The 288358-nt window shown below is 46.6% G+C and overlaps 3 protein-coding genes and 1 long non-coding RNA gene across 5 annotated transcripts in view; 3 read left to right on the forward strand and 1 right to left on the reverse strand.

Moving 5' to 3' along the window:
- Nucleotides 1–277, forward strand: part of LOC119460817 (uncharacterized) — a 13768-nt gene extending 13491 nt beyond the window's left edge. For both annotated transcript variants that reach the window (XR_007468529.1, XR_005193898.2), the window contains one exon: nt 18–277. This is a non-coding gene — a long non-coding RNA (uncharacterized LOC119460817). The remainder of the gene's footprint in view (nt 1–17) is intronic.
- An 8751-nt stretch (nt 278–9028) lies between these two features.
- On the forward strand, nt 9029–21392 carry LOC125947834 (uncharacterized). The gene is made up of 3 exons (XM_049673267.1): nt 9029–9135; nt 17767–17809; nt 21098–21392. Exons 1-3 carry the CDS (start codon nt 9133–9135, stop codon nt 21379–21381), a joined length of 330 nt encoding a protein of 109 aa, XP_049529224.1. The 5' UTR covers nt 9029–9132; the 3' UTR covers nt 21382–21392.
- Nucleotides 21393–26667: 5275 nt separating this feature from the next.
- Nucleotides 26668–33650, forward strand: LOC119460818 (chitotriosidase-1). The gene is made up of 3 exons (XM_049672395.1): nt 26668–26985; nt 28772–29548; nt 32807–33650. Exons 1-3 carry the CDS (start codon nt 26668–26670, stop codon nt 33152–33154), a joined length of 1443 nt encoding a protein of 480 aa, XP_049528352.1. The 3' UTR covers nt 33155–33650.
- Nucleotides 33651–41356: 7706 nt separating this feature from the next.
- Nucleotides 41357–237232, reverse strand: LOC119462005 (uncharacterized). The gene is given in 15 exon segments (XM_049672054.1): nt 41357–41508; nt 42315–42377; nt 44841–44976; nt 47411–47597; nt 49786–49828; nt 52231–52391; nt 57577–57764; nt 59097–59207; nt 72010–72105; nt 77634–77834; nt 80567–80587; nt 82455–82547; nt 82879–85628; nt 85630–86308; nt 237020–237232. Coding segments are annotated over 14 exon segments (4761 nt in total). The 5' UTR covers nt 237066–237232; the 3' UTR covers nt 41357–41508; nt 42315–42328.
- Nucleotides 237233–288358: the final 51126 nt, after the last annotated feature.

Raw genomic sequence — 288358 nt, forward strand, 5'->3', positions numbered from 1 at the left:
TTGTGTACCTGCTGCAGAGATGACTGGCCGCAACTCGCCTCGCCTGTGGAGTGCTCTACCTGCGGTTCCTTGCATTGCCGGACCATTGTGAGCGACTTACGATGGGTCGAGAACATGGAGTTACACGAGATCAGCGGAACTGTCCTTGGCTTCCTGTTGCGCATTCCACTAGTTGTAGTTTTATTTCAGCTCTGCAGAACATTCCACCACTATGGCTTATTGTTGTTTGTTTCCCTCTGTTGTTTGACTTGGGTGAAAATAAACACCTTTAGTTAAAGGAACTCGTGCCTGTCCCCTTTGGCCTGAAGCCACTGCTGCACAACTCAATGCAGATGGTGGGATAGGGGTCACAGCTGTGACTGTTCGGGCTGCTGCAAAGCCGTTAGTGAGCGATTGCCACTCCATTAATCTGGTGAGATCCAGCGAAGGTATCAATCACAAATTCAGATCAAACCCAGCAATCATCAGTCTCTGACTCATAGTGTCTCAATAGTATGATCTCACATTGAAGTGAGTGTGCAGGCAAAATCTGGCCGAGAGAGGGTCATGTGATATCGTCTGCTGAGCCGATGAGCCAACTGCAACAAGTGTTAATGTTTAAAAATGCCGCACCAGAGTGCACTATGGTGCCACGGGCACACACTGCTGTGAGATGGGAAAGCTATGTATCACGATTATCTTGTAGGTGGCCTACACATCTGCTGAATCTAAACCATGCCTAGGCATGTCATGTAGGTAAAGCCATAGGATCAATGTGACCCACCAAATACACCATCAAAGCAGTTCATTTGCTTCGATGCATTCTTTATTACAGTTTCGATGGCAGCCTCAAAGCAAAGATTAAGTGCACACATATTCTAGTGTGTGACCACTGCTGTCAAGCACATGCTGTATAAAGGGGTGTTCACTAGTTCCTTTAGCCTTTAGGTGGTAAATGATGGCTGAATTCACAAAAGCACCTAGACTTGATGCTGCTTCTTGACTATACTGTGTGGAAGGCAGCATTGTCCCTCAGTGTGAGCATTGGCAGTTCAGTAACATTCGATAATGCGCCTAGGCATTGATTTTATAATCGTGGATTGTGAGTGTCTTAGAGGTGTTGGAGTGGAGGGTCATTTAGGAACTTAAGGCAAGTGCATTACATAGAAGGGGGGGGGAGTGAGTACAGTAACGAACGCGCAGAAAAAGAACATTAGTTAAAGTACAGTGACCTAATTAAAACACTGTAAGAAATAAATATGCAGTAATCACTGACAGAAATAATCACACATTTAGGAAAAGCTCCAATTTGCCAAAAAAGAAACAGGGCGATCAATGGCACACATGTCTTGATCACGATGATGTATTAATTTGCCAGCATTCCTCGTCGATGCTCCATCTTTCGTGCCAAAGGTGGTGGTTGGTCGCGATGAGTCGGAATCAGTGATGGTCTCGGCGTTGTTGGAGAAAGCCACGGTGACTGGCGACATAGGAATGACCGACGACAGTGCGTCATCGACCAAGTGCTCACGCCGGCGTGGGACGACCCCGTGTGCCTGCACCTGGGCATGCGCTGGCTGTTCTCGCTGCTCGAAGTAGAGGACAAAGGCGGAAGCGTGCAGCCCTCTCTGCATGACGAGTTCCTCTTCTTGGGTGATCTCTTCTTGCTGGCAGAGGTGGTCGTCGTCGCTGAGGTTGTGGCGGCCGGTCCCGCCGATGACACCTGACTCTGTAGCACTGTCCCACGTGGGGGATAGTTTCGAGCTTCGCCTCCCGCCTGGTCGGCACTTTTCGTACGCTCTTCACCGCGTCGTGCTTATCAGAGGTGGGTTGTGGGAAGCTCATGTCCGGTTCCAAACTAGCGGCCATAATTGAAACAGCTTGCCTAAGCTCTACAAGCCGCGAGCTATCGGATGACTTTTCAGACATCTTATTATCTGACGGTGACAAGCTTACGACCGGCGCCTCCTCGCGAAATGATCCAGCACCCTGATACATCTTCGTGAACACTGGCCTCATTCGCATTCCAGCAGTAGCTCAGTAGCACGGTTCGTCCAACTCGGTAGTATGCCTCGAGAGCCGTTTCGGTCTGCGCGGACAAAACGAGGTCACCTGCACCACCTTCCGCGACAACGGAGTTCCCGGACCTGTGAGTTTCACATGACGAAAAGCTCATAGACAATTTGTGGGTTCTTGGTGTCTCACAGGAGACCAACCACCGCGGGTTCGAGCTTAGCGAGCCACAGGGCCGCGTCAGCCGTCGCCTCCAGCACCGCTCGCGCGCAAGCTCAGAGGCCGCAAGGGGCTACCGAGCGACGCACGCAAAAACACAGTAAAGCCCCGAGTTGACGGAAACCATTTACTGAAACTGTCGACACCAGCACTGCACAAATGCCCGCGCGGCGGGGAGCCAAAGGGGTCCCGCACCAGGGCGAAAATACAATAACAGGCGCCTATAGCACGTCGCGGCGAGAGCACAGGCTCAAGCTGGGACACGCCGCTAGGAAAAGTCCCGACGGCTATGCTACTTACTCTGGCGATAACCAATGGGTCAACTCGCGAGAGCACGGGTAATATCCTTCAGGCTTTGGCTTTCGGCAAGTGCGGCTCGGCGGGGTATGACCTCGTGCGAGCACTAATGGCACCGCTCGTCGGCTTAGCGTCGGGAAAAGGATCAGCACAAAGTATGCGCTCCCCGCACGGGCAAAGGCACCGTGCGTGAGCCCCAGTCCTAGTCACAAAGGTGTCGGCGGACGAGAGGAATGCATGAACGTACCGTGCGCTGGTCCCGGAGAGAAGTCCGAGGCACGCTCCGCCGCTAGCAGCCGAAACGCGGCCGCCTCGTGATGTCAGTGCCCCGCCCTGAGCGCAACCGTGCGCAGCGCCACCGCGAGAACCGGTTACGCGGAGGACGGGGAAAAACCGGGACGGCAGGAAAAGGCCAAGCCCGCACAATGGCGCTGGCGCAACCCTCAATCCCCACAAATTTCTTCTTGGCACTTAACTCGTGGACGGAGACGAAATCCGATGACCTGACGTCGGGTGGATCAGGGGCTTGATGTGGCCGAGTTGGTGTAACTTACTCGAAGAAGAATCTTATCAGTTCGCACAATGACGTCACTACTCTCCTCGTGAACCGGGCTCTCGTTCTGAGCATCAGCTTTTCGTTCGTCGTTATACCTTTGGTAGGTTCTTCGGTTCCCCTCTCGGCGACTTCTTGAGGTATCTTCTCCATTAAGCCGTCCTTATTATCGGTGCGGACTTCAGCCTTAACGTCGTCATATCTCGAGCATCGTTATGGTCGTTGTTTTTTCACGTCGCTTTTGGAGCCAATCTTGAAGTCGACCTTGTGACTGGATCTGTGAAACTTGGCCAGTGACCTCTTCAGCTGCGCCGGAGTCGAGACCTTGAACACGTTTTAGATGAGGGCATAGTTCTTTCTCGGCCCGGCCTTACATTCTCCGAACAGGTTGCTGCAAGGGTCAGTCTGAGAAGCTGAGTTCATGAAATGAGTCTCTTGAGGCTTGGCCCTCGACACCTTTTCCAGATCAATCAGGCCCTCCTGCTTCTGCTCTGAGTATATGATCCTCATGTAATCACATTCCAACTGCAGGCTCTCCTGCGACAAGAACAACGATTTGTCTTAGTCTTAGAACTGAGTTTTCAGTGGATGCAGGTACAATGTGCACATCAGTGAGAACCCCTCCAGACTCCTTTCACTTGCCCTTTCATTTTATTAATGTGAAACAATTATATGGACACTCCAAGCGCATTTCTACTGTCGGCTTCGCCGTCACCGTGAGGTTCCGTGTCAACTTCAACGGCGATTAAATCGACGCCGCGCGCCGTACGGTGTGTTTGCGAGTGAAAGCGTACAAGGTGAGCCGGCAATCGCGGCTCAATGTAGAGCACGCGAGGGAGAAAGGCAGGCCAGAAGCACGCAGTCTTCTCTTGCGCGCGAGGCAAGGGATACGGGGACGAGGTGACGGAGAGGCAGAGGGAGGGACGCTTATCGGACGCTTATCGCACCATGCTAGTTAGGTCGCGAAACCTCTCGAGCCATCCTGCATGACGAAGCCTTGTACGATGCGGCGATAAACGAATGCAGCCGTATATCTTTTGAAGGTTGCTTGGAGGCGCTTGAGTAGCGGCGCGCTGAGCGCCTATTTCATATTTCATATTCTGCTCTTGCGGCTGCTGCTCACGGAGCTGCCGCGCGGGCGCCGTATCTTGAAAGCGATCTGCGATGTGGGCGAAGTGCGTGCCCGCGTGGGCCTCATCATCAAAACGATGTGCGATGGGGACAAAGTGCATGTGCCTAGTGCCGGTAGCTTTGTATGCGTTGTGCTTTCGACGTTTAGTTCGCGTTTAAGCGAGACGCGAGACAGCGAGAAGGTCAATTTGCCTGCTGCTGCTGGCACACTTTCTCACTCCGGCGTTTTCACAGCGAGTTTCTGCAGTCATCGAGCGAGATGTGTTGATGTTTACCTGTGCGCGCGTGACACCGTGCTTGCCTATTTAGTTAGTAAGCGAATGTTTACAACGTTATACGGCCCATTAAACGACTATCCTTGCTTCGTATAGCTCTCTACTAATTTGCTATCGCAATCGATGAGTCACCTTTCCAGCGAAACTGCCACTTTTTTGTTGTTGTTGCGGGTTTCTCAGTGGGGTCTTTTTAGGTGATTGACGGTGTTCTTATTCATTGATTTTCTTAGTTTCAGTTCTAGTTCTCTAATCCTACCACGGGAAGCCCGTTGTTCTGTCTGCAGTTGGAGCTAGTTTTTAATTTCAGCTTTTAACGAATTCAGATTCGTTCCTATAGGTGTGAGAAATTTGTTTCGGGGCAGTGGAACAGGCGATCTTTGCACAGATTGCCTGATTTTTGGATGGGCTGGCTTTGAGGATTCTGATGTCTTCCTCATGGCTTTCTTGGGTTTCTTTGTCTTCGCTAGCTTAGTCAGTGGTGCCGATCTGCATGGGGAACTGTCAGCATCTGTGGTGGTGTGTTCGTTGGCTGCCGATCGTAAGCTAGAAGGAGAACGGCAGCGGGATTGTGTAGCCACACGTTTGTTGCCGGACGAATCACTGTCTATTTCGGAGATGAACCATCTCGTACGTCCGGTGGAACTTGTGGATTCATGCAGAGATCGTGGTACATGTCGTTTCATCGGTTTGAGTTAGCTTTTGCAGTGACTGCCGCCAGTTTGGTGTGCGTCTCCGCACAAGGCGCACTGTAATTCACAGGTGTGCCCTGATTCTGGATTATCCTTCCCGAATCATTTGCACACAGGGTTCTTTGGTTGAGGGCAAACCTCGGAGCGATTACCGAGCCTGTGGCAGACATTCCATGCTTGCTTGGTTGGCATGTACGGTTTTCGTGGTTCTTCTGCCCCGTAGTAGTTCCCATATCGAGCGAAGAAGTCTCCATCAAATGTAATAACCGCTGTCTTCATATGCCCCAGCATTCTGGCTTGAAGAATTTTGAATTCCTTGAGTTCGTACGTTGAGATGGGCCAAAAGTTCTTCTGAGGTGGTGCGCCTGTCTACGCCGTGTATGACGCCTTTGCTCACGCCATCTGGCACAGCCACGTAGGCGTTGACATCGTGTGTCCATCCTTGGAGGCTTATTTTATCGAGCTTTCGTATTGCGCCAGCAGCCTGTTCACTAAGCGTTCTATGATATTGTTGGATCCATGTCGAAGTCTTGTCAATATGTCTTCATGTTTGCATTTGTTGGGGTCTCCAAATGCAGTGACTTTTGCTTGTGCAAATTTGTGGTTGTTATAGTTGCTAACTACTAGGCCCTTCTTGGGTCTAATAATTAGTTTGATATCACTTTTCAACAGTGGCGGCAATTTCCTGCGGGAAGGTAAGCTTGCCTGAAGTCCTTGCTTGGAACCCCTGAGATGCTTCATGCTTATTGTACAGTTTATAGGCGTTCCTCTCTTGATGGGCGACTTCGTGCTGTCTGGCATCTTCCCTGTTGGAGCGTTTCTGGGTGCGGTTGCCCATCCCCAATTGCCAGTAGTCGTCGTCTTCTTGTGCCGCTCCGTGCGCGAGTGGCGTCCCGTGGCATTGTGTGGTAAAGTCCAAAGGAGATTATGGAAAATTAATTGTAGGTTCTTTGCTGGTGCCAGCGTAGTGGCTATGGGGTTGTTAGGGACCTCTAGAAGGTCCGGGAAGCGAAGTCGAGCTCATTATAGTCACTGGAGTCATCGAGGCCTAGCCTGAACCAGCCCAACGCATGGCTATAAGAAACAAAGAGAAACACACTATAAGAAACAAAGAGAAGCATAGCCACAATCGCACAAACAACTAGATTACTCTCAAGAACCTGATTGTAGATGGTTGCAAACCAGAACCTTCCCAAAACCAGTGCACTTAAAGAGAGTAAATTCCAGACAATACCCAGAAGCAAGCTGCAAGCTCAGGAAAGCACGAACATGCAGACATGACACACATCTCATGGAAATGCACCGAGATCAGAGCAATATACAGAGGGGACAACATAGAACCGGACCGTCTCGAGGAGCGATGGCTAAGCGCTGTGACTACCTCGGATCTACACGACCAACAATGGGCAATCCAGTGGCCCGGGCATGCAGGTGTAAAGGCTAGGCGTCACTGGATATATTGCCCGGGTGGACTTAGCGCGGGTAGGAACCTCGCAGGTGGTTTTCTCAACAAAGTTTTTAGTCCGTGCGTACCTACACAGGCGTTCTTAGTAGAACGTTAAAGCTGGGGACAAAATACGTACTTGACACACCAGACTGGCCAACTTATTTCTTTATATCTGTACCAAGGAACTTACCCTTTCTATGTTTTTTCAACAGTGCTAAAACTTTCAAAAGGAAGTTACGTGTGATTGGCCGCTGTGTGTTTAGGCAGGCTCTGTAGGACCTCAATAAAGTTTTTCATACCATACCATAAGTTATTTATATTGTAATTTTTCTTTATCCATCTGATTCTTACCCATTCGCTCGATATTGGGCATGACCCATTATAGACTGAAAGAAAACCACGGCTCGCGACGTGGCCCGATGCACGTGCGAATGGAGCGCGTGATTTAAGACTAGATCGCACTATTTTCATAATCTAGCATCCTGGTCAAAATTGGCATGACCACTTTTCAAGAAAAAAAACAAACAAAAGAAATATAATTTAAAATCACTATTAATAAGATATAGGTAGTACTGCTCAATCAATTACCAGGAGGATAGGATAGGAATAAACTTTATTTGTCCAGCGGTTAAGGCTGTTGGTGCCCGGGGCTAGGCTGCCAGGGGTCCATCGCCGGCGAAAAATCTTTCGAGATCCTCGGCAATGGCCCTGGCCCGCTGGACGGCCCACTCCTGGTCCTCGGGTGCCTCGCTGAGGAGGGCGGCTAGCTTGCCATCTCTCAGCCAGGCGCCCCGCTACAGAAGGTCCTGCTGTTATCTTCCCCCTCCCTCTTGGTCCTTCTTCTTCAGGGCGTTGACATTCCCAAAGTATATGGGCCATATCAGCCCGTTCGTGCTCGCACCACGGGCAGCCGGGTGACGGGTGCAGCGCAATTACCAGGAAGCAAGAACTTTACATTATGTTGCCGTCGCGAATCATGGCCAATTCGCCCCTCGTGATAACGTGCCATGACTTGAAGGCAGAAGAAGAAGAAGCTCGTGCGCGTGCGTTCTATTCGGTAGCTTCGAGGCCCTCTCATACTCAAAGGCCGACACAGCACTGCGTCTGTCCAGAAGAAGGTACGTGTCACTCAAACTTTACGAAGGTTTCGATTTTCTTCTATTTCCTACCTCCGGTGTATTGTTTTTTTTTTTTCCCCTCTTACTACACCCGCCGCGGTGACCAAATCGTTGAGGTTTGCGCTGCCAAACGCGAGATCGCGCGTTGCCGCCACCGTGGCCACAATACGATAATCTATGGGGATGTTAAACAATACGAAGCGGTAAATAATATTCAGCATCCCCCCCCCCCCCCGTTATGGTTTGCGTCATAGACCGCGTGTTGCTCTGGGACGTTAAGTCATATAATTCAATTTATTTTCGCACTTCTTCGTTTCAATCTTGGAGGTTGCGGGCGGCATGCAACACGAGAAGACCGTGGTACTCGTAGCGGGGGCTTTGTAGCATAAGTGGCGTTCGGCTGTTGTCATCGTTAAGCCCTTTCTTCCAATGTGCGGCGTCTACGAACGCGATAGCGTTAAGGCCCCCCTGACCCAGAAAATCCGGCGTCGGCGTCGATGTCGGCTTCCGTGGCGGAAAAAAAAATCATCCCCAGCCACCTCGGCCGCGCAGGCCCTCCAAGTAGTGCAGGGTTTTGGTCAACAAAAATTGAATTTCGCTCAATGAAATACGGCAGAAAAATAGTAAAGCACGAATTAACCACAACCTACAGACATTGTGGCGTCGGATTATAATTTTAATGTACGAGAAAACATTATTCTGTTACGAGGCAACTCTAACACAAACCCCCTTTTGCAGCATTTCTACCATACCAACACGACGTACTCGGGCAATTGCGAAAATGCTATCCAGATGGCTCTCGTATCCTCGGCATGTGAAACTGAGACTTCGCCTGCCTAATGCGTTTTGGACACGCGCGCGCGCCGGGGCAATACCTAAACAATTAATAAAATAATAAAAAAGTGCTAGGGCTTTCACATTTTAATAGTAGACGAAATACATCTTCCCAGCCATGCATTTCTGTATTAAAATGAAGCCGACTTTAGGGGATCGGCTTGGTCTTCGTGAGCTAGATTTCCCACGTTCTGTGTTGCGGTAAAGCCCGGTGAAACAAAAATGTGATGCGAAGGGGGCCCGATAACGCTATCACGTTCCACTCTTAAAGGCGAAGCTTAAGCGTCCTTTAATTTTTATAGTCCAAGCCCTGCATTGGAACATTAAACCGAATAAATCAAAGCACTCATTAATCTTTTCAAGATGTTTATTGAAGCGAAATCGTCTATCACATTATTTATGATCATTCATGCAAGCATGCATAATGCGCCAGTGTCATTCATTAGGACGGCTCTTTCTTTGCAGTTTTCCGCAGTGTCCGCTTTGTGGATCGAGAGAGCGACGGTTCAGCGGGACGCACGTGCTCGTGGCCGACTTGGACCCTATTTATCTCGCGCCCCTACTCGAATCTGGAACCATGGTACTTAAACATTTTGCTTGTGTTATTTTTTCCCTTTGTACTAAATATGCTGGCGAGATGTTACTATTATCTCAATGCCCGCTGCGGTCGTTACGATTTGCTTCACGCTAGCCAGGTTAAATAGTAGATCGAAGAGAAAGTATAATACAACCTGCACACTGTTGAACGCAAAAGGCGCGTGCGAGGTTGTCATCTGACGTTTCCACGACAACAGTTGTAGCGTACGTGTCGCACGTCAGCACAAACACATTTACGCATAAATCGGGTGCAGACGACCGAGTAGAATGAACACATATTTGTCATGCCTGTTTGGCGCTATTCTAATACCAAGAAGCAGTAACGGAGAAATAGGAGGGATACCCCCGCGCCCATCACTCCGTTCTTTGTATGCTTCGAGCTGCACCACATTCCCTGGACGCTGCCCTGTGTCCGCCCTTTCCATCTGGCCCTGTAGTAAAATATTTCCGAGTTAGCCCCTCCTCCCCCCCTTTGCGCATTTTAGGGCATGCTTCTTTCCTTATGATAATTGGCCTAATGAAGGTAGGCTTCCTTTGCCAACTCCCCATGGTTTCGTGCCGGCTCGTCGGTAGGTTTTTTGCCGAGTGAAAGTTGCTCATACCGGACGTTGGGTAACAGTAAAATGGATTCTTTCCCAGACATGTTGAACTCAGAACTGTGGCGATCCCCGAAATTGTAACCAAAGATGATAACAGCACGTGGAGGGGGGGGGGGGGGGGGTACGATACACATGCCAGTGCATGACATATGTCCTCGGAAAGCGTTTAGGGGGCGCGGGGCGATCCAGATGCCAGTGCATGATATATGTGCTTGCAAAGCGTTTACAGTTGTTTGTAAGGCGAGCTAGTTTTCACGACAGTGCACAACCGATAACCGGGCTAATGTTATCGCATTCGGGTCGCTCAGGTGTAACATGTGGGCCCAGCTCCTTCGACTTTTCCTCCGGCTTTCGCGTTGGCCTTTCACCAGTCAGCGAGGTGGGAGTTCTCACACACAGCTATAGAGTGAAGAAAGAACAGAAGAAGAACATTTACAAAGGATAACTGAGCGAATAGACTCTGTGGGTGAGGCGGTTGGGGCGACTGATTGATCTCGTATTTGCTAGCGGCGTTGAAGGGCTAAATAAGAATTGCTATGGTTCACCATAAAGCTTCGCTCACCCTCATAAAAACATCGCACTAGCCTGCAAGTCATCGCTGCAACCACTTCACATTTAAGTTTACATTTGAGCAGAAATTGTAACAAATACATGAATTATACATAAAATACAACTTCCGCATCATGTGTCCCTTCGCAAAGCATTTAATTAAGATGATTGTAGAAAACTTCGCTTAACATATTGTGACGGAAGCGAGATGGAGGCGAAGGATGTATTTACAAAATATATACAGATGAGGCTAGGGCAAGGGACGTCCGATCCGGGCCAAAAGCTAGCGTCTTCATCGTCGTCTTTGTCGCGCTGCCGAGCATCGCGTTGATACATGCATGGATTGCTCCGTAACATCACTCTCCGGCGGCTGAAGCGCCGTCCTGGCGCTTGCTATGAAGGCGAGGAGCTAGAAGAGCAGTATGGCTTCAACCGGGAAACATGAACAACTTCAGTTGGCAGCGATGAGGTCGAAGAATCAGGATCCAGGAGTACAATTTCGTAATTTACGTCACCGAGTTGACGAAGGACCTTGTAGGGCCCGGTGTAACGTGAGAGGAGCTTCTCTGATAGGCCAATGCGGCGGCATGGCGACCATAGGAGCACCAGAGAGCCAGGCGTGAAGTGCACGCTTCTGTGTCGGCTATCGTAACGGGACTTCTGGGCTGCTTGCGAAGCAGAAAGTCGATCGTGGGCAAGTTGACGAGCTGCACGGGCTCTAGCTGCGACGTCACTGGCGTATTCAGTAGGCGAGTCAGGAGCCGAAGGAAGGAGAGTCTCGAAGGGCAACGCAGGATGTCAACCAAACAGCAGATAAAACGGTGAATATCCGGCGGTGTCATCCCGCGAGAAATTGTACGCAAAGGTAACAAAGGGTAACGCGCAATCCCAGTCACGGTGATCTGGTGAAACATACATGGCCAGCATCTCGGTTAGCGTACGGTTCAGGCGCTCGGTCAATCCATTCGTCTGCGAATGATAAGCGGTGGTGAGCTTAGGTTCAGTGGAGCAAGCACGAAGGATGTCATCTACCACTCTTGATAGGAAGTACCTCCCGCGATTGGTGAGGAGCTGCCGAGGGGCGCCATGATGTAGAATTACGTCGTGTAGGAGAAAGTCAGCGACGTCTGTAGAACAGCTTGTCGGTAAAGCCCTGGTGATTGCGAAGCGCGTGGCGTAGTCTGTCGCGACCGCAACCCATTTGTTTCCCGAGATGGACGTAGGGAAAGGGCCTAGAAGGTCAAGGCCGACGCGGAAGAATGGCTCTGCAGGGATATCAATAGGTTGTAGCTGGCCTGCAGGCAGCGCTGAAGGGCGCTTGCGGCGTTGGCAGCGTTCACAAGCAGCGACGTAGCGGAGCACAGAACGGTACACGCAAGGCCAGAAAAACCGGCGTCGGATGCGGGCGTAAGTACGCGAGACACCTAGGTGACCGGCAGTTGGTACGTCGTGAAGCTGATAAAGAACACTGGAGCGAAGATGGCGAGGTAGGACAAGCAGAAGCTCTGGGCCATCTGAGCTGAGATTACGACGATACAGAACGTTGTCGTGTAGCTCAAACAGGCGAACAGAATGGTCTGGTGATGGAGAGGTAAGACGGTCGATGATAAGCAGTAAGGACGCGTCTCGTCGCTGTTCGGTGGGGATATCATCCAAAGCAAGGATGGACAGTACGCAGGCGTCGGAGTCAGGTTCAATAAGGTCGGGAGCATCGACAGGGTGACGGGACAAGCAATCAACGTCCTGGTGCAATCGTCCAGACTTGTAGTGCACATCAAACGAGTATTCTTGAAGCCGTAATGCCCAGCGGCTGAGACGTCCAGACGGATCCTTCAGCGACGAAAGCCAGCATAGAGCATGATGGTCTGTAATTACAGAAAAAGTTCGGCCAAACAAGTAAGGTCTGAATTTGGTGACAGCCCACACTAAAGCCAGGCACTCGCGTTCAGTGATGGAAAAGTTTCGTTCAGACGAGGACAGAAGGCGACTGGCGTAGGCGATGACACGTTCCTTGCCGTGCTGTGTTTGGCCAAGGACAGCCCCAATTCCATGACCACTGGCATCAGTGCGAAGTTCTGTAGGCGACGAGGGGTCGAAATGGGCCAGTATTGGTGGTGTAGTGAGTAGGCGGATGAGGGCAGAAAACGAAGCTGCTTGTTCGGGTCCCCACACGAAAGGAACGTCCTTCTTCAAGAGTTCCGTAAGAGCGCGGGCGATGTCCGCGAAGTTCCGGACAAAGCGACGAAAGTAGGAACATAATCCTACAAAACTGCGGGCGTCTTTGGCTGAGCGCGGCACGGGAAATTGTTGCACTGCTTGCACCTTGTCGGGGTCTGGTTGAACACCGGCAGCACTGACAAGGTGACCGAGCATAGTTATCTCGCGCCGCCCGAAACGGCACTTGGCGGAGTTCAGCTGAAGGGTGGCTCTTCGGAAGACGGCAAGAACGGCCGATAAACGGGTGAGGTGGCTCTCAAACGTAGGCGAGTAGACAATCACATCGTCTAAATAGCATAGACAGATGGACCACTTATATCCCCGCAGCAGCGAGTCCATCATACGTTCGAAAGTTGCTGGGGCATTACACAGTCCGAACGGCATGACCTTGAATTGGTATAGGCCATCGGGCGTAATAAAGGCAGTTTTTTCGCGGTCCATAGGGTCGACTGAAATCTGCCAATAGCCAGACCGAAGGTCGATGGAAGAAAAATATTGGGCTCCATGAAGGCAGTCGAGGGCGTCATCGATACGAGGCAAAGGGTAGACGTCTTTATGAGTGACTTTGTTCAAATTCCGGTAATCAACGCAGAAACGCCAGCTGCCGTCCTTCTTTTTCACGAGAACGACAGGGGAGGCCCACGGGCTAGATGAAGGTTCTATGACGTCTTTTGTAATCATTTTGTCGACCTCGTTCTGGATGACTTGACGTTCGTGATGCGATACGCGATATGGATGTCGGCGTATAGGAGTGGCGTCACCAGTGTTGATTCGATGAGCCACGACAGATGTTTGGCCTAGAGGACGGCCGTCAAAATCAAAGATGTCACGATAGGATGCCAGGACCCGGTAGAGATCTTGGGCTTGCGCCTCAGTCAGATCGGGAGCAATCATCTTGTTAATGTCGTCGAGAGACGAAGGCGCGAAGTTAGCCGAGCAAGAAGGCGGCGAAACATCGGCATCCAAAGTGGCAATCTTGCAGGGGTCAAGCGCGGAAATGGTGGCCAGCGACATGCCTTGCGCGATAACCTGAGTCAACAGGCTGACGTTGAGAAGCGGCACGACCACCGTATTGTCAGCAACGGAAACAATGGTGTGAGCCAGGGCGACATCGCGGGCTAACAGGACGTCGATAATCGGAGACAAGACGTAGTCACCATCGGGAATGTCATGTGAAGACGTCAAAGTAACATATGTAGCAGCTTGAGGCGGCAAACGAACGTGGTGGCGAGAGCATAAGCGTGGCGTTATGTCAGCTGGACTGTCGGGAGGATGGGGCAGCTCAAGCTGAAGAGCACCGGTCGCACAATCAATGAGGGCAGAATGAGTGGACAAAAAAATCTAAGCCGAGAATAAGGTCATGGGGGCACTTCTCGATGACGGCAAATTCGACGGAAGTGGGATGACCAGCAATGCAGACGCGGGCGGTGTACATCCCAAGAATGGCAGGAGTCCCTCCATCAGCGACGCGGAGGATGCGGGAGGCGGCAGGCGTGAGCACTTTATGAAGGCGTCGACGAAAATCTGCACTCATTACAGAGATGTGCGCGCCAGTATCGATGAGTGCAGAAATAGTTACGCCATCAACATCAACGTCTAACAAGCTTCGTCTTGTCGGCAGCGTCAGAAGAGGATTTGTGGTGGCAGTCGTCAATGCAGCGTCACCTCCGGGCGCTGCATTGTTTACTTTTCCTGATAGGCACGAGCAGGGTTGAAGGGGGACGACGGGCGGCGAGTCTGTGGTGAGCGCGACGACGGGCGACGGCCTGGAGGCGAGCGTGACTGGTGACCACGCGGCGACGGGGAGCGGCTACTTATCCTGGGGGAAACACCGTCGCTGGGGAAATAGGTCTGGGTTGAAGGCGGAATGCGGGTGCTCTCGGGACGGCGGTAAGGGGTAGACAGCGTTCGAGGCGCCGAGGACCAGCGGGTGGCGCAATAACGGCGACGTGGCCGATACGGTGACAAGTAAAACATATCGGTCGATCGTCAGGGGTTCGCCACGCAGCAGGGTCGCGATATCGAGTAGCGTATCGCTGCTCTTGATAAGAAGAGGGCGGACGCCACGAAGTTTGTGTTGGGCTGGCAACGGTGCACACAGAGTGAATGCCCATGTTGGCGAGCTCCTGCCGGACAATGGCAGCTTGGACGAATGGAGCCGTAATCGAGCTCGAGTCACAGGCGTGAACTGGAGCAGGGGTCATGGCCTCAAGTTCGTGGCGTACAATACGTGTCAGCTGATCTGGTGGAACTGACGGTTGTGCAGCCGTGCGGTCTTCGCAAGAGGACGTTGCCGCCGTGTTGGGAAGCCGGGCAAACGAGTGGCCAATGCGCCGGCTTTTAGCCTGCTCAAAGCGCCGGCACTGTAGAACAATTTCTACACATTAAAAGGTTGAAGGCGTCGTCGGCGATCCCTTTCAAGATATGCCCAACCTTGTCGTCCTCCGGCATCTCGGCGTCGGCCTTTCGGCATAGCGCTAATACGTCTTCTATGTACGCGACGTAAGATTCAGTAGCCGTCTGCGCACGTGACGCGAGCGCCTTTGTCGCGGCGATCTTCCGGCCAAGGGGCTTCCCAAACAATTCTCGGAGTTTTTCTTTGCAGGTGTCCCAGCTCCCAATCTCAGCTTCGTGATTATCGAACCATACCTTCGCAGTGCCTGTCAGGTAGAAGATTATATTGGCCAACATCATGGTAGGGTCCCATCGGTTGTTTTTACTCACGCATTCGTACTGCGCCAGCCAGTCTTCAACGTCCGCGTCACCGGAACCGGAGAACGTGCCAGGATCCCGGGGTTGCACAAGCACGACCGTTGAAGTGGCGGGCGCTGATGTAGACGCTGTGTCTTCCGCCATTGCAGACAGATGTCCGAAACGACGGCCGCTGCGAAGTTCCGTTGTGAGGCGAGACGTACCCCGCACCACCACCAAAGTGTGACGGAAGCGAGATGGAGGCGAAGGATGTATTTACAAAATATATACAGATGAGGCTAGGGCAAGGGAAGTCCGATCCGGGCCAGGAGCTAGCGTCTTCATCGTCGTCTTTGTCGCGCTGCCAAGCAATATATTCCAAGAGGTGCGTTGAATTTGTAGTGGTCTTTTTTGAGCGCAGGCTATTAATGGCCCGTTCCGGCGGTGAGCGTCGGCGGTGGTGGCGGCGGCGTAACCGAGCGAACGAGCACCACAGCGAAAGATGAAAGAACGAACGCGGAGCGGCCGATGAAAGACGCGAGCCGCGAACGAGAGACGCGAGCCGCGAACCCGTAAAACGAGCAATCGCAGGGAATTGTGGGTCGCGCCGTCTGCTAGCGCAGCTTCCGGTTCGACGGGCGACGCGGCGGCATCGGCATCATGCCCGGCGCGCGTGTTTTTCTACGCGGTTTTAACTGTCAGTCGTGCCAAGCTTTCCGTCCGCTTTGTCTACCATAAATGTCGTACCATTCATGCAGCTGATTTCTAGGTTTCAGTTCACTCTGGGCGCGACGATGACGAGCCAAGAAAGGCAAGGATACACTTTTATTCATAAAGGAACTCTGGTTTTCGTTTCGGCGGCCTTTTTTGTTTCTGCCAGGTTTAGCTCTACGGCATTTGCCGTTGCTTCGACGCACCGTCACTGACTGCTCTGCCTGCGGGTCAGTCAGGTGAAAAAGTTATCGTCATCCGATGATTTATCAAGCGTATAGTCGGGTGCTGAGGCGATGGCTACAGTGGTGCATGCTGCTCTGTGATCGTAGCTATAAACCGATATGGCATGATTTTTATCAAGCGTATAGTCGGGTGCTGAGGCGATGGCTACAGCAGTGCATGCTGCTCTGTTATCGTAGCTAAAAACCGATATTGTTGGTATAACGGTGCAGCTAGCGCTGAAAATGATAACTTTGCGTGCTGTAAACGGCATTTCTTGGTCGAAACTCTGTAGGTTCATTTGAAGTGGTACGCAGTTGGACGTTCTCGCTTTTTTGTTAACAATGGCCGTATTGCCGTCATATATTACGGCTACGCATTATCTCTATCTCTGCTGAAGGAGCTAAGGTGGGCAAGTTGGTTACAAGTATTAGGTATGTATATCGCTGTGTCCCGCTTAATTTCGCGCCGTAAACCTCGTTTCATAATACCTCTATATGTGCATGCGAGTACTGAAATAGTTCTGGTTGCCTGAGTCAATGTTAGAGAAAGAAATATCTTGGGGAAGCATTCTGTGTCGGCCCTTACACAGCTAATGGGCACTGTACGTTCATTTCCTTTTTGTTCACGGATGATCTCTGCCTTGTTACGGTGACTAGATGGAATCTGGCCACCGTAGCCTTGTTGCAGTTTTGGAAGTAGCAGCCATTCCTCTGATGCTTGTGCACAGCTGACTCAGCAAGGGTTGCTCGTTTCGTACTATCATCTGCTCGCGCCAGCACTCGCTCACGCTTGCTTCAGTTTTTGGGTTTGGTCTCGTTCGCGCTTGTTTCGATTATCATGGTTTGTGATTGTTTCGTAATATGATTGTATGCGGGACGCAAATTGTGTAATACTTTCTGGAAGCCGAGCGGCACTGGCTATTATTACAATGGAACCTTTGACGAGTCATGTATAAAAGCCGACACGCTTGACCGGCATACCAGATTTTCGACGATTGCCCTCCCTTCTACATGCCTCTCTCAAGTTCTTTGCCACAGTATATCGCGAAATGAAAACACGAGAAAAGCTACGCTCAAATTTCGCATTAAGGAGCATCGCAGTCGTCGGTGAATTTTTCAGATTTCCATGCAAGGATCACGTATTTTAACATGGACCCTACTACTATATATCGTAAATTGTAAGTTCTAAATGTCCAAGCGATGAACGCTTCAACACAAGAATCCCCTATTTTAGTTGAAAGTTTACTTAATTTGGAAGTGATAAGTTTATAAGCGTTAGGTAGTTTTTTTTTCTATATTCATCTCAAATCAAAGAAAACTTTAGAGAAGGTCGAAGTTCTGAAATTCTACGCTTTAATCCACGTAGTTCCGCTAGGAGAAGTATAACGGATCTATGAGTAAGTATAGTCAAAAGTTCTTTCTCTCTTGCGTTTATTTCCACAGGCAACACGAACGAGATATGGTCCGTGCCTCTATCGGATGCATTTCTGAGCTTTTAAAAGAGCACACCAATTCTACCAAACCAATCTAACTGCATAAGTCGATTGCCATTCGTAAACCAGATTATAGCAAATAAAGTCGAGAGCCATTGCCAAAAATAAATACTGTACTTTATTTTTGCAGAATTCCTGCATCCTTCGGCTTCTGAAATTCATCGTGGTAACTTGTAAGTACAACATTGGCGCTCTTTGTCTCCTGGGCTAATAATTACACTGAGCATATCAGTCGTAACCTATTCTTAAGTGATGACTAAGTTTTTAACCAGAAAGCATCCTGAGACTTACGGCCATCAATGGCTGCAATCACAAAAAGGTTCTTGCTCAAAACTGTTCGCAAGAGCAGATACGAGCCAAACGTGATAACGGACATAATAATAGTGAAGATGAATGCCAAAAATGAAGTGCATTTACGTTCGTACAGTTCTGTGAATTCAGGTGCCGGTCTGCTTGAAATTTCCGGTTTTACGTGTTTACGGTGGCTAGCGTAATGTGTTGCTATGAACGCGTCGGTAGATGGCGGCACAGACGTCAAAATTTTTGAGAAGGGGGTTTTAGCAATGCGATCAGAAACATGGGGAACAGTATTTTCCACATTAGATTTTATTACGTCTACAGATTCTCGAGACAGAGTGAGGAAGAGAAAGTTTGGTCATAGTAGGAGTGATTAGATATAGCGAGAGGCTTGGCATGCTACCCCAGGTGTAATTGGGGATAATGGATGAAGTAAGAGAACACGTGCGCCCGCACACACAGGCGAACGACCTTGGATACACATAATTTGTATAAAGAAGCTCGCTGAGTCCTGCTTCCCGTTGGATTACACGCAAAATTGCTACGCGACTGGCCGCTCGAGACACTTTGCGTGTCTTCGCGGGCTTCTTTCACGCTCGGAATAACATGGTTATATTGCACTTATTGAGCAACAGAAAGCTGTATCTGGACTTATTAATGTTGCTCTACAATTTTCACATTGACACTTTTCGTCTAACTATAATATTAAAGAAGTTGATTAAATTATTAGGACTAATTATTTAATTAAGCGGAATGCAATAAATGATCTTAGTATCTCCAAGCGACGGCAAACAACATTACCTTAGTTCTGTCCAATTACGTGGCTTTTCCATATTTTTAAATATAGGTGCATAATAGTTGGGGCACCCTGTATACCGGTAGAGTTTATGTAAGTATGATTCGCGTAGAGCCGGGTGTCTTGTTGCATCTGGTATGCTGTGTGTAAAACCGTATCACAGCACTTGATTTCCGACTCTTTGACTAGTGCAGTGAATGGAAGTGCACATCATCATACCGTATTGGTGAAGCAGCGTACTGACCAGGACAAAGTGGAGAGACACAAGAATACACGACACTCGCTGCTATTATTGTGTCACTCCACTTTGTCCAGGTCAGTGCGCTGCTTCACCAATACGGTATCATGATTAATCACATACTCGCCCAACTTTCCACATTACGGAAGAGCAAAACTTACTTTCAGAAAGCCATTAACGATGTAGCACATTTTTTTTCTGTAAGATGATTGAAAATGTAATTAGCAGATGATGTTATCGAAACTACAGAAAAAAAAAACACAGAAGAAAGCAGAAAAGGTGTGCTACTGAATTTGCCCCACCTTTCCTGCATTAAAAAAAAAATTCGGTGTGGAGGCGCTATTTGCTGTACTTGTAGTTTTTGGCGTCTATGTTCGCAACAGGGGCCAGCACAAACTTGGGTCGCTCGCCTGTACGCCGCTACAGGCATGCCACTTGGACCGCATGGAATCCCAAATATCTTTTTTCCGTGGTTCTGTGGCAAGGTTACGTAATACCTACGCTGCGTACAAGATTTTCACATTCTTCACAATGTGGGGTTATGCAGCAACGCATGTGCTGTGAAATGAACAAAAGGGAATCAAATTAACACCTGCAGATCTGAGTGATGCAAGCAGTGAAGCAGTGTGTTCGCACAAGTGTCTTCCGTTATCCAACGAGTGTAGCCTTCTAGAACATTAGCCTTCGGTTTGGTGGCCTCCATGAGCGTCTTCGTTCGAGGCAACTCGAGTTACAGGGCGATGCCACTGAAGGTGGTGTGTCCACTTAGGCGCAGTATCTGGGGCCCTATAACGTAAAAATACTATTCCATTCGGACGTTATTCCAAGCTCTTGACATCAAACTTACGTAACCGCCGACGTAAGCATGGGGCGGTGACGCGCATCGTTCTTTGATCGACCCAACGAAACGCTCTCGTCGTCTATAGAAGGTCACTTTTGTTTGCCCTCAAAGTGAATGACATTGCTTTCCTGACATGTTTCTTTTTTTTTTTTCCAAGTTGGCTGACAGGACTCGAGGAGTGCGTCCAAGTTGAGAGGGTTTTTCTGAGGCATAGCTAGCGCAGTGAATGTTAATTGGTAACCAGGGCAGTACAGTGGTGCCGGTGTCCGCGATTGGTGGGCAACTTGCTCAGCTGGCGGTGGCTCGAGGACGAGCAAAACGGAGAAAAATGGAAAAATGGACAGGCAAACAAAGTCAAAGCGACAGGAAGGTGGCAGGGCTTCCTTCCTGGAAGGTGAGAATCCAGGAATGTGCCCAGCCAAGAAGGTGACCAGCTATCTTTCTGTCGTTTTGTCGATGTCTGCCTCTCCATTTTCCCCCTTTTCAAGTTTGCTGGCATTTTCCTAGTAGCAAGCGTGATGGCACCAACTAGCCAAACAAGCGGCGTGGTGAGCTGTCTCGGTTTTGTGACGTCGCGCGACCGAAAGAGGAAGTAGGCAGAACCCGAAGCATTTACTAATAGTGGAGGGCTAAGAGAGAAAATGGCGTGAAATATGAAACATTTCTTTTCATTTGTTCCTCCTAATCATGCATCAACAGTGCGTGCAAGTAATTTTCATAACGCCCCGTGACAGACAGGTCGAAATAGGCGTGGCGCGAATTTTGACAAATCGAAGACAGGTAATGGCAGAAAAAAAATAGGACTAGATTTTAATAGCCTTTCTCTATAGCGCCACTGGGCACTTAGGCTACGTTCTAGGGTTGTCAATTGTGGATCACTACGCCAAGCTTAAAGTAGTTATCAGAGACAACAAAGCCCCAAGCCACCGAAAACAAACTTCCTCCAACGAGGAAAAGTTACAAATCGCTATTTCTGTCTCACGGTGATGCGGAACGTCTGTGAATGAGTGTCGTGCAACTCAAACTGTTAAGATTCTTCCATATTTTCTACAAGTAATATTACGCTACCTGCTGCTGTCACTCTTGCTGACGTTGCGACTGAAACTGCGGTTTTTATTTTTCTTTACCTACAGGAAAGGCAATGATGTAATTAATTCTTTGCTAATGAATGTGGGTGCCTGAGTTGCGGATTTTTTACCCATGGTTCAGCGTTTTTATTTTCCAAGCATATACAAAATATCAGTGCAGCACACCGGTGGTCTTAACACTGGTTTTAACTTTATTCGCAGGTGCCGAATTGCGCGCGGTTGAACACGCGCCCCTCCTGTTGGAGAAAGTGGGCTTCGAATCACTTGGGATCAGGCCTGGGTCCCTTGCTGCGAGGTTCCAGGCCCGCTTCCCTCACAGCGTGGTGAAACGAAGCACATTTAGCTTGCTGAATCGGTGGGGCCAAAAGGGCATACCGTTCTGGATGGAGGTGGCGATAATGGTGCTGGCAGTGGAAGTCGCTTCGTTCGTCTTCGACACCATCGTGGACATTTTCGGCGTCGATGCGACAATTATTCGTCTATAACGAGCCTACGGGCCTGCATTAAATTACTTTGCTGTGACAAAATGTCGCTCCTCTACCGTAAAGACTATTTTCTCTTCTTGGATTAAAATCAGCATCATCAGCCCTTCAAGAACACAGAGAAGATAAGGCGACAGAATAGGCTTGAATTCACACTTCGTTTGCAAGCAGTTGGGAATGGCGAGTCCATTAGTGTCAAGTCGCAATGCATATTCGAAGCATGTTCAGAGGATTAGCAGCAGATATAGCGCCGAATAATCGCTAAGGCGCACGTGTATTTTACGTACAGACGTTTTCACGAAGGCGCTTCCGACCGTCTGGCATGGAGAGTATGTGTCAGTGTTGCCTGTTCGGTCTGCAGACTGTGAGCTTGCCTTACGCTTGAATTGCGGAGTGGTAGCTTTCCTTCGATGTTTCCGTTTATTTTTGTCACGAATGACTTACGCTCGCAAATAATGGCATATATATACTCATCAAAAGGCTACAGGCCAGCACTGTGCAGTTTATGGGTGCACAAACAACGAGCGGAAAATAACGATTTTGGGGACTACTATAGTGTGTCCACAACACAGCACTCCGCGAGACCACTGCCGATGTGGTATGTTCACGCTTCGTCGGTTTCCTGCATCACCCAAGGCACTTGGTATTTCAGCCTAATGTGAATCAAACAATGCACACATCAGTAAAATAACGCATTTTGGTACGCATTCTTCAACGTACTTTCGCTGCGGGCGCCGAGGCCGATGGCGCATAGTACGCTCTTAAAATAGTGCTTTATTTCTACTGCAAATTTATGTTTGCACCATTTTGCCAAACATATATAGTTGAGGCATGGATTATACAACGCGACGTCTTCAATTTTGCTGTCGTTGTCAAGCGCGTCGTCTGCTAGCGAGCGCGCGTTCGCTACGCGGACGCTGGCGGACGCCCAGTTTTTCTCGCAGAACGTCTGTGCAGTACATTTTTTTTTGTTTTTGTTGCTTTGGTGCGCCCATGACTCTTGACGGCTGGTACCAAATGTAGTTTTAGCCAGGTGAACTGCTGTGCTTACCTCTGTCTTCTAAAAGTAACTGGTATGTCTGCAACATGAAGACTACGTAAGAAAATTTTATTATTGATATCGTGTCATTTTACGCGCGCTTCTTGTTGGTGATATTGATCAGGGACAATGATCGAAGAAAACAATATTAGAGTGAAATGAACCAGGTTTATTAACTGCGTGGCGCGAAGAATTACCAATGTATTTCTAGGTAATTAAATCAAAAAAGGTACATAGACACATATATGCACGATATCGATGTAAGGGAAAAAAATTTGTCGCAGTTTCACCCGAAAGGCGAAGCACCAATTGCGATAGCAAATTAGTAGAGAGCTATACGGAGTACGGATAGTAGTTTTATCAGCTGTATAAACTTGGGACATGCAGCAGCACCAGCAACGCGCAGAACTGTTGTCGACGCCGTCGGCGTTTTGCCCGCGTTCGCACCGAACGCGCGCGGCGTTTTTATATAGATACGTATTTGGTGCCGCAGCTAAACGTCGCCTCTCCTCCCTCCCTCCCGTCCCTCCACAGCCTTTCGCGCGACGGATAAGTGGTTCTTGAGGGAAAGGGAAAGGTTGACGCTATCTTCTGCAGCCCTTGAGGGAGCACGGCTCAGCGCCAACGACGGAAAAAGTTGCGTGTGCTCTCTGTATATAGAAAGGAGGAAATAGACGCTTAACTCTGTAGCCCTTCAGGGAGCACGGCGCAGAACGCGCGTTTGCTCCCCGACGTGCGTTTGTTCCCCGTGAAAGCGCGCGTCCCTCGCGCCCTTTCACTCGCACATACAGCGTCCGGAGCGCGGCGACGATTTCATCGCCGTTGACGTCATACGGAACCTCACGGCGACGGCGACGGCGACGCCGACGGCAGAAATCTGCTTTGGAGTGTCAATATAATTGCTATCGCAATAAAAATATTCTAAATGCACTAATTGAAATAGTGAGAACTCCCGACCGGAATAAGGGCATGTGTTTGCAGTAACAAACGTACTTATTAGTCAATAATGCACATAAAAACTCGCATTCGCAGAAATAATATCCATAGCAGGCAAAACCATCTTATATATATATATATATATATATATATATATATATATATATATAGGCGAAATGCAAAAACGCCCGTGTGCTTGCCTTGTAGTGCATGTTAAAGAATCCCAGGTGGTCAAAATTAATCCGGAGCCCTCCACTACGGCGTGCCTCATAATCGGAACTGGTTTTGGCACGTAAAACCCCAGAAAGAAAAAGAAGCTGAATAGTCGTTTCCGTTCAAATGTAACGCATAACAGCACCATTGAAGTCTCAAAGGTGAGTGACCGACGCAAGCGAGGGCTGTTATTCCGAATTATTGTGCTGCCAGAGAGTCGTGGCTGTTTCACAGAGGCGCAGTTCCTTAGAGAATTAACGCACGGGTGTTAATAAGTCCTGCTTAGCAAGTTCCTAGCTGTCATTCAATATAAAGTTTGGGGGGCAGCCTGTAAATCTGCTAACTTGATTCAGGCAAAGAAAACTTTTTTGACAGTCTCACCGTGTTATTGCCAACGTTGGTCTTCGTAATACATTAAAACTGGGTGACCCATGTGGTACCATACCATACTTATCTTCTTCAACGAACGCAACAGATCTGCACATATCTCTACGTGTATGTGAGGCATATCCTTCTTAATTGTTATAATTCGACAAGCATACAAATGGGCCCTAGGTTTGCCTGTTTATACCAGCACCGAGAAGATCATCCTACTTGGAGTGCACACCACCCTATCGAAGCACACAAAACAGCACAAATATCACGGCTATCAGACACGATGACGGGACTGCTCATCATGAGTAGACTGAACATTAAACCCATTTACTCCACGGGAGGCACAGCACCACTATCTCCCGCAATCAGACATTACCTAATAATCAAGCCAATACCCAAAAAGTTGTCGCAGTTTCACCTGAAAGGCGAAGCATCAATTGCGATAGCAATTTGTAGAGAGCTATACGCAGTAATGATAGTAGCTTAATCAGCTGTATAAACTTGGACATGCAGCAGTACCGGCAACACGCAGAACTGTTGTCGACGCCGTCGGTGTTTTTCCCGCGTTCGCACAAAATGCATGCGGCGTTGGTGACTGTTGCCGGAGCTTCTCATATAAATAGGCACTTGGTGCCGCAGCTAAACGTGTCCATATAATTGCTATCGCAATAAAACACCCTGGCGGGCAGGCACGACGTCCGGAGAAAAGCCAGGGCAGACAAACTACGTGAAAAGCATGAGCAAGACCAAACTGCGGTCTTCGTCGATGCCACCAACCAGGGACACAACACACATACCATGAGTACCATGGACGGTACTCATGGTATAGATAGAATCTATAATGGTGGTGGTGGTGGTGAATTGTAGCAACAGGCGGGTTTAGCCTGGCGATCAAGGCCGCAATTGCTCCGCCCGAGTGTCTCTTACAATATCGCTGAAGGGTTTCACCATATGTCCATCAAACCAGTCTCTCTTAAGAATTCGATAAGGAGACGTGAAGTTTCTTTGCGGGCTATACTTATCCCTCGGGAAATACAAGGTGTTGCAGGCACGCATGCAGAAGGTCCTTTTTTTTTTGCAGATTCTTCAGAATGTAAATGTGGCCTCAACTAGAGCCGCATCAATCAAAGAGGACGAAGAAGGGGCGATATATAGCGCTGGCCATCATAAACCCAGATACCCATACTGTCCTTAGCGACTCTAAGAGCGCTATTCTCATCTTTATGAGGCGCAGTGTGGGACTAAATACAGCCAAGATCCTGAGAAACTTCAATCAGGAAGACAGAACAAAAATCACTCTTGCCTGGGCCCTCGCTCACTCGGGAAATCCCGGCAACGAGGAAGCGCATAAAGTGGCCCGAGGATTAACAAACCGAGTCGTGCTCTCCTTGGAACCGGTCCCCCCGATGGGAGAGGTAGTGACTTCCTACAACGAACTTACCAGCCTATATAAAGAGAACAGAAGAAGATACCCTATACCACACAGCAATCTTACGAGAGCGCAGGCCACTATCCTCCGCCGAATTCAAACTGACACCCTTACCACTCCTCATCGCTTAGCGATCTTCACAGATGGGGAGGTTGGCCCAATATGCAAAAGCTGCGATAAAAATGCCATAGCCAACCAAAGCCACATCCTCAGGGAATGCGAGGGCCTTCCCCCACCCAAGAGCTTCTGCCAGCTCCCTCAGAAACGACATGGGAGACCTATAGTACAGGTCCCCCGAAGAAAAGCTACAAAAAGGAATCGTTGCCTGGGCGGAAGAGGTCGCCGCAGACAAGAGGCCATCTACAAAGCCCTGAAATATCTCTAAATACAGTTGTTTTCTACTCCTCCAGTAGAAAAATTGAATTAACTATTACGAAAATACGGTGCCGAGTCCCCCCCACTGAACTTTTACCTCCACGGGTCTGGTCTGGCTATACCTCCTTTGTGTCACTTATGCAATGAGAGTGAATCTCTGCAAGATTTCTTTTTGACATGCTACCGATACATTATTCAAAGGGAAATATTTTTAGAAGAACCCTTCCAAAACCTTGGCTTGAGTTTGATTCTTCCAGTAATTATTTCCTTTGGGGCTACCGTACAGGCTTACAGCCACAGGGACGTTTGTGAAGCCATCTGCATCTTTCTGCGTGAGACAAAAAGAATTGCATGCTAAAATTCTTCTTAATTGCAACACCGTACAGGCTTGGGCTAGTCGGTACATACTCGACAGGGGAACAGAGCAAAAAACACGAAGGACAAGAAGGGAAACACACACCAACGCTTATTCTTCTTAATACTTATTATGCTCGCATAATTTTTTCTATAATAATTAGATATTTGATCATTCATATTTGTAACAGTACACACGTTAAGTGCGATTTACAAGATACTTATTCCATTTCAACTTACTTTCATCTAGTTATAACACTTTTTTCACTGCCCGATTCATGGCCAGTGGCAACAACAGCTTGATTTGGGCGAGTTGGTTCATACTGAATAACGTAGGTACAGCGCAACAATTTTTGGAAGGAAACAAAGAGACAGGAAAGAACGCCATTCTTTCCGGTGAGTGAGTGAACTAAGCTTTATTTAGGTCCAGAGAAGACGCAGGGGAGACCCGGTGTCACCCGGCTAGTCCCACTGTTTCTTTGTTTCCTTCCAAAAATTATTGCGCTGTACCTACGTTATCCCAGAGTGGGTTGCAACATTTCATTAGGGAAGAAGAAGAAGAAGAACAATGTCGGCCTCGCCGCTCTCGCTGCTTCCATCTACGGCAAACCTTGGAGACGGCGAGTGTCCATGCTCAGCCGAAGGAGACTGTTCGTCCCAGTGCCCGTCACCCGATCAGCCCCCAGATGTGTCCAACCGAGTGCTGGGCGCGTGCAGTTGGCCGCGGTGCATCGCCGCCGCGTCGACGTGCATGCTGGCCGTGCAGTTCGCTCTGCTCGTCGCCTTCTTCCTCCTGCCCAGGAACAAAGCCCCGACGCCGTCGACCAACGAGCGCGCCCACCAGGTTCCAGAACTGCCATCAGCCGGAAGAGAAGAACCGGCTCAGGTACAGGTTGCCCTGGATTAACCTAGCAAAATCAGCAAATTTTTTAAATGTATGTTACCACGTTCATGCAAGCAGGCATTGTCTGAATGCCTGCTTGCCGACCGCTGACTTTCGTGCATATTTTAAAGAAATGCAAGTACGGTATGTAAAGATCAGATACCTTGTACTAGTCGTTCTGAAAATCACATACATAATTGTTTCCAACAGAGTCAAATAGGTCTAACAGTCGAAGCAAAGCCACGTGCTAGACGCGCCTCCAGCTTTCTTTTTTTTTTTTTGTCGGCAGAAACTTCATGGAGGTTTTGTAAGTCGGAGTGGCCATTTCTCTGGCGCCTCATCTATCGCTCCCGATAGATATTGCTGACGTATATCTGTATCCCACTTAATCTAGCTGTGTGCCTGCGCCTCACTGCAGCTCTGGAAATAGGGGAGTGAGGACCCGTTTATATCATGGAGGAAGGAAAGCGCGCAAGGGGGTTCTAATAGAGGTTAGAGTGTGATTGCGCGTACGACGCAAGTCAAAAGCATGCAACATACAAATGATAGCACAGCTGGACACACCACCGTGGTCCAATTTGTCTAGTTATCCATATATATGCGCGACCAACTCCCGACTGGTGCAGAGGCGCTCGCCGACACCCCCTTCACTCCTTCACTGCGCTTTCACTCAATTGCACGAGCAGGTTGGCAAAGCGCAAACAGAATTCATATAAATGTTTTAAACTGAGTATTAAACACCTTCGCAGATGTGTGCCAATCTGAGTAACGGTTACATCAAAGACAGCCAAGCTGTCTAAGCAAGGTCTCAAACACTTTGTCCGAAGTACTGTATAGGCAGCCACAGTTAACTTTAGCCAAGCTGTTTAACGAAAAAAAAAAAAAAGATTAGGGAAAACATTGTGCAAGGTACAATTATAAGACCTACAGTGTTCGGTTGTCAGACCTCTGACAACCGAACACCATATAGGTCTTAAAATTGTACCTTGCACATTGTTTTCTTTAACTTTTTTTTCGTTAAACAGCTTGACTAAATTTAGCTGGGACATCCTGTATATGTTTCTGGTTGTTTTTAGTGGATTCATCACCGACGCTGCCGCCACGTTCTCAGCGACGTCCTGGTCATATGGCTGCTTAAGAACTGCCACCACGCTGCGTTGCTAGACCATGACGCTAGCTTTCGTCACAGCAGCCGTAGAATCGCCTAGCTGAACTCCAACGTGGAGCAGGCAAAACGCGACACGAGAAACACAAAATTAGTGATTACTGGCTCAAAGAATGGCGAAAAGAGGTTGTCAATTCGAGTTAGATATACCCAGGGTAACTTTTATTTTATAATAATTGATAATTACGGTTCAAAGCAAACATTCAGGAATCGGGATACTGACGCAGGTAGCGTTACTATACGGTTCTTTGACCTTTGACAGTGAGGACGCCGTCACTGCGCGAGCACGTTTGTGGGAGTCCCCTTAACATGTTAGCTTTGCTGTACAACTAGTCTTCAGGCATTTCTTACCACTGTCGGTAGGCTTCCGAGGGGTGTCCGGCGTGCCGCGAGTGAGTAAAATGTCTCCGAGTCATCTTACAACTAATCCAACAACAACAATAACGCAAGAAAGCTTCCATCCAATTTCCAGTAAGTTTCGAGCATGCACCACAGCTGTTAGATCAAACGGCTGTGTGCTCTGATCGAGCGGCCGTGCCTGCACATTCCCGACAGCCGCATCAGCTGCCTTTACGACATGTCGTCCGACGGATCGGATGGTTCTGACGCCGTACGCGTTTACAGCTTGAATTCGCTGCGCCAAAATTATTAGTTCTGCTCTGCAGGTACGTTCCCGATCACCTGCTCCACTCGAACCGGAGCAGGGACGTGGACCCAAGCAAGGTGCCCATCTTCTGCGTATTCCGAAACTCCGCCTACAGGCAGTTCGAGAAGGTCCGCTACAGGCTCGGAACTGTCCCTCACTCGCTGTGCACGCACCTGCTGTACCACTCGGCCAAGTACTCGTCCGGGAGGATCGTGAGCCGGGACAAGCTTTTCGACGAGATCTACCAGGGTTTCACGATAGCCGCCAACGTACGGCGAATCTGGAGGCACCTCAGGGTGCTGCTGACGCTATTCGTGAGCGAGCCAGAAACGGCCGACTTCTCGGAGAGCATCCAGAGTGGTCGCGATGTGATCTTCTTCGGGGAGGCAGCGTACAGATGGCTGACGAGCCACAAGTTCGACGGCCTCAACCTGGACTGGCCGTATGCCGGAGGACCTTGCGGGTCCGCATCCGACGTTAGTCGCTACGCGGCGCTCCTGAGGTCCCTGAAGACCCGCTTCGAGTCGCGTTTCATGCTTACGGTCACCGTGCCCGGAGAACTCGAGGATGTGAGCAGGGGACTGGACCTGCTCGCCGCTAGCGAGGTCGCCGACTTTCTGCTCCTGCGGTCCCAGAGGCGAAGGAACCTTGACCCTTTTCAGTACGACTGCCCCGGCCACGCGGTCGCCCCCGTCTTTTTCGCTCTCAAGGCTCTTGCTCCGAACGCCAAGATATGCATCTCGATTTCTTTCGAGGTTGGTATGTTCACCTGTAAAATTGCGTTCCTTTTATGAACACGCTTTGCCTCGGAAGCTCCTGTTCTATAAATGCGTGGGAACAGAGAAACTGTTCTGCTTGAATTCTACAGAACCAAATTTGATGCGGTATGGCGGGTTTAAATGAGAAATTCAATATATGCGAACTGTTGAGAACAGATTCCTTAGACCTCACTTATTTTATTTATTTATTTGCAAGAGTTGTCAAAAACCAGGACAAAAAAGTGAAGCGTCCACTTTGCAACCCTTTAATTCGGACAGATGTCAAAGTAAAGGGAACTGCATAAATCAGAGCAACCTAAGCAGGCACAACTGATATACACCGGTCTGAAGCACATACCTAACTTGGGAATAGTATTTATACAAAACTCTCTTGCACAATGTAAATATTCCACTTAAAGTGTAAGAATATATAAAACACTTGTCCGCTTTATACGCTGTAGTAGATAGATCTGGCAGAGCAACACAAAATTTAGACTTCTCATCACCATTCTTCGCTCGACTAGCAGTTGTATATCGCCGTGCTGATATGGTCATGTGTATCACATTCATGTGCATCACATTCTCTACAAATGCTTGTTATCCCTCAGGGCTTTAAAGCGTCACAGTACGCAAAAAACGCCAAGGATTCATTTACTTGAGGCGCACGTACTTGGGCTGAACGTAATTTATTACCATAAACGTAGACTGGGAACTATTTACGCGGTCAATTCAAGTTATGAGGCGCATGGATGTCCAGTATTGGCTATTTCCAACTGAAGCCATTCATTTTGTCGCTGTCTCCGGTATTCAGTACCGCATTTCGATGGGAGCGAAATGCAGAAGCGCTCGTGTACTTGACAAACGTGACAGGTTGAGGAATCTTAGGTGGTCAAAATTAATCACAGGTTCTCCACTGCATCGTATCTCGAAGCTACAGTGTTGGTCCGGAACGTTAGGACCCATGGATCAATAGGTCACCGGTAATACAGCATAGAGCCCATGTCGCCGACGACTATCCCGTATCAATGTGCCTACTGAATATCGAACTGAAGTTTCAAGGAGATCTGCGAGCAGCAATAATAAGTTGCAACATCTCTATGGGAAACAAGTACAGTGCCTGCACACAATGTCCTAAAGGCGTTCCTCCTCAGCGCTTTAAAATACGTCGTTCTCAAAACGTCTAGGTTACGTTTGCTTGAAAACGTTTAGAAGGCGTCAGTTTCCAAAAGATGAAGCGCCAACAGTGACGGCACACTAAGAAGGAACACAGACAGGACAAGGCGCTACTTGCAACTGTTAATTGAAGTCAAAGGTGGCTGATATATAGCCATGGGGAGAGGGGAACGTAAATAAAAAATGCCAGGCCTGCGCGGCACACGTAGCACAGTGATAGCGTAAGCTAGACGATCGTTTCGACAGTACTATACTATAGTGCCTAGAATTTCGGCCCAGCCAAGCAGCCGACAATGCAAGTACGGCTGTCACATTCACTCCCATTGCAACGCGCCCAATCTAGCGCAATCAACGTGATCCCGAGCGTCCGTCGGTATGTTAGCGCTATCTAGTGAAGGCGGTAGCAAAATTTACGGTGTATGAAAAGTTGCGTTTGCCAACGCCTTAACTAGATGGAGCCACCATACCGGTGGAGGCTTGGGATCGCGTTGTTTACGTTCTGCGTCTGAATCGCATCTCGTCGTTTGCACCTGCGCGCCTGCATAGGGCGCGTTTCCCGCTCTCGGATAGCAAGCGCTTGCGTGGCTCAGTGGTAGAAGAGTATCCGCCTCCCACGCAGCGGGCCTGTGTTCTTCTCCCGGCGGAGAGCGGGTACTTCTTTTCGCATGCGATAAGCGGCTACAGGGCGGCGGCGGCGGCTTCATCGCCACCAGAAATGGCTATTGGAATGAGCCCATAACAGCTGACGCTGTAAAAGAGGAACACTGATTATGTGAATGCGCACGCGCTTCAACACTGAAGATACATATAAAGAGAATCGCGAATCTAGAACTTATCTAAAAACATGCTTTCATTTGTGTAAATATTCAGAGACGGTGTGCTGACACAGGCGTCCCCTCTTTTCTTAATGTGGTTGGCCTCCAACAATTCACGCGCCACAGAATCTTTACTTTTAAACATGATTGTTGTATCATGAAGCCTTGCTTCACTTACTTGTTTATTCTCATTCCCGCAGGCCTTGCAATGAAGAGGCAAGTTTGAACCATAACAATTTTTCAATGAAAGCTTATGCTCTCGCAGGCGTTCATTAATACATCGGCCCGTTTGGCCGACGTACTCTTTCCCACACTTCAGTGGTATGCGGTATACGACCCCTTCTTCACACTTCACAAAAGGCTTTGTATGTTTAATAGAACACCCTACTTTCTTAGAGTCATCAGAGCCAATCAGGCGGCACAAAGTAGCAAGTTTTCGGGGCGCGGAAATAACCACAGAAATTTCGTATTTCACGGCGACGTGTTTAAGATTGTGCGCCACTGTGTGAGAATACGAAGTCACCACTGGTTTAACTTTCTTTTCGAATGTTCGACCTTCTTCACTGCTTCTCTTTCTTTCATTTTTCACCTTTTTCAATAACGCCTCCGAAACTGCGCTTAAAACCAAACAAGGAAAGCCAGCCTTCCTCAACTTCAAAATCTGTTCGTCAGAGCTTTCTTGTGCCTTATAATATGACAGCACGATTTTTTGAAGGGCGGATTCGAGGCGCATAGTGGCAATCGCACGTTTAACAGTCTTGGAGTGTGTAGACTCATATACGGCAACACACTCCAAGACTGTTAAACGTGCGGTTGCCAGTAATCGATTACTTTAGAGTAATTCGTCAATTACTTTCGTTGGGCAGTAATTAGCAACTGCAATCAACTTCGTTTTTGAATGAAGTAATTCTACACAGTTGCTTCATTAAGTAAGTCCATTTTTTTGTAACCTGTACAAGTCTGCTCAAAAGGTCCCTCTTAACATGGGCGGCAACTAGTCTATGATGGCTCAACCGGTGGCGAAATTGCCGCTGCCATGGACTACTGGCAAGACCGCACCATAGAAACGCAAGTTGCTACCGGTATCGAATGGCCGTCTCGACAGGAATGTGGTTGCCGCCACTGCGGAAGTCGATCCCGCGACCTAGTGGCGCTTTAGCCGCTGAACGTACCACCTCGGCGGCAGATCAGTCTGTCCTGAACTACAGCGTTGTTGCCCGTTGATGTTATGTTCTAACTTCGCGTGTCTCCCGCTTCGTGTAAACAGGTGCGTGCTTTCAAGTCTGCCGCCAACCGCTCCGAGACCGACACGCGGATGGAACCGGCTGAACCGACGGGGTACACTGGTACCGCGGGTCTTCGCGCCTTTTCGGAAGTGTGCAGCGCCTCCGACGTCAGCATGGACCCCGTCAAGTACTGCACTCTGGCATCGGCGTCCAGGACCGTCAAGCTGGCGTTGGAGACTCCTCGCTCCATCAGGCAAAAGTTGACCGTGCTGTCGAAGCCCTGCGTCGTGCTCTGGGACATGGAGTTTGACGACTTCGAAGGCCGCTGCTCTCCAGCGTCCCGTGACCCGTGGCCGCTCACGGCGGCGGCGTACAATGCCTTGAACTGATAGCTCCCTCAACCTCGGCTCCCTCAACCTCAGAAGCGACGCTGTACCCGACTGACTTGGCGGCCGCATTGATCTTATTTACACATAATGTGTTTTGTCTAGAAAGCTCGCGCGCCGAGAGGACTGTGCGAGGGATTTATTCAAGTAGCTGTTAATCCCTGTTCGAGCAGCGTGACCATTGTATTGCCTAGATTGCTTGTCTGTTTCTGCCGCTCAAGTGCACCGGGGAGTTTTATAAAACGCACTCGCACAATCTTTAATGATGTATACTATACCCTAAATATTGTCCCAGGTGCTAATAATTAGCCCCTCGGACAATATTACGGTACTATGTTTCAGATGTCAATGCGTAGCCTATCGCAAGCCGGTTTGAAGCCTGGTAAAAGCTTTATTATGAATGTTAGTTCATTCCGTATGTGTACAGTGTATGTTGTGAAGGTGCGTGTGTTGTGCATTCTTTTCTTATCCTTTCATCTTCTGTATTTTTGTTGCTAATAGCACCAGTACATTGTATTAATAATTGTATTTTTCTGCTACGTTGTGTCCGTTCATACACTGCATTGTTTATTGTAATATTTTCACTATGACGTGCCTGCCCTGCTTGGACCTTGTTGTGGTCTGCAGTGTGAACCAAATAAATAAATAAATAAATAAATAAATAAATAAATAAATAAATAAATAAATAAATAAATAAATAAATAAATAAATAAATAAATAAATAAATAAATAAATATTCACCTCGTGTCAGCCTATTCAATCGTTAAGTATTTGACGTTTGGAGAAGCCAGCAGCTTCCCTTTTATCGTTAGACACCAAATCACCCCCACATGTAATACGGAAGCTTTTAGGACTTCAACTCGACCATGCTTGCAGCAATGTTCTCAATACTCTTAGGGTTATTACGGCGAAGCTGTATATGGCTAGGTTTCCGTGCATTTTTCGTGTGCGTCTGCAAACACGTGTGCCGATCCTGGTGATACTGCAGAAAGGGTGCAAGCGCAATACCCTTGTGGACTCCGGGTGGTGGACTCCGGGACCTGCATGTAACGCGCCCTTGAACTACCCTTGTCACACAAGGGTGCTACGATCGGATCTTAGCCCAAAAGGCCGACTCGCGTCGGCAGTGTATATATATATTCGCCTCAGAGCCATGTTGAAAGTCCTCTGTGCAACCGCAGTCGCCGGCTGCGACGGCGGCGGCGCGCGCCCGGCCTGCAAGCTTCAACGTGGACTTTCTAGGTGCGCCACCGTCGACTTGCTGTCGCAAGCAAAAAGTAAAGAAAAGAACCCGCATTTCCCCGAAGGGGAGTATGAGGAAGTGCGAAGCACGGGGTGATGCTATGAGGGGGCGCGCGCGACTAAACTGCAGAGCCGAGCGAAGGAGACGGCAGCGAGAGAGCACGACTGACGCGCTGGCGCCACACACACAACACGTGACGGCGGAGCGAAACACGCCAGGCGGTTGGAGAGGGGGTGAGCGGTGGGGAGAGTACGCACACGAGGGGCTGTTACCGGGCGAGGAGGGAGCTGTCAGCGCGAGGGAGAGGCGGCGGCCGGGGTGCAGTGCAAACCTAACGGGGGAGAGGCACACCAGCTGCATGGCGCCGTGACGTCACGGCGCGGAGAGGTGCGATGAGCCGGCGCGGCGCGCGCAGCCAACGGCGCGGAGGCGCCAGATGCACAACGCGCCGTGACGTACACGGCGCGAGAGGCGGTGCGGAGCCGTCGCGGGGCGCGCGCAGCCACGGAGCGGAGGGCGGAGCGCGCGCAGTCACGTGGGGCGTGACGTCGCTGCGCCGTTGCTACAGACGCTCCTCTCCGCTCCTCGCGCCGTTGCTAGGGGAGAGGAGGAGGAGCGCGGATGCCGGCGGAGTTTTCGGGGTCGCTTAAGAAGTGCATTCGCACTTAAAAACAAGCGCTTTAAAAGAGGGGACGGCGGAGGAAAGTGTAGATGGCGGTACTTTTCTTATATAAGGATTTTACAGTGTCTAGGTCCGCACCGCCCTCTCTATGTCGGCGTTTCAACCACTTGCTAGCCTAGTTTGCTGCCGCTCTCCCGGGGCGGCGGCACCGTCGCGCGTGTATATAAGACAAGGTGCCGTTCTCACTTTTGACTTGACCCGCCGTGGTTGCTCAGTGGTTATGGTGTTGGGCTGCTGAGCACCATGTCGCGGGATCAAATCCCGGGCACGGCGGCCGCATTTCGATTAGGGCGAAACGCAGAAAACACCCCTGTACTTAGATTTAGGTGCACGTCAAATAGCCCCAGGTGGTCCAAATTAATGCGGAGTCCCCCCCCTACGGCATGCTTCCTAATCAGATGGTGGTTTTGGCACGTAAAACCCCATAATTTAATAATAATAAAGATGTTTGGCTTTCACTTCTCTCGTCGTAATGGGGTAGGCCACGTGTAGTGTGCACTCCCGCGACGATTGCATTCTCGTCTCCGTTCCTGCCGTCGCTATTCGTAGGCGCGTTGCTCTTCGGGAATCTAGACTATACGCGGCCTCCCATTCTGTGTCGTGTGCTGAACAGCTTCGCTGGTGATCCACCTTCAGAGAGTGGAATGGCCCATGATTTTTTGCAATATCAAGTTCTGCAAATAATACCATTGTAGTAACCGAACCATGGCTGCTGACAGTATTTGTTATTAGGCCCGACCTCTATTCCGTGCCGCTCACACAGCGACAGCACCCACTGTGTCGAAACGAGTTTTCAGCCTTGACACAACTGCATTGGGATCATTCCAGGGCCTTCTACCATAACAAGCGGCAAAACCAGGCGTTTCCGCTCCAACAACAATGACGTGGAACCTTATTCACTGCAGCGGACAGCTACGAACTGTCATCATGCTTTTGTAGCTTTATTTACCTCTTTTTTGTTTGTTCGGAGGCTGACATTCATTTCAAGAAAGAACGCAGGCGCACCTATGTTTTATCCAATGCCGAAGTTGCACTTTGCTCTATATATGATAAAAATTACTCCATCTCCCGTTTAAGGGAACCATGTGTGGATGCGAAGCAGCGGGGAGATGGTTAGCTTGAGCGGGAGATGGTTTCGCGGCAGCAGCCCGAGTGCTCATCGCGGCGCTGCACAGGAGAGCGAATGAAGCGCGTGCGCTCCGTCATTTTCATACCGCGGAACTAACGTGGCGCCTCCAGCGGAGTATGCAGCTGTCGCACCACCTGTCGTGCGCGCCGCTCCGGATTCCTAGAGGAGAGAAAGGGGGGATCGTAGGAGAGGAGAGAGAGGGGGAGGGGACGCGCATGCGCTGTGGGGGTGTGGGACGCCGCGGGACGGAGGTACGGACAAAGCCCCCGCCATAAGCTGCTTCGCATCTAAAATGTACGCAGTCTCCCAGATATTCGAATCAAACAATCGAAATATGTGTATATCGTATTGACACGTGTACTTCTTTATCTTTCATAGGTGACCGCTTTTCACCGACCAAGAAATATTAAACATTATCGCTCGGCGCAGGACGCGCCTGCATGTATCGGAAGCTTCTCGAACGTTATCGATGCTTCTGTCCGTTGTCTGTTGTCACCGACGCTTATGTAATCTGATTGTATGAGCAACGCGAATTGTCTAGTACTTTCTGGAAGACACGCGGGCTCCAGAATTACTCTGGAACCTTCGATGACTCATGCTTAAAGGCCGACGCGTTTCGCCGCTGATCAGATTTCGGCGATCGCCGACTGTGTCCGCCGCTGTCGTTGTGCTTCGAGTGTAGCTTGCTTTTGTGGGCACAGGTTCGCCAAATAAAGAATCAGTTTCGTCATACACCGTTTTACGACTGTTTTTTTTCACTGTCACTACTACGTTACAGTATCATATTAACCTCGTCATGACCACCTTGTTGGGTGCGTCGTTACTACATTATCCGCGAGCAATTTTCTTATTCCAGATGCCAAGCATTGCTGCTCAGTCAGAAGAATTCAAGGACAGTAGAATGACCTCACTGGCAGTGCTAGGTTGGCACCGTATCAGAACACATGAAATAAAAAAATGTCACTGCGAAAGATACGGTTTTCGTGACTGTATTAACAAGACCCAACTAAGAAAAACGCCTCTCTCTCTTGAGCTGAAAAAAAAAAAAAAATAGAAAAGGCCACTGGCGAGTGAGAGCAACAGAGCACGGGAATAATAGCAGCGGAGTGGTGTGACGTCAATATGCACGTGATTAGACGAGTAGCGGTGGTTTCCCGGTACCAGATGGGCCCTGGATTGAGGTGGTTCCTAAGAAAGCGATGACTCATTGAATGATAGGATGCCGTAATGCTATCGCATTAGTCGCTCATAACTAGCTTGATGACTTGAGAGCCCTTTGCTTTGTTTTTACAGTGGACAGAAGTTAGCAGCAAGGAAATTAGCTTCTCAGCATGAGTGATCGTATTCTTGTCCGTTGTTAGTTCGTCACGTGTCGGTTAAGGCACGGCACGACGTAACGTAATAAAGGCACGCGAGCAGGTGTACCTATTCATTGAACCAATGATTTTAAGCCAAGCGCTCATAATAACTAAGCCACAGCTTCTCCGCGCAAACTAACAGATGATAAACTTGCAAAGTAAAGAGTCTTCTCGTATAAAAAAAATCCGCCTCCATTCCACGCTGTGAAAGTGGATGTAGCACAGCGAAGCTGGTGCGCACGTTAGACAACGTCATATAAGCACCACCACCACAAACGACGCACGTCACGCGCACGTGTGCGGAAGTGCAGACTAGATCCTCATTCCGCTAGGCCGTCCGCCAAGCGCAAGTGCCTTATTGAACTAATGTTTAAAAGTAAATTGCGTCAGAATATGCGTTAAGTACGACTTACACACAAGCTGCAGACATGATAGCTTCGGATTGTTATTAGAATATACGAGAAAACATAAATCTGTTATGCGGAAACTAAAAGACAAAGCCATTTTCCCGCTGCCGTTCCAGGTCTGTCTGAGCGGCCGCCAGGTGGCGGTTCCGTTAGCACAGCTTACATCCAGATTCTTGTAGGCCACTCCGTCTAGCGTAAGTGCATTATTGAAGTTATTGAATTCTTCAAAGTAAAATGCGTCAGAAAATTCCTAAAGTACGACTTACACGCAACCTGCAGACATGATAGCATCGGATTGTAATTCGAATATCTTAGAAACACAACTCAAACGCAAAACCCTTTTCCATCTGCCGTTTTTTTGGGTGAGCACGCCACGAAGAATCCCAATCAACTAGAAGCTAACAGCTTCGCTGTAAAAAATGCCCAGAATGTGTCACATTACTAGCGTCCTGAAATTTATTTTCTGCGTCCTTCAGGAGTTCTTCACGTTGCGAGCTTCTTACCGTTGTCCAGGAGTGTCCAGGAATCCTTCTGGTGGCACTGTAGTTCCTAAAGTTTCTTTAGGAGTACCCGGGATTAGAGGGGGAGTGGGAGGAGGTAGGATGAGGGGTACTTTACAATATCACGTGAAATTCAGAGGCTCTTGCGTGACTTATCCGACTCATCGAGGAATTGGAGGCTCATAGCTGCTGCTTAGCAAACCACAGGATCAAAGGTTCCACTGGAGTCGGGAATTTTTGTTCTCTCGTTGTTTCGCTTCCAACCAGTAGAACTAGGTAGGAAGCAGGATAAAAGAGACGATCATTTCCCTATGTCGTTTATTCAACAACTTTTGTATCGGAAAATGGTTTGTTACTTATGAAATTAATAAGAAATTGTGACTTGGAAGTTTATCTATAAGTATATATAATTATGTCTTGTACAGCGGACCTCGGTTATTAGTAATAGAGTATATCTGAGTTGGCGTTTTCGCTCATCCATGCAGGGATCATTTAACTCGCAACTTCAGCGCGATTGAAGCCTGCGTTTACGTGGCCGAATTTTGGATTTTCACCAAGGCTATACACGTGGAGAGAAGCTGCCAAGGTGTTATGACGATCCATTTAGAAAATATTCTATGACGGCGCAGTAGAACACGGAATAATGACTTGTTTATCATTAATAATGACGAGTTTATCATTTTGTTTAACAGTGGCTGGAATTCCAAGTTTGGGATTTTTTTTTCTCAGTAATGTAAACCCCAAGTATAATATTTCGTAATACTTCAATCAGTGTACTGGATTCCGGTGTGCCTCATTGTCCGTGACTGTAATTCTGCGCGTAAAACGTTGCGTGGGCAGGTGTAGTCCTAGCAATAAACAACCTTATCTACATACGGATGGCTTACTCGAAATGGAAAAGTAACTGCGATGAAAAGTAACAAAGTGCAGTTAAATCTGTGCGTAGGTGTACTTGAGGTGACCATGGCGATAAAATTTCCGTGAAGCGTTGTTCGTCATTTCCCTTTGGCACTCGATAAGCGTTGTTCGGTCTAAGGTCGCTTTTATGTTTTGGCTTTCACGCGTAGGCTTACTTTGAAATAATCACGGTGCTTCGCTTTCAGAATGGCGCTTTATGGCGCAATGAATGTGCAACTGCGGAGCCGGCTGAAATGGCTAACCGCGGATTGCACGAGGTTGTGCTTCAACCTCACTTAGCGCATGACTTAAGTTTTACTTTGGTATAACATTAAATCGTTTATGCATGAACCATAACGGTGACTCGAGTGGTGCTTTGATTTCGGTTACTTATTTATCCAGTTATACTTTAACTAAAGCTTACTCTTAAAATGCATGACACGTGACAAACTGAACCGTTACTTTCTAGAGGTCTAGTGAGCACTCTACCGTATCATCGAAACCCCCATATTCAAGGGAGCAGGGAGAACTCTCGTCCTCGATGTCGGAACTGTCTTCACTCAATAAGAGTCTGAACCGGCCCACTAATTAATCTTGGCCACAATCTGAGAGGGCGGTGAACCCTCGAAGGAGAGAGAACTCGCTACAATGAGTTGAGTAAACGCTGTGTTAACCCAAATGAATTGTGGATGTGGACTGTCGGTGATCACAGCTAAACCATGGTGGTGCCTTATGTAACAAATTGTATCTCTTGACCATTAAAAAAACACGAACGCAGCAGACGAGAAGACATTGCTAATGTTCTAGCACACGTCGATTGTTCGCATCTGCAGTGGTCGTGATTCTGTTTTTCATTTTCTTTGGGTCCACGCAGTTACGCGAACTTAAGGGTCATCTTGGACGCGTGCTGACGCTGTGCGATTGACCGCCCCAATTCCAGTAAGAATGGCGTCCTCTTCGCAAAAGTATCTGTCGCAGGATACGCAAGACATTAAAACAGGCGACAGTCAGCGAATAAGAAAGTACAGGAAGTATTAAGCAGAACACGGGGAACAAGACGAAAAGGAAGTGGGAACGCCGATTTAGATGGCAGTAACAGATGTAACAAGCGAAAATGGTTCCAAAGATGTAATATTCTCCGATGTCGCACGAATGACTGCTAATTGTTGTGAGACGGCTTGTTCACTGCTATCTCACGTCCTTTCTGTTCTATGGCTGACACTTGAAAAGTCGCCTTTTTATTTCGTTTTTAGTATTTTTAAAACGTGACCGACCTGTGTGACTCGGCGATGTTGCTGCTGACCCTCTCATCTCTGTATTACTCCTCTGATTTCCTTCCCATTTTTACGTCCCCACCCCACTGTCTGCGCAAATCAATAATGCGAAATGCTCAGATTCATGCTGTGTATGCTGAGATAACGACGTGTGCCCGTTCCGCTCTCCTCTCGACCAACAGAGGAAGCCGAAACGATTTTCCTTTGGCCACTCGCACGAAGGCTTCAAGTGCGCTAAAGCCGCAGTTGTTCGGTCATCCGAAGATAAAAACAAAACAGAGAGGGGGTCATCAAATTCTACGCCACGCCATCGTCTGAGCGCGTGAGAGTTTTTTTTTTTTTTCGCGACATGCGCGAACAGGGTATATGCGTAAACCCTACGGAGCCACACGCCACTCGGAAGATAAGACAACGACGACAACGCACAACTGTCAACGGGGGCGCGCTCAGCGAAGAAACGCTCTCAATTTCAAAGATGCCTAAGTATATAGAGTCCTCTTATAGCTTGAACGACGTCTCAACACAACATGCGTCGCACACTGCGCACAACACAACAAACTGCGCTTTTTGTCTTCGGGTTTGGCCGTTTTCTTGCTGGTGTATCTGGTGGGAGACGCAATCGCGCGAATCCGATGTAGTGTCCTGTTCACATGCGCCCCTCTGGACATCGTTCCCATCCAGATATGCGCGGAACTTTTTCTTTTTTTCCTCTTCTCTCTCTCTCGCTCTTTCTTTTTGTCTTCTTGTCCTGTCTTGCCTTCCTCCATCAAGGTCACAGTCAACGTCACACGTCAAGTTTTCCGTTCTCGAGTCCTGAGTCACTGTTGGCGAAAATCCATTTTCGAGCTGCTTTGGCACAATTCAGCTCTGAAAAAAAAAAACAACAACAAAAAACAAAACAGCAGTAACATTACTCATTACACTCTTAATCTTCTTTGTCGCAAGTTTCACAAAGCAAATGGAACATATTTGCAAAAAATGTTACACCTATTACATGGATACATCAATGTGGAGTGATATTACGATAGATGTACAGCTATAACAGTGGCAAGAAATTCGACGAAACGAAGAGCTGTCGCTCAGTGACATTCGTTCCACGTAGGTTTCCGTTAGTACGTGAAACAATTTAGCAAATATGTTTCACTTACGTAGTAAAACTTATGTGGATCGATATTACGAATGTATAGGCTTATCTGGGCACATTTCTAAGTCGCGACACTGCTGCGAGATTCCGAAGTTCCAGCCCTGTACATATGATCTCCCATTAAAACATACCGTCATACCGAAGAACACGATTAGGGTGAGCTTCGTGGGAACTGCTGCAAAGCAAACTACAGTGTCGTCGAGTGAACCTGCCATACAGCGGTTAGCAGTATTAACGTATTAAACGAAATAACGCTGAATATATGGTGTCGATATTTACCCTGTCTCGGCAATTTAACTTAAACGTTGGTGCCCTTGTGCTCACTGGTGATTTCTCGGAGACATTATGGCTAGAAAAGATACGGAGAGGCCTATATACGCTGTGTATGTGAATTGAAGTTAATCACAAAGTAGCTTGAATAGCACGGAAACAACATGCGTATGTTCATCCAGTTCGCAATCACAACATATTTCAGCGCGGCGACTACCAATTAATTGGAAGCTGAAAGAAATGAAGGACGTACTCACACAGTTTAAGCTACCATCAAACTTTTATCCACCGGTCGATCGAGTACTCCATCGATGCAAGCCATCTGAAAATAAGCAGTTAAGTATCAATGGTTAGTTGCATTGTATACTCTTGCTCTCATTTTAAACGCACGATTAACATTGCAAAACAGGACTGTTTCATGAAGGTATGATCGTCACTGGTGCAACATGATTGCGCTTCAATTAAATCACTGACCAGAACAGGAAGAACGAGCAAGGAGTGCCGATACATCATTCTGTCGTTAGACGCTGGTGAGCTCGTACAGCAGGAAGAAAAGGTGTACTTTACTTCGACAAAGTGCAGAAATAAACAATTTTTTCGCGTAATTATCGCCGGCACACGTGACGAGAGCGATTCATCACTGGACATCGCTCAGAGATATAGCGCTTGGCCGCTTCTTGCGTCTTCCTCGAAGTGATTAGTTTCCCAGAGATGGAAAGCGACCACATTTTCCATTGGGAAGCTTGTAAAACAATATAGGGAAGAAGTATGTCCGTATATACACAGCGAAGCCCTGATGGCCCAAGCGTGTCCTTCTGGTTACCGCCTGCAACGTTCGGGTGGGGGGCCGTTACGAAAATTGTTTCAGGGAGTGCTTGCGACAGCGGCTTCATTTTCTTTTAATAAGATGGTACTTCTGTTGTAGGACAAAAAATGAACGAAGCAGGTGGAAAAATTAATAATCGAAATCGATTTTTTGCCGATTGGTCCACCGACGAGGCCTCCTTGTTTCACCGAGCAGGCTTAACGTCGTATGGACGCAGAGGAAATGATGAGGCCGAGATGGCCTCATCACTCCTCCATTGCCACTCCCCCCATTTAAAATATTTAGGCTTGTCTAAGGCTTGAAGTGTATGTGAGCTTCTATAATGAAGTTGATGTCCATGTTCTCACGGAGTTAATTCTCCCTGTGATTTCCATGCTGGCAAAAAAGATGGCCGACGTGTTCAATTTAAAGCGATCTTTCATCCAGAATGACTTTAATCAACTCGTCGCCTACTGCTTTTGAACTGGGCAGTTCGGAATTATTTGCCGATATGTTTTCAATTTTGATGTCGGTAATGTATTCTATTTCGTTTACTATTCTAGTCAAAAGAAAGATGTAGCTCGAGATTACATCTGCTTTCTCGATTGGAATAATGAAAACGTAGAAACCTTTAAATAAACAAGTGCTAAAAAGATTCGCGCAAAATCTGTTGCATCTACGAAAGGAAAAAAAAAAATGCTGGCGAGTGTAGCGATAAGATTTCTGGTTTAGGCTCTCATAAAAGTAGTAAACATTTATAAATGAAAAGAAAACGGAAGCAACAATTTTACAATTTCGCAACTCTGCTCTAAATATATCTATAGAAATTTTACAAACTGCATCCAATATATTGTCTCAAGCATGGAAATATATAATGCATCTGTTTCTGGTGCAGAGCTGCAGAGTTGGAAGGAACGGCATCAAGGCCATTTCGTCACATTGAAATGTTTCGTGCACTGAATGAAAGTTTCAACAGAAGTTTGAATGTTTCTGTACGTATTAGAATATTTCCTTGAGTTTTTGTTGTATTTCACGCGAAAAACATTGGCTCTCATACCAAAACCACATCGTTTCCCATAAGAGTACCGGAAGCATACGGAATTATTACACAACCTTACGTAATCCTTGCACGAACTATATTCAAACTGGAATATGCATGAATATGCATGTACTAAAGCTAGAAGTACAGCTGACCTAGTCAAATTCATAAATGGAAATCAGAGGAAAGATACGCAAATTCATATTTACTAAAAAAGTATCAACGCAGGACGAAAGAAAAAGTGATAGATGGAGATCTGGATAAGTATGACTTCCGATAAAAAAATTAATTCTGGGGTTTTACGTGCCAAAACAACGATCTAATTATGAGGCACTACGTAGTGACTGACGACGGATTAATTTCGACCACTTTAGGTTCTTTGACGTACATCCGATGCACGGTACAAGGGCGTGTACACGGTACACTCGGTACACGGGTGTACCGCTCGGTTCACGAGCGGTATGTGGCCGCCACGGCCGGGATTCGATCCCGCGACCTCGCGCTTAGCAGCGCAACGCCAATGCCACTAAGCAACGACGGCGGGTGCCTCCACATCAACAAAGCAAGGACGTAAGCTCTTAGCACGTAGTACTTATCAGTGATGTTCAATCACACTAGCAAAGTTATCAATGGAATCTGAGACTGGTTCGAAAACTTTGCTTTGGAGTTACATCTCTGATCTTTATATATCCCCTTTCTCCAGCAGAGCGTAGCCAACCGGACGCTTTTCTTGTTGGTTACCGTTGACTACATCATGATAACATGTAACCTTTGTTGCTGGTGCCTAAAAAATATTAATGATAAGGACCTAGTCAGCCGCTGCCAAGCACCTCTAGGCCCTGGTTCGTTAGTTTTTTTTTCTACTTTTCTTTTTGTATGAAAAATGAAAAGTTACAGTGAAATAAGAACTGAAAGCGAACAATGATTTGAAGTGAACGCACCGTTTCTTCTCGTACTCGGTGTCAGCCAGGAATCGCAGATGCCGCATCAGGGGCTCGGGGGGTATCGCCTCGAACGTGTTCTTCTTGCCGGTCATGGAACAGCTTTGCACGCGATAACCGTGAAGAAGAAACGCGCCTGCGCAGCAGCAAAAACAAAACAAAACAAAAAAAAAGTGAGGAAAAGAGAGGAAAAGAGAGAGAGAGAAACAAACACTGTGTCAATGAAAAGAACAGATAGCTGTCTGGGGAGTATAACAATGTGGCCATTCGGCTCCTATAGTTGGTCTACGTTGAAGTTGGAAGTTTTTCGAAGGGCTGCTACCAAGACCAAGACTTTCTACGTGAAAGCAAAACAGGACAAGAACTTCAACTCGCAAGTGAAAGTTTCTTATTCAGACAGGGATCCCACAGTAATCCGATGGGAATGTTTTTTTTTATTCCGACAGACAGATGGAGTACCATTCGTCTGTCACACAATATTTTACCGTGCGTATTTAAATAAAGGGCAGGCAAGAACGGGGCATATAAAAGAGCAATAAGGACAAACAGAACGAAAACATTGCTCAACTCCCAGAGTATACGTGGATTGAGTAAATTGAATTAGAGGCCGTTGGCGCTATTGTATACTGAAGATGTTCGCATAAAAGGCGCGCTTTACAGTTGCCTTTATTAACCACTCGTACATCCGCTACCTACGGAGCGACCTCGGTTCCCGAGTGCCCTCTGTGTTTGCGTACGGCTCCCATTGGAATGCAGTCGCTGCGGCTGGGACTCGAACACGCGACTTCTCGCTCAGCATCGGAACGTCATAGCCAATGTAGCGAGTTGGCCAGGACTCTGGCACACTCAAAGCCGGCGTAAGAAGTACGCATCACGGGCTCGGAGAAAAACGTTGAATTCCCGAGCAATTCTCGTTCACGTAGTATAGTAGAAGCTGGAAATCTGAGCAGGAGACTGTGTGGCCCAGCTGCGGAAATATTCCGTTTTTTTTCCCGAGGTCCCGCGGCACGCGTTTTTATCGCCGACTCTGCGTCAAGAATTCTGATGGCGTCACGCAGAGTTACGAAAACCATCGACCATGCCCAGCACCGACTGTTTCCTTGTTAATACAGTCGAGTCCCGTTAGTTTGACGTCGATTAATTTGATTTTTGGTTGAATTCGAATGCACCGGGAAGTCCTGGCGAGAAATCATACATTGATATGGCAGGAAAACTTGTTAAGTTCGATCAGGTCGGTTAATTCGTACCCCACCTGCAACCTCATATGGCGCGCACGGATTGCTAAACACTTGAAAACAAGTAATTCGGCAGACAGTTTTACTCCTCCAGGCGACGACGGTGACGGCAGCAAGCTCTACTGCAATGATGATGACGATGATAATTTGCGCTATGCCCTGAACGGTGTCTTATTTGAATTCGTTAGTTTGTTAATTCGGCTTGTCCGATAATTAGAACAAAATTTTCAGTCCCACAAGTGTCGAATTAACTGGACTCGACTGTATATATGTCGCGTTGTAGTAACAGTGAAAGACCAGTCAGTGCCAGAACTCGTTACACTCCCGAGTCTAACGTATTATTGGGCGAACTTGTGCCGGGAAAAACAAGTTAACATTCAAAGCACAACGATTAGCGGCGAGCCCAATCTCCGGTCATCGAAATCTGGTATCAGGGGTCAAGTCCGCCCGCTTTTCGCTCGTGCTCGTTTACATTGTAGAATGTGCGTCAACATTCGCGTCGCGCACCAAATATGACTAGACACGACTCTTTCGCTTCAGAATCCCCGACAACATTATTTAAATTAAATTAAATTCCGGGGTTTTACGCGCCAGAATCCCGAACTGACTAAGAGGCACGCTGTAGTGGGGAACCCCGGGCCAATTTTGACTACTTGGTGTTCTTTAACGTGCACCCAATGCACGGGCGTTTTTTTGCATCCGCGAAGACATTAGATAATTTCAGAAACAGTATTGCGTGTCTTTCGCCGGGGCGACAAATGGATAACGCTGACAAACCGACGAAAAACGGTCACCGACAAAGAGCCAAGCAATGTATGCGCGATTACATAATATTCGTGCTTTGTTTTAGAGCTTGTGCCAGAGCCCTAAAGGTAGTTAATTAAATTATGGGTGTAGACATTTGGGCTTGTTGGTGTAACATGTTTGCTGATTTTCTTCCTATAGCGCCAAAAACACATGGAAGAAGACACACACAGGTGCCTGTGTGTGCCTTCGTTCTCTTCTTCTACGTCCGTGTGTTTTTTATGCTATAAGAAGAAAAACTGCAAACACAAATTATGGGGTTTTACGTGCCAGAACTACAATCTGATTATGAGGCACGGCGTAGTGGGGGACTCCGGAATACTTTGGACCACCTGGGGTTCTTTAACGTGCACGTAAATCTAAGTACACGGGTGTTTTCGCATTTCGCCCCCATCGAAATGTGGCCGCCGGGGCCGGGATTTGATCCCGCGACCTCGTGCTTGGCAGCCAAACACCGCAGTCACTAAGCAACCATGGCGGCTCCTAAAGGTATAGTGCCCCTTTCCATCGTTCTATCCTACGGGCACTCACCCACGGCGACGGGAGCGTTCCGATCCTTGTAGAAATAGAGGCAGGCGTCCTTGAGCACGAGGAACCTCTTCTTCCAGGATTTCCACTGTTGGCTGAGCTTGCATAGGTAGCCCTGACAGTCGGGGTCTGGCAGGGAACCGCAAGGCGAGTGCATGTTGCTCACCACGGTGTCCATGTACGAAGCACCCTGCGCGGGCGCCACAGGCTCTCAACACTCGGGCAACATGGGCCGCAGCTTTGTTCCGCGAACTCAGTGACGTGTATACGGCGCAGTGACAACCGGAACTTTGGAAACCCTACTCATCCCTCTCAATACAGCGCAAGTATAGAACACAAACAATGCCTGCAGTGGACTGAAAAACTGAAATTTGCTGAAGTAGTGGTTCGCGGTATCTGAGGACATTTCAGTTCGGCTTGATTAGAACTGAGGTGTCCTGAAACGGTGGCTATAGAGCGCACGAGACAAGTTTATCAAAAAAAAAAAAAAATAGTTGAGGCTTTCAAAAAAAAAAAAAAAAAAAAGAAGAAGAAGAAAGAAATGGCGCAACTGTGTTAGCAATCCTTCGATAACCTTTTAAACAGTCGACTGGAATTTCGTGAAACGTCGTTTCTCTTATCACTTTGATACTGTCCCTGCCTTTAAGCGGGCGCACGCGCGTGTGGCTTGTTCTGCTTTGATTTCTTGAAGACGGTTAAACCTTGCCGACCATACTGACCATGCTGTTCACCTGGAATAAATTATAACTTGAAGTCAAGAGTTTTGTCCACTTTTCTTTTCGGGTTACTTGCGCTGTTCTATTTTTCAATTTTAACAGCGAAGCTGTTTCAGCCAGCCGTAATTTGTGGTGCGTAGCAAGAAACTATCAAGTAAGAAAAACTTTCTTGCCGAGGCGGGATTCAAGCCCGCGTACCCCCGGTCCCAAAGCGAGCGTCGTAACCACTAGGATATACAGCCACGCCTGCAGAGCATGCATTTATGCGAACCATATACAGTATGATTGCGTTCGAGCGTCGTCGTCTTCGTCCACAGCTGGCGCGTTCGTACGCTCGTGCTCTGCGAGGTGAAGAGGTTTTAGGCGCTACGAGAGCGAGAGAGAGACGTATTCACGGAGCGGGTCTCCTGGAACGCGGTGTCGGTGTTGCAAGCTGCGCTATGCAACGCGCAGTGACGGCCGTAAGTTCGAGACGCGCGAAAAGAAATTATCATCATCATGAGTAATGAGATGAAAAGTTCGCGCGCACTCCCGGAAAATTCTGGGCTATACGATCGCTCAGCGTCGCTGTTTCAAGCGTTGCGGCCGAGTGCAAGGTCATTTTTTCGCACATCACAGTGCGATTTTTATTACGCGCTTTACCGACAGTTATTAGCGTGCTTAGGCGAACAGCCCACCAGAAAGTTCCTTTAGAAATTGTATTTCACATTTACGTTGGTATTCGTCTGGAAGAACTGCACCTACCACTTTGCATGGTGAGCGATGACGTCTATTCCAGAAGCAAGAGGGACTGCGCAGGCGGGAGCGGAACTAAATAATGGCGATGGTTACTGTCGGTTTATAACAAGCAGTCATACTCTGGGTTGCGGAATATATAACGGCAGGGTCGTTTTTTTTCTTTTTTCAGTTTTTTTTTGCCGACGTTTTTATTTCAATTTCTGCTGCTGTCACTCAAGAGAATAGCTGTAGTGGCTCTTTGAAAACAGAAGCAACAGATAAGGCTGGAACTTGGAAGAAACATGCCACAATGCACTGTTCTATAAGGCATCAACATAACGATTAACGACGGAACAGCCCGGTATTACGGGTCCTTTCAATACGCGTAGACGGACCGAGCAAGAGCGGCTGAGGCTTAATCATGACACCGTATACATGTAGGCCTAACACAAAGATTTGAGTGCGTTAGGACAAAGATTGATGAAGCATTCCAGTGAAGCCAAGATCGAGTCGTTTTTTACTAAGCACTTTTTCGTTTCAGGAACGATATGCCATTTTTGTGAAAGCGAACATCGAAACAATGTCTTAATTTTGATAAAAGCTTCGCAAGACGTCGTTCACCTGACGGATCAGATAACGGTTCAGCCACCCAGTAATTTAAACCTCGAAACACGGAACGTCTTTCTGCGTTATTAGCAGATAGCATATAGAATGATTACCTGGACACAACGAATCAGGTATTGCTCGCCCGAAATAAAAGCATAATAAAGCTTGAGTTGGGGGTGAGCTAATTGATGGCGTCAAAGTAGAGGAGTCAGACCCGGGAGTTATCGATCATAGTAGCAGAACTGCCACGTCCGAAGAGGTTTCTAGACACACCAAGTATGATGGACGAGCAGTCATTCATTAGCCCGACATGATTTAAGCATGAATTTTTAGACTCACCCTTGATGCGATGCAGGCGACTTGGTTCAAGGCACTGATCCATCTGCAGAAAGAGCGAGTATTGTCAAACACGGTCTGCAGAAAAAAAAAAGAAAGTGAGAAAGGCCGAGAGAGACGTGAGGGCTATCTTGACCTATATATAGCGAGACGGCGAGCGCAAATTAGCCGGCCGCCGGCGCCGCAGGGTTATTACATGGAACACGCACGAACGGTGAGATCAGATAGGTTGATAAAAAATGGACGATGTTCATAGGTGTGACCACGTACGAACACTTTCAGGCCGTCAAGATTGATGAATATTATTAAATAAATAAAAGAAGGGCTCATCACGATTTTAATATCAAATGACAATACATCGGGCAGGTTCCGGGCTGGATAGCGTGACGCGATTTTCATGAAATTTGGCAAAATTGCGCAATCCAGCCAGTGCATTGTGGAGAACAGAACTACGTCTTCACTTCCTCCTTTCTGCAACCTCGGACTTAGACGACGAGGTAAAGAAAATTCCGCGAAAACTGCACGTTAACAAAACAAGGAAGAAAAAAACAAGTGACACTGTTTCGAGTCTCAAGATTTTCGGTGCCAAGTGCCAATTTAGGGTCCAGTGATGTCTCTTAAATCTTCATAATATATATATATATATATATATATATATATATATATATATATATATAGATGAAACGTGAATTGAGATAGAAAAACATAACCTCTGTAAAGGTCGCGAAGGTCGCGCAAGGGTATACGCAAAGGAGCAAGGTAAGTGTATAGAGGGCAGTGGGGTTTAACTGCATTGGGAGGCGTAACGAAGGGGAAACGCAGTTTTTCTTGGAAGAAATGAGGTTGTGGGCTGAAACGCAAACTTGAAAGAAACAAAGCGAGGAAGCTCTCAGTCCCTTATTGGTTTACTTCCTCTTATGCTAGAAAAAACGAGGACAAGCCCCAAAGGAAGAAGTAAAATAAAGAAGAAGCAGGAGACAGGGGGGGAGGAAGAGCAGTAAGAAACGACCAGTGAGGGCGGTGAACATAGTAAATACAAGCAATGGAAATCCCTTTCGAGGTACTCGTTCTTTTTATTTTTTTTTCCCTTCCGCGTACCAAGGCCGGAAATAGAGAGACAGAGATGAACAGTCTCTGGCAACAAGGGGTAAAAGGAGGAAATTGACGTAGAAGAAGGGCATTGTGAAGAGGAGAGATTGGCGCATTTGTTTTAGGCAAGGCCGGTTCGCTGTTTGAGTACCAAGACAGGAAACCAGCGGAGAAACCAGTGGGGAAACCAGAGAGGAACTCGAAGCTAGAGTGGGTTAGTAAGGGAAGGCGGGAACCGGACTTTGGGGCCACCTAAATCTGTGCAGTGTGACCGATGCTGTCAGCCGCGTCAGACAATCGGGAGCTAGAACCGCAGCAACGGCCGATTCGTTGCCCGCCGCCAAACCCTCCCTTCGGCTTAAAAGATCTCAAGGGGCGCTGAGGAGCAACGCTCTATACCGGTTAATGTATTCTTCGAATAATTAGAATAATCAATTTTTGTGTCATTAGAAGTAAAAAAAGGCTGATTACCAGCGGCGAAAATAGTGTCCGGCCATTACAATGTTTAGAATTTAGGACACTAATTTAGGATTTTTAGAACCTCAGAGCCACTATCCGCGCTAATGTCACAGGTTTCAAAGTAGGTTACCGGCCGTTTTGGCGCAGCAAAAGTTATCTAAGCTAGTTAGATTGAGTTCCGTAGATTGAAGTAGACGCTTGCATAATGTATGGCATTACGGCTATAGCATGGTGCGGGAACTTCAAGGAGGCATCGCCAGCTGCCTTCCGTTCTTGCATCTTTTATGTTTTATCGAGCCTCCCGGCCCTTACGATGAGAGCGGCCGCTATTGCATAGCAGAAGGGTACAGTTTCATTAATATATGCGGTGAAGAGAAAGAGGCCAGAAGGCAACATGGCGACACGAACACTATGTTTTTAATCGTCGTTCTCTGTTTACCCCAGTCTACTAATGAACCATCTCATGTTTCCTCCTCCCCACATATCGTTACGGGCACCTCCATCAAAATGTTACTGGGAAGAAGAGAGATACAATTGTATACATTTATAGGTTATTTGCAACGCGTTCAGTGACATGAAAGGCAGTTGGAAGGCAGATGGAAGGCAGTTCCGCGTGAATCAGAGAGCATCGTCAGAGAGCTTCGTCTCTGGCAGTGCACTGTAACAATATTATTTAGCGTTCCTTTAACAGAACTTCCGCCCCGGAAGGATTAGCGGCGTCCATTGGGCGAGCCCTTAACTCTCTGAGGCAAGCAGCAGGTTCTCCTTCGTGATTTATTGACCCTGTACCCGCAGCCTTCGCTGCACTGCATGGAATTGGTCAGACCACGCTCGACTATGCGCAGAGAATGAGAAAGTAAGAGAAGAGGAACAAGAAGAAGAAGAAGAGAAAGCGCGTGCCTTCCGGCAGCCTCTTCGTCGTCGGCCGCGAAATAGATGGCGTTGGAGTTGGATGTGGTCCCCGGCGATTTGACGACCTTGAACGCGTGCTCGGCCCCGGCCTCGACGACGCGGCTCACCGACACCGCCTCCAGCATCACGGCACCCACCATGTCGTAGGCCTGCGTGGACGCGCGTGCACTTGTTACGCAGGTAACCACACGCGCGGTCTAAACGCGCGCCCTCCAGAGGCAGACAGGGGCAAGGAGAACCCGTAATGAGACCAGAAAGGTAGCGCGGAAAGAGGCGTGCACAAAAATAAAATGAAAAAAAAAATAATTCAAGACCAGTCCTCCCTGCAAAGGTGGATGACCAGCGGAGCTGTAAACATCGTGGTAAGAAATCTAGTGGTAAAGACTTTATTGCATCACTCATTGTAACGACGGTCACAATGGATTTGTGGTCGCTATGATATGCACTGATCGGCATACTCGCAATTGCAGACACATTCGTTGATAATGTCAAATCGATGCAAGTACGCCGCTGGGTGATCGGTTGGGCCGTATGGGTGTGGTATCGCAAGCAAAATGTCTCCGACAGGAAACGCGTAAACCACTCCCTTTTCGGTCCCGACACATCCCCATTGAAATCGCCGACAACGACCAGAGGGGTAGTGTCATCGCAACTAACCCACGCAATGTGAGTAGCCATGAACCTTTCGACATCGCATTACGACATCGAATAGCCTTTTGCGTCTCTTCGCGGCATTCTTCCATTCGCGACACTGTGGTGCACTGTTGGTGCACTGTTCACTACGCTTTGACGAGTGCTTGTATGACCCATTGCACTTTTTGCTTGCTTACGAGGTTATGAGCCATTGATGATGATAGTTATTGGGTGCGGACGCGAAAATTCTATGGTACCCTAGCCATGTACAGCTCCGCTGTAATTAACAGGTTACTCTATCTGTCTGAGGAACTGGGCAAAATACACAGCTGAAAGATGCATTCGTGACGCTCTTTTTCACGAGCATTTGTTGCTCAGCTCATTTTCGACCTATTTGTTGCTCAACGAGAAAGCATAGCAAACAATTAGGTATAACCGTGGTGGCTCAGTGACTATGGCATTCTGCTACTGAGTACGAGGTCGCGGGGTTGATTCCTGGCCGCAGCGGCCACATTCGTATGGGAGCGCGCGCGGAATGCGAAAAAGACTCTTGTACTGAAACGTAGGTGCACACTAAAGAACCGCAGGTTAGGGAAATGAACCAGGAGCCTCAAAACAAGGGGTTCCTCAATACCCGTGTGCTGATTTAAGATGTTAAATGCCATAGTTTGATTTTGATTTGAAGAGATTGTGGACATTAGAGTTTAAATTAATTTGGAGTTTAGCGTTGGCAAACCCACAGGAAATAAGATGGGCTTACCTAGAATACCCAACCCCTCCCCATCCTTGTGGGAAGCTGCTCTTTCCAGCACAGCATTCGACGACCAGCGATGCCTGATCGACCGGTCCAGCCGGATAGCAGCAGCAAATGGGGCTCTGGACTGAGGGCTCCGCCCTCTGGGACTTCGTTTTAAAACATCAAATAAAGTTTTCTACTAGTACTACTACCTCTACCCCTGAAACATGACAACCGTTTTCCAGTTGTCTTCATGACGCACCTTCAAATGCACTTTGCAAGAATTCTGGTGATATTGTGGTCATTAAAGTAATAAATAAATGGCTTGCTAAAATTAATTAGTACTAATTGCGTTATTAGTAAGAACCCGGAAGATACAAAAGGCTTCTTCAAGAAGTTCCTAAGAACACAGTTGGTTCCGTCCACACACAGGACGTCGCTTTTCTTTAAAACTTGTTCCGTGTTAGGTGGGGCACCCCGCAAAACGCATTCGTGTTAGAATCACGGGACGTGCCCTACGCTACTTCTGGAAACACACGTACTGCCGTTTCCCTTCTTTTGCGAAAGCAAAGCGCTGCGCTGAGGCGCGCGGTAAATCTCGATAACAGGCTTATGTAGTTGTCACATTAGCAGACACGAAGGAACTGGGCAGGTGGGCTATATGGATGCGCTATTATTGTCTCGTAGATTGTGGCCACGTGGTAGTGTATTGACTTAAACTGCGTGTGCATCTTGACCCGAGAGCCTCAGCGCCGCTTAGAGGCGGTTGATCCTTTCGTTCCGGGTTTTCTGCACAATACGCACGCTCTAAAGGACAAACAAAGTGCATAACAGAACAGGCACGTGGTCCGCGAATCGGCCAGTGTCATGCTGCCTGTAAAGTAATAGCAGCGCGCCAGCGGTTGCTTTTTTTTCTCGTTTTACACTTAGCAGGCAATCTAATTCGCTCAAGCTAGAGTCCCGATTATAGCCTCGTATTTATTATTGATCATTAGCGCAACCGCTAAATGAGCTCGTTAGTGGCGCCTAGGGAAGCCATGTTTTGAACGGCTTGTCCCATCGGCGTGGAAAACGAGGGTCAGCAAGCGTGAAAGTGAGCCATATGAGAACAGCCAAAAAGGAAAATAAAGAAAAAAGAAACAATTGGTGCCACACAGATGAGACTTCTCTATAGCTCTCGATAAACTAAACACACGCATGGAAGCGAAAGCGATCTATGGAGCATTTGCAGCACCGGCGATCAGCCAGCTGGTTCTAATGAGTCCGGAAGCAAGAAGTTACTACTTAGCCAGCTCTTACGTAGTGACCCGTTATACAAGCTACAAGGGCATACTGTTTTATCGTCACATAGTGTGCTGCACTTGCAGTGAGTACATGTTCGCTCGATTAGCGTTGTGCCCCTTACATTTGCGTCGCGTGACGGTTCAGTCGGGCGCCTTCTCATTCTTGGTAACACGTCAGGCTCCAAGTGCGGAAGCGAAGGCGTTGAAATAGGAAGTGTATATGCGCCGCACTCGAGAACTCAACGAAGAAGCACGCCACGCTCTAGCAAGTTGACCGGTGCAAACTTCAGAACATTGTTCAAGACATAGCGATACAATGTTCGAGACACGCAGGCGAAGGTAATTACGGCGAGAAATAATTTAAGGAAAACGAGAATTAAATCAAACCAAAGCGGTTTTAGAGCGAACGTTGAAGTTTTGTTGGGGCTGTCCCGTCTTCTGCCGCGACCGCCCGCCGTCGCTTCTTGCACCTGGGGAAGCATTCTCCACCTAGTGGACATGTCCATTTCGTTTGCTGCTGAAGCGCTTATTGGTTGTGGCGCCTGGCTTCTGTTGAAGCGCACCCCAGCCCAACCAATCAGAACTTCAACAGCAGACGAAATGGACATGTCCACTAGGTGGACTCTAACAGGATATCTCCCCTGTGAGAGACGCAGGACGGCATGCTCGCTCACGAGTACAATGATTCGCTAGACGCTCATTTCACAGCCGAGAGCGTTTAGTGAATGACGAAGGGTGTCAGCCGGCATGGACGGGGGTGTGAGTGCTGGTTAACGTGAGTACTGACGAAAGCCAGCGACGGCGAGTTTTGGTGTACGTGAGTATATGAACGTGAGTGACTGTCGGCGAGTGTGAATTAGTGGACGTGAGTATGTATGCGAGGAGGTACCGGTAGAGAGAGAGGGGGAAAGGGAAAGAAAGGCAGTGAGGTTAAATAGACTTTATCCAGTTTGCTACCCTAAGGGCGCATAATGAAAGCCAGCGAGCGTTGCTGAGTATAAGTGGGTGCGAGTATGGAAATGTGCCGGCGAGCGTGCGTGCGTGCGCGTGAGTGTGAGTGAGAGCATCGCCCGCGAAATTATTCGTGAGTGAGTTACGAGTGAGCATCCGCTTATTGTGCCGATGTATGGCACTGCGAAACGCTTCCTGTGGTTCTCTGCATTGCGCATTATCGGAAGCCTGAAGTTTGCTCGGTGTCGTTAAGAGGACGTTTAATGCACGTTCGCGGCTAAATAGCAGATAGAGGACTGATTATTAGTCGCCGCATTCTATTTGATAACCAGTTACCGGGCTGCAACCATTGCCACTGTCATTGGAATACAGAGGCCGTACTCGTAGCGACTATTATTATATTTCGTTCTTTCTTTCCTTTCAGTAGTGGCTCGGACGCTGCCGGCGCGTCGGCGTTGTTACTGGGATCTGGGGCTAATGACTGATTGCTAAATGCGGGAAATTGGGAAACAGGACACCTCAGAAGAAGATACACATAGAAAGATCGAGCGCTGTCTTTTTTTTTTTTCGATCGCTGACTAATAGTTTTTTTTTTGTAACGTTGGGCGTTACAAAATATACCATTACAAGACAGGCCAAACGCGCAGGCGCATACAAATCGAAAGAAATATAGATACCCTTCTCCACATCCCCACAGAACTTTCTAATGCATCTGATTAATAAAAAAATACGTTTCTGCACTGACCAGCGACATAGATGTGTCACTTACACAAGCGCTACCTCTTCTTTTGATAAAAAACGCTTCCACAATCTCTCGGGCACATTTGCTACTAGGCGCGACGAATGGTAAAAAAAGAAATGAAAAAAAAAAACCCAATCATTCCAAAATATGGTACTGCTTTATGCTGGCGCGAAATTCTCGCAACAATCTGTCCGTTTTTGAAGTTCTCCGTCATCTTCCTGTCATCCTGCGCCTACCGCACGCTACAATGTGACCTATTCTAGTGTGTAGGACAGGAGGAGGAATTTGCAGGTAGAAATCGCAAGGTTATCCAGACCGACTTGGTTCATGGGATTTAGATTCTATGACCGCCGACTGGTGTGCTTACTGCTATTGTAGCCAGTTTTAAGTGCTGTATTGTTCTCCGGGCACAAGTTGGCTGCAATAAGTGTTAGATTGATAATTCTTTGGTCTTATAGCACCGTTTTGCGCCTCTTCCCGTTCACTTTCACCACACAGTTACAATACCAAAGCAATGACAAGTCAAGGTTCCTGACGACTTCTTTTGCCAGGCCAGAGAAACATGATGGCGTTAATCGCGATGACGGCATCTGCGAAAGACGGCCATAAAAGCTGTCGGAATTGCACTGCTTAATTAATTAATTAATTAATTGGTCGATCAACTGATTGATTGATTTGTGAGGTCCATTGTCCTAAAGCAGCACTCGGAGTATGAGGCACGCCGTATTAAACGACTCCGGATTAATTTTGACCACCTAGGGTTCTTTAATGTGCACATAAATTTAAGCAGACGAGTGCTTTTGCTTTTCGCCCCCTTCTAAACGCGGCCATCACGGCCTCGATCGAACCCGCAGCCTCTAGCTCAGCAGCGTGACATAATTATACTGTAACGGGCTACTACCGCATAACGTGCCATCGCTGCTACACCGCGCAAACAAGTGAGAGAGAGCGCGCGAGCAAAGCGCTAGCTTAGAGGAGAGGTGACTCACGCGTTCGTTCTTGTACCAGTAGAGGCGGTTGTCGGGCTTGAGCACGAACCAGCGCCGGCACCAGCGTTTGGTGCGGCCCCCGCTGCTGAGCCGCTGCAGGTAGCCCCACATGATGGGCGGGTGCTCCTTCACCTTGGGCGTGAGCACGTGACACGTGCGCGCAAGCTCCATCACCAGCACCTCGGTGCCTGCACACCACGGGACGACGACAACCCTGGGCTCAGCTTTCTATAGCATTACTCTGCCCGGCGCAACGTGAGGAGATATTTCATTTCATTTATTTGGGCCCGTTTACAAGCAGATGGAGGGGGCCAAGGTATAGAAGCTGCTTGTCGGCAGCTTGAGTGGTCCCTGGCCCCCCTTTACATGTTGGCGGATCGGTGGCAAGAGAAAACTTTCGATAAAGAAAAACGAACAATATAGGTCGAACCGTTTAAGGGAGCAATCACAATTGGTTACACTGTAAATAAACGTGGTTTCACTGTACTACGGTGATTTAAATGATAGCTTTCGCAAGACCGATGAGCTCTGACGGTGTCAAGGTATGGATGTAAATTGATGTCGGCTTCTAGGTGAGAATTTAGTAGTCGTGGCAAGGTGTTCGCGATCCCTTGATGGCCGTAATTTGTTGTCGAAACAGGGACGAACCATGTTTAGTGGCTGCGCATGTCAAATGTGGTGCGAAACGGAGGACGATCCCAGGCAGACAAGCGCCGGCTGTTTAATGACGGTTGACGGCGCACAACGTAGAAGACTTCAGCACGTACGCAGCGTACACCATGCTAAAAGGGTGAGCGCAATTATATCTTAAAAAAAGGGCATTTTTGGAGCATACAGTGTGGTAGAAGTGTCACTAACATTCACTCAGATGCTTTCTTTCGTATATGAAGCACTTCGATGAGTTCCCTAGCCGTTTGGTCTAGGTTTTTGCCGATAATCTTAACGTGCGCAAAGTGAGCCTCGCATAATCAAGTTTCATGATGCGCAGCGTCTTATTTTTTTTTCTAAGCTAGTCGCGTGCCAGAAGAAAAGCTACAAAAAGGAATCATTGCCTGGGCGGAAGAGGTCGCCGCAGACAAGCGGCCATCTACAAAGCCCTGAAATTTCTCTCAATAAAGTTGTTTACTCCTACTCCTCCGAGTTAACGGTGGTTTGATGCTGTATATTAACGCACAGGTTGGCGGGGCCATATTGTAAATAGCGCAAGTTCTTCGAAATAACAATTAAAGCTCCAATAAACACGATTTTACTGTAATGAGTCGATAATACACTTTTTATTGTTTGCAACATAATTGGTGTTTTATCGTTTACAATGATCCAACACGTATGAGTAAAGAAAGTTTGTAATAAATGTATTTGTATATAATTATTCGATATTCAAGAGATTCCTATTTCATTCGAATTTGCTTTGTACTCAATTCATATTCGAAAATTCTGATTTTTATCTGAAAGATTACGGGTGACGTCTTTTTCTTTACTTATTTAGTTTGTGGCGCTAGTGGGTAGGTATGCGCGCTTACCTGCGTGAGCTATCCGAACCACTTCGGAGTGATTTGCCTCCAGCACGCTGATGCCGTTTATACTGATGATGATGTCTCCCACCTCCAAGCCGCATGACTGTGCCGGCGTTCCTGAAAGGTGAGAAATGAAAACACACCTTCGTTAAAAATGAACACTAAATGAGACCAGCGAGTTAATTCATGCTTATTGTCTCGTAGATTCAACTTTCGGTTCAAGAAATAGGGCAGCCATGCCAGCAAGCGGAGACTTCCTGCGCCAGACACGACGAAAAAAAAAAAAAAATAAGGAGAAAAAAACGATCACAATATTTTCGCGTATTTGTGAATCGGCGCTTTCTTTGCTGTTTACTAAGATGTCCTCACTTTTCCTTCACTTCCACGTAGTTAAGCGTTCCTCGCTTAATGCACGCTCTGGTCCTCTTTTTGCTCACTTCGACTTTTCTCCACATTCAGCTGGTTCTGTATCCGACTGCTTCCCTTCTCCATAGCCGACTTCTTCAATTTTCTGTAGCCGGCTTCTTGCTTCTTGTTGCTGCTTATACCCATTATAGGGGATTGGCCAAGAACGTTCTCATACCCAGCGGCGCATGCGCAGTTGCACATACCTATGGTGTCCTAAGGTATCCATTCGGGCATGTACGCAGTGGCCCAAGTTGTTGTATAATCGGCAAAACTGCAGCCACCACCCACGCAGAGTGCGTTGAAGAGGAAAAGACAGCCTCGATTACAAAAAAAAAGAAAGACCGAGCGCTGCAGTTACCTCAGAGTTTTCGCACCGCGGCTACGCGCGACGTCATGAAACTTGGCAGTGACTGCTCAGGCCTAGACTATACTGATGATGAACAGGAAATGATTATATTGTCAAACTGGACATAACGACACAACTGCTTTTTTTTTTGCAGGTTTATTGCTCAAGAAGGCACAGCTACGAGTAAACGAAATTCGTGAAATGCATAACGGTAAAAATGAAGAAGCGATTATAGCATTGTTTAGACACAAAATTTAGGAATGAATGTATAGACCAAGGAATGTAGACGCAGGAAAAACGTGCTTTCTTAATTGTCGCTTTTCGAACACGGTATTTATAAAACAGCGTATAATTTGTAGAAGCGCTAAATTTTCCAGCATTGAGAGCGCCTAGTGTATAAACGAGTTCATTCATGACTGATTGGTGAACACGATTCTCGTAATAATGACTAGGTTTTCCAAGGTGCAGGTGTCACATTGTTGCGGGTGTGTGCTTCTTGCTTCTTTTTCTTTATGTAATTTTACGTCGATGACGATGCGTGACCAGTGCGGTCGAGATCCCCGGCCCGCAGCAGGGCTTCGCAGTAATGAGCTCCTTTAGAAACCTGCCCTTTCTTGTGCGGTAAAACATCACTGTCGGTGTTGCTGGAACTGACAGTGATTGACGCAGCGCCGCCTTCTACAAGACACGACACAACAGCGAGATGCTTGTGGAAAAGATACAAGAAACAAGATACGTGTTTTCGAAGCCACTTAAGAGGAAGCTTTAGCTCGGGGCCAACTCCGATTTCTCTATTGAAACACACGTAAAACAGCGAAATGCTTTTATGATAGAACCGCGCTTGACCAATTTTCATGAAGTTTGTTGCACTGAGAGAGAAAGTCAAATTCTACCGACAATACGAAGCAGGTTATTGATTTCGGGCGTGCAGTCTTTTTAGCAAAATTTGCCTAGAGTCGGAGCGTTTAAAAATAGTATAGAGGCAATAAGTTCACAAATCCTTAACTCCGCACCAAAAACAAATATCGCAGTTCTGTACACTGCATTCGTTAGAGCATCTAAAGTGGACAAAGTTGAAATATAAAATTTACTACTTACGCGATTTTGTTACAATGTTTACAAAGATGTTGAAGAAGTCCTGCTCGCGAATTAGTAGTATAATTTGTAGGGGGGAATAATGCACCAATTTTATCCGCTTTAGATAAAATATTAGGCGCAATCTACAGAACAGATATATTTTTTTTCATTAATTAGTGACAGAGCTGTAAAAATGCTATTCCTGCTTTTTTTTAAAGTTCGCAATTTTGAACAACTTTTAAATAAATAATCTACCTCTGAGAGTTACTAAATTAAAAAAAATTCTTTTAAATGCAACACCACTCACAAAATTCGGCCATGCGGTTGACAATAAAAAAATTTCTCTGTTCTTATAAGCATTTAGATAGGAGCCCCCCGAGCTAAAGCTTCCTCTTAAAAGCACAGTGTGGGCACGTTGTAGCCGATTCTTGGTAACTTGATCACAAGGTAGAGAATATATATATATATATATATATATATATATATATATATACTAGCCAGTGAAATCGCAAAGTCGCTGCAACAGCCTGCGAAGCCCGAATAAAGTATATTGTTCCTCCACATCATCATCATTATCAGTTATCATCGTCAGTTCTGTCATATGTTTAGACTGCACCATCTTCGGGATCGGTCCCCGAAAGAGGCTAGAAGCAGAGGTCAGAAACTGACATGCGCAATACAGAAAAGTGTCGCTAGCTCGCCAAGAAAAACACTGTCTTAAAAAAAAAAGAAGAAAAAGAAAACAGCGGAAACACGAACATGAACAGCAAGAACACGAACATTATAACAGAATATTCCTGCTGTGTGTTTCATAAACCTTTGCAGCGATGCTTCCCAACAATGCCACTCAGACAGCCCCAACGCAAGCTTCAATCACTATAAGAAGGTGCGAGTGCGTACCCCGTCTCACAAACTCCTAACAGTGCAGTGAATGCTAGGGCTCGTGTCAGCCAATCACTGACGAGAGCTGGCTGCCTGTTCCACAAAAGAGAGGAGGAGAGCTCGCTCATTGTCCGATAGTAATGTTTCCGTGAAGATTCCAGTTATTCGGTGTCCAGCGATCAAAGACAGAAAATGGAGGAGCCCTTCTTCTGGGCCTCATACGAAGAACTGAAAACTCGTGGTATCTTCAGCGCAAAGCAGCAGGCAGAATAAGAGGACCGGCCATCGGCGCCACACGAAACTGTAATACTTTATTAAAACCACGCCTAAACGAATAGTTCCAAACAATCCTGAACGCAAGTCACGCGTACGCAGATCACAAGAGACCAAGAACGACTGTGGTGCAGACACCAACGCTATTCACGTGCCTTCCACAAGGCGAGCTTCCTTGGCGGACAGGGCAACCAGCACAATCATTTGAGTTCATCCGAGTTCTTGAAGATGCGGCAACCTTCCCCAACATCGAGCGCAACCTTACTAGTGCGCCTCAACAAGATACCTGCGTTGTTAAACGACGGCAGGCATCCACCTAACTTCACACAATGATCAGCCAAGTGGCTTCTGCAAGCGCGCTCGTTAGTGCGCTTCCTATAACCCAATATTTCTGGTCGGCTGACTCGACAAATAGCTTTAGCTTACACTGTGCGCAGCTGGCGATATGTAGTATGGCTATGCGTGCACATACACGGTATCCTTTCTAAGATCCGATCGCAGTCCCAAACGCTGGGCAACACCAATGTATTATTGCCAGCGCAAGCAACATTCCCCCACCACTGTTTTTTTTTTTTTTTCTTTCTCTCTTGCTCATCTTTATCCAACGCTGGCCGAACTCTACGCGACAATTAATGATCAGGCGGCTGTTCAAAAGTCAGCTCCAATCGGCAAAAAGAGAGAAGGGAAGACCTACGGATATAGCCCGCTCATGTATCGAGCCAAGCCGGATCCTATAAGGGTGGCCGAAAGCAGCAAAAGAAAAGAAAACGAGAACTGCTCGGGCGTCGTAATGGGTCCGTCCGCTCATGAGAGCGTCGTTGGCAGTCTCTGTGCAACGATCGATGGGGGTGGGGAAAGGGGGTGGGGGGAGGGGGTGATGGAGGGGTGGTCGTTTTGTTCGGCCGCTGAGCGGACCAAAATTGGCCCGGAGTATCCATCCTTCGCGGCGTCTCGTCCGGCGCGAGAGTTTGTCCTTGGCCGCCGGCGGCAGGCCAATCAGAAATCGATTTCTTGCCCCGGATTTCTATGAGTTTTGATGCCTTCCTGTTTAACCATTTGATCGGCAAAAGCAGACTGCCGTTTTTTTCCAATCCAAGTACGCGCACATTACGGCACAGACATATCATCGCGTGTGCGCGTACCAGAGTGCGCAACGCATGTGAGAGCGGCAAGTCCGCGAGTTGATGCTGTGCGCGCATCAATGCGCAGACGCCCGAACGCTCACGTACACTACGCATAATAATTTTCATCTTTGTTTCAGTCAAACAAAGCACATAGTTGCGTAGGAGACGGGCGTAAAGGCTCAGAAAGCCTGGCGTAGCGCCTCTGCCCCAAACCTCCTTTTCTCCGCTTACACACATCTCAACATTGAATAAAACAAAATAAAACTTACACCGATACCAGAAAAAGAAAGAAAGAACACATGGCGGCTGGACACTAGAAGTAAACCAATTAGATGTAAAATTTATATGCAAATGGTTTGCACATGCAAACATCATGGAAATGAAAATAATACCATACACAACTTAGACGGCACAGAAAAAGAAAATTGGAACATATGCATGACACAAGAAGCTGTGAACACGGTGGGAAGTTGGTTTGGGTTGTTAATAAATATGCTTGAATTTGTTTTTTAAAATGTGAATAGAAGAGCTTTCACTATTTAACGTGATTACCGAAGTGTGGAATTTGATATGCTAATTTCTGTGTGACGCTGGTAGTACGAAGTCTATCTTTTTTGTGAATGTTGTGTCGCAAATTGTGGCTGTGATCATCCAAGAAGAATTGCTGAAAAAGTTCACGTGGTATAAATTTAACCTCGAGCATGGCATACAATCATCGCGAATATTTTATACCTGATAACGTTCATGCTTTCTAAAAAAGCGGAGCTGTATGTGAGCGAAAAGACACTGCTTCAATCAAACGCAAAGATTTCTTTTGTAACACACATATATAACTTAGGTCAGTGTTTGTCATGGTCCCTCACACAAGAAGGCAATAATGAAGGTGCGAATGTATTGTGTAGTAAACTTGCATGCTTCTTTAGCCATACCGGAAATAAGTGACGTAACGTGAAAATTATACCAATAGCTCGGGAGATGTTGGTCCGTAGGTAGCTGATGTGGACAGGCCAGTCTATAAGTATTCGTGAAAGAAAGCCCCAAGGAATTTGTACGAAGTAACGCGGTCAACAGGTTGTCCCTCGAAACTAATAGTGTTTTCGCCGTAAACTGGCTTATTACGAGGTAGAAGTACAATATAGTATAACAAATCGCAATTTCCTATAGCCGTGTGCCGCCACAACTACCAAACCGCATATATATATATATATATATATATATATATATATATATATATATATATAGTTCGAAACATAGAAGCACGTAGGAAAAACATAACAGGACATAACAGGACATAACAGAGTGTAGTTTTTGTGCGTGTCACTCTTGATGAAGGCCGGACCCCGGCCGAAACGTCAGTCCTGTTATGTTTTTGCTACGTGCTTCTATTTTTTGTACTACTTCTGTGCCGGCTCCGGTTACTCTTTACTTCGCTGATATATATATATATATATATAGAGAGAGAGAGAGAGAGAGATTCATAATTGTATATTTTTCTGGCTCCTCGAATGCTTCCATTTAAAAGATGGAAAAGTTAAAAGGGGCGTTAAAAGTTGAAAGAAAGCAAAGGAGAGAAAGAAATTACGGTACAACTTTAATCTTTTCCCGCGCTCGGGATATCCAGGCCGCTTTTGCGTTTCCCTCTCCAAATTCTGCAGGTTTCGTTTTTAGTATGCGACACGTCCTTGTCGACGACGAGATGAATAAATAAAGAAGGAAACGGCATAATGATTTCGTTGTCTCGTCAGACCGCTACTACAGCCACAATGAGAAGAACACACACACACACACACACACACACACACACACACACACACACACACACACACACACACACACACACACACACACACACACACACACACACACACACACACACACACACACACACACACACACACACACACACACACACACACACACACACACACACACACACACACACACACACACACACACACCACACACGCACACACACACACACACACACACACACACACACACACACCACACACACACACACGCACACACACCACACCACACACACACACCCACACCACACACCACACACGCACACACCACACACACACACACACCACACACACACCACACCACACACACACACCACACACACACACACACACAGACAAAAAAAAAGGAGACGAAAAAAGCAAAAGAGGAACTAGGTGATGGGTACTTTCTGTCGTCCGTCTATTGTGGCGGGGGGAAATCTTTTGTCACCGGACGTTTTTGTTCCCGAATAAATGTCTCCGAGTCCACGCGAGGCCCAATTGAAACGTCTCGCTTTTTAATTTGCTCACCGTATAGCTCACAAGCTCAAACGGAGACGGCATGGCTGATGTTTCTTTCGTTTCCCCTATAGCGTTGCCGTCACTTTCTCATTGAGCTCGTTGTGTCATTCTTGGTTGTCCTCTTTTTGTTATTTCTGCGCTCTTTAAACTTCGATCACCACATTGACAAAGCGAGACTCAAAAAAAAAAAAACATTATTAGCGTCACTATCGTGAAGGCAGCGCACTAAAGCCACCGACAATCGCTGCCGCTGCGAGCCGAGGAAGAAATTCGTTTGCTACAATTGAAAGGGTTCCGAAGCATCGACGGGCGTCCACGGGATATAACAGTATGCAGAAGGCAAGCGTGAGAGGGTTCGGAATCGGGTGCATACAGAAGACGCAGATTGCTCACTCCAAGCGAGAGAGAGCCCAGTTTGCAGCGGCGTAAACTTAACGCACGCAAGCGCAAAAATAGCGCGAGAAAGCACCGAAGCCCTCTGGAAAACCACGTGAATTAAAACTATATATATCGGCAGAGGCGACGAACTGATAAAACAAAACAGAAAGAAATTAAACAGGAAAGGCACGTGTAGAGCAGCAGAAATTCGATATCACGAGGCTCCTTTGACGTTATGAAGGAAATAGAACGACTCTACAAAAACGAAAGGATAGAAACCGGACATGGAATTGGTAACGAGCGGTCGATGTACATTTGTTATCAGACAGTGCAGCGGAGTGAGAAAAGGGGCATGATCATTAGAAGAAAGAAGGGAAAGATAAAAGATGAAGCAGAGGCTAAGGAAAATACCTCTTGCGGGCTTTATATATTTACAGCTCGTGCAGCTAGAACTCCGATCGGCGTTTCTTTTGTGATAACATGTTAGTGTTGGCGCTCCATATATAGCGAGACGCGAAAACGAACTAGTCATATAAAGGGGGGGGAAATGCACTGGTGCTGAGAATTCATTATGCGCTGCATAATGAATCGAGGCCTCCGGCCGTCGTTTCCTTCCACCAAAGCGTAGAAAAAAGAAAAAAAAAACAAGCCAAAAATATATAAAAGACAACAAGGCTGTGATGCCCCCCCCCCCCCCCCCTCCCGGTTGCGCTGCCCTTATTAAATACCAAGTAAACACCGCGACCGCTCAGAATTAGTCGACGTTGAGGGGAAAAAATGAGACTGTAAGTCGAGACCGATGCGAATGAAACTAGGACAAACAAACGCATTTGATTAGATCGAGTATGTTAATAAGCCAACGCGTGGATTTGAATACCCCAGGAAATGATGAGTGTTAGGCGCCTGAAGTTGGCCGACGCGCAGCGCCGTATTATCGTCGTTGGAGTGGCCTGCGCCTCTGGGCGCGTCGTTAACGAAAACCAAATAGCGCAGCCATGACGCGTTGGTCTATGCTATAAACCATCCAGTCAGCGTAGACCTAACAGCGAAATGTGTCCGCAGCTCCCTTCAGCTGCATGGCGTCCAAAACAATGGAACGACTTTCAGTGACACCTTTTGTATAGGCTCGTCCCTCAATCAGTTTGTATTGTGTGCGGTCTTAACGGACATTCCCAGCCTTCAGGATGAACCCACAGTGCAAAACGTTCTGGGGACTGCACAGGATGGGAAGGTATTAAATTATTCATAAGCGTATGCTTGAAGCGCCGCGAATAACGTCAGTATAATGTCATACCCTCCAGTATTTTATTCAGTGCCTGCCCAGTCACGCCAAAAGTGTGTGCCAGTTAAAGGGCACCATTTTTCGAGCAGTTGGCCAAAGTTATCGAGGCATAGTTATGGTGCCGTCAACTTTGTTCAATTGTGTGTCAATCGAAAGTGAAAAAAACAAAAAACAAAAAAAAAAAAAAAAAACGGCAGCAACGCGCAGCGGAAGTACCATCAACAGCAAGTATAAAATGCTCTGGAAGGCGGGGCCGCTGCATCGCAGAACTGAATCCCATGCATTGCGGAGGGACCGGGCCCGTTTGTTATAATAAAAGAGTATGATTGCGCAGGCTTCGTTTTGGTTTCGATTACAAAACCGGCGTTGCGCTTCCTTTTGTTTGATGGTGGCGACACCCCAAGGCTGCGTCGTAAAACACGCCATGTACCCCAGCCTTTCTTCTAGACAGCGTGTCTAGCACTGGGCCTTGAAAGAAAGAAAAAAATAAAACAAAACCAATCATCGACGATTATCACACACCCTAATGCGAAATTTGAGAGCAGCTGTTTAGGAGGTTTGAATTCGCGTTATACTGAGGCAAATAATTTGAATATGAACGGCAGGGTGCTTTCTCGGCAGTGGTGCTGAGCCTCTGCTCGTGCAGCTTGTATCGCAGCAGCGGCAGATGAAGCACTTCCGCCGGTTGCGTCGCTCATTGTTCAGAAAGAAAGAACACGGGGGGTGCGCGTGGCTCGCGTGGAGCTCATTCTCGAGCGGAGGCGGCGCAGGCAAAGTAGCGCATGCGCAGTGGGTCACCGCCGTGGAGCATGTCTCATGCGGCACTCCCCTTGCATCCTCACCCTTTCGCCATACTGTCCTCCTCCGCTTTCGACCTCATGGTTCCGTTGCACCCTCCTCCTCCACTGTCCTCCTCACACTCTCTTCGCTTTCGCCTTCCTTCATCCCCCGCTGCGCTCAGCGTTCGCTCTTTCATTCTTCGCTGCCCTCGTTCGCTCGGTTACGAAAGATGCCGAGGCACGCCGACGCTCAACGCAGGAACGGGCGCCTAGGAGCTGCGCTCTAAAAAATATATCTAGAAGAGAGCACGACGTCAGACGTCCCGCCATCGCAAGACATCTTACTCTGACGCCGTTGTGTCCCTGTGGAATCACGGGAAATGTGTACACAACGCTTTGAATCTTGGGAGCAGCACGCAGCTTGGTTCGTGGTAGGATTGAGTGCCGCTGGCCGCGCCGCAGTTTCCATCGCTTTCTCCAGGCCGCGCCACTCGCTTTGCGCGCGCTGCATTTGATGCGCTTAGATCTCTGACTTTATACCTGGGAGCACTGCTGCCGTTGAAACGGCAACACTGCCCTCGGAGAGTAGGCACGCGTGATTATCCGCGCGTTACAACTTCCAAGCGGCCGTGCAAACGGCGTAGCAGACAAGCGACGACGAACCCGGCGCAGCCTCGCGGAGTGACTAGGAAAAACCGCTTGCCCTCACGTGCTCGGGTGCTCTTATGATCCCCCCCCCCCCCCTCTTCTTTTTTTGACTGGCCTTCAAAATTGTCACATGACACTTTGCTAGTTTCGTTCATTCCTTCATGTACTGGGCTCTCCTGCCACTCACGCGTGCTGGCTTCCTGAATGATGATTATGCGACGTGTGCACTAACTTGGTGCCAGCCTCTTCAATGATCAAAATAGTCGGGTTGCTTGCGGATGCAATCAATAACTGGAAGCCGCGAGAAAAAGCGCAGCAGAAATAAGAGGATGAAATACTAGGAGGAATCCCCAAACCAGTTTAGATTGGTACAGTGTCATTTTGATATAGCATTACCCTTAAGCCATTGCTCTTTAATGATAAAATAAGTGGTATAGTTAACTTGCTTTTAGAATTTCGCGTCCAAACCATGACGCTGATGACGTTAGAGAGACGTCATGAGTTGATAGCATTTTCGTGCATTTAGGACACCTTTGTGCAGAATTTCCCACAGCTGACATGGCTTAATCATTGCCTACTTGAGGCGCAATGAGATATTTATCTGTGAATGGTTGTAAATAGTCCTGGGCAGACGCTGTGGTAATACGGGACGTCATGGAAAGACAGCGCAGGAATTTCAAGGTGGCATTGTCAACCATCTTCCGTTGTAGTAATAAAATTTGGGTGAGAGCTAGCCACTTCATCTTCAATATATGCTGAAATACCGCGAATGAAACGAGGACACAATGAAAAATACACCTCACAGGACAAGAGCTGTGGTGCGTTCTTTTAGGCGCGCATACTGTGATGCGTGATTTCTTTCTTTTCTTTTTTTGTACGTTCTCGTTTTAGTCGGCTGTGTTCAGTTAAGAACGTCGGTGCATAGCCGCCGACCCCTTTTGATTTTGCCGAAAAATATATATTTTGCTGGCCGAGTCCTTAGAACCACAAAACCAGTGTTAATGTAGCGAAAAATACTTTGGATTCGCAAAAAAAAAAAAAAAAAAAAAAAAAAAAACCAGAAGATTGCACTGAGCCAGAGCCGCTTTTTGTGAATTGCGCGAACACGGTATTTCGATGTGATCCCAGCAAAAAAAAAAAAAAAAAAATATTGTAGCTACGGGTTTCAAAGATTTTCCTGGCATAATATGAACAGTGTACGTCGATAAAATGTTGCTATAGCTTACAGTGTTGGTGCTGTCATTTTAAAAAGAAAAATCGAAAATACGACACATTCTGCAATAACGCTCAAAGTTTTGATTTTTTTGCTCCGTGTGTATAGCAGTCAGAATTTTCGAATTTTCCCAGAGGGTTGCAACATATTCGGTTAACAAGCATGCTAAATACAATCGCCGAGAGTGATGTCAAACGGCAACCAAAAATGCCTAAGTGTGGGCATGTCTCTGAAAACGCAATGTCTCGCTCGCGATAAGGTGTTAGCCTATTTGGAAGCTTACATGGAATTTGATTGTTCAGCTTAACATAGTTTTATAACCATTCCGTATACATGGTTCAACCAGATCTCAGAGAACTAATATTGCAATGAACCGATTCTCTTTTGTTTTGATAATGCCTGCTGCAAAACAGCCATCAACGTTTAGTGGCTACCCATTTGGATGCTACTCTGGACACTCGAATGTCTCCATATTGTCAATTTCCCCATCTTATCATCTCCAATTGGCTCACAGGAACACTGCGCCGTCTCTGATTGTTTCAAAAAAAAGAAAGAGAGAGAAAAAGGAAGCAGGGAATAATTTGGAGCCATGGTCGCTACAGGCATAGTTAACTTTACAGTACAGTAGATATAGATATTTTAATAGAGAAAATATGCAGTAGAGATAGGCGAAATGCCAGCCTGCAATATATGTAGAAAAATCTGAGCGAATGCAAGCCAGGGGACTATATTTGTCGCCGCCGAATGTCAACAGTGATCATCATCAGTTATAATCCCCATCGTCTCCTGTTCTCTATGCCTCCAGTGTTTCGGCATCCGGTGAACGCGTTAATGCGTTCGCGGAATACCGTGACCTTTCACGACCTTTAGAATGCGTTATTGCGAACATTGTTCTGCGCATGCGTGCACCTTGACTCTCTTTTTTTTACTTATCATTCGATACTTTCTCCCTCTTTGCGCCTATCTAACAGGGCCTATCTAACCCTGGTCCCTACCTTTCCTTCCTAAAATTCACTCTCTCTCTCTCTCACTCCTGCACGAAGATGGAAGCGGCGCGACCGCTCTCTGCCCAAGGATTAGTTGTTTCGACTGAAGGACAAAAACATCCTTCCCCGTTGTTTTTCCATCCTCCCACGCATCGCAGCATTCGCGGTTGCCTGCTCGTCTCGCTGAGCCCGCATAATCCTTCATCGGGAAAATGGTTGCGCCGACACGCAGCTGCCGCAGAAGGCACGAAAATGCCCGGTTATTATTTCTTATTCTGATTTCTCGCTTGTGGTTTCATGAGCGCTCTTTTTATTTTCATTGCGGCTCTCATTGCGGTACTGCGGTGTAAGAGTCGAAGCACTCGTTTCTTCGCGCGCCGTGGGGCAAAGCTCGAGCGGGAGAGAGGAAGAAAAGACTAACTGAGATGAAGTAGTGAGTTAGCGAATACCCCCAAGGTGTGGTTTAGTTAAAAAACTATTTCATTACCTGCTTCATGGAAGCCTCGATTCACGTACGTAGATTCCAGCATGCGCGCTGGATGTGCATGATTTGCAGTCTATTTTTGCGTGGACGCTGGCCCATGTGCTTTAGAAACATGAGCCGGAATAAGTACGTCAAGTGAAAAATTCTGGACGAAAACAAAACAAAAACAACGCAGATGAATGTCTGAATAATGCCTGCTCAGGCAACTGAAACGGTTGAGTTGAAATATGGCGAACAGTTGCGAAACTCGGGAATTCTATTGCTGGCACCATGTGCCTCATTCCGTTGACGGGAAAGCTGTAGGAATCGGAAACGTCCACGCTTTCGGCATATTAAAATGCGGTAAAGGGTCATATGCATCGCTCACAGCGAAGTTATAACCGAAGGATGCGTTAAAACAAAATGGCATGAATGAATGAATGCCTTGACATTTCAGTACGTGGTAAATTACATTTGAGTCCTTAAAGACCGTAGCTAAAGGAATCAAATGCGAATCAACAAATAATTTCAGTAGGACGCTCGATTGAATAATAAACCACTGAAAATCAATCAATCAATCAATCAATCAATCAATCAATCAATCAATCAATCAATCAATCAATGAAATGCATCAGTATGTGGTAAATTGCCATTGAATAGCCGAAGACCATAGCTAAATGACCTTAAAATCAAATAAAAATCAATCATTCAACCAATCAATCAAATGATTTGCTGCAGGAATATCGCTTACCTTTCTCGATGGCCGATACTACGACCGGGTGGCTTCCGTGAATGCGGAACCCGAACTCCCCGTTGCTCTTCTCAATCCGCACGGTCTTGGTGGCCTCTAGAAGGAAAACCAGGGCATTCTGCATTCACAGTGTTTCCTACATTTGTGCTATACTATACAGAAACGACACATTTGCATGCGAGAAGAACGGGAGGGGAAAGCAGGGGTGATCGAAAATTTCGAATAACGAATAGAATATGTCGGGGATAAACAATTTGTCCTATTTGAAATTCTGAATAGTTATTTCTACTAGCCTTTCAGTATTATCTGCACGAACACGGAACCGGTTGTCAAGAGGATTTGAATGCTGAATCACGAATCAGTACGCGAGAAATGTAAAGGAAACGAAATTCTTAAACTGCTCGAGAGGTTTGCACAGACTCGGAAACTAGTTGAAAATAACACGAAAACTAATCCCACGAGGTTCCAATTTTGCTTAGTACGTAGCTTTTCCTTCATAGCCACAGAAAGTCGTCCGCGAGTATAGATAGGCTTTTGGCTCGGCTCTTCCATCCCGTTTAACAAAATACGGCACTTATCGCTCTAAACTAATTCAAACAAAGAGGAAGAAAGGAGGGAGGGGCGGTGTAGGCAGGAAGAGGTATGTGGAGAAGGGATGGGGTCGAGGCATACGCTTATACTTCCTTACAGAGTATAAACGAGATAAAGGAAGAAGAGAGACGACAGATGGAGCAAGAGGAAAAGCGGTAGGCGGTGAATAAAGGAGCGAGGCAAACACGTCTCCTCTCGTAGCCGTAATCTACTTTGAGACCGCGCGCGTTCGATGCTTACGCGGCACTCTCGTGCACCTCCCTGCGCGATAAGAAGCGAGAATAACGTCAAGATGGAGGGGGGCAACGACTCTTGGCAGTTCCCGAGAACCGAAACGCTCCCGCTAGCGCAAAGGGGCAACGCCACCCCCCAAAAATGTCTGGCGCCCTCTGCCGCAAGGCTGAACCAGTGCGCCGAGGCAGGAATGGTTGCACAAATGAGCGGCGGCACTCGTAAGCGCTGGAGACGTATCTTCTCCTTGCGAAGAGAGACGTGTGCCGGGACCCCGACGCGGGGCCCCGTCGCCGGCGGCGGACCCGGTGTCAGGCTGGCCCTTCCGCAAAGCATGGTTTGCGCGCCGCGTACGTAGTACGGCACCTCGATAATTCTTGCTGACAGCTTCGATGTTGTCATCTGCGCGCGACACGTAGGGGCCAACAAATTAGATTGGTCGGCCGCGGCCTAAATCGATAACGAGTGCGGAGCGCCGAATTCTCGACGCAGCCACCCCCTTCTTCCCTCATCTCCGAATTATTTTTTTTCCTTTTCCTGTTCTCTTAGTCCGTCATTTTCTCTCTGTACTACCTCTTTATTTATTGCGGTGTCGTCATTCGTCCGTTCGTTACGCGCAACCATCACGCGGCGTCTTCGCGAGCCGCCTTGGGCTCTAGCGCGTCGAGTCGATGCCGCGCACGTCTAGAGTATCCGACGTAATGAGCAAGAGCTTAATGGGGACATCGAACAGCTTGTCTGGCAATCGAGCCTCTACAGAAAGGATTTGTCGTCCCCTTCTTATTTCTTACTTACTTTCTTTTTCTGTGTGTGCGTGCGTGCGCGTGTGTGTCAAATTACGCGGGAGTGCCACTTTCATTGCTTCTTGCCGCAGTTATTTTATCTATCCAGTAGTTCGCCTATCTGGCTCATCGGTCGCCTTAAGTATCCGCGTCGTTATTAATACTTTAGAGAGGTTACGTTATTAGTCGGCTCACGAGTGACGAGGTTGGGAAGCACTGGATTACTTGAAGACGTTGTCGCTTGCGGGACGCCACCGCAAGTTCGTTGCGCGGTAATACAAAATATGCGCGTTGCGGACAGCTGAAAGTGGAAGCCATACGGGCCGTGGCGTCATGCGTGTGTAGGCAGGAATAAGGGATGAATGGATCGCAGCAGGAGTTGGCCAGACATACGGGAATTCGACAAGCCGCCAAAGGGTTCGCCATACTGTTCAGGAACCTCGATCAGCGGCGATGCTATTCTGGACACCGTCAAATTCCGCCATATTGTCTAATACTGTAATGGCGGCACCCTCCGTGGTTACTCAGTGGCTATGGTGTTGGGCTGCTGAGCACGAGGTCGCGGGATCGAATCCCGGTCACGGCGGCCCCATTTCGATGGGAGCGAAATGCGAAAACACCCGTGTGCTTCGATTTAGGTGCACGTCAAAGAACCCCAGGTGGTCCAAATTTCCGGAGTACCCCACTACGGCGTGCCTCATAATCAGATCGTGGTTTTGGCACCTAAAACCCCACAATTTGATTTTTTTGTAAGGGCGGCATTTTGAGCCAATCAGAGAGGCCGTAGTAGCCCTCGGGACCAATCAGAGCTGACGAGACGGTGAATTCTACAATGTGCCGGAATTTCACGATGTCCGGAATGGCACACCGGAACTCGGCAATTACCTACCTTGATGGCGTCGATTGCATTTTGACTGTTTGGTATACAGATCACTCTTTGGCAAACAACACGCACTTGGAGCTGGGAAACCACCGTCAGCACTTTTCGAGTTGGGAACGTGCTTTACGCGGTACTTGCAGGACACCGGCCGGATCACAGATAACTGTGATCATGCTTTCAATACTACAATAACGTAAATAAAGCATGTTTTTCATTACCTCAGGGGCAGCGATTCTGTAAGTGATAGATTACTAAACGGAAGAAAGGGAGATAACGCGGTTAAGTGAACTAGTTGGAAGGATAAACGTTTTGGCAGCGAACATAGGCAAAAACGGGACGGAGGACGCTGCGCTGGGTTACAAACCAGAAGATTTATCGGGTGGAAGGTGTTTTATAATTACTAGACAGGTGAGAAAAAACAAAGAAAAGCGGACAGGTAGCTGTGCATCAATCAATGTTAGAAGTACAAAGACTACTAAACGCAAAGGTAAGCGATTTCTCTACTGCTGGGCCCGACAGAAGGAACGCTGACACACGAAGGCCCGCTGCGATGAATAACAATTGCCTGAAAAATTTCCCGCGTACGTAGTCCACGATACGTCCTCAGTATGCGCGCGTTCTGAACTCACGCACGCACTTGGCGCAGTGGATACGGAAGGGCGAGAACACAAGTCGCTAGAAATGTTTTGCGTTTAGTTGCGGGTTCCTAGGAACCCTCTTCCGAAGACGCAAAAAAAAAAAAAAAAAAAAAAAAGAGATAGAGCCTACATCAAGCAATTTCTGCTTTTGAAAGTCGATAGAATTTTGAATTGTTTCTTAAATGCAACAAATGTCATTCCAATCGATTCACCGTTGGCCAAACGGGAGCATTCCTTCGTTTCACATGTATACCTGAACACGGATGCTCCGAGGTGAAGTTACCTTTCAAGGAAAGGTTTTCTTTTTCCTTTCCCGCTAATAAACACTGGTCTATACTGCTCCGCAAAGGGTGGCACTAGAGTGCACGTGCTCGTATTGTAGCGGGCAGTGACCGCCTGGCCGACAAGCCACAAGAAGACCCGAGAATATCCGCGCGCACCACGGGAGTCGCAGTTAAGCTAAGCCGTACCTGAATTATTCACCGTCGTGTTTCGGGGCGACAAACACGCGCTGCCCGTCCTTAGTCCCACCCTGAACCCATTCTAGTAAAAATTGCACGCCGCCTCTCCGCGGCTTAGGCTTACACGAAGTTAGGAGGAACCAGCCTAGCCTGCTATGAACACACCCACGCTGCATTTGCTGCGAAAATAGCGAGCACAATGAAATCTTAAAATGATTTTCCAGACGTGCCGTGCAAATGGAACCACCGAATGTACCTATAAGTGCCGTAAAAAATAAACTGACTTTAGAGGGTTAGGAGAAACGGTTATAAATGTTAAGTTAAGGATTACCTCGCTAATTAATCAATTTGTTGCCATAAGAGCCAGTGCTAAAGGTACCTTGCAGCGTACTTTATGCACTAACGTATTGTAATGTGTCGTGTGCGTGTGTATGAGTGTGTTAAAGATAATTATGGGATATTACGTGCCAAAACCGCAATATGATTATGGGGCACACCACAGTGGGGGACTCCGGTTTTATTTTCGACCACGCACACCCAATGCTCGGTACACGGGTGTTTTTGCATTTCGCCCCCATCGAAAGGTGGCAGCCGGGATTCAGTCCCACGGTGGGTTGTGTGCGTGTGTCTGTGTGTGTTTGCGTGTTTGTGCGTGCGTGCGTGTTGTATGCTGCAATATTAGTTGCAAGGCAAATGAAACATGTGAACTGGTTGGTAGTACACTTGAGTTGGAAGGAACTAGTGACTATGTTTCTCAAACTATCTTTAAAAAAATTGATGCTTTTGTGCGTCGGAAAGAAGAAGTTAAGATGCCGTTCAAGTCAACCTCTTGTGGAATTGTCCTGCACTGCGCTCACCAAGGCGCCACAATGTCAAAAGGGGGTCTACACACAAGCAGCCCACCTGACTACCACCTGTGGATTGATGGTACGCACTAGAGCACTGCACGGGCCGATTTTTTCAGCCCAGGCCCGGCCCGGGCCCGTTTTTACATTGGGTGGCCCGCCCGAGCCCGATCAAAATTTTTATGGCGAGACCCGGGCCCGGCCCGGGCCCGGCGATGGTACGCACCATAGATCCCTGTTGGACTTCACTGAATATAACAAACTATTCGATGCGCTATTACATTAGATTACATTAGACTATTACATGTGCACATAACATGTATACTGTACACATTTTGTGCCACTAGGCAAACTTGGAAAAAGAAAGAAAGAAAAAAAAAGTCGTTACTGGTGCGAGTAGTGCAGTGAAGCTCAATGTAACACGCCACAAATATATGTAGTAGAGTGCACAGTGTATCAGGTTCCACGGCCGGGCTTGTAGGCGCATGGCAGCTGATGTTGACGTCGAACGTAGCACCGCCTACCTAATTTCTGGCTGGTCTCCAGTCCCGATGAACCTTATAAACATCTCTAAACTACATTGATAGGTATCCTAGAGTCCGGAACATTGTAAGATGCCCATCAGAGAAAACTAGAAAACATTACGCGAGTTAGCAAAGCTTCCATCGAACATCTTAAAGTTCGGAGCATTGCAATAGCTTGAGTCTAAGACGCCTCGTTGCAAGTGTCCTCTGTGCACATGTGCAATCCAAAACAGAGCTTTCTATTTTTTAAAGTCTTAAATATTCCTGATTTCAAATGATTGCAATGAGGAAGGTGCGTCGGTTATCTCTGGCGAATGACCACGTATATTCTTCTTTCCCGCCCTTATTTCAGCATGTGCAGAAGTGTTTGCGAGTTTGATGCCGTTTTTGCTAACCATATGTGGACGTGTACAGTGTGTGGCTGTTGCTTTCCAAGGTGCATTCTTTGAACGCGAGAAAGTTGTCGGTACCATTCGCATTCTATCATGTTCCTGCTTAAAACTCGATCTCTCCACCGTACACTGGAGATGCGTATAGCTACTCGTTTGCAGACGGTTCATTACCGTCACGTCGCGCGCGGGGGCAGTGACCACGTCGAGCTGCTGAGTACAACAGCGTTCAGTGGTTGCTCCTCTTCACGTAAAGGAAAATAAAATTACATTGCAAGCTTACCGAAGGTGCGGTGCGCCATTCGGCGGTACATCTCGAGGCTGGCTTTCCGGTGGATCATGCGATGCGTCAGAGTCACGTACTGGCGCCGGAACTCGCGCTCCGACTCGGTCGACTCCGGCGAGCTCGAGCGGCTGTGCGCCGGTGAGGACGAGGACGAGGACGAAGGCGAAGAGTCCGACAGTACGCTGCTGCTGCTGCTCTCTGCGTAGGAAAAGTAATTAGTTTTTTTTTATTACTGCCACCAACAATCCCCTAAACGCACGCAAACACCACGTTTGCTGAGAGTAAGATAAGCGGGATAGAAATTGTCTCCAAAAAAGGACAGGACGCCTACACGTTTAAAGAGAACAGGAATAAAAAAAGGGAATTAAAAAAAGGCACAGCCATGTCGCTGGTGTATTATTCAAACAAAAACCCTTCTTGAAGCTCCGCTTCGTAAACCTGTTATGAATTATAAGTGCTTTGGTATTACTCTCCGGTGAAGCCTCAGTTTTTTCATTCAGACAACAAAACGTTTACCACATTAATTCGTGCTTTCTTTATTATTAAGATTATATTCCAGATTCTATTCGATCTGATTGATTCGATTAATCTTCTTTCAATATCTTTTTTAATGCAATCGCTCTTTCATCTGGTTTGGCTGTATTCAATCACAGACAGCTCTTTTCTTCGCACCTTTAGCTTCTCTAGTTGTTCGCTTTGTTCCTGTAGCTAGTATTATCTGTACGTTTCCAACAACCACCCAATTTTGGACCCTTACCTCTTAGGGGGTACGTGCATTGGTTAAGGCTTATCATCATCATCAACAACAATACACCATATCACCCACTGATATTGGGCATCAGCACTACAGACGAGAGTCGAGTCCCGTAGTTGAAACATAATTGTGGGGCAACCTTGCGAGGTCTCGTATCGAGGTGAAGCTCGACCTTTTGTATATTAGAAGTCACGAAGCATATAGTTCAAAAAGACCAAACTGCTGCATGAACTTGATGAGCAGCATAGAGTGACGGCTGTTGAAAGTTTGGCAGTCTAAAAACAACGTTCCCCACTGTTTAGCTGCTCCGTCGTGTGTTTCAACAATGCAAGCTGTGTTTTGATGTGGCATGAATTTTAAGCTCCGCATGTAAACACAGCTAAGCATCTGTGTATGGTTGTGCTCCCATTCTTTGCTTACATGCATTTTTACGCGAAGAGTTCTTTTCATTTCTTTTCATTTGCTATATGAAAATAAGCAGTTGAAAGGCGATAGTATTAACGTGAGTGTGATATTCGCTTGCTATGAAAAACGAACAAGGCTTGTGAACGTACTGCCAGAGCATTTACGACCAGCAAGCTTGTGTGAGGAGCATGCAGACTGTCGTGAACGCACCTTCTATAAGAGGCACGAGGCTAATCTTCTTGAGTCCTATTGCAAAGCATGCCTCTCTGGTCTCGCTTCAAGTGGTTCGAACTCGCAGTTCCAAGTACCGCGTTCCGACAAGCGTTTCAACTACTGAGCCTGTCAATGATCGATTTCATAGTTGGTGGGCTGAAGATAAACGCGGCAAAGCTACAGCGCGAAAGATGTGCACACGAACACACGCACTGGACGGAGCGTTGTTCTTGGACAACATGTTTAATTCGGAAGGAAGAGCGAATTTAGAAAACTGCATTTCAGAAAGTAGATTAAAAAGCGTGTCGTTGTTAGAAAATCAACAGACGAAAGCGAAGAACCAGGGTCCGTATTCACAAAAAAAAGTCTCGTGCGTTGAAATTGTTCGTAGGAGAAAATTCCAGGCAATCATGACGCTGGACATATTGGCGACGGTGTTCGGAAAATGGCAAACGTCTCTTTTCAAAGAAAAGCTTTGTGAATCAGACCCAAGAACTTTATAACGGCTGCCTTGTAAAATGTGCTTCCCTGCTCATGTAATCTGGAGGTATAGCATCGTCCACATTTAGGATGAACACGCGAACGCGCGGCTTCGTTCTGCGGAGTGCCAATGCGGCTATAGCGTGGCCACGCATGGAAGCAAACCTGCGCACGGGCCATGGCTCTTAGAGGCATGGCTTTGTGTCGTCTGCTGCACTGTTCGGGCAGGCAGCATATATTGAAAATCTAGAAGGCACAACGCCTTAGCAACCGCGGTTGAACGCCATTCGCTGAAACGCTGCCGACGACGCTCGTCGCCCATTGCAACCGCTGTGAGAGTACGCCGCGCCACCTAACGCCTTTTACGCTAACTTAGTCTAACCTAACATAACCTTAACTTAACCTATTGTGGGTGACACGTCACGGCAATAATCGCCATGGCGTGACATCAGAGCGTCGCCGGCGGCGTTACAGCCAATAGCGTTCATACGCGGTTGCTAAGACCCTGTGCCTTATAGGTTTTCAATATACGTGACCGTGGGACCATAGTTTGCATCTCCCCACGACCATATAGTGGCGTCGGCTAAGCCAGCCAGCGCATGCCATGTAAGCATGTAGGCGGCCGGCGCTATTCCTCACCCTAGGTCAGATTAGTTGTGTTGACAGCAGCAAACTGTTGTCTTTGGTCGGAGGTGGATTTGACTTCTTTCGTAACTTATCGGGACAACAATAGGAGCCGAACTGTTTTTACCCGGCAAAAACGTCTACAGGCGTCGATGCACTCGGTTGGTTTGAAAATTAAACCGCCTGCCTTTTACGCACGTTACGCAAGCGCAAAGGTGGCTTCCCCCGGATCCGCAGCTAGGTATGATACAAAGCCAAAACTACGAGGCTGTAGGTTCACCTGCGCAAGGGTCTGGGGATACTCACCTTTTCTTGATATAAGCGCGAAGAAGACACGGACGGAGGCGGAGAAGACAGGACGAGCGCCTCCGTCCGTGTCTTCTTCGCGCTTATATCAAGAATATGGTACCGTACCAACTCGCCCGAACTATCCATTCTTATGCAGGATACTCACCTTTCCTAATTCTCCTCGCTGCTTGAAATAGAAAGCAAGAGCACGTTATCATTAGTTCAGGCAATCCTTACTAATTGTATTTAATAATTTAGGTTCATTTCGGGAAGTAGAAAAGACGCGTCGTTGAGAAGTTGAGAAAATGAGGCTATAAATATAATCGATCATATAGTTTATTTGATACGAAGCCCACTACTGTAGCGAAGTAATTTACCCTATACACCCACTCACTCACTTACCCCTCCCCTCTCTTCCCAGCGTAGGGTAGCAAACCGGATCTTCCCATCTGGTTAACCTCCCCGCCTTTCCCCTTTCTTCTGTCACTCACTCACTCACTCACTCACTCACTCACTCACTCACTCACTCACTCACTCACTCACTCACTCACTCACTCACTCACTCACTCACTCACTCACTCACTCACTCACTCACTCACTCACTCACTCACTCACTCACTCACTCACTCACTCACTCACTCACTCACTCACTCACTCACTCACTCACTCACTCACTCACTCACTCACTCACTCACTCACTCACTCACTCACTCACTCACTCACTCACTCACTCACTCACTCACTCACTCACTCACTCACTAAAATATTGGACTTTTTTGGCGGTTATTGAGCAAATGGCATGAATTTAGTATTGTTTTGGCATTAAAAAAAGCACTCTAGTGAGGACACGGCCTAAAGCCCTACGGTCAGCGCTGGAAAAACTGCGTCCATTCCTGCGACAGCCAGCTAAAGAACTCGCCGTGATTCGGACAACGCAGAGGCAATTTTACCCTGTGGCAGATGTAATGATGTTATACGCGCCCGCAAGGTCGGTACGCCGGACATTTGTCGTTTGCGGGCCGCTTACTCTTCTTAAGTGCTGTGTCAGTTTGTCATAACGCTACCGCGGCTCCTAATTGCCCTTCTGCCCAGTTCGAACAAAGGAAAGCAGGCCTTGTATCTGCTGCCGGAATCCGCGTACCCTTCCTTCATTCTTTTGTTCCGAGGGGCAAGCCGCAGCGCGTTAGCTTTCTCGGGACTAACGGCCGTCTAATGCACACCGCAAATGAAAATCTAGACTTTTAGTGCCGTCGCTCTGCTGTGAGCTTAGCTTCAGACTGGTATATAAATAGCAGAATTAACGTTGGCATTCATTCATCTTGTGACATGCGCTCGTCGTCTCCACGGCGAACGCATTCGAGCGCCTAATTAGTACGAAAGAGAATGACATATTTCTCCACTGTGTTTGTTTAAAAGAGACAGTTCATTAGTGGAGTTGCTAGGCGCAGTAAACAATCCTACGTAGGTGAAGTTGGCGGTGGAATTACCTGCAGCGCAAGACGCACGTAATGGATGGATAAAAGCGGCGATGACAGGACTGTCAGCGAGGGTAATCTTGCAGACACCCATCTTGTTTCTTTGGTCGTTTTATTGCTTCAAGCAATCTGCGCCCAGTTTTATTTAGCAATATAGATGGTGCCTCATCATTACACTGTCTCGTCTTCTCGATAGTACAATAGTTAATCGAACTCACCAATCCGACCGCTCATTCATTCCATCGGTGAGAAAACAGCGCGAAAAAAAAAACACAGACAAAGAAGAAACACAGGGCAGGCGCTCCCGACAACAGCGCCTATCTTGTGTCTCTCCCTTGTTCGCGTTTATTTCGCGCAGTTTTTTCACCGATAAATTTGTACCAACTAGCTCGCATTTATGCCCTTTTGAGATCATTCATTCATTCATTCATTCATTCATTCATTCATTCATTCATTCATTCATTCATTCATTCATTCATTCATTCATTCATTCATTCATTTAGTTGCTTGCTGAATGATCGAATGAATCGTTTACACGTAAATAATACTTGGTAAGACATTGACGTCACAAATACTTACAATTACCCCTAAGATGCTGTCTCCAGGCCAACATTTCGTGTTCGCTGTTAATGTAAAGCCAGTTTGTCTGCCTATAGCTTCTCGAGTGAATACCTGCAAGAAAAAAAGAGCATCGAGATCGAGGCTATCACACTAGGCACAATGCATAGCAATGAATAAAGCGGATATCGTAAAAAGAATACTACGAAAGTGGCGAGAACTCGATAGAATGGCGCTAATCTCTTGGTATGCAGTCAGTTAACTTAAGTCAGCCAAACGTGACCCGAGCGGGAAGACGGAGTTTCCTCGGACACATGGCCGACAGTACCACACCCCTTGACATACTACAGGATCGGGGGCTTCAGTTTCGCGCTAGGAGGATTATTAGTTTCGCCGCATTTTCCGTACGTACGAGGAAGTGGCGTTACGAATTGACACTCCTTACCAGCGTCCTCATCGTCATCGTCGTCGTCGTAAAAGTCGGCCGCTGGGTACGGCGCCGGCATCCGCACGTGCCCATAATCCGGGCACGGCGCCGATCGACGACCGTCCAGGCAATGTCCTCTGGTCAGCGGCCGCTCCCAAGAGTAGAGCCCGGGAACGCGGTGCTCGCGCACTTTGTCGCCGCACTGGCTGCACACCACCGAGTCCAGGCCCATGCTCTCAGGGCTGCGCGGGAGGGAGCGCGAACGGCGCCCCTGAAGATCCCGATGCCTCATCCAGAGGTCCTCGGCCGAAGTCGCCACCTGAGCGGAGCACGCCGCGTCCAGTATCTCCCAGCGGACGCGAGCGGCGCGCTCGCGTCGGCGTCGGTGATCGGTGCTGCTGACGCCGCCGACAATCCCCTGCAGTTTGGGGATGGCACCGCCGCCGTCAGGCTGCTGCCTCGGCGCCTCTGGCGGGCGCCGTCGAGTCGTGGTATGCGTCGACGTGGAGCTGTCCGTCACGTCGGTGTCGTCATTTCGCGTCAACTCGCCCTCGACGACCATTGCGCTCTTGCTGTCGGAGTCGGTCGTGGTCGTCGACAGGTTGGACGCGTGGTTTGTCGTCTCGAGCGAGGCTTCCGCTGCAGCCGACGACGGCAGGTCCACGTTGAAGCTGCACGACGTCGTGGCGCTGTCGAAGCTCGGAGTGGTCACTTCCGAGTCGAGATACTCCGAGGACGAGTAATGGAACGGTTCCTTAGGCTGGTCGGGAGACAGCGGTGTCAGCCGCTCTGTCGCTGCTGGCCGTTCCTGTGGTTCCGTTTGTCCAGCCGATGCTGGCTGCTCTAATGGCGGCGGTCGTCCTTCCGATGGCGGGCGTTGTTCAAGTGCGGCCCGTCCTTCCGACGGCTGCCGCTCTTCCGTGGGCGGCGGTGGCGTGGGCATCGGCAACGGAGGCAGCGGAGGAGGTGGTGTCTCTGGCTTGCTGATAGCATCTGGCACCGGCGGTTGGTATCGTTCGGTGATTTGCTGGTCAGAATTGCTGTTCTCTTCTGACACCTCGGACACGGTAGACAGCTCGTCGTATTGTCGAATTTCGGAGCGGCTGATCGCGTTCTGGACGTCGCGGAACGTCATCAAGGGCATCATGATGGGCTCCATGTCGTCGGTGTCTTCGTCGTTTCGAGACGAGCACGGTCCTCCCTGATCGAAGAACGCCGTGCGCATCAAGTCGGGTGGCTGGTGGGGCGGCGCGGCGCATTCGGAAAACTCGTCGGCTTGGGAAGCGGGTCTGCTGTCGGCGTCTCTCTCCAAAGCACCTTCCTCGTCGTCGGACTTGTCTGTCCTGTCTTCATCTTCATCATCGACTCCTTCGGCGCGTCCCAACGAGTACTCGCCGGACTCCGATGAGAGCACCTGCTCTTCCTTCTTGGTCGATTCGTCTGACGAGTCGTTATGGCCTTTCTCCGTCTCTTCGGAGGACATGGCCGCTTCGTCCGGATCCCGAGTCACGTCTCTCGAGGAAGCCTTGGGAGAAGGAGTTTTTGTACGCGCGCCATTCCTCGACGAAGGTGAGCTGAAGAGGCTGGCCGATGAAGCTGTCTCGAAGGACGTGTCAGTTCCGTCGCGGCGGGCCTGACTGGTGCTGCTCGTTTCTGTCGACTCTCGGATTTTGGCGGAGTGTTCGGTGGCCGTGACGTATTCAGAGGTGCTCTCGCTGGTCGTGTCCTGCCGGCCGGCGTCTGCGTTTGCATCTCGCAGTTTGGCCGCCACGGCAGGTCCAGAACTGCTGGTGGAACGTTCGCTCCGCGAGGACTCGCGCTCCGTGAACTGGCTGCTAGACGACTCGCTTTCCGGGGACGTCAGTCCCTCAGGCTGCGCGGGGTGAGTGGTTCGCTTCTCTTCTCTCCTATGGGATTCCTTGGAAAGGTATTGCTTGGCATTCGACTGGTGTTCCACTCGCGGTCCTGAATGGTAATTGCTACCCACGTCTCGCCTGCTGTTCAACACGGCGTCTTCGTGGCCGACGGGGGCAGGCCTCGAACTGCTCCTGGCTTCCCTCAGCAGGTCGATCTTACAGAGCGCCCTGCTGAGCTCTTCCATGTGGCCCTTGGTGCGGGGACTTTTCGCTTCGAAGCCACCGTCTTCGAACTTGTTGGCCATCAACGAATCCTGCTTGGCCTTTCCTTGCTTGTGCGGCTTGGGAGACGGGAGCAGCCTCTGCTGCTTGCTCACCAGATCGACCTCCATGACGTCGTCATCGCTGTCGTCGCTCACGGACGTGCCGGCCCGGCGCGCGTCCTTGGCCTTGCGCCGCCGGGCAGCCTTGTGCTTCGCTCCGCGCGCCGCCCGCGGCGACAGAGTGAGGTAGGCGGGTAGCGAGGCCTTCGTCCTGCAGACGCTCTCGGTCTGCGTGGCCTGCGTCTTCACCAGAGCCCGTCGGCGTCCGAACGCGGCTCTCTCGAAAGAATCTTGGTAGTGGCGAGCGTCCAAGAGCCTTTCTTGGGAACCGTCCGGCGTTGATACGGCGCGGCGCCCCAGCGGCGTGGACGTGGCAGCGGGTCCCCCGAGGCTGAGCTCGACGTCCTCCAGTCCGCCGGCGACTGTGTTACTGCGCACGAGCGCGTTCGAGTCGAAGCTCACGTGCTTCGGCCGGCGGTCGTCGAGCAGCGCGTCGGGCACCGCGACGCCGCCGTCGCTGCGACGCCTCCACGTGGAGGCGTCGTTCAGGGCGTCCACGCTGTGACACTGGCCCAGCGTGACCCGCTCGTACTGGAAGCTCAGGTTGGACGGTCGGGAGGCGCATCGCGACACGTAGCTCAGGTTGCTGCTGCTCGCCAGGCTGCCCTGGCTCGTGCTGCCAGTAGCTGTTGCAGCTTTGCAGCCTGGGTCGCGCCGAGAAGGACCTGGAGTGAACCACTACGCGCACCGAGTCACTGTCGGCCGCGTCGAGGTTGCTGAAGCGTAGCTTCGGGTCCTGCAGGCAGAACGGCTTGGGCCGCCGCCGGAAGCCCGAGCTGGCGAAGTCGTCATCGTCGTCTTTGGCGCCGCCTGACTGCGTCGCCGGTGGCGGGGGCGGCGACGGAATGTTCTCGTCGCTCGAGGCGCGCTGGACGCAGGAGAAGAGCGCCGCGTTGCAGGGGCTCCCGCCTCCTCCTCCGGTGGCTCCCTGCGCGGCCAGGCACCCGAACAGGCTGCGGGCGGTGGCGCCCTTGTCGTCGAGTACGGCGATCTCCTTGCGCGTGATGCAGTACTGTTCGCGGATGTCTTCGCGCGAGTAGATGGGGTGCCCCTTGCGGCTGCGCAGCGCGCTGATCTTGCGCTTCATCATGTCATCGTCGGAGTCGTAGGCAATCGTGTCGGCCGAGAGGTCCACCTGGGTGCCGGCGTCCACGAGGTCGAGCGGCGCGGCAGGCCGCAGTGTCAGCCGGGACGCGTCCAAGGATCCTCCTGCACAAAAGAGCGCATGCTCAATGCGTGAGAAGAATGCAAGAGCGGGAGTGTGGCATGACACCAGAGCTTTCTAGTGATGCCGACACTGTAGTCCTCGGAACGGACGAACACTCTAGCTTGCCCAGACCGAACAGAGCGAAAGCGCATCGTGCTCACTGGGTTGGTCTGTCCGCTCATTTTGACTTTATCTGCCATAAGATTTCAAAAAATGCTCTGCAGTGTAGTATACACGTGTTGTGGAAACATGAATGGCGCAATTGGTTTACGCTTTCGTATCGTTATTAACAAGGTGTGATTAGCATAGTCACTCGCAAGTCGTATAAATGCAGGTCGCATTTACGTTTCCCGTGGATGCTCTGAAACCTTATTGTTATTATGCGTGACAAATTAGTCATAATGTCGCAAACTCACTGATTAAGCAATTAGTTGTGGTGAATATTCAGAACGCGACCGCCTTCCTTACACAGGACACTACGCTGCCTCACTGTGTAGAAAATGAAGCAACATGAACGTCCATTCGTGAAACCCTAAGAAACAGAACTCACGTAATGATCTATTATTTGAATCATGATAGTTAAGATTGATGGGGGTCCGAGAAAAGGTCAATAAATCCAACTCTACCGAGTGTTTTATTCTTTTTTTAAGAATACACAATTTTTTAAAATCACATGGGGCAAGCAAAATTCCAAATCTTGAGCTGGAGAACACAAAAAGGCAGACATTACTTGCATTACAACTCAACATCCACAATAAACTAATTACCAAAATGCACTAATTATGCCTTTAATTACTACCTCATGAATAATAATGCCATTTGCGAATTGTAGCCCATGAGTTCGCATGGTTTGTATAAACACTTGGAATAATTCCTAGGATGGCACCAGTTTCGATATACTAATTCCCGAAGTGTGCGACGATCGAAATGCATTGGCATTCCCAGTTATTTTTGTGCTTAAATGCATAAAACGATGTTTTATTAAAAAGAATTAAAAAATGGAACAACAGTGCATATTTGCCGAACGTTTGACAGTGCATATCTCGAAACCGGCGCCAACCTCAGATATCGTTCCATGGGGATATGTCACACAAGCTCACCGGCCACAATTTGGGAATTACAAGATGCGCCTTAAAGTTATTAGCTTTAAATTATTCAGTTATATTCCGCTAGTTTATCAATTATGAATTTCGATTTACTTTGCAAGTAATGCCCGCCTCTGCGAGCAATCCAGCTAAAGGACTAGAATCGTGCTATCTGCCATAGGCAAAAAAGTGATAACGTCAACGTCGCGCTGACCTGCATACGAACTGCGCACCCATATAGAATTGTATACCTAAAAAGCTTGCGCTTCTAAATTTTTCTCAACCAACGGAAATCAGTGTGACCCATTAAATCACACTGCGCCGACCTATATTCAATTGAACGTCTCTCGCACACATCCATGTAAAGTGTTTCCTGCAGGCTTATAAATCTGTTATGAGGGCACAAGCCCAATACATCTGGAATGATGCAACGAAGAATAAAAAGGCTCCATTTTTGACGAGTGTGTACACTGTCAGTTATAACATTACGCCTGGCAACGACACAAGCGTTGTCAACAGAAAACGTGGTATTTTATGTAGAGATTTCATGATTTCCCCATGTTATTTGGTAAAAGCAGAGGCTATATATCATCGGCCGTCGTGCTGACAATCTCATATCAAACAGGCCAGCGCCTACTTAAGATAAAGATGGCGATCAACACACTCGGCGCTTGCGGCGATCACAGGCAGCTTTATTGCGGTGCAGCAATTCACATTCTATACGTCGCGTGAGAAAAACACTGTGGGAACAACAACATCTGGACCCAAGCATCCCCTTTATGTATGCTTGCTTTTCTGTATTTGTTTGCGATTGTAGCAAACCAACTGCAGGGTGTGGATATGTGTGCGACGGGGAACAAATATGAAGAAAAAAAAATACAGGAAAGATGAGTCGGGAGGTGCAGGGTGTAAGTAAATCGTAAACAGTGAGTCGCGGATAAACAGTTTTCATTTAAATAATTGTCTTGTTCATAGAGACAGTGTGGTGCTCCGACTATGTGTTTACGTTGTCCGCAGTAACAATAGAAATAACTTCCTGCTTACATTGGCTGCATGGGAACAAGAACAGAACTACGGAAAACAAAAGAAAGAAAGAAAGAAAGAAAGAAAGAAAGAAAGAAAGAAAGAAAGAAAGAAAGAAAGAAAGAAAGAAAGAAAGAAAGGAATCGATGGAAGTTTCTTGCTACGTTCGAACGAGAAAAAAAAAACATATAAGCGAAAAAAAAGAGAGAACTGAGGAGAGATGACACTAAAGCTTAAGATAAAAGAATAATTATCCTTGATCGCTACTTGTTTGAGGTTGCGTAATGACAAATGAGATTCTCTGAAGTGGAGTCATGAATGTAAAAGAAGCGGGATGCATTCCGATACAGCTGGATGCAATCCGATACACAACAGCTGGATACACAAAAATCACACGTTTGATTTCTTGACAATTTCTTGACAATTAAATTGTTTTAATAACATTGGTATTAGTTGCCGAAACTTGCATCCTTCTCCTTGATGCTTGTACTTCCCCTACCTCAAACCTCCTCTTTGTAAGGCGGAAATATGGGCTAGTTGTTCTGAGTATTGTGACATACAGACTGGCAGTATCGCAAATAATTAAATTAAAAAAAAGTTGTCGCAGGTTCACCTGAAAGGCGAAGCATCAATTGCGATAGCAAATTTGTAGAGAGCCATACGGAGTAATGATATTAGCTTTATAAGCTGTATAAACTTGGACATGCAGCAGCACCGGCAACACGCAGAACTGTTGTCGATGCCGTCGGCGTTTAGCCCGCGTTCGCTCAAAATGCGTGCGGCGTTGGTGACTGTTGCCGGAGCCTCTGATATAAATAGGCACTTGGTGCCGCAGCTAAACGTCTCCTCCCTTCCCTCCCCCTCCCCCCCTCCCCCGCGGCCTCTCGCGCGTCGGAAGAAGGCGCGTTTGCTCTACATATATGGTGATTGTAAAGGAGGAAAGAGACGCCTACTTCTGCAGCCCTTAAGCGAGCACGGCGCAGAACGCGCGTTTGTTCTCCGCCGTGCGTTCACTCCCCGTGAAAGCGCGCGCCCCTCACGCCCTTTCACTCGCACATACAGCGTTCGGTTCTTTTTTGGCGCTGAGCCGTGCTCCCTCAAGGGCTGCAGAAGATAGCGCCAACCTTTCCCTTTCCCTCAAGAACCACTTATCACGCGGCGACGATTTCATCTCCATTGACGTCATACGGAACCTCACGGCGACGGCGACGGCGACGGCAACGGCGACGGCGACGCCGACGGCAGAAATCTGCTTTTGAGTGTCCATATAATTGCTATCGCAATAAAAATGTCGCAGTTTCACCTGAAAGGCGAAGCAGCGGCGTTGGTGACTGTTGCCGGAGCCTCTGATATAAATATGCACTTGGTGCCGCAGCTAAACGTCGCCTCCCCTCCCCCCCCCCCCCCTCCACGGCCTTTCGCGCGTCGGAAGAAGGCGCGTTTGCTCTACATATATGGTGATTGTAAAGGAGGAAAGAGACGCCTACTTCTGCAGCCCTTAAGGGAGCCCGGCGCAGAACGCGCGTTTGTTCTCCGCCGTGGGTTCACTCCCCGTGAAAGCGCGCGTCCCTCACGCCCTTTCACTCGCACATACAGCGTTCGGCGCGCGGCGACGATTTCATCTCCATTGACGTCATACGGAACCTCACGGCGACGGCGACGCCGACGGCAGAAATCTGCTTTGGAGTGTCCATATAATTTCTATCGCAATAAAAATATTTAGAGTGCCGAAAACACGGAAACGCACAACATACAACCACCTGTCTTGTCTTCTTCGCGCTGTGTGCTTGCGTTCTTTCATTTTCAGCGCTGTAAATGTGTACAAAAAGAACACCCGAGTTTTCTCCTTCTAACCGCCAGCCGATCCCCTAAATATGCAAGCTTCAGTATATATGATAATCAAATATGCGAACGATGTTGGGCGCAGTATTGGCGCAGCAAAACACTGTTTGATCCAGCGTCCGTTGCAAAAAGCACCCGTAGCTGCCAGCGAATAATCTGCTTTGGAGAACTACGCGATTTCAAGGAAAAAAAAATTTAATTGTGTGTGGTTTTACGTTCTTAACTCGCACACTGGGATATGACGGACGGCAGTAGTGGAGGTATCCGGCTTAATTTTGACAACTTTGGGTTCTTTAACGTGCCACCTGAATCTATGTACACGAGCGTTCTTGCATTTTTTCTTGCGTTCTGGCAACCGTACCTGCGACCTCGTGTTCAGCAGCAGAATGCCATTAAGCCACCATAGCACACAAACCACGCTATCTGCTTTACAACTTTTTTTCTTGATGTTTCATCAACCCCGCAATGTCCAAAAGCTGTTACCCATGAAGGAAAAAAAGTAGAACAACTTCTTCATTTTTCAACGATCCTACACTTCAATTAAAACTACTCAAATATTCCACTCTTATTTCCTTGGCTTCATTATCTGTCGGCTCCGTATGGTTGGGGCAGACCCCCTTCTTCTCCCGCACTGTTCATCTTTAAGTTACGTAAAGGCAAACGTGAAAACGCGGCCACACGGAACAAAAATGACCACACAGACGCCGACTATCAACTGAAAGATCGCACCGTGGTTCAAAAGAAGGAAAACTAAATGTTATCTGCTATAGGCAGATAAGCTTTGTGTCTTCCGTCTTTTGTGCGACCCTTCAGTTGATAGTCGGCGCTTGTGTCGCTCTGTTCGGCCCCGTACATGTGGCTATGTCTGCACCTGTCTGGCCTGCCTTTGAAAAAAAATTATGGGGTTTTACGTGCCAAAACCACGCTCTGATTATGAGGCACGCCGTAGTGTGGAACTCCGGAAATTTGGACCACCTGGGGTTCTTTAACGTGCACCTAAATCTAAATACACGGGTGTTTTCGCATTTCTGGCCTGCCTTTCAGTAAAATAAATCCCTAACCAACTTGCTCAACCTTCAGTCGTTCTAGTGTTCACCTTTATTTCTATCCATGAAGAATGCGCTGCGTGCAAAAAAAAAAAAGAAAAAAGAAAAAAAGCTATAAATGTTATTTGAGTTGAAACTTAATTAGTAAATTAATGCATGAGTACGTGATTTTCTGAACTATTGCCACGCAAAACTTCGCTCTTGCATACTAAAAACGCTACTACGGGCTTTGCGCTAAGCTTGCAGTGCTTAAATCGGCATTTTGTGGTGCCAAACTCGGCGCCTAGCATGTGATGCGTTGGGCATTACAGGGTACCTGGGCAGTGTCCAGCGAAACATAACGCCAATCGCAGCTGCTTCATCCCGAGACTACTGCTTTTACCAACCGCTATTCTTCGCCGAAGTATACCTATACTACAGGTGGGACTGTGATTGTTGTTGTTGACGTTATTCTTCCTGCCTTGGAACGGTCATTGCCTCTTGAGCGAAAGGGCATGCGGGAATGGTTAACTGTCCTGTGCAGTTTTGCTTTCGTGCTTGCAGACGGGACGACAGATGTTTTGGGCTCTATAGTCTATACAGGGTTGTCGTAGAGCGCTCTAAACATACAAATAAACTTAACGGGTAGGAGCACGGAGAAGCAGAAACGGAGCACTTCGCGCGCGAGAAAGAACGTGACCGGGAGGCGAAGCGTGGTCTTATTACTTGGGGTTGTCTGTCTATTGCTTTCATGGTCACGGGCAGCGAGATACGACGAGCACGGAGAAAAGAAGTCAGAAAAGACAGGCCCTTGTCTCTGAGTTCTCGTCGTTGGCGCTGCGCGCAACCATGGACAAACACCAACTCGCCCAATTTCCCGTCCTCTGTCTTTTATTTCACAGAGGGGAAAAAAAAAGAGAAAAACTTCGTTGAACAGCCAACGGACATGACCAACTTTACTTGCTCTGTTCGTTCACCGTCTTTTGTTTGTATTTCTTTCCACCAGTCTAAGTATTTTTCTTTTCCTTTCTTTGTCTGTTTATAAGTTTGGCGCGCAGCCTTAAGATATATGCTTGATGCATGTATGTCTTTATTGTAGTAAATACCACGAAAGAAGACGTGAAAGTCATATGGGAAGCGTTCTTTGTTAGAGCGTCGGCTTTCGGCAGCTTCAACGTGCGCAGTTTTCTTGAATATTTCATTCTAACTTTACTTAACCGCCACCGAGACACGGCGATGGTCATTATCCGGGAGTTATTATAACAACGGCCTATACGACGAGAGACTGCGCCAACGCAGCCCCGATGTGTAACGCCCATTCTTTTCAAATATATCGCCCATTATATGTCGGTTAGAGAAAGCATGTGCCCGTTCGCTGCATTTCGCACTGAAAGCGCGGCAGCTGATCTCTCTCCTCTCGATACTGCTGCTTATATGGCAACAAAATAATGGGACGGAGGCAAGCGGGAGTGGGGTAGAGGGAGAGGGGGCGTGCTTTGCCTGCTCGAGCGACGCCTTTTTGTCCATGTCCGTATCAGACTTCGCTGACCGCTCCACGTCGGGCGCAAACATCGCTTGCCAGCGAGAACGTGACTAGCCGCCGAAGCGTCGTCTTCGTATACTTAGGATAGACTGTTCTTGCTCTTCTTTAAAAAAGAACAACCAGCTCGTTGAAGAGTACACAGTGGCAGGCGCCACTTTACTTTCTATTTTAAAAATACCCACTCGACCGGCGGGACCAATGCACGCGCCGCGAATACAAAGCGCAATTCATTTCTGACCGTCCCTAAATTGAATTTTATCTCCAGTCGCAAGCCCCGTTCCGTTCTTCGTCTCTCTCCGCTGCATGCGAAGGTGGAGCCAGTCACCCGGCCGTATGTTGGCCGGCCGGCAATTCCGTGCAAGTTTCGCTAGAAGCCTTTGTTTGGAGCCGCTGCGCATAGGAGGTGCAGCGGAACCTAGGTGCAGAGAGGGAAAAGATGGCGGAGGTCAGCACTGAGACAATGGCGGAGAGCGAGCGCATTTCCCAGAGCAAGCAGGAGAAAGGTGACAAGGCCAGCCGACTGAGTGCATTGTGTTTGGCGGCGACGTGTTTCCCGGGCACGCCAGGGGGGGAATCCTCGCTTGCTTCCTTGGGGTCGCGCAGGCAAGCAGTTAAATGGGTTGTGCAAACATTCCCCTCGGAAAGGGCCGCCACCACTTGTATAACCTTGCGTGGGCCGATTCATCAGTGGCCAGCGATTGCTCAAGACGGCGCAAGTGGGAAGCTAAAGCGAGTTCCCCGTGCGCTCTGACGACTTCGTTGCCCTTAACTAGCTCAACTCGGCGTCGTTTGATGGGCGAAGGGAGAAAGAGGGAAAGCTACGCGAGGACGTTAACGATAATTTGATTGGCTGTGCTTGTGAATTCGGTATAAGACTAAGGTTTGCGTTCCTCCTTTCAAGGTGGCCGCGATGGCGAGGAGCGAAGTTTGTTTCCACAAAGGTTCGATTTCTTTCCCGTTTTGTTTCTCTCTGTCGTTTTCAAAACATTGTGTTACGCTGTGTGACCCCTCTTCACTGAAACACGTTCTGCATGACGCGTCTCTTTGGTAGCGCTATATAGTGTGCGCAGCACTATGAGGCCAAGATTTCCTTTCAGGGTGCAACATACGCACACGATTGCCTGCCTCGATCGCCCGCCCGCCCACCCGCACGCCCACCCGCTCACTCACTCCCTTCACATACTTACACACTTCACATACTTACAAGTTTTTTCCACTGGGACACTCATAATGCTAACTCATTAAAAGTAAATCAAACAATTAATGTTACTATCTGCGCACGCAGTGGTATGTGATTCGCGTTTGGGAACTTTGCAAGCATAAACGAGAAAGCAGAGAACATACATGAAATAATTTCCTTGAATGAAATTATCAACACCGATGTCTTGCCGTTCACAACTTAAGTCGCGCTAATTCGGTTAGCCACGCCCGTGATGCGTTGACCGTCTTACAGAGCGGCTTTACGTTTACCTCGACGGCAGAGGCACTCAAGTATTTATAATGGCTGTAATCAGGCACTAGCTTACCTTCTAAAAATAGTCAGGCACGATGTCTCATTAAAAAAAAAAAGCACTCCGGGCACTGGAGCGGCACTTCTCTAGCTTCCCGCAAACCAGGAACGTGAATCGTTCCGCGCAAATCAATGCTTCCAGAAACATTACAGAATCTTATTTTACAACGGAAATGAGCTTAAACCTCACTTTCGTGAGGTTGAACGCAATGCTGGGCGCAACTAGGTTAATGGAAAATGAGGCTATTCAGAAAGAGCGCAGGGTTTTGCGGGGGAAGCATGGCTAATCCATTTCGCTTCCGGTGCGAGCGGGCAGCTATTCTCAATAAGGCTGTCTTCTGTCGGGTGTACCGTGGCTCATTAGAGCGACACGTGCGCTCAGACTGCTCTCGCGTTGGAAAAGTAAAGGAAGCAAAGACGGCGAAACTGCCAAAACAAGGCCCGTTGCGTGGTATACAGCCGAACTCTAGAATACCTGTCACATGAGAAAGAGAGAGAGAGAGAGCAAGGAGAGGAAAGGCAGAGAGGTCGACCAGACGAGCGTCCGGTTTGCTACCCTACACTAGGGGTAAGAAAAAGGGGGAATAGAAAGAGGAAAAGAGGGAGAGAGTGAGCACAGAGTACACGTGGGACGGTGCACAGGGAAACTATAAGTGGTCTCTTAAACCGGTGCACTTCGACTAGTGTGTACTAAGGGGCGCAAGTTAACACACATAGACTAGACGAGAGAGCCTGTCCTCTAATAGATATGCTTCCCCAACTAGCAGAAAAATTAAATTAATTAAATTGTGGGGTTTTACGTGCCAAAACCACGATTCATGATTATAAGGCACGCCGTAGTGGTGGACTCCGGAATAATTTGGACCACCGGGGGTTCTATAACGTGCACCTAAATCTAAGCACAAGGGTGTTTTCGCATTTCGCCCCCGTCGAAATGCGGCCGCCGTGGCCGGGATTCGATCCCGCGACCTCGTGCTTAGCAGCCCAACACAACTAGCCGAAGAATCGCTCCTGCATTATCTGCTACACACGGACTGACTGCGTTGCATCCGCCGAAGGTTCGCGGAGAAGGCATGTAAGTAGTTCAGAACATTTTAGCAATTGCCGTGATTTTGAGTCTCTCGCAGTATAATACAGAACCGTTTTAGCGTGCTTAGTTCTTTGTATTTTATTTTTGTTCTTCAAATGTTAAAGTACTGTCCTCCGCACCGCTCTAAACCAGCCAGAAGAAAAAAAAAGCTTTCTCGTTCGACGAGATCTTGGGACTGTAGTCTCGCATACCACAGCTGCAGAAGTCCACTAAAGCGTTGCTGCGATTCCCGAAGTCAACCAGACTGAATGACGTCTGTGATTCAGCGCTTCCATTACGTCGGCGATTGCAGCCCATGCGAACTCTTGACTCTATATATTCTCCTACTAATCTTTCGCTCCCCTTTCTCAGTGCAGGGTAGCTAGTCCGTGTTAACCTCTCTGTCCTCTCTGTTTTTCATTTATTATTTCTTGTCTTTGTTTCCCTAACCTTTTTCTCGTTCTTTTATTCATCTACTAATCGTCATAATATTTTATTTCTGTTTTATTTGCTCCCCTTTCCCATTATCTCAGCGTTGAATAGCTAACTATAACACACTGGGCTAGGCCGGCATTTCAGGTCTTTTGTTGGAATTAGTATCTCTTTCTCACTCTCCCTAAAGAAAAATCATGCAGATTAAAAAAAAAAAACCTAAGCGGAACCGCGGCAGCGAAAAACAAGTAACATTTCAGCAAGTGAGGGTTACAATTGAGGTACTCAAATGCCACTCTTATAGCCTATGAACAATGGGAAAAGACATATCCTAAAGTAGAATACGAAGGGGCTGACGTCAGGCTCGGGTGAACATTGCACAACGTAGAACAAGATCAGCACAAATCTTCCTTTTTATTTTTCCTTCGATCTACATGGACGTGCAGTATGCGAGCTTACAAGTATGTGGACCTCCGCGAATCTCTCGCCAGACGTCTCGTTTGCCCTTTCCATGTGATACGTTGGGCAATGGCGCTTCTTTGAACGGCACCACATGGGAGTCTCTCAATGCTCTTGATGAACCCTGGAAACCCGTGGATAACATATTGAAAGGCCCAAACTTGGGGGCAAGAACACGTGAAACACACAAGTGCTTGTGTCTGTCCCTTCACGTGTTTTTGTCCCCTCGTTGGTGTTCGAGAATGCCCTGCCATGAATCAAAGATTCAAACTCGCGCAAACCACTAGCCTACATCAAAAGGAACAGAAATAACGACGCATGAGTCGTTTTCGCGCCGTCCTTCTTTCGCCCACTAAATTAGGAGCCTTGTCCTCGACCACCTTATCGTAAACCTAATGCACTCTCACCGTGTCAACCCACATTTAAGCTTTAGTAATGACATATTGACGCAAGGCAATATTCTTGTTGTCTACGTGCCGCTTGTCCGCCGCTGGTGCGACAACAATTTGCGTGTGCGGCGTTGTGCTCTAAGGATAGACAGCATTTATCGTCCGTTACGAAGGGCCATAAATACCTACAGAACGAAAAAAAAAGACGTGTCAAACGAAAGAACCACTTACATAGGGATAAATGAAAAATAAAAGACGTACCATAAGTAAAATAATCAGTGTGACACGTGCACTTGTTGCCGAGCGGAAATTACCACGACCGAGAAAGCAACCTGGTCAGTAAACAGTGATGATAAGTCGCACCTGGCGAAGTACGACACGTAGGATTAAGGAGTGCTCGCGTAATTAATGGATACGAAGTGATCAGGCTTTGCAGGAGACCACAGCCAGCGTATAGCCGCTGTGTCAACAGTCTCAACGGAGAGACTCAGGAAACTGACCGACAGAGAAGAGACAGAGAAGGTAGTAGTGCCCTCCTACGACAGGTTCATGAAGGGTCCAGCCTATGTGATGGGGTGCGCACGAGCACGACCTGATTAGCAGAGTGGTTCCGTAGAGCAAATGAGTTAGGCGCCTTGTCCTGGTCCACAAGAGGAAAGGAAGAGAGGGAGGTCAACCAGACCTGCATCCGATTTGCGAAACTATGCGTAATCAGGGAGTACAAGAGGCATACGGGAATATCTTGGGAAATATCTACAAGGATTCCACAGCTACCATGGTTCTCCCCAAGAAAGTAGAAAGTATACCTATCAAGAAAGGGGTCAGGCAAGGAGACACAGTCTCTCAAATTCTATTCACTGCATGCTTAGAAGAACTATTCAACCTATTGGCCTGGGAAGGCTTAGGAGTGAGGATCAACGGTGAATATCTCAGCAACCTTCGGTTTGCAGATGACATTGTCCTATTCAGCAACAATGTGGACGAATTACAACAAATGATTGAGTGCCTTTACCGAGAAAGTGTAAGAGTGGGGTTGAAGATTAATATGCAGAAGACAAAGATAATTTTCAATAGCCTGGCAAGAGAGCAAGAATTCAGGATCGCCAGTCAGCCTCTAGAGTCTGTAAAGGAGTGCGTTCATCTAGCTTAATTACTCACAGGGGACCCTGATCATGAGAAAGAAATTTATAGAAGAATAAAATTGGGCTGGAGTGCATACGGCAGGCATTACCAAATCCTGACAGGGAGATTACTATTGTCGTTGAAAAGAAAAGTGTACAATCATTGCATTCTACCGGTGCTAGCATATGGGGCAGAAACTTGGAGATTAACAAAGAAGCTCGAGAATGAGTTAAGGACCGCGCAAAGAGGAATGGAACGAGAAATGTTAGGGTTAACTTTAAGAGACAGGAAGAGAGCGGTGCTGATCAGAGAGCAGACGGGGATAGACGATATTCTAGTTGATACAAAAAGAAAAAAAAAATGGAGCTGGGCAGACCATATAATACGTAGGATGGATAACAGGTGGACCATTAGAGTTACAGAATGGATACCAAGAGAAGGAAAGCACAGTTGAGGACGGCAGAAAACTAGGTGGGGTGATGAACTTAGGAAATTTGCAGGCGCAAGTTGGAATCAGCTAGCGCAAAAAAATAAACGTTTACAATCGTTGCATTCTACCGGTGCTACCATATGGAGCAGAAACTTGTAGGCAAACAAAGAGATCGCAGGTAGAGGCCTTCGTCCTGCAGTGGACTTAAACAGAGGCTGACGATGATGATGATGCAGGAGGAAGGCTGTTCGAGGATGAAAAGAAATAAATAAATATATAAAGAAAGAAAAGGCAACACTGAGGGCGCGTCAATCCTGATGTGCACGTACAGCCTACAGTCGGTGCCATGAAGATGCAATGTTACCTAGGCTGGGTTTGCTAAGGGTCATGTGAAGGGGCACGTTGCGATGTAGCTGCATAGCGCAATCATTGACCGGGCTTACTGAGTTTGTCCCCCATATTCCATACCATTTCTAAGCTCCACACTCCACCTCAACTTAATGAAGAAGATGATTTATTGGCATCCCCTCTGAAACGTGGGGGTGACAAATATTCACCTAGCATGCTGAAATGGATGGATGGATGGATTGATGGATGGATGCTATGAGCTTCCTCTTTGGAACGGGGTGGTGGGTTGCGCGACCAAACTCTTGTTCTTGTTTTGCCCAATGTCCTACCTATCTTTAAAGAAATGAAAAATTAGGGTTGATCCCTCTTTCATAGGAATCGGTAGAACACGAAAATGAGAAATGTCTTTACTGAAGCTGCTGCATGTTTATTGCACGTGAGGAATGTAATGGAAAGACTTTATTGAGGAATGCTGAATTGTAATAGTACAAATACACACAATGTCTATTGGTAGTAGCTTTACCGCAGCAAGCACATGCTTATTCCTTATTGTACCTCACTTTATAAGTGCACGTTCGTAGACATCCTGATCTCGCTTCGAAATGTAAATAGGTTCCCTTTGAGTTATCGTAAATTGCTTCTTTCCTGATTTCGTTATTTCCTCTTAAGTAGTTACTCATAGAAGGTTTCTTTTCCATTGCCGCCACCCATGAGATTGTTTCCGCCTCTCTGACATTGCGCTTCATATTCTTTGTTGCCATGTTACTTACTATACCGGTAGCGTACTAGCTGGCAAGCTTCCTAGTTCTTTTCGTCGACTGTGAACCAGTGTTCTTCCTGTACCACGGCCGCTGGATACCGCTCACACCACATTTACTTTCTTCTGTATTGCTCAGTCGTTCTTCAATATCAATTTTACTGTGAGCTTCCCTCACCTTCAAAGCTTGTTCAGCCCATATCACCCCCAGCTTCGTTTGTGGTCTACCTACAATGAAGCTTGTTATAAGGCACAAATTTCGGTGGCGTCCATGTACGCAAAAACTATCATCATCAGCAATGGCTCGAGCGTCGTCTTCTTCTACAGCTGGCACGTTGGCGCCCCTCAGCGCAACCGCGCGAACGCGCTCGTGCCATTGCTCCCGTGTTCGTCGTCGTCGTCTTCTTCCACAGCTGGCTCCGCTGCCGCTTATCATTCCAGCGTAGAATTTCACTTCTCTTCTGTCGTCGTAATGGGGAGGCCGCGTTTACAGGGGTATGAGCCATTGCTTTAGGGGGTATGAGCCATTCATTGTCTTACGTGATGCATAGATTTAATTTTGAAGCAATTTCATTTTGAAGAATCGCAAACGGCAATGGCGGGCGGATGCTGCTAACCACGCCACCGAGCAAACTCGAGACGTCGAACACAGGCGTTTGTGGTTCGACAACAAATTGTCCCTCGTCAGCGTGATCCGCTCCGACGAACAGCGAGACAAGTATGAATGAATGAAGAGATTCCAAGGCAGGGTGAAGAACAAGGGCACATTCCAGTAAACAAGACGTTCATGACAAAGGGGACGGTAAGGACAAGCTTCGCTTATCATCCATCTTCACGGAGTAGAAGGGCCGACGAATTTTTCTTGTATAGAACTCCTCACGACGGGTTTGACTCAAACGAAGAAGAAGCACTCTGCACAATCTCAGTCCTTGCCGAGCATGTCTGGCTTCGTGAGGCACTGTCCGCGCAGCCGACGCTAACGCAATGAATTCGGACACGCCGCGAGGTGGCGCCCTGTCGCCTCAGATGCGACGCTGCGAGCCTGCCTGAAGTGCTCGCTTCTTCTGCGGCCTTGGCTGTCTCGTGTCCGGTGGTCTGGAGCGGCGCGGGCTTTGAAGGAACCGAGTAACTCGCGACGGGCCGCTGTCGTGGTTCTAATTACCATCTGACGTGCCTTGTCGCGGTCTTCCAGGACGCTGTTAGAATAAATTACCTCGTTACTCTTCCACGTTTGTGCTTGGAGGGCCGAGTGAGCGGTATAGGCTGGCCGAAGGGAAAAAAAAAAAGGAGACGTTTTAATAGAAATCACACCCTTTACGCGTGGAATTTTTTTTTAGCAATTTAGATTGCGTACGTTATGCATCAATTACACTGCCTTGAAATTACCTCCTTAAAAACATTTTTTCTTTAGCAGACTTAATAAGATCGACAAAAAGAAACTTGTCTCCAAATGAGCGGGCTTTAATGCGGGATGTGTGAGCTCATGCGAGCATTATTAACGGGTTCCGAGCTTTCTTACTACAACACTCAAGAACTCAGCTCCGCTATAGAAATCTGCAAAACGAAGAAAAAAAAAAAGAATAATGTCAGGAGCTGCATTGAAGGAGGAAAACATGGCGAAAGACAATTTATTATATTGCGAGTAACTCGTAGATAAAAGCTACCCCGAAAACTCAAAGCATGCCCGTACCAGTTTTCGTCGCTTGCGTACGGAATTCAGTATTCAATACGTCTCTTCATGTTCGCAAGTACAGAACGATATTTCTGGACGCCGACATGCTCCGTCACTACACCATACAGGCTCAAATTTCTTACTTATACGCGTGAACTTAGGCAGGAACGTTACTCATACGATTTTCACAAGACCGCACGAATGAAGCTAATGACCGAAAAAGACATCCTATAATTGCAAGAGCCGTATATTAAAAGCTCAACCGACGTGTATTTCTGGCGCGGTGCAGACCGGCGTCGGTGCGCCTAATTGAAGGTGCGCGATGACCTAACCTTTTTCCAAAATCAGCAGAAAAAAAGAAGGGAGGGGGGAGGGGACACGACTGCATATCAGTGTTCGACGGCAAGCCTTCCCTCCACGGAAGGTACATCTGATAAGCTTCTAGGGCCGTGGTTTAAAAGATAACGATTGACTCGAATGTATACACTTGCTTTGAGGTAGGTTTGGCGAGCTTCAATTCCACCTGTTCATACGACTTACGAGAGGAAACATTGTAAACATGCACTGACGTGGAGCGATGGCTCAGTCTTGCCGAGAAATAAGTGAGTGCCGCTTTCTTTCAACTTTCACCTCTCTTGAATTTGTCTATCAGTACATTTTCTTTCTCTGCTGGCGGGTGACTTCGGTGGGATGTTCTAAAAGCCATGGGCGAATTACTGCACGAAAGTCAACTGCATTTGAATGTTATGACACGTTCATTCAAACGATCATTCAAGTGTTCACCATCAATACTTTCCTATCTATTTTTATTAGTATTCCCCATTCCCAGTACTGAAAGGAAGTCAGAACTAAGCTTTTCCCTCCTAATAAACGTCTTTCTCTCCATGACAGGCCGTTGTGCGGTGAGAACAAGCAGAACTTTCTTCTTTCTTTTATTTTTTCCCGGGCTCTTTGTTAACCAACAATAATTATAATTTCCCCCACTGAGCTGCCGCGTTCACCTGAAACGCTTATTTTACTGAAGCTGCGACAAGGAAACAACACTGTCAAGATGTTTAAGCCGATAAAGGTAGAACATTTGAAAACTTGGTATGAAAACTGGCTGGGTTGGCTGGATGTTGCCGAAAAGAGATTGAAGAGAGGATCTGAACTGCAAACCAAAGGATAACAAGAAATACCGTTTTGCCGTCGGGAATTCGTAATCTTGGTAAGTGCAATGGTTGAGAGCGGACGGTGTCAAAACCGATAGCGTCGCCTGCTTGGCCGGTCTGATATGTCACCAGCGTCGCAGAACGAACAGTGACTTGTTAAACCGCTAAGCATTGGTCCGCTCGAAGTGAGATGTTTATTTAGTGAACGCAAATGGGCGGGGTACAAACGGCGCGAAAGATTCGGCTGTCAGCGATGAAACTCCCGATTTTATTGCCGAGTTGACAGCTCGAGTCAAAAGAAGCTAAAAACTTGCGATGAACGCGATGACGTAAGAAACAGGCGGAAAATATGACAAGAGCAGAACTATACGCTATACTGGGTTAGGGTGCCGACTGATATACTTTACCGTCGTCATTTGCTGGTGTCATTAAATACTGGCGCTTTCGCCCGCAGGTCGAAGCATTGACAGTAATAGCAAGTTTTAGCGCTGCCCCTGAACTCCCCGGACGGTGTTACAACTATGTTGGCATGACGCAGCACGCAAGGCAACTGCTGCTACGCTGTAGAAACAGTGCCACGGCTGCTACCAGGCGCCTCACAATGCTGGCGTTAGGAGGAGCGCCGCCAGTGGCGTTGCAGGCGTAGCACCTAAATGGTGCACGACACAAACAGACGGCAAACGGTCGGCGTTGGTCAGCGCTCAGTAAAATATTCGATAACAACTTACTATTAGAGAACAAGTTAATCGAACTAATACGTAAATTCATCCCTACTACCAGAACTGTGTATTTTTGTGTTCGCTATTTGATCAACGCATACAACGAAAGTTATTAAGCTGTAAGCGCTACATAGAATCTGTAAAGGGGGCAAAAAGAGCCTCAAAACAAGCTATAATTTGTGTGATCTTGCGGCACCTCAAATGAGATTATCCGGAGTTGTAGGCTTCTCCTACAGCCGACATGCCCACTTACTAGTATTGCATTTTCCTCACTGCAGTAAATATATCTCTTCCTCTTTCATAACATTGTTTTGTTTTGATTTGTTTTTCTTGTTACGTCTTTTGTAGAGAATCTTCGAATCGCTCTTCGAAGCATCGCGTGCTATCTCTCCTTGTGTGCGCAGCAGCGAAAAGTTCGCAGCGTGTTCATATTTCTCCGTTCCGGCACTCAAGTCAAGCTGTAAAAGAAGGAACGCGGCACGTCTTGTCTCCTCCGTACAGATAGCGGCCTACAGAACTGAAAGGAGCACTGCGTGCTACGCGCTGAATGTACAAGCGGCGGACCACACTAAGGGAAAGCTCGTAAAAGCTATCTTGCGAGCACTGGTAGGAGCAATGCGGAAAGAATCCGATTGCTCGTGGCCGAGTGGCATTTATGGCTCCGTCCGAGTAATGGTTGCCTATATAGAGGGCTCGATCCCTGAAACGAGGAACGATGGAGCCCAGTGGGCCTGGCAACAACAATAGAAAGAATGACCTAAAGAAAGCACCACACAGAACCATTATCATTTGTATACCCATATATCTTTGTAATTATTATGTCATCTAAACGAAACTTTCCTTCTGTCTTCTCTTAGAATAGAGAGGGATAAAATAACGAAGAACAAATGAAGAAACTACGATCTCCTTTTCTTTCCGCACGTACAGTTATAGCGCCCATAAATGTGCAAGTATCGCAGGACGTATTGTGAAGTACTGTGCAGTGAAAGCCGGGTGCTTCGCCGTAGAAGTTTCGTGGAAGAAGTGGACTGCAATTATAACATGAACTATAGACGATACGTTTTATAAACGGTGTGGGTAGCCAGGGAGGGATCTAGCAAGTTTGTGACCTGGGACTATAAGCGTTTCGATAGGTAAAGTAATTTTCCCACAAAAGAACATAGAGGAGAGTCTCATTTTGTGGCCTATCAAGGTCTTTTTCGGCCCTGCTACAAGTACGGCGCAGAGAAATGCAGTTTGCTTCTTCAGTTAGCCTGCCAGCTCGAGAAGAGTGGGGACACGACATTTTGTTGTTGCGTGAATCACGGAACACGCTTCTCAGGTTCACGGGAATTGTGCGAACCAATTGTTACTGATCAAGAACAGTTAAAAATATACACTTTGTTAGCGTTGAGTTTAAGAAATACGAATCCGAGCTGAATGAAAATTCCAATCAAGCAGAAGTCTCCGACACCGCGACGTCGTTCTTAATTATGTAAAATTTTTTCTTGGAAAGCTATGTTTGTGTGCCCCGCTGAGGCGCCCCCTGGTGGGCGTTGACGAATGAGCTGCTGACGATTGGATTCAGCGGTTGGGCAGCTTTCTGTTTTGTTGGATCACGTGACTGTACCGTGTCATGACATATAGACAATTCACGGCCCAAGAAAAGTTTTTCCAGGCGAAAAAAAAAATCGGAAATAGCACGGTAAATATTGTGAAAAGCAAAATAATTCACGACTTACTGGTACAGGTGTTTCTGCGAAGTCTTCAAATAATTCTTAAAAGTCGACCGTCGGCGAAAGCACAATTCTAATCCTTGAGGTGGTCTACTGTAAAAGGCGGCATCAGTTGAACGAGAAATAATCGACTAATAAACGAGAGCAAGAAACATAATCGACTAATTAAGAAAAAGTGACTAGTTAAGTTTTTAACTACTTATCTTGTGGCACATATTGCAATATACAAACTCTAGCAGGTGAGCCTGCAAGAAATTTTCACATGAAAATAATTCAGTGGATGACATCGTTTTCGCGAAATTCGCCAATGAAACTTGCAGAAAAAGGCACTGCCGTTCCATTTACTTTTTTTAACACAGCACCGTTTTATGCATCGAAGCACGATAATGGACCGCCAATGTATTTCTTCGCAAAGTTTGGGAATTAATATCTCAAAACTGGTGTCATCCTGACAATTGGTTCCTCTTGAATTCGCCTTGCGATCTCCCTGGCTAGAATTTGTAAAAATTCCAACATGTGCCGCAAGATAATGAGTTAAAAACTTAATTACTAAATTTTTATTAATTAGGCCATTAACCATTTTGATTTCTCATGCAAATAATGTCTGCCTGTTCAAGCAATACACCTCAAAGATTAGAAGTGTGCTATTCATCACAGGTTATTTTTAAATATTACTTAAAGTCTTCGCAGAAACACCCGCTATAAAGGATGTACGGGAATATGGTCGACACGCGAATTCAATCACGTGAAATAAATGAAAAACCGTTACAAAAAAAAAAAGAACAATCAGTGTTCTACCACTTCGAAGCTCGCGCGTAGTCACGATACTAGTATACGGTGAGCGGTGTATTGCTTAGGGAATAACAATATAGTGTATCCTAGAATGGCACACCAATCGTTGTTAGGAAGAACGCTCAACCAGAATATGTGCAAATCAAGTGAAATTGGGAATATTAGTCCATTGTGATGGTTACCTGCCACAATGATTTATGACTGTCACACGGGGTCATTACCCCTCCACACCTTCTTTGTTTCTTTCTGTCTTTTTCTATTTTTGCCGTGTTTTAGAGTTACACCAAGCTTAAAAGAGGTTGCTATTAGAGGTCGCTTACATAAATGCTTAATTTGCTGTGCACGCTCTATATATAGCGTTAATTTAGTGGAACATATCTTCTGTGAAAACCAGACATGCTCTTCCGCGGTTTGTCAGAGTAACACCACCTTTTTCTTTCTTGTTCTTGGAGCCTGACATTTTATTATTTCTTTGTCCCATGCTATTATCTTCCATGCTTCAATCCCGTGCGCGCTCTGCATAAATAAGTGACTTCCGCCTGCGGTATCATTTATTATGCCCTGCACTTAACAAAGTGATATATGCGGTACCCTGCGCTCCCGTTTAAACCTGAATTGACCACGATAAGTGGTCCTTCGCAATTTCGAAGCGGGTTTCCTTTGTTACCGACATCGTCGGCTATTTATAGCGGATGAACAGGGTGTCTCGAACTATCGACGCTTTGTGATCACGCATTATTCCACGATAGTAGAAAGGTAAGCGGCTCCGGGTCACGGAAAAGCATATTCAAAAGGCCGACGCCAGCAGTTGGGAAAACAATCGTCTTCCCGTGCCAAGCGCTCTGCGCGCTCTGTGCGGTGTCTTCGTTGCACAAGTGCACTTTTCTTTCGTAAGCGCCGCCCGGACAATACCGAGCGGCAAGAATTCGGGTGAGGCACAAAGTGCGGGGATGAATGGGCTTGTCTTACACAAGTCAGCTCCCGCACTAAAGACGGCGTTGATCGCGGTGCGGTCGTCGGCTTTTGTCCGGACGCTGCATGGGGTGCTCGTATACGAAAAAAAAAAAAAAAAATTCCACGCTTCCACAGACATGCACGCCGTCGCCGAAGTGCTTTGTCGTTGAGGTCTATGTGCGGACACCTTCCGGTATACCCTATGCCCTTTCGTTTCTGCGTCGCTTGAACCAATGGAGCTTTTAAGCATCGCCTCTCGATAATGGAAGCACGGCGTGCGTTGTGAACTGTGCTTTTGTTATCGGAATATAGCACCGCGTGCCTGATGCTACCGAGACTTTTCCGACAGGAGAACGATGTGGTTAAGAGTTTCTAATTCGCAACGACGCAGAAGACAATGTGAATGAATTATTCAGCGTTTACGACAAGGTAGCAGTCACAGTAACAAACCAATAAAAAGGGAAGCGCAACTTAAAGGTAGTACGTGTACATTGACATCAGTCCTTGCCCTGTCATGTACAAAAACGGTCGCGAGTTGTCGCAATAAATTCTTGTTAGTCAGCGCCATGTTTGCGAAGTTCTTGCTGTCCTTTTCTGTAACGCGCTTCTTAATCTGTGCATAGTGACGGGAGACTTCAAGATACAAGGGAGGTCGAGTGACGTTCTTTAGGAACAGGCAGGCGGTGCAAATGTGGCCTTAAAAACAGCTCTATCTGTCGCCTTTAATCTCTCAGAGTACTCCTATATATAGCCACATTTAATAACAAACATTACATTACAAAAAAGGGGGGAGGGTGCTGCCTACGATGACAAAGAGGGTGCCGCAAGCAGTGGCACTTTTCAGCCTGAGGTCTTTCGTGGAGCCGTCGCGGTAAGCGGTCGGTAATTTCACGGAAGCGTAGGCCATGAATATTTCAGCAGTGCGAGTCGGGAACGCGTTTGGTTAGCCAGAGATTCCTTTATTCTTTTGTGCAACTAGGTTTCGCTTTTTTTTCCCAGTACGTGGTCTTGTTTTCTCTACCTTTTCTTACACGTTGGCATTAAACAACGGATTTCTGAAGTGTTTTGTAGTGCTAGCATCGCGGCCACTTTCGTGCATTAGCGCCCGTACGATGTACACCCGAGTGTGTCGTTAACCTTTTGAGTCCCAGTGATTCCATTTCAAATAACTGATTTAAGGTGCTTACGGAAATTCAGCAATTAAGTTTCCTGAAACGAAACTGCTATAATATGAAAGATAAGGCTTTTATTTACATAAATATTTGTTGGTAACATTTCACACTTCATTCAAGATAGATAGATAGAAAGGATGCATAGAAAGGCAGGGAGGTTAACCAGAGGTAGTTCCAGTTGGCTACCCTGCGCGGAGGGAAGGAGTAGGGGGATAAAAAGAGAAAGAGAGTGGAAGAGATGAGAGGGAGAAAGAGAGACGAGCCCAAACAAACCGCGTACACCATAGAACGGTGGTGGGCGGCGTTCTTAAAGTCTCTCGTGAAGGGCCGTAGACCGCAGAAACCTTAGTAGCGCGAGTAAGGCCTTCAGCGCGGATGTTTTTTCGGAGCACTCACATAAAGCTTTTAGTTCCGTTAGTGGATGATTGTCCAATTGGTCCCGCACTCTGCACAGCCCTTGTCTCTCCGCACTATAGCGCGGGCAGAATGTGTTCGAGCGTCTCATCACTGCTGCACATGTCGCACGTGGGGCTGTTGGCCATTCCAATAAAGAAGGCATATGAGTTCTTAAATGCAACGCCTAGCCACAGACGGTACAGCATGGTCATGTGTCGTTTGCGTTCGTTGTCTCCGGATATACGGAGGCATCTCCCGACTGGATTACCACACGTCATTCAAGTGCTGCGATAAGTGTGCAATCCTGCAAGAACTTCACTTTGACGGGTTTCCGCACTCGCACGCACCAAGAACTGCAGCTAAGAAAATATGTATCGCATCGTTTCCTTTTGCGGATCTTTATTTTTATTGAGCCGGAAAGAAAAACAAACCCATATGACCATGCGATTGAAGAAATACTCGTGGGTCTTGCATAAACGTCCAGAATTGTCATGGTTCACTTAAACTTATGTAATAAAGCTTCTATATATGTGTGAAGTGTATCTTGAATAACTTCTTCCCGCCATACGTTGGTAATTCGGTACTAACAGCAGCGCTTCTGTGGAAAAAATAAAATAAAAAGGCTTTCATGTGTGTGTGTCTGTGTGTGTGTTTGTGTGCGTGTGTGCGTGCGTGTGTGCGTGCGTGTGTGCGTGCATGTGTGCTTGTGTATGTGTGCGTGTGTGTAATTATACAAAAATAAAGCTTCCAAATTTGCAACTCAGAAAACTAAATAAAAGCAATAATATCACAATTGTGGAAAGGGAACCTACTTCCAACATCTAAAGTCACTCAATATAGGAAAAAACTGGTGTATTATACACCGCTCTGAAATATATAACAAATTTCTGAGTAGGACTTTTTGCAAAATCTTCGTAAACATTGTAGAAGTTTCACATAAGGTGTAAACTAATAAATTACATTTTCAGCGTCATATGCTCTAACAAATACGGCTCACTACGGAATCTGTCTTTAGTTCAGAGTTATGGATTTGTAAAATTTGCGGCTTCAGTCTATCAAGGTTACCAAATTGCGACAAGTTTCAAAGAAAATTAAAAAAATTTAAAATTAGACAAAAATAAAAATTTGATTTCTATACAGTCAATATAATTCACCTTTCGCTCTTAAATTCGATGAATGGCACTCAAATTGGTTCGGCGGTTCTCTAATGAAAACATTTATGGGTTGATCATGTATTAGAATATAGTAATTTAAGTTGGTCCCGACGGAAAGCTTCCTTTTAGGTCTCGAACGCCCCTTTCAGACTCATTGAAGTCTGAAAAGCTTGCAGATGCGCCAGCTTGCAAGAAGCCAATTTTTAGAAAGTGTTTTATGCCGGGGTCCACGAATACTTCACTGACGTATTTCCGTCACGGAAATACGTCATAGAACATAATACAAAGAAAGAAACCAGAAGAAAAAGTTCCACAAACATGCAAAATTTGGAAATCGAACCCACGACCTCTCGGTCCGCGACGATAGATCGCCGAGCGTTTAACCCATTGCGCCACAAACGCATTTGCAGAGAGCTACACAGACGCGCCTTATATATCTAACACTCCTCCGTGTACCCGCGCTCTTGCTCGGGGTGGTGCCGCCGCCTACGAGCAGAAAAGAGAAGTACTGCATTATGACACTAACACGCACTGACAGTGAACGCTTCGGTGGTCTCAGCACTACGACGCCTCGATGCCAGCATTCGAAGGGACGCTGGCATCAAGAAGCACTACCAACGCCACCTAGGTGGCGTTCACCGTACTCAGCACAGCGGAGCGTGGCCTCCGCAATTAGCTCTGAAAATGTTTCTGAAGTTGATCGCGGAGGCTGCAATTACGACGCGCTGTACGCGCTGATTTGACTCGGTGACGATTCAGTTACGTGCTTTGTCTTGCGCGTTGTATTAGTGTGTCAGTTACGTGCTTCGTCTTTCGCGTTGTGCTAGCGTGTGCAGCGTAGTGATCGCGAACACATCCCAATGCCACCCTTTTGATAAAGTTGGCTTCAATCATTTCACGCACCTTTCTGTCCTTGTATCCAGCGAGTACAACGCGCGTTCGGCAATCAAAGGCCATCTAATTGCTGCGCTCAAGAGAATGTACACAAAAGTGACCATTCCGATAATTCCTAACGTTGTTATTGTGCTCGTGTAACCTACCAGCGATGCAACAAACGAAGCTAGTTGACGCATGCACGTTCGTAGTTGTCTTGCGGTTCGTTTTATACGAAAAAAAAAAACCCAACAACGAAGAAACGAGACAAACTAAGTCAAGACAGTGCAAACTACCAAGAGTTTTATTCATGGTGAGAGTACGTTCATGTATGGTGATCACAAGGAGCGAACGTTACAAGGGGGATTACATGAAGAACTTGTGAAGTCGGGCAAAAAAAAAAAAAAAAGCGAGAAAACACAAAACCCTTGCCATATAAGTCACACCATAACATCGGTTGGCCAGCGAAGCGGTCATGCAATGTTCCCGAAATTTTTATGATTGTCTATTTATCACGACACATATGAAACATACTCTTGCCGTGAATAGAACATATGGTGATTTGCGCTTTGGTACCTTGATCTGCGTTATCTTTAGCGTTTCTTTTTTTAAATTTTTTTTGTGTAAAACGTAGCGCAGGACAATGTGAGCGCGTAACTGGTAGTTTGGTAACGTGCTCGGTTTTCGCGGCGTCGGTTTTTCGCTGTAATTGTTCCGAGTTAACAGACCTTGTGCGTCGGAACCATGGATAGACGGCAGAACGAGGGATGATGTAGGGGAAGTGTCTGTCGTTAGATTAAAAAGCACTGCACATTTAAAATTGTTGTGGTCGACATATTTGTAGTGCGCGATTTTGGCAGACAACTGATTTTCACATATCTTTCTCTTTTTTTTATTGGAATAAAAATAAAACAACGAGATTTAGTCACCTATATCGGTTACGGCTACTCTGTTTCATGCAAAAATAGTAATAATAAAAATATTGTAAAATAGTCACAGTCACAATAAACGTCAAAGGTTCAAAAAATCTAGGGCGGAGTTATAAAAGAGAGCTTACACCCCATGCAATACTCAGTTCCTAAACATACGCGCATAATGAGTTCTAGCACGTACGCAAGACAGCAACGGGGTCCAAGATGAACCGGCTTACAGATGAACAAAATACATGGATGACATAATACACGCCCCAAAGACACAAAAGTCAAAACCGTGCTTCATCACACAATGCTCACAAATATGAGTATGATAAAAACATTAGACAAGAAGATTTGACATTCTATTTTGGAAGTTGTAGTTTACCGCGGTAGCGTATAGTAGTAGTAGTAGTAGTAGTAGTAGTAGTAGTTTTTTAAATAGTAGTGTTTTAGTAGTAACAGTAGGGAAACGTTCTCTGAGAGTAAGCTCATTAGAAGAAAAACAAGAACAGTAAAAACACCGCCCAAGCACTCCGTACAGATGGTTAACCAGCGAAGCTGAAACGTGCGGCCCCTGTGTCTAGCAGTGGGTTAATCCCGACGCTGTATCGAAGCGTTTCTCAATTATTGGTTACATGTTTATGCTTCTAGTGGAACGCAAGCGCAAATGGCGGGCGGATGCTGCTAACCATGACGCCGAGCTAACTCGAGATATCGAACGCATGCGACAACGGCGAGCCGAGGAGGCGGCGTTGCGGGCAGAGCAGCGTCAACGTGGCAATGGCGGGAACGCGTTTGCTAACGACGTCACTAACGGCGCTGCCAATGGCGCGCGCGCTTGGGTGCGACGTAGAGAATGACGTAACTGACTGCGCAGCCAATGGAGACGTTTAGAGAAACATGGGACGAACGGTTTTTCGTTTCGCCTAGCCATATACAGCTTTCGCTGTAAAAACGTCCGAGGACACCTAAGTATTTCTTATGAGTTGTGAATGCGAAAGCATTAATGTCCAATTGAACACCGCTGAGCGTAGGGTGGCAGACCGGATATTCCCATCTGGTTAACCTCTCTGCCTTTCCCCTTTCTTCTGTCTCTCTCTCTGAACACCACTGAGCGGTCCTTTGAGTTATGAACTCCTCGCGGGCAAGTGAGCGCGTTTTGATGTGGCATTACCGAGGCGTAGTTGGAACGCAGGCGAGACCTCGCGCGGACAAGGAACGCGCCTATAACACAGGTACAGTGTACTAGAATATTCTAGTATGCTGTAACACAGGTTTCCGAGAGAGAGAGAGCGAGGGTGACATAGCTCTGCTCCGTCGAGGCACGCTCGTGACGTGGCGTCGCAGCCAATGGGAATTTGCCAGACGTTTCGCTGCTACCGACGACAGACGCCGGCTTTCTAGCTCAATGGCTTATTTGACGCTATCGCATCAATAAAGGCCTGCTGGCTCCCTCCCATGGAAGATAGCTGTCCTCGCTTTGTGTCCCTCCCCAGCGTGCAAGAAAAGTTGCGCAACAGTCTAGCCTTATCGACCATGTAAGACATGACGGATGAGGAATGGCTTCAGTTCTCGGACAAAGACCCCTGCGCTACTTTAAGCGCACTTTCTTCTGATCTGCACGCGAATGGGGATAACGGAGTGTTGCTCCAAAAATTTCGACACGCTATACAAGCGAGTGACGTTTTCGCCACGAAATATTCGGGCCCACGCCGCATCGCGCGGAGCGCCACGCACCGTATTGACTTTTTCAAGCTGAGAAGAATAGAAGAATGCATGGGAAAATATTTTGGTCTATAGGAATAAAACTGGGTTTTCCCCACGGTCGCAGATATACACGGCTCCAGATAGCGCCACATTTTGTAATCGAGAGATTAATGACCCGGAGAGTCGCAGGCTACGCCCGAGCAGATAACGTCTGATGCACCTCGTGAGAAAAACACGAACCGTGTCTTCGAGTGGCAAAAAAATAAATAAAAATAAATAAATAAAGATAGCGAGAAGGCGCACGCTATTCGAGCGCGAGGATACACAGCGTGACTCTGGTCGTCTATGGAGCGTCTGTCTTGTCTCCTGCATTTGTTTTTCCGAGCAGAAGTAACTATGAATAATCGATCGCTAAGCAAGGTTGCCCCCCTCCCACCTTCCCCTTGCCTGAGCCTAAAAGAAAAGGCCTTGCCTCGGAGAGTGAGCGTCATACCAGCGAACTCTCGAGTCTTATTACCTTGTTTCACTCTCTGTTTGTGTACACAGACACAAACACACAAAGGAAAGAGCGAGCTGCACCTCTCGAGATCGCAGGTGGCTGCACATTTTTCACGACAGCCGAGTTCGACTCTCACGAATTTTCTACTCCACGTTTCCGTCCTCGTTTCCTTGTTTTGTTCCCTCCCCACTTCTCCCTCTGTCTCGCTCTTTTTCTCGGGAGAAAAGGGAGCATGGTGGGGGAGGCGCATTCCGCACATTCTGTATACAGCAGACTTTTTCGTAGATTCCGTCCGTTTGCTTTGGCCGCGCCATAGGCAAGGTTTATTTCCGTTGTTCACCTTTCCCGAGGCGACTGACAATGTTTTGCTTCGTTTTTGTTTTGTGTGTGCGTGGGGGGGGGGGCACAAGAAGCGAAGCTCCCTGGCGTTGGTAGAAACTGAAGTGTTTCGAGACAATCGCGGGGCCTACAAAACACGGCATGTATCGGGTAAAACAAGCGAGAAAGGCAAAATGGAGAGGAACGCACGAAAAGTGACGCAGGGGCACCGGGAGCGGGAATTGGGCGGTGACTCGCTGTTCAGTTCGCAGAGGCGCGAACGACGCGAGAGTTGAAGGCGCAAGAGGGGGGGGGGGGGGGGGATGATGTATAAAAAGGAGAAAGTGATGTACGAGGGCTCAGTCGAGCGCCCGATGAAGCCGTGGCGGTCGGCCTCAAACTGCCACTCTGACATCGTTGCCTGGACGGAGTAGAGGCGGTCGCCTTTCAAGTGCACGCATTAACGTAGCCTTCGAGGTTGCAAAAAAGAAAAAAAAAAGAAAAAAAAGCACCACCAACAAAGAAGGAGGTCTGTGGTATTACTTGCTGATGTGCGTAGATGTCACATTTATTACACCCTGTGGCACCAGGATCCGTCATACTGTGTGCTTATGTGGGCATGAGTTTCACGTATGTGCTGGATGCGTGTGCGCTTGCGTCATTGTGTGTTTAAAAAAAAGAATATGTATACGTGTAAATAGAGAGAGAGAGAGACGTAAGCGAGGATGGATGAATGTAAAGTAACAGCCCTTTGTCGAGTTCGTTCCCTCAAAAACGTTCGATGTGCAAACGTGTCTTCCAAAGCGCCCAACACCGCAAAGAAGTTTTTTCGAAGCGTTAGGGGTGAAGACCTTATTCAAAAGAAAACGCCTTTCCTTGACTTACATTTTTCTGCACATATCTGTAATGTACTTATGTAACCTGAGGTTACGTTTGATTGTGTATTATGTGCATTTGTTGTTGTTTCCTGTGGCTATTTTTTTTTTTTTTGGTCGGTGCTGTATCGTTCGTGTACCTTTAGTACGTAATAATCCTGCGTGAAAAGGAGCAGCTGGCACTCAGAGCGAATTGTTGGTACGCCTATATGCAATCTTCCAAGAATTAAGCAGCCGTTTGTAAAATAAAGTTCACATCTCTCTTTCTGCCCGAGAGCATATCTATATTTACTGATATATAGTTATGTCTGAATATTTTTACATTGCCGCCGCGATTTTAGCGGATGTCACCACTTTATAGAAATCAAGGGACCAGGAACAGGCTACGATCTGATAGAGAGAAACATTCTTTAATCGTTGCTGGAGATGTTTGCCTGGCCAAACGCCATAGCATGCTATTACAGATGACGAGGGTGACATATGAAGTTACGCGTTCATACATAGTACACGCCCACACAACATGCAGAAGCGCACACAGGAACAACCAACCGGAGCTTCCGGTTAAAGCCCTCGTCTATAACGAAGTCTACGAGAACCTTCGCTGCTCGCAAAGCATCGCCAGTATTGCTCCAACGTCCAAGCGCATGGTTGAAAGCTTAGGCGGCGGCACGTAAATTTAAAGCAGGTTTTAGAGATAGCCCCTCGTGGCCTCACAATGCGCGCAGACGCATAAAACATGGCTTAAGTCATCGCGCACATTGTACTCATTGCACGGCGGCGAATACGCCAATCACAGTTTGTATAAGAAGTAGTTTGTATAGGCCCGATGGAGGAAATGCAAGAAAGATGGGTGTACCTACCATTCGCCTTCTATAAGGATGCTTAGTTTCACAAGGTATGCGCAGATCTATGGATTTTTTTATTGCTTTCAAGTACGCCTTGGTCTTAATATTTTAGTGGCAGGCTTCGAAGAAAGTAAAAAAGAAAATGCCTCTTGAACTTTTATTTGAACTTCATCCACTACCAAGTTTCAACATTGCCGAAGTCGTAGGCAGCGTAGGCAGCGTAGACGTGTGTTTGGGATGCGAAGCACGTTCACGTTCTTACTCCCCCCCTCTCTCTCTATCTCCCCCCCCCCCCTTCTCCCCCATTTGCCGTTTCGCAGTAACGCGACGCCACGTGCTGCGACTAGAACTGACATTCGTCTTCAAACTTTATTTGCTCCTTCTAAACTCGCGACTTATCTTTTTCTTCGTAAACTTCGCGGCCACCATACGCTACGCAGCTCACATGCACTCCGACTAAACCATGTCGAGTTACCGTCCTCTCTCTCAACGTTTTTTTTTTCCATGTTTTTGTTTTGTTTTTGTTAGGAGTTCAAAAATTTGGCGTCCCGAAAGAGGCCATCCGAGAATTCGCAAGCACACTCCAGCATCGATCGCAAATGACAATAGCGAAGTCTTAGCTTTAAAGAAATAAATAACAAAATGGAGCTTGGTAGGCGATGAAGGACGCAGAACTCCGGAATAATTTTGACAAGCTGGGGTTCTTTAACGTGCACTCACTGCATGGTAAGCGAGCGTTCTTGCTATCGCCCCCTCGGCCTACAGTGTGCAAACCACGATGAATGTCTGTATGCGAGTGGTTGTGCGTCTCGACGCGACCAGGCTCACTATACACCCTCCTTACTTCACTAGGACAAGCTTACCCGGGCTTCCCGTTTGTAGCGTACTTTTTCTTCATGACTCATGGGTCGAAAAGTCCGACGATCTTTGACGCATTAAGGACGCATTAAAGAAACTGTTATCATGAGTAGAAGCAAGTTCGAAATGATTATGGAAGCGACGAACATAGCCACATTTGGTGATGCATGCGCCAGTAAGCCATCGAATTCTTTATTAATAAAATAGCTCGATTACGTCAATTCAGCGTTGAACGGACACCCTTCTAAATAAACAGTGTGGCCACAAAAGTGCCCCCGTGTGGTTTCTTCCAGTTTTTTTCATAACTGCCGACCAGTGCGCACGTGTCTTATGGCATTTTTAGGAGTATAAGTGCGCCTGCTAGAACTGGAAATGAGTCTGTCGTTGAACGTTAGCGTTGTGTGTCTGTATATCGTGCATTTCCGCGTCCCTCTCATTCTGCCTACGCTACAAGAAAGTAGACGAACGAAAAAGTAAGAGAAAGCCACGACCGTTTTAACGTGCCATTAACTCCGCAGAACCAGTGGCGATGTCTGGCCGACAAAAAAGAGAAATAAATTATGGGGTTTTACGTGCCAAAACCACGATCTGATTATGAGGCATGCCGTAGTGGGGGACTCGGAAATAATTTGGACCACCTGGGGTTCTTCCACGTGCAACTAAATCTAAGTTCACTGGTGCTTTCTTCGAATTTCGCCCCCATCGAAATGCGGCCGCATTGGCCCGGATTTGATCCCGCGACCTCGTGCTTAGAAGCCCCGAAAAAAGAGACCAAGCAAAGAGAAGAACAAGTAATAGGAAGTAACAACGCATTCGAATGGGAATGTCACAGTAATTTAATGAATGTCTCGCGACCGCGGAGGCTTTCGCCTTCATTCCCTTTAGCGTATGCTAAAGTGACTGTCAACATTTTTTGGGAGTGACGAGACCTCAGACGTCTTCTAATTTTCTTTCCTGTTTCTACTGGCGCGCTGTATTATTTCCCCTTGCTTTACTTTGAATCTTGGAGATCTGTCATCTTGTCATTCCCTTCCTCTTTCCTTTCCTTTTTCCTAGCTTTCATTTCGATGTTTTTGCACCCTCCTTTCTGAAGAGCAGGAAGGCGTCGTCGTGCCCCTTGCCGTGGCAGTTGCCAGCTCGCTTCTTCCCTTATTTTCTTTTCTGTCTATTGCATATATGCTAAAAAAATAATAAACAAAGCATTTTGCTTTCATCGAAACAAGAACGGAAATCGAACCCACGACTTCGTGCTCTATGTCAGAAATCCATAGCCATGCCATAGTCAGAGCCAGACTTCATGATATAAGTGAAGGGTAAAATGGCGTGAGCATGGCCGGCGCGTTGATCAAAATTTTCACAGCTGGCGACACAAATTTGGTGACGTTCTGCAGCGAATCAACCCCGTTCACCAAATTCTACAAACTCATGCAATAAATAAATTACGCACGAGGACAAGTTCAAGCTTTCGATGAACCATTCCCACTCCTACACTGCTTTGAATTATTGTGGGGGAATAAAAACACGTGAGCGATTGATGAACTCTGATCCAAACGTTTTCTTTCTTTTTTTTAAAACTTTATGGTAGGATTTCATCCATCAGACTATTTGGGGTTATGACTCTAATGATGAGATGGTACCTAAAATGAGAAACAAACTGGGAAAAAATTCGGCACCCCAGACAAGAATGATGACGAGAGGACCATTCAAATCAGAATGGTTGCTTGCTGGGTTAGTTGGTTCATTGTAACTTATGTAACAGCGCGAAAAATAAGGAAGGGACGACGATAGAGACAGAGTGAAAAGAGCGGGGACTTCCAACTGTTTATTCACGATGCTATAGGGCATATGTACATATACGAAGCACCAGCAGGAAAGGAAAAAGGAAAAAACAAATTCTATTCCTTCCTTAAAGGAAGGAATAGAACACAAATCAGCATGAATGGCACAAGGTGATATCACCATGGACCTAATCACCAACCATCTAAAGACCCTAGTTCTTCCTTGGTCAGTGTTAGTGACGGCATGTTTACACACCTCTTCCCCGTACGAGCAATCTTAACCGCCTCGGTTATCTCTCTGACGCATGCAATGATCTTTGTGTCGAGATACAATCACGCTTTTTTTTAAAGTTAGGCACGCATGGCTTGGTACGACGACGCGTAGTCTTATCACCACATTTACGGCAGTGTAAGCCAAGCTGACCCTGATTACAGTCACTTATATTCTTGTTGTGCTCCTTTAGTCTGGTGTTTAGGCATCTGGTGTATGCATCTGGTGTATATCGCAAGCCAACTGCACGCGATATACGACACCCTCCTCACAAGAGACAAAACGATCTTGGTGTGGAGTCTTGCATGATTTCTTTCTCTTTAATATTGCACGAGTTTGTTTTCTCGCAAAGGATTGAAAGTTTTAGCTGGAGCCGAAAACGCAACATCAACGCCTACACGTTCTAAGATCTTCCTTAGGTTGTGGGAAGTCTGGTGGATGTACATGTACAGGATAACGGCTGTTTTCTTGCGCGCATCCAAACATGCCACATCTTTCTTCTGAGATTGCCGGAATGTTCTCATTTTTTGCAACGAGCCCTCGGCCACAGAGACCACGAGGGGTTCTGGGTACCCCGCGTCAGACAGCCGTCTATCTTGAAGTGCTAGGCTTTCTTGGAGCATATGTTCGCAAGACTTTGTTAGAGCATTAGTAAAGCAGTACTTAACAATGCTACGCTTCACGAGCTTGGAGTGGGAATATACAGCGGGCAATAAAGCTTTTTTTTGTGTTCTTACAGCTTTTGCACACCGCTCAAGATGCTGTTGCCGCTAATTGCAGGGGCAGGTCGTTCGTCTGCCTAATCGTCTTGTCAATGCAGCATTTCTACAATACAAGTGGACAGTGGAATCCACATGAAGATTCGTTACAAGATGCTTCTCAACTTATCTAGTCGGGCCATAATGTTCTAGAATTTACCTGTGAACTCCGGACAACCTGTAAAGAAAGAACATTATACATTCCTGTGTTCTCTTTCAGGCTTTCACTATGAACGTTCTAGAAAAGTCGAGCCTTTTTTCTCTGCTTGTTGATATCTGCTGTAATTATTTTCGCAGTCTTTGCTTTCTTCTTCCATGAAATTATAGGGATTTGTAAACGGCTCAGCGCAACAGTTTGCTATTCACTTGTAGGGCAGTGAATGAGTTAAGCAGACATGCTTTCGTGATAAGGGGAAGAAATGAAAGAATAAATAAAAAAATTATAACAAGTGACAATGTCTACAAATTTTCAACGTCGGCAACATCAAAGAAACAACGACGCAGAAAGAAACGGCTTCAACGTCCGAAAGCCCTTCTCCTCGTAAAATCTGTAAAATCCACGCCTTTCCGTAAACAAAATGGCACGCACTCGCCAACACGCACAGACGAGCCACTCTGACACGTTTTGCTTCGGTATGCCAGCCGCCAGCCTAAGCTGGCTGGCAAGCTAGCCGGAGTTAGGGAGATGGAAGACCTGGAGAAAAGCAGCGCCAAAACGCGTGGAGAGGAGGATTGTGAACGTGGTAGAGGAGGAGAGAGATCGACACAAGCGCGCGCACCAGGCCGGCGTAGTCAGGCCACGTTCGCTCATAAATCGATGTGGCGGCGGCTGAGGCAAGCCGGGGGCCGGCAGCCTCAGGCCCGCTCCTCTTCCCGACCCATCTACCACTACTGCCCTCCGTTCTGGTTCTCACTGCTGCTGCTGCTGCTGCTATTGTTGCCGCCGCCGTTCCTAGCTGCAAAGTAAAAGATCGCCGGGAACGCGCAGCAAAACGATGCTCGCTCTTGCTTTTTCATTCGCTTTCGTTCGCTTCCCTTATTTTATTCCTTTCTTTTCGCTGGCGTGCGGTGTAGCGGCGAGCCGATGACGTCGGAGTTTTGTTTCGCCGTCACAGGCGGGCATGCCGCGAATTTTCGGGATCGCGCGGGAAAAGCGGCCGGGGCGAAGCGTAAACAGAAGACTCGCGACGCACACGTATATAGAAAGTTTTGTAAAAGAAGTAACAAAGTGTAAATAAAAATAAACAATACGGCAACAACCACATGGGCGCCGGAAGAGAGCCGAATATCATATACCGGAAGCAGCGCGGGACGCCAGTAGGCGCCCATGCATTTAGGCGGGGCCCCGGTTTACAACACCGGTCGGGAAGCAGCGAGGCCGTCAGAAGCATTGGTCGGATAGCCGTTTTCTCTTTTATTTTTGGCTTGCATGGCGGTCTTGTCTGCTTCCATTGAGGAAAAAGCGACTCACTTCGAGAAACCATATAGCCCTAGAAAAAAGACGCGGGACAGTTGATAGTAAGAAATGCGTAAGATTCTAGGGAGAGACGGTGACGAAAACTGGGGAGGTAAGCCTATGAAAATGCTTCCGATACGCTTCTTGAGTTGGCAAAGATGGAACAATGGGAAGAAATGGGAGTTGCTTCAGCTCCATGGCCGTGTAAGGCCACTTGATATTGGCACACGTATGCATATTGCTTATCCTTTTTCCGATGACCGTTTGTCACCGTCTAACGACTTTTGCAAAGTTTCGACGAGCGACAATTGTGCGCGTCGTAAACGTCGTGCTATGAGTGTTGCTTGTTTTTATTTGGGCACAAGTTCGCCCAATTAAGAGTCGACTTGTTCACTCAGTCTTCCAGCAGAGCCTTCCTCACGTGTATTGCTCACCTCCACGACAACGTGACAATATATCGTGGCGGAAGATAAGGAAAAACAGGCACACGCAATTGCTTCTCAATATGTTTTGACGCCTACGGTGCATAACGGGTTATGTCGACTCTGTCGGCTAATCTACATGCGCCGCGCACCTTGCGCACTTATTCTCAGGAGTAAGCGTGACAACCAGACCTATACTTACTGCTTGTACGTAAATCAAAATGCATCAGCGTTTTAATGCGTTAGCATTCTTAGGGCAATTCACATACTTTCCGGGGCTTTGTATGTTTGCTTTGTATGTTTGTAGCTGCGCGCTACTGCGCATGCGCCGTGACGTCATCCCGGCGCGTCTGCGCTCGCTGCCCGTACACTGTGCATAGCTTTCGCCCCACTTCACCTATGACTTCGCCACCAGCTGCGCACTACTGCGCATGCGTCGTGAGTCAGACGTGACGTCACGGCCAACTGTGCATGCGCTCCTTCGTTCCGTATGAAAGCCGGTGCGCGGCGGCGGCGCGCCAGACGTAGAGATGGGGAGACCAAGGAAGGTTCGCAGTGCCGAGGAAGAAGCCGCTTACCAAGAATCGCGGCGCGCTGCTAAGCGGGACTGCCACCGTCGACGCCGACTGGACCCAGCACGGTTCGCCGAAGAAGCCGCTGCAAAACGACGACGGCGAGCCGGAGACCCCGAGTACGTGCCAGCGAGAGAATGCTAGGGAACGGGAGAGGAAGCGTCGGCTCCGACAAGATCCAGACGTGAGAGAAGCCAGAGAACGAACGATACCGATCAGCTCCGCTGTGTCTTTAGCCTTGCGCCACTAGTGCAAGCTAGCCCGAATTTTTCAGTTTTTTTTTTTTGTATTCCGCCTGCGTCACCCAGCACCTTCTACCCAACACTATGTTAGATCATCTAGTCTCAAGGTCGCTCTCGGTGACGAAGGCCCTGAGAGAGCGATACGAGAGAGCGATATGCAAGCTGAGAGAGCGATACGAGCACTGATATTGTTCCTGAAGTCCATCGACTTTAATGACTAACTGTATTTTCTGCGTACACTCCCGGATGGACGCACCCTCAGCCTCCTCTTTCTATTCTTTTGTTTTTTTTTCATGCAAATCAGTTTATTTTTATTGTAGAAGGGAGTTGATGCTAAAACTGGCTGGTTTCAGCAGCTTGACGAGGCGGCAGCCCCGATATATGGCAGCATCAGACACTCATATAGTACAGACATGTACACATTCGCAAAAAAGTTTTCACAAACGCAACCTATAAGGAAACGGTAGAAAAAGTTATAATACAAGGATACCACTGTTTTGCAATTACAGTGGCCATTGAAAATAGAAGTAGAAACTACAATATTACAGTTTCTAAAACAGTGCAGGATCACAAAACACAATTCCTTAAACACTTTATGGGGAGATGAAAAACATCAATTTCATTTCTACCAAAATTATCTGAGAGCAGTGGAAGAGTGTACGTCAGTGACTGTAAGGTGTAGGTGCATACAATGTCTCTCGAAAACAGGTGTTGTGAAGGGCTATATTCCTTTACAAATTTGCCAGGTCCGTAGGAAAAAAAAAATCTGTTTTTGACCCCTTGTCACTTAAGAAGTAAGGAATTGTTTTTGATCCCTTAGCCCTTAACGTCTTTCAACCCTCTTCCTTTTTGTAGCAAACCGGGCTTGAGTCTCGTTAACCTCCATGCCTTTTCTTTCCTTTACTCATGCCTTCGGAAATGGCGGCCCCGCAGCTGGGAATCCAGCTAGCGATTTCGTGATCCGGAAAAAAAGTTATAGCCAGTGAGACACAGTTTAATGTGAAACTATCCCCTTTCAACCTCCGGCTTTTTGAAGCAACGTAAGTACGACGGGGACACAGCACGTGCATGGCCCGACGATAGGAGTGGTATAGCACCGCGTCGTCACTACAAAATTTTCAATGACAGCTGAAAGACTGTGCATAAACGGAAAATCTTTTAACGGCAGGCTGAGATATGATCAAAGAGCATTACTGAGGAATGCGCTCGTAGGTACGGCAGATCAGTTTTGTGGAAGCCCGAAATGTGGAAGGGAGTTCTTGAAAGGAAAAAAAAAAAAAATGTTCTTCACCTAGCGGACTCCTGCCGAACTAACTTGACATATTCAGAGTCCCTTTGCTTCGAGCTGTCGAATAATTCGCACTAGCGTTTCGATCTGCTAGACTTCTGGCTGGCTTAGACGCTCTAGTGACTACACCGGACAGGCACTGGTCCCGCGTTCGATCCCCTGAACCAGGACGAATGTTTCTTCAACTGCGAAGCTACCTTCCTGAGAAACCCGTACCGGTTTCCTTTGTAGCTTCGTGCCACAGTTGCGTGGATGAATTTTTTTTTCTTGAGTGGCTCTCAAAGGCAAATCGACAGTGCATTCGCCTGGCACCGGAAAGCAAAGCAACGCACCGTGTTTTCCATACTAATTGTTACAAGGTTAGTGAAGCACATATTACAAATATCTAGGTCAACTGCATTAGCGTAATGTACAGCTTGTATACAAAGCTCCTTTCGGGAAGTTAAGCTCCGTAATTCATTTATTTTTAGTTACGACTGTAATTAGCCGTATGGTGTGGATAAATAGAGGTGAGGCATCGTCAGGCACGTTTCCGTCCTCCTGTACAAAAGCCTAGTTCCACGGCGGTTGTCCGAATAAAACAATTAAGTTCAGTAGCCGGCAAGCCAGGGCGAAAGGGTAAGACAGTGCAATGACAAAAGCGGCAGTCACGCCGCTCTGCGGCTATTATTAGATGGAAACCTCATTCGGAATAGATGCTGGCTGCGCCGCGTCGGCAGAGGGCGGACGGGACAGCGGTACATTTCTGCTGATGGGGCCTAGAAACAGGCACTGCGGGAAAGCCATGCGCCCGGGGCGTACCCGGCGTTCCGGAGCGCGCGCCTCGCCCAACGACGGGACCGCCGCAAATGCGTGTCGCTGAAAGTAGCGTCTGCCCCAGCACTACCAGGCGGCGCCCGCCGACCTTGGCATTTTTTTGCTGGTCGTCTACGTTCCCGCATCGGTGACCTGACAGAGTAGCTCATAAATGTAACAGCGCCACCACGGAGGGGCAATGTGACTGCGTACGCAAGCTGCGGGCAAGTGGTCAACCAAGGTTGAAGTGACAGACATGCAAATAAATTAACACTACCTCAGGTGATAAGCTGAGGAACGAAGCGAGTTAGAAATTGCTTAAATTGCAAAAAAGGTTACTCGCCAACCCGGCGCTGTGAAAGTTAATGTCCAGCGAAGCTGTTGTGGACGCACTACACCTTCTGATGGGGGTATGAAATGTTTTATTACGTTAGAGTAGTGGTAATGATAATCACGTTGTGGTCGCTGTGGTAGACCGTGATGGCTTCCGCGAAAATTTTTGCCACATTCGTGGCCAAGTACCAAATCTAAACACGATCAATTCCAGTGTATCCCGTTACCTTGATGCATTCGTATGCACATTTCGCTTCACTTTGCTCAGTGCTTGAGGCCTGCTTCACGTGAACTCCGTCGCGGGTCGGCCCGGTATTTCACTACGTCCGGGATGGGCCCACAATTTTGCCCATGGACGTGGACACGATAAATGCCGACCAACGAGAGGTTAACAGCTTCGCCGTAAAAAGAAGCTAAAGGAGTCTTGCCCTGCGAATGGCAGTTAGCGAATACTCGAGTCATAAAATAAATATTGACAAAGCTCTCCACCCCTTCTCCCCTCAAGCAAGCTGAAAGTTTGCTGTGCGAAGGTCGGCTTAAATATGCAAGATCATACGCGTGCTACATGCAGCCGCGCGGTTTTCATCGCCATGGCGTGTTGACTCCTGTCGGCTTGCAGCCGTGTCTCCATGTTGACTCGTCGTCTGCCGTTCCCTTCGAGGCGAGCGCTTTTCGCTCGTGGCGGTGGTGATCCAATTAAAACTCGAGCGGATGATAGGAAGCCGTACGTGTCTTACTGCTCTCGTCTCAAGCGCGCACACACACACACACACACACACACACACACACACACACACACACACACACACACACACACACGCACACACACACACACACACACACACACACACACACACACACACACACACACACACACACACACACACACACACACACACAAACAAACAAACAAACAAACCAAAACACACATCACGAAAGTGCGGCGCGCGATCGTTTTGCAGAGGGTCGTTCAAAAGAGATCCTCGACATGCTAATTTGCGGATCGCGGACTTCTGGGCTCCCTGCTCTGCGCGTACCTGACGGCCGTGTGGTATGGCAAACAGGCGGTTCGATCAATGTCTCGCGAGTTGGCGCTCGGTACTTGCGTAAGGTTAGCGTAAACTAGTGAAAGGAAGACGGCTTCTGAAGCCACGTGCATGAAAGGCCTGTACAGAAATACTCTGGCGAGCAGGATATGTAAGGCTGTCTTCCACACACTATAAGCAGCTGAGCGTTGGCAGCAACCTTTTTTATTTTTTATTAGCTACATGTAATACGCCAGCAACTTTAATTCATACCGTTAAAGACGCTAAACACCTGACGTTCCTAAGGAATATTCACAGCATAGCAATTAAAAATGTGCGCGTGTTTGTAAGTGCTGAATGGAAAGGCATCGCGCCTTTCCAGGCGAAAACAGACTTCTAACCGAGTGCTCCTAACGGCCGCGGCCTGTACGGCAACATTACCGAATGCGTATGGAATGTACGACCATCGGCATAAATTGAAATGGGAAAATAAAAACTAGGTCAGGACTTAATTTCTTAACTATACGCCAGAACGCTAACTCTCTAAGTATGCTATCGTATACTTAGAGAGGGCGACCTTGTACGCTCTCACTTATCAAAATGACGTTTCCATACCTCGTATCTCTTGCAAACCTGCGATTTCGTGCACACTGCGACGCACTCGCGTACGCTCAACACACCTCAAGCTTTCTCTTGGATACCTTTAAGATGAAGTCTGCCATAATGATATAAAGAGAAATGCATGACCGATAGTAGGATAAAACCTCTGCCTTCGAACACGGCCGCCCAATGCTCCAGCCATTAGGCCACGATCGAACACATGCTTATTCTCTCGTGCCAAAGTCACTCTTTGAAATGTCTGGCGCGTGTGTCTCGTGCTGGTTTCTTGCATTCTTTCCTTGTGACAGCTACAGCACTTTGGGAGGCAGTGTTTGACTGCACTGCTTTCGGGATCGGCCCCTATTTTTGCATGTTAGATACCTCTAAATGCCAGTGAAGTCCACCTGTAATGCTATCGCATTAAATATCGCACTAAAAAAATGTTCCTCACATCACAAGGGAAGGCGACGAGCAATCGCTCAGCCAATTTCTTAGCATGGTGTCCTACCAAATTTACGTTTAGGAGGATGAATTAGCTCGCTACTACAAATGCTGTAGAACACAAAAATGCACGGACGCATTACAGTCGTTCTCGGTATGTTCGTGTTTGAATTCATGCTTGATGGTACGTACTAACAAGATCCACCGCGGTAACATTTACCGCTTCGCAGGTGCTGGACCGTTTGCGGACAGGACAAACCGGGAACCGCTTATTTCCCTCAGTGCATGAAATTACTCATAGGGGTGAAATTCGTTCCGAATGAAATAAAACAAAAATAAAAAACGAGTAATGTAGAGTTGTTGCAATAAATATTCTGTTGTGGAGCTGAGCAAAAAAAAAAAAAGACAATAAGAAAAGAAACGAACGCGATAGCTTTCTTGTGCTTTCTGTGGGCAGCCGACACATTCCATGTTCCCCACAATCGCTTATATATATATAGTCCAGCCAAGCCTCTGCAGTTTTCATATGCGCGGGAGCTCTTAGCGTCTCTGAAAGGACTGGTGTCAAATATTCAGTGGCCGCCGCGCGAAGCCTTTTGGCGGATGCTCGAGCTATAGAAGAGAAAACGGCACACAGCTTGCGCTTTTGCGAGACATGAATTCCCCGCGGATTTCTTCCTTCCTTTCCTTCTTCTTCTTTTTCTTTTAGTTTGGTTCGTGGTATGTGGTCGAAAAGTTGCGTGTCATTCCTTATTTCAAAAGTGAGTCATTCCACGCGCGAACAATTCGCAGGCGCTCTCCTCTGAAGACGGTTTTATATGCGCGCGTTTTTCGTGAAGTCCGCAAGCAGCTACGCCCAAAGCGCAGGTGCTTGCACTACACGAAGACGAGTCCGAGCACAGTTCGCTTGCATAATTAGGCAAGAAGGCTTTCGATTAGAAACTGGGAAACAAATACAGCAGCGGAGTTGTACACGTTGCAGTGCATAAACTTCGAGGCGTAAGAAAATCGAGCGCACTTTGACACGCATGCATATGCCACTGACGTCAATAGTAAAGTTTTGTCGAATTCGGGTTAGTGTTGATTCCGAGCATGCAAGTGCTTGCACACATGTCATATGGGACGCCGCGTTAAAATGCGTGATAACAACTTCTACTGCCTTTGAATTTAATGTGTTACGTAATGTGTTGGACGCCATGAGGTATTTCTGGTGATTCGAACAAGCATTGATGACCTGCGCGAGAGCGAACATACGAGGTGGCCTCCCGTCTCATGGCTTCCGCATTTTATAGAAAAAAAAAGAAAAAAAAGAACGCATAACCAATTCGTCACACGGATAACCAGACAAAAGCTCACATTATAACACGATTTTAATACGGTTGCCCTTTTGTAAACTTGATACGAACGCTAAAGATCGTCGGACTCTAAGGTACCATAGTACCTTAAACAAATTTGTTTTTTTTTTTTGCAATAAAAAGCGAATTTGTTCAGCAACGTAGCAGCAGAAAAACGAAAACGTAAGAATTTCGACGTTCCGTGCACTAAAGGCTACTTTCCGTCCGTCGAGAGTTATGAGAATACAATTAGGCGACGTTACAGCATACACAAACATTCACCCCGTTGAACAAGTCACCCAGGACCACCTTAATTACACGGCCCCTATACTGCGCCAATAGCTTTTCTCTGCACGCAGAGGCAACCTTACACATCCACGTTAAAGCACCCGCAACCTTCCTCCGAGCAAAGAAGCTCGCTTCTAGGGTTTTGTCCAGCTTCACCCCCGCTCCCTCGATACACTTTTTCACAAGGAATCCCTTCGCATTTTGAACTAATGCTCTAAGCAAGTACAGTCCTCGTTGCGTAGAGCGCGTGATACGGGAGTCTGGACGAGAAGAAGCATTGCCACATCCGCATGTGCCTTCCACGACTCCTTACACTTTCCTCGCTGCTGAAGTTCTTAAAGCGTTTTGTGCCCAGAGATGGCGAAGTGGTTGAGGAGGAAGCGAAATCACTGTCTCGCACCGCAAATCTCTCGGGAAGGGTGTCAGCGCTGCCCGACGGGCGCTCGAGGGCTGTAGCGCGGTCGTGCAATTTTCAGCGGCTTTCGGCGGCGATCCTAACGAGATACGACTATGCGGCCGCGGGGGCTGTAGATGTACGCACGTAGTCTCTTAAGAAAACGGGAGAGCGGGCCACTGAACTGCGAAAGCGCGTGCACGGAGCCACCCTGTTATTCACGCCACCTCCTTACGCGTAAGGGTGTTTTAAGAATGGAAAACTGTGCCATTTCGAAGGCGCTTGGAGAACTCCTTAACCCTTTAACCGTGAATGTAGGAATTAGGGTGAGTGCAGCATTGTCGCTGCTTCTCTCTTCTCCTTCTTCTTTTTCTTTTTGTTTTTGAAGAATATAAATTTGAGGATGAAAGCATTTTTAAGCGAAGTAAGGTTAACAATTCTGTTAATTTGGCAGCTTAGTAGAAAGAAAAGGTGGAAGTGTTAGGCACGTTTGACGTGATTCATAATCGTTCTGCATCTTCTGTGTAATGCTCGAAGGATTTACATGTACACGTGGCGTTTAATAGAGCCCAGGGATGTACATATATGAGCGATGGCGCCAAATATTATAAGCGTGACGTTATAAACGAAAAGAAAGCGGTAGTGCGGATTAGAAAACAGACTTGGGCAGCTTATATGCTTGTGAAATTGTGATTAATGAGAAGAAGTGTAGTTGGACAGATAATATACGAAGCATAGGGCAGTTAACCGGCAGTCTATATGATTAAAGGAGTGGGTGCTAATAGACCATTTTCATAATTGTAAAGCTAGATTTCCCACGCGACGGCTGGCCAGACTAATAACGCCATAGTCAGGTTTGGAATCTGCGCGTACGAGCGCAGTTGGCTTGAGTTTTAACACTGAGAATGCACCCTCGTGTTCAAACCATGCGCACGAAACAAGCCCCCAGCATTTGAAACCATCAGTTCATCTTCATTTGAACCATGGCCGTAGCTGCAATGAGTTAGTAAATGTAGAATGCACAGAAGTGCACTTGAGAATTAGTAAAAGGGTTTATTTAAGGTAAACCAGTGGAGAGCAACAGAGAGCCGATGTAATGAGATCAACTGTAGCGATGAGACTAAGACATTTCCAGGTTACAGGATGAAGTCGGATGACGCAAGGCAGGCGTAACTATAGGTCGCTGGGTGAGGCCTTCGTCTTGCAGTGAACACAAGTACCAAGATGACGATGAGGCGTGGTAAATTCTCCGGCCTTTCATAGAATTTATCATTATAACCCTGGTCTGAAAGAAACCATTTTTGCTGCTCCCCCTTGAATCAAAACTGTATTGTAGGAGTGCCTGCACTGTAAACCGGTTTATACCTTTAAGGGTCCTCAAGGGAATCAATCTACACACCCTTACGCTAAAGGGTGTAAGGGTGTGATAATAAACTTGTTCTGAAAGAAACCACTTTTGCTGCCCCCACTTACATTTCGTCAAGGTCAAACCAAAATTTTAAAGTAGGAGTGCCTGCACTGTAAACCAATTTAGGCCCTTAAGGATCCTTGAGGGAATCAACATATAACTCACACCCTTAGACCTATAAAGGGTGTAAGGGTGTGAGGAAAGGTAGGGAGGTCAACGAGACGCACGTCCGGTTTGCTACCCTACACGAGGAAAGGGGTTTAAGGGATGTAAACAGGTTTACACCCTTAAGGGTCCTTAAGGAAATAAATCTATAAATCACACCCTTACACCCGTAAAAGGTGCAATGGTGGGAGTTATAGACAGAAAGCACGTTTAATGGGGTACTGACTTGACATTTTCGACTTGATTTCATGTGGTAAAGTCTTAGATCGTTAAACCCTAGAAAAAAAAAGTGGCAAGTCTCGGAACACCGTAAAAATTTAATACAATAGCTTTTCTACAGCCAGCTACGGTTTCGTTTCAAAGGGGGATACTGTGTCGTGACGTCATGACGCAGTGTGTTGTCACGTCGCCGCAGAACGATTCGACGTTTCGACACTCACTCCGGTTCGTTCAGAGATCCGAAATGCTGCTACATCGGGCCTCACAATGAGTACCATGCAGCATACAAGGCTCCGTCGCCTTGTATATGCAACAACTTCGACAATTTAAAATTTGATGTCTATCATGCTTTTTGTGAAATTTATCGAATATGTACTTCCCTTTACCGCAAATATCTGAAATGCCTTCTGGACCTGAGAATATTTCAAATAAATAAATAAAATAACCAAATAAATAAATAAATAAATAAATAAATAAATAAATAAATAAATAAATAAATAAATAAATAAATAAATAAATAAATAAATAATAAATAATGACGATGACGACGACGATGATGCCGTGCAGATCGAGGCAGAACTCTTGATATTCAGAGGTTCCTGTTTTGTGAGCTCTGTGCGATAGCTGCGCTATCTTCCGCTGAACTGTTTCCCGAATTGAAGAATCTAAGGGACCCATTACCTTGTTGAGGAAAGGTTTAAACCTTTATGAATCTCTCTCCACCTCGCGCATTTCCGCAGAACTGATTTGCGAAATCGATTGATTATTCGAACCGATAAATAACGCCGCCCACACAAAAGCGCAGCAAAGGAACGAATTTTGCCACATTGCCGGCTGCCTACAAAGAACTGTCACGTGCTTAAAACAACCAGTCCTACGTTCTATGCGCTACGTTTTACGTTATGCACCCCACCTCACGTGCATGCGGCAAAGCCCAACAATAAAGCGCCCGCTTTTCCTATCGTAACGCGCCGCAAACCACTCAAAAGCCCAACATTAACTCGAAGGCAGTGGCGGAAAGAAGCAGTTTGGGGAGGTTGCGGATGTGGAAGGGAGGCGGAAGATGAAGGACGCGGCGGGAGCGATAAGGAGCAAGACGACGACGACGCCGACAACAACAGGCGCAGAATGAACGGCCGCGAGGGCAGCGGGCATAAAGCTGGTCTCTCTATTATCGGTTGAAAAATGGTTTGCGACTCCGCTTCCGTTCTGGACATTGTCCTCACGGACATGCTCTCTCCTCGCCCTCGTTCTACGCGCTCTCTTTGTCCGCAGCGGCGGCGACGGCAAGAAGCCGTTCGTCAGTGTTCTTTTTTTTTTCCCCATTGTCTTCGCTTCAGTTTCCTTTCGAAGCTTTGCCTTACAGGGAGCTTTACTTTGCCTTTCGGCAAAAGACGACGCTTCGCATCGTCGTGCGGCCCTGCGCCGCATTGGATGGAGACGCGCTTTTATCCTCCGAACGGCCGACGCACCGCTTGCATACACCACGCAACGTCGCGCACAATGAAGGTCGTCGGAGCGAACCATCCCCGGTCAGCGAACGATTGCTTGCTTCCACTGCCCGCTGCGTCCATGTTCTTGCTTTCCATTTTTCTGCGACTCTCGTCCTGGTATGCGGTATTCCCCGATGGACCAGCTTCGTAGTGCAACAGGATAGCTTAGCGCTTCGATCATTCAACGACCACCACAGGAATTATGGGTAGTACGTATACATCTATGTCAATGCCTGCTGGCCTAGCTTGGCTGCGCGTTGAATCTCGGCTTGATTGGTTGTTTGTCTCGCAACGCGCTCTTATAGCGGCTTAAATGCTTGCGTGTCCCGAACGAGTTCGGTTTGTTCTGGAAGTTCCACCGAACTAATGAATGATGAGATATTAGTCTACATGTGTCGGTAAATATGGGTATTATGCGGAGAAGGTCCTAAACTAGAACTTGAAATTGCACAAGTTGACAAGGGTGTCTATGTGGACTCGGCCAACTTTAGTCAAGATGTACATGTTGGTTAAACGTGCAGGCGCGGAAAAAAGAAGGAGAGACGGGAGAAATTATAAGTAATTGTATTTGTATTTTCTTCCTAAGGTTTGCCCCACCTGTATGTTGGCGCGAAGCAACCCGCGAGGAAACTGCTGCAGCGCTGCAGAAACAACGCCCCGGGCAGCTACCAGGCGTCTCAAAACGGTGGCGTGATGTGGTGTTTCTGCTTTTGCTCTCCGAAGGTGCGGGGAGTAAATGGAGAAACAGGGTACAGCGTGATAACGGGTGACGCAAGCGGGGTTGCGGGCGTCACGCCTCCATGGTGTACGAGATAATAGGAATAAAAAACCGTCCGCATTTTCCGTCATCCGATGAAATTACTAGCTAAGTTTAAATCAAGTCGAATATTTATTCGCATCACAAGGATGCTTGAGGGCATAGACAAAAAGCCAATCTGGAGGCTCGACTGCGGGTACCCACCCCCTAAAAACATGTACAAACACTTTTTATTTGGTGCATACGAAAAATACCAGTAGACAAAAGGTATCACATGCGTGCTCGCTTCAAGAGCAGCACAATGAGAAGAATATAAAACACTAATGACACTACAGAACTTTATATAACACAACGTGAATACATAGTAGAAAAGTAATACCTAATGTACAAAAAGACAGTTCAGAATAGCAAAGAAAACTCATCAGTTGCTATATGAGCTGTTTAGCAAATTAGGCAATTTCTATCGCAACATCTGATAAACAGAAGTTGTTCTCGCTTGTGGTAACCGCCATTAGTGAGCAGTACTTGTATCATTAGCTTGCTGTTGGTGTTTGAAGTTGAACGAATGTATTAAAAATGAATTCTGATTTGAATTGTAGCGTCTAAGTAAAGTAGAGCATTGTAAAATTTTATCATTGACGTAAAATGAAGTGTTCTGAGAACATCGTGAGTGCGGGAAAGCTGTGGTAGGTTAATAATGTTCCTAACTGCACCTTTTCGAAGAACACTCAAATGATTTACACTAGGAAAGCGTTGTCGTGCTCCATAACAGTGTACAGTAAATATTGACAGAAGAAAATAAAAAGTTTTACAATGTATGCGTTATGTACTGCGGCATGAAGTATCGACATCTTGAAAGCAGTAAACTACCCTTTAAGCTTGCCAACCATCGTGTATGAATGTGGGTTCCAAGAATGATGTTTTTCGAAAATTAGTTCATGATATTCAGCTTGACGTGTACTTCTTCAGCTTGGCGCTGTCAGCTTCACGTTTACTGTTCGTTCAGCTCAGACCAGCTTCTGCGCACAGCTGCTCAGCAGGAACGCTAGTGAGCGTGCGCAGAACGATCATGCCAGCAGCAGAAGGCGTAACGTAGCCCTGGCTCTACTACCGAACCGACTGAGTGGTGAGTGCGCGACGACGGTCACTTGGCTTGTCACATCACTTGTCACTCCGCTTGGCACATCACTCGCATCTCCGGAGACCTTCGAACGCGCTTATCAAACAAGGCCCCAACCTTCTCGCTTTGACTTTTTCGCTCTCGCAATGGTTCGGCCACGCTGTCATCTTCGCACCCGCAGCAGATCACGTGACCTCGGCATGCGCCATCGATGGCACATGCCCGGACGACGGTGCGAGCGCACCTTGTGTGAGCGTATAGTTGCTATCGAAATAAACGCAACGGCCAACAGCAGTTGTACCAAATGCGGCGTATCGCAGAAATGCGTCGCTGTGAGCAACGTGCGCACTAAGGAATACGAGAATCGATTTGATCGCCCGTAGGAGACCTTGCTTTCGTAAGCTGCGCTGATTCCTCACGTGAGCTCCATACGCATCCGTCGCGCGTAGACCAAGTGCGGTGATATGCGGTGCGCAGGATACAAGTTTATCAACTCCAGTGCACTTTTAGAGCGCAGCTCTTAGGCGCCCGTTCCTGGAGCTAGCGTTGGCGTGGAGGAAAGCGGAGAGGAGGGTGCAGCGGGCGCAAAGCAGAGGAAGGTATGGCGAAAGCGTGAAAAGAAAAGCGTAGTGCGGCGACGATGGCCAGATTAACGCGCGTCGTCTGGGAGCTCTGTCGGCGGCGGCTGCCGTGAATCGTGCCCACGCGTCACCCACGCGCTGGCTCTCGCGATCTCCAGATTAGCGAGGCAGTCGCGCCACCACTTCGCTCCGTTTGTAACGTGCCGCACGAGATGGATTGTCCACGCCAGCCAATATATCGCGAAATGAAAACACGTACTATAGAGCTGCGCTCAAATTTCGCATTAGGGAGCGTCGTAATCGTCGGTGAATTGTTTTTTGGAAAGGAGAAACGTTATCAGACACGGGTACTAATACGTACAAGCGGTACAGAAATGAATGAGTGAATGAGTTAATTAATTGATTTCACACTGCTAATACACGAATACTAAATCTCCGAGCACAACTCCAAGGTCATTAAAGTCTTTTACCGAAATAAACGCTTTCTCTTAAAGACCTGAAGAAGGCCATGCAATGCTCGAGTATGGCCCGAAGAAACAGAGTGGTTTCCCAATGTTCTCAAGCAGTTGCGTAGATGCTGCCGAGTTTCTGTTAAAAGTGATTGGTCGCTGTAGACTTTTAGAAGACCGGTGTAGCCGATTTATCATTGCTGAGCCAATCTCCCCATTTCTCTAACAGATATTTCTCTCTTTCTCTCTGTGAGAGGGACGTTGTCTGGGGGCGTTGGCATCAGCGCTCGCGGCGTCAGCTTTTTCACTCGGCCGTCGGATAAGCGGCTGAGCCTAGCGAAATTTTGTTGCGAAATACGTTGCGAAATTCGCGTTTTGCTTTCCAACCCAGATGCGTTGTTTCGAGCTTGTGCAAGCCCTTGATGCAAGATTTTGGAACGTTGAGGTCGAGATTTTTGACGAACGGATGAACCGCCTGTTCCCCTCGGCAACTATCTTTTGCAAGATGGCAATTTCGTCCTATAATTGCTTTGTTAACTTGGTTAAAGCACGTTGGCGGGTTAGTTGGTTTATATCCATGATAGAATGTGCAAGCGTGACTGAATGAGGACGTAGAAAGAAACACACACAGACAGCGCTACTCTCAACTGTTTCTTTCTACGTCCTCGTTTGGTCGCGCTTACACATTCTATCGTGCTTTGTTGAATCATACACACCAGCTTTGCTTTTTTCTAGCCGGCCAGAGTCCACCGACCTGCAAACCTAAAAAATTACCGCAATTATATCGTTTTATGTCCTTATCCCTTCAGTAATGCGCCATCCAATGCTTTCAATTATTTCAGCGATAATGTCTGTTCATACCGCAACATCACAGCTGCCTCCACAGCACCAGAGCGAAAAAGGGAGAGAAAAAAAAGAGTCCCCACTTACGTTACAGACCCCAATTAGAGAGTAACTGTTTTTGACGTAATGTGAGGCAAAAAGCCGTTGCTTATCATAATAATAATAATAATAATAATATAATAATAATAATAATAATAATAATAATAATAATAATAATAATAATAATAATAATAATAATAATAATAATAATAATAATAATAATAATAATAATAATAATAATCACCATCAGCAGCCTATATTTATGACCACTTCAGGACGAAGGCTTCTCCCATGCAATCTCCAATTACCCCTGTGTTGCGCTAGCTAATTCCAACTTGCGCCTGCAAATTTCTTAATTTCATCCCCCCCCCCCCCCCCCCCCTAGTTTTCTGCCGTCCTCGACTGTGCTTCCCTTCTCGTGGTACCTATTCTCTAACTCTAATGGTCCACCGGTTATCCATCCTCCGCATTACGTGGCCTGCCCAGCTCTATTTTTTTCTCTTAATGTCAATTAGAATATCGGCTTATCATAAGACGTATTAATGTGAAAGCAGCAAAGACTGTTAGCAAGAACTGTTGACGCAGCGCACGCACGCAGAGGCAAGTGTAACACATCCTTCTCGGATGATGGTGCGCGGGCTTTGTGACAAAAACAAAACGAAACAAAAACAAGCAAAGTATTTCAAAAAGAACGGGAATACTTGAAACATCTGTCCAGCCGCAGCGAAGTCTAACTGTTTTGTAGAAACCACACAGACACAAAGCAAATAAGAAATTGCTCTTTTCTCAAGGTCTCGAAAGAAGTTCAGCGAGAGGCGTTTCTTATCGGTGCCTTCAGAGGGGGGCCGCAAACCGAAACGGAGAATCGAAGGGGCAGAAGCAGCGCTCGGCACAATGAACGCGCGGGCGGGCGAGGCATTAAAAGCGATCACCATTACCAGAGCAACAGGGTTGCTGTTCTTTCTTCCACGTTCGAAAGAGGCAGAATTCGTTTAAACGCCTGTTATATATATCGACGATAAGGATGCAGAAGGAAGTCTTGACAGTTCTGAACCATTTAGAGACAGACATAAAGGCGAGAAAGGAGACCGCCAACCAAGGACAAAAGTGTGAGAAACAAGGCGCTCTATAGCAACATTCCTCACTGCGTAAACCGGCCATTGTTGCAATCTAGATAACTGCGAAGCGGGAAATTTCTGGATTTTGGCGGAACAACGAAATAAGAGAGTAAAGGAAGGCGTGGTGGCCCAGCGGGCAAGTTCACTGGCGTTTTCCCAAAGCCGTAGGCGTATCCTGCACACTGACTGAGCGCGGCACAGCCGCTTGATCGATGCTGGGAATGCCAAGTGTGGCGGCGCGAAAGTTCGGAATCGGAAAGGCGTGGACGTGGACGTCCGAACAAAGGAAAGTAAGAAATAAGGCAAAGGAAGAAAGAAAGAAAGAAAGAAAGAAAGAAAGAAAGAAAGAAAGAAAGAAAGAAAGAAAGAAAGAAGGAAAGGAAGAATACCTTTCCCGCCGTATTGCAGGGCTCTCCACTGTGATTTACGGCACTCGGATGCAAACGTGAAAGTAAGCTAAAGATAGCGCAACCGCTGGTGAAACAAAAAATGGTGGCAGAAACATTAAGAGACAGCAAGGCGCTACGGATTAGACAGCCAACGCGGGTAGTTGATGTAGCTGACGCTAAGGGAGTCCCATACTACTATGGTGCAAGAGAAATGACGAAAATTAGCAAGTACGAATGTTTAGAAACACTTATAAGATATCTTGATACTGAAGTTGATACGTAATTCCGGACCTGGCGCCATTGACTATAGTGACGTCATGACACGGAACAAAACTTGCGGACGTAGTGTAGGAATAACGCTAAGCATGTGATGAATTTGACCATGTAAAAAAAATAATCAAGATTCCTCTGACTGCGGTCGCGCGGGGCTGCCACAGCGATACCAAGATTGGAGGGAACGAGACCATCATCACGTCATTGCGTGATCCCCATCCACCCAGCATCCAGCCCATCCGAAACTGGTTTGCAGACACCTGGGCGATATTACGCAACGCTATTCTCAACTTTTCTATTCCAATTCTGCACGCCACCCTCCAGGATTGGCCAAAACATTTTCGGGCCAACCCCAACTTCTCCGGTCTGTCACGCGACGTCACGAAAATCGCGATAGCTCCCTATCTGATATGACGTGTACACACTGATTATGCATGGTTAAACCAAACAAAAGAAAAATAATTATTCCTCATTCGCCGCCTTTTCGCCATTAGCCCTCTGCTATTGCTCAAAAGCTTTCGAGCTGCGCCCACGTTACCTGTCCGTCACGTGTTGTCACAAAACCGCGAGCACTCACCGCGTCAAAGTCACGTGCACGCGTTAAAGATGCATTTATATGCCGAACAAAACTGAGTTCTTGACGTCAGGAGATTGGAACAGTTTTACGCTATAGGGCCCCTAATCGCATTTCTAGAATTCGTTTACCGCAGGCATGAAAGAAACGGGGTGCTGTAAATTTACATGACGCAGTAATTTCATGCTTACTGTTACAATAAGAAAATGTGTTGAAATTCCCCGCAACACACTAGCGTAACTCAATGGGCAACACTTTCAAAAAATTGTGTTTCAAAAGATTGGCCGGATTTCAACGAGTTTCAAATAGCAACGTCAAGAGGGTGCTTAATTCTAATAACATACGCATTTAAGGCAGTTAGTCGGCACTTATAGCAGTGTTTTGGCCAGGAGCAAAATATACCTATAACGCAGCACAAGGTGCCGTAGATGCGTATGTCCTGCAAGAGGAGTACCTTCTCGACGTTGCTAACGAAAGCTTGAAACTAGGTCAAATTCCTGAAATATAGTTTTTGAAAGTGCTGACATTCAGTTACGCCCGTGTGTTGCGGTGAAGTTCAAGAGATTGCCGAAGGAGCAATGTTCCACAATAACTGGGCAACAAAACGGGGACAAAGAAGGAACAGACGATTGTGTCGTCTGTTCCATCTTTGTCCCAGTTTTGCTGCGCAGTCTATATGAATCAATACCAACTCGGCCAGCTGTCAGTATTTCTGATAAATGTTCAGAATTCCCGGACGTGGCTTCGACTATAGCTATAGTACATTAATTTTACGTTTAGCGGCACAAAAAGGAACCAGTAGTCGACGAATACGCGTATGAAAAATGTTGAAGGCAATTCCAGACGAATAAACACAACCGCGCCACATCACGACACTCGAATAAAACAATGCGGGTGCTTTAGCCGTCTTTCCAATTATTGCATGCGCTCACCGTGAAATACAGCACCGGTACGATGACTTCCTTGCCAAGAGGCCACGTGTGCTGACCACCTATGATTTAGACGCCGTCAGCCGTATCCATTCCAGACTTCCTGACCCGACTGTCAGCTCTTAAAGGAATCGCTGTAACTTTCCACTCGTATCTCTTTCTGCAGTGAAGCGTCTGATTGAAAGGACATTTTTCTCGGTGGCTCTCCTGAGAAATAAGCTTGGCCGAGATTTCGACGGCATTGCTCGCAAGCCGTGAAAATCAGTCCCTGCAGAGCTTGACAGTAGAAGATGCTTTGTTTTCTTGGGGCATAACTTTTTAGTTCACTTTCACTAACTTCCAGCGTTTCAACGAGTCGGCGTGGTTAGTTATGCTGTGTTATATTATGCTGTGTTAAACCGGGTTATGTAGGCTGCTGAGTTTGATTGTTAACGTTGGATCGTATTCTATCCTCGCTTGTAGTGATGTGCAGGAAATGGAGGTTTTGGAGTGTAATGCCATGCCTATAGCGGGGCCTAACAGGGGATAAGAAAAGTTATATAATCAAAATGGTTTCCATGAGAGACTGAAGAGACGAACACCAATCACTCGAACCGAATTTAGTTGCATCTTAATAGAAACATCTAATCACATGATGTTATGCCGCGTGGCAAACCAAGCGGAAAAAAGTATGCTGATAAGTCTTGTAAAAATTATTGACTTGTATTTCTCCCCAGCTTTGGGGCGCTGCAAACATTTATTCCACGAAGCTTCATACGATCTGGGGATTTTAAAAACACATATTCGCTGCATAAATCGAAGAACCCTAATCAGAGACCAAGTTTACTGAGGTGTCCTGTTTTTTATCGGATCATGCCTGCGCACAAATGTTATCTCGTGTAATTCAGAGGGAGCATTATTTACCCATTCATGTAGGTATCTCGGATATCTTGAACATGTTGCTGCCATGGTTTCGACTATCCCACCAACGTACTTTACCAAGACCTCTATTGCTGAGGTAGTTACCTTTGCCACTCGAGAAGGCTGGGCTCTTGCTATGCGCCATTACTTAAGCATTAATCTATAGTTCTCTCAAAGAAACTTATACTCACTCAAAGAAACCGCTTAAGCTGACGCAGCAAGGAACGGAACAGATGCTTTGCGCAGTTTGGTCGGCGGGCGTGTGCCCTTTGCGCTGCACTACTCAAACAAACGGTGTTCGATTGTCGTAGTACGCTTTGCGGCTCACCGAACGGTCATTGCCTTAACTATCTACGTTTAAATGTGACCTCAGCTTACCTAATACCAAGAACCTTTGTACTGCCTTCCTTCAAGTGCGTTACCGCTTCCTCCCGCTCTAAGATTCGCATTCCCCACACTTCTTTGAGAACGCGTTTGCGCTTACTCGAAAGCTCAAAACTCCAGACGGTGAATGCCAAGGATGCCAGTCGAGTCAAATAAGCAACTGAAATGCCAGAAGCAATGGTCTTTGTATGTTGTTTATTCTATCTTTTTTTTTGGCCTGAATATACATTGTTCAGCGGATTTTGCTTTTCTGTGCTCCCGAATATCCGCCGTTCTAATACGTCTCCCTGCGAACGACTGAAAAGAATGCGACAATGGTCGGCGCTTCGAGGTTGAAGAAGCGCCAGCACAAAGAGATCCTTCCTTTGAGCGGTGTCTAAAATTAAACGCTGCCGAGAGTCAAACACAGCAGGCTTAATGGCACGAAACGTGCGAGAAAAGAAGCTCGCTTTCTTTGGCAAGAGAGAGAAAAGACCGTGAAATTACCGTACACCGTTTGCTTAGGCCAGCCCGCTGAGCCTGCTTTGCATAAGTCCCCGGCAGGCTCGTTTAAACACCCGGAGTCACCCGGAGAGTCATAAGGTATGCGCAGGGGCTTTCGATTGAGTGCCCGTCCTTTTGTGGAAATTAAAGAAAACAGAAAAAGAAAGAAAGAAACGAGAAACCAGGGGCGTGTGGAAGCCTAATTTAAAGAAACCGGTAAGTATTTAGGCGACGGCAATAGTGTGATCGCAATCACCGTATTATATTGTCCTCCGCAAACTTTGAGTAACAGACGACCTCCGAGAGATACGTGTTGGCAGCGTTCGGTAGCTTGCGCCACCGCAGGAGCTCCATTTTCGGCAGCACACACTAGAGGGTCTTCGCGGCGAAGTCTGTTCGCGTCGTTTTCACGAGAACCACCTGAACTGTCCACCCCTCGTCGACGGCCAGCTACGGCTTGTGCTGTTCTCTGCAAAGCGGCCTGCTATAAAGCACGACGTTGCCTGGTTGTAGCCGCGCGCGTAGCTCTACGATTCGCTTCTTCAGCAGAGGTTTGTACCTTGCGAGGAGGCGCCATAACGTGTACCGACTAGGGATCGAAACTACGCATCGCACATGTCACATCCCTTGCCCCGTGGCATGATACGATACTGTTGATTATGATGATTCATTGACATCCCCTTTGAAACAGGGCGGTGTCAAACAGTCAACTAGCCTGCCTGATTTAATCGGGTATGACATACAGGTTTTTAATTCCAACATTCGTTATACATCTCCTTAATCTTTTTCCTTAAGCCAATACAAACATTTCTTGGCAAATCAACCATAGAGGGTAGGATCCTGGCGATAGCTGCCACGGGCACCGGCGGCGGCGACGGACAACATCGGTGACCGAAACGGCTATTGGAATGAGCCCATAACGACGACGACGACGATGATGATGATAGGAGAAAGCGGCTTAAGGAATCAAGAGAAAGAAAAAGAGGATAGAACACTGAGGGTGCCGCTGCATCCGGAACGCTGTACAATAGCAAACATAGAGGAGGGAGATGGACTACACGAAACGTCCGGTTTGCTTACCTACACGAGGACAGGCGTAAAAAATAGGAAGAGGAGGAAGAGGAGAAGGAGAGACTCAGAGCACAGCGCGCACAAAGGGGATGCATAAAGCAGGAGCACGGACGGTCCGGCCCTCAACCATGTACAAATTTAGTAGAGGGCCACTTACTTTCAACGGAACAGAACAATCTGGCTGCAGTGCTGCAATATTGACGATCTGTAGGCGTCATGGTAGAGTCAGTTTAGTGCGGTCGGAAGAAAAATGTACTGGGCGTCGTTGCTAAGATATGGAGATTGTAATGTACACTGGAATCTCATTGAACGACAATTGCTTAAGTGGAACTGCCGCTTATTAAACGGAGTAATTTCCTCTAATTTGGTTGCTTTAGTATTTGGGTAATGAAAGAGAAAGAAAGAAAACTCCTTAGTCGAAACCAAAATTTCCGCAACTCTCTGAAAACGGAGCCGCAGCGGCAAGCTCTAAAGGTTAAAAAAAGAAAAGACAAGAGCTGAAATGTATTTTTTTTACACTTGTCTTCTATTCAAGAAGCAATCCTTAAAAACGGTGGTAAGATTGAAAGAGGTCACAACTTGATATATTTTTAATGCATACGATGTACAGACCTGAACAATTTCGCGGCACCGCCACTAGCCCCATAGACGACCAAAATAAGGACTACTAAAATTTCGTACGCCCTACAACGCGCCATTCCATAATTAGGGCTCGCCTTTCCCGATCGTGTGTTATTTCGCCACCAACTGGAGCAGTAAAAGTTATGTTCTTATTTTGATACGTCACCGGTGCCTCCTCGTAACCAATACTAGCCAAGCCTAGTCAATCCATTAGCCATGAAGCGCACCAAAACCCGACGAAAAATTTCCTGCTTAATTTACTACTTTATGCTGAACATATCTGGCAGTGCTAAGAGAGTGTATGACATATAGTTCTGCACCTCCACACATCTTTCTCAGTAAACGGAACTCCTGTTAATTGGAACGTATTTATCCGGTCTCTCGATGTTCCATTTAACGAGAATCTACTCGATGGCTCGAGGTTTATTTAAGCAAGAAGATAAGAGGAGGGAAGATTGGGCTACGTGTGGTTGACTATGGTAGCATCCCACGTGAAGCTCTATCGTGAGTTATAAGTGTCACTGTGAAGCTAACACGAGGACGCACCCAGTCCTCGTATGACGTCATTGGCGGTACTTATTCCGGAATGTCTGGCGGTACTTCTTCCGGAACGTCAAGCCGGTACTTGTTCCGGAATGTGTTTTATTCTTGGCGTTCCCACGTGATGCGCATAATTATACAGAGAGAGAGTGAGAGAGACAGAGAGAGAGAGAGAAGAAGAAGAAGTAGAAGAAGAAAACAAAAGGCCGGGTGGTCAAACAGACGCTTGTCCTATTTGATACCCGACATAGGAGAAAACGGAGATAGCCGATATTCTAGTTGACATTAAGATGAAAAAATCGAGTTGGGCAGGCCATGTAATGCGTAGGATGGATAACCGGTGGGCCACTAGAGTTATACAGAATGGATACCAAGAGAGGGGAAGCGCAGTCGAGGACGGCAGAAAACTAAGTTAGGAAATTTGCAGGCGCAAGTTGGAATCAGCTAGCGCAAGACAGGAGTAATTGGGGATCGCAGAGAGAGGCCTTCGTCCTGCAGTGGACATAAATATAGGCTGACGACGACGACGACGACGACGACGACAACGACGATGATTATGATGATAGGAGAAAGGGGCTTAAGGAATCAAAAGAAAGAAAAAGAGGATAGAACACTGAGGGTGCCGCTGCATCCGGAAGTGCACACTGACACCTCAGTTGGTCACTGGAGCCTGTAGGTGTCGGTTTATGAGCTTGAGGTGTTGGTCCTTGGCCTGGGGTTACACCGCATGGAGAACATATGTGAGGCCCGGGCAGATATAAATGAACACTGTGCTGCGGTCACCACACGTCTAGAGAGAGGGAGAGAGAGAGAGAGAGGTTTCGTAGCCGATGGTGTTATTGAACTTGATAAGTTAGCTTGGAAGCCGGTTGGTAATAGCGTACCGATGTGCGGATGAAATGCACAACTTTTCTGGAAAATGCGGAGCCTGAGCCGCTGCGCGCTCCGTGCTTCGCGCTATGAAGAGGACGGTTGTGCCTGGCATACATCTCGTTTGCTTGAGGCTCACAGAAAAGGGAGATTTGCGCAGATTTTACGTAGAATTTATGTAAGGGACGGTGCGTCTTGGACTCGGGCGTTACCAGAGTGAGGGAGAAAGAGATGGTGTTGTCCAACCACTCTAACCCACGGGTAAGCGTAAGAAGCCGGCCTTCCAAAAATGCATTCTCAGTTCAGCTTGAACCCTTCTGCGAAAAATTCGCGTTAACGATTTAAACCTCTCAGTGTTGAAGTACATTCCCCTTACCGATCTCAGCGAAGAAAAGTGACGCTTTTCTTCGCGTAGTCGAGCCCGTTAAGACCAACACGAAGAAAAATGAGATAGGATCACGCTAAAAAACTGCATAGTCTGCTTTTAAAGACGGCAGCCTACCATCTCACCGTTTGCGAGTGCACGCGCCGGTCGCAAATAGCCCGTCAAGATCACGTGGCTGAGCATAATGTTGACCAGGTTTTCGGAAGGAGAAAGTACAAGCAACAAGTAGAACAGATGTGAGAGCTAACGCGCTCGAAGCTGTTTGGAACAACGCCTCACTTTGGCTTACGCTATAGACCAAAATAAAAATAGAAATTACAAATAAAGGAAGTCATGTCATGTTTTCCTTTCTCTTCTGTGGCGTCCCTCGAATCACACACGAATGTCTGTTGCGGGCTTAGCCGGGCCTAAGGGATTGGGCAGGAATAGGAGCTCGGCTTTGCGGTCGCGGCGCCGTCTGGCGAGGAAGGTGCATCAAGAGAACAAGAACACAAACTACAACAACAACAACAACAAAAAGATATTTGGGGTGACCAGCAGTGAGGAGGCAGGGGTTGGGGAAGGGGGGAAGTTCCGGGATTGCAGAGGTGGGGAAATGCGTTCCTCGTTGGACTCCATGCCAGCGACTGCTTCGGGCAAGGTAATGGAGACGTACGGTCCGGCTCCACAGGCTTTCGCCGGCGGCCAAAAAAAGGAGGTCACCGTGGTTGAGATTACTTTCCCCGTTTCGATTTTCTGACCTCTTGTAGTTTTTTTTTCTTTCTCTTTTTTTCTGCTTTTGTTTCAACGTGTAACGTGCACTACGTTCCCACCGGGCTTCTTAGACATCTATTCTCTGGTCTCTCCCTTCGGAGGACACAGAAGCTGCGTTTGGTTTCTCCTGAATTTCCTTTCTATCACTCGTAATTCCAATCCTCTACAGACCCCGATGAAAAAGCGCGGACAGCGAATCACGGCAAAAGGAACGAAAGTAAATAACCGATGCCGCATCGATCATTGATACGTCTGCAATCGAAGCTTGGGAGGATTCTGGGACCACTTTACTATTTTTTTTTTCTATCATCGCGCAGATACGGGCTTGCTGTTCTATTTCTTCATGTGTCATCTGGACAATAATGTCACGTCATTGCTGTCCATCAGGACGAATAATGAAAGGAAAAAGAAACAGACAGGAATGGGACAACTCATACAAGCGAAGGCGACGTCGACGGCACGACTTCCATCGGAATGGATCCAGGCGGCCCATCGTACGCCGCTTGGCCTTGCCGCGAAGGACGTCGTGACAGAAAGCAATGTAAATGTCAGCAGGGAGGAGAGACGCATAATGAGACAAAGAAAGCGACGGCGTCGCAGTACCGTGCAGCAAAGCGGCAGATGCAAGTGCGCGCGCAGGCGGTCGGCACTTGCGAGAGGAACTAAGGAATTCCCGCAAGCTGGATAGTCTCTACAGCAACTTGATTACCTGGTTTAAGAGAATTCAGGTGTGCAGATTTTGATAACTTCTGTGAAGCCTGCAAGCCACTAAGGACAGGCATGCTTCGCCGAGGTAGAAGCCACACACATGAAATGAAAAAAAAAAGGGGGGGGGGGGACACGGTAGGCGACCCTAATCTTTGACTTAGGTGTCTCTTAGTGGCACTCGTACCTCGGCGTTAATTCTATTTAATTCTAACTATGACAGTCACTTCAGTAACTCAACTTGTAACTACACTTATTCTCTGATATCACACCTATAACGAAACCCATGAATTTTGTACTGTACTATATTTTTTCTAGTTTTTCTTATTTATTTTGAATTTCGTCCCCGGTTGTCTCAGGAGGTGTACCGGAAGTGCTGCGCAAGAAACAAGAGTGTCACTCGATGCTCGTGCAATTAAACAGAAAGAATAACTGAGTTACTGAAGTGTCGAACTTGCAAAAGTGGTCTATATAGAAAGGAAACAAGCAAAGGAAGTGAAGTACCACAAACAGGGCTCTTTCTTTAAATTCTGGGGTTTCACGTGCCAAAACCACGATCTGATTATGAGGCACGCCGTTGTTGGGGGTGCTCCGGATTATTTTTGAGCCCCTGGGTTTCTTTAACGTGCCCCGAATGCATGGCACACCGGCCTTCTTGCATTTCGCCCCAATCGAAATGCAACCTGGATTCAATCCCGTGATCTTGTGCTTAGCAGCGAAACGCCATAGCCACTAAGCGCACCACGGCGGGTACAAACAAACACGGTTTGTTTGTTGAACTTGTTTCCTTTTGCTCACGCGGCTGTCCGTAACACGCTTTTGCAAGTTTAATATATGGATTACCAACTCGCCGAAGTGCAGACACCCTGCTACTGCATGCATATTTTCGCTTTCTAACTTTAGTCAGCCTCAGGCGACAGCTGTCATGCCGCAGTGCATCGAATTTCCGAGACAGCGGCGCAACCAAGCCACGATTTCCTGTATTCTTTTTTCAGCTCGTCGTGTTTCTCTTTCTGTGCCTTTTAAAACTCCGCGACCGCCATCGAAGATCTGAATCGCATGGCATGGCGTGGAGACGGGCCACGGATGACCGATGTCGCAGTTGTCACCCGAGGCACGTTCGGCCGCCGGCGGGCGTGGACTTATTTCTGAGCTCGCTGGCACTTGACACTCCGGCGTGACATTGACGCAGCTCGGGACGCGAGCATCTGTCGCCATATACGCGCGAGCTTAACTATCATACAAAACAAGAAGTAAACACAAACACGCAATAGTTTTCTGATATGTATGCTTCGTCGACGCTCCTTAGGGCGCCTTTTTTTCCCCGGGCGTCAGAATGGAACTGGACTTTTGTTGCAGGCTCTCTTTATATCCAAGCTGCGTTCACTGTTACAGGTGAAAAGTTGTTCCCCTAGGCTCAACTGAGCGAAAAAAATAAAAATAAAAAATACTAAAACAAACAAACAAAAAACAGTTCTGGTTGTGATCACGTGTACGGGGGTATATATACAGGGTGTCCCAACTATCAGGCACCAAGATTTAAAAATATGCAAATGCCACGTAGCTGGACAGAACCAAGGTAATGTTGTTTGCCGTCGCTTGGAGATACTCGGATTATTTCTTGCATTCCGCCTATAACTCCATTATTAGTCTTAAAAAAAAAGAAAATTCAGGAACAGAGGGGCAATTTCAATAGCACACCTTTTCTGCTTTCTTTTGTGTTTTGTTTCTTTTGTTCTGTAGTTTCGATAACATTTTCTGCTGATTACATATTCAATCATTTTCCAGGAAAAATGTGCTATATAGTTGATGGCTTTCTGAAAGTAAGTTCAGCACTTCCATTCACTGCAATCTTCAGAGAGTCAGAAATCAAATGCTGTGATACGGTTTTACACACAACATACCAGATGCCGCATGGCACCCAACTCTACGCGGAACAATCTGACATCAACTGTGCCAGTATACAGGGTGTCCCAACTATCATGCACCAATATTTAAAAATATCGAAAAGCCACGTAGTTGGACAGAACCAAAGTTATGTTGTTTGCTCATCGCTTGGAGATGCACAGACTATTTCTTGCAGTCCAACCAATTAAATAATTGGTCTTAAATAATTATTCAACTGATCAATTATTATAATTAGATGAAAAGTGTCAACGAGAAAATTGTAGAGCAACATTAGAAACTCCCGATAGAGCTTTCTGTTGCTCAATACCGGTTACACAAAAGTGTTTTTCTGAGCGTGAAAGAAGTCCGCGAATACACGCAAAATTACCGCGCGACTGACCGCTGGAGGTTCTCGAGCGCATCGTTAAAAAAAAAAAAAAAGAAAAACCACCATGCCTCTCAACTGCGTCATGAGGGATCGCTGAAGCCGATAGCCTTTATCGCGCCTTTCCGCTGATGTCGATGACGCGGTGCCACTCTTTCGGTATAACCGAGTTGTAGAAATGCCGGTGCCACGACATCATCATTGAATTGACCCAGATAGCAGCTGTAACCTATATGCGGATTTCTTCCCCCTATCTCATTAAGTGTTGTTATTGCGTACCCCCGCCATGGCACGCAATAACAACATCCTGCGTTGTCTGCCCCCTCTCATTTGATGCGGGTTATCTATTCCCGAGGCACTTCGAGAACGCTCGCTCACTACCACGTTAAGGTACGGACGTTTGCCTAAATAACTCTTTTTTTTATTCGTATTCCTCGATCCTTGATCGATATCCCTGGAACAAGCGTTGAAATGTCAGTCCAACCATCGACAACGTTTTAAAATTAAAATTATGGGGTTTTACGTGCCAAAACCACCATCTGATTACGAGGACCACCGTAGTGGGGGACTCCGGAATAATTTGGACCACTTGGGGTTCTTTAACCTGCACCTAAATCTAAGTACACGGCTGTTTTCTGCATTTCGCCCCCATCGAAATGCGGCCGCCATTGCCGGGATTCGATCCCGCGACCTCGTGCTTAGCAGCCCAACACCATGCCACTAAGCAACCACGGCGGGTCATCGACGACGTTGGCAACCTGCTTGAGCTGCGTGATATAATAACGATGCACTGTGCCATAAGAGGAGACAAGAGAGAGCCTGTTACGTGATAACGTGATACGTGATAATTAGACACCGGAACTTCAGCGGTAATGCTTATTCTTTTCCTGCGCCCTTATCGTGCCTATTTAAGATATAAGCACAATTTATTTCATGGAAACACCTTGGAGGCACTTTTATAGTGCTATAAATGCCTATTACGATGCCGGTGTCTATATAGAATTTTCAAAGCCTAAAAATGCGTTTTCCCGTGTTTTTTTTTTTTTTCGTAGCCGTCTCTTGTTTGTAACGTTATCGCCAACTGGCCAACTTGACTGAAGGCAGCCGTTTATTACCCCTACCCCTTTTTCGATGTAAATTTTGTTATTAACAGCTTTGCAGTGGACGAGAGCTCAGTGCACTACGGGGCAATAAAATTGTAGGTCACTTAGCGTACTTGTGCGTTCGCTACACATTGTTAGCCGGAATCATCGAGAAACTGGAATGTTCCAGCGCAACTCTCAGCCGAAATATTGGGCTCAATTGGTACGTTCAGGAAAGGCTCGCCACCATCCCCAATGAGCCCGTTGCTGGTAGAGTTATTTAGAAATTTCAATCTGCCTGGGACAAAAAACAGGTTTTCTGTATTGAAATAACTGTCAAAGGTTCTGTCTGACGGGTGACCGTTCAGCAACTCTAGAGGGCAATGGATCACAGAACGTTCACAAATACAAAACGTTTGACGGATATTCAGTCGTACATGCGAGACAAATGCGTAAGCATTACGTCGAACGTCTTTGGTGTCCAGAAACCATGATTCAGACCACGTTCACCACGTTGCAAAGTTTTGTCAGGGGTGTTGACACCACTACTGCTAACGCATTAATATCTGCCGTTAACGTCAGTGGATATTGAGCGTTCCTCTTGTGCATTCAAGCCAATATCAAGTGAAACAAGTTAGAAGGACACTTAAGTTTCGCCTTTAAGAGAGGAAAGCGATAGCATTCAAATATGATTAACTGCTTCTCACGCTTCCCAGCAACAGCAGCGTACGCAGCCGTAATGTTTACCGGAAAACGCTGGCGGAGAACGCTTTGCACGGATGCGAGCTTTCTGGTAGAAACGCGGCCTCTAGCACGGGCCGATCGCGGAGGTAGTACACAGCCGCACTAAAAAAAACTTCCATCATTTTCAGGTTTCTGTTATTGTTTCGCACTTTTAATGTTTCAGTCTTAGAAGATTTAACATAAGAGGCATGTGCTGTCGGTGTTTTGTTTCATGACATTTGTTGGTGGGCTGTCATTGACAAAATTTCGAGGAATAACTTTGTCAAGAATGTAAGACGAGGTATGAGCAATTTGAGTGATAGAATGCTGTGGCAATATAACTGGTATATACCACATGCCATATAGCAAGGCGTGTCGTGTACATATACCTAAAGATATATGGAAAGTTTCGCTCATGGAAACTCCGTTGACGCCGGCACCGACACCGACACCGAATTCACACCGACACCGGCATTCTCGCTCACTCACTTTCGCGGTTACTTTCCGCTTCTTCGTGACTCAGCGTTCAGCACGAGGCCTCACAGTGTAGCTACAGGCATCTTTGCCAACGCAATCCAAAACAACGCGACTTGAAAGTACCCTTGATGGGAGAAGTTCGCCCTTGCTTCGCAAAATTTTCCGCTGGCTTAACCAATCAGAGGGCACGGAAAGCGATATCACGAAATTGATCGATCGATAATATACCCCCTGGAGCATTCAGAATTGCTTCAAACGTGGTCTCGCGAGGCCACGCACTGGTCTCGTCGGCATCACTGAGATCCGTGCGAATGCTCTCGAGAGACTTTTTCGAGCACTTCTGAGAGCTCCTGCTCTTCACGTGAAATGCGCCATCACTCTATTTTCCGTCCCTTATTCTGTTATCTTTTTTCTTCTTAAATGCTCGACGGTATCGCATTAGGGCAGGTTGGTACGTGTTTCGTTGGCTCACAAGAGAGAACAATACAAATGAGAAAAGTAAAAAAAAGCAGTTAGTTATTAACAACATTATCAGCAAAGCACTAGTTGGGATAAGGCTAATAAATCTATAATACAAACGCTGCGTACCTTTCAAAGCGCTGTTATGAAGACCATCGAACGTTCAACAGAATAATAGTGACTGGAGTATAGAATTATTCATCTGGGATAGAGAGAAAAGGGTATGTTATCTAAGGTAACATTCCAGTTTATCACGAAATTAACCTTGGTTCCTGCTGTAACAATATTATCAGGGAAGGCAGTTCATAAGACTATTCCACGTGGAAAGAATGAATTTGGTATTGCTAATGATCGACCAGGAGTAGGAGGAACATAACTAGACGCACGTCCTGTTTGCTACCCTACGCGGGGGAGGGGGGAGAGGTTTAAGGGATGAAAAAAAAGAAAGAAAGAAAGAAAGAAAGAAAGGAGACAGAGGGAAGAAAAGAAGATACTCTCAATGTGATTACGTGCGGTTGTACATCACTTACAATCGGTGACTGAGGCCAGTTGTTTCGTGAATCACAGCAATGCCCGCATCGCTTTGTAAGCCTGCGACGCGTGGGGCCACGGTCCAAGAATCTTTGTCTCTGAAAATGGTCTGCTGTCTAATTGGTTTAACACATTCCGAAGAACGTCGCGTTCGATGTCATAAAGATCACAAAACCACAACACGCGCTCGATCATCTCTTCGCAGTTGCATTAGTCACAGATAGGTGTGTCGGACATTCCAGTAAAGAACGAGTAGGCTTTCGTAAAAAGTCACCCCTAATCACAGGCGGCACAGTAACGTTTCATCGCGGTGGGAGAAGTACGATGGAATCTGAAGCTTCAATTTAGGATCAAGCCCATGGAGACGACATGAAGACATGTGTTCCACGAAGTTTGAGTCTTAGTTTGAGCAAGCAAACGAAGACACCTTGCAGTGTCTGTCCTTGACAAGGGTATGGGAAATGTCAGGGTTTCTTTATGGGCTGACCGGGAGGCATCGTCAGCAAGGTCATTACCGATGATGCCTCAGTGCCATGGAAGCCATTGGACGATGATGTCATGTCCGTTGTCGAGGGCTTGATGGAGAACTTGTCTACTCACAAAACACCAGTTGTTCGTGGGTCCTGCGTCGTAAGGCTGACTGCAAATTCTGAAGGGCGGCCTTAGAGACACAAAAAACAAACAAACAAACAAACAAACAAACAAACAAACAAACAAACAAACAAACAAACAAACAAACAAACAAACAAACAAACAAAAAAAAACGCGATCCACTTTCGAGGTTTTGCTTGTGCGATGTAATTAACAGCGACACGTAGGGGGCGGCAAGTTATGTTGCTGTAATGTTCGACCAGAGATGCGCATTAGGGGTAGGCTGTGACTGAGTCGAGTGGAAGTTCTCAAAAGTGTTTTTATCAAGACATTAATTTTTTTATTATACTATGAGTACTGCTACCTTTATTTTTGTTTGGTACTCTTTTTTTTTCGTCTTCCCATTCTCTATGCTTGACTCTCCACTTTTATCTCTTAATAAATTGCACCATTATACTATCTTCAACTACACCTGTGCAAAGTAAAAGTGTAAGACAAACACGCACCACGTCCCATTGTATTGGACTCCATACCATGCTTCGCCATATTCAAAATTTATGACGAAACACACGGGGACCCTAAGACAACCTGTTACTTCTATACACGGCCGGGGGAATCGGCACGTTACCGGAAATAGAGTTCTGAGAAAGACGACTTCATAATATGAGGTCTGAGATTTTTTTTTTCTTTTTTTACAGCCTCACCGTATTATGTCTTGCTGCGCGGCGAACCGGAATTTCGTTACCGGAGCTCAGCGGTTGTTCATCAAAGTGCCCTTCCGTGTTTCTTCATCTTACCTTCGCGCAAGCTAATGAGCACGCCCGACTAATCCGCCCTCACGAGCAGATCCGCTATCCCCCCTTTCCTCGATTCGCACTCTCAAGCCTTATTTTCCAGCGGTCACGTGTTTTTGTTTTGCCGAAGTGACGGTGTGATATCCCTTTTGAAGAAGGCAGTTGATGTGTTAAGCTGCTTTGTACAACTGTGACAGCGCTTACCTTTGTATGAAAAGTTTTGTTTTCAATTTCCTAAGTGTCCACGCGTTTTGGCGCAGGATTAGTTCCTGCCGAACCTGGAAAAGTAGTTTTTTTTTTCGTTTTCGGCTCAGGTAGGACACGGTTTATTCGCGCGATGAATTTCGCGTGAGCGACAAAAAAAGAAAAAAAAAAAAAAAGAAAACATATGGAAACAAAAATAGCAGTTTTGCCCAAAGTTTGAAGCAGAGACTGCCACAGCTCGCTTAAATACGGTGACCCAGCGCTTGTGAATTTTCCTGTTTTATTTCTCACGGCTTCATGTCGTGCCCCCTCAGTGTTTAGTTCTCGTTTTTGATTTCTCCCCACCCAAACACCAAGGGACTCGATTGCACATATCGATGCTTTTGCGATAACCCGCAACATGAACACAGTTATTAACCCGGGCCGCCAATTAGCTCGCGCCACACTCACTACGCCATCACACACAACGCGTACTATGCAGATGCTGCGCATACACAGAAGCGAACAGTCACGGCAGTAGTGGACCCAAATTCCTTATTTACAAACTCTTATATAAACGTACCAACTGTCATGACGTTGAAGCGCGGGCCATTGTAGAAAAAACAGCCCAGCAAGCAACTAACCGGAAATACTCTCTAGTTAACATACATGTTCCTTCCTATGCTTTTATCTCCCTCCATTTTATCCTTTTTTCTTAAATACAGAAAATGTAATTCAAAAGGATTCAGCCGTTACCTAAAGAGAGCGTTCGTGTGCTTGCATCCATAAAATTAGGGAAAGTAAGGCTGGCCCCGAACTAGAGCCTTCTCTTAATGTTTTTTTTCCCCCATCCGCGCCTTTTTCATCATCAGCTTACGAAGGACCCGCAAAGTGTCGAAATAGCGCATACGTTTTACAACCGCTTGCAAGCGGCAGTACTTTCTCAAGCTTCCGGCATCTTTCTCAGGTATATATTGCGTGAATATCAGCAGAGCGCAACGACGTTCATGGTTGATTCGATCGTGTCTGCGTGATAGGAAAACACGGCCTTACCGCAGAGCTCGAGCGCATTTCTTACTGTTCCCGCCACCAGTTTCCAGCGCGAATTACGCGGTGTAGCATATCGCGCTCAATTATGCTGAGAGAAAAATGGGCGACGTCAGTGGCTAGGCAAGGAAGGGTATTTGTTTCGTGCGCTGGTTCTTAATCAAAAGTGGCAAGGAACATAAATAGAGACAAGAGATCAACGCAGAGAAATAAGAAAAGACAGAACATCGAAACGAAGAGACCAATATAAGAAGGAAGCAACGAAGATGGAGGTACGACTTATCCTTTATGCAGCAGCTCTGGAACGGCAACCTTACAGGCGAGCAAAATGTGTCAGAAGTACTTCATTCCTACGCGCTATCGTCTCGGGAAGGCAAAAATGAGACTCCCGCGGTTGGAGTTCGAGCAAACAGGGAAGCAGGTTGCAGGTAGATCGAATACTTTCAGCTGCACGCAAACTTTACGCATGACAACGCTCCTCTGGCCTGGCCGTTACAACGTTGCGAAATTTCTTTCCACATCTGGCCATGACGCTTACTCCGTATCCATCAGCCCTCACACCCTTCTTCGCTGCATATAACTATTGCTCAATCGCTACTCCGAGACTTCTTTGTAGTTACTTTTGTCTCGCGTGTTCGCTTACACTTCGCCTCACCAAACCCGTGCAGTGCGAACTCCGCCGAGTCCGGGGAAAGCTACGGGACGCGTTAACGAACAAGGAATGAACGAAAACCAGTTTTCTATTTCAGAGAAAGAAACAAGTCTCGCCCTTTCTGCAGCGCCGCGTACCTCCGTTAAACTGGCATAGCACGTGAGAATATCAGCAGCGGACGGGCCCCTACATCTAGTGCTTGTTCCCCATTGGCTGACGGGACCCGTAGCCTTCACCGCACTGCGCGGAAGTAGTGAGACGCAGCATACGCGTAGGTTTCCATTCATGGCGCTTCGCCGCCACCCGTTTCGGTGATAAACGAGCTAAGTAAGCAGCACACTGCAGGAGTCGGAAAGTGCCTCTGCGGCGGCGTATCTACTGTGGGCTCGCGTGCATCTAGCGACGGCTGCGCGCCCTCTTCCATCGCGCGCCCGCGCGGTATTGGAATTCGTTAATCCGCCCGGACGGCGCGAACCGCCGCTTGGCTTCCGAGGCTGACACCGTCGCTGGCGAAGAGGCTTCAGAGTCGTTTACGTCGTGGCCGGTCTCCCGCCACTCCCCATCCTCTTCTTATAACCCCTCTCGTCCTTCGTCCCATCCTCTCAAAGTTCAGGCGGGACGCACAACAACGTCGCGGCCCTCTCAACCCACCTCCGTCACGCAGCCGAGCCATTCTCGGCGTGCTCGATAATGGCATCGAGTGCTGTATCGGAACGACTCGCAACATAAAAATGGGAAAATCGCCCTCCCGACGACGTATGGCGGTATCGACGGGGCTAGGAGGGCCTTTCTCTGAACTGCTTCACATCGATCTCGCCTGTCCTGAGGGTAGCGCGTTATTAACGGGCGCAGCTAGAGTGGGCTGTTAGCTAGAGGTAGTTCGTACGGAGCGTGTGCCGCTGCGCGAAGAGCGAGAACGTCAAGGGTGTCCGTGCGCATGCGCAGATGGGGAATTGCTTAGCCATGTTGCTTAGCAAGCGCTTAGCAACAAAAGCTTAGCTATGTTGACTAGCCGTGTTGATTAACCATGCTGAAAAGATACCAGAGAGCATGACAAATTGCAACTGTCTACTGACTAGCGTTGGGTAATGCTCTATAGCCCGGCCAGGGAACAAGAATTCAGGATCGCCAGTCAGCCTCTAGAGTTTGTAAAGGAGTACGTTTATCTAGGTCACAGGGGACCCTGATCATGAGAAGGAAACTTACAGAAGAATAAAATTGGGGTGGAGTGCATACGGCAGGCATTGCCAAATCCTTACTGGGAGATTACCACTGTCGTTGAAATAAAAAGTGTACAATCATTGCATTCTACCGGAGCTGACATATGTGGCAGAAACCTGGAGGTTAACAAAGAATATCGAGAAGAAGTTAAGGAACGCACAAAGAGCGATGCAACGAAAAATGTTAGGCCTAACGTTAAGAGACAGGAAGAGAGCGGCGTGGATCGGAGAGCAAACGGGGATAGCCGATATTCTAATGGACATCAAGAAAAAAAAATGGAGCTGGGCAGGCATGTAATGCGTAGGATGGATAACCGGTGGACCATTAAAGTTACAGAATGGATACCAAGAGAAGGGAAGCGCATTCGAGGACGGCAGAAAACTAGGTGGGGTGATGAAGTTAGGAAATTTGCAGGTGCAAGTTGGAATCGGCTAGCACAAGGCAGGGGTAATTGGAGATCGCAGGAAGAGGCCTTCGTCCTGTAGCGGACATAAACATAGGCTGATAATGATGATGACTGTGTGGCGTTGTATGTCTTAGTGGGACATTGACGCTGTATGATTGCATAGTGTATTCGCGGACTGTGCTACAGGCCTACACAGACAATTTTGTATTGCTCATTGTTCCCTCCTTTTCCCCTCACCTTTAGTGCACATTTTCCCCTTCTCTAGTACAGCGTAGCCAACCGGAAATACTGTCTGGTTATTCCACCTATCTTTCCTTTGCTTTTCTCTCCCTCCTCCATTTCTCTCTCTCAATGGGCGTAATAAGTGGTTGGCCATGTCGGAAGGTGTCTTTCGGTTATTTTTATTTAAACTCGTGAAATGCTTAAGCGCGCCAGTCACTCCGGTTTATACAGAACATCGTTGGGGGCGCGAATGTACGAGAAATTGATCGCCCTTTGTCACGTGACGTCATTACACTCGAGTGCACAGTATAGTTACATCCACTTCCACCTGTAATGCAGATGAAGTGGGTATTGGAGGATCCTGTAATGTTTGTGGTCGCAAATGTACGCTGCGCTATGGAAATAATATTTTCAAGTGAAAAATCGACAAAGCCAGTTTCGTTACTACGAAGCTTAGTTAAAGCTGTTATTGCAAGAAGTCTAAATCACGCTCTGTATTCCTTCACGTACAGGACACAAAGTGAGCGCATTACGTGTGTTCCTACTTAAACTAAATTAGAAATCAAATGTTGAGATGTGTCACAAATGACGATATAATTATAAGGCACGCTGTAGTGGTGGACTCCGGATTAATTTTGACCCCCTTTGGTTCTTTACCAGGCACCCAATGGACGGTACACCGGAGTTTATTTATTTATTTTTTTTTTTGCATTTCGCCCCATCACAAGGTGACCACCATGGCCGGGATTTGATTCCGCGCTCTCCGGCTTAGCAGCGCGACACCGAAGCCACTAGGCCAGCATGGCGGGTGTTCCTACAAAAATGAAAAACTAAGAAGGTCGGTAACAGTACTTTGACGACGGCACTCTTTTTCACGAAGCAATTAGTAAAAGTCAGATTAAAAATGTAATCACTAATGGTAATATTTTCGATCATGTGCCGTGCTTATTATTGAGGCGCCTCCACCACTATGCTGTGTATATCAGTGAAAAATTCTGCTCCCTTCTCAAGTTTTCCCCTGTGAATGTAACACTCAATGGTCATGAATTGAAAACAACACGCAGTGCTAAAAACTACAAGCCCCCCCCCCACACACACACACACACACACATGCACATACATACACACGCGCACGCACACACTTTAGTGTGTTGTGGTTAAGAATTACGTTATCTTTACTATTTGCACTGAAGTGTCCTTATTAGGTTAAGTACCACACGCGGGTCTCCCTTGTGATCATAGAATGTGAGCTTTGACAATCAAGCTACATTAACACACATGCATGTAGCAAATTAGTAAATCAAAATACGGGCGTATGCATAGGTGGGCAAACGGCAACAACACATAGATGTAGGCGTTGATGAAAGCAATAAGTTGCGTCGTACGTTTTATATTTCTTTGGGATGCAACACCAGAACAATTGCTTCTCCTAAGTGCATTTGCTACGCATTCTTCTACAGGGGTGCAAGACAACTTCAATAGACTCAGTCTTTTGTTATAGTGAAGCTCGAAAGAAAAAAAAAGAAGATATTTCACTAGCTCGAGGATGAAAAGAGAAAAGCAGTCTTTCTTTTTCTTTTTTTTTGGGGGGGGGGGGGGAAGGGGAGAGGACAGGATTTATTGGGCACTCCTCCTACTTGTAACCCACTTTAATCGCGCTATATTAGTCACCCAGAATAATAGAACGACGCCACAAAAAAAGCTTGTTCGCGGAAAACACATGGCGACGACCATGAAGACATAAAAATTTCAGAGCAATACATTTATGCACTGTTCTTAACAATAGAAGAAAAAAAAAAGCGCAGAACCTGTGGAACTTATTTTCCTACGGGTCGGATGAGCCCCGTTATATATGTGCGTGAATGTATACTAGCTATACACCATAAAGTAGTCGTCAACGATAGCTGAGCGATGGCATCAGCGGACACAAAGCAAAGAACAGAGGGAGGAGACTGTAGGTTATTGAACGACAGAACCGACAGCGATCGCGTATATATAGCTGCTGCAAGACGGTCATCAAGAGCGCTGCCCGGCGTTCGTGCCGTCTCCATAGAATACGCCAAGCTGCCCCGATGTCCCATTTCTCAAAACGACGCCACCAGATGCGATCGTGGCGTCGCAATGATGAAAAACAAGGGGGAAAAAAGTAAAAAAAAAAAGAAAGCAAAGCCCTTCGGCGTTTCCACAAGCGCCGTTCTCTGTAGCGCGGCTGAGAAAAGCGAAACGCACAATGCCCACTTATTCCCCCGCCCATTTCTTCACCGAGGCCGCCCGTCGGACTTCTTTTCTCTCCGCCATCCTTCTCGGAGTGTCTGTGCAAATCGCCGGGCCAACGGCCATCGCCGGCAAAGCGAACACTGTCCACTCCGCAAGCGCCGGCACAGAAGGGTTTCTCCTTTTTTTTTTTTTTTTTCCCGGCAACACTCTCCAACTGCGGACCAGAGGGCTCGCGCTTGCGAGTCCGTATACACGAAGCTCACTTGTACGCGCAACTACTCGCGTGCTGTTCCTGCTGTTGCTGCTGCTGCTGTTGCAGCGCTGTCGCCGAAGCTCTTTCGACGTAGCCGGTTGCCCCCGCGCGGGTATCAGCAGGAACGTAACAATCTGTTCGCGAGCACGCTTTCTGTAGCAGCTTCCGAAAGGAAAGAGGCTCCCCGGAGCCTGCCAAGCCACCCCTCCTCCCGCGTCCCTGCAAACCCTTCCTTTCCGAGCCGACACAAAACACAAAGCGACCACCACCACCGACCAACATCTCCTTTTTGTACGTATACTTGCTCCGGCAAACCACGTTTTTGTCCACGGCGCCTTGCTTCTTCCTGTTCATCAGCCTTCTTTCTTTCTACCCTTCGTTATCTTCTCGTTTTCACGATTTTTTTTCCTCTTACGTTTCCTACAAGTGACGTCCTCGCTCTCTTTTATCTTTCGCTGCGCGCTTATTCCTCCGGGTGCACTACACGACGAGTCCGGTGTTGCTTCGTGTCCTCAGCACGGTATTGATCTTTCTCTCCTATTTTATTTTTTCCCACCTTTCTTATTCTTTTTTGGCACGTGTGCTCGGTACCAGCTTTCTTTTTCTCAGGAAAGGCGCGCGCGCCGTTGTGCAGCGGTGGTTAGTGTTGCAACGCCGTGCATTCCCCATTTTTTGCTTCCCCCGATACCTTTAGTTCCCCTCCATCTGCCGTGTAAGGAAGGTTCCCATGCATTCCACCAGAAAAAAAAAAATCTAGCGATAGCTGAAGGTTGCGGACGGGGCCGTGTTTCTTGTGCGTCGACACTGTGCCCACATGCTCCACTGGAAGCGCCTGCGTATATCAGCCCCGCTATATGCCGGGGGCGCTCAGCGGTTACGCCAAGAGGCATCTTCCCCCACATCCCCCCCCCCCCCCCCCCAGCGTGGTATACACACTTCATTTCTCTCGCTCCCCAATCCCTTCAGGCGTGACCAAATTCCCTATCATTTCTTTCTTTTCTTACTTGAGCCGGAGCTTTGCTTTTCTTGCCCTATAATATCCCACGCGCTAATGGATTTAGCCCGCAAAAGAGAAGCGCGAGAAAGAACGGGAACGGGATTTGTCAAACTACTAAGGGGAAGAAGAAGAAGGAGCAAAGGACGATATCTGTTTCCGCTAACGCGCGCTTCGTCTAATCTCAGTGGTGCAATGTCGAGCGTGGTTTTCGTTGGAAGGAATACAACGTAATAAGCTCGAGCCCGCAATGTTTCAAGCTCCCGGCGCTTCGCGAGCCGAGGTCTCGTTTCTGGAATCGGCAAAGCTCCCGTGTTTGCTTGGGTATATAGGGAGCTAACCTATCTTTATCGAGGCGGACAAATTTACTTTTGCTTTGGCTGCGGAGATGCAAGTTTTCGTCCGCCTTATCCATCGCTTCAGGAGTTTCGAAAGCGTGATTTCTTTTTTTACAAGAGCAAGCAGGAGGAACAACGGCTTCTGTAAGGGTCGAGCGAGTGTCTCACAGTTTTCAGGAAGAATAATTTAAGGGATTACTTAGAGCAGGGTCACTGAGTGAGAAATTTACATGCCCTATACTCATTTCCACATAAGGTCTTGAGCTGCAGTTTTACATTATCTGCCGGTACGAATGCCATTCTTTGCAGGCATTCGCAGTTCACCGAGAAAATTTTCGAAGGCCGAAAAGAACCGACTGCTTCGTTTTGGAATGCCCGTTTCGGCATCAAGGCTTTGGGTTAGTCGGGAAAATAAAAACGATGATGAACATTTCATGCGCTTTCACGTTCATGATCATTTTCCTGACGTCGCACTGAAAAGCACCGAATAACGGCAAAGAGCACGAAATCACTAAATTTCTGCGCAGGAGTCCAGGAAGCCACGGAAGATAGTCGGAATTGCCGCGCGACTGGCCGCTCGAGGCAGTTTGCGTGTATTCGGGGGCTTCTTTCACACTCGGAAAAACACTTTTATGTAGCACGTATTGAGTAACAGCGAGCTGTATCGAGAGATTTTCATGTTGCTCTACAATTATCTCATTGACACTTTGATAATTAGGACAGTACTTCTCGAGTTAGATGATTAATTACAATTACCTAATTAAATCTCAGTAACGAAAAAAATGAGTGGCGGAAACTCCACTGTACTGAAAGCAATACGCACTAGATTTTCTTCGAGTAACGCAACTGCTCTTATTTGAAATCGTGATGCATGATAGTCGGGACACCCTGTATAAAGGCGTTCGTCCCTGAACGAGTCCGGAGGCGTACAGCGTTGCTAGACAAAGAAAAAAAAATCTCTGAAGTCTAGAGTTTGTTCATAATCTGAGGTCTAAATAACACCTTCAAGTAGATGTAGCGATGGACGCAATCGTGGAGTTCCACAGTGAGTGAAAGCAGACGTGTCGCCGGTTAACTGGCGAACGCTGTACATTAGTACGCACCTCCCACCAGACTCACATTTAAACAGCATATTTTGCGTCCTTTCGTTTCAAACGCGTCCGCTTGCCCAATAATCGCAAAGGCCCTGCTTAATGACCCGGTATCAAATTACGTATGAAGGACCTTGACATGCAGGACACCTAAAGGTTAGGCCCCATTAGCACGCGCGAGGCTTATTTGATGTCCCTGGCCATCTTCAACAAAGAAAGTTTACGTCAGCTTCCATTTCGATATCGCCGTTGCAGGATTGTGCAGGCGCGGCATTCTATAGCAAGGCGCTTTTAATTAGCGCGCATACCTCAGTAGGAGGTGTACATGTGCTAAAGATTTCGATAAACACGACAACAACAACTCTAACAAGAGCAGATAGAAAGGGGGCTGCCACGTGGGTTAGGACGCACATTTCCAAAGTTAATAACTAGAATCGTTTGTAAGAGCAGGTACAGCCAATATTTATGTTGAATATACCGTTTGTAAAGGCGCCTTCCCAATGCGAAAGAGCTCTTACGAATAAGAAGCTTCCTAAATTCAGCTCGAAGTAATTGACCCATCGATGACCGCTTTTATTTTCTTTCTTTTTTTGTGTGCGTATGCTACCATTGAAGATAGACATATCCGGCAATATAATTTACATCAAGAAACTTGCAGACCTTTGAACACTGCAAATGTCCCAACCATAGAAAACATCTTTCAATCACAAAATTAAAATAAATTGATACGAATAATGTGGAAATCGTGACAATATGGTCACGCTGGAGGACACTGAATTAAGCTCCATACATATTAAAAAAGAAAGAAAAAAAAGAAGAAAACAACTCGGTGGTTTGTTTGGTCAATCTGCTGCATGCGAATCACGACAGAAGCGAATCGTACTAGGAAAATTACATATAATAGGAAACGGACAGTGGTCTTGGTTAGATAGCACTTATAAACATTAAAGAATTTAAAGCAATTAAGCCTTACAGTATATAGTTAAGTTCTGAACGAATATAAGTATGTGCATTCTCTTGCAGGAAAGCGCATCTTGTGAGATTGGACGTTCCGTTGTCAAGCTAGCGCCAGCCCTTCAACAGACACTTGGAAGTCGGGACTCTGACAGGTTTTTGCGCTACTCAGTTAATACTGTATGTTCACCTAGTGTTGACCACTGGCTGGTCGAAGCTGGCTGGCCGCTGGCTGAAGCAGACAGGACAGACTCAAGAGGCGCTTAGAAGTATAGGCGGCGATGGGACAGGAATAATCTAGTCCTTGCACGTAGAGTGTGGCAGGTGTGCAATTACTCTGAGAGAGGGGCGAGGAACTGCGTCAGAAACAAGAAAGAAGGCACTCAAAGGCATTGTGGAAGCCATGTATACCTGTATACGTGACCTGTGTTTCAAGCACATAATCTGTTGAGCGCTGTATCCTTTTCCCTCTTAAAGAGCATGTCTTGCGCGATGCGCTACACCCAGGAAACTCTTTCTGCAAGGGCGGAAACAAAGGAGCTTGGATTTTTGGCTGAGAATAAGGAGACGTTAGAATAACGGTAAAAAAAAGGTTCAAAAAAAGAGAAAAGGGTAGGCACTGCCTGCCATGTAGATAATGACCATATCACTGCAACGGACCCAAACAGTTAAGAACGGTTAGGAAGACATTGATAGTTAAGGCAGAAAGGACAGTAGCAAAGAAAGTGCCAAAGACAAGCAACGGATGATGATCATAGGGTGCATGTTAAAATTATGGCTTTGGAATGACGATCTTTGAAGTGCTTGTGTGTCACACTATTATAATATTTTTTCTCGTGGTGAAGTCATGTCAGTCCTAATGACCTTTAGCTTCACCACGATATACTGTAAATGTGCAGAGCTAATTAATTAATTAATTAATTGAAGAAACGTATCTCGTAGGTATTATAAATAAAATGAAAATACGAAGCAAGACACTTCTACATTTTGTATGAATTACGTGGGAGACCGCGTTTTGTGTATGCACATGAAAAGCTGTACGCGAAATCACGGAACATAAAACTTCTGCACTTATACTTCACCGACTCGATGTTGACAGCCTTTGAGGCGGCTCGCTAAAGTGTGCGGTAGGCCCACAAGTACAATGCAAACATTCTCCATAAGTTTCAAGCGCGAGCGAGGATGTCGAAGTTCTTGCGAGTTTCTTGTTCCCGGACTCTTCTGCGCTATCAGGAGTCCCTCTACGCTTACTGGCACACTTACTAACGCGGAGTTAGAAGGTCTCCGCGTACTCTATGTTCTATAGAGCGGTAGGCTGCACTTAGCGCCCGAACGACGAACTATACGAGGTATACTTCTAAGTGTGAGTGCGCAAAATACACGGCGTACGGCCAGCAATACGTACTATGCACGAAATGTGCGTCGGAGGCTGAGCCCCCGTGCATACACTGGTCGTCAAGCACCCAATGTTCATTCCAGCGCCAAAGCAAGCGAGAACGTTGCGTGCTTTTGTTCGTACGAATCGTTCTTCCATAACCGCCACGTAACTTTGCTACAGTTCCATAACGAGGTTCGGAAAAAGCAAAATAAGCAGAAGTCAGGTGCTGCACTAAGCGAAGCAGCCGGCGTCGACCTCAATGAAGACAACTCCTCACACAGTCAAGAAGATAGAAGAGAGATGAATAAAGGGAAAGACAAAGAGGCGAACAAGATACACAAAAACTATACTAAACAAGCAGCTTTAGGGGCCACAGCTGCGCGGGCGCAAACGTCACGAACAAAGCCGACGGACAAACCGAAGAAAACCAACTAACAACCAGCTGGTGGGGAGCTGGGACACAGCCGAGGTTGGCTGCCGCAGATTTCATGAACGCATCGCGAAGGCCCCAAGGCGCTAAGAGGAAACGCCTAGCCTCTGATGGCGGGAAGTGAGGGCGGAGCGGATTTATTTACGGGCTCGAAGGAAGGGGGGGGGCTCCAATAGTTGTGCTCAGCGCCGGAGAAGGGACAGCGTAACGTCGTCAACGTAGTGTACTTCTTTGCGCGTCGCCAACTCCACGGCATTGCGGCGCTCTCCTGCAGCGTGATTAACAGGGGCTCGACAAGAACTAGCGTGGCTGACGGGGCCAGTGGAGCCTGCGTGGCAGGTATATAAGAAGTCGGTCTGGGGCGACAGCGGGGATTTGTAGGCGAATGCCGTCTTGGGAGGGAAGGCAACCCGACTCTGGGTCTAACGAGGATCTGTCCCCCGCCACCCACGCTCTTCAGTGAGCCTCTCCTTCTTCAGGACAACGGCCTTCTTAATAGCCTCCGCGACCAACGCGTCACGTCGGAAACAGTGGAACGCCTGTATCTGCGCGTCTTGTCCGGGAAGTCATGGTCGCAACAATTTTCTTTTTTCTTTTTTTTTGAGCAATTTTTTCCGCATTTCCTCTCTTGTTTACTGTTTGTGCCCAATCTTCTTTGAAGAAGACGAGCGTTGTGCTTTTTCCGGAGACAGCTGCCAGCTAGCCTGTCCCTAAGTTGTTTATGTCGGCGTTATGCGCACCAAACAAACCGTAACTTTAACAAATGGTAGTTGCGCTTGTTACTTTCTGCTGAACGAACGCCTTTTTCTTCTCGTTTAAAAACACTGAACCTACACACTACAGTTACCAGCGACAACAACGTACGACGTTGTCAGCACGCACACACCCACTCACCTACCCACCCACACATGCACCTCGTGTTTGTTAGCTAGAATCATGCGAAGACGTACGCTTACGCTGGCTTCAATGAGGGTGAAGAGAAAGTGTCTGTTCCTAGACATTACAATAAAACCAGGTCCGAAAGGAAACGAAATTACATGTTCTAACTACTTTTTAATTGGTCTCAACTTTTCAGAACAAGACTCTGGAAAGGAAAGAAAGAAAATGAAGTAACAGGAAAAAACGCTTCACCGCAGTGCGTCGAGGAAAGAAGCAAGAGAAACAAACGTGCCAGTACAAAAAAAACAGGTGGGAAGATCCGTGTGCAGACTGCAGAATCGGTTCTTCGCGGCTTGGGATGATTAATAGCGCGCATCGGCGCGGACGTCGGAGCGAGGAACATGCGGCGGTTTGCTGAAACATCATTTCGTATGTTGCCGAGGCTTTGTTTTCTTTTCCATTCACGCTTCATTTCTTTCCACCTCGTCGTTTGCTAAATGTTTTCGAACGGCGCCAGTTTTCTCGTTCACTTTAGGTGAAGTAGGTCCATCTCTACTGCGCCAGTACGCACACACAGAAAACAGCTCTTGTGCCTAGTTGAGGCGTTGTGTGTGCAGAATTAGACATGCAAGTAGCTATAGGTTAGTTTAAAAAAACACAAAGAAAAAAATTGTATGCCGCGTCGACGAAGTGAAAGATGGCGTGCAAGACGCCGTTATGGAAAGCGAAGTGGCTGTTCCGATTGAGAATACCGGAAGAAAAGAAACTTCGAGGCCTGTCTCAGTAATGTACAACGGACATGCAGCTGTCGGTGAAGTACAGCTGTGAATCTGCCTCTTCCTTCTTGTTGCTTTGATGCCGCCTAAGGAATGTTTATAATAGCGGGCTCGTAAAGGAATCACTGAAGCAACGGCGAGAAGCATGGACGGAATGGAAGACGTGCGGACACATAAACAAGGAAGCTGAAATAGACTCGATCAACATTATCATCGACATCAGCTAGAAATGCAATTGGTCAGGATGAAAGCTTGAGCTTGTTTGGCTAGTCGGTTGGGTGGCTAGCAGTATAGTTGAGCTAGCGCAAAACCATTAAGCATATATTTTAATGATTCTTGGGGGACTACGGAGGTTTTCCGATGCGTACTGATAGTTCTCGCGGACGGGAATTCTGGGCTTTGTCTATGCTTAATGGTTACTCGGTTCTAGCACTGTGAACAACGCGTTTTAGACTTCAAGGAGAACTTTAGCACACGACCCTTTAGCACAAGTAGTAATGACCCTACAGTTATTAAATATTTTGCCACGAAAGGTGCCCGTAAATGTACGCTCGGTACCAACGGTCGACTTTCTCCGGGCACTGCAGTTATGAACTGAACAGACTGGTTCGGGAGGCTGTCGATGGGAGGCGGCAACTTTTGGAGAAACCAAGTAGAATTAATAGTTACTCGCTGTAAACACATGTAAGGACACCATTGAAAGCTTGCAGACATAGAGCTGAACTGAACCACAGTCATGTTCAGGCAGCGACCGAGGAACAGGATGATGCAATGAAGAGACACATTGAGATAAAGAAGATTGAGGAGACTCGAATGATGCTTGTGGCGCGCGGGGCAGAGTCTGAAGAAGAGGAAACTATTTGTTCTGTGCGGATCAGAGGGAGACGCAACGAGTGCTCCACACGTATACGCCGTAGTCCGGCTCGTTAAGCGCCTTTAGCGAGAGTATAGAACCAGTGTCTGCCGCTCTGTCAGACAAGAATATCACGGAGTTGCAGGTACGGCTATTGAATGTGGGTTGATAGGAGAGCAGACGCAGATATTGAGAACGCGATTAGAAAGAATATGAATAGTGCCAGGACATTAGCGCTTCAAGCAGCCGGGGCAACGCGAGAGGCAAGGATAAGAATTCGTCGTAACGCGTAGAGTCACTTTCGAGTTTTGCGCTGGCAAGGATAATCTTGTGGCGTCTTTTACACCTTTATGCTTGCTTTAAAACAGAACAATCGCTGAAGAAATATTAGTGCAAGGCGCAGATTTAAGTAAGAAGTGGAGGAAGCTTAGTTACAGTTCCACGTTACGCTGAAGATTTTAGCTAGACGTCCGACACCAAAGCACCACGAAACCGTCGATTTTTGTCATGCTCTGCCTCATGCCCACGCTACTGGAAGCAAGACTCAGCCCACACCAATGTATAGCACCTGGTGCGATCACGCAAACACGCAGCTACAGGAGGCTCGTGCCAGACCCCATACGTATTGTCAACGACACCTGCGTATACGTTGCAACACCGCATCGCTCATGTTGACGCAAGAGGACGCGTCGCGCGGCTCCAATGAAGCTAGGGCATTGCGCCGCCCAAACGGGTTTGTCGCCCCCGTATTTTCTCCGCTGCATGCACACCAAAGCTAAACATTATTTGATTTTCGTCGCTGAACACCGCGTGGCGGTCTTGCTGTGTGCCTTGCGTTAGCTGCAATAGCCAAGTCTGCGAGTGTGTGTGTTTTGGGGATCTATGCCTGCTTACACACGCCGCCCCCGACGCCTAGCAGCTCAATGTACGAACATGGCTCCGTGCACGCCAGGCTGGAAATTGTTTTCTCATTACGTCCGCTCCCTTTGACGCCATTAGTGGCCCTGAGCTTATGCGACCTCAACGTGCTCCCCGGTGCGTCGTCTTACACAACCACCCTGGCTGCATCGATTCGCAGTCTTTTTTTTCCTCTGTATTCTGGCATTACAGTGTACCGTGCAGCATTGTGAAAGGTAAATGTACACCCCCCGTATTCTAGAACGTTCCGCAACTCAACACTTCCACCTCGATTCGAGAGAGTGGATGACAGCGCCACTCCTCGATGAAAGTGGTCACTGTGCTTCATTGGCACTCCACAGGCTATTCTTTAAAAGCTTAACGTCTTCTTCAGTCGAAGGTGGCGCTGTGCTCAACTCGGTGGAGTGAAGGCAATGATTTGAGTCGAGTATCGTTTGAGAATACTAGGCACCATAGTGCTACGTACATAAAAGAAACTTCCTCTTTTGAAAACCTAGACTTTATAGAGAAAATGGAGCCGAGCACCACCACCAGATGGAGCTCGGCTCCGCGCATCCGTGGCAGCGGCGGCGGCGCCGGCCGTGCGGCGGGGGGGGGGGGGCAGAATAAACAAAAGAATCAGACTGCTCGCGTTCGCGCATCCGCTGCTGCACGGAAATAAGGAAGTAAACGCTCCTTGCGGATAGAATCGATTCGAATTACGTTACGTACGTATGCGCATGGTGCCTCTGAAACCATGATGCGTTCAAGGCGTATACTCTCTAGTAGTCAGCAACTTCGCTTCACAAAAGGATCGGTATAATTTCTGCACGCCCGCGCATGTGTGTGTGTGTGTGTGTGTGTGTGTGTGCGTGTGCGTGCGTGCGTGTTTCGGCTCTTTATGCACTCACACAAATCTTCGCTGTATATAGATTCCAACTCGTTGGATCTGCTGCATTTTTCTCTTTCCATTCAACTCCTGCAGCAGGGAGCTTTGTCTGCTCGCTTTTGGGGAGTCGAACACTACTTCCGTCTTCATTGACCCCATTTCCCCTTCTTGCAGGCTTTCACGCCCGAGCACCCATTTTTCCTTAATCGCTTTCCTGACTCCCGAGGCGCGAAAACCACGAAGACCTTCCATATTCGAGGGCCTACCCATCACATCCATTTCCTGCGGTCGTCTCTCCTTGTATTTCTTTCTTTTTGTTTATTTCTAACCGCATATCACATTTTCTCACCATTTCGGAGTTTTGCTTTTATCTCACTTTTCGATCTTTTCTTGTCCTAAAGAACCCTGGCCTCCACCTCTGTGTCGGAGGCTCCCCCTAACCTATAATACGCGTCGACGCCCTCCCTTCCCTTCCTTCCCGCCCATATATCTCCAATTCCTCTCCCTAAACAGCGCAACCACCGGATGCTAAGCGTAAGTGCAAAGTACCCCTGCAAAGCCTCGACGGACACGTGCTCGAAGGTTTCTGCGGAGCGTCCCTCCCGCACGGTGCTCTTCCGATGCACTCGACGTTGTATCGCTGGCCGTGATAAGGCAGGCCATAGTCCACGAATAGAACGAGGATCATGAAGAAGGCGAAAGAAAAGGAAAATGCTTTGGGGTTGGAAAGAATAACCAACAAGTGGATGAGTAAAGGAAGGAAATCAGAAACAGAAAGCAACAAACAAACAAAGACCAATAGAAAGGTGGAAGGAGTCAAATAAGGAGGAAAAGAACAAAAACTACAGAGCAAAGTAAGAAAGAAAACAAGTAGAGAGGAATAAAGGAAAAGAAACAAGAAATGTACGGAAGAAAGAAGTTAACGGAAAGGAAAAAAAACGAACGAACGAAGGAACGAACGAACGAACGAACGAACGAACGAACGGACGAACGAACGAACGAACGAACGAACGGACGAACGGACGAACCGACGAACGAACGAACGAACGAACGAACGAACGAACGAACGAACGAACGAACGAACGAACGAACGAACTTAAGGAAGAATAATGGGATAAAAGCAAGCAAAATATGGAAGCAGTGAAGTAGAAACGAAAAGATCACAGGAGAAAGGCTGCATGAAACGGAAGAAGAAAAGGGAGGGATGCCAGTCAAGCTTTTGTGCCGGGGCGCGAGGCATGCGGTGCTCGCCATCGCGGGGCGTGCTCCATCCCGAGAACGTCACCGCTTCGAGACGGGAGCGCAGATGCAGCAAACAATCCTCTTTCTCCCTCAAGAGGGAAGGAGGAGAAGAAGAAGTGGCCGAGGCCCCGTGGCGTGCCTCCGGTCACGGTTCGCGCGCCGTGTGATTGACGAGGCCGTTCGTGAAGGCGTCTCTGCTACCCAGTCACTTAATTTGTGAGCAGAAGACGCTCGGGTGCTTTTTTTCTCCCCCTTTTCAACCGATTCGCTCTTTTCTCCCTTTTCTGTCTTCACTTTCGGTCCTAGTGAAATCGCCGTTCCTGTCGGGAGCTCATCCAGACGATTTTTGCCTGTTGCGCACTGATCCGGATGCGGTGGAGTTAAGCTTTCTTGTGTAATGATAAGTTCGCAGATAAGCGATAGAAGAAATAAATAGAGGAAGAAAATGGAGGTGATAGGTTCGGGGAAGGAAGGCACAGTGTTGTCGAGGACTAAGTGGCCCCAACGTCATTTGCCACTCCACTGGACGCTTTCGCATCGGTGCCTGGCTGTTGAGTACACTAAGTGGAAGCCCGTGTATGGCGATCGATGAACGCGCTTTCCCGGCGAAACTCAAGGGCGCTGAGCGAAAAGCACAGTTCTTGCGAAGCGAAGGCAAAATGAAAGCAGCCGTTTGATGTTTTTAATGCGAAGCATTCTTGACGAGTTCAACCCACTCTTCTGTAACAACTATCTGGCTGGTATCTGGCCATTTTCACGGCCCTATCCAGAAGATAGTGCAGCCTGAAAATGTGGGCCGTTCTCGTGGGTATGCGCCATTAGTGGGTGTGGACCGCTCTTCAATGAACCTCTTTGACGCCAACTTGGGTCACTGGGTATCACAACAACAACAGACAACACCTACGTAGTGACATCTGCACATAGATGTCAACTGGAGTTGACTCTGATTGAATTTTAATGTCCTTCAAGTGTTCGATGATACGACATATACCGCTGTAAACTCGGTGGACCACAGAGAAAGACGTGGACGCAGTACTTTCAAGTACGGCCTGTTGTCGCTTCTAAAGATAATAGTCTGCTCTTAGCACTAACAAATGGTAAAAAAGAACATTCCGGCCTAACGTGCAAGCGCATTACAACTGACAGCAAAGCACCACACAAATAACAGTAGTTGGTAATCAGAGAAGGACGTCCGCGCACATGGTCAGTAGCAGTGAGGAGCAGTGGGGTACTCGAGCTTCGCAGACGATACATCAACGACGACTCATGGTTAAATATACCTAAAACCAATTTTTATACACCTTACGACCCTATCAAACAGCATCTTTAGTCGCCATAGATTAGAGATGCCTTCTTTTAGCAATTAATGACATGATTCTAATCGACCTCATTACGCGTCGCATGCATACCGTTTTCAATTTTCTTACTCATTCTTGCTTTCTGTATACTACAGAGCATCGTGACCAACATTTTGTATTCTAGCAAGCGACATTAAGTGACAAGTGTTTTCTCCTTCATGATGCAATTTGATAAAATCGCACATTGCAACCTATTGTTACATTTAAAAGAGAAACTGAACTCATGCGTAGGGCAGGCTCAGAATTCTTGAGGAGCTTAACAGAACTTGCTTCCAACTATTTAGCGCCAGCCCCAGTCTTTCACCAGGAGGAGGAGGAGGAGGAGGAAGAACCTTTTATTGAAACCAGCTAGCAATTTAGTTGGCTGGGCCTAGGCCTCCCTCAGTAAAATTTATTTTAATCGCTGACTACTTAGGCAAATCACTTTTTGTTGCAGGATACGATTGCTTAATTCGGGACTCTCGCCATCATTAAACGGGAGCAAAATGAGTGAATAGAAATTTACACACACGCCTGCCCCGACAGCCTAAAACCGTGAGCAAAACACACTGCGCTGTACGTAATGACTGTCTTTAACACCGTGCACTGTGCTCTTGCCTTTCTAGTTTGACTAGCCTATCCGCCTTCTTCAGGAGCGCATAATCTTGGCTGCTTTCACAGAGACTACGCTCTCTCTCTCTTCTTATCAGGGGGGAGGGGGGGGGGAGGTCGGAGCTTCGGGATCATTAGGTAAGCATTAAGGAAAACCATTAAGGCCATCTGGCTGATCGCCCCAAGTAAACAAGTTAGTGCTTGTGTAACAATATTGCCGCATGCAGGTGAGTAGTTGTTTGCGCATCAAGATTTATTATCGCAGGTTGTTATATAATGGTACTTAACGGAACAATTGCACGCTAGGGAATACCGGACAGGTTTTCTGGACGTCGGTCACTGTTATTCTCATCACGCTAAAAGAGAGGCGTGAATGCGAGGTTCAGTACGTTATGCAGATCTCGTTAACTCTGGCATGGAGAGAGAAACTGAGCCTTCCCTATGGGGGAGGGTGAAAAAAAAGAAGAAATAATGACAGTTACAGAGATTCTGAAGACGTCTGGTGGTGAAGCCTGTTAGTTGTTTATGAACTTATGGCCTTGCACTTTTTCATGACTATTGACGACAAATATGTTGAAAACTACCAGTTTGTAAATATGTTTACTGAAATTATGCCTATAGAAAGAGACTCGTTTATTATTTGTTTGCCTGTAAACTGTACTGTAGCATTGAAGTGTAGAAAACATACGAAATGTTACAGAAAAGAGTAACAACGACAAGAGTAACGACTACAGCGGTACTGGTACATTAAAGTTCTACGCAACAATTCGCGAGATTTCATTCCCACTTTGTCGCAGACGTCAGAAGTTCTCTGCAGGAACTTCTCTGTAGACTTTAAACATTTCATTGTTTAGAAGTGCGTGAAGTCTTCTCTAATGACCTGTTTAATAGGAACTCGCTTCATCGTTTAGACTGTTCATCGCAGGCATCGTGTTGGTTTCCGAGTTACACGTGCATAAACGTCGAAAGATAAAAAAAAAGCGTTTAGGGAAAGATAACTCTAGCATTTTGTTCCGTAACCAAGTCTATGTTTCTCGTACATCTCGTATGGCAGAGTCAATAGAACAAGCTGTTCCAGAAAAACAAGTCAGGGAGCGACGCTGCGCTGGGGACCTCAAACATCTCCCTATTACGGTAGCTGCGACATCGAAATAAATAAATAAATATGGCACCTAATTAGCGCCTGAATAATGCATTCCCGAAGTTATCTCTCCCGCTCGCGCCCTGTCGCCCGGCTGTCGTTAGAAATAAAGCATGCCAGCCTGGGCAATAAAGGCACGCCGCAGGCTTCACATTAATTGTATGATAGTGGTTCTCGCTAATGGAAGGTCACAGCGCCGAGTACGCGTAGTTATTAATGATTATAAAAAAAGTGACGTCTATCGCGCCTATCTCAACCGTACAATGCCTTGGTCGGACGCCATTTGACTTTATTTTAGACGCGTTTTCCTGTTTTTTAGCCAGTCGTGGAAGCTAAGAGCTATTCTTTTTAATGACATGTACAACTTATCGCGAATGCTCACTGGGTCCCCTGAAAGAGAAAGATATCGAAGTGGGTTTCAAACTTCACTTTGACTTCTGATAGGGGGGGGGGGGGGGAGGGGGCATAGACGAAGTCTGACGCTTAAAATGCTAATATATGCTCGTTAGCACGAACTGCACTTTACATTCATCAAAGGGCGTTAAGAGAAAGACAGCCATCATTACAAGTAAGTGCGCTAGCATGAAGCTAAGAGATTGTGAACGCCCAATTAACGCCCCGCATTCAGTGGAGAGGCAGAAAGTTACTGACGTCATACGCGCAAGATGCTTGAAAGCAACTTACGCGAACCTGATGTACACATCTTTTCATAAACCGCGCACAAAAAGAGAAAAATTGTCTTCGGCTGCCTTGTTTCCTATATGTTCATTGAACGCGCGATATTATTCAGCATGCATGCTATGTGCACTTATGTGGTAAAATAAACTTCAATTCAACAAACTTCAATGAAATGTATGATATTCACTCTGCCATCTTGAAATTTGCGCGTATAGCGTAATAATCTAGCGTTCTTGACCACTGCACGCGAACGCGTTATTTCGGAACACTGGATGCAGACATTGGTACAAAGTGGTGCACCAATTAGAAAGCGTTGCAAAGACAAGGAAAGGGCGCATTCAAATTCACTACGAATACGAAACAAGCTTTGAGAAAGTGTGAGAAGTTATTCAGGCTACGCAGCCTTTTACCTTAAGTGCAGCGCAGTAGTGCAGCGTATTCACTAAATAATACTAAATGACAGAGTACGCTACAGCTTAATAACAAATAGTGTACGTATCGCCCTTGACACGTATGAGCTTATGATGACGATATGAAATGCCTATGGCGCCAATAAATCAGTGGAAAGCAAGATATTAGCCCTAATTAAAATTTGTATAAGCGGGAAAGTACAGGACAGATAAAAAAAAGCAGATGAATGTTTTAGAGGAATTATTGATAATTGGAACTTGAAACGTGAACGTTGAGTACTTTCGAACAACGATTGTATCAAACATTGTTATATTTCAAAATGTTAGTCTTGGGGAATATCGACTTAGGGCAGCCGGGGAGGAGATTTGCAAGTCAAACCATTTGAGTACATGCATTTTGCGTGCAAGAGCAACCAATTAGAGCCAAAAGTAGAACGTTCCCACAGCCTCGCTTGTCGCAAAGTGTTATGATTTGACTGACGACACAGCTGCACCATACTGTTGCAAAACTTTGGCACTCACGGGTGGACAAACGCTTTCGCTCAAACAGTACACCACTCATGTCGGCCAAGCCAAGATCTGCGAGTTTATTCACTGCGTGGTCGTTTCACAATCACGCTCAATGAAATTGAAGTCCGCCTCTAATTACGTGGTTGAAGCACACGAAAAGCGCTTTGACGTGAGGGCAGCCACACAGTCTTTGACGTTATCTTTCCTCACGATGACTCACGCTACATCGTTCACAAAGACGGCCACAAACTTTGGTCTATCTTCAAGCTATCGTGAAGAACACGCGATTAAAATTACTTTACGGCTTGCGATTGGTTATTTATCCAGAAATTGGGAATGTCACGAAATCCTCCATCCTTAGTACGACATTTATCACTTTTTGTAAGCCTTTTAACCAGCTGCTCTCGCTATGACTAAAAAAAAACAAAAAAAACCCTGTAAAAAAAGCTTTCGGGCCCAAAATTATAAGGTTGGAAGCCCCGGTTTCCTGGTGGAAATGTCTGCCTGACATACGCGCAGTCGGCGCCAAACGTTTACGTACGGAAAGGCTTGATGAAAATGCTTAATATTTCAACAGTCTTAACATGCAGACAGGTATTCAGATGTACAGCCTCCACTAGTAGTGTATGCCAACAACATAGTCTTGCAAGGTTTTGCTGGCTACGGTCACAAACTGCGCGGAAATTTGATATTTGCTCGGAGCCCCCGGTCCGCAAGTTTTTTAAACTGACTGTGCACAAGACAGCCTTTTTCAAGCACACCACAGAGTTGGTGTGAAATGACTTCAACGTCATCTCTTGTTTTCTTCTCTATAATTCATGAACTCTTCACTAATTCCATTTATGCCCGACGTTTAGCTAACGTCACGCTGCCCGGACACTGTGCCATTGCCGGATTCCTTGCAGCGTTAGGGGCCAACAGCATTTCTCTAGCAATGACGTCTGTGAAACGAACAGGATCAAACGAAGCCTATCATGCTGCCCGAGGCAAACGTCCCCGAGATTCGCACCCCGTCTAACGCACCGAACCAAAAAAAAAAAAAAAAAAAAAGACAGAGAAAGAAAGAAAGAAAGATAGGCACGTTCACGCGTTGTTCAGTTGATGTCGACGCTTCCACTTCAGCTGCTCGCGTCAAAAACGCCGCTTTCACATCCGAGCGCCCTTTTCCTTCTCCTTGATGCAACTTTCTCTTAGGCTTCGATGCCAAACAAGCGTGCTTGCAAACGACGACAGAAGCAACTACGGACACCCATACACAAAAGCACCCGTGTTGTATGCGACGCGTTCGACTGCATAAAGGCTTGACACCAAGCGCGACTTGAGAAGAAATACGCCAAATGTGGAACAGCGAGCGTTGTAGATAGTGTAAGAAGAAGAAAGAAAAGAACAGAATCCCGATAGTTGGGCCCGCGAGGAAGCGAAGGAGAAGACAGGAATCCCACGCATTACTCGTTTTAAGATCAGGAGCCCGAGGGAGCTTACGACATTTGCACTGACATCTGGGAGCCGTCGATGACATACTGGTGCGCGCTTTGTGTTTACGTGTCGTTATTTTCTGCCTGATTTCTTCCACTTTTTCTTTCGAGCCAATACATATCGACGACGCCTTTTACGTGTCGGCCGGCAGCCATCGACCCTGGGCTCCAGTTCTCTTCTTTTAGGGCACTGACGACAGAAGAATGGGATGCACTTTCTCCAGGCAATATGCACCAGTGCGCGTTCTCGACGCTCACCCCCCCCCCCCCCCTTCCCCTCATTGCAGCCGCCACCTCTCCTCTCTCTTGTGTTGATGCTCGGGGAAAGAAAGATGAGTAAATAACCGAGGCACTCCCTGAGGGTTGCTCCTCTCTTTGGTAATGACAGTTGATAAAACAGGAACGAAAAGAAACCCTGTTGCATCAAGGGAGTCATTTAAGATCGCGTGTCCTTATGGAGAATACTATTAGCCTCACGGAGCGACCCTTCAACACATGTTGTGGGGATGTAAAATATATCAAGAAAAAAATGGCAGTCTCCCCGGAAAATCTGCGGGCGCGGTGGTCGGCCGCGCTGCTCAGCTCAGGACTCCAAGACCCACTTTGGGCAGTCCAGCGAGCCATGGAGGCCGTGCGGGAGCAACAGCTCCTAGTGGCCATCCAGGCGGCCCCAGGCCCGGGCCTTCCAATCGTCTGATTTCAAATAAAGTTATGTCACTCACTCATGGGAAACCAGATTCGAGATGCCCGTATGTACGCTGGTGCTGCTCACAACTCGCGCCCACCATTGGTGGCGCCAGACAATATGATAGCGAATAAAAGCCGTGGTAAGACAAGCATGTAAGTGATACATATGAATGCCAGGCTCCAGAAGTAGAAAGGTTGGGCCTGAAGTGATACGCCGCATCAGCAGTTGAAATCCACGTAAGGATATTTTGTCGATGTCTGCTTTGGAGGCAGCTACTGTTCATAGTACTGGCAATAGCTGAAGCTTAGCCCGCGCGAATAACAGCACAATATAGAGGACCAAAACAATCAAAGAAGGCATGTCAAAATGTCCATAGCCAAGGAAAGGCGATGCAGAAGAACATAGCGGGCACTTAAATGACCTTTGAAAATGTTACCGCAGAAAAGGAGTCTTTAAAATGAAGCTCAAAAGAAAATGAACAGCCCATTTCAAATATTAGTAAGAAAGAGAACCACCTCTGCTGACAATGTGCGGTTATGCTGAATATTTAGGGAACTGACATGTATTTTAGTCTATAGCAGCGCACATGAGGACTTCTTATGATAGTAAGCTGGTATTCTGACATATATTTTTGCTTATTATTTTGAGACTAATCATCTTCATGAAGGGCTAGGCTGAATTTTGTTTTTGATGTCTGCGCATCAACTTCTGATGCTGAACCACGATAATGCTTACATGAACTGTGGGCTTTCTTCCTTTTTTTCGTGGAAAATAGCCCTAGAGTGAAAATGCGCTAATATCACTGGCCTAAAGTAACTTATGGTACGTTATTAATAAAGAGAAATCGTGCGGACATATCAAGAGGAAAATGTCTTGAGGAGCTAGAGGTTGTGTCTACACGAAGGATACGCGAAGGGAAGTCATGGCTGAAAAACATTCTCTGATTTGGCGACGTCTCGCAGAACAGCAGCAAGCAAGTTAGGTGTCCTAAATATAGTGAAGACATTTCTCACAATTTCTTCTCTCCTTCCATTTTGTATATCGCCATTTTCCTACTTCTCACCTTGAACTTCACGTAAGGTTGGCTTTGCCACTAGTGTTGTTTTTATGCGGCGGAGCACGCTCTACAGGAAAAACACAAGGACTTGAAGGGGCCCTGAACCACCCCTCGGGCTTGGTGAAATAACATAGTCCGCGGGTAGCACACGCTGCTGTGAACATCTCAGCCAAATTTTGCTATCATATGGGGTGCGTGCAGCCCGCAAGTGGAGCGCGAAGTCACCTTTCTCTCAAACGCCCTCGTTTCAACAGAGCCATGATCCTCACTCTCTCCTGCGTGATTTAGTGCGCAATAAAGCATATTCCAATGCACGGCTGCTATTCGCCACTGCGGTTGGTTACACCGCGGCCACCGTGGGGTGCCGCCACGAGTCCACAGGCTAAGCGCACTGCGGCTCTCTGAGGACAACCGCGTTTGGCTTACGTTTAGCGCGGCGTAGACAACAAAATCGGAAATTTGAACTGCACGCCACGGTGACGTTTTGAAGGCGTAGCGTTGTGGCCCCGCCCCACTTCGCCGTAGCCTTCGCAGTGCAAGGCATTGAAGAAGGGAGGGGGAGCACAGCGGAGGCTGTGGTTTGATTGTCAATAACTCCGCTTCAGCTGAACGCACTGAAGTACTTTTTGTGGCAAATTATTTCTGAAATAGCCTATTTTCACCTCAACTGTTTTTCTCCACTTCGACAAAAAGTGGTTCAGGGCCCCTTTAAGAACGTTCTCTCGCGAGCGCCTAAAATTTCAGAAAGTTCAGCTTTAAGAGGGCATAAATAACGCAACAGTGAATCGTTATTCAATCATTCGTAAATGTATATACAGATTGTTATAATTTAACGCGCTAAACCGTTTTTTAACCGCTAAAGCGTTGTTTAACCAAACCAGTCGTCAAATGGAAGTTCAAAATCCGACCACCTCGTGTGATTTTTCTCGGGTGGGAGGAGTATGAACCGGTCGCTGCCTACTAGCAAATACTAAGCAAGAAATAACGCACTTTGAGATACCTGGCTACTTAATTAGATTATTTGACGCTACGCAGGGGAGCGTAGAAGTTCCTTACCACTTTTTAGTTAAATTAGCGCCCTTTCTTTTGATACACGAAATCCCTGACGCATCCTGAAGCTGCAACGATAAAGATGCTGTTAGAAAATAAAATAAAAGAAAAATAAGAAAGGGGAGAAGCTTGACGGCATGTACAACGAAGGGTTCCCAGAGGCCATGTCACGTATTACTGCGCTATGGTTTCTGTTTGGTTTTTCCTTCTTTTTTTATATATATGTCAGCGACGCTCCGCGCGTACGCTTGGCTTGCTAGAGTGGTCGCTCGCTGTCTCGGATACACGCCGCAAGTCCTTGCCTCGCAGGCGACACCTCGCTGTGACGGCATTTCATCTCGCAGTGGCGTCGGCCACGGCGGCCGTAATTGGGTTAGCCGCGCTTGCAGAACCCGGGTTCTGGATAGTCGCCGCCACCGCTTGCGGCGCAAACCCAATTGCCGCAGGGGTGCCCGTGTGCGTTTCGAGGGATTGGAACCGCAGAATTGCTCCGCCGGCCGAAGCACGGCGGAAATAATAAACGCGACTGGAGGAAAACGGGAAAGGGCGCGCATGGTGTCCGGTATGAAAGTATCCAGGGCCGGCTACGGGCTTGAGCTCGATGCGGGCCAGAGAGCATAGAGCGTCGGATACGGTCTTCGTTTCCCTGCGGCGCATGGACAGTCCGTAATGTCCTCATCTGCAGCCGGTGTCCGTTTCGGGGTTTGCTGGGATTTGCTTTTTCTGCGCGGTCTCGGTCCTTGACGAGGAAGCGCTGACGAAATCGGTGGCCTCCCGTCTTCCTTTTTCTGCGAGTGTTCTTGGAAGAGTCGCTTTTTCCCGGTCTGTGCGGATGCGAGTCCAAAGTGTCGCGATGGTAGCACGGGGTCGCCATATTTGTGCCTGACATTCCACCGTTAAAAAAATAATAAATGTATAGAAGACCACCGAAGCAGACTTCGGCGTCACCGTTAACAGCAGTGTCCGCTCACCCGCTTAGCTTTTCGAAAGACTTGCTTTTACTGTTCGTTTCGGCGACTTGTCGCTACGATTGCCTTGTTACTATGGTGACCTTATCTGCTGCTGAATGCCCGTAAGAAAAACAGCTTCCGCTGACAATGGCGGCACTGGAGCACTGTTTATATCTTCTTTATTAAGGCGAAAGCCTTATTTGTCTCATTGGTCAGTCAACCTTGAGCGAAAACGCGTCGGCGACACAAAAGGTACAAAAAGGATACGAACCCTCGACCTTTGGTGGGAGTCGAACCGACGACCTTTGGTGGAAGTCGAACCGAATAACTTTTGTGGGAGTCGAACCCACCACTTTGGTGGTAATTAAGGCGAAGTTATATAGGCACATATACTTAAGATATAACTGATTAAGGCACTCGAACTCACTCACCGACCTATGGTGTTAATGAAGGCGAAGTTAATTAAGGTACAGGTAATTAAGATAGAGTTAATTAAGGAACTCGAACCCACGACCTTGGTGGGATTCAAACCCTCGAACTTGGGAATTAAGAGGGATGACTAAGCGAAGTACACTAAGCGAATTAAGGGGGGTCACTAAGCGAATTAAGAGGATGAGTAAGCGACTTAAGAGGTTGAGTAAGCGAATTAAGAGGGGTGACAAAGCGACGTAGACTAAGCGAATGAAGGGTGATGTGTACGTCAAGTGTCCGTCTTTAATACATCAGCACTTGGGCTTTCGCCTTCAAGCCGTCTTAGGGATAGCATAAGAGACCCTGTGAATTCTTAAATTCGCTTTAAACAATTTCTCTACGCATTTGGTGCAATTAGCGTTATTAAAGAAGTCGCAGTTTCACCCGAAAGGCGAAGCATCGATTGCGATAGCAAACTTGTAGAGAGCTATACGAAGCAAGCATAGTAGTTTAATTGGCAGTATAAAATTGTAAACATGCGCTTACTAACTAAATAGGCAAGCACGGTGTCACGCGCAATAGGTAAACATGAACCCATCTCGCTCGATGACCGCGGAAACTCGCTGTGAAAACGCCGGAGTGAGAAAGCGCGCCTGCAGCAGCGGGCAAATTGACCTTCGCGCTGTCTCTCGTCTCGCTTCAACGCGAACTAAACGTCGAAAGCAGAGCGCATCCGAAGCTACTGCCACTCGCTGCATGCACTTTGTCCCCATCGCAGATTTATTTGAAGATGAGGCCCGCGCGGGCACGCACTTCGCCCGCATCGCAGATCACTTTCAAGATACGGCGCGGCCGCGCTGTGAGCAGCAGCCGATGGAGCAGAACGCACCCCTCCCCCCTCCCTTTGCGTCGCCTCGCCCCCGTGCCTCGCGCGCGCGAAACGGCGCGCGACAGACGACCCCGCGCTTCCGGCCTGCCTTCCTCTCTCGCGTCCGCTACATTGAGCCGCGATTGCTGGCTCCCCTCGTACGCTTTCACTCGCACACAGCGTACAGCGCGCGGCGACGATTTTATCACAGTTGAACTTTATACGGAACCTCACGGCGACGACGACGGCAGAAATGCGCTTGGAGTGTCCATGTAATTGCTATCGCAATAAAACTGACAGAGGACCACCGCAGCAGAATTTGGGCGTCAGTGTTAGCAGCGGTGAACTGCTCCTCCGCTCAGCTATTTAAAGACTTGTCTTTAAGGCGCGTTTCGGCGACTTGTCGTATCCGATTACCTTGTTCCTATGGTCACCTTATATGTTGCTCGATGCGAGGCATAGTTAGCATGTGATTATAATTGATTGTCTCATAGTTAGCGTGCCCTCATAATTAATTGTCTAACACTCGAACTGCTTACAAAGTGCACGTGTGCTATTGTGTCATTAAAAAGTGCCGTTAAATTTGGTCCTCGTTTATATTACCTTGGTGCGCCCCTTTGGTAAGATACTGGCGAATCCAGTAAGGGGTGGTCCCCTCTCTCCTTTCCCCCCCCCCTCGAGAAATGTCGGCACTTCAGCGTTTACATAACTTAGTACGCCCCCCTTCCCCCGGTTCTCGCCGCGCTTACCTGCTAACTTGGAGAACTTTGGTTCTCGATCAAGCATCTTTGGACAAAGGTTTCTTTGGAAATTTTGATGAGCACGCAATATTAAAAAAAATGAAACAATATGCCTTTGTTTGCGTTTGTTTTTTAAGTGGCTCTAGCCGATGTTGGCAAAGAACGCTTCAACGCAGGGTTCTGAGCGTTAATTGTGACGCCATGATCAGCCTACAATTCTGGTGGCACGCGTGGACGGGAGTTGCTTTCCTTGAGACGGGACGTATAACACTTTGGTCTCCAAACTTACGGCGTTCGAGCAGTAGTACGTGTTGCTCTCGTATCTTGTAAAACGAGATGCACGCATTGTGTCAAGGTTATGTGAAGACAAATGTGGTCGCACGCAGTGACGTAGAAAGAGAGAATACATTTTAGTGAGACCGGGACCTTTTTGGTTTAGGATTGAAGTCACCTACCAGGCGCACGAAGGAGCGATTGCTGTACAATTATCTTCTATACGTTACTGCATCCTTGCTACCTGAATAACTGGCTAGCCCCCAAAACAACATCATTTCTTGCAGGCTCTCTGGAAGCTCCGCAATAACATCCTGACCGAGACATAGGCCAAGATATTGTAACGATTCTATTTCGTTTTTGCCTTTTTTAATTTTTTCGCCTCCTCAGTGGTCCAAAAGGTGCTGCTCTACGTTATCACAAAAATCAGGTGGTCATGAGCGGTTAATAACGTGAAAGGAATAGCTACATGGTTACAAAGGAACGCTAAGAAGCGACAGGAATGGCTACATTATACCAGCCCTGGTAGGCGACGACAATCCTAAACCAAAAGTGCTTTGCGCACCCTAAAATGTAATCACTCTTTCTACGCTACTGCGTGCCGCCATTGTTCTGGCCTGTTAACACCGACAGACAGAACATACAAAGTCTGAAAACGCGACATGTGGGCCGGCAGGAGAAGGAACAAGGAATTCCGATCAAAAGCTATTTCATGTCATGAAAACACAACGAATGATAAATGGCAGACTTCCTTCCTCGCCCAACAAAAGGGAGGTTAGTCGACAGCTGAAAAAAAAAGAAAAAGAAAAGGCTTCTCAGGGAATGGTGAAAAAGTCAATACCAGATGACGAATCATATCCAGGAGGACCGGGCAACGTCATTAGGCATTCGAACATTTTTTTTTCTTTCGTACTTCATTTTTTTTTTACAATCATTGCAAAAACCTGGTCCCAAAGGGTCTCCGGATTGCTTTCTGAGGTCGTTTATTCTGCATGGCACCACGTTGTGGTTGTCATGGAGATCACTAACGTACTTTTTTTTTTTTTCCTTTTGGGGAGGTGGATTCATTCTGCACTGGGTGTGACGCCGATTACCGGAAGTACGCATTCCTCAGTGCCCTCTTTGGCCCCGTTTGTCATCATTACTATGTTCTTAGCTGTATTACTAATCGAAGGTTTGCATAATTCAACGCTGGGTGTCTTACGTGACGGTTTACGAGGCAGACGAATGCGTTTCAGCGCCAGTGTATTTTATATCGTGTTGAACGCTGTGAAACAATACAACGTCGGAAAGCATAACGTTAAAGTAATAATGTGTTTCTGTAATAGTTCGGAATCACTTCTCTTACTTAACTTACACCCCGACGGGAGATCTAAAATCAATGGATAAGATTGTTGCTTAAGCTAATTTAGAAAAAAGTATTCTGCTGAAACTTTGCCTAGGTGGGCCACCAAGTTCCGCGGTGTTCATATTTAGCAGCAATGAGTTAACTCACCTTCTTCCCAAGCAAAACTGTTTCAACCGTGATGCGTGAGATTATCTTATCGCGGGAAGCTCCGGAGGAAATTTTGCACGAACCATACAATATTTTACTGTGATGAGGTCCCGCACTTAAGAAATAGAAGAAGCGCAAGAAATTTGAAGAATTATCTAAATTTGTGTTCTTGAGTACCAACTCGATACAACCATCGTGCAGGTGGCGGAAATTTTTATAGCACAGAACGAATTTTCTTGTAGCAATAGCACATATTATGGCACTTTTTAACTGATCAAACGATAGAAAAAAAATTCAGTAAATCTTAGGCGAAATTGTGTGCTTGAGCGAGACATTTATTTCTCAATCAGTAAAATAAATGAAGAGCTAAAGTAACTGCGACAGAAGCATTGGATATCTTGGAAAAAAATTATTAACAACGATCCTGCATAGATATGATTTAGCTATCGTTATAAGATTCATAAAATGAAAATGATAAGAAGAAAACTTTGGCATGTCGAACAGATTCTGCTTACGCAACTGGAATAATCTTACAAATAAATAAAAGAAATGCTAATGGATACTGGGAGAGTGACGACACCGTTCTGTCATCATACAAAATGGAATTGCTCTTCCTGCCGAAAGTACCGTAGCAACGCCTGCCACAATTTTACCCTCTCTGTCATTCGCCAAACCACAGAATAATCAAAACGACATGATGAGTGTATATTATGCAAAACACGCGCGATTTCAGCTGTTAGAGCGATATATGATGCGAAAAAGAGATAGATCAGCTGTTAGAAAAAAAAAAAAAAAGCCGTGAGGGCCGGTACGGATGAATGCTTTATGCTAGCCAGATTGCTAGCCAGATTCTTAAGAGGCACTGGAGAAAGAGACATGGATAAGGAAAACGGATATAATGTTTATATTAATGGGTAGGATAATTTGGTGGTGGGCGTGAATATTGTAAGTACTCATAAGAGTCGCGTAGCGCCGTTCGCAATTTCTCAATTAAATCACGCCTGCTTTGGGCACCTGACTAGGACAGCGTTCGGACCATAAAACTCAACAACCGTCCTTCGATTTTACTGAACGTTTCTCTCTACGATGATTAACGTCATGGTAATGGTAGGTGTTTCTTTTTTTTTTCCTCGATTTTTTTTCTTTTACTTCGTGTTTTAAGCTGGCAGTGTTGTCTGTCACACCTGAAAATAGACCGAGAAAGTGAGTAAGAGTGGCATTCAGGTTGCCACGCCTACGCTTGCTGTGACCCGAATCACGTAGCACCACACATCACGTTGCCGAAACGAAGTTACCGAGGAGGTCGACACGTGACCCCACGGGTGGGGGGCAGGGTATAGGGCGCGCACCATCACCGTCCCCATGGCCTAGTACACGAACGTTTCGGCAACGAGCGCTGAGCCTATTCGGTGGATTTTCTATTTATTTTATTGCTGGCTAAGAGAAAACACAAGCGCGTAGCGGTTAGGGAACCGTGTTGTCGTCAACAACGAAAGGGCCTGGCAGTTCCCGCTGCTAGGAGCACTTTGCCCCGTTGGGTAGTGCCAGATAAAAAAAAAAAAAAGGAAAAAAGGGCGCTTTCGCGCACGCAACACATAACGGAGTGGTAAGCACTATGGCAAGTTTATTCTCAGGTCAATGTACCGTGGGCAAGAGCTATCCGCATTTAGCTGCGTATGACGGAGAAGACAAGCACTACCCACTCTGTTGCGCATGCATGTGACCGTGTTGCGTGGTTCAGCTGCCGCGATTAACGCCAAAATTTGAGCACATGATTACTAGATGAAAATCTCGTCATGTGGTTGTTGAAACTCTAGCAATTTATGGGCAGTACAGTTCATTTTTTTTTAGGATTCGACATGACTTTATTCAGAAAGCTTGATATTAAATCGGGTTTGTTGGCCCTACATCGACTTAGGATATGCTGCGCCAGCCGAAAGGTGTTAGAAAATCAGTTGTAGGAGCAGCAAAAGCTGCATAGCCATACGGTTCATGTAAAAAGCATGTTTCTTCTAAAACCTGAGCATGTCAGTCAGTGTCACCATTCTACTAAAATTGAAGCGGGGTGTAAATGTATCTGTAGTTGATATAATTTGCGCAAAAGCTTTAATTTCTGTGTTCCAATCTGTGTACGTGTGGTTAAAAGGTGCATCACTGTTAACGGCTCTTGGCACTTCTCGCATGCTGGTTGGTCTATAAGTTAATAAAATTGTGCGTGAGGTGTGTGCGTGTGCCCAACTCGAAGTCGACACCCCCTCAGAAAGGCACTCGGACAGCACAATGCGACTTCTTTTATTGTCGTACTGAGATCAGATCTGCCCTACGCTATCTTCCCAACATTTCTTTAAGACAACGAAGTGCTCCCGGCCACGGCGGCCGCATTTCGATGAGGGCGAAATGCGAAAACACCCGTGTACTTAGATTTCGGTGCACGTTAAAGAACCCCAGGTGGTCCAAATTATTCCGGAGTCCCCCACTAGGGCGTGCCTTATAATCAGATCATGGTTTTGGCATGTAAAACTCCATAATTTAAAACAGCGAAGTGTTACTGCTCAGGGATAATACAGTTTATATTGCAACACCCAGCAAGTCGATTAAGCACGATACTTGGGCGTGTCTGCGGCTACTACAATCAACATCCATGTGATATTTGTGCCGCAATGATTTCCATAGGTAGCTTATTTTTGATAATCTAAACAATTACTTTTCTACGCAGTTTTTCTCAAACAGTCGACCTGTAGCATTTAGAAGATACATTATGCTAATTTATGACGTAGAACGAATTTGCGATTACGAATAAGATTTCAGAAGGATAACACAAGAAGCCACAAGAACCGAAGCCAGAAGGACGAAGGCAAAAGGCATCCGCGTGCTCTTCATTATTCTTATGCTGGCTTAACTATCATTCTGTCCTCCGCCCCCATGCAAACGCTAGTGCCATAGTCTTCTGCAGTAATGTTCGAAGAAACTTCGTGCCATCAACAAATATATAAAAAAAGTGGATTCCTTCCCCCTCAGCTACGTTAGCTATTCAACGCAAGCTTACTAAAATACCCCCTCAGAGCAAGATTATTGATATATTTAGACACACACACTCACACACATGCACACAACACCAATGAAAGGCATACTCACACGCTTAAAAGAACTCTTTGCTGGGATAGTTGTTTACGTGCGCACATATATCGCACAAAGAGAAGAGCCCGAGATTTGTCTTAGTGTGCGCGATTATGTGGTCCATACACCAACAAGGCCTGCTTTTTCTTCAATAAATATTTTCTTTCCGCCTCTACCCAGGTCTAGGTAATGTGCTGGACTGCTGTAGGCAGCAACGAACTTCGCCGACGATGACCACGGCGCCAACATATCTCCAGGAATGAATGGGTTGCTTAGAAGAACGATACCTAGGAGCTCTGGGACATCCTCAACCTCTCTCAGTCCTGCTGCATCTGCGGCATTCGCCTAAACGTTGCGATTGACGCTCGTAAAAAAGTGCGAATGGTTCAATCAGTCTGGACTCTAACACCCCCATTGCGTCATCTCTTCCGATAGCTTTGCTCCATTTAGTAAGGCGAGGCCCACCTGCAGATAGCGACAATCGTCCCTGTAGGGCGTAAAACTCTTCAACCAATCACCTCAAGATAAAGAGAGCGATAAAAGTGAGAGAAAGACGCTGACGTTGACAAGATTATTACGCCGGTTGTTTACGCTGTACTGCGGACAGAAAAAAAAATGGATGCGAAAGTTGAGACAAAAGAGAGACGGAAATAAGGAAAGAATGAGCAATATACGACTATCGATGTTGGCGCCGTCATACAGTCTGCCAAGGCACCACACAGTGTCAATGTCACATAGGTACTCCGACATACAACGTCACACAGTGCACAAGTGCCTCGCGCAGTCACAATTTGTCGTGCAATATGGTTTCATGTTTTGGTATGAAATCTCAACTTTGTTCCCAAATTCTTTTCAGATAATGAAACAGTCTTTAACGAAAAGTAACGCGTATACCTAAACACAAGAACCGCTTCAACGACACCCACAGAATAAACGAAGCCTCAAATCGGCATAAAGGTGCTCATTCATTCACACGATTAACTAGTGCATCAGCAGCGGTGATGCTTCCTCACGCGCAATCCGCTTTGACTTTTCGTGAGATTAATGATGATTACAGCGCCGGCTGGCTTTATTCCGTTTGAAAAACAGACACCCGTTACTCAGGCGCCGAACATCACCAGCCTTTTCATATGCGAAACGCGAAGGATCGCGAACCAGGCTGCTGCGAAATTTCATGCATAAGCCCTCGTATCTAAGGCTCATCTTGACAGTTGATGACCGGCCGCTAGAACAACGAAAAACTCGAAAGATAAGTATGGAAGAAAAGACACACGAAAAAGAAAAGAAACGTGCATAGAAGAATCCACCCAACCCTGCGAGTACCCGCGCCTTCTAAGCAAGAGGAGCTTTGCAGAAGACTTGAACAAAGCCTTTCGTTTTGCTTTGTGTATAAAAGTTCCTCTGGGATAATTTAGAATAATTTAGTGTTTTCTTTTTCTCCTTCGCTTCCTCCCCAAGCCATTGTTTAGCTTTTCCGTTCGCTCCACACGCAGGCGAAACAGCCAGTGCGGCTTAATTAGTATGCACCTCCTCCGGAACACATACACTCTCTTCCTTCTTGCTTTATGGAAAGCACTGATTTGAAAAGCAAACTTAGCTTTCCCTTCGGGCCATCAGACACTTGGAATGCAGACCTTGGAGCGGTGCACTTATTTTGACCATATTGACTTGCACGAAGCGCGTGTGATACATTTCACAACATTTTTATTATTTTTTATTTTGGTTCTATGGCACTATGAACGTATATGCTATGATACAGGCGAGAAGTGAAAATATCCGTCGCTATATTATTCGCTTTTGTGAGGTATCTAAGCATAGGAACATACCTTCTGCTTGCGGTGTTTCGGTCGCATTCAAGCAACACAGTTTGCATGTGTGAGCTTACTGAATCACTTTCGTTTGGATAATTAACGTCGCCGCACACAGCTTTAGCGGAAGAAGTAGTTAATTGTGAATACGTAAGCGATAAAAGAACAAAGAAAGTTCACGACCCTTTAGATATATTGACAGGCAAAACCTTCAAGTTGAACGGCGGTGTTCACTTGTTTCATTTGTGCGCGGCGATTATGCAGCTATCGCAAGTGACTTCGTACTGCACATGTAAAATATCAAGCCTGAAGAGCATGCCATTAATACATGGCGCACCTAACTTCAAAGAACAAGTACATATATTTCCGCAACGAGATTTCATTTGCAGACGACTCCGCATCACGCGAGAACCAGAAAACATTTCAACCGCCAACCGTGTACGACGGCAGGCCCCCGAAACTTACAAAGAAGAGTGCGCGAAATGCGTCGAGCCATCACGCTCCATTAATCGTTGCGTCATCCCGACGTGACGTCTAAAATCACAAGCTCGGAGACACGGAGAGTGCAAAGCACCTAACGCATGGGCCAACCGAGCTCGCTCTTCTCTTGGCTTCGTAAAGCTCGCCCCCGTAGCTCTGTCGTCGTGGTCTTCATTTTGGAGTACATTAGCTTCTTCTGGCACTACTGCGTCGCCTGCTTGTTCGTGTGCGTGCGTGCGTGCCTGCCTACATGCGTGTGTGTGTGTGTGTGCGTGCGTGTGTGTGTGTGAGAGAGTATACGTGCGTTGCATGTGTGTGAGCCACGCATGGTATCCTGGGTTTCTCCTCGTGTGCGGAAAGAAAGAAAGAAAGACAGAAAGAAAGAAAGAGAGAGAAAGAAAGAAAGAAAGGAACGAAGGAAGGAAGAAAGAGAGATGTAAATAATTATAATAATAATAAAAAAACACCAAGCATGTGCGTGCCTGTGTGTGTTTCGTCACGTCAAGGAGTCACACGCTTGATTGCGGATTGATTTGATAAAGTGCCCTGACGAACGTGCCTGTCCCGAGTCAACAGGGGAGATGCGCTTCGATTCCGGCGGCGGCCGCTGCGTCGCGCTCTTTAATCAAGCGTGAAAACCGCCGCGCCGGCGCGTTGGTTCGTTGTCGTCGTCGTCTGGGAAGCGTCTCTCGCTGTGTGGCGCCCAGAGGCGGTCGAAAGAGAAGTCCTCCGCTGGCCTCGCGTCGTTCCTCGGCCGAGTGACTGGTGGCGAGAGCGTGCGAACGTGCGGTCTCGTCCCGTGGGACCGGAACGGCTCGCGGAACGCAATTATCGGCTAACCCGTAGAGCGGCTGCATCGGCAGTTTCTGTGTTTCCTCTTCTAGGCCAGCGCCGGCAATTCATCACCTTGTCGTCAGACTGGGAAAGTCCTTCGACGTTCGCGTGACGTCGGCGCCAAAGTCTTCGCTACACGCGAGGCAAGAAAGCAGGGGGAGGATTGACTTGTTTGTGTGCTTTTGCTTGTGGATCGAAACAAGGCGAGTGCACTTAGCAAAAAGCTTTAGGCAAGGTAGGTGGAAAGAGAGAAGGTAGAAATGTTAACAAGCAAAGCATCTGACTCTATACCCTATACGCTTGGGGACTCGGAGAGCAAAAGAACAAAAAATTGAGAGAGATGGAAGAAAGAGAGAGCCGGCAAATGTGCACATGCGCGCATACAGCATCTCGCATACACAGGCGCTCACGCAGGCCAGTCGCTCTCAAAAAAACAAAAAAAAAAAAAAAAAAAAAAACTGCCTCAACTGCCGTCCGGAATGATGATCGGTGTGGACTAATGCCAAAAGCACGTAACAAGCTGAAAGTTGCCAGCTGGATTCAGGAAGGAGAGAGAGAGAGAGAGAGAGAGAGAGAATAACATCAATTGAGCCCTTCATTGGGTTTAAGGACGGCGAGAAGGGGAGACAACCCCCTCGCCCCCCTCCCTAAGACGGCGGCCAGTCCTTGTAATCTAGCGGCGTCCGCCGCCATCCGGAGACACTTGGGCTTGTCGACATGAGATAATTAATTGCACCTTGCGACGACTGCGTCCCATGTTGTCGCGCTCTACAATTAATTATGCGTTCACTGACATAAGCGGCAACTACAGAGGCCCGCGCTGACTTAGCTTATGCGATTCAATATTTGAAAAATGACAGCTTATAAACTGGATTCACACACGAGGGCCATGTTTCGCCTAATCCGTAGGCGCCTGGAATAGTGGATAACAGCGCCGAGTGCCACAGGACAAGGTAGCGTTCACACAGCCAGAGGGCGTTCACGGAATCCGCATGCTTAATCTCGACTCCAACTCCTATGCGCGTTTCCGAAGCACCGCAGGTGCGAGCGTTCTTTTCTGCACCTCGATTATGGTGAGTGCCCGAGTAGGCCGCCGCGCAATCTGACAATCGCACCGAGTGTTTGTCGCCAACAAACCAACAGAGTACAAACTGGTCCATGCGATCGAAAACAAGATTTCGCACCAGATAGCTAGCCCAGCGATCCCGACCAACAATCCATCTCATGTTGCCAGACTTGAGGATGATTAGGCTGCATAGAAGACAGAGAACCGCCATATGGATGGACGGCAATACATCCGAACATTTTACATCTGACTTTCGAGTGGTGAAAGCCCAACTCGGCAAGCGCAGCAAGTTGTGATGACGCACGCGTCAAGTGATACGCTATCCGCTGCGAAAGTTCCTGCTCCAGTCTGTCGTGTGAATGTGCCTTTAACGGAAAACGTGCAGGTCGCAAGAGTAGAGATAAGCAACATTCGTACACTTTTGTTGGTCAAGAAGAATGAGTGTCACATTAGTATTCTTCTTTGTTTTTTGTTTGTTTGTTTGTTTGTTTGTTTGCCTGCTTGCTCGCAAGAGCGCCTTGTGTACTCCGATGCAATATCATTTACAGAGAAGACTTCTAATAAAGAAATTCTATTCATTGACTTCATATTCATAGCGATGAGTATAAACCACAACCTCAAGATATCGGGTCCCCAAATATTACTGACCGCGGGCCCCCATGGTGCGTCGCATATGACTACTCTCGATTTCCCAAAACGCAGCTGCGCTCGATGGAGACCCCATAAAGACGCGTCGCAGCCTGCGACGGGAACCAGCCGTTTGCGAACGCCACATGCTCATTGCCCACGCTTAACATGTGTTGTGAAAACCGTGCAGGGTGTGCGAACCTCAGAACGCGTCAGCTGGGAACAGGCTGACTTACACGTAATTGCGCAAGTATTCTTCACTGCCAGACGCTCGCGCGATCGACCAGTCACAACAACAAAAGGTGCCGTCCCCTCGGTTCTATTTGATCAAGTCTCTCGCACGTGAAAAACGTTTTCTTCTAAGTTATTTATAATAAAGAACAAGAGAAAGACGTTCTATTTATTTATTTATTTATTTATTTATTTATTTATTTATTTATTTATTTATTTATTATTTATTTATTTATTTATTTATTTACTTACTTACTAGATTGTGGATTTTGGCCATATGTGGTGTCTTTTCTCCCCCCTTTATTTGTGTTTAAATAAGTGCATGTAAGAAAACGTTGACGCCTCGCAAACACTCCTATATGCTATAAATTCATGTGGGTCCGAATCCACAAAGATTTCGTTCGTAAATGCTCTTTACCAAAGGCCAGCCACATCGGGCTAATAATATCCCCCATCAAGATTGGCTGGAATTCGCTCTCACGAACAATTCTATTGTGCGCATACTTTTTGTGAGCACAGGTTCTGGTTCCTCGGAGTGACGCTATAAACTTAAGTGCACCAGCTGTGACAGCATTCTCGTGCTTCAGCCACGCCAGATTGGGGCCATGGTGATAGCAAGTGGAACCCGCGACTACATCGGCGCTCGGCAGCCAGAGCCCCTGGGTAGCTGCTGAGCCACCTATACCTCAGTGCGTGGCGGTGGGAGCACGAAAGACGAATATAACACCTGAGAACGACAAGCACTGACTATCAACTGAATGACTCTTACCCTCGCGTTGTATCCAGCAAGCGCTTTTTTTTTTCGTCACGTAAGTGGTAGTAGCACTTTCCCCAAGTAATGGTCCCACACAATGCATGGTTCCTTGCGAAGCCGACGCGTGATCCGCTGGCACCATCCGTAGAGAGAGAGAGAGAGAGAGACAAGCAAGGAGAGCAAAGACCGGGAAGTCAACCAGACGACCTTTCGGTTAGCTACCCTACACTGAGGTAAGAGGAAGGGGCGAATAGGAAGAGGGAAAGAGTGAACACAGGAAGATGCACAGGAGGACTATAAATGGTCACTCAGACCGGTGCACTCCGAGAGCTACGCTAGTGCACGAACAAATTTTGGTGCCAGCGACGGATGTGGCCACGGAGTTTCCTACAAACGTCATCATCTAGATCCTTACGCAATCGGATAAACAGCGAAGGCATTACTGTGCTTCTTGAAATCCACCGAGAGTGAACGCCTGTATAGTAGTTACTCTTCCTTCTCTCTCCTCCTCCCTTTTTTCTAACCCTCTCTCCACCCATTCCCCAGTGCAGGAAAGCAAACCAGAGACTTGCGTCTGGATAAACACCCTTTCTTTCTTTCTTTCTTTCTTTCTTTCTTTCTTTCTTTCTTTCTTTCTTTCTTTCTTTCTTTCTTTCTTTCTTTCTTTCTTTCTTTCTTTCTTCTTTCTTTCTTTCTTTCTTTCTTTCTTTCTTTCTTTCTTTCTTTCTTTCTTTCTTTCTTTCTACTTATGCAGAAAGAAATACGGCGCTAATATCTATCGGAGCTGCAAGTATGATGATTCTGCCAGCATGCGAATTCTGTAAACTCTCATTATAGCGAAGTCACTTTATGCGAAATATCACTTTATTTCAAGTTTTTCGTGTTCTTGAGCTACTATGAGTCTCCTATGTCTCCCCCGCTTTGAACAAAATTCGGGCTATAACGAAGTCAAATTCCTGTCCCGATGACTGCATTGCAACGAGGGTTAACTGCATATGGATTTGCCCAAACTTCGTTGGTTCTTCGAGCGACCTTGCTGCTACGCAAATTGACTGTTTCCAAGAAATTATCGCGTTGCAAACGCAACAATTCACATTCATGCATGCGTGTCGAGACTTACTGCTTTCCTGCATTCAGGGAAATACGATTGCTTGAAAGTTTGGCAAAACAAAGCGTAATAAGTAACGCGACCATTAAGAACAAATGAAGAAATAATACCCGAAGAGAATGGACATATACATTTGTCCCCTATGATTACCATGATTGTTGAACGATCGCAACGCCAGATACTTTTCTAGTAACATTGGTAGGAAACTCTATGGCGATATCTAAACCATACAAAACGCTACACTACATACAGAGTTTCTTGCAAAAATTACTAAAGGGAACTCTAGCGTAGGGAATCTGCGAATAGAAAACGGAATATACGACGGCTTCTGACGCCATTTGCCGTGCATATTCTGAGAATGTGCGCATGTAAGGGAGCTGAGACTGGAGCGCACCAGTACAGACATCCGCGGAGCCTCCAAGAAAGGTTTACCCAACGCTTTCACGAACCATTTTCTATACCAGTGCGCGCGCGCGCACACACACACACACACACGCAAAGAAGACACCCCCTGTGTCAACGCATGAAGGACGAAACTTTGCAAAGTATAGAGGAAGCGAAAAGCAAGAACGAGAATTTTGACAGGTTCGCAACGCCGACGACCGATTTCTTCCGTTTTATAGTTTTTTTTTAATGTCTAGAAAGAGTAATGGATGAATTGGAGCGTGAACTTTGCGTAACCACGAACACAGGGGCCTGATACTAAATTTGGACGGTTGGAAGGTTCGCGGAAGTTTGTGCGACGTTTAGAGAACGGGGAGATATGCTTTTTAGTTCGGTGAAGGAAAGACATGGGGAACGGTTGACACTTGAGGACGAAGACGCGCGTTTCCAGTGCACAGTGAGAAAGAGGAAAATGGTGCCAGGAATGATGGGAGGAACATCAAAACGCATTAAAAATGTGCGTCAAAATGCAGAAACTGACGCAACTTGCGCAGTATGAAATTACACCGTGATCCTTTGCCAAGCTCACTGAGAACCAGGGATCGAATTCAAAAAGTGTTTTCTCTCTTAAGTGCTGTTCGCCGTTGGCCGGCGCGCGTGCGCGCGCGCGCCTGGCTATCTCTGGCGGCACAGGTATAGCTTATAGAGGAGACATAGAAACACTATGCAGAAACATTTTACAAATATATTTCATTCGTTCTAGACAGCGATTTTAGTCTTCAGAAAGGCCATAAGCTGAAATTGGCATGCGGAAATTACAACAATAAAACATCACAAATCGAAACATTGCGGGAAAGTGCCTGAAAAAGAGAAATAAAAGGTCACCGGATAAAGGAATGTACAAGAACAGAATAACGCGGCATCGTCTCAATATCAGTGACGCACAGAATGATTGTGGTTTTTTGTTCAGAGAAGCGCGGCACTTAAGTGAGCGAAAGGCAGGCCTAAATATGCATGACAACTTTCAACTTGAGTAGTAGCTGAATACAACAGAGCTCCTACAACCGTATGAAAAACGGCGTGAACGGGGATGTTGGCCGCAGGAAAATAGTTGGAAAAGAATGAGACGTTGGCGTGATATTGACGAGTAGTATTATAGCTCTGTCGCAAACCCGAACGACGGCGAAATATGGATGCGTATCATGCTTCACTCTCATGCATGCTTCATTAGAGAGTTCTAGTCCGGTATTCCGGTAATCGCAAGCGGACTAGGCGTTTTACCGGATGAGCGGAGGCGCAAGCGGGAACGGCCTGCACAGTGCCCAGCTACCTAGTGGCGCAATGCTCAACCAGACGAACACAGCCATTGTTGCAGTAACCGAGTGTATTTTACTTTGCTGTTGGTGTAAATGTTTGGTAGCAAGACGATTACGCCGCTGCCGACAATTTACCCCAGTATGCGAAGTAGAATCTTTCTTTCTTTCTTTCTTTCTTTCTTTCTTTCTTTCTTTCTTTCTTTCTTTCTTTCTTTCTTTCTTTCTTTCTTTCTTTCTTTCTTTCTTTCTTTCTTTCTTTCTTTCTTTCTTTCTTTCTTTCTTTCTTTCTTTCTCAACTTTTTGCAGAAAACCAGAAATTTGTGTAAGGCTGACACACCTGGTTTGCGTAGTTGTCGACTAAGGTGAAATGTACTTGGGAATGGTATGTCAATGCCATTATTGAAAATAAGTTTTTTTTTAATGTCTGTGAGGAGCATGTGTTTTGTAACCTAGGAAATTACTTAATTAGAGACATGTTCGTACTGGAAAGAATTAAAGCAACAACGTCTACAGAGAAGCTTTGATGGAAGAACGTAGCAAATTTACCAGCTGGAAGAATTTTCGAGAATTCGGGAGCACGTAGTACTTAAGTGCATAATTCGCAAGCGGCAGGCAAATCTGTTCGATTAGAGAGGGATATGAGCGAAATTTTGTTATTGACTAAAGGCTTTCTCGGGAAATTTTACTCAATTTGCTTTTGGTACGCGTTATCGTTAGTTTTTGAGGAGGAGACATAGAAACACACACACACATATATAAAGAAAGGAAGGAAGAGGCTGTCAACGGCCACCGGGAGGGGCCCAACGTCTGCTCTTCAGAGAAGAGGGGATAGAAATATAGAAATAGAAGAAACAAGTTGCAAAACGCACTCGCCATATATAATAATTGTACATTTCTCAAGGCACTACGCTTTTCCAGCTAAAAGAGCGCGAACGCAATTATCTTAGGCCTCTATATCTACAACAAAACCAGGTAACACTAGCAATCTTATGTTGGCGATTTCTCCGGATTTCTTCGGTCTACACGTCCTCGTTAGCCTACACGGTTACACCCACTTTGATACGATTCCGGTTTATAGTAGAAAACAGTGGTTGCGTCACGGGCGAGCAGTAAGTGACGCGACAGTCAGGGAGTAAACGCTGCTCAAAGCAACAGAGGAAAAATGTCCATCTCAGTGGTTGTAAATATTCTCGCGGAACTAACGCGAGCCACGTTACATTAGCTGTGTCTAGTCTAGAGACGCCCTGTGTGAGTGCCAGCGATTCCTTTCTTTCTTGGGGTGGTGGTGGGGTTCCCGCCTTAGGAAGGGCAAGGCCGCCATGAGGGGGAGGAGGGCGTATACTAAAGCAGATCAGTTACTAACTTGCCGACGGGCGTAGCGGGCCGTAAAAAGAGGCAGCCAGCGGATACAACGCCAGGCGTAAAAGAGAGGCAACAGCGCGAACGTGGTCGCCTGCCATGGTTTCCGGGTCGGCAGTTGCCGACGGAAACACGAGCGGTGCGCGCCGTACCGCGTCGTCGCCTCGTAAAACAGGTCGCCGTAAAGCCGCGCACCAATCGACCCGCACAGAACGACGCTATTCGCCACTCGCGAGCTCCCCAAAGGAAGCACGTGCTGAATTGTCGAGAAGTATCAGGTTTGATATAAAAGTCATTCTGAGTAAAAGAAACGGTGCGAGGTGCGGCTATACATATAAAGGGAAAAGAATTTCGCGCGCAGTGATTCGGCCCGTTACATGGGTCATTGCTGCTCGTGTTAGCCACGCTTCACTTTCTCGTCTTTGACTTCCTTCTTTCCTCTGCCCTTGTAGGGAAGTCGATTGGACCCTTTTTCAGTTAACCTACCTGTACCTTCCTCACTTCACATTCTTTCTCTTTCTGTCTCTCTTTTTAGACGTTATAGATAGGATCCGGCGTTCTCGGTTTTTATGTTTTTTTTTTCCCTAAATGCAGGCATACATTTTTCGGTTACAGAACACACGAAAGTTCTTTTAGCACAGTGCATAAATATTTGTATAGATGACCTTCACCAATATCTCTTGGTGGAAAATTTTTTCCCGTCAACTTTGCTGGCTTTTTTTTTTCGAAACTAAGCCTATTCCTGCACTTTGGAGGTATAATTAAATCCCTATAGACTGCGCAGGTGCACACTGACGTCAAAGAAAAAACGAAAAAAAAAACACGAAGAAAACGCCGCGTTTTCGCAACTTATGCAAATCGTGCCAAATGTATCAGCTTATATAGTGGCTACTTTAGGTCACGCAGTCTGCGCTATTTTCGAGCCCTTAACATTCATTAATATCTAATCAGCCCCGGTCGACTATGGCATTTGACTAAACACTGTGCTATACGTGTGGTCTTGAATAAAAAGGTGACGACGCCGACCACCAAAGAGGAAAACAATGTATTAACGTTTCGGCACATGCATTCTTAGTTCAATCACGTGGTTTATGATGCATGCGCATACTAGCAAGTTCTTTAAGCACGCGAAAATTGTCAGAACGAGGTCCACCTCACGAAATTAGCTGTTTATTGGGTGAACCTGTGCCAAGCAAAACCAGTGGTAAGCACAATGGTAGCAGTGAGCACGCTATCGTCGAAAATCTGATCTGCGCGGGTCCAGCGCGTACGTCGGCTTTTATACATGACTCATCGGAGGTTCCAGCATAGTCCCTGGTGCTCGCATACCTTATAGAAAATACAACACTATTCGCGTTGTGTATACAATCTGACTGTACAAGGTTTAGCGAGACCGTACACACCAGTGACAGAAACAACGATAACATTCCAGTAAGTTCCGATCATGCAGCTGCGTCTTGGGCTGAGCGATAAACTCATGTTGTTAGCCGGTGAAATGCAGTCCCAGGAAAAAGGATAAATTAGAACACGTCTCAATATGCAGGTACATTAGATCCAAAGAATTATATAATAATAATATAAATCATGACAAGGTAGGCAAGACCCCGAATTACCGTCACTGACCTTGATCAGCTCATTTGTCGCAGTGGCCACGCGGAGAGAAGACCGCATCGTCACCGGGCCGGGGCTCCCCGACCCCTATCAATGCCTCCTAGATAGCACGAGGCCTGTGCACTTCAATCTATGAAGTCATGCTAACTTGCCCGAAGGCGATAGAATCTAATTGAGGTGCTCCCGAGTACGCCGCGGTTATGTTTGACGTCACCGCTTTCGTTACGCCGGGCTTGACCTGAAATTTACCCGCCGTGGTTGCTCAGTGCCTATGGTGTTGGGCTGCTGAGGACGAGGTCGCGGGTTAGAATCCCGGCCACGGTGGCCGCATTTCGATGGAGGTGAAATGCGAAAACACCCGTGCACTTAGATTTAGGTGCACGTTGAAGAACCCCAGGCGGTCGAAATTATTCCGGAGTCCCCCACTACGGCGTGCCTCATAATCAGATCGTGGTTGTGGCACGCAAAACTCATAATTTAAATTTTTTTCACCGAAAATTTCGGTTCAAGTAGCATGACATCATAAAGCAGAGTGCGCAGGCCAGCTATCTAAGGAGCGTTGCTTATGCGCCCCTCCCCCCCTCCCACATATTACTCTCTTTGAGAACAAACATGCTTTGTGGCTTCTCATCTCTTGAGGGCCTTGTTAACTGTAATCAGACACAGAAACCCATGTAGTCCTCCGTGCTTCTCATTTTCGTCGCCGTGACAGGTGAAACAGAGTCAACTCGGAAAAGAAAAATGGAAGTTTCACCCGAACGCGAAGCATTAATTGGAAGCAATTGCAAGCTTGAGGGTTTCGCTCGATCTCCTTACACGGCGTTCTACCGATGCGCGGAAGCGACATGGCGCCGATGAAGTTACAGAGGCTATTGCTGCTACGCGGCGGGGACAGCGCCTTAGCGGGTAGCAGGCGTCTCAGGACGCTGGCGTGATTACTGGCGTCGCTCCACCACAATGGTGCACGAGACATGATACCGGAGGAAAACCATCGGCGTTTCTCGGCGACCAAAAAAAAAAAAAAAGGTTTAAATTGGTTAAGTTTGTTTACTGTATCATTTCTGCTCAGAGCAGTGCATGTACCAGTGTGCGATATGCACACGGCTGCGCAGCAGAAATGCCAATGCGCGTGCGCGATAAAGCTGATTTCTGCAGGGGGAGCCAGAACCGGCAGAGGCGATTGAGGGGAGCCTGATGTTGCGCCCACTTAGCTATGTCGCTTTCGCAGTCAAACGCAGTGCGCGTGCCTGAAGACCTTATAACACTCCCCGCGCGGTCTACGCATGCGCCGGTGACACCGCGACAGCACGACAACGGGGACGGCGTAAATCTGCCACGAGCGTCCGTATAATTGCTATCGCAATAAAAAAAAAGGAAAACAGGAACGTGAATATACCTTTGACAGTAGGCTGAAGCATGACCTTCAATCTCGCCGGGAGCCTTGCATCGAAGTCCATATTGGTTCGAAATTGCACCCCGATCGTGTCTTAATTAGCTCTCTGATAAGTGCTTTCACTGACCGTGTTCGACTAAAACCAAAGTTCTAAAAAAAAAAAGTCAACGTGCTTTATCGTTTTATTTTCTTTTTGTTTATAAACCGAGAACAGTGAAACCTGTATAGGCGAATATAACCAGGGAAGCCGAGACGATCGATATCTCGAGAAATAGTAACACTATACAAAACTAAAGTGCATGAAAACGACAAAAAAATAAATATGTGAGAAAGAGTTTCCCTTGCTTTTAATTAAAGCACCTGGTAACTGTAGGAACAGGTCAAATTACCAGACGCCTCGATTAAAAGCAAAAGAAGTTCATTTATCCTATATACTTTCTTAGTGTTCGGCATCTGTTGGTTTTGTACGGTAGTTACTTTACATTTTCTGCGCGTCTGGTTAGATTAAACCCCGCTTTTACGTAATTGGGTTCCACGCGTAGGACGCCTCAAAATACCCAAGAGGTTCCAATTTATTCGGTTCGTTTACTTCTCACAAATGTTAAAAAAGAAAGGGGGGTGGGAGCGGGAGCTAGGAAAATAATATAAGATTTGGATGAAAAATGTCCGCGTCAGTGAAGCTGTAGCAGGCGGGAAAGATATAGAAATATTGAGGACGTCAGCACCGAATAGACCTGTGCCGACATTTTAACGTTCTTAATTATATTAGTACAGCGCATTGGAAAGAGAAGGGCGAATCGGGATGAACGTTCTAACCTTGAGTACAGTATTCATCAGTGCCCCACGAATAACCTGACGCACGTTCGGTTTGCTAATCAACGCTGGGAGAAAGATTAAAAAAAAAAGGTGAAAAGAAAAACAAGAAACCAAAGGCAGGACATTAGCTGCCCATACGCGCGGAGTTGCACATCCAATGTGTGAACGGTAGTTAATAAATGTTCAGTACACTCTAAAAAAAATATACCCTTTGAGTACTGATCGCGTCCCCCAAATAGTAATTGTACACCTTATCTTGCGTGCCCTAAAGTCCTTTAACCGCTCGCTTGGGGTACTCTCAGGTCCCGAACGGCATGCGCCTATAAACGTTACGTATATCACTCGCGACAGTAAAGTATATGGCGCGCCGCGCTAAATAAAGAAATTGCACAATAGATGGATTACTGTTTGGGGACAAGATAAGCCCTTAAAACGAGCAACATTTTAAAATTTTTAGTTGCGCTTCTTGTTATATTTCCATATTATCTAGTCTTCCCCTTTCCACAAATGCAGGGTAGACAATCGGGCACGTCATTAGTCAGCCTCCCTAATTCCTCTCTTCATTTTTATATCTGTCTCTCTCTTTAGAGTGTATAATGGTACTTTCATAGTGTTCGATTTGCTTTTGTTTTTGAGACAGTGACCTACATCACACATAAGGCGTGACAAAATATCAGTGTTTTGGGGCACCAGCGATGGCCACGTGGCGCTATAGCGGTTGGAGTGTGCAACTAAAATAGGCTGCCGACGTCCAGTATAGAGAGGCCATAAAAACGGTGCGACATATTAAGCGATAACAGGCACGCGCCTCTATCCATAATTACAAATTTAGCCAGATGCGTCCAGCTAAGATATGTCTATGCACGTTACGAGGAGCGCATGCGCTCTTATGTCCTGGAAAGCAATTCAGGTCAGGAGCTGCAGACTGATCTGCCTCAAGATGTGCGGTGATTTCGCAGACGCCAAATCGCTACATGTTCTACTGAAAACTGTCTCCTCCGATGCTACGGCGCTGCTATTGGCAGGCGAAATTTCAGGGCAGCTTGGCCATAAACGCCATAACGTGGATTTTTCAAAAAAAAAAAAAAATCAACGAATACTAGGTAAATTCGGCTGCTCGGAAGGAGAGAGAGACACAATCAGGCAAGCGGGGTGGATTCCGCGTAAGTGCCACCGCTACCCGATAACGCTCTATCGCATAGAAATACATCAGCTTCCCATAAATCCAGTGAGCAGATAGCGGCGACCGTTTTTTTTAAAGCCTGCAGCCTCATTCCTGCTATATTTTCTATTCTCCGTAGTGTTAATAGGGAAATGTGACGCTAGCATGCGTCATTAAAGGTATTAAAGGTCATTATAAGCCTTCAACGAGCATCGGAATGATGGCGAGTGCAAGCTGTTCGGTCGAAGGCTCAGCGCGGGATCCGACTAGAGCTACGTAAATGCCGTTTCTATAGCAAGAAAGCAGCAAAAGTCCATTTTCTAGGACACTACCTACGTACATTGATGTCTGTATAAAGTTAAATAAGAATAGCGTCGGGCACCAGGTTTAAAGCACCGCAACGTTGTAAGTTTCCAGCTATCGCTCGTAAATTCTGATCGCCTGCTTACCAATGCAATGCATGATCGCCATGCATAGAAACTAAATGATGCAATTGTGCTGTGTTTACGATGCGCGGCTGGCGTAGAAGCTTAAGCTGATTGTTTCAGGATTGCCCTTGTCCTGATTTGTTCGTTGTAGAGACGCTATAACATCGCTATATACAGCTTGACGTAACCCGGTCCATGCACCACGGGACGCTGCGTTGTCCTCAAGCCTTGAAAGAATAAGCGCACGTACAAGCCGAATGCAAGTCAATGGAATCTTCTGAGTTCCACTTAAACGAATGCAGGTCCTAATTCAAAAACTACATAAAGAGTAGGTTTACTGGGCCATTACGAAATTGCGACGCCGAGGTGCTAGAGGAGTTTAACTATACTCATGCATGTTAGTGCAACCAATAACAGTGTTCGCTTCATTCCGAAGCGTGGTTGGTAGTGACTGCTGTAAGTAGAGGCGTTCCGTTTCGCAATGACGATCGCAAAAAAGAGTTGAACAGATTGCAGTTAAGCGCCGTGACAACCAAGTTCTGCATAAATTGCCTTAGTGCACTTTCAATGCTGCGTCGTCATTTACTCGTTTATTATGGTTCGGTAATGTTGGGCACGGCGATAACACTGCAGCGCTGTAATGACTGCCAGAGAACCCCAAAGGTTTACGAAACGTTGCAGCTGCAGAGAACAGAACAAACGACTCGCAGCCCATGCATGCGACTTGAAAGTGCGATCTGACATTGCGCATTCCATTACTTTTGCGTGCTTTCCGAATTCTGGCTGAACGCCACGGGAAGCAGGGAACTGAAGCTTTCGCTTCACGGCATCTGTATACAGTAAGGTTTTGACGCCAAGCCAGAAAACACTGACTTGAAGAGGTACTGTAGCAAGCCTTTTGAGGAGATGTCAATTAATTGAAGCAAGATCGCCGCACTAAGACGTGCAAAAGTATAACTGATGGTGACGAAGAGAGAGACCGACGCTCTGTCGGCACTGTTTCAAGGTCAAGGTTTTGCTGTTCGGTGCATGATCTGCAACATAGAATTCAGCGCAGGCTTCAAGGTGCGATGCTTCTGAAAGCCGTGTGTATTCTATGGGTTGTTAGTCGGGGGGCAGCGACCGCTAGGTACAGGCTAGACAACACTGTGCGAAACTGGGGAGGCGGGCCGCAATTTAGGCTCGCTTGAGGAAAGTTCAGCATGTGGGCTCGGTCTGCTAGAGATGAAAAAGTCGTAGTTTCGCCCCAAAAGGCGACGCATTGATTGCGATAGCAAATTAGTAGACAGCTATACGAATTAAGGATAGTAGCTTTATCGGCTGTATAAACTTGTAAACATTCGCTTACTAACTAAATTAACAAGTATGGTGCCACGCGCGCACAAGCAAACATGAACACATCTCACTCGATGACCGCGGAAACTCGCAGTGAAAATGATGGAGTGAGGAAGCGCGGCTGCAGCAGTGAGCGAATTCAACCCGAATTAAGCGGCGAAAACGCAGCGCACACACGGCCGCGACATACGCAGCAGCCGCCGCAGTAGAACGCGCTCCACCCTTCATCCGCTCTCCCCGGTGCCTTGCGCGTGACGGAAGACGGCGCGCTTCCTCCGTACTTTCCTCCCTTGCGCGCGCGAGATTGAGCTGCCATCATCGGTTCACCCTCGCACGCTTTCACTCGCACATACAGCATACGGCGCACGGCGACGATGTTATCGTCCTTGGACTTTATGTAGAACATCACGGCGACACCGACGACAGAACAGCGCCTGGAGTGTCCATATAATTGATACAAAAAATGTAGGGTTTGGGTCCCGAAACTCCGCTTAGTTGTGGGCTTCGGATAAATTTTGACCACCTGGGGCTCTTTAACGTGCGCCTGAAACCTAAGTAAACACGAGCATTTTTGCATATCGCCCCCATCGAAACGCGGCCGCCGCGTGTGGAAATCGAACCCTCGGACCTAGTGCTCATTAGCAGAGCTCCATAGACACTGAGCCACCGAGGCATGTAGCCAGAGCTGACACCAACAGGCGGCTCCTGCTGTCCGTGGCGGGCAGCAATCTCGGAAGACTGCACCGCGTGTGGCGAGGGCTTGGCCAAACTTATCGCAAATGTGTTCGAGCAGAAACTCACGGTGCTACCTTGCGGCGTGAGGCGTTAAGGAAACACCAATATCTCATCTCACTATCTTTCTATCTGCATGCCTTGCCTAATGTAAGACTGAACTGATAGGAAAAAAAAAAGAGAAAAACGAGTTAATCGCGCCAGCTTCCCGGGCACCCTGACTGCCTGTGTTTGAAAGCCTACTTCGGAAACTTCCAAACAGCGCCTCAAAGGCAGTCAACTGGAAGTTACCGGCTAATGGGATCGCGACACCACTTGCATCCGTTAGCCTTTTTCGTAACTTAGTACGTACTACGACGAAAGAAGGCAGAGAAAAAAAAAAAAAAAACACCCACACACACGGAGGAAGAAGGAACACTTGACTAGGATGGGCGCAGTTCCCGTTCCCCATCTTCGTCCGTGTTTCAAGTGCGAAGCACTTAAGGCGCCCGGGCTGTCTGCGTGTAATGTAATCTCATGTCGTCGTGGTCACGCGCAAAAACAGGGTCAGAACAAGTGCAGAATAGATCAAAACTGGTTCAAAATAAACTGACATGATTCAGAATAATGTAAAAGATAGGCATAATCAAGCATTAAGCGCATTATTAGCAGGAACTCGTGAAAATCACGACGATCTTGTAATGTTATCTCATGTCGTCGTGGTCACTCGCAGCAAAGGCTTTGGCTCCATATGCGTGTTGGTTTGGCTCCATGTGCGTGGCGGTTTCCCACCCGTTGTGCCTTAGCACAGGTGTCAAAACAGATGATGGATTGCTAAACACAAGATAAACACAGGATAAAACCCGATAAACGCAAGGAAAACACAAGGGGAACACCGGTGAATCACAGCTTCGCACTTCCTCACCTTTCACGTTGAGTGGAACTGCATTACCGCTGAGTTTACCAAGGCCACTATCCCGAATCGGTACCCAACTTTTTTTTTTTTCGCGCTGCCCTGTCTATAGTTAAAGAATGAACCTAATTAGCGCAAACGAACATTTTATTGCTGCGGCAGAACTTCCGGTCGTTTGTAAAAAGCTCTCGTTTCATCTATATGGCCAAGCGCACGTTGGTCCAAAGGCTGCAACCGCCACGTGCTTTGTTGTCGACAACAGGAGGTTTCCCTGTGCTGTACAGTGGCCGTGCGATAATGCTCGAGAATTGCGGTAACGACACCTTCCATGGAAAAATAATATATACAAAACGTAAGATGATCTATTATGTAATAGTACAGCCTTCGAGATGTGACGATAGCAGCAGAACACTTTCACAAAGATTTTCTTTTTCTTTCTTTATTATTTGTTTTGACGTCTCATGGCTCTCGACAGCACTGAAGGTATACCCGCAGATCTATATTGAGTCGTCAGGGTTAGAGTGATACCACAGGAGACGAATACTAATATCCGAAATGACAGATTCAGGACCACGTCCTTCTGTTGTCAATAAAGATAAGCTTAAGATCTGAAACGCACACTTTCCCTACGCATATCAAAATAGTTCCTTAGTTTGACCCACAATTTTCTTGTTCTTCAGCCCTATACACAGATCTAGTGAACGTACTAAGGATACGCGCAGTTGTGGCCTAATATTTAGAGCATCTATGGAAGGCAACGTCGTAGCTTGATAGCAACAAACGCGTTAAATTTTCACGTCTGGCCTCGACCGCGGACTGGACAACTTCTCGGGCGTAGAGCTTCCTCGAAAAATTACTAGGGCGCAGCGATCACTCGGCGACCACGAGAATGATGGCTTTGTTTAGTCATCGTATACTCGTGAATTTCGCCATTCTTGCGGCGTTATTTATTGCGCCTCATCTTTCTGAATTCCCAGCTAATAAAAACGTTGCTAAACGCGCGAGGGCCAACAAGCTTCTGCACACAGACATCACTGAAAAATGCTGCAGTCATAACGGAATATTTTGTTGAACATGATCTATCTGCAAAGTCACAAAGCCGTTCGAACCACACAAGGACGAAGTTCAGGAAAATTCAAGCGCCATACACCCACAATTTCCATGTTCGCTGAACCCGCCATAATTGCAGCCTGCGCATTCACTAGAGCCATAGTTTCCTTTTTTTAATAATTTTTGTAGGAAACCTAACGGTCTCGGGGTAGCATCGCAACCGGCCCCATGTAAATTGAGGGTCTTCGCGCTCGCGAGAGCGCGGTGAAGGGCTGGAGAGAGTGAGTAGCTGAAAGCTCGCGCGGACCGCGACGGATTGATTCGTCGCGAATGGCGGCTGCTGGCGCTGCATCGATTTGGAAGCGAGTGGTTCTGCGATGTGGTGATTAAGTGGAAAGCACGAGAATCAACTGGGGGGAGCTTGCAAGTGCTCTTGTTAGACATTCAATGATGAAAACGTGCGGGCAGCTGTCGAAGACTTCTTTGGAAAAAGATAAAGAAGAACAAAACAGCGAAGTGCCGTGGGTTTAGGCTTAAGGAAAACAGGCACCAACTTGGTTAACAGCAAAAAACAAAACAAAACAGAACACCTGAAACTTCACGATATAGAGGGAGCCTTATCAAAGTTAACTCATACATCAACTCTGACAGTCTATAGATTGTCTGCAGAGTTCTTTGGAGCGCTTTGTTTTCTCATAAACTAGTCCTACTCGCGATATATACCGGGTATTTCTGCGAATACTTTTAAAACTACACGTATTGAAATAAAAGAACGGTATTTTCAGAGACATGCCGTCATTGGCGGCGACCATATGGTGACGGGTCGTACGTGTTAATTAGCAGCTAATTAACAAAAATTCAATAAATAATTATTCAAGTTTTAGTTTTGGCGCGCTGATCGTAATCGGGATATTGTAGAAAACTCTCTGTACAAGCCATATCAATTTTTTTTTTTTGTATCTACAGAATATGCGATTACCGTCGGAACTGCGGCACGACGAATTTCGGCTTTCAGAGAGTGCGAAATCGAAACTGGGAGTCTGTAGTGAGTGCAAAGCCGCGCCCCTCGAGATGACGTTCTGCTTACGTCACCACGCAGCGGGCAGCGCCGCTGCTGCGTGCTCCTCACTGTCGCAAGCGCTTTGGCTGCCCTCTGCTGGGTGACGCATTGAGTTGTCAACGTCCCCTTCCGCCCTCGTCCGATGGCGCTAAAAATGTTGTCCCTTAAGATTTATTTACTTTGGAATATTGTGGTTCGCGGGCTTTTGAACTGCTTGTTTGCAGAAAGCCACAGTCGCCGGCTGACATAAATCGTAAGGAGAAAAGTCCACCGGCTATCCTATAGAAAATCGTACATTTTCCAGAAACGCACCTAGAGGCGTTACACATAATGCTACATTGTTTTGGGAGGGGGAGCACTCCTCTTATTCTCCTTCCGTGCAGTACTTGTTGCCTCCCCCCCTCTCCTATGTTGTATAGTTTCGATTCCTGCCAAGCCGTGAGAAGCTAAACAAGCTATATGTAAACGGTCCAAGATACTCATCTGAACAAAATAAAGTCCCAGTAAGGAAAGCAAGTCCAAACTAAGCAAAGTTGAGGTGAAGAGTAGGGCAAATATATCGGAATAGCGTTAGTGGATGGTAACGTCTGTGGTACCATTAGTTCTAGATAAAGGAGGTGAAAGACGCACGGCAGAGAGGAGGTGGGAGAGTTCTGAGCCAAGGAATCGATGAGGTAGACGCCGGACAGGGGCGTTTCGAGATTGGCGAGATAATCCTTCCTCACAAACTGCGCGCAAGGTCTTTGTTATGGTCTGCTAAAGGTCGCTCGGTTAGCAGACCCTCGAGCTAACGCGTTAGCCTGTTCGTTACCCTGTACACCCGCGTGTCCCGGACACCAGAGTAGGCGATGACAGTGATTGAAGGATTTGGGGATTATCGCGAGGCTAGCAGCAGTCACGTGCAAGTGGCAACAGTCTCCAGGGAGACGTGTCGCATGTTTCTGAGTCCCTTTTCGAAACCGCGCGTGAGCGAGGGCGATCGCCACTTCTAACATTTCGGCCGAGGTGAGGGATCCCGCCGTGGCCGACGCGGTTATTTGCTGCTGGCAGATCGCATTCACGAGTGCCAGGGCGTACCTCCGTTGGTAACGCTGCCCGGTCTGTGCAGTATGTAAAGTACCTAGCGTTACTGGAGTACGTCGATTGAATGTGTTGTGCGCGTGCTTTGCGCCGTTCCTAATTGCATTAGGAATGCATATTCTTGGTAATTGGAGCTACTGTAATTTTGGATCTCACCGAAGGAGGGAGAGGTACGGCCTGTTTGGTGAGATAAATGGGGTAAGCTGGCATATTGAGTCGAATCGATATTGCCCTACCAGTTTTTGGGAAGCTGGGGCATTCTCCCCCTCTGTCGCATCGGAGTGGCCTGCCTCGGTTCGTCGAAAGTACTGTGAACTCCCAAAGCTAGCATGCGCTCCGTGGAGATACATTTAGGCAGGCCCAGAGCCGCCCTGAAAGCGGTTCGGATTGTCGGGTTGCATCTGCCTTTCCTCCTCCCTGTTGAGGATTTGGTAAGGTAAGTCATACGTGATTCGACTAACCACTAAGGCCAGTTCGAGCCTTAGGGTATCGTCAAATTACGTAGAAGATTCCACGTTAGAAGAAGAGGACGACTAGAGAGACAAACGAAGGGAATAAGAAGCACATGAAAAGAAAGGAGATGAATGAATGAAAAGAAGCAGACGATGACAATTTAAAGAAATCCAGGAAGGAGGACTAGAAGGAGGAAGTGGTAAAAAAAAATATGAGCATGAAGCAGATAACAAAGAAGAGAAATTACGAAATAGAAACAGACGACGATGACATAGAGGAAAATAAAGCAAGAAAGATGATTCGAAGAACGATGAGAAAGTGGTAACGAAAAAAAAGCAACAACCCACGACAACAAAGGAAAGGAGGAATAAAAGGCGGTTAAGAAGGGTAATAATATCAAGGCGTGGAAGACGATAACAAACACAACGGCTACAACAAGAAGAAAGCCATGTTTTGAGGGAACAACAACAACAACAACAAAATGATGGACGAGAAGGGCGCGAGTAATGACAAATAGGTTAAAAAGGAAGCGAGGAAGTGGAAGACCGAATTTGTCTCTAAACAGGTTTGCATTCTTATTCAATTTGGGTCCTTTTACAAGCATGCGCATACGTCGCTCGATTCTCTGCCAATCCCCCATAGCGTGTACGTGCCGCTTCTATCGAGGACAAGTGAGGCATTAGCTTTGTGCCGTCGCCAAGATAGGCTGGCTGCTGCCTCGGACAGCAACGGTAGGACGTCTAAGTCTGTTACACTCTAACCAGTCGTGCGCTCTTCAAGACGGCGCGAAAGACGTGACCCGGAACTCGGCGACCATCGCGCACGCTTACGTTTAACGAGCGTCAAGCCAAAAAAAGGACGATGCCCGAATTTTTCTGGAGGGAGCGCTTTACGGGGTCGCGCCCGAAAGGAGGTGCACGCTTTGTTTGGATAAGATTTTCCAGATATAACACAAACACTGATGCACGCGACGAAGAAGTTAGAAGAAGCAAACGCAAGGAGGAAAATTCTCTAGGGCACAAGAAGCAGCTGATGAAGCTTCGTGAGGCGAAGTAGGGGGAAAGGAGGATTGGGAGGTCGGGCGGGGGTTGGGGGGCGGGGGGTGCAGCTGGAAGTGCAGCGTTTCAGCTTGCGCTGGGCCTAAATCTGATAAGCCGAGAAAGTAGAGCTGCCCTATTGATTCCTCCGCAGTGACGAAAGTGCGAGAGAGCCTGCCAGAACAGTCGCGCGGCGAGAAACCTCTTTCACTGGATACTCTTCTCACCACCGAAATGTCTTTTTTTTATTTCTTCTCCTTATGTCTTTTTTTTTTCTCTATACATAGCCGGACATTTTTGGCGCATGACCAAGCTATCAATCGCTCGTGCGCGTGAGAGTATTTACTATGAAACTCGACCCGACCGCCGAGGCAGAGTGCTTTCATTTGGAAAAGAAACACAAGGAAGCGAAGAAGAGCACCCAAGGACGAAGCACACCGGCTTTGACGCATGGGCGTAACGATCCCCGTCTCGTATGTATACGGTTGGCCCTGCATTTCATGCGCGCACAAAGACACCCACTTCGATGGCGGAAGTCCACTGATACTCGCGGTGTGAAGTGAATCTCGCGTCCTCTCTTCTCTCGCGTCCTCACAACGTGAGAGTCTATATTCTCTCGCACGAGAGCATAGACCAGTCAACGCTTTCAATAGAAATGTAGCTCTCCAGAGCGGGTAAACCGAGAGGTGAAATATTTCAGCGGGAAGCATGCCATGCGTTGCACTCACAAACAGGGCCGCACACAGGAATTATTTTCGGGAGGGGTACTGCGGGAGCACGGGCGGCCATACTGAAATATTCTTATTTTCGCGCGTGAGTGAAGCACGTCGCTGACGCATAGCAATATAAGTGTACTAGACATTTTCACATATACAAATATGACATATATGTAAGCTGTGCTAAACAGTATATCGCCGCAGCGATAATTTCGTGGGATGTCAGAACCACCTATATATAGCATCCCACGGTTACGGCTCTGATGAAGAAGCTGGCCTTACGTTTACTTCACGAAAGAGAAGATGCAGCGCTGTCCTCGAATGAGTAAACAACACCACTTTTTTTCCTCGGGTCGAGACATGCGTTTTATAGTGGAAACATTATTTTCAACTAGATTTAACTTCGTAGCCTAAACTCGGAATCACTTGCCTTCCATAGACGGCATGACCTACATTAGACCACTATATACTTCTACAGCGAGCCTGAGAACCATGAAGAACTGTGAAGCATTCTGAATGCGGTCAATGAGATTACACGCAATGGCAGGGTGTAATCGTGTACGTGAGAAACAATGTTATTGCCCCCCCCCCCCCCCCCTAAATGGTAAAGAAATAGGAGGACGCTTAAGCTTCGCCTTTAAGAGAGGAACGCGATAGCGTTATCGAGCCCGGTTCGCATCACATTTTTCTTTGAGTAGGCTTCACTGCAACAAGAACGTGGGAAAGCCAGCTTACAAAGACCAAGCTTACACCGATCTGGTGAAAGTCGGCTTCACTTTTAAACAGAAATGCATTGCTGGGAAGACGTTTTTCCAAGGTCAATATAAGTCGTCTTATATGAAAATGTGAAGGCCATAGAACATTTTTTATTGTTTTATTAATTGTTTGCTATTGCCCCGACGCACGCGCGTGTCCAAAACGCATTAGGCAGGCCAAGTCCCAATTTGACCTGCCGAGGTTGCGAGTGCCATCTGGATAAGATTTTCGCAAGTAGCCTACCCGAGCGCGCCGCTGTTGGTATGGCAGAAATGGTAAAGGGGTTTGTGTTTGAGTGTCCTTGTAACAGAATTAAGTTTTCTCGTACATTCAAATAACAGACCGACGCCACCATGTCTGTAGGTTGTGGTTAAGCCGTACTTTGCCGTTTTTCTGACGGATTTCACTGTGAGAAATTCAATTTTTGTTCACTAACACGTTGCGCTACGCGGAGGGCCTGCGCGGTCGGGGTGGTTCGGGATGATTTTCTCCGCCATGGACACCGACATCCACGCCGACGTCGACGCCGGATTTTCTGCGACACGGGGACCTTAACGCGTTAAAATCCACACCCTGCTGTGGCGGTCTGCTGTGGCGGTCGGCTGTGGCGCTCTAGTAACATGCCACGTTCATAAACATTCCCACGAAAGGGCACCACGAGCAAAAGATCAAATCTAATGTGATCAAGCACCGATAAAGCCGAGTTATAAGTGATCATAGGGCATATATGTGAAAGGTAGCCGTACCAAATAAAATCAGAGAACTGTGAAGAGTAGCTATTGAAACGAAAGTAGTTGCATGCAAAAGACACTATACGGTCGCCATGGCTGACATTTAAGATTTTTTTTAGCAGCACTTCGGTGTTTTCACCCACGGTATGAAAACTCAGTAAACGTTGTTTGCTAATATGGGGATCGGGAAAACCTTCAGAGACACATGATGCATCGATTGCCGAACGAGCGTTCGTTTACGGGTACTACCAAATAGAGCGTCCGGAGAGCACAATTGAAGCCCGTCCCTATACGTAATCGTTGCCGACGGCGCAAGATTAAGCACTTTAAAATGACGCCCGTGAACGCAGTCGAGCATCTTAAATGACGATCTCTGCGCTATTTGCGTTCAGTGATCGCTGCACCAGGCCATCGTGGTGCATCTCAGAAAGCCTACGGCACCGGCTTGGCATTGAGATACCTCATCGAGTTTACGCTTATAAATTATTACGCTCGCTCAATAAATAACGGCGTCTCAGGCACGATCAATCACCGCTAGCTCGCGCAGGCGCCAGAGCTTTTAAGGAAGGCGGTGGCTGCAAGGGCCTATAAAGCGTGGCGCTTGCCAGGCGCATTAAAAATGCGTGGACCTCCTCTGAGCTTAACTGGTAAGTTCGCAAACTACCCCAGAGCGATAAAAATTGGGGGCTTAGTTTACAGAGGCGTCGCCGCAGCTTCCAGTGCTAAACACACGAAACGCCTTCTCCCTGTCTTTTTTTTTTATTTTCGCTCTTGAGACCTCCCTTTTTTAGGCCTGTCTTCATTTGGGGCCTCCCTCCTTGGACGAAAAAGAAAATAAATTTATCAAAGCAAGATTACACTGGCCTGGATATTGCGCCCGCACCCACGTTCAGGGATTCAGAGTTCGTAAAGTGATGTGCACGAGGATCATTAGAAAAAAAAAGAAACATGGATGTTATGGAGGGGATGTTTATCCAAGCGCTTATTAAAAAGAACTTGTACACTGCGGTTTAAATTTAATTTAAGTACGAGGTTTTAAGTGCCACAGCCACGATACTGATTGTGAGGCACGCGGTAGTGGGGGACTCCGGATTAATTTTGACCAGCTGGGGGCTTTAACGCGCACCTAAATTTAAGTACATGAGCATTCTTGCACTTCGCCCCTATTGAAATACGGTCGCCGCGGTCGGCATTGAACCCCCGACCTAGAGCTCAGCAGTGCAACCCCGTAGCCACTTAGCTACCATAGAGGGTTGTGCACTTCAGTTCATTGGTAAATTGTAGAACGTGTTAGTGTAGAACACGCACGAACTTTGTTTTCTGGCAAATGTACAATGACAGCGGATGACTTGTAGTTGAAAGCGCTGGCATTTTTCTACACAGCTGCGCAGTACATTGACATAGCTTCAGCCGGCACTTTTATCTTGAGAGCCGGGAAAGTGAGAGCTGCAACACTATAGACTGTACTCTTCAAAAGTGTACCGCGCCGTACACGAGTACAGGACGGGGACGACCTAGAAGATCAGGTGATCTAGTCAGCTTGATTGAGCTTCGAATCACCACTCTACAAAGGAGAAGACGGTGGAATGTGACAGCCTTACTTATAATGCAGATATTATTTCATATCACGCTCAAAAAATTATGAACCATTATCAAATATATGATAATGGATATGAAAACTTTTTTTTTTGCCCTTCCATGCGCATTCACCGGGCTGCCCGAGAAGTCCAATTGAGATTTACCGGCTTTGTTGATAAGGTAGACCACTGTTATTGTTAAAATTTCACTGTACGAAGCAGACGAATGGTAGATATGCCTGCCAAGTTTGGCAGCAAACTTAGTTAAAAAAAAGAGAAGTGAAAAAATCATAAATGCGGTATTTCTCACCTGACCCAGTTGAGTATAGAGGAACTTAAAACAAAAGTAACGGATGTTCGTACTTGAAGGCAGACAATTTTCAATGAAAGAAATATAGAAACACAACAAACAAACAAATACAGGGTGCCGGAGGCTTGCCAAGCTGCAGTTTGCGGCTTTTTTTCCGTTACCCCCATATTTCTCGTGGAGAAATAAAAGTTCCTTTCGATTGATTGAAACGACTGCGCGCCATTGAGCCGTATGAGAAAAGAGCGCGCACCAAAGTGGGACGAACCTCCGCGCAGCCTGTTCTAAATATTGTCTTGACGTAGTGATCGCAGAAGGCGAAGTACGTCGCCAGCATTACGTCAGAGCCAACGGGATGCGCGACTTATGCACAGATGGAGAAGCTTCTCCTCGCATTGTACGCGTAATGGAAATTTCGAACCTCGTATATGCTGGAAATAGGAGGCCCTCTCATTTCGATCTTACTATTGTACCGTTTTCGCTTCTTTTTAAATTTCTTTTTCTTTCGCGTTCCTATTGAGCGAGGCCCGAATTCGTTGGAACTTAGGAATGAAAATAGATTAGGTGCATTGAGCAACCTTCTGCCTTTCTTCTCAGACGTTCTGCGTTGCTTATTGAGAACATCTGACATTTCAACGTTACGTATTACGCCGATGACGGCCTACTTTGTTCTTCCCTTTTAGTGAAGTCGTCGTTCAGGCTACAGCACGCCACTGGCTGCTAAATTCAAGGAGATCGCGTATTCTTCACATGTCATGTGATTTTTGTTTACTATCGATATTAGAGAGAGAAAGAGAGAAAAGTTTAATGAGAAGAAAGAAATTGTCCAGAAACCGTCGACGATGATTGTCAATGTAAATAGCCGAATGGTTCTAGAAAACTATTCGCTTCTTCCAACCACTGATGCGCTTGAAGGAGTATATTTGTTGCAGTGAGGCTACTTAGGTAGCGTGTGCTGTTTCATTGCGTAATTTCTGGGCGAACAGAGCCAATAATGCGAACATGTGTGGCGATAGTATGGTGGACAACACCTGCCGGTCTAAGAGCAGAAATAAATATTAATTGATTGATTGATTGCGTTCGGCTACGAACGTGCCCCGAGCTACATTTGAGCTACATTCCTCTAGCCAGCTACTCGGCGCTGGGGGGAAGGGAAAGAGGGAAACGAAGAGCGACAAGGTGGGTGACGATGGTGACGGATTCAAGAGGCAAAAGGCACAGCTGGCAAGTCTACTAATAGCCCAGAGTCCAGGCACGAACTTAAAAAAAAAAAATTCGAGGTCTGAATAGCCTGAGAAATAGATTAACAGACATGGGGCCCAATATGAGATCATCTGAAAGCGGTTGGCTGTCGAGACGGGCAAGCGCATCAGTCAACCTCTGTCGATCTTCCGTGCAGTCGCACAGCAGTCTCATATTCCACACTTTGTAAATTCATGCACATCGTACTGCTCACAGTCTAGAGACACAGCGCGTCGCAATTAAGTGCACGTCACGACGTGTAAATTTCCCTCCCAACCTAATTAAGCCTGTGCAGATGACTGGCGTTGCTGCGCTGAATTTTGTCTGGTTGTCTAAAAGTTCTCTTAGGGTCTTTCGATTAAAGTATCATACTAACGTTACTAAAAAAAAAATCTGGCATTGCTATCCTTCGAGAACCATGGCAATCATTGGTATTACAGTGGAGTTGTCTAAGATTCGGCACGGATCCGATGAGACAGGGCACTGCAGCTTTCTGGTATTGTTCTCTGCGGTTCAGTGTTGTTGTGTGGTATCCTTGTGACGTTTCATGCGACCACGTAAATGTCCTATGTTTACAATTCACTTCATTTATGATCGATTTCTAGCGCAAAAATAAATTCCCACAGTTTGAACCACGTGTGCGACAAAATCGAGCTGCTATTCGGCAAGTATCAATCACAGTCCGTACTGAATTATGGATTTTCTACTATCTATATGTATTTTTTTTTCATATTCTGAAGGACTACTCTTGCTTCTATTGTTTTGAAAACCATCGAATGGTAGTAATTAGCGGCTAAATTACACAAATGCTACCAGCACTTCGGTGAAAGATACGATCATTATAAAAATCCACAAGTACGTTCGAAGCTGAAATGACGAAGTTAAGGCAAATCGATGTATTTCCCGTCATTTGCATGGTGGTTAATTGAAGCGCTGTTGAACAGACCCGCACAGACAATATCATGGAATTTGTATTTAGGGTTTGTGTTTAGAACCTATATGGTCTCTGTGTACACATTGTCACTTCTCGCCATGGAAATGGGTGGGCCGGCAGGTTCACGAATGCCTAATGACCTCCTCATGCTCCGCACTGTCGTGCAGTTCGTGTAAGATCGCATTAAACGAGTACAGACGCACTTTTTGGGAGCTTCAGAAATTCTATCACACTTTCCCCTCACTAAGCAAAAATGAATGTTTGCGAACGCTTCCAAGACATTTTAACTTGATATGAAACTTTGTCCCTAAATGCGCGCGGCCCTGGTGCCATCGACATTACGTCGGGACGCCCTGACACAGAGCAAGCTTTGCTGACGGCGTATAGCAATAATACTGAGTACGATAACGTTGCTCGTAAATATATGAACAATAATGGCTGCGCTCCTGCGTGTTGGCCGCAGTGGTAGTAACACCATGCAGGGCGAGCCCACGTGTCAATCAATCAATCAATCAATCAATCAATCAATCAATCAATCAATCAATCAATCAATCAATCAATCAATCTTGCTGTGCAGGAAGGAAAGGAGCAGTCACATAAAAGCTGCTGCGCTGAGCAGCGCGACTGTTTACGTATCCTACGCACCGAAAGAAAAACTTCTTCGTAGAACCAAGCGTCCTAGTAATTTAAGGTGGTCTGACGCTTGCCAGCATCTTTATTTATATTTTTTTTTCGAAAATTTATAAGGCTTCGGTTTTCATGTAACGCTAGAAATGACAAGTCGAAAACGTCACACAAGAGTTCCTTTGAAGCTTTTTTTTTTTTTTGGCGAAAACATGCTGGTTCTAATAGCGATAATCCGGCTTTTTCGATCGCTATTGGAGCGAATTTCACTAGGCAATAAAGTACAGTTGCTGTCCTACAATATTTATATAGTGCTGTCCGAGCACTGCAAAGCGACCTGTCGAATATGCCACCGGGTGCAATCTGCTTTGGCTGTGAAGAAAGTTGAGGCTGCGCCTAGCTTGGTATGTTCTTGCAGCCAAGCTTTGCTTGCCCATTTTTACGTCTACCCTTTACTTTATGCATTTTATTAATAGGTTCATGTTACTATTCCTATGTAGGCAAGGCTGACTAACTCTATACACTACTTCATTTCATTTATTATCGGTTTATTTCTCATCTTCGATTATACATTTATTTGATTTTTTAATACTTATTTCTTCATTTATTAACTAATGTATTTTAATTTTCAATCATATTAACACCCGGTTCGTGGCCCATCCCCCACAGTGGGTTTGTGCCATAAATTGAGGCTTCATCATCAGCATCATCACCAAGTGGCGTAGAATGTACTCGTCTGACGAAAAAAATATGATCTGAAATGATTACAAGAAAATAAACGCTTACTGTATAACCCCTTGGAGTAGAAAATTCTGTAAGCCTCGACAGACGCAGGTGATGCTCAGGGGGCTGCGTTGTCTTGCTCCACAATTAAACTTTTAAATGCACTGACCAGTTCTGGCACTCTCTTCATTGTGTATGTTTTGTAAGGGAATTGAAACAATTGATTCTTTTGTAGGAGTTGTCGGCGCTTCTCCTCCCTGAGGAAGTGCCCACACTTCCTCAGGGAAATTTCGCTGCGTCAGCTTGGCCTACCCTTGAATGTTCTCTATATATACTGTTGTGTTTTGGAACACTCACATCAGGGCACACGCAGGGTAACGTATGAAATGCTATAGAAAAACTGCATTTGTTGCTCCCAGCGACTAAATTGTTGGCGTTATTGTTCTCTTATTTGTTCGTTTCTCTCTTTCACATTGGTAGGTTTACTTTTTGCTTATTTGCATTGAGACAAAGAGGTTATATATCATGCGCACCTGACTGTTGAATCACATTCCTTATTTTATTATATTTTTCGCTTCATTTATTGAGATTTGAAAGTCTCTCGAATTGTTGCGTCTTTATTTATTTTTTTTTGCCTTAGCCGCTTGATGCTTGGCCAACCCCCATTTTAGTTAATGTACCGTGGTTTGAATGAGTAATCATCATTACCAGTATTGCTGGGCTACAGCAGCTAATACAGGCGCCAATACGATAATTATTAAGCGTCATATGAGCGGACTTGCGGCGCTATTTAACTATGCAAGTGGCTCTCCATGTGTTTTTTTCCCGTGAGAAATGCATTTAGAAACAAAGATGCAGGAATAATATTTAAAAAAAAAGCACACGCTATGTCTCAGCCTGGTGAAACATGAGCACTCCGAAAAAGTGCCAATTTTATAAAGCGCCCTTTATTGTTCAATTTCGAAAATCGAGGCTCCTCCGACAGCAGCTTCTCAAACGCATTTCTTAGTCAACGTTACCATCTGTATCCCATAAATGTGTAAAACAGTAATGCGTGTTGTGGTAAGAAAATTCAGCGTATGTTTGTATTGCGCGCACTTGTATTGGTATCAGAGAACGGACATTTGGACAAGTTGGTTATGCTTCATATTATGTACAGCGCTAGAACACACGGACGGAAACAAAGACGGCAGGATGGGCGATGTATTGGCATCTTGTCCCCTTTCCTGCTAATTTAGGTAGTACTTGCTTAATGCAACGGTTATGGGTGTTGATACCAACCATCACCGCAGTTAAATTATTGTGGTTTTATAAACAGACACATTATTCGCTCTTCACTGAAGTTTGAACACTCCTGTGTGCGCTGTCCAGAGCGAAATTATACAGAAAGTTTTTAAAAATAACGTGTCTCCCACTTCATAGTACAATGTGGCTATGAAGTACTGTCACAGACAGAAAATAATGGACAAGGAACATATAAAGCCTAATTATAACAACGCAAAGTGCACTGGTATCACAATATACATGGTATGCCACGACGAAGATGTTGTACTATAGTTGCAGTAGTGGCGGCAGAATGTTTTAGATGAGTCAGTCAGCCCCTTAATGACACGGCCAAAGTGTTACTTGTTTTGACGTAAAGAGTCGAAAATGGTACATCGACAATCGTTGTTTTACGCGCGCGGCTACAGATGTTTCCACGGGTGCTCTCGTCGTTTCTCCCACCTTTGCACAGGATGAAAGTCAGTTGAATGTTTAGCTTGTCTTTAGAAAAGGAAGTATTTGCTTGGAGTCAACCTGTCTTGCGCACAGAAGAAAGTCGTAACTTCCAACGAGGTCAGTCAAAAAACAGTTCCCGAAAGCATCACATTCATGTAATGTCATTGCTTCAAACACGCCATTCGGCATAGATCGGGGTACAGACAAACCTGAAATCAGCAAATGGCAAAACTACCGGGCGCGCGGCGTAATTGAGTCATCCTGAAAACCATCACCACGATGCAATCGTTCCCCGATACAGCGGTCGTATAGAGTTAATCAAAGCACTAGGGTCATGACGACCACGACTATGACGGTGATGTTCCCCGCTCGAATCATAACGGCGATGGGGCCATTCAGAAAAACTCGCGTTCGCGCCTGTCTTTCTTTTCGCAAGCTCCTTTTCCGGCCGACACGATCGCGACATCGTTTCGTTGACGACGTCGCGGCGCGCGGTGGTGGCTCGACCGAAAAACGAGGCCGAACCGACTCCGCGCACATCACGCACATCACGCGCTCTTACGTACACCGGGATTGAAATGACGCCACGGGCCCAAAAAGTGGCGCCTGCAAATGAGCGGCGTCGCGGCTTTTACTCCGTGTGTTCAGTAATAGTCAGTAAGTCGACTTAAAGAGGAGCAGGCGTATGAGACAGAAAAAGATATGAAAAAAAAGAAGAAGATCGAAGAAAGACAATTTTAGTGAGCGGGGAAGAGCGTTCCCTCACCATGGCCAGCGTGACAGCAGAGTGCGGCGCAGCAAAGTGCGAAGCTCGAGACCGCAAACTTGTTCACTGCACGAACGCTTGCGACGACGGCGCGGGCACTAGGGGCGAAATCCAGTGCTGGGTCAGTGGGCCGGCAGTGCGTTGGACGCGGCGGCGGCTGTAGCAGCAGCACCAGCGGCGGAGGCAGAGGCGCACCGGCCAACCACACGCGCCATGCGCACTTGGCCTCGGATGTCGGCGCCGGTGGACGGACCGCGTTCCCGGCATCCCTCCCTGCTCCGGCCCCCTCTCCTCTACACGGCGCTGCTCCTTCTTACTAGAGCATCCTCCCGGGCCGGGAGAACTCAGTCTCCTCTCTCCCCCGCGCTCCCGCTTACCCGGCCTCCTCTCCCCTTTTCCCTAGCGCGCCGAGCTCCACTTCCCCTCGCCTTCGCTTTCGTCCGAGCCAGCGCCGCCACGAGGGATGGCTCCGTCCGGCGTCTCCTTTATTTACGTCCCGAGAAACCCATCTGCTGCTCGGCCGCCCAGCGCCGCCGATCGGCGCGGCATCTAGCGGTGCGCGTTCTTGCCGCCACGGGCCTACCATTGGCGGTCGCCTAGGTAACCCGGCGCCACGGCGTCCCCGATGCTGCGATGGCGCTGCTCGCGCGGGCTGCTGCCACGCGTGTGTCGTGGATCGTGGACCCGGGAAACTAAAAGCTCGAGCTTGCTGTAGCGCGAGGTAATGACAACGTCGGTCACGTCGCCATGTTGTGCCTCGTTCAGTTCCCCCACCCCTCTCCGTCTCCCTTTCCTGACAAGCCGCGGGTTGATGGCGAACCACTTGTCGACGCTGTCATTGGCGAGCGAAACATTTTGACACGTCTTTAATCTCTGCCGAGCACGAGTCGTTGGTCCGTGTGCTGTAAGCTTACTCCACTTCCACAACGTGGCACCCACCTCCCGCCTTCCCTCATCACACGGATGTTGCCTTTTTCGCCCGAAGTATCAGATGCATTGTAGTGCCACCGTGCACACAACGCGCTCAGAAGCCTGTCTGCGGCGGGATCACCGAAAAACAAAAAAAAAAAAATTTTTTTTTGCGGGAGCGTGATATTGCTTGTCATTACAAACCGCGCTCTGTCTAGCGTTCTGTTTCCTCTTTGTCTTCTTGCCTGCTTTTCTTTTCCCCTTTTCTAAATCCCTTGTCGGCGTCTGACCCAGTTCAACGGGAAGCCATCCGGTGAAGAGAGTTGAAAGGGGAAGAGAACCAGCGAGATAGCACGTACACTTGCCTCTTACGAGCATTTCTCAACCCAGTCTTTCCCTCTTCTTCGGTTCACGGCACTTGCTTTGTTGTGTTCTTAACTCCGCTCTCACTTTGTCCCCTTCCATTAGCCCGACCTTCACATTTTTGCCGCATTTATTTTATTCTTCCCGCAGCGCGGTGCCGACCCGCTAATCTATAAATAGCGTGCTCCTGCTTTCAGAAAGCGGCATGGCCTCGCGTGACCTCCCCAAAGGGGGAATCAATTACACTGCGCTATAAATTCACCGGTGCGCGCAGGCGTCACCCTCTGAAAAGAGGCTATCTGTCGTGAACTGCCGAGTGTTATCGCCCGTTAATCCTGTGGGAATGTGGTTATAATTAGTTTCCGAAAGAAATCGGTGGAATTGATGAAATTCGCATTGAAGTGTCCAGTCTTTGTCTACAAAGTCTCAGGGCTCGAGAAAAGACTTTTTTTTTTTCGCAATCGGGGGATGACGTGCCTTGATACTAAGCTCTTGAGAAAAAAAAAAGTAAATAATATATTAAAGACGAGCGATCCTGAATTATGCTTGAACGTCGTGCTCACCTGAAAGTGCTCGTATGTTCCTGAAGGAACGCGAAAGTACGATCATTTCTTTATAAGCCTCGATCATTTCCGTCGTCGGTTCTCACATTCGTGATCTTTTTTTTTTTATTGTGTTCTTTGTTAGATGAATATACATTTCCTCCTTGTCTTAACATTTCTTTTTGAACTCTTCAATAAGAAGGGGATCTAATGCTGTTCTCTACTACGAACTCTGTACAGAACACGTAGCTACCTGCCCTAGGGCAGATATCCGTATTTCTTTTCTTGTTCTTGCGTAATTTTACTGCGAGATCGTGATTATATTGTACTAATCTTCCATCATCTCTGTTAATTTACGGCAAAAAAGAAAAAGAAGAGAAAAAAAAACTGTCTTCAGAATGGTGTCTGAAGACTATACGAGAGAAAGAAAAAAAAGGAAAAAATAACCTGACGGTTAACTTTACGCGTCAAGGGGGCAAAAGATGGGGTCGGCCGGAGTGAAGTAGAGCTGGGCGATAAGAGGCTATAGGAGTGGAAGTAAGGGGGGGGGGGGAGGTGGTGTCTGAGCCGCAATCTCAGGCGTACAGGTCCTTGCCTCCTCGCGTTCGCGAGCCGCAGCTCAGCACAGCCGAATGAAGGGACCCCGAGCCAAACTTCGCTGATCTTACCCCCAGGAGAGGCGAGAGAGAGATCAGATATATAGGTCGGTCGCCGGCCTCGGGGGCGAGTGAAGGGCGAGGGGGAAATGGCTATATACAGCCCAGTTCATCGAGACAAATCACGAAAACTCTCGAAGGAGCGATGTGCCGACGAGGTGGTGCTGACAGCTACGTCAGAAAGGAGAAAGATGGGAGCGACGGGAAAGAAAAAAAAAAGTGAAAAAGAAATGTAGGGCGCCGCAGTAGCGAAAGAAGAGCGGTATAGAATAGTAGGAAGAAGGTGGGAGGCGAGAGTGGCGAATGAGGCTCGGTGCCGAGGAGAAGGAGAGTAGGCGAAGGCTTCATCTCATCTGCTTCGCAGGCAGGCAGGCATGTATGCATGGGAGTGAGCTATCTCATCCGTTCTGGCCCTAGCGCGCGACGGCGCGGACGCGAATGCGGCACGGAGGCGTCGGATTACCGCGCTCTGCGCCGTCGCTCGCTTCTTCCTCCTGTCTAACACGTGGTCCTATACTCCCTGCTCAAGCTCCCCCTCCCCATTCCGACCATCACCTCGTCTTTCCCATCTTGTTTATTTGTTTCTTAATATAGCGTCGACATCGCCTAAAGTTTTCCACTTACCATCCTTTTCAGCGTTCCTTCCTTGCATCTCTTCTCTCCCCAGAGACGAAGGCAAGCGAATATTTCCCGTCGTTTGGGGAAGAGACGAGGACTGAAGGGATCGTTAGGGACGGGTATTAAAAGCGCGTCTACGCTTACGCGAGCTTTGGATGTGGGTCCCGTGTCGGTAAGGTCTCTCGAGCTTCCTGACGCATTCACACATGACATCTGCTGATGCACTGCGGTTCGGCATTGTTTCTGATCGCTTCGCTCGCTGGCGTGCGGCACGATAAAGTTTACTCCGGCGTGTTCTGCGTCTACGCGACATCAGTTCTACTGATAAGTTAGCACACGAGGAGAGAGACGCCATGAAAAGACTTTTATTTGAAAAGATCTATCTTTGCCATCTTTATTCGTCTACCACGTTGAAGGGACCGACAACAGCCCAGAACGTGTCATGAGATTTTGATGGAAATGTCAAGACCATCATTTATAGCGATTGAATGCAGCACCCTGTCCTAGTTATACGTAGGAGTTAGAAGTTTAAATTGGCAAGGAAAGTTGAGGAAAACGGTATCTCACGCCACTTTAGGGTGAGCCCAAGGAGGTTATAATTTTATTATAAAGCTCTTCGGGAAAGCTTGGCGTCCCTCATTGCACAACGTCGCACATGCATGCATAAGTACTTTTGTATACGTGCCAACACTCAAGTAAATACTTCTAGTTCTGTGGTCTCCCTGTGAGAAACAAAATTTCATCGCATGAACACCGCACGTATGAGCAAAATATTAATTTCTCACAGTTAGGGCCAGTGGCGTAGCCAGGAATTGTTTTCTAGGGAGGGGGAGGCGCTCGTACTCTACTGGGGAAGAGGGTGGGAAGAAGGCGAGAGTATCGCAGGTCATTTTATGCCAGGTATTCCCTGGTACACGAAATCTTGAGGAAATGGGTTTGGGAGCACACCATAGCCGGATTTAGCAATGTTTTGCAGAGGAACTGAAGTGAATTTGAATTGAATTTTATTTCTACATAAACATCTACAAGGTTTGAAAAAAAAAACTGTTTGAACTTATAGTCAGATGAATGGTTATTACAGCAACAGCAAAGTGCAAGATACCAGGCAAAATACTGCGAAGCTATCGTGTTCTGTGCAGCTGCCGCTGATCACATGAATTCTCTCTCAAACTAAGAAGTAACTGCAAAATATCGCTTTCTCAGCTCCGTAGCTCACCGATCACGCGCTCTAGACGTAAGTGTGGACGCTCGTACGCTCGCCAGGACGTGAAGGACACACCAAGAGCGTCATCACCCGGGCCCTGATACAGTGATGGCAGACGATTACGACCGACACGGCTCCGCAGATTCACCACTCATAACGCAACCACTGGCTCAAAGAAGTCCTTCGAACGACAGTATAGTATAAAAAGCTAGGAAAGCATGGGCAGACTTACGTAAGCGCCTAGCATTTTTCATAACGTCGCTGATCGGCCACCGCACAAACACACACGAGCGCTCGAGGGCGCCACGCAGTTTCGCATCGACGGCGAAATCGCAACTTTCTCATGGCTGACTCGCGCTCTCGGAAGAGATACAATGCGGTGCCAAATCCTAGTCGCCGGAGAAAAGGCACCGAGTTCGATGTTCGGGCAAGGCCATAAAGGGAGCGTCGGCACCAAGCACTGTGCCTGGCCCCGAGAGTGGAAATCTGCATGGGCCCGACGCCAAAACCATCGCGAACAAGCCAAGCCGATTTTGCAGCTAAAAAAGCAAGGAAAATGAGCGGGAAAGGAATAGAAGAAAGGCCGGGACCTCCTTCACTGGCGCAGCCGTAACCGTTATAATCCGCGGCAAAGCGGCGCTAGAGATGCGGCTGCTGTGCCCCCGGCCGGAACGTATACGAAATGTGCAAGCGACCCCCCCTTCCCGATAGTACAGAAACGGCCAGCCAAGCGATTGGGGCTGCTCTAATGGAATTGCCCCATCCTGTAATTTACTGGCGCCCGCTCCATCTCGGGACGGCTCACTCCTCTCGTCCTCGATTTCATTCTTCGTTTGTGTTTTGTTTTCTTTGTGTTTTCTTTTCCCAACCAGAGCGCGATAACGGCGTTTGATCAACCACCAGCACTGCTGCTGCTGCTCTGCTGATTCCGTGTATATATACCGAGGCGGCAGTGATCTAGAGGGAAAGAAGAGCATTGTTGCGCCTTACGACGACCCAGATCCGGAATTTGTTGCGTCTTCCCGCACACAACGAGCAAGCAGTTATTTTTTTTTCCTTCCAGGTCGCTATGGTTGGAAGCATGGTTGGTGTATTGGCAGTAGAATTCCCGGCGGTATATAACGGAGGTTGAGGGTGCAGGGAAGCTGGGAGAAAGGGTGGCGGAGATCGGGAGGGGTGGTCTCTTCAATGCGGACTCAGTGATCAACGAGCTGACAAAGCGTTTCGCTTCGGCTGTTATACTCCGAAAGTTGTCGTACTAGAGCGACTCGTTGCGAGAGAGAGAGAGAGAGAGAGAGGAGTTGTTTGTGATGCGAATGCGCCTCCTTGTAGGACACCCGACAGCGTTTAGGGCTAACTTGTCAGAGGATCGATCGGTGGGAGTAAGAAAGACTGATAGAAAAGAAAGCTACAGGAGGGACACAGAGAAACAGAAAAAAAAAGGTCTTGCTGTCCGCTTCTCGATTCGTTTATTTCGATTTCTTTTTTCTTAAGAAAGCTTCCCTGAAAAGTGCGCTGTTCATTTTATGCTCGTCTATATATAGGGGCAGGAACCACGGCGTATGCGACGGTGACGTTGAACTGGCCAGTCGTGAGAACAAGATTTACAACGCCTGACGGGAGACGTAGCGAGAAAAAAAAAATAAAATAACACAAGCGAAAGTTGAAAGGAAGGAAAGAGTGTCGTGCATCGGCTCTAGCACTGCGCTGCGTGTATTGGCCTTGTCGTTTATTCAAATTTGACTCGGCGTAAACAGCACAGTGGAGAGGCTTCTAGAGGATCACCGTGAAGTCGGAAGAGGCTCTACAGCTGTCCGCTAAAGGCACGAAGAAAAAAAAAAGAAAAGTGACACTGGAGGCAGTTTTGACAGACACTTTGTGCAAAGGGCTGGAACTTCCGGAATATTTGCGGCGGAGACAAATAGGCTGACTTCGATGAGCGAAGCTGGATCAGTTACACTTTGTCCTAGATTTTCAGCTTGATCTAGAGTCTGGTGGTAGAACTTGCGGTAACCAGATTTTTTTCGTCTCGTTATTCAACATTTTTTGGCTGTCCGCAACGACATGAAAGAGTTACTCTTTGATTACGATGTATAGAGTACGACGAGCAGTGCCAAAGAAAAATTAAAAATTATATTAAGTTCACCTAGATTTGTAAGTTACAAATCTTGAATACCGACTAGACCTGCCTCGCCATAATCTGATGTTTCGCAAGCCGCAAAGTATGCGAAAACGGAATACAGATGGCAACGCCACTTTCAAGTAAACAAACCAGCTTCTAAGAAATTCACAAATTTTGACTGAAACTGTCCAAGGAAATTTAATTTTGTTCGTCCATGCAGAAAAATTACACTGCGTTGTACCGTAGGCAGCAGCGCAGCTAGCAGCGGTCTACCAATAACGCGCCAACCAGTTGCTGTGAGAAAAAGTGAAAAATCAAATCAAGTTCTCGGTGGTGGGGAGCTTTAGATCAATTTCGACCAAATATGGTTCTTTTAAAATGAGCACCTAAATCTAAGTCCACAACATTCCTCGTATTCTAGCCTCGTCGGAATGCGGCGGTCGTGGCCTGGAAGTGAACCCGGACTTCGTGTTCACACAGCGGAGCGCCATAGTCAGTGAGACTCTGCGGTGAGGGGCGGCGAGAAAGAAAATTGAGCACAAACCATTGACCATGGTCGTGAACGTAAGCGAATAGTCCGAATGAACGAACAAACGAAACAAAGAAAGCGAGATATAACGAGCGAAAGAGCACTAACTAACTAACTAACTAACTAACTAACTAACTAACTAACTAACTAACTAACTAACTAACTAACTAACTAACTAACTAACTAACTTAACCTAACCTAACTTAACCTAACCTAACTAACTAACTAACTAACCAACCAACCAACCAACCAACTAACCTAACTAACTAACTAACTAACTAACTAACTAACTAACGAACCAACCTAACCTAACTAACTAACTACCCAACTAACTAACTAACTAACTAACTAACTAACTAACTAACTAACTAACTAACTAATTAACTAACTAACTAACTAACTAACCAACCAACCAACTAACCTATCTAACTAACTAACTAACTAACTAACTAACTAATTAACTAACTAACTAACTAACTAACTAACCAACCTAACCTAACTAACTAACTAACTAACTACCCAACTAACTAACTAACTAACTAACTAACTAACTAACTAACTAACTAACTAACTAACTAACTAACCGAGTGCGACCATCGACGAACTTCTAAAAACGGTTGAAAGCGCCAAAGAAAGCTATTCGCTTTAAAATCTCTACCAAACGACCCCCGCTAGACGGCGCCAACGCATGCCGCCGCGCATCGCGCTAGTGTGAAGGGAGCCGCGCAGTTCGTGCTAGTTAAATCAAGTCGCCACAGTTTCGAAGTACCGCGACCCGCATTGGCGCAGAGTTGTGGGTGTGACGCAACGAATGCTCAAGGCAGTCTGTGCCCTGCGCCACTTTCGCTCAGGGACGTCACGAAGTTCCCCCGACCGCAACGGCGTTTGCGGGGTTGCCCGTTTATCCTGCTCATTAAAACAGCGAGAGCACTCGGCTGGATTATCTCTCCCGGCGCGAAGACGCGCACTCCGCGATGCTTCTCGAACGACTCGCCCAAACACGGTCCCACTAAAACGGTGCATTAGAATAGTACAAGACGGTTTGGACCGGTAGTGACGCTGGCCGATAAAAAAGCGAACGTACATAGATAGATAGATAGATAGATAGATAGATAGATAGACAGATAGATAGATAGATAGATAGACAGACAGATAGATAGATAGATAGATAGATAGATAGATAGATAGATAGATAGATAGATAGATAGATAGATAGATAGATAGATAGATAGATAGGAAACAGAGAGGTTAAGAAGAAGGACGTCCGGTTAGTTACCACGCACGGGTGAAAATGTAAACGAACGATTGAAGCAAAGAAAGAAAGGGCAAAGTAAGAGAGAGTTAATGCGCATAGCAGCAGACACGAGATGACTATAAGCGTCTTATCTAGCCAGTTGGTCTCAAGACAGCCATTAAAGCGCGCTTAGCTGTTTTTGGTTAATCAAGTGACGACATGCATCCGAGATTTTTGCCTTTGTAAAAGTTACACTATCTAGTCGGCGCTAGGAACTGATTGACGCTGGACACCGGAGCGGGTGCAGTGGCAGAGGGGGTGCTCGATTGTATCTTCGTATTTATCGAAGGCATACGCTGCCTCTGAGATGCACGCATCAGCGCTCCTGTTTTCTGCTGCCGAAAACTACACAGTTTAATTGCAGATTACTGAACGAAATTGTAGTAGTTTAGAAACTCGTTAGTGCTCGAGAAACAACCAAGCACAAGGAAGCTAGAAAAATGCGAAAGGTAGCGAGCGAGAAGATTGAAGCTAGTATGCATAGCCCAGTGATGGCAAAAACAACGATCTGAAAAAAGCTGTGAACCAGGGCAAGACACCGCAAATAGGACTGCCCAGCATGCAAGTAGGTTGACCCATCTTTGTTGAAGACGACCTTGCATTCCTAGGCGTTGTGTGGGCATGTCTTGTTCATTGTGTGCTTGCTGTCGTAGCACTGCTGACATAAATGGCATACTAAAACATATTCTTTTTTCTCTTTTACGATTTTTACATACATAAACATACGTCCTTCAAGGTGACCTTGCCATCCTTGGCAGTTTGTACTATATCTGCAAACGACGTCGTGGGGTGCCGGCAAACTACGAAGAAACAGTCATATCTTTTCAGATTAATGCATAGATGGAGCTAACGTCACTAATGTGGCGCGGGCAGTCGTGACGTGAACAAAATAGCTGTGATAAACGCTGTGCTTTGAAATTGTAACACAGTAATTTTGCAGCTGCAAGCCATCGGACCCAGCAGACGGCGATGTAAAAGCCTTTTCGTGGAAGGTGCAATTAGTTGTCTGCGCATCTTATCGAGAAGAAGTCACGTTAAATCAAAGTGCCAATGACTGAGGAGCGCAATAAAATTGACCAGATCCCTAAAACCCACACCTGGCGAGCATCACGTCACTGGCAGTCAGGGACGAGAGGAACGATAGACGCCACAACGCGCTAACTTCAACAGTTTATTCAACAGCTAGCGCGTCATGGTGTCTATATCTTGCTTTTACCCCTGTGTTCCAGCACTGAAATGCTTTCCAATTACGTTTACCAACATGCCCAAAGCATCGATGTACCTACCCCACAGCCTGCACATTACTGCACGGTACTCCTAGGTTAGAGCACAGCATCGTGTTATTCGGGCCTTCCGTAGCGCCGAGTCCGTTGGGACAGCGCGCACTTAATTTGCACACAGCACGGCGACTCCCCGTAGAAATTCTCCATAGAAATGCGAACTCATTCGGTAACGTCGGTGAAATGTCCAGGGGCAAAGGCCCATTCTTTCGTTATTTATTTTTTCTTTAATTTAAAGCAAACCGAAGAGCGAAGCGCAGACGGGTGTTATACGGCCATGAAGATTTTTGATTAAAGTGTCTACTCGTCTCGAGAGGCACCGTCTCGCTTCAACCTAATGCGAGCTCCTCACCAGGTACTAGTGACGTCACGTCCGACCTTTATGACCCATTTCAAAAGATTCAATCTTAGAAGTAGCGTGCTTTTTAGATATTAAATTATTTTTATTCTTTCTGAGTCTCTTGCGATATTTCTTTACAAGAGAAAATATTATCGAACGCCCTTTCAGGATTCTTGATTGGTAGCGTTGTGCAACGCTGTTACCGCCTTCTATATATTTCGGTGTCGTCCGACATGTAACTTTATCCGCGACGGTCGTTTGAAACAAATTTAGGACGAATTTGACGAAAGAAATCAGCCCACTGAGATATAGATTGAATTACAGCTTGCAAAATACTTTCACCTTTTCCTTCACTTTATTTGTTTCTTTACACCCTCTCCCTCTCGTACTTTTTTTTTGAGCCTCCGTTTCATTTTCTATGTTCAAAAATGCACAGTTATATTGTAAAACGCTTTTATGTTTTTTTTTTTTTTGTAAAGGTGCGTTTTCTGCACAACGCACGAGACTGCTGTGATGCACGCTTTACAGAACGTCGTAGCGCGTAATTGCGCCATACAATGGGCGCCAGGAGGAGCTTAAGAAGTGCTCGAAAAGGTGTCCTGGTGATTGTGAGCCGGGCTCTGGTGATTAGAGCGTAGTAATCATGAGTGACATATCCTGAAGCCCCAAACGATGAGGAACATGTATGTCAACTCTTTTTCGTCCGCAAGGTTAGCCGCTAGAGCAGGCTGAACGAAGAGCAAGTGCCCTGTGTAAACGAAGATGTGTTCTACTCGATGCCATGAGCCACCTGCTATAAATAAAAGCCTTGGACATTGCGTGGTAGTCTTTAAAAAAACAACAATAAAGAAATCTCGGCAAGGTTCGTTTTCCCGACTTCTGGCTTCATTTTCATCATGAGTATACTATACGAAGCGTATGAAAGGGTCTACCTGCCGTGGTGGCGTAGTGGATATGGTGTTGTGCTACTAAGCCCGAGGGTGCGGGATCAGAATCCCGGCCGCGGCGGCCGCATTTCGATGGGGGTGAAATGCCAGAACGCCCGTTGCGCTGCATTGAGTGCCGGTTAAAGAACCCCAGATGGTCAAAATTAATCCGGAGTTCCTTACTACGGCGTGCCTCATAATCAAATCGTGGTTTTGGCAGGTAATACCGCAGGATGTAATTTAAATTTGTGAAAGGGTCTGTTATTGGTTGGCGTTGGCAACTTCTTATTGCGATTTCAAAATCATGACTGATTTCTGTCGTAATTCTTTTTCACTTGCCTAGTGAAGCTTCTGATATCCCCTAGTAGAATTACTGATGCATTCTTCGTGCTCCGACTCGGTGCTTACAGTTGGTCAATATTAATAGAAAATCAATGAGGACTTGTGCGACAGCGCGCGCTTCTCGCTTAGCGATGTGCTGCGTTCACCGTTTAATATCGGCTATCGATCTTTCTTTTCGCGACATTAGAGCTAGATGAAAAGAAAGGAAACATGAGTGTTAGGGGAAGAAATTTTCACTGCAAAAGTCACAAGCAGTACAAAGGTGTCGATAAAGCACTGGTTGCGTAAGGAGACGGTTTTGAAAGAGCAAATTATTCCGGACAAAATTAAAATCTGAAACTGTTTTGCATGAAGCTGGCCTTAGTTCACTGCCACTACACGGTACGTTTGATTGCGCGCTGTAGAAAATTAGCATACCTTAAGACTTGAGCGTATGCAGGCACTGGTGCACCGTTGTACTACCGAATATTAACGGGCGACAAACTAGGAGGTACTAAATATGAAATATTAAAAAAAATATGCAGATCCCGCGCACTGTAGGAATCGATGCAAGCGAAGCTTTGTATGCTGTTTGCTTTGCTTGACGATAATTAATGGTGACGTTGGCGGCGAATATGTAATTTCTTCGGCGTTTAGTCCCATACGAGAGTGGACAGTTGATGTTAAACGTTACCTTGCGTGAACCACGGCTGTTTGTCTGCGTAGTCCACAGAACACACAGGAAGACGTGTTTGCTTGAGGCGTTGTTGTGCGTCATTGTTCGCAATCTCTCAGAGGGTTGAGCACTATCATTGCCTCACATGGCACATCGCATCGTGGCAGAAGTGTTAAACTTTAATTGAATTAGGGAGCTGTGCGTAATGCAATAATTATTATAATTGTATGTATACATTGTATAAATACATTCATGGTCTGCACCATGTTTTGCTGCGTAGCGAAGACGCTCCTGTTCCACGCGATGCTTCTTTTGGGCCTGGGTGTCCTCGACGCTGAGTGCACGCTTTGGAGCCATCTTACTGGCGCGCGTTTACGTGATCCTTCTACATACGTGGCTAGCACGCTGTTGAGACGCCAGGTCCAAGCGCTCTCCTCAGGCTATGGACGATTGTAATCTTTACACTATCACAGCCCAGCACGCGACCTCCTCAGCCCAGCACCTGTATTTTTGTCGCATAGGAAAGCGAGAAACAGCACGTGCCATACGCACCAACTATGAAACGCAGCCGCGGCGGCACCGCCCGGGATGCGCGGAGGCGAGCGCCATCTGGTGCCGTTGCAAGAAACTCAGCAGCACGCGCGAGCTAGACCATCACAGCAGCAGCAGCGCCCGGAAAGTCGGGAGAAGAGACAAAGAAAGCTTCACTTTAAAATGATAGGTCAGTGAAATGAAGAACGGACCCCGTGACTAACCTTACGACACTTGGCTATTGGCACTAGAAGTTTCCATGAGTGAAGTACACTGTCACAAAGCGACACGTTCGCGGAAACGACATCGCTTGGGCGAGATCTACAGACAACGAGTTTAACCAAATTACACAGAATTCTTCGCTGATATAAGCGTCTGCGTTATATTTAACTTCTGGCGCAAACTGCCAGTGGTGCCGCAATGTTACTCAACATTGAATGCCTATTGATTTTATTTCGACGAATGGAGTCATGCAACACGATAACCTTTCTAACGTACCAAGGTTTAAACTAGCTTCGTAATATGTCGCCACTGGGGCGACTGTTTCCATCGACGCCTGCAGTGTCAATTTATACTAAGTCAGGCTAAAATACAAAGAATCGACGTTCTCCTTTCTCTTTCCTGGCAAAACATTTTATTCTGTATTGTAACACGGTAGACTGAAATAGGCTGACTTATGAATGCCTTTCGTGTGTACCTATAACGCCCATACTCATTCGTATATTGCGCCTCTCTCGAGAGTGTGCTTAAAGAGCACCGTCAGATTGAAATGCACTACGGAACGAATAAAAGAAGTTCTAAAGAGATAGCACGTCCAGAAGGACAGCACCGGCGCGAAAGCTGAGTTCGAAGTTTGGAGCAACAGCTGCCAGAAACGATCTTCGGCTACGCCGTGAGCGGCACATTTCGCTGAGCAATAATATACGATATGGTCTCCGCCAGCCAGATGTGCCAATCATCATCGTAATAACTATGATCAGCCGCAGTCAAATCGACTGCAGAATGAATGCCTCTTCCAAAGACCTCAACTTGCCCCTTCCTGAGTCAGCAGACTCCGACGTATGCCTGCGAAATTCCTAATCTTATAGCACAGTCTAATCCTTCTATGCCATCGACAGCATCCTCCCTATGATGACACCCATTCTGTTACCCTAAGTAGACGGCCCGCTATCTCCCGTGCGGTCTGGATATGCTGCCCACCAATTACACATCCACCATAACATAGGTTTCTATTCGCATTAAAGCCGCCAATAATTTCCAAACGAGAATACTATAAGGTAAACCTCTTTTTCACAATTACTGCATTGTGCTATCGCGTTATCTCTTAACCTTACCCCCGTCATTTTCCCGCTACATCTATCGCTGCGCCGATCTTAACTAGCGTTCACGTTTCTTCGTTAATATACAGGTTGCGGCTCCATCACGCGAGCTGGTATTGAGTGGAAGCAATTTTGGGCGCGGCCCGATAAAAATATGCAAATGCAGAACACTGAAATGTTCTTGGGGGCACTCACTGACTATATTTGAGTGAGAGTAGCCGCATAACGCCTGCTTTGATCGCAGATGTGCCGCTTACATAGCAACCGCTGCAGCCTGGCACATGTGTATAGCCTTAGAATTTCTCGAAGTAAGCCTGCAGCGCTCTCTGTGGGATGCGGTAGGAGTTCTCCGGTGCCACTCTGACGGTGGCGTGGTGTTCGCGAATGGATCGATCCTTCAGGATAGTGCTTCTCCGGGAGAACGCCAGATGGCACCGTGACACCGTGGCTCACTGGAGCATGTTTTGCAGCATGTTCCATCTGGCCTCCTTGAAGCCCTTGGGTTCAGCGAGAGCAGGGGGGAAGTAAGCATGTCCACAATAGAGATGAGTAAGAGGCGATTGGAAGATTGGTGGAAGTAAGTAGGGAAACGACAAACTACGGACGAAAACAAAGTTCCCAATAGAGGTTCAGAAACTTTAGTGATGGAAATTGTTCATTATTATTTTTTTGATGACAGGTAGGACATTAGGCAATATAACAACGAGTTTGGTGGCGCAACCCCCCACCTCGTTCCAAAAGGGGCGCGCCCAGCATCCATCCATCCATCACTGGGGCTGCGATACGAAAATCGGCAAAACGCAACTTTTTAGAATTTTTACGCCGTAGTGTGGAATTGTGCACCGAAGGGTCCCCTCTACTATCTCTCTCTCTCTATCTCCTCCACCAAAAAATAAAAATTAAAAAAACCAAACAAAACAAAAAACGCAGACATGCAGACACTTTATTTAGCTTGAAAGTTGTAAGTGTACCACACCCCACTACAGACCCGACCTCTCAGTTCATTTCCATGTTCACAGCTCTGAAGCAATACCTCCACGAAGAATGGTTTTCAAGTGACGAAGACGTCAAGGAAACTTTGCTTCAATGGGGTTAAAGGCAAGGCAGGAAAAGTGGATGAAGTGTGTGGAGATTTCAGGGAACAGCGTTAATAGGAAATGACAGAATATTTTAGCCAAATGTCTTTTCGCTCCTACTGCGGCATACAAATTTGTTTAACGCGCTTTGTCGGTATAATTTCGGAGTTTTGATCCCTGTATTTATTGTTCCAATCCACGGTGTTACCACTCGGTCCGGCGCAAGCTGGCCTAGTTATTCAGCATACAGAGAAGGAGGAGCCATTTTTTTAGAAAAGTGTGCGCACTATAAGTACCGTAAAGGAATCACAGAATAAGACACGCAAGAGCTTCATAAAACGAGGTTAGGGGGCGGAAATATCGTTGCAACCATATAATAAAACGTATGCAATCCCTAGGCGCTGTCGTAATTATTATAACTAGGGGTGTTCGAATAGTGCAACTTTCCGATTCGAGTCGAATGTGAATATTCAAGGAAAAGATAGCTTCTAATATCAAACTCAATATCGAATATTTTTCTCACTTGTGGAGCACCATGAAATATGAAGTTTGCGCGTAGTCTGGTAAAATAAGTGGGGCTGATACAGACTGGCACGTGCATGTGAATACCGCTCGCAATTGCACACCCGGGCAACTGTGCAGCTTGCAAATGGTAAACATATGGTTTCTGTTGTCTGGGGCACCATGGCAATGACAGTAACGAAGCGAACAACTTCTTACCAGATGCACGTACAGTGGTGTGTCGCCAAAAAGAGAGAAGTGTTATAGTATAGCAAGGGTTGCAAACATGCACGGTAGGATTGGCCGAATAATAAACCGCACCAATTTCGGATATAGCTCGCATAACGGGAGCCATTATTATTGTATGACTGGAAATGATTGAGTAGAAGTTTGCTGGCCCGTGCGTTCGCTCACAAACGGATGCGCAACAACCACAGCTGTCCGGCAGCAGAAGCATTCGCAACAATCCTCACATCTATTTTAATGTATCTCTCAAAGCTCCATTAAGCACCTTTCTCCCTTATATATTCGAGTAAGAAAAAACGAATAGTCGATAACGTCGAATAATAAATTCTAGAATCAAGCCCGACTGTAGAATAGCAAGGACTATTCGATTTGTATTCAAAATTTCGAGTATTCGCACACTTTTATTTACATCTGAAATGTGCTTTCGTATTTCTGTATAGCTGATCATTTTGGTGAAGTGTGCCAGGTTCTGTCATAGCAAATTATTTCGCAACTATTACTGCACGTATACATGTGGCCCAGCAATGCGCGCGTGCACCGTTCAACCACTTGCTTCAATTCATGCCATAGTTTTCTAGTTCCAGAGTTTACGAAAGTGTTTAACAAAAGTTCAGTTCGGTTCATGTTTTATTCTGACGTACTAGGAAAATCCAAGAGCCCCAGATTTAAAGTCAAACAAAAGTAACTGGCGGGACTCTGGGCTTCTGTGACGCAGTCAGCATGGCTGAACACAAAAATAAAACCGTTTACAGCATCTCAGTCATAACATGAGGTGAAATAGGTGAAAGGTTGTTTTTTCAGAAACTATAATTTCCATTTATGTACCATTTCTTTAATTCAATTCAGATCTAGAGCAAATAATTTTGCCTACGCGGTCTATGGTGGCATTGTTTGTTGGCTTCTTATAAAAGGACCAATAAAAATCGGGCCTCCCCGTTTCCTTTCTTCTCGTTGATATATATAAAGCGAAGTCCCTCAATGAAAGAGGCTAAAGTATCGCGACCTAGACCCGATGCGAACAAGTTGGCAGTGCCCTCTGTGGGAAGCATTGGCAGTTTTTGGCGCAGACGTCAGTGAACCTCAAGATGGCGCGGCTCTCGAAAACGGATCGATAAGTCCTCCGCAACATTTTGTCAGGCGGATACCAGATGGCGTCTTGACACCGTGGCCACTAGTAGAAGGCAAATACCATGAAAAAAAAAAAAAAAAAAAAAATACGCGCGCACTACAGATTTTTGCGCAGTGATTTCAAAACTACTTTTTCATTTAGTCTATTCTGTTATCACAAGTTTCCTATAAACGTACATTCAGGGAACGCCCTCGATGTGTTTGATGAACAACTGAACTTACATACCCCTGCATACGCTCTATTTATAGTTGCTGTGTCTATCTAATCCGTTATATGTGAACAAATCGCATTTGGTACGTAGCCCGCTCACAGTTACACACTGACATTGGGAAGGTGTACGTAGACCCACATGCGCGTTCACGCAGATGTACTTGTTAGCGCGGGCAGCCGCGAGATGAGCAGATGATAGCGGTAGTACTCCCATTGCGGGAAAGGCATTTGTGGATAAATGTTATTACTGGTTAGGATGCGTCCTTATGCGAAATGCCTCGTGCATGCAAGCCGCTGACCAGATAAAGTAAAGTATTAGAGAAAAAAAATTCCTTTCATTTCGAAGTTTACACAGTACATTTGAATTTTTTCCCTTTCTTTTTCTTTTTTTTTTATTGAGAGCTCTGTAAATACCTTACAGGAACCATCCTTGTCTGTCCGAGTGAAAGTCATCAGTGGATCACTGATATTTATCGCAGTTCAGGTTATACCGTCTTTTACAGCCGATACATCTTACGAACATTTTTTGTTTGTTCCCAATAAAATGGCTTGAAGTAAAGGAAGAAGAGCGCAGGGGTGGTATTCTGTAAGTGTGCACCAAGTGGAAATGTCCATTTCAACTGCTGCTGAATTGCTGATTGGCTGGGGGCGCCTGTCTTCTTCTGACGCGTACGCCAGCCCAGCCAATCAGAACATCGGCAGCAGATCAATTGATATGTCCATACAAAATACCGCCCCTTACCTCAGCACCCTCAAGTGACGCTTCAGGCAGTGCTTCCAATGAGACCGATTACGAGTTTTTTTAAAGAAATATACACTATTTAATTGATTCATCGGATTTAACTTCCTGAAGCAACGCAATAGGTATTAGAGGCGACAGAGTGAATCGCTCCATGTTATTTCTGGCGACCTGGAGTCCCCTTTAATGTGCTCGTAAAGCGCTGTATGCGAGCGTACTTGCAAACCACCCCACGGATGCTGCCGTGAACGGGAGTTGAACCCGCGACCTCGTGGTCAGCAGCAGAACGTCATAGCTACTCAATCGTGAGCTAACGGTAAGACGAGCGTCTCGTCGCGCATGATACATTGGCGCGCAAATAAACGCTACAGCGCAGAGCAGCGTCTCTTACTTAACAAAAATACAGGAATACACATACTCAAAAATAAATAATTTTTATCGCGTAAAATACCTGAAGCACTGTCAAGAAACAACACCGCAGGACTAGAATTATTTCGTGACCTTTTAAACCGTAGCAAAGTATAAATCAAGTAACCCTGCAATTCCTCGTACGTAATCGTGAGACCGTAACAAGTCCAGAATAACTGCGTAGGGGTTATCCGATGCTCTCCTGATATGGCGGCGTGACTGGAAGTTGTCGCACTTTAGGAGGACAATATATGGATAGATGCATATACCGTAGTCCATTACTCACCTCCTTGGGCGTCCAGGCTGAGCTCCTTCCTGGCGTGTGTCAGCATGATGGACGGGCGGTTAATCCTCAGAGAGCGCACTGGTCACACCGGTGTGTCCGAGGTGACGGAGAGGAGCAGAGGAGAGCTCTCTATGGGCCTTGGACGGACCGCGCCGCGGCACACATCACGAGTGGCATGCGCACAACCACCACAAGGCCGCGTTCAAGCACAACGCTGCGAAGAAAAAAAAAGAAAGAGAAACGAGCAACACGTGTTAGGTGCGCCGATATGCGCGACACACGTACAACAAAAGCAAGAAAAAAAAGCATAAACTTGGTATCCGTTAGCTGCGCGTATTTCACGGCCAGCTACGATCATATGTGACAGAGAAGCGTTTAGCGGCGCAGAAAACAGACTGAGGTGCAGGTGAACACACATTGGCGCAGTACTTCCAGCTAAGTGCAGTACTTCTGATAGCGCCCGCGTGTGTTTGCCTGTGTCTGAGTTCTTCTGCGCTGTAAGATGCTTCTGCGTCAACAATGAACCATTTATATCTCCAATAAGGCTATCATCATCATCATCATCATCATCATCATCATCATCATCATCATCATCATCATCATCATCATCATCATCATCATCGTCATCCTATATTTATGTCCACTGCAGGACGAAGGCCTCTCCCTGCGATCTCCAATTACCCCGGTCTTGCGCTAGCGTATTCCAACTTGCACCTGCGAATTTCCTAACTTCATCATGCCATCTGGTTTTCTGCCGTCCTCGACTGCGCTTTCCTTCTCTTGGTATCCATTCTGTAACCCTAATGGTCCACTGGTTATCCATCCTACGCATCACACGGCCTGCCCAGCTCCATTTCTTCCGCCTAATGCCAACTAGAATATCGTCTATCCCGGTTTGTTCTCTGATCCACACCGCTCTCTTCCTGTCTCTTAACGTTACTCCTAAGATTTTTCGTTCCATCACTCTTTGTGCGGTCCTTAACTTGTTCTCGAGCTTCTTTGTTAACCTCCAAGTTTCTGCCCCATATGTTAGCACCGGTAGAATGCAATGATTGTCCACTTTTCTTTTCAACGACAGTGGTAAGCTCCCAGTTAGGATTTGACAATGCCTGTGCGTATGCACTCCAACCCAATTTTATTCTTCTTTAAATTTCTTTTCTCATGATCAGGGTCTCCTGTGAGTAATTGACCTAGATAAGCGTACTCCTTTACAGAATCTAGAGGCTGACTGGCGATCCTGAATTCTTGTTGTCTTGACAGGCTATTGAACATTATCTTTGTCTTCTATATATTTATCTTTAACCCAATTCTTACACTTTCTCGATTAAGGTCTTCAATCATTTGTTGTAATTCGTCTCCATTGTTGCGTATCCATCTGCAAACTGAAGGTTGCTGAGATATTCGCCGTCGATCCTCACTCCTAAGCCTTCCCAGTCTAAGAGCTTAAATACTTCTTCTAAGCATGCAGTGAATAGCATTGGAGAGATTGTGTCTCCTTGCCTGACCCCTTTCTTGATAGGTAACTTTCTACTTTTCTTGTGGAGAACCAATGTAGCTGTGGAATCTTTGTAGATATTTGCTAAGATATTCACGTATGCCTCCTGTACTCCTTGATTACGCAATGCCTCTATGACTGCTGGTATCTCTACTGAATTGAATGCCTTTTCATAATCTATGAAAGTCATATAGAGAGGTTTATTGTGCTCCGCAGATTTCTCGATTACCTGATTGATTACATGGATATGATCCATCGTAGAATATCCCTTCCTGAAGCCAGCCTGTTCTCTTGGTTGGCTGAACCCAAGTGTTGTCCTGATTATATTGTAAATTATCTTGGTGAATATTTTATACAATACTGAAAGCAAGCTAATGGGTCTATAATTCTTCAGTTCTTTAACGTCTCCCTTCTTATGGATTAGTATAATATTGGCGTTCTTCCAGCTCTCTGGTACACTTGAAGTTGTGAGGCATTGCGTATAAAGGGCCGCAAGCTTTTCAAGCATGATATCTCCTCCATCTTTGATTAAATCTACTGTTATTCCATCTTCTCCAGCCACTTTTCCCCTGGTCATGTCTTTCAAGGCCCTTCTAACTGCATCGCTATATATAGTTATAGAAGGAGCTTCTGTATCCGGTTCATCACTATTTCGAATGAAAGTAGCTTGGCTGTTTTGGGAACTGTACAGGTCAGTATAGAATTCTTCCGCTGCTTTTACTATGTCATCTAAATTGCTGTTGATATTACCATGCTTATCTTTCAGTGCATACATCTTGCCTTGGGCTATGCCAAGCTTTCTTTTTACTGATTCCATGCTGCGCCATATTTTACGGCTTCCTCAATCTTTCCCACGTTATAATTTCGAATATCCCTTACTTTCTTCTTGTTGATCATTTTTGACAGTTCAGCGAATTCTATCTGATCTCTTGAGTTGGACACTTTCATGTTTTGTCGTTTCTTTATTAGGTCCTTTGTTACTTGGGAGAGCTTCCCTACTGGTTGCATTGGTGCCTTACCTCCCACTAAAATTGCTGCTTCTGAGATCAGCCTAGTTACGGTTTCATTCATTACATCTATGTTATCTTCATCTTCCTGTTCTAAAGCTGCATATTTGTTTGCGAGCACTAGCCTGAATTGATGTGCTTTCACCCCTACTGCGTCTAGGTTGGCCTGTTCATTCTTGTCTAATTTTACTGTTTCCCTCTTCAAATTGAGAGAAAACCTAGGCCTCACTGAACTTTACCTTACCTAACACTTCTACATTCTGCACTGTGCTTGGATCGGCAGAGAGTATGAAATCTTTTTCATTCCTTGTTTCTCCATTAGGGCTTTTCCAGGTCCACTTCGTGTTGCTGCCCTTTCTGAAGAATGTATTCATTATTCGCAGCCTATTCCTTTCCGCGAATTCTACCAACATCTCTCCTCTTTTATTCCTAGAATCGATGCCGTAGTTGCCAATTGCTTGCTCACCAACCTGCCTTTTGCCCACTTTTGCATTGAAGTCGCTCATGACTACAGTATACCGAGTTTGCACCTTTCTCATTGCTAATTCGACATCTTCATAAAACTGTTCTATTTCTTCATCATCGTGACTGGAAGTTGGGGCGTAGGCTTGTACTACCTTCATTTTGTGTCTCCTATTCAGCTTTATTACGACGACTGCTATACTGCTGCACAATTTGCCAAATTGGAACTTGCGAGACTGTAAAGCTCCGACTCTCGCTAACCGTTTGCCGGAAGGCTATACCATTCAAACGCGGCTACTCTTACAGCGATTATAGATAATGTGACGTCGAAATAGAAGCTACCGATGGCGGAGGGAAATCAGGAGTGTTGTCACATGTATACGTGTGACCCTGCGCCGCGTACCCCGAGGCATCCGGTCGTCCACGGCTCCTCCAGCACAGGCTCGCGCATAGAACGACAGAAACCTTAGCGACTTGGTAATTGGTTCGCGTTAGAAAAAGTTGGGCGTGCAAACACGGACACAAGAAGAGGGAAAATGACAAAACAAACGCTAGTATAGTCTTGCCTGTTGAATAAGTGCATCTGCAAAATTACACAGAAGCCACGGGGTCATTATGTGAACCTTCCTTATTAGTTGAACAACTTATTGAAAGGACGTGATGGCGAAACTTTTTTCAAATATTTCCACAATGAACCATTGATTGAATGAATGAATGAATGAATGAATGAATGAATGAATGAATGAATGAATCAATCAATCTCAATCAATCAATCAATCAATGCCTCATCTTCTCCTGCTTATTAAGCTAGACACCAGATCAGAGGCCTTATTGCGTCAACCTGCTGCGGGTCGAACGTTGTGCTCACATGCAGCAACGTTCAGCAGTCTGACGTAGCCTGTCAGCAGCGCAGTACTTCTACAAAGTTAAGCCGAGAACTACGGCGTGTAGCTTCGCTGTGTTGCTTCCAAAATGTTCTCGCGCGCCGCAACAGCCTCGCGTTCTCAAAGCTTCTATAGACGTTCAAAGCTAGAAACAAGATGCGCCTTTTGGTGGAACAAGATGTAAACGATGAGATAGAAGTGAAAACTCAACAAAGTGAACATGTGTGACAGACAGTACATACACTCCAAGGAATGGGGAAGACACAGAGAGACAACTACTCCTATACTGCGTTTTGCAGCGCAGAACAGGGCACAATAGGGCCACCGTCTTTCAGCATAGACGTGTATATACACCCACGTGTTGCACGCTTCTTTTCTAGAAGCGACGTTTAGTGCATTCTCTGCTGAAACATAATGCAAGACCAAGCAAGTGAACTTCAAGAACACTGTGCTTGAACTGTATAGACAATATAATCTTCGGATCGTAAATCAACTCGTTTCATACGAGTGCATGTGTGTGCGTGCGCGCGTGCGCGTGCGTGTGTGTGAATCAACCTGCCAGAAAGCACCTTCTATCGAAACGTTTGTTCCTTCGCTGTAATAACAGCCCATAAAATTGACAGACGGACCTCGTTAGCCAAACGGATAACGCACAAAGCCTGACAATAGGCCGTGTTATCCGGGAACCAGAAGTACAAAAGCTGGATTGACGCACTGGTAAGAGGTTTAAGAGCTTACGAGAAAAGCCTAATTGGGCTACAAGCGCACTCGCGGAGGATCACCGAAACGACAAGCTTCGACGTACGATAAAACGCGACAAGTGCAACTGCACGAATGAAAAGAAAGAAGGCAAATGACAAGGCAATAAAAAAAGGGAAAAAGGAAAAGCGCAGCGATGTCTAACTTGCTCCCTATTCCACATGTCATTATCATTCCTTCGAGAAAATAAAATTTTCAAGGTTACCAAGATGCATGAGGAAGCAGATTGGCCACCAAGGAATGGTTCTATGCTTTTCTTGAAGAAAAATGGGGCTTCCTGAAAGCCTCTTGGTGTAAAGCCTCTTGGTGCATAACAGACGCCATAGAGAAAGATAATAATAATAAAAAAACGATTGCGGTACTCAAACGGAAACGTTAGAAATAGCCCAGTGTAGCGCACACTCGAAGTACGCGCTAAGAGCGAGCGAACGACTATGGGGTCGTTTTTCGCGCCGGAAACTTCACTTACAAAATGGCCTCATTTAAAACGCCGCCCTTCCACATGTTCGAATAAGAGGTACTCTGTGTATTCAGTAAATAAAATTCTATATCGCGGTACTCAGAAGAAGAAACACTGTGAAACGAAATAAGCTGAAAGAAAAGGAAAAGAAAGGGAAAAAAAGACAGCGAGAGATGGTGGGCTAACCCCCCAGTTTTCGCATCTGCTTTTGCTGCTCGGCCCCCGTGTCTGTTCTTGTTAGAACGAGCGTTTTCTGTTCGAGCGAGCGAAATGACTTCCTGGTGGCAGGGAAAGGCACACACGGCAAACTTACTACAGACGGTGACAACCTAAAAATTACAAACAAGCTCCACCCACCAAAACACAGTATACCTATCTCTCACCTTTGAAAGAGAGCCGAGTCTGTTGCAGTCTGCTTAGAGTTTAATGAATTTTGTCGGCTTATGTAATGGCTGGGCTAGTTGAACAATAAAAGCGCGTTGTTTCAAGATAACATATTTGGCTGAGCCACACTATCAGGATTACCCATAAAATTTGCACTAGACCTTCATGTTTTTTCTTGAAACCATTGATACATAGACAACTGCATAAAAAATGAACAGCTATTTTAAACTTAGTACCTCTGGCGTCAGAGAAATAAGCGAACCAATAACGTTCACTTATTTCTCTGACGCCGAGCGATACCGTGTGTTTAAAACATCATTCTTTTTTCACACAGGTCTGTCTTTGTGTGACTCTTTTCCAGATGAAACATGAATGTTTAGGGTAACCTTTATGGGTAATATTTACATCAAGGCTCAGACAAAGATAATATATTATACCTTGAAACAACGAGCTTTTATTTTCCAATTAGCCCACTAATTTCATTTGACGACCATGCTCATTTAAATATTGAGCGGACTGCAACAGACTCAGCTGTCTTTCAGAGGGGAAGGATAGGTATACCGTGTTTTTATTGGTGGAGCTTGTTTGTAATTTTTAGGTTGCCACCAACAGCAGTAAAATGTAAGCACCTTCATTTTTTAAACTGATGCGATTTTCCCCGTGAGGGAAGATTTGCCATTCAACGTATTTCTCCCTCATGGCTGTAACTGCACTCAGAAGGGTGAGATCTGCTGCTCTCAGTCTTGTGCATGACGTCACAACAATTTATTTAGCCAGTATATGGAAAGTCTGTAATACGGACTCGGTATACATTTACATGTAATGTATATTCACCGACAAAGGACAAATTACACGGGCCGTTGTACGCTTATCGTACAGAGTGTCAATAACCACGCGAAGCCAACAAACAATGAAGCGTACGGAATGTGAATTCATTCTTAATTGCAATCTAGGCATAATTTTAAAAAGAAAGAAATTAAAGTCTAATGAAGGAATACTTTCTCCGGATGGAAGGTGTTTTCTCTACCGCTTTCATCTCTATGACTGAATGAAAAACTTTATTTCGTGAGCTTTTCATCGCATACGCCGGATGGAAGTGGTTCCCACTTCATGGGAATCCATATGCTGTTCTCGCCGCCTGGCCCTTGATTACGAGCCAAAGCTGGTTTTCCAGGGCGGGGCTGGACAGCAAGATCTTCCATAGCTCTCTAAGGCGTTGGATGGGGAGGGGGATCATGTTGGGATTAGGGTTGGAGAGGAGCGGTGGGTGTTGTTGGCTAAATTTGCATTCTGCTATCATGTGTTGGAGTGTACCTGGCTCGTGACACACAGGGAATTCTTGCCCGACTGGCTCGGGTACATGCGGTTTAGTGATCGGGGGTGGGGAAACGATTCTGTCTGGATCTGCCTACATGTTGTTTGCTGCTCCCTCGTTAATTGAGGTGTGGCTCGGGGAAGCTCTGTCTCCCGTTTCTGTAATATTCCACTATGTCTTTGTACATGACCAGTGGTTGGCTCTTTGCGTTCTCCTCTTCCCTCTCCGCGGCTACGGCTCGGTGTGACAGTGCTCAGGGCCTGTTGGTGGGCAAACTCATTGCCCTCCATTGCGGAGTGGGCCGGAACCCAAATTAATTCTATCTCTTCCACCCATCACGAAAGAGCAATGGGAGGAATCCCTCAATATCAGCAATCTTCAAATTCAACTCCAGGCTGTCCAGAGGGCCCACGACATCGCGACGGGACTTGGTCTCCCGGTCCCATCGTGGGTGGAGCCACCGACTTAATCTGGGGGAGCCTTCGGCTCGCCTAGATATCAGTTCCTCAGTACTCAAATAAAGTTCTTGCCATGTCATGTCATATTTTCCCCTTTCCCTTTCGGGGGTTCCTTGCCTTTGAGCGCCCGAAGCACCAACCGGGACACCCAGCCCGACTGGAAGCTTCTATAGCTGTATTTATTAAGCATATGAATTCAATTGCGAATTCCCCCACATTCATGGGTAATTGCATAGCTTTATTAAACGTATATGCGTGCACTTATCGGCCCGCATTCACAAAAAGAATGCCAAAACTCCACCGGAGTTGGCCCTACCAAATAAGTTGGCTCTACCTTACAATAAGCTTTCCCATGCAGTTTCTAAGGAGCCCTATATATCCTTATGGGTATTCTCTTTTTATTGTTTTCTTGGTTTAAGTTGTTCCTTGTCGCTTATAAAGCTATCAATCATCTCTATTTACACTATTATAACGATTAAATGTCTTAACTTTGCAAATTCCGTATTTCTGTGCAGATACAAGGCGTTACACTTTTCGCATGACGGGGCTGGGTTACTCGGCAAAGAATGTTTACGCATGAAAAACGTTCTTACGTTTGAACTGTTCGTAAGAGAACGTTCCAGGCAATCGTGATGTGGACATAGTAGCAAAAGCGGCTGGTAAATGGCAAACAGCCGTTACAAATAAACAGTATTGAAAAAAAGTTGGAGCACTAACTAGAATCAATGCGCGTAATTCTGGGCGGTCTCCAGACTCCAGCCGCTAAAATCACCGTGCAGGTCCTCGCGCTGCTCTTTACATACTGTAAAGACCCTTCTTGCCACCTATGCTGCTCACACAGAGAAGTCCACACACAAGCTTCTTCATGGCGCGTTTTTTTTTTTTTTGTGAAGTTTCAAATGCATTAGTGACCCCAGCAAAGCTCTGGAAGCCGGATGACGTTTCTGAACGACATTTTTGTACTTTGTTGAAGACCATCAGAATGCTGAACGTGCCTTCATCCAGCCTATCCCCCCTGTGCAGAATAACAGGCTAGAGCACGCGAGTTCAGGCCGACATCTCTGCCTTCCTTCAAAAGAACCAAAAATTATCTCTCTTCAGAGTTGAGAATTTCTCAAAGCTTCGAGAAGTTATTATCGACAAAATAGCTGGAATAGTAAATGCACCCAAACACGACATTCATTAAATTGATTGTTCCGCGAAATGACACGTCCGCGCGAGATTTGAGAGTGGACGGGCGAACGCATTTGCGAGAGTCGCGCATACTTGGCGCTCCTATTTACTAAGCATTTCGGTTAACAGTCTTTCCAAAGTTTTAGTAAGAGGAAAGTGACTTTCGCCAGTGCTAGCTTCCGCCGAAGTGCATAGCTTTAGGGAGGCAGGTTGCAGTTGATGGTCGGCGTGCTAGCCACAGAGTGGACGCCACTGGCCTGTGATGGTGTTAGTCCAAATGAGCACCCCGGATCTCTGTGGCTACAAGTGCATTTCACTAATGAAGTTAGCTGCTGGGGTCATGGTGGGCAGAGAGCGGTTGCGCGGGGCTTTCTCTTCGCTTCCAGTCCCCGGCATCGTGCGGAGTTAAGTTTTGCAACTTCAACTAGCACAACTAAACGAGGACGCACGAACAGATGCACACAGGTATATGAATGTGCCCTCGTCAAGTCTAGGGGTTGGCGCAAAAAGTAATCTAAATACGAGGCCGCTTGTTTATGGCAACGTTGACTTACTTATTCGAGGAACCGACTTCACGGCGTGGGTGTTATTAGACTAAAATATTAATAAAAACATAACAAAACAACACACTAAGAATACTAGCCACTAAAATGTGTCAGTATAAACGCGCTAACGAGTTGGAAAAAATGTCTGCGCCCTATGATTTGTCGTCGGGGTGCTTTTTTTATATAGTTTAGTCTGTTTTCATTAGCTGAACTGTGGCACCGTGCTCACAGTAAAATCAATTCAGACAAAGCAACGTTGCCTTTTGCGATGCTTGTTTTACCGGTAACAAAAGACAATGATGATAATTATTGCATCTAGGTCGACAAGATTGTCGACTCAGTTGACAAGATTGCCAAGATTGAATACCAGGCCTTCTTCGTTCTCCTTTTAATATCTTTTCGTAAATACGAAAAGCAATAGATAACTTTTTCTTTCTTGCAGGCGAATTTTCTCTATCCCCACAAATTTGTGTTCCTTACAAAGGCAGTACTTGAACTCCCAGTAAACTCTTAAAATGTTCCAACATAACTTTTATGTAAGTAGGAAGGTTGGTCGATCAATCTCCTCAAGCACGAACTTTTGGTAATCCCGTTTCGGAATAACTTTAGAAAATCGCCTACGAAGAAGTTTCACCTTGTGTGAGCGTGATTCCACACTTGAAGGTTGCCCTTAACCTCTTTAGATGTTTACGCAACTCATTTTACAGTATACAGAGGTCAACACACTTCTCTAGAACGCGAGAACCAGGTTCTCAGGACTGCGCTGGCGATATTTGAAGATGGCGTGTCGCACAAAATCGGCTGTATGGGAGGTTGCGTGACTAAATTGAGAGTTTCCCTTGATTTATCTCGACCTAGCTGGTGGCTCGGCTCAAGCTTTGGTAGCTGCTCTTGCCCCAGGAGTGTGTTCTAGACAAGTGTGACCTCTGTACAATGCCGTTTGCCAACGACAGTTTAGGAATAATTGTAGTTAGGGGTTCCGCGTACGCGAACTTCGGTAGCTGCTTAGGCGTTTTTTTTTTTTTTTTTTTTTTTTTTTTTTTTTTTGTAGCGACGCTGTTTACCTCTAGCCCCCGCATGCCTCCCCCGCATACGCCTGGGGTACCCTGGGCGGCTTGCGCCCGTATCGTGGACAGGAATGGAGACGATGTGATTGGACAGCAATGGAGCCGATTATGCACGTGACCTGGGCTTATGTGGTTATAACGTCATGCGCGTTCGTGGGGAGAGGGGGAAAGACTGTGGCGACAGCGCTGCAGCATTGGAGAAGGGTAGGGGGAGAGAGGGAAAGAGTGTGGTGACGGCGCCTGCGCACGTGGCCTGCGCTTCTGTGGTTATAGCGTCACGCGTGTCGGAGGTGCCGGCGCTGCTGGAAAGGAGACGGGTAGGAGAGAGGGGGAAAGAGTGTGGCGACGCACTGCAGCAATGGAGATGGGTAGGGAAAAGGGGGAAAGAGTGTGGTGGAGAGAGGGGGAAAGAGTGTGGCGACGGCACTGCAGCAATGGAGATGGGTAGGGAAAGGGGGAAAGAGTGTGGTGACAGCGCTACAGCAATAAAGACGGGCAGCGGGAGAGGGGGAAAGAGTGTGGCAACGGCCCCTGTGCACGTGGCCTGCGCTTTCCGTGGTTATAACGTCACGCGCGTCGCATGTGCCGGCGCGTCTGCAGCAAGCGGTTGCGGCAGATGCATGGGAGGTGCGGTGACCGCGGCGGCGCTTGTGTCGGCGTAGTGTGGTGCTGTATGAAAAAAAATGTATAATTTCATAATGTATGCAGCTCCTTGTATGCAGCCTACATAGCTTCGATAGTAATCCGTCCACATATGAATGTTGCAGCCCCCCGATTTTTTTCTTCTTCTCTCACCGCAGTCCTCGAATGAGATTAGGGTGTCGAAGCTGGCGTACCTAATACACCGTCGTATACCTGAACTGTGACGGTGGCTAAGCCTATTTACTGCTTCGCACTCGGTCCGCGCCGAAAGCCAATTTAGCTAAAGGGAACACCCAATGGTCGCTCCGTGATACGTCGACAGGCGAGTGTTCGGGCGAATGGTGGAAAAATAAAGTCTGTCACCAAGCTGGTACTTCGCGCTCGGCTGATATAGTTACGACTTTAAGCTTGTTTTTTTCTTGTTTTTTATTTCTTTTTTGCTTAAAAAGAGATTGTGCTCTGACAACGAAGGTGCCTATCTGGACGCAGTGGCGCTATCTTAAAGTATGTCGATAGTTATTTTTACTAAAATACCGAGGGGATTTTTAGAAGACTTAATCGAGCATTAGGTGAGTGCCGACTTAACTTTTGCATCATGAAAGTGCGGATTGTTTTCTTGAAGATTTATCATAAAGGATCATCACAGAATAGAGTGAAATACGAGAAGGGGCAAGGGAGAGGGTGGAGAGGAGGTTAGCAGCTCATTTGTTGGCTGGCTGTAAAACCCTTTTGCTGGCTGCAGCAAAAGCATGTCTCTACTAGTGATTATTCTAACCTGTTGTGGACTACTTGAGGCCCTTAAACGCCGTGGACGATGCTGCTCTGACGTCTAAACGGCAGCCCACCATGCTTATATACCAGCATACTGGTATCCAAGCAAAATATACGCTTTGTTAGATAGCTGGTGACTTTGTAATCATGTTACGGGGTCTCAATTTCTGAAAAGGCATGCAATAAGGCAGAAGTTAACTCTAGGCGTGGCTGAAAAGCAAGAACTTTTCGACTGCGTTTCGGTAAATGGTATAAACCGGGTGAGCTCGAGCACCAACAGTCAAAGTCGTCTATTTTGCCATATTTCACTGGCGCCTACCTTTGTGACCAGAATGTAATTTTAATTGCGACAGTTCAAAAAAAGTCGTAGTCTCGCCTGAAAAGCGAAGCATCGATTGCGGTACCAAATTAGCAGACAACTATGCGAAAGTAAGGAATGTAGTTTTATCGGCGGCCGTATAAAGTTGTAAATATTCACTTACTAACTAAATAAACAAGCACGGTGTCACGCGCGGACAGGTAAACAAGAACACATCTCGCTCGATGACCGCGGAAAGTCGTGAAAACGCTGGAGTGAGAAAACGCGCCAGTGGCCGCGCTGGTTCTCGCTTCAACGCGAAGTAAACGTCGAAAGCACAACGCATACGAAGCTAACGGCACTCGGCGCGTGTACTTTGTACCCATCGCAGATCGCTTTGAAGATGAGGCCCCGCGGGCGCACAGTTCGGCCACATCGCAGACTGCTTTCGAGATAGGCGCCAGCGCGGCAGCTCCGTGACCAGCAGCCGGCGGAGGAAACCCCCCCCCCTAGCGGCTTCCGTGCGCGAGTTTAAGCTGCGTTTGCCGGCTCACCCTCGCACGCTTTGACTCGCACACACAGGGTACGGCGCGCGGTGACGGTTTTATTGCTGTTGGACTTTATACGGAACCTCACGGCGACGATGACGTATAATTGTGTCACAATAAAAGCGTGAGTACTGGCATGCGGCTTCAGATGTTTTGAGCTGATTTCCTTTTACATCCCGGAAATCGACGGTACCGGTCATGTAATATCCAAAGCCACTGAGGCTAAGGGAGAAACCCGAAGAGAGGAATCCGAAGAGAGGAATAGGCATGTTAGGCAAGCAAGTACTTCCCATTAGAAAAAAAAAAGGAAAAAAAAAAACAGAACGTTGACCAAAGTGGTTTTGTAAAACGCTTTGACGTTTCGGCTTCCACGCGGAAGCCTGGTTCCAGTGTTCTTTTCTTCTTTTTTTCTATTTCTAATATGAATGTACTTCCCAGCCAGGCTAGATGTCATATTATTGATTTCAAGGACACATTTGACAGGACAGAACGGCAATTAAGACAAAAGTGTGTGTGTGTGAGGGAGGGGGAGGGGGGGAGGGGCTTGCCCCATGTTGATAGAACCGACAGCAAATAGCCAGTGTTGAATGCGTAGAAGCTACACTGAAAGAGAAAAGAATGACCGATGTGGATGGCGATCGGGGCACAGCTTTCGGCAACACAATCACAGTGCAGCTTATGGCCACAGCACACTGACGCACTCGTCAGAGGTTTGTGATGCCACGTCGTAAGCGCAACCTCCAGTTTCACATGCCACTTGGCGACTCTTGCCTTGCTCACTAAAAATGCAATTAAAGGAACTAATAGTGAAACATTAGTTAGGATAACATTACTGGATATAAAGGAGCCCAACACGGAAACCGTTTGTAACTAGAAGTCCCGCTAAACACATCCTATAAGCACCACATCGCACAGACAGGATGACGACGCCGACGGCACGACGTAAATGACAAGTCGTGGACCCAGAATCGAATCCTGGTTGGTGAGAAAGTGAGTTTTATTTTCCAGACACCTAAGAGACCATCACGGAATGATGACGAGGGTATTTTGCTTTTACCGTAATGGCGCCAAGACGACCGCAGCCGCTGAACAATGCTAGGACTACCAGCAGTGTTGAGTGTGAGCACTCAACACCACGTCGTTACTACGAAAGGCTTACGCATCATTCAGATGACTCCCTGAGGAGATTCTACGTCATTTTTGTTTTTCATAGATGGAAATAGTCAGAGCCGAAACAAGTTGTTGCAGTCAGCGTTTCAAGAGAAAACCCCCGTCCCAGCTTCCTTTCTTGGTGTCAATGGCGTATTACCTTTTCAAACATTTCCACCTGCTACAGTTCGCCCCGCTGCGCCTTCTATCCTGATAAGCTCGTGTCAAACTGCAATTTCATCACCCTTCTGCCACGTATCCCTGCTTGTAAGAAGGTAAACCAATTCCATCGTAACAATCTGCACCGTCGCAAAAAGCTGAGCTGCAAAGGGAACTGGCGCAACCTTGTTAACAGGAACCTCTCCCTCCAGGTCTAAGTGCTTTTTTTATTTTTTTTAAAGCTTTGAGGTTGGGATAGATTGAACCATGTGCCGCTACCGTTGCCCTGACGACAGACGCCGACACACGAACGAATAAGCAGGAAACATTGATGACGTCAGCTTTATAGACGACAACTTGTCGCCACCTGAAATCGCACAAAGTGCGCAAAACGACTGCGTCGGCAGAAACAGGTCGATATGAGACGTGTACTAGTTTTTTTTCTCTCTCCCTTTTTTTAACAGTTCTCACTCACATTCGTGCTTTTACACGCCCTCTACACATTTCGGAAAAGGACGCTGAAGTAAACCAGTGTTTCAAAATTGCTCCCTGGAGCAGATCGTTTAGCAGCTCCTTGGAGTGAGAGAGCAGATAAAAAGAGACCAAAGAGTAGGGAATGAAATAATAGAGTTAAAAGAAAAGCTGACTCTCGGTCCTCGTAGATCATGGTTTCTGTGTTTCTGTGCACTGTGTGCGCGAAAAAAAAAATGAACAGAGAGATATATATCAAACGGTTTGTTGATGAGCTCCCTAGGGGAAGAGGTTTCTCCCAGCGGTTACAAACAAATTGTTCCCGTATCAAAAGAGCAGCAAGCGCCGACGGGTGAAATGCGTGTACGTGCATCTTACGCGAGGACCACTGCGTCACGTCCTCTGAGAATACTGCTATTTGAAAATTTCGTTTCACTCTGCAAAAATATTCCGCAAGAACAGGAATAGCTGGCAGCTAGAGAATGGTAATTAGCGGGAAAGAACAAATAATTAAAATGAGAGCAACACAGATATCTGGAATGTAAAAGGAATGGGTAATTAGGATTGTTTGCAACACGATTACAGAGAACATTTTGATGATCCACTAAGCCCAGTTATTCTTGTTACCTAGGAAGCAGTATAGTAATTAACGGTTGATGCGCAAAGAACTTGGAAAGTGGGCACAGATGGTCGTAGGAATGAAAAATTGCTTGTGAAAGAGTCGAAAGCAACGTGCGGATACCGCCACGAGCCGTAAGCGTTAAGCAAGCCGATGTTCTTTCCCACGCAACAATTCATTTGAGTGAAGAGAAACACAAAATTAGGTACGCTATGGATGTTATATTTGAAAAGAAGAAGAAAAAAAAAACACACACACACACAGAAAAGTGTCAGCAACGCTGGTGTGCTGAAGTAATTTGTCTCTGTCATGGAAAATTTCTGCATTGAGAAAGTACTTGTTGTTTTTTCTTTATTTTTTATTTTTTAACTTCAGAACGAAAGCTCTGTAAATTGGTAAGTTCGGTCTTGAGCACAGCAGTCACTTGGTAACACACATACACACATACTTACACACACACACATACACACACACATACATACATACATACATACATAACATACACATACATTACATACATACATACATACATCATACATACATACATACACACACATACAACACACACACATACATACATACATACATACATCATACATAAATACATACACACACACACATACAACATACATACATACTACATACATACATACATACATACATACATACATACATACATACATACATACATACATACATACATACATACATACATACATACATTGACAAACTAGGTGTAGCAGGCCAGAGATACGATCTTCCGGCTGCCCTCCCCTCCTGTCTGTTCATTGTTTCTGTTCATTTTTGACAGAGGTTTTCCATTGGACAGGACACACAGTGCTCGCCACCTTGTTACAAACCTCACTTGCACTCTAATGACGTCGGCAACGGGTGCATAAACTCCCATGTCGAAACAGTAACAAGGTTACTTCTTTGCACAGCTTTCACGTGCTTCCCATGGCATGTAGGAACTTCCAATGCCTGCAGAGCATACACGACGTCGGGGCACGGTTCGTCAGTTTGGTGCGCACATCCTTCTATATTTGTTCATTGTCCGGGGGTATTGTTATTTGCCCGACTATTCGGCAGCAATGTTTGCACAGCTGTTCAGGGTATCATTGTTGTCACTTTCAAGCCGCGCATGTTTTTGTGTTCTTTTCAGTCATGGCATTTGCAGGAAGAGGCTCATTACCATGCGTCACACATCAGTCTTGGCTCTATGTTGTTGTTGCTATTTAGAAAATTACGAGAGCCAGTGAAAATAGTCCACCGAATGGCCGGCTATCCCAATCATAAACTGGATAATAATGATAAGATGGTGGTGGTGGTGGTTACCTTCTGGTTTTGTCTCGTGGGGTTGCAAGCATCACGGCGCTGCATCACCTTTGCGGTGAACGGGTGACAGGAAAGCGAGCAATAGGTGATAACCAGCGATATTGAATGTATGTTACAGTTAGTGCGGTTGTTTCTCACTTGCAGTACGGAAAACGTCGTCGCAGAAATATAATTGCAACGATACAGTAAGTGAAACGCTGTCCAAAGGAACGAAGCAACAAGAAGCACGTCGGCGGATAACCTTATTTATAACCTTTGGTCCACTGGGTTGTTTTTCTCATTATAAGGGTGCAGGTGCGCGGCATCGAAGCGCGTCGGTCGGGTACCCCTTGTTACTCGCATGGCCGAGCGATGGGTTCTGCCAACAACTGCAGACCAGAACTTTTTTCTTGTTTTGCGGAACAGAACCACCAGGCAGTACGTGAGAGCAGAGAGAGAGCGAAAAGAAAAACAAACAAAACGTAAATTTCAAGGAAAGGTGCGGGAAATAAAATAAAACGACGGCGACGGCACTTTCTGAGCTATCACGTTTGTGAGTGCTTCTACCCGAGGTGTGGTACTTGCCATGTCTGTAGTATTTACGCTCATCGTTAATGCCAGACCAAGGGCTCGCTTTGTTCTTTTTCATTTTATCCAGGTGTTGCGGCGCGAGAGCTATCGGGCTCAATGTTACCGATGAGCTTCATTACCACACTATGAACGACCGCCTGTTCCCGTGCCACGCTGCACCCCGACCACGTCCACGTAAAATATGAAAGGCGACATTGTTCAATGTATAAATATATTTTTCATTCGTAAGTCCACCCAGCGTCTTCTCCACAACAATGAGCTTTTGTGAAAACAAATGACATCCAGGAGAAAACAAGACAGCATGGAGACAGACGATTTTCTAAGGCGACGCAACGTAAGACGTACTGCACATCCTATGCTATTTTCTTTCTTGTACGTCGTTTGCGCACGCATTTCTGCGCATGCCGTTAAATCTAATTGCGTTATTATATAGATTTGGTTCACAAGTAGGATAGACTCAAATTTTATCGGCCTCCTTAGCCCACATTAGCTAATAATATTGAATGGTTGCGCAGGCAAATTGGGGTGTAATTCACAACGCTTTTAGTTCGTAAGTGGCAGTTGCTATTGGCTGGCCGTCTTAGATATTGACACGCCCAACATCCTTTTTGTCTAGCATCTTCTCTTATGTAGAGTTCCAGCGCAAGAACGTTTTTGTGAATACGGGCCCTGACGCACACTGATCTATAGTATGCCATACGCGCACTAACATAACGGTTCTTCTCCTGTAAAGCGTGCATTTCTGCTCGACGGAACTGCGCGATGAAAAAGCCCGCTTCAACGGATTTGTTTAGAAGGGTATTCTCACGGTTACGATAGACGATGACCTTTCTATACTCTTTCTCTAATGAGTTTGCTGATAATCCTGCATTATTAGCAAAAAAGATCTAACGCTAGACTGATGAAGGCTGAGATAACGGTTTCAAAGTCCTATAAAGCATGCGCCGTTTTCTTGACGTAAATATATTCATCGTACGACGTAAAAGACGGCGACGCCACGTCATAGATACGCTGAAAATACCTGCCTTGGATTATTGCCTTTACATATATCTATATAAATAGAGATTCAATCGCTTCGCTATAGAAACCTCTTCAAGGCTATTCACACTCAGTAAGAAATGCACAGCACATCAACAATCTTTCTAGTAAGGTTGGGACGCTAGCTGCTGGAAACCGAACAGTTGTGCCTTGACATGAAGCACTTATTAATGCTAAGCTCGAGAATTTTTCGTCTGCCGTTGTGAGGTGCCGTTGTGAGGTGTGAGGTGCTCTGAATGAAATTTGACCACCTAGGGTACCTTATCGTCCACCTAGGTTTAAGCACACGAGAGCGTTCCTTGTAATTTGCCATACCGTTCGAAAATGTGGCCGATTTTAATGGTTATAAAGTGATTCATTCTTAAAAAGCGCTTAGGTCAATGTTGGAGCCTTGTTTTTCAGTTTATATGAATTTTGCAGCCAGTTATAATATTTAGCTCGTCCCTGCCGCAGTTTAAAAGAAAAATGGACAGCACATAGCTGAAATACTACTAAAAATAAAAACACGCACGAGCGTTCGTTTTATGTGTTCTTTTCGAGGTTGCTAAAAACGGTAGATTGACTGAATTCGCACGCCTTAAAACGGTCTTTGACGCGTTGATCGACTCAACAACTCATAACAGCAATCCACAGGATAAGAATACAAAATTCACCCACTGGTTAAAAGTTTTCATTGCTAACTTTGTTGACGAAGGGCTATCGACAACCGCGCCGACGTATAGCTTGTGCTCTAGGGCCACCGACGCGAAAGGCGAAGTGTAAGAGCGATACAGCGAAGTGGTGGCCAGGGAAAGCACTTCAACGTGCTACTTCTTTCGACGTGATCAATCACTGCCAAAGAGATACAGCTTCAGCGACTCATAGCTAGTGGTAAGGGGTTGCGAATGTCTTCAACAGCGGCGTGCCGGTCATCTTTAAGGTAAAAGTTTACTTCTTTCCTGTGACTCTTCAAATCAATCCGGAATTCCTCGTTACCTATTGTTTTAACTGCGCGTCAGTTTAGAAACATGCGTATATAGCAGATTTTGTTCACAGTACTCATTAAAAGCAAGAAAAAAAAAAAAAAAAAGCTCACCGCCAAAGCACTCCGTGAAGATGGTTAACCAGCGAAGCTAAAACGTGCGGCCCCGGTGTTTATCACTGGGTTATAGCCGAGGGTTCATTAAAATATTTCTCAATTATGAGGTTACACACATTTTCGGCTGCGACGTAGAGAACAACGTCACTGACGTGTACTGTCCGCCGTTGTCGCTTGTGTTCGATGTCTCGAGTTTGCTCGGCGGCGTGGTTAGCAGCATTCGCCCGCCATTGCCGCTTGCGATTCTTCGAAATTAAATTGCTTCAAGATTAAATCTGTCCCTTTACGTAAGACAATGAATGGCTAATTGTTCCTTAAGCAATGGCTCATATCCCCGAAAACGCGGCCTCCCCATTACGACGACAGAAGAGAAGTGAAATTCTACGCTGGAATGATGAGGGGCAAAGCAGCCAGCTGCGGAAGACGACGATGACGCTCGAGCCAATGCTGATGATGACAGTTTTCTGTACACAGACGATTTCGCCTAGCCCTATAAAGCTTCGCTTTAAAATATATAGCGAGCGTTACTCACTTGGCAATAAGGTAAACAACACTTCATCTTTCAGTAGATTATTAATCATAAAAGGACACTGAGAAATTCGGTAGAACCAGATTGAAAGATTAGGGCTTTTTGCAATAACGAATTCATCCATTGTAGCGAGAGCAGAGCTTTAGTAAGCGAGAAAATGTCGAAAAGAGAAAATTGGAGTGGCGCCACCCATTTTGGGCTATGGTCCATGTCATGTGACGTCAGCAATGTCTCACGCGACCTCATTCTGTTGGAGAGGGAGGTCGCGTAAGGATTGCGTCAACTTGTCCACAATGGCGCAGCCGATTCACACTGAGGATTTCCTGTTGGCAATTTTCTACGCAACAAAGTCATATAGTCGCACACAAAAAAGGATGTACGTTAAACTTATAGGGGCATACTCTACCTATGTAACTTAATCTAATATTTTCCTTTAGTGTCTCTTTAACGACCTCGGCATTACATCACAGTAATCGTATCCTGTAAACATGTAAATTAAACGATATGTGCGAAGTTGTAGCGCATTTTATTTATGTCTCGTCCCGTTGTACAAGCAAGGTTGCTTATTACAGACAGCAGGGAATCGAACCCGAGCCTTCAGCTACTAACTTCGACGCATGATCCAAACATAGGAGTTCAAGAAAGGAAAAGTCTGTTTCTCTGTTTATTCAGCCTCGGAGGGAACAGCGGTTTGTATTGTCTAACGTTTTATGCAGCCCGCTGTCGGAAAACGAATATCTGGAAGCTATCACACGAAGCACCTTCCTGCGGGACTAGCTCGCAGATTTTCTTTATAAAAACGCCGTGGATGCGGCATAATCACTGAAAGATTCTATTGCTATAAACCAAACAATGTTCGCACAAAACTGGGCAAACCTGAAGGAGACAATAAAAATAAACAGGACAAAGCAGTTTTCGCACTCCTTCGATTCAACTCGGTCCCGAAGAGCAGCGTACGCTTCCGTGCTTTCTTTATCGACTTGACGATGTTGTAGGAAATCGAATTCAGATTTCCGCAAAGGCAACGTGGGTTTCGTTGGTCCATATTTCTGTAGAATTTACGGTAAACGTCGCAAGTTGAAGCTCGTGTAGGAAACTTTGATGCAGATGTGACGAGGAAGCTAAATTCGAACAGACCTGTCTTAGGAAGTGCTTGTTCAAAAGTGCGCACACGGGGGAATGTACCCCGCTTAAATCGCTGTTCTCCACGCCCGCGCAGTACACGAAGCAGGCGCAAAAAAAAGGGGGGGAAAAAGAAAACAGAAGAAGAAGAACAACAATTTCAACGATGCAGAGGGAAACGCACGAAAGACGTGCTGTTGCGGACTTGTGCTTGTGCTCAGAAGGCGCATGCACATGCTTCTGGTTGAATGCACTATCTACTGGTACCATTCAATACACTCTACGCCCAAACTAGACACACGCTGATCGAATTATATATTTAACCCACATTGTCAATATATATATATATATATATATATATTGCCACGTGTCTAGCGCGGCGATGACGACGACTTAAGACACATCGGCAGTTATCAAAAAACATAGCAAGAAGAAGAAGAAGAAGCAGTGACTAGCGCGCGGTATTTTAAAACCGTCCGTTCTTGTTGCTGCCTCTGCCGACAAGTGCGGTTCGTTTGTCCTTCGAGCTTTCACTGTCGTGACAATATATATATATATATATATATATATATATATATATATATATATATATATACACGCGCTACATGAAGCTTTTTCCGAGTGTGAAGGAAGCCCGTGAATGTGCCTCGAGTGGCCAGTCGCGCTACAATCTTGCGAGCATACGCGGGCTTCTCTCACGGTCAGAAAAACACTTGTATGTAGCACGTATTGAGCACTCGAAAGCTGTATCGGCAGTTTCTCATGTTGCTCTACAATTTCCTCATTGACGCTTTTCATCTAATTATAATACTTGAAAAGTTGATTAATTAATTAAGACTGATTATGTAATTAGGTGGAATGCAAAAATAAAATAATCTGAGTATCTCCAAGCGACGACAAACAATATTACCTCGGTTCTGTCTAGCTACGTGACATTTGCATATTTTAAAATCTTGGTGCATGATAGTTGGCACAACCTGTATATACTCGCATATAGGTTAGGAAAGGGTGATTAACCGTGACCATGCCCGATTGGCTACCCTATGCGTGGGGAAGGGGGAAAGAAAGATGAGAGCGAAACAAAGATAGTCAGTGTGCGCCCACCGGCAAATTAATGTTCCCTCACATATATGTATAGTCACAAGAGCACGTCCAGCCCAGTTTGGGCACAAAGAAGGGATAGCAATCCGTCTGCAGGTGCCGTATTGACCTGATTGAGAAGCTTTGCCAACGCTCTGTTTCAAGACAAACATGCAGCCTCAATAGAGCTGCATTTGGATTCAGTGGAGTCAGAAGTGAGACGTACGGCACGATATTTGATTATTAATTACGGCCGATAACATATATTTAATACGCGAATGCATTCTCGATACGGAAGCCTGGAACTGTTATGTGGGATAATGGGAGCCAGTACACGCTGTCGAGATATTTAGGAATAAATCTTCTTATAACAAAACAAAACGCGTTACAGTGTGTGTTGAACGTACTCGCTGACGACTGTAGCAAAGGAAAAAAGACAAAAAGAAGAAAAGAAACGTCCAGCTCCTGTTTTATATAAAGGAATTATGATGTCGCGTAAGAATGCAGTTATCCTGCGCTTTTTCGCAGTTAGCACTTCGTGAATTGAGAGGAAACTGTGCATTACTTTTGCTTCGCATCGACGATGACATTATGCGCTGTTTCTTAGGCAACGCAACCCTCCCGTAAAGACAGTAATGGCTCGTTATTGTACAATGAAAAGTGTTTATAACAAGAATGAGGGATGTATTGGCGGATTCATACGGTTTACATCCCCAAACAACACAATGGCTACGAGAAATACTGTTTTGGTATTCAGCCCTCATGGGAATGCTGCCACGGAGGTCGTGCACCAGCCGAATGACATTGCTGCTCATGCCAATGCGACCTGTTATGAAAGTTACTATATACGTACATCAAACAACCACAACTGTACATCCAAAGTCAAAACCATACACAATATATCTTACATTTAGATTTCATTGACCAAATATGTTGTTTCATATAGGAGAATCTCGCTTCCTGAACTGAAACATTTGAAAAAGCCGGCGTTATCTGCACGACAAAGCCTAATGACAAAAAAAAAAAAGATAAGCACCAAGCCTGCAGAGGTTGCTTTAATTGTTACATTGGGGTTTTATCAACTCACTCATGCGTAGCCTAACTAGTCTTGAAGTCATTTCAATATTATTTGAAAAGATATCGCGAGACTAGGAGCACTTCTCAGAATATCTTTCCCCAAAATGTGCAACAATAACAACGTGACATTCCAGCTAGTTTAGTCACGCCCAAGCGACGCCAGGCTCATTGAACAAATAATTAAGTCGAGCTTTCGATCTGCCTTTACGTGCATACATCATTGCCACATTAGGAACTAAAATGCGGATTCACGCCATATCTCTTAATCGCCAGAAATATTGTCATTAGGGTTACGGAAAACAGCTTTACACACACACGCACACGCGCGCACAAACACACACACACATGCACGCACGCGCACACACACACACACACACACACACACACACGCACGCACGCACGCACGCACGCACGCACGCACGCACGCACGCACGCACGCACACACACACACACACACACACACACACACACACACACACTCACACACACACACACACACACACACACACACACACACACACACACACACACACACACACACACACACACACACACACACGCACGCACGCACGCACGCACACACACACACACGCACGCACGCACGCACGCACACACCACACACACAGGCCCAATAAGCGGAATAGAGATGTGGATAACTAACAAGAGGCAGAAGAACATAAAGCGCCGCAGGGAAAAAGACTACGGTTAATGGAAGAGGAGACCGTGCGACAGGAGCAGGGAGGCGCGAACGCGTCGTAAAACAAAGGTTGAAGGGGAGGACTCGTGTTTATGCGTGGCTTCGCTCGGAAGCGGGGACCGAGTGACCCTGCCGGCTCTCCCACAAGACGTGTGAGGCACGCTTATTCGCTTCGTTGCCGCCACTGGTGGTGCTCCCATTTTACGAGACACGGAAGGAGCCGAAAATAACGACGGAAAGAGATTAAACAGACAAGAAGCGCTACTATTTTTCACAGCTCTTCAGCTGCTAAAATAACTGCATATTTCGTTGCGTCTGTCCAAATTATCAGCGCCACTTTTCCTGCGCAGAAGAGGTCAAGAGAAAACAATACCCGATTTCGTTACATAATATTTCAAGCTACAGAACTTTAGTACTTCCAAATGCACCATAGTTGTTACAGTACGCAAAATATACATATCTGGGTTGAAGCGACCAAAAATGACATGCCTACTAAGAAGCGCTCTTCGATGAAGGTAATATTTAGTGAATCGGGCCCCAGGTCATTCCTGACGCTTGAAAACCGCGTCAGGAAACAGCAGAAAACAAGACAAGTGTTCCCTCTTTCAATGTATATTGATTCTCGCTATTCTGCTTGAAATAAATTTACGGACACTCGGCAGTTTAACAAGGCACTAGCAGCACAATGCCCCGATGTTTTCCACACAGAACCACAGAGAAAAAAAAAAGAAGCACGGCGCCTTCTTCTAACGAGGCATACGCCAAGGGTTAAACCCTCTTCGTGTATACGGTGCTGCTCTTGTGACACGTACGGTCGCCATCACTTCGAGCTTCGTACACCGTTGATTGGCAACGCAATCAACGAAGGCTACATGCGAAGCGGGCATCGCTTTTTCTTATCGGCGCCCCGGAGAGCCTATCCAGAACTTTCTGCCACGTTATCTGCACCTTCTTCCCTACTGCTGATGTGGTAGCCTTTCACGGATAATCCTGTTAGCGCTTTCTTGACCGATGCTTTGACGGAAGCTGATTGCAGCACACGCTCGCTAATCTCACATGTAACGGCAAAAGGTTACTGGCATTAATGAAAAAAAAAAAGATTTCCTGTCAGGAGACTAGGATGTTCCTTATACTTACGCGACGTGGGTAAGCTCTAGTGTGTTCGAATAATGCAGGTCAGAATCAGTACAGGTATGGCGCTCCTATCTGCAATTTTGTAGCAGACATGCTTCGAACATGGTAGACATGATGATGGTTCGTGTTTCAATTGCACTCGAAAAATCCTATGTAGATTGATTTCAGTGAGCCCCTAAACATTCTCGTGCGACCAGGATTTTGGCGAGCACGATTTCTTGCGCTAGCTGTATACGCGTTAGAGCGACAGCATTTTTGTCAGGCTTTCTGCGTTAGTGGTAGCAATGCATTTGTGCGAGAAAAAATTATTTCAACAAATTATACATAAATATCTACTCCCAAGAACCCCTGCCAAACAGAAAGCACAAATGCTTAATTAGTTTTGACGAACTAGACCTGAATTTCGAAAATGTTCTTCACTCCAGAAGGCTTCTGGGTTAAGCTTGGCACTAAGGGTCCTCTATGAGACTAATCAAATAGGTGATAAAAGGTGAACGTAAAAACGAAGTTCCAATGAAGAAGCATCATGAATCGGCCGTCACTACATATTGCACTATGGGTGGCCAACTTAAATTGCATGCTGTAACAGCGGAGTACATGAAGGCATGACCTCGTCGTCGTCTTTATTTCTAAATTATTATTATTATTATTATTATTATTATTATTATTATTATTATTATTATTATTATTATTATTATTATTATTATTATTATTATTATTATTATTATTATTATTATTATTATCTTAGCATAAATGTATTGGTTTACCTTAATATTATTTAAAATGTCATTTTTACTTCTTGTTTATGCACGACATTCTTGTATTTGGTTTTATGGTCGGATTCTCTGTATCTTCATTTATATTTTTGGTATAATACCACCCGGTACTTGGCATATATTCCCCATCAGGTTCGTGCCATCATTGAGGGAATATCATCATCGTCGTCATAATCAAGAGGGATTCACGAGCTGTCAATTCCAGAAAGAAAGTGGAAATGCGGAATAGAGAAAGTGACAAGAACTTGAAAACAAGAAAAAAAAAGGACCCCCGTCCAATTTACTAAATCTCAAAGACCTTTTACTGCGCCGTCATCGAGTTAGCAACGAAAGTGTGAATATTTTCTAAACTTCATCCTTCTCTTGTGAACGCGTATGACTCCATCCATCGTGACACTATGAAAAACAAACACAACTGTTCCCTGCCTCTTGCGCCTTTCGAAGTGACGTTGTACGCTATTGTCCATTCGCGTCCAATTTAGTATTCAAAATGGTACGTAGAAGTGGATTTGGATGGCTGTCCTCCTTCACGAAGACCAGTATCCGATTATCTCTGTTTATTGCAGCGGATGTGTCAACAAAAATATAAACATTTAAGCTCCTTTTTTCCTTTCCACAAACATTAAGCGTTCAAGAGCAACGCGCGGGAAGCAAGGTGTGGCTCTGTAACTAAATGTGATCTTAACATGAAAGCAAAGCTTGCGACATTTTTACCCGACGTTGCCGAGCCACACGTGTCCACGAGCTGTCACCTCCAAGTTGGGACGCTTTGTTTCTGACAATGCTGCGTTGTTCCATTTTCTTTCTTTCTCAGTGGTAAGTCACAACTTAAATGCGGCCGTCCCACGCCAATGGTTAGGTAAAAAAGTAAAGAGTCCATGTTTTTGTAATACTGTATTCTTTTATACTCACAAGACCACTTGCAATAGCTGACTTTAAACTCGAACGCGAGGTACCAGAGTGAGCGCAAACTCGAGTCACAAGAATTTTAGGGAAGGTGCACGTAAGAAAGAAAGGGCTTCTGACATGTCCACAAATGCCATGCGCGTGCCAGTTAGGAAGCCTCGTAATGGTTTCAAAGTGTAAAATACGTTTGCAGTGTGGCTTGTGACTGCACTTGCTCAAGGTGTCATGCTGTTTGGTGTTGTGATTTTTGATTTTCCGCTCCGGCAGCGTAGAGTAGACAACCGGGCGCTATTCTGGTTAACGCCCCTATCAACTACCCCCCCCCCCCCCCTTTTTTTTTTGTCTGCAACTTTCTTGCTTTGTGCGGTTAAGGTCTTGAATTTGGATAGTAAGCTGAATTGTTTTCAGTGTCATTTGGCCAGACACACAGTGTGGATAGGTTAAGAGGAATGAAAATTCGATCTGATAAGCTATTTGAAAGCCAAAGTAGTTAAATAAAACAGTCGTGCTGCAATCTTAAGCAGTGTTTCACGCTGCCATCATTTTGTACTTCGATTGTTTCGAACTGGGATTTTCTTGTAGTTCGGTATAATATGGATGCACTAAAGTCGAGACCGACGAAGTATTTTGATCAAAGCGATATTTCGTATAAAGCGATTTCGTCGTATCAAGTGAGAGAAAAAAAAACAAGGGTCTAATCAGGATTACAAGTTCTTCAATTTCTTAAAGTTTAGGTGTTTAAAGATTACTAACAGAGTATCCCGTGAAACGCATACAAGTGTGTGCGGAAATGCGGACGTCTTCGGACGCTATGAATGTTAAAAGAACAATAACGAAACATAGCACTACAGAAAAACGCAAAATCTTGAACCTAATTACAAATCACTCCTGCAACTTTTTAACATTTGTAGAGTATCTATAGACGCTTCTACGAGTGTTGATTGAGTGATTGAGAGAGAGGGAGAGGAAGATTATTTGATGAAAGGTGGAAAGCTCCACTTGAGTTAAGACTCTTTCAGTTTTCTATTGTGCACAGAAGAAAGGGGCTAAGAAAAACAAAGGAGGTGTGAAAGGGTTACTAGCCATATGTCGCAACACAATAGAGTTCGTGTTAATATTCAAACCAGTTGTTAGTTTAATTTCGACGGAATTAAGGGTTGACACATTGCTTTATGTGCATCTTTTGTTGCCTCTACCGTTCCCAAGGCGCAAATATCAGGCGCTGTACTCAGTGGAGGGTCTCATTGTCTACAGAGCAGCGGTCGAGTCGGCGTCGACCTGCGGCGCAAAGCGTTGGCTCGTTACCTGGAATGCTGCTTGCTCAGCGAGCGTGCCACTCAAAATAGCTGACGCAGCCTCGAGCTGGAAACTGAATTTCCCTAATGAAATTAGCTGCCCAGGCTCGTTTGCGACTGGGCGCCTCTTTGGTACTACGGAGAGCCTATCCTCTATTTCGTCTCACAATACGGTGCAGTGTAATTTAGGACCCTTAGGAGAGAGAAAAAGATATGGTTGATCCCTCTTTCATGGAAATCGGTAGAACACGAAAGTGAAATGTGTCTTCACAGAAGCTGTTGCAAGTTTGCTTCGTGAACTCACGGTTCGCTGCCGCGAAAGGCGCACGATTTGCGGGTCGCCGACCCTATTGCAGGTTTGCTTGGCGTGCGGCCTCCTGTTGGCGAGCAGCGTCCTGCTGCCGAGTCGCTTCGGCGAAGGTGCGAGCATTTTGGTCCAGCTCCGAAATGTCTTGAGCAGCCAGTTGAGTTGCGACGCACTCAGCTCTGCAGGAATGCGAATGGCGGAGTTCTGCTTCACGCTCGGGTGTATCTCGCCGGACCAAAGCGAGATTCTCCAGTCGACGTCGTTGCCTTCCTGCGCCGCTTAGCGCAGCAGTTTTCTTAGCTGGCGCCATCGCAAGCAAAAGCAGTACGCGCTGTGTGAGCACTGCTGATGCATGCTGAAGCTGCACTCCGTAGGCGACGAGGCGTCACAGGCTAATCGGACGCGAAAGACAACCCATGTGCAGAAACTGCGTCGTCGCCTCAGAAGAAGGCCTACACCGTGTTGGAGCCTCCGCTGCTCCGAGACTACCGAAGCGCTCACTGTCGGCGCTCGTTAGTGTCACGATGCAGTACTTCGCTTCACCGCTCCTAGATGGTGGCGCCATCCCTGTGAAAAGAGCATATTTTACGCGTTCGCGCTGACGTCACATCCGTTACAAGAAGTTGATGGTGGCCGCTGGCATAAAACACTTTCGTGTAAAAAAAAAATGTCACAGTTCCGCCCTAAGGGCGAAGCAATGAATGCGATAGCAACACAGCAATGTCATACGAAGTAAGGTGAGCGGCTTTGGTAGCAATATGAATTGTAGTAAACATGAGCTGATTAAGTAAGCAGGTGTGCTGCGGCGTAAGTAGACCGACATGAAGAGAGACTCGATGACCACGAGAAGGCGCGTGTGAAACGGTGGTGTTGATGAGAAGCGCTTCCCGTGGGCAGCGCGTGCGAAGGGACGCACCTGTAGTGCTGCACTGCCAATCCGGGCAGCATTTCATGTGTAGCGTGCGTTGGAAAATGAAATGTGGCCCGACTATTACTAACTGAATGAACAAGCATGGTGTGAGCGCGCACAAACAAACATGAATAGATCACACTGAATGACTGCAGACAACGACTGTCAAAACGCTGGCAGCGAGCGCATACGCCGCAGCGGGCGAAGGTACGTGCGGTCTATCGCTTCAACGGAAACTGAGCGGCGAATTCACGGCGCATAAAGGTCAGAGCCGTGTGGAGATAAGAGACGGTGCGGGCGAGCGACGAGCGCGGTTGTTGGTAGAGTAGAAGTGCGCCCCCCCCCCCCCCCCCCCCCCGCGCGCACCCTCCGGCGCTGGCTTCCCGCTTCCTTGCTTGCGCGTGGGTGATTGAGCGCGTTCGCTCTCCGTGATAGCGCGCGTCCCCGCACGCTTCCGCTCAGGCATACGGCGCGCGGCGAAGATTTTATCTATAGGGAACCTCACGGCGACGGCGACGGCGATGGCAGAAATCCGGTTGAAGTGTCCATATAATTGCTATCGCAATAAAAATCATGCATAACCCGTCTCACGATGAGTGTCGACGATAATGCGTTTAGCAATGAATACCGACACAACGTATTCCAACGCCGAAACCTGCATGCGCTACAGCCTCTATAACGTGCGCGCGTGGCGCGGGCTCCATTCCGCTGACCATTCTTGTCATTCTAGAGCGGCATATTCCCAGTGGCACTTACCTAGCTACACAAGTAGCTCGATGATTGTAAAGGAAGTTCATTGAAGAGCGGCACACACTGCCTTCTACGCTGCAGCCTGTATCGGCCACCTGAATTTAATATCATTCCCGGTCACAGAAGTACTTGGGCCGTGGCCACGTGTCTCACAAGCCGAGAAAGTGATACGTGCACTACTGCATTTAATAAAGTCGACTGCGGCACCTTAAAGCTTGTCACGCCACTGCAACCACATAGCGTTCCTTGCATGATGTGAGCCTGCGCGCGTGATGAAAACTGGCAAGGAGGAATGCGAAACGCGTCAGACTGCTCTTTCACTTTTCCTACATTTCGTCAGGGCAGGCAACGTGTGAGACCAAATGATAGGGTGACAGCATCCGCTGCTACATTAACTGAAATAGAACACGTGACCATCACTTGCGTGTATATCAATCACAGGAGTAGGCAGGTAATCGAAGCGTGTAATGTGCACGAGAGCTCTGACGAGTCTAACCCCACAGCTCCTCTATCGAAAACAATGTCTGCGCTTAACGAATACATCTAGCACACTACCTGTAGTACATTATATAGAATTTCTTTTTCTAGTTATCAGTACAGAACGAGTAGAGAATCCCGACCTTGAATCAAAAGGGAGCCTTCACGGCAATGTGTGACTGCTGAACGGCAGGTGTGGTGGAACTCAATGGTACCGAAGGCGCACGCTATGATTGTCGACATTGCGGCAAAAAATTACTGAAAATTTTGTTTTTTGTAGCTAAGGTTTTGTCCTGAAGTCATACATTGCATCATGAATTTAACAAGATGTTTCGCATGCAAAAGCAGAACGTTGAAACATATCCATGCGTTGTCGTTGATGTGTACTCCCTGATTTAGTGTTAACGTGCCAGTTTTTTTAATACGTCAGAATATTACGATCATGTGTTTATATGTTGTACGTCCGGGGGAATGAAAAGGACCATTAGGAGAGCACGACGGGAAGCAAGCCGACAAATATATACGTACATAAAAAAAGACACATAAGACACCTGAAAGCTATTGCATCGAGCAATAACATCACTTTAAAGGAAACGCCGAATGCAAAGCGAAAACCTTGACCTTCTGAGACCCCTTGCACGTTTTATTGTCCGCTACCATCAATTCCCTAAAAGCTAATCCGGATGCGATTAGGTAAGTTATTTACCCATAACATCAAGTGGGACGTATGCAGAGTGGTATGGATGTAGTTTAATCATGTTATTGCCGTCATCTTTAGAGAAAGTTGGCACTAGCTTGAAATAGATTGTTGTGTCGTCGGATACAACGAAAAAGCATTCGTCAATCGTGTTGTGAACGCCGCTAATAACATGAAAATACAGGATGCATCACTGACACGCCATTACACCACGATACATCTTCATTTCAGTGTGAAAGGATACATGGTTTTTACCATACCAAACATAAGGATACGGCTGATTTTCCAACGTACACAGTGATGATGCTTTAAGCGTATACGGCTGGTACTTAAACAAAATAAAGGGGGTTTTCACTTTCCTAGCTTCCCAGTAGGCGATAAGAATCGATCTCAATATCGATTATTTCCTTGGGCTGTCTTCAGGATTGGGAAGAATAAGAGAGAGAAATCAAGAACAGCGAAAGGAACCATCTCCAAACCAAGGGCGTAACCAACTACAAAACAATAGCTCCAAAACAGACGACGATCAACGGACACAGGAGCAGCTTCACTCATGAGGGTCTCACAGGCCACTTAGCCTAGTGGTCATTTGGCGCAGTGCTTTACGAAAGGGCGATTGCGAAAGCGCGGCTTGGCCAGAGGCTACTGGCACGTGGTCCACCGGCTCCCACTCTTCCCTACTTTCGCTTGGCTTGCTCAAGTGCTGGCCCATCGAAGCCCTCGGGAGCAGAAGTTGACAGCAGCCTTATTTGCTCCTCACTCCTCCTTTACCTTCAGCATTTCTTTTCCTCCATATTTTATTTTGTTTTCACTGGAACGATCACAGTGGCAGATTTCTATGCGTAGAATGTGGCGGAGTTTCGCGAAAGGAATTCACAACGTGCAAGAACAAGCGTAACCAAATGTGCCCATATTTCAGAGAAAAGCGAAAATTACGGGAAATCAAGTGACGTGTTACGAGACCAGTCTGTTTAGTGAATTTCGCTTGGCGAAAGCATCTCGACTGAATTACTAGATTTAATTGTAATCGAGAGACGTAATGAATCATTAGAGCCTTGCGAAGAACAAAAAGGAGAAACTGAGTTCTTTTTATGCGGGAGGGCAAAGCAAAGAGCCGCCTGGAAGCTATGCCGCTGTTACTCAGTTTGGATAGGTGCAGAGCTTTAAGCGCCGCCAATTTGAGTAGCGGAGCGAGATGAACAGAATTCCTCCGAGGTGAACAGTACAGAACCGTCTTTACCGGCAGGCAAATTTACCTTGTCGAAAGGCAGTTGTTGGCCCTCATTACAGGTTCAATGTTTTGTAAGCACCTGCTAAACAATGTGAACCTTTTGTTCAATAAATAATAGTGACTACGTAGTGCTTGATAGAAGGTTTCCTAAAATGAATGAATGAATGTGTATGTGTAAACGTGAATGTGTGTATGTGTGAGTGTGCGTGTTGGAGAGAGAGAGAGATCAGAACTTTTGTGATTCTTCGTTCCCATAACTAAAGATATTTTAATTCCTAGATGTAGAAATGACGCTAATAAAGTTATTAGCGTCATTTCCTTATCTTAGAATAAAAAGCGAAATGCAAATTTGTATGTGCTATGCTTCAAAGACTGTTATGGAGCAGCAGCTTCATAGACGATATGGAATTTTTTGTTGAAAGGAGAGAGACAGGTGCTCACGACTACATATTTCACAGTACACAACTCTTGCAGAGGAAGACGTTCTTACAGTTCAATTTAAGAAGACTCGATGGGGTTGTTCTTGTGATTTTGTTTTCTTCCTTTTGCAGTGTCCGCTAGTTTTATTAGAGCTATATACAGACAGGCTATATGGTAAAAAGCAGCCCCAAATTGGGCAACCTTCGGGGATCTCTCATCTTACCGGCAAACTAGATTAACCTCCAAGTCCGGCATGGCTACGCTAACGCTAACTACACGAACTACTTGATGATTCTGTCGCAGCCAGAAGTAAACGCATCTTACAGGCAATAAATATTCAGGCGTATATGGAAGTATTACTGTCAATCATTAGCACGCTGTATTTCCTTTTCTTATAAGCGTAAAGGTGGTAACCAAACATACAATGCCTAAAATGAAGACATTACTTGCTTAAGCTTTTAATGCCTAAAATTTAGGCTAATGTTGCACATTTGTTTAAACATATTGTCAATAAAAATTTCTTACATCTGCTAAAATATAAGATATTTGATGAGGAAGTCTGCTGAACTAGTGACACAGTAAGCACGTGGCACGACATCGCTAGAGTGACAGTAAAGGCGCCACCCCATGAAGCCAAGGAAGGCTTAGTAAGCCAAATTTCTCGTTCAAATTGAAGCGTATAATCATTTCTAAGTTCCAATTAAAACGAGTAATTTACACTATGCTCTCCTTGGCTTCATTTCCTGTTGGCGTCATAGGGTATTGACTATACAAAATCAGGCCCCTCGGCATCAGCAAGTAAAGACCCCAGTAAAGGCACAAGTAAACACACAAGTAAAGGCAGCAGGCTTCGTTTCGAGAGCTCATCAATGAGGCGATGGCAATGAAGCACCGGATGTCACCAACGGCTCGCTTGCCAACGCGACAGGCTAGGTAGGTCACCACCTTCGAAAACCGATTTTTTGAAAAAAAAAACTGATTTTTTAAAATTAATATTTTTAGATTTCCTGTCTATTGAAGAATATTTAGCAAAAAAAATATATTGATAGCTCAAGCGGTTCAAAAGTTCTGGCGATTTTTCCAACCCCTCCTAGATGCGTCCGAAACCGAAACTGAAGGTTTCTGATACCACGGAGTCTGTTACCTCATCATAAATGTCTCTCAGAATGCATATTACGTCATTTTAGTATGCTTTAGTTCATTTTCAAGTGCAAGTCATTTTCTGAGTTCATTAAAAAAATCCACTAGAGGGCTACGGGGCGATACAGCACTCTGTTTACTTTGCGCGCATTCGCGTGTGCTTTTTCGTGCGCTTTTTGAACATCGTGGATTTAGTGCTATCCACTCAAGAAGAAAGTCTGTGTACTCCATTAAATATGAAAAACACGGCCACTACACGACGATGGCATGCCTGACCAGTGTCTGCTGCTGTGTGAGGAAGGCCGCGCGCAACTCAGGTGGAGACGCAAAGCAGGCAAGAAAAAAAAATCCGTGCATCAGCTCGCTCAAAAGGAGACCGTGCCGCTTCCAAGGAGGGCCCAAGCTATGAGTCTGGTGGATTTTAGGCATTTCTGATGTTTTTTATTACATAAACATTCATTTGAAATCTTTAAACCTTTTTTTCTCAAAACATGTTTTTTTGCTATGTGCAGTTGCGCGAACAGTGATAACTCTCCGTGTAATAAATATTTTCACGTAAAATTTTGTGTGCTGTTTTGTTATACATAGAGCTGTGCATTCAAGCAGAATTAATAAAAACGAGCAGTAACTTTTTATACTATGGCCAATTGCGTAAAAGAAAAACCTGCCGGATATCATCTTTATTAGTTTTTTTTATGATAACGCGCATCAGCTTTGAGATACAGTGATGATGGTGCTTAGATGCACAGACTGTTGTCCTCACTACATACCTGCCAAGGCGCATTTGAATCGCATCGACCATATTTCACTTATGACTGTTGGCGCAGCATGCATATTTCGGCACATTTTGATTTTTATAAAAAAAAGAATTTTAATTTTCTGCAATTTTCTGATTTTAAACATTCAAAATAACTAAGCGTTACACACCAAAAGTGCAGTTGTAACTTTCGGACCGTTACTGTGAAAATTTTTCTCGAAGGTGGTGACCTACCTTAAGACAGTCGGTACACTTACGAAAGAATGAGCCTAACAATGCGCATCGTCTGTCTGCCTAAACTTCTTCGTTAGATAAGCAATAACACGCAGTGTGTTCGCAGCTCAGAATGACTGAATCGGGTACTTCAGTCTTTGAACAGAAAAAAAAAGAACACGTTATTCTCCGGTAATGATATTTCCCTGCAAACGACCGACGCACTCGTTCACCGTGGTAATGCGTTCCAAGCCTTCAGTATGTGCTTTGTCGCACATCATCAGGAACCACCCGGAAGCCATTGCTGGTTGAGCCGCTCTTTATTTCTGCTCCTCCTCACGTTGTCGCGTAGCAGCTGCGCAAGCGGGGTATAGCCGAGGTATAGCGCTGACAAACGGCTAGCAGCGCTAACACGGAATTGAGGATTTGACAGAATGCCGAAAAGAACGCAGCAGCCCATGATTCTGCTAGGTATTAAGCGATGGTGAGTACATTACTTCATGTTGCAGTCATTACTCAGGGGCGTTTTGTTCATAACAGAAAGGCTCAATGAATGCAGATCAGAGGTGTTTTTAGATGGTTCTTATACATCTCGTATTCGACTCTACGGCGGCGCAAATATAAGAGTCGCAATATTATTGTAGTAACACATCAGTTATTCAGAAGTGCACGTCTGCTGGTTTAAGGCGTTTTGTGTGCGGTAAATGTGAATAATAAGACGCAAGATTTATGACTTAAGAAGAGAGCGAAGCGCGTAAAAAGAGTGAATACTTAGAGCGCGTTGTTTTCATTCGTATAGCTGCAAAAAAAAGATCACCGCCCCTTCCACTCCGTGAAGATGGTCAAACAGCGAAGCTGTGAACCGCGCTACTTGCGGGTGATTGGATGCGTCGGCGTCCATGGGCGACGGCATTCCTAGCGAATTCCTCACGCTTTTCTACGACGTTCCCAGACTACAGTCCTCGACCAATGCTCCGTATATACAACCTACGCTAACGCGAACTCCTCTCACACCCCACTCCTCCGTTGACCTGCTTTTTTCGTACACCGCCATTGGTTGGCGAGCCTCACGCTCTCCCCCTCCAATACGAGTATTGGACGGCTCGACTTACGCCAACCCTCATCCCCGTTCTCCTTTTAATTTGCACCCTCTCACAGCATTCTCACAGGGTTGAGCTCTTCTTTTCAGCTCCTCTCCCGCATGGTCACTTGCGTTTTAGCGAACGGACAGCAGCACAGGGTCCGCAAAAACAGATTCGCTGTAAGAAAAAAAAAAAAAGTAGGACTGCGGTCGTTGGAGGCCCACGCTTGTTTGCTGTACCTATGTTTTATCACAGGATTTCTTACATTTCTCCTTAGGGAGAAAAAAATACACTGGAAGTAGCCCTCGTAATAAATTTTTTATACAGAACTCAACAGTATTAGAGCGGAATATCTCAACTTTTTCCCTCGCATCGAACAACAGAAGCATCCCAGTGAAAGTTACACGCAATATTGCGGGAGCTTTGGGCCACCTATATTGAACTTTCACCACGGGCACAGCAGAAAGGTAGAACAACGCACAGAGACGTGCGCCCGTAAGGTTCGTCTTTTGTTTTTCTTCTTCTTTCTTTTCCGTTTTGTTTTCGCTTTAAAGCGACAGCTTTCCTTGGCTCCCCCCAACCCTGACACGGCGACGCTTCACCCCCAATAAACAGAACCATAACTAAGAAAAAAATAAAGCCGCGCTTAGGCGTCATAAAGCAGACAGACAAATGTATATATTCTGCTTTCTTGTGTATTTGCATCACAAGTATGGTTAGCGTGTCGCAAATAACTTTTTTCTTGCTTTCGCTATTGTCTCGAAAAACACTTAAGATACTGCGGAAGTGATAACCAAATGTAGCCAAGTGCTTAAATTTAGCTTTGTATAGAGATATGAGGATTCATTTTAGCAAAAATCTGATAAACCTATGATAGGTAAGCGCTGTGTACGGCAGTGCGCAGCAACTTCGAAGAGGGCGTCGCACAACAAAGCAGAAAAAAAAATTGAAAGGAGAGAAGTAGAAAAAAAAGGGTCGACAAAGTTGAAGTCTAGAACTATATTATCACGCGTTGCGGAAGTTTGGTTCTTATTAGAAGATTACACTTAATGCATGAAATGAATCGCCCATAAAGTACGTCCAAAGTAGGTCCTCTGTAGCTTACATTTGCCAACACACACACACACACCACTACAAAATAACTACAAAGGAATGGAGTGTGGCATCATGTTAATAGGAGGCATCAGAAGTAACACAACGACAAGGGAAAAAAGAAAAAGAAAACTAAAACGAGCATTGGCTATTCCTGAGTGCGATACAAGAAGGAAACTTTGTTCTGTCATCTATTGCGACTTACTAAGCGTCTAACGTACAACTGTGTTACATATGGAGGAGAGACCGACAGGGGAAATTATGTGCATCAGCAAGCGATCAAAAGTAAATGCTCAATAAAGCAGATTGTATGGAGGCAACCGTCCGAGAGAAGTCGCTCTAAATGGACGGAAAACACACAAAAAAGACCCGAAGTCTAAAAACACAAACTGTGGCAGGAACAACAGAATCACCAGAGGGGGTCATCAGTCGTGTCGACGAGTTGACTTATGACAGGAGTCGGTCCTGCTTTTGATCCGAACCGCCAAGGAAAATAGTCGGCATCTAGCTTTTTTTTTGTTTTTTGTTACTGACACCGTCGCGGACATCACTTACGAATGTGGCCGCCGGTGGGCGCACATCAACTGCTTTCTTTCTTTAGTTAATCTGCGGGTTACTGCAGGAAGCTCGTATAAAACAGACATAAGCCGAGCCGAATCGATCAGAAAGCCGATAACATCAGGTGCAGTCAAGCGAGAAGTGTGTGATTGCTGAAGAGCGCCATTACAAAAGCAAAAAAAATAATAATAAGATAAAATAAAATAATTGGGGGCAGCTTCACACTAGTGGTGCGAAGACCGGACAAACAGCTAAGCTGGCGACCCGACTTAGCTTTATCTCGGTTCGCCCAAGTTTTTGTGAGGTTATGCTTCGAGACTCGGCCACGTTTTGCGCAAGATCACTCCGGAATCATCGACAGCCCAAAGAGCAACGAACACTCGGTCATTAAGGTATCTGGAGGTTTCTGGATGCTCAAACGCTTTTGCTTGGTTTCGCGGGTTCGAAACTTCAACTTCAACTTCAACTTTATTTTCGCATTTTCCCTCCTTTTCTTACAAAGAGGAAAAGAAAATGCAAGGACAAGGAACAAAAAGCTGCATAAAAGCAGCTTGACGGGATTCCTTCCCCTTTCCTTGGCATCAGTTACAGCAAATACAAATACGAAAATGAGTTACAGAAGTAGAAAACATATTAGCATTTATACATATACAAACATCTGTATTTAAGAAGTATATTTACCTGCACATATGTACTGCTCTTTATGCACAAATGTAGCAAATGTGCGAGATAGACGCTAAGATTTACGCCATACAGATTTTATTGCAAAATATCGGCATTATCCAGTGGTACATAAAAATCCGGATCTTCTGAGAATCGCCGAGGTTTCGCCGCCGCTGCGGTGGCGCGATACTCGGGATCGGACCGTAGTCGTCTCACGGCTTTCGAGTAGCCGCGCCGCGCTTCCTCTTCTTCGGGAGTGACGCTCTTTTTCGGCCGCCCCATATTCGCGGGGACGTGCTCGGCTGGCTCGGCGCGGAGACAACAGGGCTTTTGGGTCGTAGGAGCTGTTTTCTTTTTTTTTTTCTAAATATTTGTCCTGAAGGCGAGCCGATCGCCAGCGCCATGCCGAGTTAAACTACGCAAGTCGAAGTATAAGAACAATGTATATAGCAAATCTAGCTACAAAGGACACCCCTAGTGGTCTCTCAGGACGAAAGTTTAGCGTTTGAAGAAGCGCTACTCTTTGGGTGGACGAGTGTTTCCCGTTCATGAAGCTTTCCACGTAATGCAGATTTGCGCAGAAGTTATTTTCTATATCGGCAGCGCTTTGCTCGACCTTGGGTTTGAAGTGCCTAGATGTCTTGATCAATATTCAAAATTAGCGCCCTTTAATCATTGCTAGAACAGCGATTGTTTAAGAGTACCTTCTGCGGGATACAAGAGCAATCAAATACGTCAACAAGTTTGGAAAAGTGATTGAAAACGACGTAAGAAACACATTTTGCAGCTTTGTGTTAAGGAGTGGTAAACTTCTCTCCTTGGACATTAAAAAATATTTTAATCGAAATAGAGCACGATTTTTGTTTTATTTCCTTTTTTACAACACTTATGTTAAGTACAATAACGGGAAGGTAATTCTACATGTAAACAGAACCATAATGCATCGCAAACATAAAAAAATCAGAAAGTGACAAGCCAGTGACAAGTGACAACCTAGGCGCAAACGTCGAGCTTGTGCCGAGCATAGAAGCTCACTTCAGTAGGTAATGGGCCAAGCAGCTGACATATAAAAACATTACGGCGAATGCAACCAAAGTTTTGCCATCTACGTTAGGCGAATCCTTCTTGAATCATTTCAAATAAATGCTACAAAAAGAGACACATAAGCGTCGTGCAAGTGTATTTCATATCCAAATTATGGATTTGTTTACACGCCCCATAGCTGTGTGACAGACACCACGCCGTGAGGCTATACGGTGAGACATAGACGCCGAACCAGTAGAAAGAGGCAGACAATCTAGGTTCTCGTGCGATATCTGAGCGACTGTAATGGGATAGCATTATTAGGGTTATCAGGGTTGCGCTTCCTCCAAGATTAGGCTGGCGTTACAACCCTATTAAAACACTTTTGTAAAGACGCCTATACTGCGGGCTTGGATCGGCCCATCAAGTCACCACTGTTGATTGCACATTTTCTGGGATCATCCTAATTTTGACTACCTGATCTCCGGGACCGGCTCAGTTTACTATTACGTTATTGTCTCCGGGACCGGCACAGTTTTGAGTGCCCAATCTCGGAGATCAGCCCGGTTTACTAACACACTTTTACCGGCATTGGTGGCAGTTTATTCAACGAGAAACCGAACACCACCCAGACAAGCAAACCCCCAGATACGTTGGCAGAAAAAAAAAAGAGCATCGCTTTATAAAACAGTTGTGACGAAGTGCATCGTCCGCAACAGCTGGGGTAAAAATCATAACACTGTAGAGCGCTGCAACACCACGGAACCTTGCTTACCCAAGGACTCCCTGTATCTTAATGCTATTTCCAGTCCTCTGCGCTGCGTTGATTTATATTCTAAGCGTGTCTAAAGACCAATATAGATATATATTTTTTTACCTATTAGTATTTCCTAACTGACCATAAATACAAACCGCATTGCTAGTTGTAGTTGTCTGACAGCGGGAACTATGCCTCATCCATGCAAAGAAAGAAGGAAAGAAACAACGTAAGAAAGAACGGGGAAAAGAAAGAAAGAAGGAAAGAAAGAAAAAACAAAAACAAAAAACAACGCGAGTTCTGCTCTCTGGAGCGTCGAGATTCTTTCCTCAGTTTTTCGGAGGAAACTTCTCCGCCGAACACACTGAGCTCACAAACGGTGTTGAAAAGGCATCCGCTACCACCCCTTATTTCGTTCGGCACTCAGCAAAGCCGAAGAGCAGCCACCACTCGATATCTATCACGCGGTAACCTGTCCACTCCGGAAATTCGCCGAGTTCCTCGCAAATCCAATTTCGAGTCGTCCTTTTTCTCATCCTCTCTTCCTTTCCCCTTTTCCTCAAAAATAAGAAAAACGAAGAAAAAGCCCATGTGGCTTGTTTCCTCACATTCTCGTGTAACTCAGCCGCCGAGACACCGCTCGCACTTCAGACAACTTCCCTCCTCCTGGCTATCCATCACTGGATGCGCGTTCGACGCTCCTATTGCGGAGGCTGCAAGTTCATGTGTTGCCTTTTTTGCCTTTCATCGCTGATTCGTTTACACGAGCATCGCTTCAGTGCTCCAAAGCGTGCTCAGTCATTCCTGGCTCTATCGGAGCGCACATGAAAGAGATTACATTAGTGCACAGTACACACAGTACAGACGTATAAAGCGCAGTGTACGCTCGAAAGAATTTATTTCCACTGTCAATACAAAGTTTTTTAGATTAGGAACCAATTCCAGCGTTTACGACTGCTTTCAGTTGTTTCGTTTTCCTAAAGGAAAATAAATAAGGAAATATTGGTTGGTATATGGCAGTGATATGGCCACAGAAGCGACCAACCGTGTCACCGGAATGCCGAAGCGGCGTAAAAACGACGTGCAGCGCGAAGGACAAGGACTGAGAGAGACGGCAAACACTGCCCTATACTCCAGCGCCAGTGTTTGTCGTCTCTCTTGGTCCTTGGCCTTCGCGCTGTACGTCGTTTTTACCATGAATTACCAACTAACCTAAGCAACCACCCTTGCCCGCAGCTAGGGCCGAATTAAAAAAAAAAAAAAACTTTCGTTCGTAAGAGCTGTTTGCGATTGGCCAGCCACCTTCGCAATACATATTTCCAATATAATGGATGTTTGGAACCTGCTCTAATGAAAAGTTCTAGCGTAACAAGCTTTCTGCTAATATGGGCGATCAATTTGAGTAAGAGCGTCAGCCTTATTTTTCAACAATATTTTACTGACGTGTTTGAGCATGTGTGGCAAAGGGCGTCATGATGCTTTCTGAATTACTGACTGAATGTCTCCAAACGCCAATAAATTTCTATCCACCTCAATCATACCATTATCTCAGGTCTCATTTTATTTTTCTTCTTTTTTTCGCATTTCCCCTTCCGGCTTAGCATTTATTGCGGGCCGATGTCGCCAACCTCTTTGCTAGTTAGAGCTGCCTGGCATTGGGTGACCGTTTTCGGTAATAATATGATCGTCAACACCGCTGGCTATCCTCTGATTTTACGAAACGTTCTACCATACGATATTTCAAGAACAAGGGCCCAGTTTCATGGCCTGTAGACTTATAATCCCGAATAATCCGCAACCAAGCAGGCACGCTGAACTTGACTATTGAGACCCACGCACGTAGGGTAATGCAACGTAAAGCCTGCAACGGTTCAGTCCGATCAACTCGCAGCTCATAACAGAAGAGCGCTACACGAAGGAAATGTCCTCACGTTACACACCAGCGCCCGAGACGAAGTTTGGACCAACATTATCAACAACATCATCAAGAGCAGCAACGCATTTTCATCGTGGCAGTATACATATATATTCTGCTCAAGTAAGCACTGGCCGCTGGAACCTAAGCGGCTACGAAGTGTCATTTTCACGGCACGAACACACCTGCGAGCATCGTGGTCGCTGGACAGGCTGCTTGTCCGTACATATTTACTGACCTTCTGTTTCTTGATTACCTTTTTATTTTTTATGTATTAGGACGCCTGATGGTTTCTTTAGCGTGCACGAAATATATTTCCCCAGCAGCAACGTTTCCTCATTGGTGCGATGCTGCTGCGGAAGCTGAACGCGCTGTAAAGCTCATGACACGAAAGCCATTTCGACGTCGTGTATAACGCACCAATGCCAAGTTACGTTTCGCCTCAACTCCTCTTGCCCTTAGTACGCCGGTGAAGGCATCGATGTGCTATGTACATACTTTTTCCCCTACTACGCCGTGTTTCGAAATGGAAGAGTAAGCAGTCTTGGTGCTTTAGAAGTCGTCAAAAGAATTTCCGAGTGATTTACTTGGCTTCAAGAACCCATGCAATGAAGCGCAGGGCAGCTCTTTCTAGCAACGCGGGCCCTCGGCGAACATTCCTAGAAACAAAACATGCAGTGTACTTTACCGAATGCATCCAAACATGCCTGGAAAATGGGTAAAAAATGTCACAGTTTCGCCCTAAGGGCGAAGCAATGAATGCGATAGCAACACAGCAATGTCATACGATGTAAGGTGAGCGGCTTTGGTAGCAATATGAATTGTAGTAAACATGAGCTGATTAAGTAAGCAGGTGTGCTGCGGCGTAAGTAGACCGACATGAAGAGAGACTCGATGACCACGAGAAGGCGCGTGTGAAACGGTGGTGTTGATTAGAAGCGCTTCCTGTAGCGCTGTAGCGCTGCACTGCCGATCCGGGCAGCATTACATGTGTAGCGTGCGTTGGAAAATGTGGCCCGACTATTACTAACTGAATGAACAAGCGTGGTGTGAGCGCGCACAAACAAACATGAATAGATCACACTGAATGACTGCAGACAACGACTGTCAAAACGCTGGCAGCAAGCAGCGGGCGAAGGTACGTGCGGTCTATCGCTTCAACGGAAACTGAGCGGCGAATAAAGGTCAGAGCCGTGTGGAGATAAGAGACGTTGCGGCGAGCGACGAGCGCGGTTGCTGGCAGAGGAAAAGTGCGCCCCCCCCCCCCCCCCCCCCCCCGCTCCCTCCGGCGCTGGCTTCCCGCTTCCTTGCTTGCGCGTGGGAGAGATAAGAGACCGTGCGGTCGAGCGACGAGCGCGGTTGTTGGCACAGTAGAAGTGCCCCCCCCGCTCCCTCCGGCGCTCGCTTCCCGCTTCGTTGCTTGCGCGTGGGAGATTGAGTGCGTTCGCTCTCCGTGATAGCACGCGTCCCCGCACGCTTCCGCTCGGGCATACGGCGCGCGGTGAAGATTTTATCTATACGGAACCTCACGGCGACGGCGACGGCGACGCCGACGGCAGAAATCCGGTTGAAGTGTCCATATAATTGCTATCGCAATAAAAGGGAAGGCAGGTAGCACAAAAATCTCTTCGAGGTAACTTGAGTCGAACTGGAGGAATTTCAAATAGACGCGGAATTTGCAATGATACGACTTGTTAATAAATATGCGCCATTTACCACAGGTGCTCTTTGGTCTTTACCGCTCTTCTTGCCCCCGAAAGAGCAGGGCGCATATTCACAAATACCTCTTACGCTAGAATATTTCATAAGAGCAAATTCTAGCCAATCGCGATGTTGGACCTATCATTAGTGACTGCAGCCGGACAATGGCAAAAAGCACTAACGAACAAAGAGCTTTGCGAATTCGGCCTCATCAAGTTGGAGAGGGCGCATTCTGATTGCACTCCATGGCAGTTTTCTTCGATACACCCAATCACGATGCCTCTGGTTGTTTTATGCACGATCAATTCTTACTCAATTCAATAGTCAAAACGGGTCGGGAAGCAAGTACCGCGCTTAACGGAAAGATAAACATAACGTTCAACTAGCTAAGCTCCAAGAAAGCATGCGCTCGAAACACGTGCAAAATATATACCTGGTATCTGCGGCGAAATAACGATTGCAGCACAGACACATCCGTGTGCTGAAGTAACCAGCTCGGCTTTCTTTCTTTTCCCTTTTTTTAAACCATTCAATGAAAACGAAACAACGCGATCCGTTCACCTGACAGTGGCAGCGGCTGCTTCTTTTCACTAACGAATATAAGAAAGATCAAATGAGAAGAATGATGAAAGTACAACGACCGGCGAGAGGGAAACTGACGCGAGACGAGTGGAAGGTGGCGTTTATTTGCTTTTATTCCATTATACTTCTCCCTCGGAAAGGTGGCAAACAGAATGTGCGATTCGCTGACCTTCCTCTGTTTTGCGACCTCGAAGACACCTTCGAACACATTCTCTGTCACTGTCCTGATACATTACACCGAGATAATCACTCGCCACTGCGTGAGCCAGCTCACGTCAGTACAAACTATCTTGGAGTTCCGATCTCACAAGCCCTCGCAACACAAGGCGACAAAGTCAATGCTACAATTCTTAAAAGAGAGAGAGAAAAAAAAAAGCTCACAGTACGGTTACGAGTGTGTCAAGCGAATGTTTTAGCATTAGGTGGGGGCTGGCGTTTCCGCTCCCGATCTCGGTGAATCGCTTGGGGGGCTGAAGGTCCTGCTTTCTCCACGACATTACAGCGTTAAAGGATATGCCGCGGCAATACTTCCACGATACCGCGGGCGCAAACGGTGTGTTCAGCAGCAGGGCGATTGAGCGTAGCGTTGACGGCGCATCCAAGTAGATTCCTGGTTCTTGCAACCAAATGCATTCCGCGTCACTAGCCGCGCTCACATGAATGCGACAACTGGTGCCTCACATCGCATCGCATCAACTTTATAACGCAGCGCTTCCATGTAAGCGGGGCCAATGCGTTAGGAAATAACGTCACGCTAATGCGCAAGACAGAGGGGGAATTCAGACCAGTAAATCGACTTTCGCAGACCATGTAAACGCGATCAGCCTTACTGATGTAGCAGGGCAGCATAATATAGTCTATACAGTCCGTCATCGTCCATCTAACTGCGAAGTATGAAAGTTGGAAGCCGTATCCAGCGTCTATTACGGCATACCTACCTCGATCTGCGCAAAATTCTAATTAGCTAATTAGTGTAAAGCATGAGGCACAGATAACTTGTAGCACTTAATTGTTTTTATCTACAATCGTTGTTTGCTCAAGTTACCTATTTCATCTTTCGAAGCACCGTGTCAAAAACGACGTGCAACGAGCGATTTGCAGAGCTTACTTTATCTAGATTAGTGTCTGTTCGCGTTTTTTTTTTGCATTAAAAAATCACCGTCCCTTCCACTCCATGAAGATGGTCCAACAGGGAAGCTGTGTTAGTTACACCGAGTGTTACGAGTGTTACATGTGCATGTGTTGCACGTGATGCAATTGCGTAAACACAAGTGAACACAGATCTACAAGTTAAAAATGTTTCTGCGGATAGTGACTCGCAACGAACAATTTGTAGCATCAATTTTATCTAAATTCGTTTCTTCTTCGATTTGAAAAATAACATCAAATTCCTTCTCGCCGCCAACGAAGCGGAATGATTGAGCAAGCGCACTCGGCCACTGAGCCGCGACGTCTCCTGCATTCAAGACGAGTGGCTTTTCTGCTTGACAGGGATGCGTCGGCAGGCAAGATGACGGACCTACGCACAACACTGCTCCCATAGGGAGCATATGCAGTAACTCTAGCGCGCTCATCTAGAGTAACCTAGGTCAATCTCAGCTCGCTCCTGCGTATTTTCCCGGGGGTCGATTCTCTTCTCCACCTCAGGGCCTGCCTCCCCTGGCGCTCGCTTCCCTCGCGGCGACACAACTGATGTCGTCGATTTCACAGACGGGGCATGCACGCATGCGCGTAAAGAGCTACAGACACACTACTCGTTGTGGGTAAACGTTGCAAGAGGCACAAGCAAACAAGAATACTGCACTGATGAAATTGGTACTCAGAACTGACACAGAACTGATGAAGTTAGTACTCCCAACGTAGGTCTCTATAATTTCAGCAACAACAGTGGCAGAAGTCTTTCTGCGACTTTTCTGATTCTACTCAACTAAACTGCTAACATTTCACGGTGGCCAGAAGCCTTGAGGCTACTTTCCATAAGGAGCACGGTACCTTATTCTAAAATATCAAATTCAGTGAAGCAAAGTCAGGTGAATTCAATTATAATAATGAAGCACCAATGAAAGCACCAAACGCCAACGCCGACACAGGGAAACTGAGCAACGAGCTGAGAAAAGTCTAAAATTCCGACAGAACCAATCTCACAATGACTTCTGAAAGAGAGAGATGTAAAGGTTCATTTTACTGCAGGTCCAGAGTCTTCCTTGGTGGAGTCTTCAAGATAAAGAGTCTTTCTTATGTACTGTACCAGAAGAGCTCACCATGTTCACCGTAAGTCTCAGGGGGAGTGATTCATTCGCTCCAGGAATAGGGTCGGATTGGGAAGACAGAAAGGATTTTCTGCAGTCTGCTGAACGCGGAAGCAAGCCCGTAGCCGATGTTTAGTGTTGGCATAGCCCTGGTAGCGTGAGAGCAGCGTAAGTTCTTGCACTTGGTGTTGTTGCGAGTGGGGGTACAAAGATCCATGGTATCCATTCAGCGTGGAGGAGTAAGGGAATGCGGGGCTGGGCCCGATATCTAAGACGTTTAAACGCACACGTTTATAATACATTATGTACAAGAGTTTGGCAAGAACTACAGAAGATAAGAAGTTCACGATCAAGTTCCAGCTGCCGATCTCTCTCAGCTAGCATCGGTATCCTCTTTCACAGCGAAGCTGTATATCTCTACCAGCCAAGGAAATTTTAGTGTCGTTGGCGTATGCAAAAAAACGTCACGCTAAGCAAGCGGCTCGTGCACGCGCTCAGCACGAGTGCATGCCGAGCGTCCCGCGTGCCGAGCTCTCCCGCGTTCGTCGTCGTCTTCCACAGCTGGCTGCGTTGCCGCTCATCATTCCAGCATAGAATTTCACTTCTCTTCTGTCGTCGTAATGGGGAGGCCGCGTTTACGGGGTTATGAGCCATTGCTTGAGGCAGTATCAGCCCATTAGCGGCGCATCACTGCATGTTTCGCACCTCCTCACATTAGTGAAGCTGCATTTCGCTCAATGGTTCATTTGACACTTAACTAAGACTTAACTCGTGCTAACTCTGAAACCAGTAAAATAAAAACTAAAAACTAAAACAGTAAATAAAAAAATCAGGCAAGTTTGCACTCGGCTACCATGGGTAGACCGCGGAAAGTAAAGACGCCAGAAGAACAGCGTGAATATAATTTCGTTATGAAGTAATAAAGAGTGTGGTTAAACACATTTCACTTGTCTCTGGTTTCACTCTTTGTAGAGCCACGTGTGTTAATTCAAGTGACGTCACAATGGGTAAGCGTTGTGGGTGTCGCTGTCCAACCACCTTCACAGCGGGGATTGGAGCCACAGTCTTTTAACACCTCCGTCGTCCTGGTCCAGTCACCTTCCCCCAATCCGGCGTCAGGAGACGGATGACATGATGTCGCACCAATCCGGAGGTTGGTAGCGCTCTTCCTCCGAGGGGAGCTTTGTCCAAACACACGCATATCAATGTGCACGAACAGGGAAAGGGGGAAGCACAGTGATCCCGTATCCCACGCGCCACGTGACAGCTTGGGCGGATGACAGGTGATGTGAAGTAATGGCCCCTCATGGCAGAGCCACTCCTGGTTGAACCACTCCAACGGAGCCCAACGGCTGGCCATGAGTCATCACGGTGGTCGGGGATGGCTCGGACGGAGTCGTCGACTCGTTAGCCATTATCGCGTTCTCCGTGAGCGACTGTTTTTTCGGGATAAACGGCCGATCATAACAGTGTGTAATATGAGCCGTGGGAGGAGAGGATGTTTAGTTTCTCAGGATAAGCGTGGCGTTTGTTCTGTTAAAGATGTAGGACATACTTGTATTTTTAGTTTATGACTGTCGATGTTACTGAGATTAACAATCGAGCAATGCAGTCAAGAGCCAAATAAAGCTATGGTGTTTACAAACACCTACACGAAAGGTTTTCAGGCTTCTTTAGTGTTCACTGCGAGGCACGTTTCCTTGCAGCTGCGATCGTATGCGGTGATCGTGACCGGCTGTGATCGTGCGTCCGTAATCTGACTCTCTCTCTCTCTCTACTTTCTTCTAATCTTTCTACTTTCTCCGTACCCCAGTGCTGGGTAGTAAACCACATTTTTTGTTCTCAGTCACCTTCCTGCATCTCCCATTTCGCCTTTCTCCTTCTTCTATATTTCCTCTTTTTTATCTCTCTCAAAGTTCACACAGAACTTGCGCAACTTCATTTTCGGGAACTCGGCGTCGCCAACGCACGTGCTGTCGGGAGGTGATCCAGGGAGCGCAGTAGACCGCAAATCTTGGCAAGAATTTGCCGTGCGAGCCACGGGTCCGCAGTACAGGACTGTTGGCGCCGCCGTTACGTGTTCCTTACCTACTTCGCTAATTAGAGCGTCTAAAATTAGCGCGCACGCGGGATGGGCGGCACGTGGCAAACTAGACGTCAGTGGAAATTTAGTTCGCTGGCTTTCCGACCACACCTATAGATACATCACGTTTCGTGCTTCTCAAGCACGTCCAACACAGGTCCAATTAAGTTTGGACTGGACACATTGGCGTTTTTTTTTCTCCTTAAGCTGTATTAGAGATTGCAGCAGGCATGGGTTATCGTGGCATACTATGTTTACATATTTTTTTCTGCTCGTTACACACAACTGTAGTGTAACTTTTTTTTATTGGGGGGGGGGGGGGGTATACTGCGCACGCAAGCGGCTCTAGTGCCAATACATCGGGGGATTGCGAGTTTGGAAAGAAATGTCGTTACAAGAAACATGTTATGCTCAGCGCCTGTTTTCCTTCGTCCGCCGCAGCCCGGAAAGAGGTACAGGCGGTACAGTAGAATAGTGAAAAGAGGGAGGATACACGGAGAGGAATGGTAGCTAGGTAAACCCGACGAGCGTCCAGTTTGCTACCCTAAACGGGGGTGAGTATAACGACATAATGTAGCGCGAAGGCAAAGTCACAAATGAAAACACACAGACACACGCCACAGGCTCTATACTAACAACTTTATTGGAAAGACAGCTCGACAGCAGTCTTGTGGTAGCGATTAAAAAGCACAGAAAGGCTCGAAAAGGTTGGAATAACTAAGGCGCTTTTCGTAAGAATAAAACAAAATAACTTGATGCTCTCCGAATTTCTCAAAACAAAAAGTTCCGAGATGTTGGCCAAGTACAAAAAGTTTCGTAATCTACTAAACGCAGATTTAAAAAACGCAAAATCATCCTTTTACAGAAATAAGTTTTCGCACATAGGGAACAACTCTGAGGAGATCTGGAACGGAATTAAAATTCTCATAGGTAACAAAACTAATACAACACCTCTTGAAATGCTGATAAGTGGTTTTATTTATACTGGAGTTGCGCTAGCAAACAAATTTAATGCACATTTCCTGGAAGCGGGCAAATATACAGCCTCAAATCCCCTCCCGAACAATACCTCCCTTATGTCATACTACAAGCACATATTAAGTTCTTACTCGATATTTTTGACACCAACAACAGAAGCAGGAATTACAACCATTATTGGTTCTCTAAAAAATACCTGTGCTCCTGGAGATGATGATCTTTCATCATTGCCAATTAAACATTCTATTGGATGCTTTATTGGACCGTTGACTTACATATTTAATCAGATGTTGGTTACTGGCGTGTTCCCGGATAGACTAAGAGTAGCCCGTGTTACTGTTGTAATTAAAGGCGGACAGAAAACAGAATTCGGCAATTACCGGCCAATTTTAGTTCTGCCATTTTTTTCTAAGGTTGCTGAAAAAAATAATTTACACGCGATTCTTTGATTTCTTTTCCTCCAAGAATGTGATAAGCGATCATAAAGTTGGCTTTCAGGCCGGCAAGTCTACCGAGACTGCATTACTTTATATAAATAAAAATGTCTTAATTAAAAACACTGAAATGAAACTTTTTACTATTGGTCTCTTTCTTGACGTCAGCAAAGCGTTTTATTCGGTGCAACATGATATTCTACTAACAAAATTAGAAATTTACGGAATTCGTGGCATCGCTAAAGACCTAATGGAAATCTACCTGACTGAAAGACAACAGTACACAAGGCTACACAACAACAGTTGCTCTGGCCAAGGAACATTAAAATATGGTGTACCTCAGGGATCAATATTAGGACCTCTCCTGTTCACTGCGTATTATAAATGACATTCTAAACATTTCTTCAACTTCGAACATTATCCTATACGCTGACGATATTATCATCTTTTTTTTTCTGGCTCCCACCTAAAGTAACTTGAGCAGCGAGTGAATAAGTGGCTTGACAAATTACAGGCTTGCCTGATTGTAAATCAATTGACACTAAACGTTAAAAGAAAAACAATTTCATACTATTCCATGCCAATAACAAAGCAATAAAGCACAACCCAAAACTTTATTTTGATGATTCAAAAAGCGCACGTAATAGTAGTTGCAAGTTTCTGGGTGTAAACTTGCAGTGATATGATATGAATTGCAATGATATGAGCTGGGCTGATCACGTCACTCATGTTAAACTTAAAATGACTCGATCGACACGTGTTATCAATGGCATTAACCATCTTCCATTTTCTGTAGCAAAGCAGCTATACTTTTATCTTGTTCATTCGCATCTCACTTACTGCAACTTAGTTTGGGGCACGTGTAATAAGACCGATGCGAAAAAATTGATAACCATGCAACAAAAAGCATTGAAGATATATAACGAGAAGGCCAGGTAGCCATAACGACTTATTTTCTGTTATTCACGTAATGCGTTTTACTGATTGCTATAAGTTTAAACTGTTGGTCCTTATCTATTATCGTATTAAACAAGACTTTCCTTCATTCGGCAACACGTACCTCAGCCGTGATATTAATTATAACTTACGAACGATTTCACTTGTTTCGATCAGACCAAGAACAAATTATGGCACTAAATCACTAGATAACCAAATAGTAGAAATATGTAATAGATTTCCTTCTGTAGTGGAAATTGCACAATTGAGCAGATCTGTATACTATTTTAAAAAGACAGTAAGATTACTTTTCCAGCCAGGCTGAGGGGTTTTGTGTGTGTGTGTGTGTGTGTGTGTTTCTTTTTTCGTTTTCTTTTTCCCAGTCTTCTCTGTACATGCGCTCGTATCCTACCACTTGCGATGTCTACTTCTGTTTGCTTAAATGTGCTTCATCACACTCCTGATGTAAGGTTATGCAGGTTAGTCTTCCTTGAAATAGAGCTTGAAGTATTCACCTTTTATTTGCTTACGTTTACTGATAATATTGTTAACAAAAGATATCAGCATGACATTGTTTATATTTTTGCATTTATTGCGTAAGTTTGTATGTAATTGGGAAATGTTTTTGATGAATTCTATATGTGATGTATTTGACCTGATCTGTTTTAGAACGTTCCTTTGCCGATGCCACTGCTGTACCGTTTTTTACGATCCACGATGAAAGCCTAGTCAGGAAACATGCTTTGTCTGTTTCCTTTTGCCTCATCTCGTTGGCACGATACATTGATGTATGTGTACACATGTTAGAATAAACATTCTATTATATAAAGTATATATACTATTTTCAGCACTCACGCGCACCAGCCCCTTCGGGCAAACTACAGAAGGCGATTTTTAGAACTTGCAAGATCATTTGCAAGATCTAAAGAAAGCATGCTTCACGTTGTATAAGACAACAATTAAGGTCTGGCTTACACAGGCACTACTTTTCTCTTTTATGTAAAATGCTTCGAAGTCATGTGTGCTTTACTCCTGCACAGGATTTTCACATCATGAAATCCCGGCTGAGACGAGCACGCAT

Source organism: Dermacentor silvarum, chromosome 8 (assembly GCF_013339745.2).
Source record: "Dermacentor silvarum isolate Dsil-2018 chromosome 8, BIME_Dsil_1.4, whole genome shotgun sequence".
NCBI classification, from domain to species: Eukaryota; Metazoa; Arthropoda; class Arachnida; order Ixodida; family Ixodidae; genus Dermacentor; species Dermacentor silvarum.

Bases quoted from the DNA above. Each gene is read 5' to 3' on its own strand.
- LOC125947834 (XM_049673267.1), top strand. The intron at 17,810-21,097 runs GTAAGTACAACA...CTTTATTCGCAG, and splicing joins GAAATTCATCGTGGTAACTT to GTGCCGAATTGCGCGCGGTT.
- LOC119460818 (XM_049672395.1), top strand. From the start codon at position 26,668: ATGTCGGCCTCGCCGCTCTCGCTGCTTCCATCTACGGCAAACCTTGGA. The intron at 26,986-28,771 runs GTACAGGTTGCC...ACGCGTTTACAG, and splicing joins GAAGAGAAGAACCGGCTCAG to CTTGAATTCGCTGCGCCAAA. The intron at 29,549-32,806 runs GTTGGTATGTTC...TCGTGTAAACAG, and splicing joins GCATCTCGATTTCTTTCGAG to GTGCGTGCTTTCAAGTCTGC.